The sequence below is a fragment of the Asterias amurensis genome, chromosome 5 (genome assembly GCF_032118995.1).
Source record: "Asterias amurensis chromosome 5, ASM3211899v1".
NCBI lineage: Eukaryota > Metazoa > Echinodermata > Asteroidea > Forcipulatida > Asteriidae > Asterias > Asterias amurensis.
The window spans coordinates 7999588-8263384 of NC_092652.1; the positions used below are offsets into that span (position 1 = coordinate 7999588).

General features: G+C 39.4%; 15 protein-coding genes and 1 long non-coding RNA gene across 20 annotated transcripts; 5 read left to right on the top strand and 11 right to left on the bottom strand.

Moving 5' to 3' along the window:
- Window positions 1–2977: 2977 nt before the first annotated feature.
- Window positions 2978–15516, bottom strand: LOC139937478 (synaptic vesicle glycoprotein 2B-like). Its single transcript, XM_071932632.1, has 11 exons — window positions 14917–15516; window positions 14341–14524; window positions 12973–13130; window positions 12550–12674; window positions 11387–11476; window positions 10190–10285; window positions 9976–10052; window positions 6089–6579; window positions 5087–5246; window positions 4593–4723; window positions 2978–3993 (listed from the first exon to the last, which is right to left on the bottom strand). Exons 1-11 carry the CDS (start codon window positions 15392–15394, stop codon window positions 3959–3961), a joined length of 2025 nt encoding a protein of 674 aa, XP_071788733.1. The 5' UTR covers window positions 15395–15516; the 3' UTR covers window positions 2978–3958.
- Window positions 15517–16507: 991 nt separating this feature from the next.
- Window positions 16508–22755, top strand: LOC139937515 (uncharacterized). The gene is made up of 5 exons (XM_071932677.1): window positions 16508–16567; window positions 18905–19663; window positions 20463–20640; window positions 20838–21077; window positions 21794–22755. Exons 2-5 carry the CDS (start codon window positions 19365–19367, stop codon window positions 21854–21856), a joined length of 780 nt encoding a protein of 259 aa, XP_071788778.1. The 5' UTR covers window positions 16508–16567; window positions 18905–19364; the 3' UTR covers window positions 21857–22755.
- A 34-nt stretch (window positions 22756–22789) lies between these two features.
- LOC139937516 (ribulose-phosphate 3-epimerase-like) lies at window positions 22790–31079 on the bottom strand. Its single transcript, XM_071932678.1, has 8 exons — window positions 31018–31079; window positions 29407–29614; window positions 28848–28924; window positions 28430–28461; window positions 27237–27344; window positions 26601–26735; window positions 24859–24945; window positions 22790–24411 (listed from the first exon to the last, which is right to left on the bottom strand). The coding sequence occupies exons 2-8, from the start codon at window positions 29532–29534 to the stop codon at window positions 24289–24291; spliced, it is 690 nt and encodes a 229-aa protein (XP_071788779.1). The 5' UTR covers window positions 29535–29614; window positions 31018–31079; the 3' UTR covers window positions 22790–24288.
- Window positions 31080–31212: 133 nt separating this feature from the next.
- LOC139937092 (ATP-dependent RNA helicase DHX30-like) lies at window positions 31213–58565 on the top strand. Its single transcript, XM_071932088.1, has 22 exons — window positions 31213–31423; window positions 34696–34955; window positions 35453–35617; window positions 36919–37199; window positions 39114–39264; window positions 41576–41759; window positions 42190–42349; window positions 44304–44520; window positions 45106–45183; window positions 45695–45765; window positions 46388–46517; window positions 47097–47220; window positions 48276–48407; window positions 49508–49646; window positions 50151–50241; window positions 50948–51098; window positions 51676–51794; window positions 52357–52457; window positions 53619–53706; window positions 54141–54246; window positions 55083–55306; window positions 55763–58565. The coding sequence occupies exons 1-22, from the start codon at window positions 31213–31215 to the stop codon at window positions 55931–55933; spliced, it is 3354 nt and encodes a 1117-aa protein (XP_071788189.1). The 3' UTR covers window positions 55934–58565.
- Window positions 57285–69408, bottom strand: LOC139937091 (transforming growth factor-beta-induced protein ig-h3-like). Of its 2 annotated transcripts, none has more exons than XM_071932086.1 (3): window positions 68769–69408; window positions 60554–60718; window positions 57285–59951 (listed from the first exon to the last, which is right to left on the bottom strand). In XM_071932086.1, the coding sequence occupies exons 1-3, from the start codon at window positions 69243–69245 to the stop codon at window positions 59604–59606; spliced, it is 990 nt and encodes a 329-aa protein (XP_071788187.1). In that variant the 5' UTR covers window positions 69246–69408; the 3' UTR covers window positions 57285–59603. The 2 variants fall into 2 exon arrangements, with proteins under 2 accessions (XP_071788187.1, XP_071788188.1); XM_071932087.1 differs by lacking the exon at window positions 68769–69408 and adding an exon at window positions 65784–66562.
- A 2237-nt stretch (window positions 69409–71645) lies between these two features.
- Window positions 71646–132556, top strand: LOC139937024 (C3 and PZP-like alpha-2-macroglobulin domain-containing protein 8). Its single transcript, XM_071931968.1, has 40 exons — window positions 71646–73027; window positions 75390–75541; window positions 79947–79969; window positions 83299–83464; window positions 84846–84898; window positions 85242–85314; window positions 88471–88584; window positions 91714–91798; window positions 94597–94705; window positions 95357–95584; window positions 97903–98070; window positions 98619–98747; window positions 100545–100746; window positions 101476–101639; window positions 104963–105112; window positions 105801–105935; window positions 106922–106991; window positions 109497–109632; window positions 109977–110208; window positions 110577–110727; window positions 112072–112172; window positions 112791–112842; window positions 114447–114650; window positions 114759–114850; window positions 115387–115522; window positions 115669–115758; window positions 116587–116763; window positions 117036–117274; window positions 118084–118330; window positions 118906–119126; window positions 120000–120161; window positions 120857–120919; window positions 121391–121572; window positions 122592–122679; window positions 123634–123814; window positions 124630–124746; window positions 125377–125604; window positions 126137–126925; window positions 127472–127503; window positions 128168–132556. Exons 1-40 carry the CDS (start codon window positions 72945–72947, stop codon window positions 128411–128413), a joined length of 6270 nt encoding a protein of 2089 aa, XP_071788069.1. The 5' UTR covers window positions 71646–72944; the 3' UTR covers window positions 128414–132556.
- On the bottom strand, window positions 131794–139814 carry LOC139937025 (SAC3 domain-containing protein 1-like). Its single transcript, XM_071931969.1, has 9 exons — window positions 139654–139814; window positions 138745–138804; window positions 138118–138246; window positions 137009–137170; window positions 136448–136614; window positions 135946–135994; window positions 135239–135379; window positions 133757–133946; window positions 131794–132914 (listed from the first exon to the last, which is right to left on the bottom strand). The coding sequence occupies exons 1-9, from the start codon at window positions 139725–139727 to the stop codon at window positions 132777–132779; spliced, it is 1110 nt and encodes a 369-aa protein (XP_071788070.1). The 5' UTR covers window positions 139728–139814; the 3' UTR covers window positions 131794–132776.
- Window positions 139815–140005: 191 nt separating this feature from the next.
- On the top strand, window positions 140006–187141 carry LOC139937152 (thiosulfate sulfurtransferase/rhodanese-like domain-containing protein 2). Of its 2 annotated transcripts, XM_071932182.1 has the most exons (9): window positions 140006–140158; window positions 140808–141380; window positions 142611–142733; window positions 143952–144060; window positions 145239–145360; window positions 146525–146683; window positions 149475–149613; window positions 150196–150412; window positions 187023–187141. In XM_071932182.1, the coding sequence occupies exons 1-9, from the start codon at window positions 140120–140122 to the stop codon at window positions 187039–187041; spliced, it is 1500 nt and encodes a 499-aa protein (XP_071788283.1). In that variant the 5' UTR covers window positions 140006–140119; the 3' UTR covers window positions 187042–187141. The 2 variants fall into 2 exon arrangements, with proteins under 2 accessions (XP_071788283.1, XP_071788284.1); XM_071932183.1 differs by lacking the exon at window positions 187023–187141 and having other exon boundaries at window positions 150196–151132.
- Window positions 151146–187062, bottom strand: LOC139937151 (uncharacterized). 3 transcript variants are annotated; one of them, XM_071932178.1, is made up of 20 exons: window positions 186749–187062; window positions 182209–182352; window positions 180490–180630; window positions 168283–168693; window positions 167687–167869; window positions 166375–166603; window positions 165957–166162; window positions 164769–165224; window positions 163872–164363; window positions 162953–163480; window positions 161418–161951; window positions 160278–160751; window positions 159087–159599; window positions 158178–158684; window positions 157412–157909; window positions 156765–157033; window positions 155458–155674; window positions 154361–154852; window positions 153591–154034; window positions 151146–153012 (listed from the first exon to the last, which is right to left on the bottom strand). In XM_071932178.1, the coding sequence occupies exons 1-20, from the start codon at window positions 186822–186824 to the stop codon at window positions 152570–152572; spliced, it is 7257 nt and encodes a 2418-aa protein (XP_071788279.1). In that variant the 5' UTR covers window positions 186825–187062; the 3' UTR covers window positions 151146–152569. The 3 variants fall into 3 exon arrangements, with proteins under 3 accessions (XP_071788279.1, XP_071788281.1, XP_071788282.1); XM_071932180.1 differs by lacking the exon at window positions 160278–160751 and having other exon boundaries at window positions 151147–153012; XM_071932181.1 differs by lacking the exons at window positions 159087–159599; window positions 160278–160751 and having other exon boundaries at window positions 151147–153012.
- LOC139937822 (uncharacterized) lies at window positions 168911–174865 on the top strand. Its single transcript, XM_071933145.1, has 6 exons — window positions 168911–169360; window positions 170011–170092; window positions 170651–170721; window positions 171386–173426; window positions 173815–173892; window positions 174317–174865. Exons 1-6 carry the CDS (start codon window positions 169283–169285, stop codon window positions 174583–174585), a joined length of 2619 nt encoding a protein of 872 aa, XP_071789246.1. The 5' UTR covers window positions 168911–169282; the 3' UTR covers window positions 174586–174865.
- Window positions 187142–192009: 4868 nt separating the features above from the next.
- On the bottom strand, window positions 192010–195483 carry LOC139937863 (uncharacterized). The gene is made up of 3 exons (XM_071933222.1): window positions 195252–195483; window positions 193932–194315; window positions 192010–192142 (listed from the first exon to the last, which is right to left on the bottom strand). Exons 1-3 carry the CDS (start codon window positions 195331–195333, stop codon window positions 192120–192122), a joined length of 489 nt encoding a protein of 162 aa, XP_071789323.1. The 5' UTR covers window positions 195334–195483; the 3' UTR covers window positions 192010–192119.
- Window positions 195484–203361: 7878 nt separating this feature from the next.
- LOC139937443 (uncharacterized) lies at window positions 203362–206705 on the bottom strand. Its single transcript, XM_071932584.1, has 3 exons — window positions 206582–206705; window positions 204848–205228; window positions 203362–204327 (listed from the first exon to the last, which is right to left on the bottom strand). Exons 1-3 carry the CDS (start codon window positions 206634–206636, stop codon window positions 204323–204325), a joined length of 441 nt encoding a protein of 146 aa, XP_071788685.1. The 5' UTR covers window positions 206637–206705; the 3' UTR covers window positions 203362–204322.
- Window positions 206706–223562: 16857 nt separating this feature from the next.
- LOC139937605 (uncharacterized) lies at window positions 223563–225824 on the bottom strand. The gene is made up of 4 exons (XR_011786071.1): window positions 225688–225824; window positions 225291–225379; window positions 224799–224912; window positions 223563–224682 (listed from the first exon to the last, which is right to left on the bottom strand). It is a non-coding gene; the product is annotated as an uncharacterized lncRNA (long non-coding RNA).
- Window positions 225825–229823: 3999 nt separating this feature from the next.
- LOC139937452 (uncharacterized) lies at window positions 229824–233364 on the bottom strand. Its single transcript, XM_071932596.1, has 3 exons — window positions 233237–233364; window positions 231494–231874; window positions 229824–230973 (listed from the first exon to the last, which is right to left on the bottom strand). Exons 1-3 carry the CDS (start codon window positions 233289–233291, stop codon window positions 230969–230971), a joined length of 441 nt encoding a protein of 146 aa, XP_071788697.1. The 5' UTR covers window positions 233292–233364; the 3' UTR covers window positions 229824–230968.
- A 15313-nt stretch (window positions 233365–248677) lies between these two features.
- Window positions 248678–249692, bottom strand: LOC139937249 (galanin receptor 2b-like). Its single transcript, XM_071932344.1, has 2 exons — window positions 249171–249692; window positions 248678–249058 (listed from the first exon to the last, which is right to left on the bottom strand). Exons 1-2 carry the CDS (start codon window positions 249690–249692, stop codon window positions 248678–248680), a joined length of 903 nt encoding a protein of 300 aa, XP_071788445.1.
- A 4412-nt stretch (window positions 249693–254104) lies between these two features.
- Window positions 254105–254974, bottom strand: LOC139937250 (galanin receptor 2b-like). Its single transcript, XM_071932345.1, has one exon. It carries the CDS (start codon window positions 254972–254974, stop codon window positions 254105–254107), a length of 870 nt encoding a protein of 289 aa, XP_071788446.1.
- Between the last annotated feature and the right edge of the window lie 8823 nt (window positions 254975–263797).

Below are 263797 nucleotides of genomic sequence, written 5' to 3' on the forward strand. Positions count from 1 at the left end.
TCCTGTATCTGCATGACAATTATTTTTGTTTAAAGTTGTTTTAGTTAATTAGAAGAAGCAAAACTCTTGTGTTTTTTTTCCCACACCTTTATAAGTGTTTATTATAATCTGTTATTCAATCATCATTAATCAATCAGCTACCGCAATTGCATATGTATAGCCAAATATTACAGAAAGATCAGTTCCATGTGTATAAACGCGGTCTTTATAATAGTCTCAGGGCTTTTATAGAGCCCAAAGTGTGACGTGTGGGGGGGGGCTTAAACTTTGGAACATCACACACTGCACCTCAGAACACTAAACACTGTATTGCCATTTTTTTAAAGGGCATTTTTAAAACTCATCCACTTTCCTACGATCGATAAGTTTCATTGTCTTTTTCCATAGAACGTTTATATAATATCAGTTGCCTCCGAAAAGAAATGGTGATTTTCTAATATTTAAACGGCAAACGCGTAAATCAAAAAGGCCTACGTGTAGTAGTTACACAACAACTTTGTCGAGGAGAAAGCAGTAATTTAATGTACGTGTTCCTTATTTACAAAAAAGGCAACATTAGAGACCCATTAGGAAACCCAATTTCCCGGGAGAGCAATTTGTGACTTTTTTTCAAGATGGCAGTAATTTAACAAGTTAAAAGTCAGCACATGCGGGTTTATATAACTTCCTATCAAGGAGGTTTGTCACGTAAGCCGTGAAGGAAATTCTAAGTTGATGTGAAAATATTGTCATCGTCATTGAACGGTCAAGGCATAGAGGACTTTGGCAAAACAGTCAACAGCTTCTTAAAAGCACAGGACACGTTTGGTAATATTGTCAAAGACCAGTATTCTCACCTGGTGTATCCCGACAACTTTGCATAAAATAACAAATCTGTGGAAACTTTAACTCAATCAGTCATCGAAGTTGCAAGAGAATAATGGGAAGAAAAAACAGCTTTGTGTAAGTTCAGATGCCTATAATATAAAAGCTCCAGGCCTGAAGTCGTATAACATTACCTCTTTCTCAAAAACTATTTTTCTTCAGCAAAGGGATTTGAAGTGTTTTATACTATCAACAGCTCTCCATTGCTTGTTACCCAGTAAGTTTGTTATAGTTACAACTACTTTGAGTAATTACCAACAGTGTCCAGTGCCTTTAAAATTCATTACGCTGGGGCGTATCTTCATAACAAGGAGTATGGCACATAAGCCGTGTAGGAAATTCTAAGTTTATTTGAAAACCATATCAATTGAATGTCACGGAATTGAGAACTTTGGCACAACAGTCAAAGAGATCTTTAATTAAGGAAGGAACTCCAATGATATTCCCTCCGGTCGACAAAAACCCACAATGTCAAGTCAAAGGGAAATCCGATCACATGATACAACGATAAACTTTAACACACATTTTACTACTTAAACTACTACAAAGGTACATTAAAGAGGGAATTGTCAATTTATGCGCGTTTTATTTTCTTAACAAGCGTACATAATAATGTTTAAACTTTTTTTTAGTTCCGGACTTCTGACATTATTGTTACGCACGTCACAAGAGGGCGGTGTGCATATTACGTTCCAATTGGCAATGCTTCAACGGCTACTATCCAACGTCAATCCAAACGTTGATGCTTTTAACTTAGAATTGTATTTATGGGATGTAGTTTTTATTTAATACTATACCGCAACATAACATCAATGGTGCGCGTAAAATGGTTCCCATTGCGCGTCTATTGCTTTTGAGAGAAAAAAAAGAGAATTGCACTACTTTCTGACAATTTGCCCCGCAGAAAATGGATGTTGTCGTTTTATTCTCATGTGGCTGTATCGAATGGTTTTATGTTCTGTTTTAAACTAACGTTTCTAAAAATTATTTTAATGTTGATAGTGGCTTCTCATAGAAATTGAGAAGCTGCCCAGAGGAAACTCGTGAACTGATGTGGTGATATGTTTGAAGCAAACGGGGGGGGGGACCCACACGGTAAGAATTATAAAATACTTTGGAGTGTTTATTGTCTGTTTAAGAAATTGACACTTTAAATCGTTGGACCCCCACCCCACCCTCACACACTCCGAGTTTAAGTTGTTTGCGTGTCTGCCCAGCGGAACACGTGAACCGAAGCTTTGACCCGGATTCTGGCTACCGGGGGGGGGGGGGTGACCAATTTTGGGCCAGACTGACCGAGACAGTGGTCAAATAGTGGGATTTAAACTTTGATGTTACCTTGACCCGTTTTTTTAACAGTTTGACACATGTTCCGGGTCGTACAACGGAGCAGGAAGGGTTCGAGCCCCACGAGACCCGAATCCTGGTCAAATTCTGACCCGAATAAAACAAAGAGGATCAGTGCAATGGTGGTTGATCGAAAATCTATATATGTACAATGCCTCCTTCACCTCGACCCCTCTTTCAACCCCGGCCCTGCGTTCACTGTCAGTTCATATTACATCAAAACATGAACTAATAATTGAAAAAACAAATTACCTCTAAACGATGAAGCTATAAAAAGGAATTGGAGTTTGAACTAGTCAAGGATCAATAGGGGTTGCGCGCTTCTCCTTGGCTCAGGAATGTTTACCGCGCTTTGGTGGTAAATCATGAACTACCATAAACAAATAAGTTTACCTTTGGATTTGGAACCTTTCGATGTTAATCCAAAAAAAGTGAAAAAATGTAAATAGTATACAATATGTTGTAAAACTGCTTACATCCATCCCAGGTTGAATGGTATCAATGCAGACATTATTAATGGCCTGACGTTTCGGCCTTATATTATAGCAGAGTCTTTTTTTGACGGCTAAATGACAACACGATAGACATGAACAGGGCCCTATTTCATAAAGCCTGTAAGCACAAAATTTGCTTAGCATGAAACTTCTTCCTTAATCGTAACAGGATTACCACAACAAATTCACGTGATTTTTAGGATAAGCAAACAACAGCTGAATGCCAGTAACAATCAATATGCAACACATTCAAGTTTGGTTGTTAATCTTATTTTTATAAAGGAAGAAATTTCATGCTAAGCAAATGTAAGTGTTACAGGCTTTATGAAATTGGTCCCAGGTAACTAAGTTTCTCTGGATCATTGTTCGCAATTGCTGTTTTCGAGTGATGCAGATAAACCCCAAAGGAGTGAAAAGTAAAGTCCAAAATCACAAAACAGAAACCGAAATCTTTGTGTATAGCCTAATTTATTGTGATCCCAAGTTTCAGTGTACTAACACGTTTGGTTCCCCGTGGCCCACAACCCCATAACGGGCGGTAAATGACAGCCATGTATGTCTGTAACCTTACACCGTAATTTGCTTTCACACAACAAGCCACTTCACGTAGGGAGATCGCAGCGGCGGGGGTTTCGGACCGCTGAGACGGGTCGGCTGCCCGCAAGAATGTCTCGCTGTCCGACCCAGTTACGGTTTGTGTCTGATCATGATTCTAAAATATCCTTTGCAAACTGACATGTTACAAGCAGTGAAATTTATTTCTTTTAAAATGAACAAGGGATTTGTTGTCATTTGTTTATGTAGATGCATTCTGGTATAAACGCATGTTTTTGTACATAGTCAAAATGTTTCGCGCATAATAATGCCCGCGGCTCAACTATTTTAGTACAATTAAAGCAAAAGAAGCCTATACTGGTAGTGAGTAATACACACACAAACAAAATATAATTGAACTCCGGCTTGGACGCTATATTTTATATAGACCTTTATCACGGTGCTGCCATCTTGATTTTACTCCATTCCAACTCATCGTAACCAAACTGAGGCTGGACGAAATAATAAGCATGATAATTCAAATTTTGCAAATTGTCGCATCTCAATATACACGGCTCTGATTATGGTAATCTTCTTCCGGTAAAACTCAGTGTTGCATATGAAGTACAACTCTTTTAAGTTGACCTTTTAAAGTTTGACGTATGTACACGTAATGTACACTTCTTTATGTACATCCATCCATGTTCCATCTTTCCATTTTACTCCAGCGAATGTCTCTGGAAACAGCACGAACCTATTGGAGATTTAAAAAAGAAATCATTTAAGTAAGCAGCCAAGTCCATAATTGTTAAAGGCAGTGGACACTGCTGATAATAGTCAAAGACTAGCCTTCACAGTTGGTGTATCTTAACATATGCATAAAATAACAAACCTGTGAAAATTTGAGCTCAATCGGTCATCGAAGTTGCGAGATAATAATGAAAGAAGAAAAAACCCTTGTCACACGAAGTTGTGTGCGTTTAGATGGTTGATTTCGAGACCTCAAGTTCTAAATCTGAGGTCTCGAAATCAAATTCGTGGAAAATTACTTCTTTCTCGAAAACTATGGCACTTCAGAGGGAGCCGTTTCTCACAATGTTTTATACCATCAACCTCTCCCCAATACTCGTCACCAAGAAAGGTTTTATGCCAACAATTATTTTGAGTAATTACCAAAAGTGTCCACTGCCTTTAAAGTATACTACAGATGAAATTTAATAGTGACTGCAATCACCCAGCCACGAGTCCACGTTCAAACAAATATAGGGGCGCTACCCAGGGTTAAGCTAGCAGCATTCCAAGGTACAGATCACGATCTTAAATGTATAGGAAAACAATTTAAATATAACTTACACAATACTCCGACTAAAAGTAGCGATGCCGTCACGATGACGTCAGCGACTTGTGGAAGCACAACCACCGCCATGAAACCGAGAAGACCGCCTGTTGTGACAACAGAGAGCACTAAGCCAAGGCATGTAACCCTGCAAGGAACGAAAGATGAAGATGAAGTCATTGTTTGTGAACTCCAAATAATGTATGGTTTAGTAATACTTATTAAGGAAACATATTCACGTAGAAAAAAAAACTTTGCTATTTTTGGTTGGTGATTATAAAAGTTGTCTATGGCCGACATCTTTTAACAAGGGCCCAATTTTATAGAGCTGCTTTGCTTCATGTCAGCTTGCTTAAAGCAGCAATGGAAGGATGCCAATCAAAAATTGTACATTAGACAGGTGGCTTGGCCGGTAACCTTATTTTGGTAAGTTAAATGTTTGTTGTGCTTAGCTTCTTTCTGTGCTGAAGCGGCTCTGTGACATTGGGTACCGGACTTAATCAATATTTACTTCTTGTGTGTTGGAAACGACAGTAGCACTTGAACGATGAGGGCGCTACAGGAGGCAAATCCACCGAACTGAAGTACAAACTGGCGCACGGCAGCCGTCCAGCCCGTGAGGGGAAAGAAACCGAAGACGATGGTCACTGCAGTCACAAGAGTGCCGTACACTGGACAAGAAAATAGACAAAAAAGATCTTTCTTTGAATGTAAAGGAATCACTCTTAAAATAATGGCAATAAAACCTTTGGTAAGAAGTCAAGCAGCGTTTCACGGTAAAACGCACTTTGAGAAACATTTCACCTCGAAGTATTTATGCCGTTACGTAAAACGATTGTTTTAAGCCCACAAATTGAAATTCGAGAACTGCGTCACCGCGTAAACTTGGAAGACACGATTTGAACACTACGTGCTAAGATTTCCAAGATACCAGGGCCCAATTTCATAGGGCTGCTAAGCACAAAAACTTGCTTAGCATGAAATTTCTTCCTTGATAAAAATAGGGCAACTAACCAAATTTCCACGTGATGTTCAGGATAAATATGCAACTGGGCTCTATGAAATTGTGCCCTGGTCAGTCTGTCGCCACCCCAGTGTCCCAAGAAGTCTCCCATGGGAGGATTACTTTATTTAATAGACATCCAAGACACCCAAGCTGGTTACAAAATATCAGACCCCGGGTAGATACCCAGATCTGATTACGATGAAAAAAATATATATGTATACCGCCGCCATCTTAGAGGTAAACCGAGGATGAAACAACTGCCCTGACGAGAGAACGAAGCCTGAATCCAAAGCCGAAGCCGCGATTTTGAAAAGGGCCTTTGGAGACACACAGTGTATGTGTAACATACATGATACGCCAATGAGCGTCGTCCTTTTTGGCCTCTTGGCAAGACTACCCTACCCAAACGACGTCATTTGCATAAGGTAACAAACTGCTATAAATGGGGGAAAATAGTAAGAGTTGACTGCGGATAATATCAACTTTGGGTGTCAAACTCATACTCACTGAAAAGTAGTCTAGTGTCAATCAGTCGCGTAATGAATACCGACAGTAGAAGACCAAGCAGGCCCCCACTGTGGCCGAACATTATCTGCCAGTACGCCGTCACGGGGGCAAAAGGTACATCCACGGCGCAACCCTTCCCCGTACCCCGGAACGAGGCGTTGACGAACTCGCTGCTCACGAACTGCCGCGGCTGGAGGTCCGTGTCTGTGAACACCGTACTGACGAACGTGCAGCGGTTGAACGAGGTGGCTTCGCTGACGACCCTCTCGAATGAGCTCCCCCCGACGAAAGAGCAATCGGTGTAGGACACGCCCCTCAAGAGGATGCTCGAGAAAGAGACATTCTGGAATGTTGTGTTGATGAAGAAATGAGTCTGTAGAGTTCCTCCAATGGTTTCGTCGCTTAGTATGCTGTTTGCCGAGACGCTGGCGTTAGATGAGATACCCTCGGCCGTTATGAAATCCGATAGCCACAACGTCCAGGAGCAATACCTAAAAAAAGCGCAAGCAAAATGAATGATAGATATTATGAGTTTCTTGTTCACTAATTTATATGAACAAGTAATTGAGTTCATTATTCGATTCCAAGTGAATATGTAACCAGCTCCAAGTTCAATTATCACTATTTGTAAGCTTCAAACCAATTAGTTTTGACATTATTGGTTAGAAGCTAAATGTTTGCATTAAAACAAAATAAAACATTTTTGATTTCATGCCATTAAAGTGTTATGAATAATGGAAAATACAAAAATGTACTAAAAGAAGTCGATTGCATTAGTCAGCTTCTATGGTAAAAATCATTGTCAGCAGTTAATGTTGTAAAATGAAGCAGTGAAACAGTTCATTTCTAAAAAGCTACAGCATTTTAGGCAAACAATGTGCAGGGATGTTTTCCACTATGTATACCCTGTATGTTCTGTGCAAATATGTGAGCATAAAGTTGCAACCTACTCTCTAAAATGCAAAAGAGTGAAAAGCACCACTCTTTACATTTTGAGCTGTCCCTCATATGGCTCTTCAAAAAGAGTGGTGGTTATTTCACTCTTTTAGAGGGGTTTCACTCCAGGACAGAGTGAAACATCACTCAAAAAGATGCAAACTTCAATCTAAAAGAGTGGAAGATCACTCCAAAAAGAGTTGTCCTTCATATGACTCTTCAAAGAGTGTTTTTTCACTCTTTTACATTAAAGTCACCTGGAAGTAGTATTTTTTTTTTAATAAAGCTTTTGTCACTAAAATATGTGTTTTTACGAGAGGAATGTGAATAAAAAGTTAACTAAGGTTTAAAAATATTAGTTTTGATTGTATTTACAAATGTACGAGTAGGCCCCGACCCGAGAGGGCGCTGTTCGTGACGTAAATTCAAGGCGCGATATTTGAAGAGAAAATTTGTAGTCAGGCCCCCGTACATTACGTCTTTCAGATACCTTCTTCGATTTCCCACTAGCTGGACAAATTGTTGGGACGGCGTCGTGTTTAAGAATGGCTCTTCTCGTCATGTCAAATGAGTGGTGTATCCCGGACGGCTCGAAGTGTTCGCTGCAGCGCTGAAAAAGACGTCGGACCGGACCACTTTGCTCTAGTTAATCTGACTTTCGCAGCCCACAACCGCCTATACTTGGGATCTGCAGGAAATAGATGTAGACTGACCCCATCTTCAGTTGTTATGCTGCATCCAGCAGCAATACACCTGGTCGGCATTGCCGGAAAAATGCCAGAAAAAAAACCTTTTTCGCAGCGTACAAACTCGCGTCTTAGAATTACATGTACTTTTGCACGTGTGTTTATCTACGCATCGAGGCAAAGTCTTCCTTTTCCTACGTCACAAAAGGGGTAGGCGGAGTCAACCCCCAAGCACTTAATTAAATTTTTTTACATATAAATCGTGACAAACAATTACTCAAAAAATTGTTTTATTGTTAATAAACATATACTCTTATGTTTAAAAGAAAAAAAATCCTATTTCCAGGTGCCTTTAAGGGTAAGAGAGTAAGTTATCATAATGGCGTGCACGCCCCCCTAAGACCACATTTAATGCAAACACCTGTGCTGCATCAGGTTGGTCCTAAAATGTGGTACCATTGCCATTTATTGGGTATAGAAATTGATACATTGTGCAACCAACACTCGTTTCCCACAATGATTGCGATCATGAAACATAGTAACCAACAAATTATCTGTGAAAATATCACACAAAGTGCACATTTCCCATGACAATACAAGCCATTGTGCAATAGATTAAGTTTCCGAAAAAGTCATGTTCTTAACATCTCTGGTGGACATTTTCTGAATGTTTCCGTCCGTTTTTGATTTACTCCGAAATCTAATTTATAACCGCGGCGCCCCGGGAATTTCAAGTCGATACCCCCTTGAGGACTGTGACTTGTCTAAGTTTCAGCATGAAACAACAACAAAGGCCCACACTTCGTGTATCACAACTTATAATACATAAAATAACAAACCTGTGAAAATTTAGGCTCAATCGGTCATCGGAGTCGGGAGAAAATAATGGGAAAACCCACCCTTGTTTCCGCACGTTTCGCCGTGTCATGACATGTGTTTAAAATAAAACCCCTATTCTCGATATATCGTGAATTGAGAACTGTTTTAAGGTTTTCTCAAAAAGTAAAGGTTTTCTCAAAAAGTAAAGCATTTCATGGAATAATAATTTGAAGGGAAGTCTTTCACCATTACCCTCTGTAAACCCTGTATGCTATTTGTAAATCTGTGAACTTTTAGTTTTTGTTCTGTTCAGAAAGTGTCCATTATTGGCTTTTAACGGAACTGGGTTGGTTAGAGCACTCCATGGTTTGAGAAAGTCTGGGAACCTTTCCGAAACCAAGGCTCTGGCCATGGAGCTTAGGCCATGGCTTAGGCTACGGTTAAGTATGTTGCTTATACGCTGTGGATTAGGCTTTGATGGGTAAGACTTCCTAACTCATAAAAACAGTGCCATCGTTTTCGTTGGTCCAATGACCAGCTGGAACATTTTGGATAATAGCGTACACTTTAATCCAATTTTTAAAACCATAATGTATTTTAATTAAGCTATTAGCTTCTGAATAACTTCGGGTTGAACAAAGTCGGACTTGAACCTCTGACCTTCGGATTAAACTTAACGTGCTAGCGCACAACCAATAGAGTTATCTAATCCTATAGTTGACGGATTCCCAATTTTGTAAATATCATTGAACCGGAGTCATAAGCCATTACACAATTGTTGCACGCTGTGACGGGGTTCATGGCGTTTTGTACACCCGAGGGGGAAAATGGCACCCAAGGGGGAAATAGGCACCCGATGCGAAGCCGAGGGTGCCATTTCCCCTCTAGGGTGTACAAAACCCATGGACCCCAGTCACAGCGTGCAACAACTGTTTTGTTATACCTTTGTATAATTGTTATTCCTCTTCTCGAAGTTCTGTTGTCATCTTCAAACATTATTACGACGGACTATTCATTGTTTAATAAGCAGATGAACAAGAAACAATTCCATCGAACCCGCGGTTGTTTCGTACAGAGCGCTGGAAATCGACCACACTAACGCTGGGAACGATCAAGGTGATGTACACCGGTGTACATCACTGTTCATGGCCGTGTCCGAATTGGTGGCTACGGATGCGGCTACGACCGTTGCCAGGGGTGTTGCTAAGGGCGTCCTATACTTCAATGCATGATGACGCGGCGATCCGGCCGTAGCCGTGTCCGTAGCTGCCAATTCGGACCCGGCCTTACCCGGCCAGTCGAGCAATGTAACATGCGTTTTTGTTTTGCGCGTCACGTGATTGGTTCTCGACCAATCAAACTTCGCAGTTTGTTACCGAGGTGTGACAATAAACTTTGTACTATATTACATTATTTTATTTTTAGATCTCGAATATTGTTACTTACCCGAATGCAAAAGCGAAGGCACTGGTCGCCAAGATAAATGCGTTTTTGTCCATGAGAGACGTAATATTTTTACAACCCTGAAAAGTATAACAAACATTATTAAAGTATACACTTAGTGTCAGAATATCACAGTCACATACATTCGTTCTTATTTGAAGATGTTTTTATTCATAATTGGAATTGTATAATTGTATGTTACATGGCGTATACTTACTAAATATAACTTTCTGGCGCATTTCTGAAGTTTTGTGCTTGGAGCGAATGACTGTCGGTCCCTGGTATGCCGTTTTAGCAGATACAGCCCATTGGCCTGAAAAGACAAGATGACAAGTATTTGGTAGTATTGAGGGAAAGAGCCACTTTACAATGGCACTTTAAAGGCAGTGGACACTATTTGACTATTGTCAAAGACTAGCTTTCACAGTTGGTGTATCTCAACATATGCATAAAATAACAAACCTGTGAAAGTTTGAGCTCAATTCGGTCATCGAACTTGCGAGATAATAATGAAAGAAAAAACACCCTTGTCACACGAAGTTGTGTGCGTTTAGATGGTTGATTTCGAGACCTCAAGTTCTAAACCCGAGGTCTCGAAATCAAATGCGTGGAAAATTACTTCTTTCTCGAAATCTATGGCACTTCAGAGGGTGCCGTTTCTCACAATGTTTTACACCATCAACCTCTCCCCATTACTCGTCACCAAGAAAGGTTTTATGCTAATAAATATTTTGAGCAATTACCAATAGTGTCCACTGCCTTTAAGACATAGACACCTTTGGTAATAATAATTGTCTAAGACCAGTATTCTCACTTAGTGTATCCCGACATTTGCATAAAATAACGAGCCTGTGAAAGTTTGAGATCAATTGGTTGTGGAAGTTGAAAGAGAATAATGAAATAAATACTACCATTGATATGCGTTCAGATGCATTATAAAATGCTGAGTTAGTTTTTTATTAATTGAGAGAGAAATTACCTCTTTCTAAAATCATCTTCAGAGGAAGCCTTTTCTCTTGAATCCAACACTTGCATGGGTTCGGTGAATAACTACACTTTGAAAGTGTTGGATCCAGCGTTTTGTTTGTTAAATCTAGCATTTAAATTTGTTGATCCAACGCACAGGGTTAATTCAACAATTTAACGGTTATTTCATCATTTCTCACAAAAATTCATCTGAATTGTTGGATTAACTTTTTAAACGTTACACTGGCACTTAAATTGTTGACCGAATACTTCAAAATGCTGGATTTAACATATAAAATGCTGGATTCAACACTTTCAAAGTGTAGCCACTCACCGAACTCATGCAAGTGTTGGATTCATCTCTTTAGTTTTTAGAGTGTACCAATATTGTCCAGTGCCTGTGATCACCAATAAATTATTTTGAAGGCCCAACCTGTGGTTGACTTACCCTGTCTTTAAACATTTCAAGGTGCGAGTTACCGCGGTTGTACGAGTACGCCTGCGTCAAAACCTGGATAGTCTCTGTCCATTTCCTTTTCTGTAGTAAGGACAAAATAATTAGCGGTTAGAAGTGCAATACATGGCTTTTTTAAAACCGTAATTTACTTTCATATGCTCTTTGCTGTTTAGTCAAACTAATAATGAATGTAACACTGTTTTTGTTCTCATAAATTGTGTATTTTTGTTTAGCCTACCCCTAATCCAACATCCTCAAAGTGCTTTTCTTTCAGAGTCAACATTTTATGATAATTAATTGTTTTCCTCCCCTTTTTCTCAGATTCTTGTTTTCATGCATGCAATGATGTCCCCTATGCAATACTACCCGGAGGACACTATTGCATATGCAATAATGTCCCTCCGCACGGCTTTGCATAAGCAATCGTGTCCGCCCGGACGCTGCTGCATAATGCAATTGTGTCCGCACTGACACATTTGCATATGCAGTTACGCCGCCCCCGTGCAAAACTGTCCTTGCGGTAAATTAAACTCCCTTGGTCGACGGAACACGTTCGCCATTTTTGTACAAGCTAATTGCATGTCATGAATGACGGGAAATGTTCGGCCGTTGGGCATTCGCTGCAATCATAGGCGTATGTGAATTATTTACGCTGTATCGTAGGTTCAGTGCACGCATGCTCGCTTACGCGCGCACATACATGTACAGTCATAGACCTTTTCGCAAATACCGGGACGCGCGCGTAAAGCTTGGAATTAGGTGCATTGTGGTCTAGCTGGTAGCAAAATTTGATGCATATCTATCCCACAATGCACCTCATTCAACAGTCTGCGCTTGCGCATTGGTATTTGCGATAAGGTCTATGATCATGCACATGTCCGCCGGACGGTTTTTGCATAGCCCCGGACACGATTGCATATGCAAAAGTGAAGAAGTGTCCGGAGCGGACATTATTGCATGGCGGACAAAATGTATCTGACACCGGTACTGACATGTTTGTGGTGTACAATGTATTCACGATTAGCAGGTTCCAGAAAATTAACGAGTCACTTTGAGTGCCGTTTTAGCCCGTTTTATCCAAGATTCACATTATTGTTTCATTTTTTTTTTCTCTCAGTACGTGCCACATAAAGCCAACGGTTCTACAGGCCTACCTCTGCTAGTAGATATGGACTGTCGGGGAGGAGTGTTGGGAGAAGTACGGCCGATACCACAGGAAACAATGACGTCACTAAACAGAAGATACGCCAGTTCGCGAATGGGCTGCGAGCAAAGTCTCCTGTGTGAAAAGTAAGCACAACAACAAACCGTGTCATTCCAAGTCGGTCCGAAATTGGGGTTTGGCAAGTTAAGCAGAGAGATCTCGGCTTCCGTTTGACGACCAATCAAAATGCACACTGCTCCTAAATTGATTACGGAACCGGAACTGTGAATGAGCCTATAAAGGTTTGTATAAATTCAGCTACCTTTTTAAGTCCAAAGAGGGCAGCAGATTGATTTATGACTTTCATGATTAATCAATAAATTTATTTTTGTTTCATCTTTAACTCACAAGGAACAAAAATGTTTTATCTCACCGTCTGTCAAACTTGAGGCAAATGTTGTAGTTACAATTGGAGTTAACATGGCGCCGATGACCGTGAATGTAAGAAGAGCACACACCGTCTTATGTGCAATTCGTCTCGGTACAAACTCAGTCAAATAGGCGAAGGGGATCGAGATTACACCGCCGGTTCTGCAAAAGATCGGTCACGAGATTACTTATCGGCTTGAGACTTTCCAAAAAAATGCTATTGTTCCTTTTAATATTTCCGCCCGCGTATTTTGCATAACAATCTTTCTGGTCATTAAAGGGAAGGTACACGTTTGGTAATGACTCAAAACAAATATTAACTTAAAAGCTGACTTGGTAACGAGCATTTGGGGAGCTGTTGGTAGTATAAACCATTGTGGGAAATGACTCCCTCTGAAGTAACGTAGTTTTTGAGAGAGGTAATTTCTCACTAAAATAATAAAAGACTTCTAGCTAGAAGTATTTTATTCCTAACTGAAAGCACACAAATTCGTCCAACAATGGTGTTTTTTATTCATCATTTTCTCGCAACTCCGATGACCAATTAATAGAGAACAGAATGCGAAGAATCCTGCGGTAAGCTGGCTTATAAAAATTGCTAGCATGCTAGAGTACATGTTTTGCTTTTCGATTCTGTCAGTATAAGCAGGGTTTATTGCTAAAACTTAAAGGAACACGTTGCCTTGGATCGGACGAGTTGGTCAAAACAAAAGCGTTTGTAACCGTTTTTTATAAAATGCATATGGTTGGAAAGATGTTTTAAAAGTAGAATACAATGATCCACACAAGTTTGCCTCGAAATTGCGTGGTTTTCCTTCTACTGTGCGAACTAACATGGTCGGCCATTTATGGGGGTCAAAATTTTGACCCCCATAAATGGCCGACGTGTTAGTCGACAAGGTTAAAGGAAAACCACGTAATTTCGAGGCATGTTTGTGTGGATCATTGTATTCTACTTTTACAACATCTTTCTACCCATATGCATTTTATAAAAAACGGTTACAAACGCTTTTCAAAGACCAACTCGACCGATCCAAGGCAATGTGTCCCTTTAAAAGTCGCTCGGTAAAGCATCAGGGTCAAATTTCATAAGTTCAAGAGCTTTGATAAACAAATATATTTAATATAGCATAAAACAGCCTTACCAGCCATCATTCCATCAATGTTTTGCTAAGCCAAGTTAGTACATAGCATTTTCTGCTAAAACAGCTCTATGAAAATGGGCCCAGGTTGCAAGGTGGGGTTCGACCGAATTGTGGTCCAAGGTGGCGAAACCACGAAGGAGATTAGCCAATCAGGTACACGTACGTAAGGGTTTGGGTTGTTGTTTTTAATTTATTTTTTCCCCGTAAGTCTGCCTTAAAATACGAACCCAAGACTTGCGATGACAAGAAACACCAGCAGAGCCGTGTGACTCCGGGCGAAGCACGCTGCCATTGCCGTGGAGACTCCGCTTATAATCAGACACACACTCAGGGTTTTCCGTCTGCTACCAAGATCGGCAGCGCATCCCCAGATGATGCTCACAAATATCACTCCAATAAACACGGAGCCTCCTGTTGAAATGAAAGGAAATTGATGTGAAAGATTGACTAAAACAGAGAGGGATTTTCATTTGATTTATTTTAACGAAACAAAAAGATAGGTTTTAAAAATATTGAAAACAAAACTTGGAGTTGATGTGCAACACCGTAGATGAGGATCCTGGGTCAAAATATTGACCCGGGTCCCGGTTTTCAGGGTCAGGTTGATCCGAAAACCGGTTAGAAATGGGATTCTTCGTCAGTTTGTTCTGGGTAATAAGTGTTAATATGGACACTGATGGTGGATTTGACACATAATTATTCTGGGTCACACTGACGCAGAAATGGATCAGGCCCCATGACCCAGGCCGAGTCAAAATAGTTTGCGGGGTTTCAATATTGCTCAACATACCCCAAGTACTCACTCAACCATCCAGTGGACTCATCGGTCAGACATAAATCCCGTGCAATGTCCGGCAGCAAATACCCGATGAACCCCAACTGGACACTACCGTAGACCATCCCCCAGCCGCACACAATCAGCATCAGCCATTGCAACTTCCCGAATCCAACAAGCTCTAGCAGTCTCTCCATGGCTTCATCTAGTTCTTCAGCTCTCTCCTGCGACCCCGAAGGATTCCTTTGCTCCATTGCCGTCTGGTAGGCAGAGGGACCAAGTTCATGGGTCGACTTGACTCGCTTTACGGAGTTTTGGTTTGGATGAAGTTGTAACTCGATGTCCTCATCCGTGGCCCCGAAACGAGAGGCTTGCATCCCCCGCCTATCTGCACCCCGCCTGCTCCGTCGTCCACTCACGGAGTAAATCTCCACCTCATCCTGATCATCGTCTTCGTTCCTCCCGTCAAATCTGATCTCCTGATCATAACGGCGGCTAGACGCCATTTTGGATGTTGGTGTTATTCTCACGCTAGTTGGATCCCGATCTTTTGATCGCTAGTTGTGTGCATCCCTTTTTCTCTGATGAACACGTCATAAGTTTCCATCAATACCGTGTGTTACACCACTTTGTTTCCAGCACCTGTGCGTACAATCAATAAAAGCTTTTGAAAAAACACAGTTTTCAATCGATGCTATTAGTTTGCGGGAACAGCTATAGACGCATAACCCATTTCATTCCAAATAACCATGTTAGTGTTAATAATAAACAGGTTCAATGAATATTTTGAATTAATTTTTTGGGCAGATATTCTCAGATATCAGCCCCCTCCCCACCCCCCCCCCCCCCCTCCATGAACGGGGAGGCCTTAGGCTGCGTGCATGCTCATTGCCTCCTACAGTTCCGATGCTTCCGTGGCACAGTGTAATTCGTTTCATGTACGTTGGTCCATAGGCATAAAAAGTGCCACGGAGTTGTTGTTTTTTAAATTATTTTATCAACGTAATTATAATATAAAAAATTAAGTTGTGAACTCGTTAATAGGGCACTGGGGATCGTTTTGTTTACGCACTATGGGCCTACACGACGACAGCAGACTGGCTACTTAAAACTTCACCACCGATAACTGGCAGATGGCATATTTGTTCTCAAAATTTGGATAAAAAGATTGACTTATCACCCCAAAAGATTTAAAGAATTTCCACACTTTTAAAAAGCTCAACTGACTGACGTCCCAAATCGCATTATTTTTGCCTACTAAGACCTAAACTGTTGAAGTTCTTCCGACGGGAAAATTTTAGCAAAAGCTAGTTGGGAGTCAACAATATTTTAGACCATGTTCTTTCGAAGGGAGAAGATGCTCGCTGCAAAGAGACTATGGCCATTTTCGAAACGACTGGATTTGGCTTTGGGAGTCCGCTCAGGCTAGCTTTGTTCGCGGTTGTTTTGACAATAATAATATTGCGCGTGCTTTGTGTATACGCGCTGTGAGTTTCAGACAAAACGACGGAGCCTGAAGCCGAACGCCAAGCCGAAGCCGTGGTTTCGAAAAAGGCCTCGGTCTCTTCAAAATAATGCACAAACATTGACTCTAGAGGGCGGTATAAAGAAAACGTAAACAGAACGCACGTTGGTGATGTAATGGCCAATCGTCGTTTTATTTTAATGGAACGTAACCCGTAAGTAAAATCGTAATTTATCTCTTTTCCATCTTTCAATCAATAAGTAAATCTCTCCAGAGAAGAATAACCGTACTTGGGTGGTGAAAATTTGCTTGGTCACGGGAAAAATGACGGGAACGTAAATGTTCTGTAAACTGAAATCAAGGGCAAGGCGCACGTGCTGATCGGAGACAGATTGTTGTGAGAATGTATTTAATATGTCGACTGTTTTGTTGAGTATTGTATAATAATTATAGATTATTAATTATAGATTATAGATATGGGGAATGCCTCACTGTACTGTATACATGATGATGGTATAGTATGTATAGATTCAGTGAATGAGCTGAAACCACGGTGGTTGGTTGGTAGGGTCATGGAGGTAGAATTAGAAGGAGACACAACGACCAGCCTTTCAACAGATCAAAGGTTTAAACTCTCAATAAATAAAGCAGGACATAAACTCAATTGAAAGAGTTCAACGTTAAGTTAGATTTTGCACAGGAAACTACAAAAGGGATACAGGAACTGTTACTAAACTTCTAGTAGATGATTTGAGATGGAACACACTTAACTTAGGGGTTGTTCTAAAACCCCCTCGACCCCCACGACCCACGACCCCCTCGACCATTGACTTTTGTGCGATCTTTTTTTCTGTACACCGAAATTGCCACAGTTCACAACCTCAGCCAATCACGCACACAATTTTGTATGCTGACGTCGACTACCATGCCTCGCACATCACAACAACACAGCGTACGAGACACGTAGTATGCACAAAGCAAACATCGCGTGATTGGCTGCTGAGATCGGGCCTGTGGCAATTGTGATGTACAGAAAAAAAAACGCAGCATTTCCACGTGTATCCCTTGGCCGATCCGAGATTATTATCTCAACTGGAAACCTGCGTGTACTGCCCGAATACGATTACGGCAAACTCATTACCTGATGATCAGGTGGACCCATTTCCGGCCGATCGCTCCCGTCCTGTGTACTATTCCTCCATGGTACTACTAGTTGCTCTAAGCGGAGCTCAAGGTTGTAGACCCGACCGACCAAATGGCCACACGGACGTGTTTGGGGTCCCCAATCGGTGTGCACTTGTCGTGCCGAAGCGGAGAGTAAATTCTCCCAATTATGTGTGGCTGATGCAGATAAATATAACCGCAGTCTCAGACTTGAAGTCAAGCCTAGTCGTGGAAGGAAGTTACGTCGCGGGACGCGGGTCACACTCTGTGAATTCTAAATCGGGTACTTAATTCTTACTCAGCCGTAAAGCGACATTTTATGAATTCGGAATTGGGACATTCTTCGAACACGGGGCGGACGTTGAGGGGTCGTGGGTCGAGGGGGTTTTAGAACAACCCTACACTTAGCCCAGGTTGGACTCCTCCGTGGCACTGACTGACGTCCTACCAGGGCTAGGACACACTCTACAGAACAGAATAAATCAACAGAAGTTATGTATGCTCTAAAACTTAGAAGGTGAAAATTGGGTTAGTTGACATTCCACTTCACAAAATGTTCAGCCCAATACCAGAGATACATACAACGGGGGAAAAAATCATTCAAGTCAGTCACAAAGCTAGGGCCTTCAAAGATTCATTCTTAGTATCAACTGAGTGTTAAACTCCGGAACTCACTCTCCTCAGCTGCTGTGAACAGCGCAACAGTAGCTGCTAAATTCAAGGGACATAAATTATTTATAAGCAATACCCAGTACCAGTACGTGTAGTCTATTTCCACACACAGTGCGCAAATGTACCCGGAAGGATATTTTGCTGACTGAACCAATGGAGATGGAGTATCCCAAAAATAGTTATTATTCATGAAACAAACAAACATGGGAAATTTTATTTTAGGCTGTATCGCAATCAGACATTTGATTTGTTTGAAATCAACCCTATCTTCTTCGTTTGTTTTGCAATTCTACCTCCAGCATAGTGCATAGATGGTTTGGTACCATCAATATGGCAATGTGGTTGCTTGTCTGTTTTGTGGCACCCTTTGAACAACGGTGTAATATCTATGATTAGACCGATGTTTTAACAAGAGCCCTCTAACAGAGTTGGGCTGGGTGTGTGGAGAACTTTGCACTGTTCTTGTTTCTGTTCTACTCGGTCCAGGACCAGGTCACAGTTGCACGGCTCCCCCTTGCCCCAATGCCCACCCCCCCCCTCCCAACACACACACACTGCAGCTGTACAAAAACAGATTTATGCAGTAAGCAGACATGACAGCACCCGTCAGCCTGTCCTAAAAAAAAACTAAAATAGTACAGGAAAGTATTACTTAGTAAAATAGTAAGTCGTGACTGATTGTTATATTTTAACATTCCATCTGTTTAAATTCCAGATAACTTGTGTAATGACTCAATGAGATGATGGTTTCCTCTCCCTACATTGGCTCCCGTCTCACAGCAAAGTCTTTAAAATGCTCTCAGGTTTTTCTTTGCAGTGAAAACAAACAACTGCATCAGTCCAGAAAGGAATGCAAGTCTCAACGAATGAGCTGATTTCCTTTTTTTACTCGCTTTATTTGTACCAAAGACATTTTATTTTTATAAAATACTTCGAAATTCTGTTTGTTTTATATCAAATTGCACAGCTGATGAGTTACCATGGCAGATTCAAGATTCAAAATATCCATAATGTCAGGATAATAAGTATTAATAATAAGGAGAATAAAAATATAAAGGCATACAAAACAAAACCAGTAGACAGCAAGAAGTTAAGTTTTAAAATTACAGTTATAGACAAATCATGATGCAGGATTTCAAACACAACATCATTTGAATGAGCGCTTCAGGGTAAGCATGGCAACAGAAGAGGTAGTAACTGTGGTGACTGATATTAAGGGAGTATCCGTGGCAACAAATGATGTTTTTAGAAACTGTTCTGATCTCCCGGATGAGATCATGCTGTATCACGTCTTGCCACTGATGTCCATACGCGAAGTGAACACCTGCAAGCTCGTCTGCAAGAAGTGGCAGCATTACGTGACCTCTTACATCAAGAGGTTAAAGGTCATTGACCTGACGCAGTGGGACTGTATGGTAACTGAGGACCTGCTTTTGGGGATCGTGAAATATGCAACGAATGTACGGGAACTGAGGTGAGATGTAAATGTGTGAAAAAAATTGCAATAGTGAGTGCATTCCAGGTATGAGGAGCAAACTTAACAAATGCGTGACTTGATGCAGGCTTGAGAAGCTACACAGAGTTGGGTTTTATGAGCCAAGTAGTGTCGGACGCCGAGCGAAGGCTTGAGTGGCCACGGTGGTGGGGAGATGGGCAAGAGGATAAATAGCCAGGTGCTGTGTTGTCTCTTGAAAACAACAGGGCGACCGCTTGGCTATGTTACAGTCTGAACCAAATCTTATCATAACTGTAGGGTGTCATGGCTGAGCGGTTTAGAGCATCAAAATCGAATTCCGGTCTTGATACTTGTTTACTAAGCAAGATGCTTTACTATAATTGCTTCTCTCCACCAAGGGGTAGGGTTAGGTTTAGGGTTAAGGTACCTGCGAGGGTTGATAATGTGTTTGAAAGAGCCACTAGCGCCATATGACGGTCGGGGCAGTATACTCCCCAGGGAGCCGAGGAAGATTTTAAAAGGAAGGTTTTGGGCACAATGACCAGCCGTCGATTTCACCAAACTCTTCCTAGCTTCGGATTAATCTTAGGAATAAGGACTGGTTCAGTTCCATATCAAAATACGTAAGACACGTTGAACCCATCCTAAGTTAGGATGGGTTACTCATCCAACTCCAGTTAGGATCAATCCTAGCAATACATGAAACCGGCTGCAGGGCACTTACATGGAAAGTGCATTGATATGGTTGGATGTAAAATTAGTTATTATTATTAAAACCAAATTTCCTCATGGCTTTTCCTGTTCCAATCCTTTGCAGGTTAGACGTATGTTGGAGAGCTGTAACAGACACCAGCATCACCGCCGCTGCCAAAGTCTGTCACAATCTGAGGGTTTTTGCCGCGAGTAGATGTGGGAATCTGACAGACAATGCCATCGTTACTTTGGCTGAGATGTGTCCCCATCTAGAGGAGCTGGATCTCAGCAGCTGCTACGGGGTAAGGTCGGATTCAAATTCATGGCTTCAGCTACAGTTGTTCAGGTTGTCTTATACTTCAATGTATGATGACGCTGCCTTCCAGCCAAAGCCCTTGCCGTAGCCCCCAATATTAAGGGTAGTGTTGTGTCAAAGCGGTTAAAGGCATATAACTTACATCTCAGCAATTTATCTGTCCTTATCATACGAATCATTTAGATTAGCGATGAGGCTGTTTGTGGGTTAGCCGATAACGCCAAGAACTTGAAAGAGCTTCACATGAGCAGTGTCTACGGCGTGACAGACTACGGAGTCAGCCAGCTGGCCTTCAAGTGCTCGCTACTTCAGAATCTTGACGTGAGCTACTGCAACGTAGTGAGTAACATCGGACTGCAGGCATTCCTGAACAAAGAGGGACCGCTGGCACTGACAGAGCTTCGGGTCAAGAACTGCCACAAGGTAGGAAAAATGTATACGAACGAAGAAAAATTTACACAGAAAGTGTATGGCGTCTTGTCTAACGGTGCAAAAAGGGCCATGATGCTAGGTTTTTATAGTTCAACAGTTTTGTAGAAAAAGAAAGCATGTGGCGGGTATGAACTCCCTCCTAGCATAGGGATTCTATGCTTCTGACAATATTGATAGGTTGAGCAAGATTTGATTTCAAGTAGATGAAAGTAAGATTATTTAGTTGTGACCATACACCAATGTGTATCTGTAGGGTGTATAGGTCAAGTGGTTTTAAGAGCATCAAAATTCAAGTTCTGGTGGTTAAGTCATCAGAGTGTTGGTTCTGGTCCCAATCTTGACACTTGTGTCCTTGAGCAAGATACCTCTCCTCGCCCAGGGGTATATTTTAGTACCTGCTATGGTAGAGGTTGATATTGTAACGGAACCCCTGGCAATAATTGCAGCCGATTATATACATTCAGAACTATGTAGAATGCTCCAGATTGAAAAGTAAAACCAATGATATGCACCAAGTAAAAAACAATATGTGAATGCCATTTCAACTCGCCATACTTCACTTAGGCCAAACTTGACAAATGTGGGTACAGATTGCCCCCTCCTCTAGTTTCCAGCTGGCCATTTTTTAATTTCATTTTATTTATTTACTTGGGTTATTAGAATGAATAATCAATCAAATGCTTTTTTTTTCCCAATCGTGTTTGCAGGTCACCTATCCAATGATTTTTAAGCTAATGGAGGCAGGAGTGGCTGTCAACAATATGTTCTGATCAAGCATCAAGAATCGACCAACAGTCGTCCTTGGCCCTTTCTACTGTACAGAGCCAATTTTTATTATTGCTGTATATATTTTTTATTGTTTGTGTATACATTTCTGGTACATATATAAGTAAACCAAGGATGCCTAATGTAAGTGAACTTAAGTAATCACTCTAGCTTTTTAAGCCTGAGGAAACATATTAACATTAAATCCAGTAGACCCTTTCGGTACAAACAAAAAAATAAAAGTTCACAGATTTACAAATAACTTACAGGGTTTACAGAAGGTAGTGGTTAAAGACTTCTCTTGAAATATTAGTAAATGCTTTACTTTTTGAGAAAACAGTAAAACAATTTCAATTCAGCGAGAATTCTGGATTTGTTTTAAACACATGTCATGACACGGGGAAACGCGCGGATACAAAGGTGGGTTTTCTCGTTATTTTCTCCCAACTCCGATGACCGATTGAGCCTAAATTTGTACTGGTTTGTTATTTTATATAGAAGTTGTGATACTCGAAGTGTGGGCCTTGAACAATACTGTTTACCAAAAGGGTCCAATGGTTTTAACAAGGGTGCTTGCAATGTGAACAAGAAACACAAGGGTTAACCCCTCTTCCGTGTTGGTGTGTTCTTTTGCATGCACTACCTTGTAAACATAATCTACGGATTATCTGATCATGGCATTGTGGACAAATTAAAAAATAAGAAACGGAACTATAATAACATCGGGAGTAAAAACTTCTTTAAAACATTTAACCAGTATCAACCTCAACCCACGGAGGTACTCATTTATAACCCTGGGTGAAGAGAAGCAGTTACAGTAAAGCATCTTGCTCAAGAACAAGTGTCTTGATTGGGATTTACCTGTATCTAAACAAGATGTGATAAATAAATAAAATAAATAAGACACAATAACTGTTCAGGTATTTATAAATGCCCTTTATTTATTTATTTGGTTTGTTTTAAACTGAAGATTTAATCTATGGACAAGATATTTTATTACCATTTCGTATTTTCAGTTTCTCTAAAAACTGCCACAGAACACTTTAAACTTTCGACATACATGTATTACCTTTAGTAATGTTTCTACTGAAGGTTTCACACATACTTTCTTCACTATAAAAATCTAAAGGTTTAATTTTACTTATCATATCATTTCAGTTCAATTTAATTTGGTTCTAAAACACATTAATTTCACATTGACATCCTTAAAAGGCTCTATAATCAGCAATTGTGTTGTTGTTTTGTTATCAAGACATTGACGGCTATGTTCAATGGCCCTTTTTTTATGGTGGCCTGTAAACAGGCCACTATACATATATGAAAAAAAAATAGAAAAAAATTCTTAGAACACACGACTAAAGAAACAAAACTTTATGTAAAATGTTTTTGAACACCTCTATAACATTATCATAACTACATGTACATTTCGATGAGTTAAACTCCAAATACAGAATACTATAAACAAAACATTTTGAAAGATCAATGATTATGAACTTCAGGCCATTCACTAACTGCTTTATTTTGCTTGCATTCTGCATTCCGGCACCCCTATTTCAGACAACCCTAATGTTCCGGGAAAAAAACACTGATGATTTAAACGGTACTGTATAGGGTTGGTTAAACTAAGGGACACGTTGCCTTGGATCGGGCGAGATGGTTAATGAGAAGTATTTGAAACCATTAGTTATAAAATGCACATGTGGTTTAGATATAATGATCAAAAAAAAATTGCATGGTTTTCCTATTACTTTGCGCACCAACATGGTGGGCAAATTTGTGGAGGCAGCAATTGACTCCACAGATTGGCGAGCAGTGTTACTTCATGACGTACATGTACATGCATGTATGGAAAACTGTGCATTTTTGAGGCATATTTGTGTGGATCATTATATTCTGCTTTAAAAACATCTTTCTAATCATGCATTTTAGACCAAATCGCCCAATCCAAGGCAACATGTCCCGTTGTTTACGTTAAGGTTAAGAAAATATACTAGGGGTGTAACCCAGCAATCGAATCAGCAAGTATGAACCCAAACCAGTGACAATTAACGTTTTTCATTGATTTCAGTACAAAACGGGATTTATTGGAAGCATGTTGATCAGACAGTACAAGTTGAAAATGAATTACTCTTCCAGAGTCGAATTAAATTGGGGGGAGGGGGGAGGCTGTCGTCATGACACGGGCGGCCACTAGTATCAGACCTAGAGTTTCATCTTTGAACATGAATGTCAAAAGGGCAAGGCCTTTTTCATTTTGAGAAAGGCACTTCCATTTGAAAGTCTTTAAGTCGATGGGAAACTTTTTGATGGGGCACCAAGCACAAGACCAGGGGCAACAGAGGCCATGCCCTCCATAGCCTACAGGCCTAGCGTATCAAAAAATAAACTCTGACAAGACCCCCAAAAATATATAATGTTTAAGACAAAAAAATCACAATTATCTGTTGAGGTTTGCCCGTTGTATGTGCTCGTTAACCGACGTCCGTAGCGTGTTAATGACCTGTCGTTGGTTGTCACTCTTCATAATAGCGCTGCCTGATACGATCATATTTGCCCCCGCCTACAAGAAAACCAAATCAATGTCAACCATCTCACGAGATGAACTTACAATACAAAGTTGTTCCCAGAGAGTGCACCCACGTTCCCTTTGATTTGTAATTGCAAAATGCGAGTAACGACTTTTCTTCAACAAACACAAGCTTAATTCTTCATTTATATTGGTACTTTTTGTAGAACACAAAACACAATGTCCACAGAAAGTTCCCTTAAAATGTAACTTGCTGATGTGCTTTAGTTTTTGAAAAATTAGTAAACCATGTCACAAAATTTTTTTTAGCATATAAAACGTATTTCTAAAAAACTACAGCACCTCAGCAAGTGATATTTTTAAGGGAATACCTCTACTAACATCATCTTCATACTGGGTAAGTTTAATTTAAATCTGTGGACATTGTGTTTTGTGTTACAAAAATCTTTTAAATTAAAATAAAGTAACTAAATTACTGACCTTAGCTGCCATGTCAATGGTGGCAGGTCCCAAACCACCGTCCACCTCAATGTCTAGAGACTGGTACATGCTGCGCAGCTTCTCAACCTAATCAGTGGAAACAAACCAAAAAAAAACAAAGTGAAAAGGAAAAGTGTAAAGGTTTCAAATTTCTGAACTTTATAATTGGAAACAGCGCATATGTAATCTGGCAAGTGATGGTAAGTGGACCAATGACAGTATGGGCTTCAATCATTAGTATGTTATGAGGTGCAGACATATAATAAATTCAACAAGTTTATGGTAATCATTCAAAGGTGATTCCGCAGGCATGGGATTTCATCTTGGAGAGGGCAAGTCCATGATTTTACATTTTTTTAAAGGGCACTTCCATTAGAAAATCTTAAAGTTTTCATGATACTTTTGAAGGGGCACCAAGGTCAAGACTAGGGGCAACAAAAGGCTACGACCTCCCTGGCCTTCCAGGTCCGATTTGGGGGGTAAGCTTTAGGGCTGCTCAAAATCAATCAACCAACCTGGCGGCTAAAGGCAGTGGACACTATTGGTAGTTACTCATAATAATTGTTTGCATTAAACCTTACTTGGTAATGAGTATTGGGGAGAAGTTGATCTTGATAGTATAAAACATTGTCAGAAAAGGCTCTCTCTGAAGTGACAAAGTTTTCGATAAAGAAGTAATTTTCCAAGAATTTGATTCCGAGACCTCAGATTAAGAATTTGAGGTCTCGAAATCTAGTATCTGAAAGCACGCAACTTCGTGATACAAGGGTGTATCATTGAAGTTGTTATGTTGCAACTTAGACGACTGATTGAGCCCAAATTTTCACAAGTTTGTTATTTTATGCATTATATGCTGAGATACACCGAGTGAGAAGACTGGTCTTTGACAATAACCAAAGGTGTCCAGTGTCTTTAAGAGCACTGGATTCGAGAACCGATGTTTCTGATCAGCAGAGTGTGGGTTCGAGTCCCAGTTGTGACAACTGTGTCCTTCAGACAGGGTGTAAAGCCGTTGGTCTTGCGTGTTTTGTAATGCAAGCAAGCAAAAAAAAACCTGCACATTATCGAAAATAGAAGGGGTTTGACCCGGTGCTCCTGGTTTGATTGGCAGCATATTGCGCTACAGCACCTTGTAGACCATTACATGGTGCTATCTAAAAGAAGTAGGTCTCATACTTCAAGTGTAATCAAACACCTTGCAGGAAAATATTGAATATACACGCTCCTTGAGCGTTACTAAGCGCTATACAAGAAATCTATATTATCATTATTACTAGACACATATTGACTGGCAACAAGGTAACTAGTATACGTCTATTTCCATGAGGGACTTTGAGTGACCAGAAGAGCGACCCATTTCCCGAGGCTGAAGGCCAAGGGAAATAGGCTCCTCTTCTGGTCACTCACAGGCCCCAGGGGGAATAGACGTACACTAGTTACCGAATTATGCCAGTCAACAGGTGTTATATAACACAGCTCGGTCTTATTGTAGTCAAATAAGAACAGAAAAAGGAATTTTGTAGTTGTTAAAGGTTCAAGTCAAGGGAGGGCGCTGTTACCACGGGCACTATTTGCACGGACTAGTGCCCGCTCTGGTACTATTCCCGCAAAACACGTGCCGCAAAACACTATCCTATACATGTAGTTCATCCCACGTGACCGGTTTCAGCCAACCAGAATACAGAACGAGCAAGACTGCAAGAGGTGTGTTATAATATTATTATTATTATACAATACACTACCTTTGGCATCATGTCTTCCATGAACTTTTGTCCGCCGAATCCTGGTTCTACGGTCATGACTAGGATCATGTCTGCTTCTTCAACATAAGGGAGGACTACATCGATAGGCGTCTTCGGCTTTACACCAATTCCTGCCTGGAAACAAAAATATAAACTAGAGCTGAAAAAAAGGAGTTCCTTGGCTATAAACCTGTACTAGTGGTATATGCACCACTTGACTAGTCGCACCTCAAATATTTGCAACTTTGACACTAGTCGTGACAAATATTTAGTTACAAAATGTAATGCTGCATATTGTTTGCCACAGGCGCAATATGGTTATTTCGTGCTTAAAGGATTGAAGGATTGTGTCACTGATGTCCGATTTTGTTTTGTTTTGTAAGTGCATTATGTTGTTTTGAATAGTGGTCAGCAACATAATTTTTGTAGTAGTCATGGGGGCACAATTAACTGAGTAGTTGAATAAGGAGAGTCGTGACTCGACTAACCTATAAATAGCCTTGACCTTGACACTAGTCCAACTAGTTGTCCAGGCCTACTTAGCTATAGCACACTATGATCATTTTCTTCAGGACCTGGAAAGGACCCAAAGCATTGAGTTGTCAACAACCGTTCTAAAAGTGGAGTGAAACTAACCTTCATGCCAGCTTCTTTGATTAGCCTGATCACATCCTTTGGTTTGTCGGTCGCTTCAATGTGGAATGTGTACTGGTTGGCACCTGCATCAGCCATCGGCTGAATCCACTGTGAAATAAACACAAAAAAGAAATCAAACAAAAATCTTAAGGGCTCTGGACACTATTGGTAATTACTCAAAATAACTGTTAGCAGAAAACCCAAAGGTATACTTTTCATAGTTGTTGTGGTTTCCATCACTAACACTTATGTTGCGAACTACCCCTGGTGCCACTGGTCCACACACTTAGATTGGAGTTGATATGACAAGTCTTTTACAAGCTATCACTCAAAAACCATTTCTTTTGTTTTAGGCATAATAACCATAAAACTTGGTCAAGGGTCCAAAAGAAATAGGCTTCTGGGGGATCCCAAGACCAATCCACATACCAAGTGTGGAGTTGATATGACAAGTCCTAGTCAAGGTTTTGCTCAGACAGCATTTTTTTGTTTTAGCCATAATGACATTGACATTTGACAGGGGGAGCAACAATAGGCTTTTAAGGGACCCCAAGACCAATCCACAAACAGGGTTTGCAGTTGATAAACAAAGTCCAGCTCAAGTTATCAATCCAACAAATATTTGTTGTTTTAGCTACAATGACATCAACATTTGACAAAAGGGGTTCAATGGGGGTCGATCGTTTAGCTTCCCTGGGTCTACCCTGCGGTGCTCACACGGGTGAGCCCCTGACAAGAGCTAATCAAACGACCACACTCGCCCTCTCTCGTGGTGACGGCATGCACCTCAGGTCACCCCCAAGTGACCCACTCCACAAGCAGGGCACTGGGGGCTAAATAAGGTGAGCCCCGTCAAAGCTCATCGAACTTAACGGGGCAGACCGGGGTCGACCCAGGGAAGTTAAACGAACGCACCCAATGGCAGGCTTCTGGGGGAAACCCATGACCAATCCAAATAATGAGTGTTGAGTTGACATTTGAGTCCTTTTGCACGCAAACCCACACACTGGAAGGACATGTCTGAAATAGTTAGTTGCGATAATGTAACCCGACTCTCTAGTGTCGGGAGGAGGGTTACGTTATTACAACTATGAAACAGTATGCCCCTTCAATGGCTTTGCCAACCGCGAGGCAAAAAAACACAATCTTTTTATTGGAAAGTTAAGAAGGGTTTCAACCACAAAATCAATTACCTTTTCTGGATCTGCTACCATCATGTGCATGTCTGAAGAAGAAAAAAATAACTCTTATAACAAGCCAGTATGTTGATAAACGAAATATAAACGACAGCCGGTTTCACAAAACTTTACGCAATCTGCGTAAGTCCACTTGCGCAACGTTTATGGAGTGACGTTGCGCAAGTGGACTTACGCAGTTGCGTAAAGTTTCGTGAAATCGGCTCCCGGGCTATAATTTGGGGGGAAAAATCCACAGGACTGCAGGCTTGTAGCTCAGAATCTTTACTGGGCCAGGATTTTATTTACAAGCCCAAGCCTAGGCTGAGGCTCGAGCTTAGGCTTGGGCTAAGGCAAGTTGTTTAGAAAATATGCACTTTCCATAAGGGGCTTCAGACAACAATCCCCCCTTGAACATGTTTTTCCCAATACTTACCAAAGAATGCTGTTTGAATTTTCTTTCGCAAGCACTGCACAACGGGATGGCCAAATGTGAGGTTGGGTACAAAATGTCTGGAACAGAAAACAAAGACAATAAGTTGTACAGGCTGGAGGTTCATGTTTCAGCCCCAGAAGAGTTGGTGGTGACGTGCCCTTGGTGACAGTTGATTTGGGTTGACAGCCTAATCGTTTCAGAAGCCCTCTATATTTTGTTATTGTTGTATAGACATAATATGTCTATACAACAGGCCATATTATGGCCATATTATGGCCTGTCGGCGTATATTTGTTTTTTATTCTTAAATCCTTGTGCGTGTATCTTGTGCTTTTTTTGTATCTGCCTGTTGTTTCATTTTCATATTTGGTGTGTTTTTAAAAACTTGTGTGAGCAATGCAATTTCTTCTTCTGCAGATCAATAAAGTTTTCTTATTGTCTTCTATGTCTTATGTCTCATCATAAAGTGGCCGTCCAGCCTTGTGATTTCTCATAAACAAATTTTAAATCGAGAAAAACAGAAAAACAAGGATAAAATGGAGCAAAAAATATTACCCACCCGTCCATGACATCCAAGTGGAGGTAATCGGCCCCACTGTCGAGAACTCGCTGGCACTCATCTGCCAATACAGAGAGGTCAGAGTTCAGGATGGATGGACCAATCATGCACTCATAGTGCGCCGGCATCTTGACCCGAGTCTTTCAAAATGTTTTCACACCTCTGGTAGAAATCTTCTGCCAATCTTATAGTTCAGACGAATTCAAACCTAGGATTTGGTTAAAATAAAAAGACTTGAATCCAAAGTATTTCTTCTCATTTGAGAGGAGAACTTTCTGAATCCTGCAACCACTTTTTCACTCATTTTTACCAAAAGGAATATCTAGTAGCAAGAGGAACAAGCCTTGTGTAGCAAAATTAATAGTGAGTGACAACATGGAAATGGAGGAAAATATTTATAACTAAATTTCTCATCATCCGCGGGCCGACCAATAGCTGGGTGGAAGTGCTGGGTGGAAAACATCTAAGACTATTGAGCGTGAGATATCACCGAGATGCGAGAAATGACGGGTAATAGTGGAAACGGTACCAGTGATACTGGTAGGCCTAGACATCAGCATAAGGATACCAGCCCTAGCACCTGCAAAGAGTGGAACTCCTTACAGAAGGATCCTGGTGACTTCATGGCAACACTCATGCTTTCAAGACGGCACTGAGGAGGGAAGGAACCATCTAGCTTGCAGGCACTCAAGGCCTACTCTAGTCCATTAGTACTCGTGACAATAGCTTAGCATTTATTAGCCCCATACGTGTACATAAATATTTTTCACAATATGGGTCTAAGTGTTTATATCCCCTATATAATACTGGGTTGGAATTTGCAGAATTCCTGCCCTTGAGTTGACAGGTAATTCATCTTATTCTTATCTAACTAATAATTCTTATATAAACAAACAATCATATTCATACATTTATAGTAAGATATACAAAGGTAAAACAGTGGACAGTTCAGAATAACCACTAGGCCTACATGTACCAACCACTACTACCAGCATGACCAGCAATAAACTTTAACAAAGCAGAGGTGATCAAACAATGCAAATAAAACACCAATCATCCCATGATTGCATTAATCATGGAGGTAGGAATACCGCCATGATTATGAATATGATATAATTCATGCCAATTAATGCTAAAAATAATACATTCAATTCTGAATTGAATTCAAGTATATAGTTATAGTATGTTTATGAATGAGTGAATCATACCATATATATATATATTCCCCCATCATGATCATGCCCATATATGATTTATAATAGCAAATTCCTTGCTCTGATCATATACTGCTAGTTACTGCCGCCAGCTGCAGCCGCTGGTCTATAAAACTAAGTTCAACTTCAATTCACCTTTCAAGGAAGGAGTAAGTTGCATTTATTGCAACAACCAAGACATTTAGACAGGTGTAGCCTACCCTACAGTGAAGAACCAGGAAATAAATTCAAGGTTTTATTTTTTTAATTAAAATTAAATGCCACAAATTTGAATTTATCCCCCTCCCTAATACACTGAATTAAATTATTACCTAACAAGAAGGATTAAATGCACAATGCACATTAGATATATACAGCCAATGAAAACAGGCAGGAGAAATTATACACAAACTGTTACCTCAGTCTCAAAAATAGATCCTTCAAGTTCAAGCGTACCGCTGCTACTATACTGTGTGATCGTTCATCTTCATACTGCTGGGAAAAACATGTTAGGACCATTGAACGATAGCGGGCGCTCTCTGACATGTGCGTTACGTTTTCTTTAGAAGGGGGAGGGGCGAAGGCGGGGGGGATTATGACGAAACATTTCAAAATGGCTGCGCCCATGGCACGTGTGGCGAACATTGCCCTGACAAGATATTCGGGGAAAATATCGACACTCGCGGGAAGCCAGTTTTGTCAATTATGTTGTACCAGGAGCTGTTTTGTCAATAGGGTTTATGCGTCTGCAAATTACCATGTTTCGAGTGTCAATTCGCAAAGGAAACGAAAAAAGAAGCAAAGCAAAGTGGAATCGCAGTTGCGTAAGTGCAGAATCCGAATTTTTATTTCAACTTGAAATTCAAGTTCAATCAAAATCAATTTGTTATTGGCCTATAAATTTTTAATGTTTTATTATTTGTAATCTGAATATACACAACTTATGTGTCAATGTTTTTTTAATGTTTGATAATAATTTAATGTTTTAAATTTAAAGTTTAATTAATAATTAATTTAAAAAAATTAAATTAGCATTACTCATTAATTAGGCCTACCTTTTTTTTACAAGGTTTTTTCATTTCTGCCTTTTTTCTTTGCAATTTTTTTTTCACGAATCATCTGAATTAATTATGTTTTAAATTGGCTGAAAATCCATATTATAAGACATAGTGCAGTAATTCAGTTTATGTCGCCTGCGGCCGATTTCACGAAACGCTAGGATTAATCCTTACTCGAGTTAGGACGGGTAACCCGTCCTAACTTAGGATGGGTTCAATTCGTCCTACGGAACTGGAACTGAACCCGTCCTTAGTCCTAAGATTAATCCTATGTTAGGAAGAGTTTGGACTTTGGTGAAATCGACGGCTGATGGGTGTTTGTGAAAATGGAGTAACTATAGAATACAGGTACACTCGGAACTCTATCTGTGCCTCCGCAGAGGCGGAGTCGCGGTCACGTACGTTTTAAGTAACTTGGTCGTAGCATGGAGAAAGAAAATAGCTGGATGTACTATACTACTTGATTGTATTGAGTGCGATTGATGAATACAACAGATAAAATGTTAGGGTCGTAGGGAGTCAAAGTGTGACATGAGTGGTGAGGTAGGTGAAGCACCCGATAGAGGGCGTTTTAGGAAGACATGCATTGCATTTGATGCAATCGTGAAGACGGGGAAGCTGGAGGCGCAGAGTCGCGGTGTTGACAATGGCCGATAGAGGGCGTCTTTAGGAAGACGAGCATATGATGCAATCGTGAAGACGGGGAAGGCGGAGGCGCGGAGTCGCGGTGTTGGAAATGGCCGGTAGAGGGCGTTTTTAGGAAGACGGGCATTTGATGCAATCGTGAAGACGGGGAAGGTGGAGGCGCGGAGACACGGTGTGGACAATGGCCGATAGAGGGCGTCTTAAGGAAGACGAGCATATGATGCAATCGTGAAGGCTTATTTCCCCTTTTTTAAATAATCCTCTAATGGGGTGAAGTGTATTATGGCTATAATAATAATTGTACAGAATTCTGGCTTTCTTTCCCTTTTTTAAATAATCCTCTAATGGGTTCAAGTGTATTAGGGCAATGTTAATAATTGTACGGAATTCGGGCTTTCTTTCCCTTTTTTAAATAATCCTCTATTGGGGTCAAGTGTATTAGGGCAATGTTAATAATTGTACGGAATTCGGGCTTTCCCTTTCCCTTTTGTTTAAATCCTCTAATAAGGTCAAATGTATGAGGGCGATATTAATTATTGTACGGAATTGGGGCTTTCTTTCCCTTTTTTAAATAATCCTCTATTGGGGTCAAGTGTATTAGGGAAATATTAATTATTGTACGGAATTGGGGCTTTCTTTCCCTTTTTTAAATAATCCTCTATTGGGGTCAAGTATATTAGGGCAATATTAATTATTGTACGGAATTCGGGCTTTGTTTCCCTTTTTTTTTTAAATAATCCTCTAATGGGGTCAAGTGTATGAGGGCAATATTAATAATTGTACGGAATTCGGGCTTTCTTTCCCTTTTTTAATTAATCCTCTGATGGGGTCAAGTGTATTAGGGCAATATTAATTATTGTACGGAATTCGGGCTTTCTTTCCCTTTTTTCAAATAATCCTCTAATGGGGTCAAGTGTATGAGGGCAATATTAATAATTGTACGGAATTCGGGCTTTCTTTCCCTTTTTTAAATAATCCTCTAATGTATTGGAGTAATATGTAGTACGGCAATATTAATAGTTATTAATTATTTGTACGGAGTTCCCATAATTATTAAAATAATCATCTAATGGTCTTGTGAGTTATCGTATAAAATAAATTGACAACACAGCTGCGCATTAGCTATAGCGCAGTTGTGTATTTTCAAGCCTAATGAGGGCGCTGTTGTGCATCTTTCAGAGTGCCCCCTAGGTTGCCAAATATTTATAGTTAAGCAACAGAGCGCGACCTCAACTCCAGTGTACTGTGTACGTGTGAACGTCACCGCGACTCCGTCGTCTCTTCGTATGAACGTCACCGCAACTCCGTCTCTGCGGAGGCGCAGTGGAAGCTTCGAAGTGTACCTGCATTCTATAGTTGTGCCGTGAAAATAAATGACGATTAAACTATGATTATTTTATTTGTAGGTTTTGTTTGTTCCAAGTTTTTTGGCAGCCCTTTTTATTGTCCTGGGGTCGATTTCACAAAGAGTTAGGACTAGTCCTAGGAGATATACAAAACGTGTGGCTAGTCCTCAGTTAGGACGAGTAACTTGTCCTAACTGACTCGAGATGAGACTAGTCTTATACTATTTGTGAAATCCACCCCTGGTCTTGCCATGGTCCAACTTTTTTGATTTATAATTAAATAATGGACCCAGTAACTTACTTCTAGAAACTATAAGGCTCCCCTGTGAGCCTTATAGGGGTCTCATATTTAGGGCCTTTTTAACGCTATACGTTTTTCAAATCAGCGTTGATGGATGAAAGTTTTGCGACCGTTAGCCAGCCAGAACTGAAGTTTCATGTGTACTGTACACCTAAAGCTTTCCCCATCCTACTCAATATGCATTCATAATGCTTGTATTTCCCTTTTGTTGAGTTATGTTCAATAATTTCTTCAAAAACATAGCGTTAAGGAGGCCCAAAATATAAGACCCCTATAAGGCTCATGGGGGAGTCTTATAGTTTCTAGAAGTACAGTAAGTGTACTCCTTTTTTCGAAATTTGTCATAAATATTGGCCATACTAGTGCCAAAGCTGAAGCCAGTCAATGTTTCAAGACAGCAACATTTTCTCTGACTCAACTGTCACACCAAAAAGGAGTACAGCGCCCCAGTTGCTGGTCTAATCAAATACCAACTTTGGACATCGGCCAATTCAGTCTTCACAAAAATATATTGATGTACTCCAAAATTAATATAGGGCGCATCTGCCTGATGAAGTAGATGCTAAGTTTCAGAAAGCTAAAATGCATTTGTTTGTTTTATGTAGTTAGTCTTGATAACTTTCTTAACTTAAGTGCTACGCACCACTTTATAAGTTTTATCTATCATCAGTCAGACTAACACAACTACATGTATTTTTTATTTTTTTTTGCCTTGAATTAATGGAACTATTAATGTTATTTCGTAGCCTCAATTCTCAGCGAAGAAGGGGAGAAAGCCCTGGTTGAATTTCAAAACCCCAAGAGTTGTCTTCACAACACCCTTTCCATGGCGGTCAAAGATGCCACAGGGAAGTACCAGTACAAAATGAAGCAGAAGGCTGGCGATCCGGTGAAGCAGAGTGTACTGAGAGTGACATGGCCAGAGGAATTCACCGTGGTGGGCTTGGGTACCAAGCGAGTAGTGGCAGAGAAGATGGCAGCTGCTCTGGCTTGTGCTAAACTAAAGGTGACAAATGCTGAAAAGTATTTAAAGAGAGGGGCCAAAGTCTAATTCATTTTTACTATTACTATTAGTAAACATGAATTATTGGACCTAATAGTATTAGAGAGGTTTCAGCAACACCATGTGAAAATCTCTTTTGAGTAGTAGGGGCCTTAGTTCTGAAAGAACTGGTGGTTAACAACTAGTTAAAACTCTGCTTGAACGACTTCTTTGCTAAGGAAAACATTTACTAGGGAACCAGTCACAACAATTTAAACTTAATGTAATTTTGTCTGGTAATAACTCGTTATTTTTTAAGCAATACTATTCTGTGCTTAGCACATTTTTGTGCTTTATGCTTTCTGAAATTGGGCCGGTGTTTTTTCAGAACCACCACTACAAAAGAGATTTTCATATGGTGTTACCACAAACCTCTCTTAGTTTCGAAATACTTCCACCAAGCAAAGTTTCAAATCCTACTTAAAATTATTTTATTTGTTTACTTCTCATTATCTTCAAAGGAGTTTGGTTTGTTGGATGAGAACAACATGCCACGGATCGAGGGTGAAATAACGCACGACAAAGCGGAAATCAAGGAGCATTTCAAGAAGGAGAACGGACCAGAATGGGTGAAGCTGGAACGGAATCTAGAAGAGGAGATCACTCAAGTCCTTAGAGCTGTAAAGGTAAGTTTGAGTCTGTTGAGGACTCAGCAATTTTAAATGTTCTCTCTACCCTTACATACATGTACATTCACAAATACCTCAGACAGTTTCGCTATTCCTATTGGTGGAGAGCGCGTCCCGTGGGTGTGTATAAACCTTTGTTTATGACCGGTAAAAAGTGTTAATTCATGGGCGTGACACGCGACCTTGCACCTGTTCTTATAAGACAGTTTCTTCATTCCTATTGGTCGAGAGCAACGGCTGAAACACGCGATACGTGTGACGCCCACAGCATTCCCTTTTAAGGAGTTGTTTACCCGAGGGCGGCGGAGGGCTTTACCATTTCTTAGCTGGAGGGGTGTTGTGTTGAAAGAAATCATTGAACAATTATAATTTTTGCATTTATTTTACTTTTTGACCAAAAAGTGATGATGTTTTGACCGAAAAGGTATTTATGAATGGAAATCAAAGTGTGCTGAATCGGTTTTCAACTAGTGGTTTAAACCCGCCGAGGCCTGGTTCTTGATAATTTACCTCGACTTCGTCTCGGTAAAATTATCAATGACCAGGCCTCGTTGGGATTTAACCACTCGTTGAAAACCTCTTCACCACACATTGATTCCCTTATTAAAGAACCTGGTACACTTATCATTAAGAAAAGAGGTTTCCCAAATGTTCCTTACATGGTTGGCTGCAGATTGCACCTCATCATCTTGTAACACACAAGGTGCTGTATAAACAGCTGTTTATCAGAAAACTCTGCTTAGCAAATTTAGGGGGAAACCCACAAGACTGCAGGGCTTGCTGCCAAAATTATTTATGGACCAGAATTGTTCATGACCAGTATTGAAATGAGAAGAAGAAAAGCCTGCAAACATTTAGTTTAAAGGCAGTGGACACTATTGGTAATAATTCAAAATAATTATTATCATAAAACCTGTCTTGATTACGAGTAATGGGGAGAGGTTGATAGTGTAAAACATTGTGAGAAACAGCTCTCTCTGAAGTGACCAAGTTTTTTGAGAAAGAAGTAATTCTCCACAAATTTGATTTCAAGACCTCAGATTTAGAATTTGAGGTCTCAAAATCATGCATCTGGAAGCACACAACTTGATGTGACAAGGGTGTTTTTTCTTTAATTATTATCTCGCAACTTCGATGACCAATTGAGCTCAAATTTTCACAGGTGTGTTATTTTATGCATATGTTGAGATACACCAACTGTGAGGCTAGTCTTTGGAACTTACCATTAGTGTCCAGTGTCTTTAAAACTGAGCTTTTTATTTTGAAAAGATTGGATTTTCTTTTCATTTTTTCGACAGTCACAGAGAGAAGCACACGCCTTCGAAAGAACAACAACTTCCAGCGTTGATTTTACATCCGAGAGCTGCTTTGAGTTCGACGATGATACTATTGAGACTGTCGATCAGCTCTCCGATGTGATCACGGGAAAAACCTACAGGGAGTTAACACCAAACAGAGCCCAGTGGAAGAACGACTACCTGACTGAGAGGCAACTGCGACTAGACTCGGATACAGCTGATGACCTGGGAGTGGCGGACGTCAGGGCTGCAGCATTGAAGTTGCCAATTGCCAACAAGAGGTTAGATTTGAATTCACATTCATTCATTCAAACTTACATTTATTTCCATTCTTCATAAAAACAGTTCAAACAATTTCTCTTGAGACACTGGACACTATTGGTAATTGTCAAAGACTAGCCTTCTCAGTTGGTCTATCTCAACATATGCATAAAATAATTAACCTGTGAAAATTTGAGCCCAAATCGATCATCGAAGTTGCGAGATAATAATTAAAGAAAAAAATACCCTTGTCACACGAAGTTGTGTGCGTTTAGATGGTTGATTTCGAGACCTCAAGTTCTAAATCTGGGGTCTCTAAATCAAATTCGTGGAAAATTACTTCTCTCTCGAAAACTATGGCACTTCAGAGGGAGCCGTTTTACAATGTTTTATACCATCAACCTCCCCCCATTATTCGTCACCAAGAAAGGTTTTATGCTAATAATTATTTTTTAGAAATTACCAATAGTTTTCACTGTCTTTAAAGGAATAACCAATAAACAAAGCCTTTTAATGAAGCAGAGAAAATTAAATAAATAGAGTATGTATGGAGGCACCATCTGGAAGCCGAGGCTTATGTAGGGATCTCAATAATGGGGGACAAGAATGTACAGACACACAATTTGAACATGATAAAGACATCAATGACATGATGAAGACATCAATGATGAGAATTTATCTTATATTTGCCCATTTAATTTACCCATGACTGGCTGAGTGGATAAGGGCACTGTACTCAAGCTTCGTTGTTTCGGTTCAGTAGAGTGTGGGTTCGAGTCCTGTTGGTGTCACTTGTGTTCTTAATCATGGTTACCGCTTCCTTTTGATGGGATGTAAAGCCATAGGTCCTGTATGTTGTGCCATGCGTGTAAAAGAATCCAATTTTGCCCCGGTGTTCCCTGTTTGATTGGCTGTATATTGCACCACAGCAACTTGTAAACCATTACATTTTCATATTGCCTGAAACCACACAAATGTGCTAAGCACAAACGTATTGCTTAGCTGGTGCCCCCACTCAATTTTCCCTGAGCAAAGAGATGTCAAGCATACATGTGTGCATGTAGTTTTCTGCTATTAAAGACACTAAACACTATTGGTTGTCAAAGACCAGTCTTCTTGCTTGGTGTATCTCAATATACATGTATGCACAAAATAACAAACCTGTGAAAATTTGAACTTAATTGGTTATCAAAGTTGTGAGATAATAGTAGAAAAAAAAAACACTCTTGTCACGAGAAGTTATGTGCTTTCAGATGCTTGATTTCGGGACCTCAAAATCTAATTCTGAGGTCTCAAAATCAAATTCAAACATTTAAGTGAAAAAAAAATGTCTTTCTCGAAAACTACGTTACTTCAGAGGGAGCCGTTTCTCTCAATGTTTTATACTATCAACAGCTCTCCACTGTTTGTTACCAAGTAAGTTTTTATGCTAACAATTATTTTGAGTAATTACCAATGGTATCCAGTGCCTTTAAAGGATTTTGGTACTTTTTGTAACACAAAACACAATGTCCACATTACATTTATTTACATTAAACTTACACAGTTTGAAGATAATGCGCTGCGTTCTTGACGTAATGGCGCTATATAAATGCCCTATATGTATGTATGTATGTATGTATGATAGTAGAAAGCGTACATGTACCTTAAAATATTAGATGCTGAGGTGCTGTAGTCTTTGAGAAATGAGTAAAACTTTGTCATAAAAATACGTTTTTACGTAATAAGGTAAATTTTGTCTCAATGTTTTACTCATTTCTCAAAAACTACAGCACCTCAGCTAGTAATTTTTTCAGGGAAGCTTTCTACTATCATTATCTTCGAACTGTGTTAGTTTAGTGTATATCTGTGGACATTGTGTTTTTTTGTCCTACAAAAAGTACATAGACCCTGTAAGCGCTGTATAAAATTGGGACCTCATTGATTGTTTTCAGGAAGGAAATCTTGGGTCTGATCCGAGAGAATCAAGTCATCGTTCTAGAGGGAGAGACGGGATGCGGCAAGACTACCCAAGTTCCTCAGTACCTACTGGAGGAGTGGATTCAGGAGGAGAAAGGGGCGCAGTGTAATATTGTTTGTACACAGGTAAAGATTCACTGACTAATTATCTAATAATAATACTACTAATAATATATTTAAAAAAACATTTATATAGCGCCAAATCCATTAAAAATGCTCCCAGGCGCCTTACAACAATAAAAACTTTAATTTTAACCACAAAAAGCTAAATAATTAAAAGGTCCAAAATAAGATTCACAAACTATAATAATTATTATAATTTATTCATTTATATTGCGCTAATTCCATAAAATGTACACAAGCGCATAACAAAATAATGTTTAAAATATTTTACAACATGAAAATATACAGCAATCCAAGTAAATGAAAATACAAGGACCTTACAAAACAATCCAAAGAGTAAAAATAATTATTATCATAAAACAAGAGGAAAAGAATACAATTCTGTTGTTACCCTTACACCGATGTGTGTTAAGCACTGTATACTTATTACTTTCCCGAGTTCTTTGAAAATCCATGATACTGTTTCTGTTTTGGTTTTTTGTTTTAACAGAAATCAAGAATAGAGTGCTTAGTTTTGAACTTTCTTAAGTAATTATATTCTGTTAATTTTCTTTTTTGTTATCAACTCTCAATATGTAATTAAGGCTGCATAGCAAACAAATCTTTAAAAACAGTTTAATTACAAACAAACATTGTTTTGTGCTATTTTTGCTGTATGCATTATAGGCCTACCTTTCACTGTACTTAAATTTCATCAATCAACATTGTCGTTGTTGTAAAGTAAAATCAAAGTAAAATTTATATTATAAAGGGTCCAGGCTCTGTACAAGCCTAGGCTTTTTCCTGGTGCCCTCCTCTTATCAACCTTCGTTTCTCTTGTATGTTTAATGATTATTTGGGTTTCATTATGTTTTGTTTATTCTATATTTTCTATTGTATAGTATTTTCATTTTTGTGTTGGCACCTTGATAGGTTTTCTGGAAAAGTGCGCATTATAAATCCATATTATTATTATTATTATTATTATTATTATTATTATTATTATTATTATTATTATTATTATTATTATTATTGTTGTTGTTGTTGTTGTTGTTGTTGTTGTTGTTGTTGTTGTTGTTGTTGTTGTTGTTGTTGTTGTTGTTGTTGTTGTTGTTGTTGTTGTTGTTGTTGTTGTTGTTGTTGTTGTTGTTGTTGTTGTTGTTGTTGTTGTTGTTGTTGTTGTTGTTGTTGTTGTTGTTGTTGTTGTTGTTGTTGTTGTTGTTGTTGTTGTTGTTGTTGTTGTTGTTGTTGTTGTTGTTGTTGTTGTTGTTGTTGTTGTTGTTGTTGTTGTTGTTGTTGTTGTTGTTGTTGTTGTTGTTGTTGTTGTTGTTGTTGTTGTTGTTGTTGTTGTTGTTGTTGTTGTTGTTGTTGTTGTTGTTGTTGTTGTTGTTGTTGTTGTTGTTGTTGTTGTTGTTGTTGTTGTTGTTGTTGTTGTTGTTGTTGTTGTTGTTGTTGTTGTTGTTGTTGTTGTTGTTGTTGTTGTTGTTGTTGTTGTTGTTGTTGTTGTTGTTGTTGTTGTTGTTGTTGTTGTTGTTGTTGTTGTTGTTGTTGTTGTTGTTGTTGTTGTTGTTGTTGTTGTTGTTGTTGTTGTTGTTGTTGTTGTTGTTGTTGTTGTTGTTGTTGTTGTTGTTGTTGTTGTTGTTGTTGTTGTTGTTGTTGTTGTTGTTGTTGTTGTTGTTGTTGTTGTTGTTGTTGTTGTTGTTGTTGTTGTTGTTGTTGTTGTTGTTGTTGTTGTTGTTGTTGTTGTTGTTGTTGTTGTTGTTGTTGTTGTTGTTGTTGTTGTTGTTGTTGTTGTTGTTGTTGTTGTTGTTGTTGTTGTTGTTGTTGTTGTTGTTGTTGTTGTTGTTGTTGTTGTTGTTGTTGTTGTTGTTGTTGTTGTTGTTGTTGTTGTTGTTGTTGTTGTTGTTGTTGTTGTTGTTGTTGTTGTTGTTGTTGTTGTTGTTGTTGTTGTTGTTGTTGTTGTTGTTGTTGTTGTTGTTGTTGTTGTTGTTGTTGTTGTTGTTGTTGTTGTTATTATTATTATTATTATTATTATTATTATTATTATTATTATTATTATTATTATTATTATTATTATTATTATTATTATTATTATTATTATTATTATTATTATTATTATTTATTGTGATATTTGGAATTAAAAAAACGAACTAACAAACAATAATATACATCGATTAGGGTATAACCAAATTTACTTAGAAATCATTAATTGCTGCAAAATATCAGCACTCAGTGTTCACAAAACATATTCAGTCTAGACATTTTGCTATGCAACATTGCTGGACAAAGATCGTTCTCTGAATTATCAATGAGTTTATTTTTTCTCTCTTTGCAGCCAAGACGCATCAGCGCTGTGTCTGTCGCCGATCGAGTTTCCCAGGAGCGTAGGGAACCCGTGGGGGATACTGTCGGTTACCAGGTCCGCTTGGATAGTAAACTGCCACACAATAACGGCTGCATCCTATTCTGCACCACTGGTATCCTGTTGAAAAAGATGGAGAGCAACCCCGGTCTGAAAGGTAGGGGAATTTATAATCAACCCTCATTGTCCCAGCCTTAAGATCGATCCTTTGTAAGACCGATCCTATAGGATCGATTTCTCACAACCCGTTTCAAGCAGGACCAGTCCCAAGTAATATAAAACCGCAAATGAATTCTCAGACGAGGCTGGAAATACCATTGCACCTGTCGTCGATTTCACAAAGAATTAGGACTCGTCTTATCTCGAGTTAGGATGAGTAACTCGTTTTAACTTAGGATTAATCTTAATGTCTGCATGCTACAGCGCAGGGTTGGGACTCGTCCTAAGTCCTAAGATTAGTCTTAAGTTAGGAAGAGTTTTGTGAAATCGACGGCTGAGTCCTAACTCTTTGTGAAATTAACCCAATAATCCATAACCTCCGATTATAAGTCCTAGCTGTAACTGACGGCGTGTGGTTCTCTTTTCAGGTATCAGCCACGTCATCGTTGATGAGGTCCATGAACGAGACATCGATACGGACTTCCTTCTCATCTTACTCAAGAATCTCCTTCAGGTGAACCCAGACATCAAGCTCATTCTCATGAGTGCCTCCATCAACGCTCGTCTCATCTCCTCATACTTCAACGAGTAAGAAGCCTTTCCTGTTCCACTCTTCATTTGGTGATGATGTCCCCCCCCCCAAACCATCGGCCCTTTTCACATTGTTCCTCTTATCCCTGTGAAGTACAGCCCCCTGGGGAGGCCCCTGGATTTATTTCCCCCACGGATACCACTGGCTTGATTTTACACTGTGTCCCTATTCCACAGGGTTCTGGTTGCACTTTTCAAGAATACCCCAGGGTTTTACCGCTTACCCCTACTGTAGAGCAGTGGTGGCTATTCCCGGGAGTATGTCCATTTGCTTGGGGCAGACCGAGGGTTAAGCGATCATTGTGTGAAAAGGCAAACTGTTATTCCCCTGATGCAATCCCGAGGGAAAAGGGAAGTGTGAAAAGGGCTATTGTGATTTTATTGTGCTCTGTAATCTCTGTAGAGGATTTGTATTTGTTTCTTTTTCTGTTTTGTTATTTAATTGAAAAACACAAGACTGTCGGTCTTGTGTGTTCATGAATTTACTGGCCCAATACTGGCCCTAAAATCACCGTTTTGGTGCCTGTGGTCCAGTGTAAAAGTTGTGCCCTACATGATGAGCGTCTTAATAATTAATAATCAGCGTTGTAGCTAGGACATTTTTAGTGGTGGGCGCAGCTGAATTTAAACTTGGTCAGAAATTGCGAGCAGTGCGCACGTACTTTGTTGTAAGGATTGTTTTCAGGGCTAAATATTAACATTCCAATCGTGCCAAATGCACATTATGTAAGATTCAAAAATCACAATTTTTAAGTATAATGACAATAGTTATACAAAAATGTGTTAATACAAATTGTGATGCATTTGTTGTGAACAGACTGTTTTTGAAATAGTTTTTGCTGTTTGCCAAGATGAAGTTGAACTTGAACTTTGAAGGTGGAGTAACTGTCTCAATAGTCTCAGGTACAGTTTCATTCTCAGCACTAACTGAAGCTGCACGAGATACTTTTATATCATCTTCCAATCTTTTCCCGTTTTCCAAAAAAGTCGTCCAGCTTACCGTACGTTGCGAGGCCATCTTAAAATTTACACAGATCTCATTCAAGTTAAAAACCCAGCGCGCTGTCACACGTGTGGACGAAGCTAACGTGTTTACATGCCTACATCCGGGACACGCGAACTCGTACACTAGACTTTACACAGCCCTTGTACTGTTGTGTGGCGATACTGTTTGTGTGTACATGTAATTGTAATGCGTGAAATCCCCGCGAAAAACCCACGACTAGACTTGTAGTGCACTCTATGGTCCACCACAGCGCGCGCTTTGTACATGATTCATATACATGTACATGTACATGTACATGTACACGGTACCAGCACACACTGCGTCCGTATGTACTGCTTGCTGTCAGACTGGCCTTCTATACAATGCACTAGCAATAGTTAGTTCAATAAAAACGTCAGGGCACATTTCACGAAGAAAACTTCACTGCAAGAGGCAAGTTACGTGTGAAACACATTTGAGATTTTTATTACTTGAAATTCCGGCTCAAAAAATTAAAAACTGCATTTAAAATTACAAAACTCGAAAAACATTACATTTTAGTCTTGCAATGTGATAAAAATCGAAAAAACTTTTCTTTTTTTTTTCTTTCTTTTTTTCGGGAAATTTTGTGGTGGGCGGCAGTCTGTTTTTCAGCTGAAGTGCCGGGCGGAAATTGTCAGTGCCGGGCGGGCCCGCCCACCGCCGCCCACCGTGGCTACAACGCTGTTAATAATAAATACTAAGTCTTAAGATGGGTACCGTTGCATTATAAATAATCATTATTATTAGTTGTGACTAGTGTCATATTGAGGTGCGACTAGTCAGTTAGTAAATTTCACTAGTCGCCCAGCACTAATTATTAATATTATTATTTAGATAAGATCAGACCTCGGTTGAAGCATGTTGTCTACGAATCTTAACTTAGGTGAAAAATAGTATTTCTGATTATCGATTTGCATTCCACAGCTGCCCAATGATCAGCGTACCAGGCTTCATGTACCCCGTTAAGGAACACTTCATATCAGAAAGATCCCATCTGACGGATCCTGATATTAGTCACAATGACAATGTCCAATGCGGAGAGACTCAAACGGGCGATGAGGAAGGATTTGAGCCCCGGCCGTTAACTGATATTGACCTGGCTGTTGATGTTATCAAACACATCGATGAGAACAAACCTCAGGTGAGTCTTGTACCCGTACACCCTAAAAAAGCTTACATCTAAAGCCATGTTCCTATTAGACTTTGTTTTGGTTGAAGTACCGTGACTTTTCTGTTGAATGACAAAATTGAATCCAATTTGTGTAGCACTTTTCACACCCAGAGAGGGTCTCAAAGTGCTACCAACATTATTACCCCTGCTGTCGATTTCACAGAACTCTTCCTATCTTAAGACTAATCTTAGGACTTAGGACGAGTCCCAACCCTGCACTGTAGCATGCAGACCGTAAGATTAATCCTAAGTTAGGACGAGTTACTTGTCCTAACATGAGATGAGTCCTAACTCTTTGTGAAATCGACGGCTGGTCACTGGGCCTTTATTCATTCCTTTAAACCATCTCATCAGCTCCCTGGAGAGTGTACAGCATGGTAAATTTAAGTTGCCTCCAGATGGTCACCTTATACTGCGACCGTGATGTAAAACTAACAGGCTGGAAGAGGTCGCGTACTACTTCCGCACAACCATAGTAATTTAACAGGGCCACTTAAAAAAAAGCTCCGGGCTGTAAACCTACCTAATAAATTCTTTATTTTCACTGTTCAACAGGGTGCCATCTTGTGTTTTCTGCCGGGATGGCAGGATATCAGAAATGTGAGTGACAGATTGCAGGAAACATGGCGAATGGTAAGAAACTTTTGTGCTCTATTCAGTGCATATATCATCAGTGACACATGCGTAGATACCAGTAAAAAGTAGCAAACGGAGAAAACAACAATTGTTTTATTTTTTTTATTTTATCAAGCTTTTGTACAAAATTCTGGTTCATTTTCAAATATTTTTTCTTTCAGTGAGGACTTGGTTATTTCAACTTTTTAATGCTTTTTCCTCCTAAAAAAAATAAGCATTAAAGCAACAGGCAACAGGGACAGGCAACAGTTTTGGGCAGTTACGGGGACAGGGCCCTTTCCAACATAAAACCAAGACTTTGGAATTCACTTCCTGAAGACAAATGCAAAACATCACCCTCCTCCAGCAGAAACAAACAAAAATCATCCTGGCTTTCCCAACCATTTGAAACTACTTTTATTTTATTTATTTTCTTCCAGACCAGCGCCTTTGAATGTTTTACAAAAAAGTGCATCTTGCAAAAATGTTATTATTACTCTTTATTAAAGCTCAATATCTTTATTTTCAGAGCAATAAACATTTGGTGTTGCCCGTACATTCCAGCGTTCCACTCTCATCGCAGCAGACCATCTTTGAAAGGTTTGATTTGTCTTCTGTATTATTGAATGTCTTAAATGGAGGGTATACCTTTGGTAATTAATTTAAAATGAATAACCTTTAAATCTTACATGGTCAGAAGCACTGGAGAGCTGTTGACCCCCTTTGAAGTAATGTACATGTAGTTTCAGAGAAGGAGGTAATTTTTAACACAAATATTTGAATCTAAGAAAGGCTTCAGGCCTTAAGAACATTTTTCTTTGTTCATCTCCAATGCTTCACCGATCACAAACAAATCCGATACTTCCTGCTAAAATATGGATCTTTCAACCACTACTTAAGCAGCATCACCAGCGGCGGTCCAACTTTCTCCTGAAGACGAGCAGAGTATACTGTTCAAAACATAGAGATCAAACCGGCTCTTTTCAGAGACAACACGCTCCCTCAAAAGATACCCAATACATGGTTGTATCCGCAAGGTTACTAATGTGATAGGCCGTGTCCGAAACGACAACTTCGGCTACAGCTACGTCTAGATCAGCACGTCTACCAGTGTTGAAGAATAGGCAGACGCGCGCGATCTAGCCGTAGCTGTAGCCGAAGTCGCCGTTTCGGACACGGCCATAGTTTACTTTTCTAAATTTCTTTACGATTTGAAATTCAGCCCTGGTGAGGGTGTAAGGAAGGTCGTTCTAGCCACCAACATCGCCGAGACGTCTATAACAATCAACGATGTGGTGTACGTAGTCAATCCTGGCAACCACAAAGAAGACCGATACAATGTCAACTTGGGGGTAAGTTTATCAATTCCTGATAGAACAAGTCATATGCGAGTAAGATTTGGATGCTAGGGACGTTTTACCAATCATTTTTAAAATGATATACAAACGCTGCTAGTCAGCATTATGATATGTTGTAAATGCCTATCAACAGTGCACACACACGTAGTTACACAGTAAGGTCTGTGCACAGTATTGCTATTCCATACACAACACATGGAGCTGAATAATTTCAAATCAGAATGAGTTATTATTATCAACAGGTCCCAATGTCATGGCTCTGCTTACTGTAAGCAAAGAATTGTCGCTAACTTATAAGCAGGGTATTCTGCCCTAACGTCAAGCGTATTTCACAAGAATTTTGATTTTGCACATCCATACTCCACATTACTAAGCATTCTTCACTTACACAGCTAGCGCAGAAATTCGGGACTTGCACGTAAGCAGAGTATTGTGATCGTAAGCGCAGAATTGGGCGGTAAGCAAAGCCATGAAATTGGGCCTTGTTTGGTCAACCCACTGGAAAGTTGAACCACTAGTATGGGCCAACAAACCGAGATGGATCACCCATACATACATTGCTACCAATCCTAGGTATCCTGTCTGGATGTACACTGGATATCTAAAGCCAATGTCAGACAGCGTAAAGGAAGAGCAGGTCGCTGTCAGCCTGGAGAATGCTTTCATCTGTTTACCAGGGAAAGATACCAACAATTCGGTAAGTATGGCTGCTGTACTTGTATCAGGGTTCTCCACAGTGTTACATTTTGTCTGGGTGCAAATCAGTCCTGCAAGATCGTCAAATTGCGCAAAACTTTCCTGCGCGATTGTCCAAAATTATTCCTCCACAATAAGTTTATTGCACAAACCATTTGCCATGCCTTCAAAAACTGTTGTGGAGGACCCTGTGTAGCATGGTGTCTTTTTTATAATTTGTTTTGAATCCTTCTTTTTATACTTCTTAATGGACCCCTCTCTTTTGTGTTTGATTGTGTTGTTTTTTGTACTTTATTCTCAGGCACCATTATGTAGACGAATTCTAAGTATTCATGTAGGTTATATTTAGGTGCTTTTGTATTTTATCTCTCATGCATTTCACATTGTATGAATTGAGGGCCCACAGGGAGAACAGTTTATTAAACATTTGATGGGGCTACCCTGGTTAAATAGAATGAAATAAATACGTCAAGATGAACATCAAATCTGCAAGACCCTTCACAATGGACCCTTCCCATGAAATATGCTAATAACATTCACGCATGCGTACAGACCCTATTGGTTTGCAAACGTCATAAAGATGTGCACTAAGCAGACGCACAATCGTGTCTGCGTCACGCACCCATTAGCCGTGTACAAAACAGCGCGATACTCCCTCATTTTTCCCAACCAAACTGTTAGTGCGCATGCGTTACCTGCAATTAACATATTTCATGGGAAGGGTCTATTGAACTCATCCATGTCATTATCAAACTTGATCGTTTTCTTGTTCAGAGGATTATCAAACGCCAGAGATGTTGAGGATCCCCCTTGAGCAGATAGTGGTACAGTCCAAGCTACATTTCCCGCACATGAGAGCTGCTGATCTTTTAAGCAGACGCACAATCGTGTCTGCGTCACGCACCCATTAGCCGTGTACAAAACAGCGCGATGCTCCCTCATTTTTCCCAACCAAACTGTTAGTGCGCATGCGTTACCTGCAATTAACATATTTCATGGGAAGGGTCTATTGAACTCATCCATGTCATTATCAAACTTGATCGTTTTCTTGTTCAGAGGATTATCAAACGCCAGAGATGTTGAGGATCCCCCTTGAGCAGATAGTGGTACAGTCCAAGCTACATTTCCCGCACATGAGAGCTGCTGATCTTTTGGGCCAAGCCATCCAGCCACCTCCACTTCCAGCAGGTAAGTTCCTCTCAAGAATAAAGAACTAATCAAATTTGAAGAGTTTTGTTGTATATTAACTTCACCATTTTATGTCATTAAAACTGAGTTGAAGAGTGAAACAATACAGAGATCGATGGTTCAAATATCTCTGTTGTAAACAAACATTTTTTTAGCTCTAAATTAACAAGAAATATTCAAATTTAAAGAGTTTTGTTGTCGATAAACTTCACCATTTTATGTCATTAAAACTGAGCTGAAGAGTGAAACAATACAGAGATCAATGGTTCAAATATCTCTGTGACATTGACATTTAATAATGGACATGTGTAGTGTGCAATAACTGTCTTTGTCTGAAAGACACTCCTGGTGCTTATATAAAGAACTTTGCTAAAGAAAATATATTTGAAATATTTTTATAGCAAAGGTGTGCAATAGCGCAATGCCCAAAATTCAATTCATTAAGGAGGTCAATGACCACAATGACAATTAGAATCAGACTGAGGACTCTGAAATGAAGAGCTCTGGGCCCAATTTCATGGCTATGCTTACCGTAAGCACAGAATCGGCGCTTACAGAAGCAGGAAATTCTGTGCTTACGGCAAGTGTATTTCACGGGTTAGCGGCAAATGTTGGCTTCTGGGTGGCGTACTCCACGTTACTAGGCATTCTACGCTTACAAGGCTAGCGCAGAAATTTGGCGCTTGCACTTAAGTGGGGAATTGTGATCATGAGCGCAAAATTCGGCGGTAGGCAGAGCCATGAAATTGGACCCTGATGGACTATTCAAATAGTCTCAGAGTTGCTGGACGAGTATACAGAAAACCAGAAAATTCAAGTGTGGTATTCAGAAACACTCAGCTGATTTTTTTTTCTTTTAGATTTCAAAGATTTAAAAAGACTGAATCCCTGTCTGGGTAATGTGTTTGTTTTCAAGTTAGCAATTTCTATTTCAAAATTATTTGTTATTTCATCCATTAATTGATTGTAAACCTTTAAAATTTGTTTAGAAGGGAAACAAAGAAACAGTAAACTGAACCCGAACCCAAGATCTGATTTTCATTTTCAGGGTGAGGGTTTTCTGTGGTCGTCTTAACAAACTTTCCCCCCTTTTTTGTTAGTTGAAAAGGCCGTTGAAGTTCTACAGGATCTTGCCATTCTCAATGATGATGAAAGCCTGACGGCGCTGGGCGACAAAATAGTGGGGCTTTCCACTGAACCTAGACTAGCCAAGGCGCTTGTGCTCTCTGCAATATACAGGTTGGATATTCCTCTTTTTATTTTAAATTATGTAGTTCTGTGCCTGAACTTGGGTGTTACATTGTGCATGAGATTTGCAATTTTTGTTTAACACAAAGCGCTTCCAAGTTAACCATCAAAAACATTTTTTTTGAACACAGTCAATTTCCCTTTGTGGTTTATAGAAAAGTCGCATCCCCTTAAGGTGATCCCCTGGCTGCTGCTTCCCAGGTTGTATTGTAAACTTGGATGTAATCCTAGCTACATTGCAGTTAAAGGTTAAATGGCTTCTGACTGGCACCCCGGACAAAATATTGGACTAGAAATAACACTAGGCAGAGCCGATTTTTTTTTATCTGGGAGTTGATGGTTCAAATCCAGCTCTTGTTAATTTGGCTTCTGTTCAACTCCAAATCATTTCAAATTTACCCAGTCAGTTTCCCTTGTGGTTTATTATATGATTAAAAAAAAAAAAAATGAAAAGAAAATTCCATTTTGTAAACTTGTGTACTATTTTCTGTGCAGGTGTGTGAACCCGATGTTGACAGTGGCTGCTGGCATGCACACAAGGGCACCGTTTGTTGACTCCATGGAAAACAGAGCAGCTATCTTACGGGTAGGAACTGAAGGGAGGGACTGAATGAGTGGCTATTGACCCCTTGCACGTGCGTCACACGCAGCGACTGATGCCACGCTCACCATGTTGGTGGTCAATAGGTTTGCGTGTAAATGCTGCGTCGCTTAAAATGGGCACTTCTCTGAATAACACATGTTGACATTTACCACCAAAATGGCGCATCCAAGATTATTCTGATGATGACGTCAGGTGAATTGGGTCAATATAGCTATGGCTAGGTTTCCGTGCCGTACTCCCATGGATGTCCTTAGCAACAGTTGTAGCCATAGCGGTAGCCACAAAATCAGATTCAGCTTATGGCCATGACCTTGGAATTATGGCAACTTAGTAGATGTCATTCTGCAATATACACATTCAGTCATGTTTGGAGTCCACTCCTTTGTGTAAATTTGTGACTCCCAAAATGGCAGACAGTTTAGATGAGTGTTATTTTGCTTTGCATTGTAAAAACTACAGTGCACCTAATATCGTAGAGAGAAGGGGTTGCCCCGGTTTTTTCTGGTCTTATCGACAACACACTGCACCTTGTAAACCATTACGCTCCACATATCTTGCAGGAAATAATACTGAGCGCTTTGATATCTCCCTAGGGGTGTGATAAAACGCTATATTGGAACATAGTATTATTATCATTGTGTTTTTGCAAGGGGTCTATATATCTATGTTGTTGTTCTTCTTCTTTTAGGTTAGGAGACAATTTGCAGAGGGTAGCCAGAGTGACCATCTAGCTCAGGTACAGCTGTATGAAGCGTGGGACCAGGCCATGTACTCCAGGGATGTTAGATCCTTCAATGATCAAAATTATATACACCATTCTACAATGATTTTCATCAGAGGCGAGTCCTACTATTTTTTAGTGCTGTCAACAAAAATTTACTTTAGATTCCTAGCCAAATACAAAATCTGGCTAAGTGCATTTTTGTTAATTTTTTTTTTTTCACCAAAAACTCACAAAATTCTCAATAAATCTCAAAGGTTACTGGTTTTGCCACAACAAATGTAATATTTACGATAATTAGTAGGATTTGAAACTTTGCATGGTGGAAATACGATGTAAAGGTTTGATCGAATCATCGAGTTAAAACCAACGGTTCTTTTCAGAACCACTTAAACTCATTAGAGATAGTAATTACATGGTGTTACCGCAAACCTTTCCATTTCCAATATGGTTTCTTCTTCCTTAGTCGTGCTCCTTCGTTGTTGAAGTTATGGTTTTTATGCTTCACCAGAAAGAAAAGGCTTTTAAGAATTTACAATAGAAAACTTATAGAAAACTTATAGAAAACGTGTAACTTAGCCGGGACTCAAACAACCTCTGATTCCAACCCACAGCTTTCTTCATGGCTTCAATGCAGGCTTCTTGACCCATTATGTACTTATAATTTATTGTTTTGTGTTCACGACATACTCTAGGTCTTCGGCAACAACTGGCGGAGAATTTAGCAGATGCAGGTTTGGTGACATCATCCAAGGACTGTCTCCATGGTTACGATGGCAGCAGTGACCACGCCCATAATGATCAACTCATCAAGGTGATATACATTGTACTATTTTCATTCTTTCCTAATCGTAGGGACCCCATATTTTAAAGGAACTACAGTGAAAGATTGTCGGGAAACAGGTTCGAATCTTGAATTCTGGCAAAATGGTTCCACCTTCAGTCTACCTGTTTCTCTGAACTGTCTAGCTGTTTGTAGGTCCCTGTTCTCATCAAGCTAAGTGGGCGCTAGTAACAAATATATAAGAATGCACACATAAGCAGAACTGTTGTGCATCCAGGCGTTGTGATCTTTGGCCAAAAAGCCTGAGTACAGGAATTGAAAAGTTAAATTAAAGCTTTTCTTTATTTCACACTTTCTAACAAAAAGGGTATTCATGAATGGTAAAACAGAAGGTAATTCTGTCTTCACACCACTTAAGACCAACTGTTTAAGATTGACCGTTTAAGACCTTGTCTTCTACTACCTTATTTTTATTTGTAGTACAAGGAAGTTGGAGTGTTCAAGACACACTGGCTTGAACTACTTAATCTTACTAAGGGATCCCATTCTTTTCTATATTTAGAACCGTTTTCTAAATGTTTCTATTTTGCAGGGTGTCCTTTGTGGTTCATTCTTCCCAAACTTGTTGAGGGCCAGACAAGGAAAGATTGAAAAGGGCAGAATGACGTTCAAGAAAACGGTCGTCAAAGACATGTAAGTTAAGAAAACCATCTGGAGAATCTTTACTCTATTGAATCTGTTAATTTCTGCATAATCATCACAATACGCCTGCCGTGGCCTAGCGGATAAGAGACTTTACCTTGGGTGCCACTTGCCCCCTCGGGGTACAAAACACCATGGATCCCGACACAGTGTGCAATAATTGTATACTGTATTAAAACCACTGGACATTATCAGTGTTGTAGCTACGGTGGGCGGTGCTGGGCGGGCCTACCCAGGACTCACATTTTTTGCCCAGCACTCTGAGCAAAATACAATGTGCCGCCCAGCACAAATATTGTCCTCTTTGCATTGATTTGAGACACAGCTAATGATAAGGTGTATCAAATGTCAAAGAGAAAGAACACTAAAGATGATTCTACTTATTGCATTGCCCCATAACAAGAACAGTTAGGAAACCTTGCCATACTTCAGCAATAATGGCCCATAATTAAACACAAATAATTTTGTTGATCCCCTTGCCCTTGGTAGACCTTCAACAAAATTTTATTTATTGCCCACCACTAAAACTAGTCTAGCTACAACACTGGACATTATGGGTAATTACTCCAAATAATTGTAAACATTTAAAACTCACTCGGTAACGAGCAATGGAGAGCTGTTTGATAGAATCAAAAATTGTGAGAAACGGCTCCCTCTGAAGTAACGTAGCTTTTGAGAAAAAGGTAAATTCTCATTCGAATATTAAAAGACTTCAGGCCTGAAGTCTTTTTAGGCATCTGAAAGCACACAAAGTTGTGCAACAAAGGTGTTTATTTCTTTCATTATTCTCTTGCAACCTACAATGTACACCAAGTGAGAGTACTGGTCTTTGAAAATTACCAAAGGTGTTCAGGGGTCGATTTCACAAAGAATTAGGTTTAGGACTAGTCCTAGGAGATATACAAATTGCATGGATAGTTCTTAGTTAGGACGAGTAACTGGTCCTAACTCGAGATAAGACTAGTCCTAACTCTTTGTGAAATCCACCCCAGTGCCTTTAACTCCAAACTTCATTCTTCCATATAATCTTTAAATTGTTATTGTTATTAATTTGTGTTTGTCTAAACTGCTTTTGTAAATGGATCTTTTGTTGATGAATTTGTGCAATTTTCTAATGAAACTTATTAATACTTTATTTATGTTGATTTGTAGCGAGTCTAACAATGTGTTACTCAGTCGAAGATCAGTAAACAACACCCTTAAGAACTTAAGCAGTCGCTGGCTGACGTACTTCTCAAAGGTAATACTTTTTTCATCCTGTGTCTTCTCTGTCTATTTACCAATGACATTATCCCAGTTTCACTATTTCTCAATCTTTCAGGGATGTGATAGGCTGTTGAACAAAACCATGAGCCATGAGCGCAAATCATGAAAGCTGGAGAGCGTGAAAGCTTGCGGGTACAAAGCCTTCTATACATTTTTTGTTTTGAAAGCCCCTGCTCAGCCATCTGGGGTGTTCCATATGGTTTGATCTTCATTTGCCTAGGAATTTGATCCAAGTTTGTAAAATATAATCAACAAATATTTACATATATAATAATTTTGTCTTTTTTTCGGTGGGGGTTTTAAAAAAACGGATTTCCGGTTAAAAAGAAAAAAATCACATCCCTGATCTTTATGTGAATAATTAAAGATACCATAATCCTCCTTTTCTTCTTGTATTTGTTTTTAAAGGCAAAGGCAGATCAGGTCTTCATCCATGATACTTCCACTGTACACCCCTTGGCAGTTCTTTGCATGACAGGAAGACGGGTACATGTTAAACCAGTCTCACAAAGAGGTAACCTGAACTACAGTCATTTTAATTTATTAATTCATAAATACCTCAGACAGTTTTGCTATTCCTATTGGTGGAGAGCGCGTCACGTGGGTGTGCTTAAAACCTTTTGTTAATGCACAGTAAAAAAGTGTTAACAACATGGGCGTGACACGCGAGCTTATTAGACAGTTTCTTCATCAATCGGTCGATGTTGAGAATTGATAATTGTTTTAATGTCTTAAAAAGGAAAGCATTTCATGGAATAATATTTCAAGAGAAGTCTTTCACAATTACGTTCTGTGAACGTTGTAAGTTATTTGTAAATCTGTGAACTTTTAATTTTTTATCTGGACCGAAAGTCTCCAATGGCTTTTATCACAATTTTCCATTTCTTGCCAAGAGCAAAAAATTTGAAAAGATGTAAATCAGACTAAAGCCCCTTTAATACTTCAACCGTATGCAAATGGGATGCGAGTTTGACTTGAATTGACATTACAATTCTATTTTCGCTGCGATATTCAAAGGAGAGTTAAGCACAACGTAACAGCTGCGAATTCTTCGTTACGAATTTGCAACGTCACATTCGTATCCCATTTGCATTCACATTCCCAGGAAGTATGCACCGGGCTTTAAGTAAGAATAATACCACGCCAGCAAACTAAACATTTTTTCTTGGTTCCTATATATCCTTTTATTGGCCCTAATTGTGCTGTTGGGTGTGTAATAAATAAGGTGAGAGGCATATTTCCCCCAGAATGGTTGCTCCATCAAAACCCCTGGAGGTGTGACTTTGAAATATCCAATTAAGTTGCAGGATTGACTTTAGTGTTTTCATCAGTATTGGCCTTTTCACTTAGAAATGCTGCGGCTCGAAGAGGAAGACCCCAGCTTAGACCCCAATGCAGAGGTTGTGAAACTTGTTGTTAGTGCAGACATCCACACAACCAGTGATAGCTATGCAGAGAGAACGCCCGTCACTTTCTACGCTACGTACGACACGGCTGTCGTGCTGATGGGTTTGATACGAGAAGTCAATACCATGGTGGAAGAATGCCTCAATGCTAAACACATCGATGACTTGGTAAGTGAAAACTAGGGAGGTGCATCAATGTCTATTTTAAGTAAGATGGAACGTGTGACTTCTGTTTAACTCTTTTTTACTGTTTCTATAATTCTAATTTGAACCATGAGGCAATCTGTAAAAGATACAAATGTCAACACACTTTCTAGGATCGATCAGAAGTGTAGGCTTTGGTTTGTTTTTTGTTTGGGTTTTTTTCCTCTCTCTTTTTACTTTTGGTTTCATTGTCTTCGTTTAACCTTTTATCTTTAAGCCAATTTTGAAACAGATTTAAATGGTTATCCGGTCAAGTGTAAAACCCAAATGCTTATTCAGAGGGATTGAAGGAACGATGGGAAAGGTTTGGGGCCAAGTTTCTCATCTTTCAATTGCAATATACATTCCTATATCCCCAATCCAAAGACAATGGTTTCCCTTTAAGTATTTCTAACGAGCCCAGTTCTCATATTTCTCCAGCCCCAGGAAGTGAAGACGAGACATGAAGACGTCTTGGAGATGCTTCAGAAGGTTGTCAACAGCCCTCAGACCCCGTTCATGGTGACGGCCGCCAGCAAGAAGAAGAGACAGAACCACAGAAATAATGACTGGCAGACTGCAATGAATATGAACCTCACTGCCCGCTGGTGATCAGTAATTCCTTGCCAGGCAGCCATCGTAAGCCCTTTTCACACTACTGTATTACCCGGGGAATAATCCTTTTCACACTATGATCGCTTAACCCTGGTCTGCCCCGGCAAATGAAATATTGACTGGCAGACTGCAATTAATATGAACCTCACTGCCCGCTGGTGATCGGTAATTCTTTGCCAGGCAGCCGCTTAGAGACGCCCCGGAGATTCAGAAGGAAACAGAAGAACAATTTGTAACAGACAGTTGAAGTCAATGGACCGTTCCGGCTTTCCACTAAGCTCCGCCCACCGCGCATGTGAGCAAGACACGTGTACGAACACTCCCAATGACATTCTGCACGATTCTGCCGCGCGTGCCAAATATACGCGCACGCATGACCGAGTTTGGCCAACCACAATCATTGCTGTGATTGGTCAAATGGGTGAACGCGCACAGTTTGATTGATCGGTCCATTACTGTATGACATCTAGAATTCTAAGGAAAGGTACTTGTCTATGTGTGTATGTCGGATTTAACTGCAAATCTCCGGAACAGTGCTGAAGGCCATGTGAAATGAGAATATGTACCCTATGCAGCTCTCTGGCATTCACAAGCCTCAAAGTGTGAAGTCAGGTGTTCAAGCTATATTACACCATACAATGGGAGACTGTTGAACACTAGGTCGCAGCAGACGTACATGTACAAGGTAAATTTCCACTGTTTAAAGCCATTGGACCCTTTCGGTAAACAGTGTTGTCCAAGGCCCACACTTTGTGTACCACAACTTCTATATCAAATAACAAACCTGTGAAAATTTAGGCTCAATCGGTCATCGAAGTCGGGAGAAAACAACGGAAAACCCCACCCTTGTTTCCGCGCGTTTCGCCGTGTCATGACATGTGTTTAAAATAAATCAGTAATTCTCGTTAACAAGAATTTATATTGTTTTGCTGTTTTCTCAAAAAGTTAAGTATTTCATGGAATAATATTTCAAGAGAAGTCTTTCACCATTGCCTTCTGTAAACCCTGTAAGTTATTTGTAAATCTGTGAACTTTTATTTTTTTTCTGAACCGAAAGGGTCCAATGGCTTTAAGTCAATCTGAGTATGCTCACATTTCCAAGAACAATGGATTTACCTGGTGAGTCTGCTGCCACCTAGAGTCCCTAAGTAGATCTACCGATCTTGCATTTCTTGATAAGAGCGCCTAACCAAGTTAATTAATTGACTCATTTCTCAAACACCTTTATCCACCATTCCCATAGGTTACATGTAAACACTGAAACTTTCAATTATATCAGTGTTATACTGGGGTTTTAAGTAATTAACTTTTAATGTTAAGAAATACAACACTCAATTCAACACAAAGATCACTTTAAAAAAAGCACATTATAAAACCATTTAATACCCATTTAATACAAATTATCTTGGAAAATGAGGAATGAATATAGTCAAAGTCTCATGTTACAGGGGTAAATATATACTGATTTCAGTCTATAAATCTTTCTTTTCCACATCTGTGTGAGTTCGAAACTCGGTCGTAACACTTGTGTCCCTGAGCAAGACACTTAACTATTATTGCTTCTCTCCACCCAGGGGTAAATGGGTACCTGTGAGGGCAGAGATGGTTATTGTGATTGATTTAGTCGAGTAGCACATTTGCTGCACGAGGCTGTATACTCCCCAGGGAGCTGAGATGGTTTAAGGAGTGAATTAAGGCCCAGTGACCAGGGGTAATATCTTAAAGCGTTTTGAGACACCCGTAGGGAGTGAAAAAGCGCTGTATAAAAAAACTCAATATTATTATTATTATTATTATCTGTGGTCATGGTGGTGACATAAAAGTGAACGCGTCTGCTTTGTATGTTGCAATAACCAAGAGCATTCAACTGTATGTGTAGTGTGTGCTAATGGGAAAGATATATTTGCCATTTGCTATTGGGCAGAGATCCAATGGTACTGGGTGTAAACTATTTAAGTTTTGAGCAGTTGTCTAAAACTGTAAAAAGTATAAAAGCATTACAAAAGTATTAGGCCTGTTGCCAAAAAGTTTTTTAACTTAAAAATCTTTTTTTTTAAACCCAATGATTCTATCATTTATAGCAGTTGCTGCTGCTGCTGAAATATGGGATTCGAACTGCCTCTAGCTACCGGGTAGTCTCAGTGGTCTAGCCGGTGAATTTTCTGCTCTAGAATGGTAAAGGTTGTGGGTTCGAATCCCACCCGAGTATTGTGCTTTTTTTTTTTTCTCAAAAGTATACAGTGCTTTAAAAAAACATCTGTGTAAGGGTATGTTAATTAAAGGCAGTGGACACTATTGGTAAATACTCAAAAAAATTGTTAGCATAAAACCTGACAAGGAGTAATGGGGAGAGGTTGGTAATAATTATAAAACATTGTGAGAAACAGCTCCCTCTGAAGTGACATAGTTTTCAAGAAAGAAGTAATTTTCCACGAATTTGATTTAGAATTTGAGGTCTCGAAATCAAGCATCTGAAAGCACACAACTTCATGTGACAAGGGTGTTTTTTTCTTTCATTATTATCTCGCAATTTTTACGACCAATTAAGCTCAAATTTTCGCAGGTTTGCTATTTTATGCATACTGTGAGATACACCAGGTGAGAAGACTGGTCTTTGACAATTACCAATTGTGTCCACTGTCTTTAATATAATTTATATGTTGATCTCATTTTCAGTCAAGATTTATGTTATCCAGTGATTTAAACCAGTTGTTTTATATACTTGTTTTCATTTGAAGGGAGGGTACACCTCGAGACCTAATCAAAAATTGTAATTAACATCAAAAACTATTTGATGAAATGATTTTCCATCATTCTTACTTATCATTTGTGTAATCATTAGGTTTTCAAAGAAAAATTACAAAACTTCCAAAATGTGACCCCATATACCTTTACTTAAAATAAAACAAAAATACGATACCTCCGTTTCTGGTTAAAAATTATCACTACATATTTTAAACGAGTTGAAATAATGGATTATTATTTTTTCAAATCCAAACATTTTAGTTTAGGTCCACTTCTTAGCTAAGAGCTTCTTGGATCTTTTAGACTGGTAACCATGTCTAATGCTCAACTGCCCTTTTGTATCATTTCTTTTTGGTCATAGAGGGCGCTGTAGGCCTCCTCTACAAAGAAAGGGTACAAAAGGTCTTGAAGCATTGGACATGGTTACTGAAGAAGCTCCTAGCTTTAGGAGTGAATCGTGAGTAACATCTACATTGTAGTATGTTTTGAATTCGGGAAAAAAAATCATAATCCATTCTTTATTAGCAGTTCAGATGAACTTATTTAATGAGTTGAATAATGATTTAACACTTTCGTCAAAAATAACAATTAAACATAATTGCAATTCGGACATTTTTTTATGTTAGTGTGATTTCATATTGTAGATCCAATGTATACTTCTATAAACGTTTTTTAAGAGCTGCTGATGACATTATAGGCTTAGCAATGGAAATTAGACTTGTGATCAAGTCGCTATGCTTGTTGTGTCTCTCGCGATATTGCTGCATGGCTCCCCCTATTGCCGCGAAAGTAGAGTCTCGCGAGAGTATCTGAATCTGAATTATTAAGTTGGAAACATCAGCGAAAGTACTGCTCGGAGAAAGCCATTATTAACCAATCACCGCGAGAAACCTTTAAAAACGACTTGCCCACAAGTCTACTTCTACTTTGCCGGCGGGATCAGAACTCCAGACACTTCATGAATGACGCCGTTTACGACTGTGGTATCCGTCTGGATCACTTGTTCGTTATCAACGAATACTCCTCCTGGACCGATCAGAACCAAAATAGTCCCACCCGCCAGTGGTACAAGCTTCTGGTTGTCGTACAGACCAGCGGCGTAGAGGGCAGCATTCACCACGTGGTACTCGAGAACTTCTTGAAGGAAGGTCACATTGGCGAGCTTATCCACCACGGCCTTGGGAAGCTTCTTGAAGGCGGCGTCGTTGGGAGCAAAGATCGTCAGTGGCTTGGATGGGTCTGTTGCTAGTGCACCGGTTAGGTTTGCTTTCTACAATGTTAAAAAAATAGTTTGTATCATGTTAGAGTCGAGAAAATAGAACTAGCTGTTGCAAGCAACGTTTTCTACACCTTTGCGTACTGGAGGGTAAATCAAAATACAGTTTTTTTGATCTCCGATGCAAATAATTACACCTTATTAATAAATAATACTGGTATAACAATTGTTTGATTTGGCAAAGCATGGTGAGATGTTTCCGGTATTACCATGTGTGTATCTGCTTGCTCGGTATAGATGTTCTATAACAATATTGTCTTGCTTTATATTCTACTAACCGCGGATTGAGTAGATTTACGGAATTCGCGAGAATTCACTCCGCTGAATAAGTTACCTCGACACTCAAGTGTAGTAGTCCCAGCTGATTTTCTACCTTCCGCCTACAGGTAGTATAGTTAAAAAGCAGGAAAGTTCTTTTCACAACTGAAAAGTCTCAAAAATTCTGATAAATCTACTACCGTACGCAGAAATAGAATACAAAGCAAGACAAATTTTCAAAAGAACATAGTCTACTCAGGTGTTTACCGCAAAAACAAACTTTGTTCCTCATCATGCAATGCCTCAAATCCCATAAACTGACGTTTCAAATTCCATACCGTTAGGAAACTGAAGAGAAGGCTGAATCTGGGATCCTTCTTCAGAAAGTCTGGCATGTTGACACCCATTGGGATGGGGAACATGACCTTATTGATAATGTGTACGATGCCGTTGCTGGCCTGGAGATCCGGGTGGATGATGGGAGCTCCGGTCGCCGTCACCGTCTGTTTTTACCGAAATAAAGACCAACATGGCAAAATTAAGTAAAAAGTACTGGACACTATTATTGGTAATTTTTCAAAAATAACTGTTAGTTTTATAGCATAAAAACTTACTTGGTAACGAGCAAAGGAGAGAGAGCTATTGGTAGTATAAAACGTGAGAAATGAAACGTTTTTAGAAGCGGCTCCCCCTCTGAAGTAACGTAGTTTTTGAGAAAGAAGTATATTTCTTACTCGAATATAATAAGACTTCAGGCCTGAAGCATTCCATCTGGCATTTCATCAGGCAAAAGTGTGCAACAAGGGTGTTTTTCTTTCAATATTCTCTTGCAACTTCGACGACCGAAATGTAGTCAAAACTTTCCCAGATTTTTCAACTTATTATGCATTATGTTGGGATACAGAATACTGGTCTTTGACAATACTAATGGTGTCCATTGCCTTTTTACGCGGGGTGAAAAATGCAACACGAAAATGAGACGATGACCACGTGCGATTGTAGTCTTGGTGCAAGACGTTGTTGCTCATTAAAATACATCGGTGAAAGAATCGCAACCGTGTGTAGTATCGAGTGTATGGCGGGCCTTATGGTTTTACTTACTCGACAATAACGTCTTGCACCAAGACTATAGAACAATCGTAGTACAGGACGTTGTGGGCGTAACAAAAAGGTTACTGTTAGCACCAACACCGCTCTTGTTACTAGTTATATACAAAGCTCTTGCATCAGGGAGTTTTTTTACAACAATCACGAAGATATAATGTTAAAGGATTTGGGTACCTTTTCAAAATGTCCATAGATTTACATTAAACTTACAGGGTTTGAAGATAATGATAGTGGAAAGCTTCCCTTCAAATATTACTTACTGAGGTGCTGTAGTTTTTGAGAAATGAGTAAAACAATGTCATGAAAATACGTTTGTAAATGATAAAAATAATGTTCGTCTCATGAGACGAAAATTATTTTCATGACATTGTTTTACTCATTTCCCAAAAACTACAGCACCTCAGCACGTAATATTTTCAGGGAAGCTTTCTACTATCATTATCTTCAAACTGTGTAAGTTTAGTGTAAATCTGTGGGCATTGTGTTTTTTGTCCTACAAAAGTTACATAGGTTGATTCTTTAAAAGAAAAAACTCCCATGGCGACCGTAGGTCGAATTACAGGAAAAATTATACAGAGATCAAAAATTAGAAAAAAAAACTCACACTCTGTTATAAGTTTAAGAAATAATTTACAATGTATAAAACAAATTGTTTTAAAAGTTGCGAAACAGTAACCATGATTAAAATGTTGCAGGCATAGTCAAAAAGCGCATAAAAAGCTGCATTCTATAGTATTGCAATTCAGTTGTTAAATAGGCGTGTGAGGTGAGGGAAATGGCTCTTTCTATAGCGCTCTGTTACAAGCTCTGTGCTTGTGGATGTTGTTGTAGAGATAGCGAATACAACCATGTCAAAGTTTTATTGTAGGGCTTATGTTTGCTCAGTTGTAATCGCTGATAAAGTAAAGTTGTAAAAGAATTAGCCGTTGCTAACAAACAAAGAGATCTGTAAATTATTGCGCTAGTCTTCCGACTAAACGCACACCGTCGCCTGCGTCCGCCCGTCGCTGAAAAACATGAGAGGCAGATGGCGCAATCACCGAACGACGAGGAGTAGAGAATAATGCAAGCCACACATTAAAGGGAAGGTACACCTTTGGTAATTGTCAAAGATCAGCCTTCGCAGTTGGTGTATCCCAACATAAGCATACAATAACAAGCCTGCGAAAATGTGAGCTCAATTGGTCATCAGAGTTGCGAGAAAATGACAGAGAAAAAACACCCTTGTTGGACGAATTTGAGTGCTTTCAGATAGGATTAAAAGACTTCTAGCTAGAAGTCTTTTATTATTTTAGTGAGAAATTACCTCTTTCTCAAAATCTATGCTACTTCAGAGTGAGCCGTTTTTCACAATGTTTTATACCATCAACAGCTCTCTATGGGTATGTTCAGACAGCGTACTAACTTAGACCCGAACCGGTCTAACTTTTACGAGCAGCGGGGGGTGGTCGTAAAAATAAAAACCCATTGCGTTCAGACAGCACAGAGTTAAACCCGATCCGGTTTATCTTCGGTTTTAAGAGGTCAAAGTAGACGCGACCCCGTTGCTCTACATCCGGTTTTATTCATCAGATTCACGCACCGAGTATGCCGAGATACTGAGTGCCCCATGCCCTGGATGATCAGACAGGGCATAATTATTGGATACAAATGGCTCACTCGAACGCGGTAACAGTTTTACCGTTGGGGGGATATGGGCACTTAAAACAAACATGAACACGACTCGAAAATATTTTTTTAAACAAACAAAATATTGATACAAACCGCCGAGAAAACTCACCAAAATATTGTCCATATTCCATGAAACAGAACACGTTTCATTTTTGTGTTTTGTTTTTGTACCACTGTTTCCGATTTAATAAATACTTTTAGTTTGTACTTCAATCGATTGGAAGTTGCGATCTCTCAAAAGCTGGTGCCGCGATTTTTATTCCGATTCGTTCATAAACACAACTACACACGTGCAAGTTACGTAAATACATGTACTTTGCAGTATTTTCCCAACTTCCCAACAACGTGGTGATATTGCTGGCGTAGGGAATTTCCCCTACACACAGCCTCGCGCCCACTGCAGTTCATTCTCCTAGATTGAAAGTACAGCACGCTAGTAACGGTGACGGCAATAGAAAGGCACATCCACGGGATCGGTGATGGATAACTATGGGATATCAGAGATTGATCACTATGGGATGGCAGCGCTGTACACATGTGAGAAGCATTACAAAATATGCTTCTTCGCTGCGCTCGTAGTATACGCATGAAAAACAGTTTCAATTTATTGTAGGACACTCAACAAAAAAAGCTTGGAAAATATAATTTTGTTTCAGAATTTAATGAATCATGGGCGTGGGCCTGTGTTAAACTGCATACACCGATCGAGAGGGTTTCGCCAACTCGGTAAGCGGCAAGAAATTAATATAATACTCGGTGCTTTTCAGCATCAGAGGCAACAGAAACCGTATACAAGCACTCTCGGTCCCGGGCGTGTGCATTGAACCACACAATGGGTCGTCCGTTGTGAGTTAAAACCGGATGTCATTCTGTCCACACGCAGTGTTAAAAGATAAACCCGAACCGGTTTAGACTTAGACCGCCTCGCTGGACGGTTTAAGTTTTGGGGTTTAAACCCGATCCGGTCTAACTTTATTTGCGTTCACACGCACAAAAGTTGAACCCGAACCGGTCTAAGTGGACTTAGACCAACTTTAGCACGGCGTGTGAACGACCTCTATAATGCTCGTTACAGGGTCAGTTTTTAAGTTAATATTTGTTTTGAGTAATTACCAAACGTGTACCTTCCCTTTAATTATAATATGAATCTGTTTTGTTTTTTGCGTTATCATTCAAAGACTGATTCAGACTGTGTGGGAGGGTCGAAAATAGGGACCTGGAGTTTCGCCGTCGGGCCTTTGCCCATAGCATCGGTTGGTTGTACACCTCACAGGTTTTCCGTGGGTTCACCTTTCCACTGGTTCATTTTTAATCTAGAAGTCTCAAGTTAAAGGAACACGTTGCCTTGGATCGGTCGAGATGGTCTTTGAAAAGCGTTTGTAACCGTTTGTTACAAAATGCATATTGGTAGAAATATGTTGTAAAAGTAGAATACAATGATCCACACAAACATGCCTCGAAATTGCACGGGAAGTGTCCTTTTACCTCGTCGACTAATGATTTTGACTCCCATAAATGGCCGACCGTGTTAGTTCGCACAATAGAAGGAAAACTACGCAATTTCGAGGCAAACTTGTGTGGATCATTGTATTCTACTTTTAAAACATCTTTCCAACCATATGCATTCTATAAAAAACGGTTACAAACGCTTTTTATAGACCAACTCGTCCGATTAATGTAGCTCAAATCTCTTGTGACACAACCATAAATGACACTCATGAATAGTGATAAACATAAAACAATCACACAGTAATATCATCTTTGTATACACTACTCCACAGGAGTGCCCAAAATGATGTGCGAATGTCACCGTGTTCAGAATCATATGGACGAACTTCCCGTGGCATTCAAATTGAAATGTGACAAAGCAATTATTGTGACTGCATGTTTCATTGTAAATTCAATCTCTACAGAAATATTTCGATTGATTATTCACACAGATGCTCTAAAACCACAGCCAATTTCACCATGGTTTCTCCAAACTCCAAAATACCAAAGAACGAAACTGTAAGCCGAGTGATGATCGGGCAAGAGACCTTCGATATACCGCCCATAAGTTCCATCTCAGCCCCCTTTGAGAACAGACTGTCGATGAGATCATCTGATCATCCGAACAAAACAACAACTAGAATGGGAGTCAGAGCCTCAAAGAAGTAATATAGAAGGACATTAATTTATCAGGACTATACCATACAAAAGTAATCCCTCCCGGTCCCGATGCCACCCTCGCTCGGCTTCCAGTGGAGAATGGATTAAAAAGGATTATCCGTAATCTGAAATCTTGACAAAAAAATCAGTAACCTCCTCTTTGCGAGAGTACTTCTCTATAATACCCTCGATCTCCTTAATTCGTTCCGGCCTAAAGAATGGATCTGCCGAGGCTACATATTTATTACAGTATTAAAGTATTACTTAGTACTACCTACTGAGCCCAGTTTTCAGAAGAAAAAACTATTGTCGGTTTCTCTATGGTCTTCCATTGTCACTCCTCAAGCGAGGTGGTGTTAAGCCCACAATGCGAAAAAAAGGGGACGGATTTCCTCTATTGATTTCTAACAACTCATAAAGGTCCTTGGGCGAGATAAACCTCGCCAGTTCGGGAATCACTCACTGTGTGGTCATTATTTATTCCTCAACAAAAGATGTAAAACAGCTCTTTCTTTATAATGTTGAACTCCTTTTGATACAAGCTTAAGCCGGACAACAAGCAAGCCGCCCCCCCCCCCCCCCCCCCTTTTGCGCTGACGCGATATGTGGCCTACATTTTCTCTACCTCCGTTCTCTTCTTACCTGAACTGAATTAAGTTCCCCTTCCGAGCTGGGTATAGTGTAAATGTTGATCCGGATAAACTGAGGAGGGAGTGACGAACCGCCCATAGGACTCGGGAACACGCTGGTAAGTAGCAAATTATTTCGTAGATCTTTACTGGTCGTCAGGCCGAGAGAAACATGGTACTCGAGCCCAAATCGCAGCCCATCTGTGCCGTTGATAAACTCTTTGAAAGCCGCCGGGCTTGAGGCGTATGCACTGTCTGTGAACGCGAACACGGTGAGGCCATTGGGTTGTGCACTGGACTCCAGAAGCTTTTGCAAATACGGACTCTTCCGGGCGAGGGCAGAAAACTCCTTTGCGCCGTTAGCCTCAGCGATGTCCAGGACATCATTCTTGCCAGAAGTCTTCACAGGGAAGACGACAGCCGCGATCACAAGGACCATGAGAATGGGTAGTGTTGAAGCCATTATGGACGAGTATGTAATGCCTGGTCGTATTTTCCGCTTTATATAGGGAGGTTTATGTAACCTGTACTATGTCGAGTACATGTACTTGAACATGAATGTATGAATTACATGTACAATGATAATGGTACCCACAACAGGCAGTGCAACCAGACCAGACTATATAATGCACAACCGAAAAGCTGCAATCAGAAGCACGTGCCTTTTATTATTAAAGACGCCGCTATTGTAAATATTTTACGTAAGGATATCGGTTGCCCCGTGGTTGCCCTATGTCATAACCAAAAATTTCTAAAGCTTACTGCAAACATACTATTAAAGGCACTGGCCACTTTGGTAATTACTCAATGTTGGTTGCAGGCCTGGTTGTTTGCTAGCCCACCTTGTTGGGCTGTTGTGGCTCTCCTTTAAATGCAGTGTCGACACTATTGGTAATTAATTTGTACTAAAAAATCATTGTTACCATAAAAAAAACTTACTTGGGTAACGAGCAATTGAGAGCTGTTGAACCTGAGCATAACTCATTGGGAGAACGGCTCCCTCCGACGTAACGTACTTTTTTAGAAATAGGTAATTTCTCACTCAAATAATAACAGATGGCCTACCTAAGCTGGAACCTTTTTTGTAATGCACCTGGAACTGAAAGTACAAAAAGTAATGCAACAAGGGTGTATTTTCTTTCATTAATCTCTTGCAAATTCGATGATCAATTAGCGCGTCAAAATGTTCACAGGTTTGTTGTTTTATGCATAGGGCAAGTGTTGGGATACACCCAGTGGGGGAATACTGGTCTTTGACAAGTTGACAAAAACCAAACGTCCCCAGTGCCTTTAAGTCGATGGTCAAAGGTCGTGTTGTGCTTGGGAGCCCAAAACATACTATACTAGTAGGACTACAGCTCACTATTGTACAGTGTCCGCGTGACTTCAGATTATCAAAAGTTACATTATTGCATGGGATAATAATATGGATAAGTTAATCTAGTGTTTACAAGTAAATTTACCTCTTCCATCCCAGGGTCTCGTGACAAACTGCACGTGATGGGAAACTTTACATTGTGCATCATATTAATTTTCAGGCACTGGTGAATCCGGCAGTTTTGGGGTTAAAATCCCGGTTAAAATCATGGTTAACAAAAAATAACAGCTGAATCAGTATTGGGATGTAGGCCCTTTCTTTAGGCCTATTTTAAAAGTTTATATAAAAATCGGACAGTGCAATCTCCATGAAAAACAAGATTTAAAGGAACACGTTGCCTTGGATCGGTCGAGTTGGTCTTTGAAAAGCGTATGTAACCAATTGTTATAGAATGCATATGATTAGAGAGATATTTTAAAAGTAGAATATAATGATCCACAAGAATCCACGTGTCCCTTTTCTATGATTTAAATACCGTCCACGTTTCTGCAGCTACCAAGTGTGCTGTGAATGGACACTGGTCCGGCGGTCCGACCCTGTCTTATTGCAATGTTCTTGTTCAAACCATAGCCATACGCAATGTGCACTCACTCCGTTCAACGCTATACCTACTACACGTCGCGACTATTCCAAGGGAAAATGAGTACAATTTGCTGTATAGACGATGTGACCTGTGACATCACGTGACTTCTTGTTTACAAAAGAGACATAGACACTGGACTTCCTGCAGGCATGCTTTGTATACAGCTCAATGGAAGAAAACATAAAATCTTATATTTTATGGAGATTGCACTGTCTAATTCTTATCAACTTTTGATATCTCAAAACTTGACCAGCTTTTACTTCACAACTCTTGGTTTTATGTGGAAATTATGACACAAAATGTCAACTTTCCCATAGGATCAGTGTACTGCCAGAATACTCAAAGAATGTACAAGGTCACACTTATTGTAAACAAGGTTCACATGGTCTATAGAAACTACCACACTGTATAATAGGCCAATAATGAAACTATGTTTTCAACTTGGACGGGGAAAAAAAAATCACCAGGTTTCTTCACGTGTGGAATTCGTGTTTGTAATTGTTACTGTTTCTACCATTGGAACTGGTGTGTGTAGAACCCACGTTTGTAGTTCTTTCATAATTTTTAAGTTCTGTAACAATTGTTGATATACTATGCTAAACATACTCATCAAAGCAAAATATCAATTTTATCGACATTAAAATTTGACAATGAGATGTCTTTGTATGCCTGATTGAACCGTATAAAAATAAATGTATTCCTCCATGATTTAATCAGATGAAGGATGGGTAAGTTATTGGGGGGGGGGGGGGGGGCTCAACTAAATATTTAAGCTGTATTTGAAAACCGTCTTTATTTAAAGGCACTGGGCCCTTTTGGAAATTAAAGCACATAAAAACAACTTTTTTTCTTTCATTATCCTCTTGCAACTTCGATGATCAATTGAGTCCAAATTTGCACAGGTTCATAGTATGCATAATTGGTTGGGATACATACTGCCATGGTCTTACCAAAGGTGTCCATTGTCCAGTGCCTTTAAGCTGTGATTTGAGTCATTTAAACACTATAATTTCTTTTAAAAATTAATCTTTAATCACCTTTCCAAAACGGCTAGTCAAGTTAGCCTTTCCATCATATTCAACATCGTAGACATTGAACCTGATGGTCAACACGGGTTCCGGTTGGTCCTCCATCTTCCCAGGTGGGCGGAATGCACTTGGGATCCTCAAATTGTTGTTAATCACCTTCGTATAAACCTCAGTGAGACCAATGTGGTACCGTAAATACCACTCCAAGACCTGTGGGTCCTGCAGGGCGATCTTGACGGCTTTGGGTAGCCTGTCGAACGCACGGTCGGTCGGGGCTAGGGCCGTGTACCCCGTCGATGACAGGTTCCCCAGGGTCTGGTTCACCCACGGTATGGAGCGGGCGTACTTGGCGAATGTCAAAGCTCCTGCGTTCTGGCACACCTGAAGGATGTCGTTGTCGTACACAGCGATGTTGGCGTCGTCACCCAGCAGTGAACTACAGCCGAAGGCAGAGAGGAACCAAACCAGCAATTTCGAGAAAAACATTTTGCACAAAAGTTGATTTTTGTGTACTGTTTACGGTGTATGTAGCACACAAAGTGACTCGAGGTCTCTGATTCTGAGCCTAGATTTTCACATTGTACGAAACATAAACTATTCGTTTCCTGTACGTGTGATATTGATAGTTCCCTGTTTCAACACTGGTTTTATTGTCTATCTTAACCTTTGGTAGATTCCACAGTCGGCTTTCAGTTTCCCTCGATCTCGAAGCAAAACACTTTATTTTGCAAGAGCGCCCTCTGTTCAATAATTCAGGTTGCATACGAGGAGTGTTGAAGGCCTGCGTGCTGATTTATTTTAAAAATAATATTAAGAGACCATCCCTTATCGTACTACCTAGATTAGAAGAAAGAAAAAAAAACATTTTGGAGATTTAATTTTATTATCATTCTTAATTTTATGAAATTTAATGATCATACTGACCTTATGATATTGAAGGCCAACGCTGATGCGATGGAGCATCCATTCTCAAACTAAAATGAGCCGTACTTAAAGGCAGTGGACACTATTGGTAATTGTCAAAGACAAGTCTTCTCACTTGGTGTATCTCAACATATGCATAAAATAACAAACCTGTGAAAATTTGAGCTCAACTGGTCATCGAAGTTGCAAGATAATAATAAAAGAAAAACACCCTTGTCACACGAAGTTGTGTGCTTTCAGATACTTGATTTAAAGACCTCAAACTCTAAACTTGAGGTCTCAAAATCAAATTCGTTAAAAATTACTTCTTTCTCGAAAACTGCGTCACTTCAGAGGGAGCCGTTTCTCACAATGTTTTATATTAGCAACCTCTCCCCATTACTCATTACCAAGTAAGGTTTTATGCTAATAATTATTTTGAGTAGTTACCAATAGTGTCCACTGCCTTTAAGCAGCATGCAGCATCAAAGTCCAGCTTTCTCCAGAAGACGATCAGAGCATACTGATCGAAACGTCGAGTTAAACCATTGGTTCTTTTCAGAACCACCCCAACTCATTAGAGATAGTCATTTCATGGTGTTACCGCAAACATTTTCATATGAGCCGGGTGTTACCATTGAATGGTTGTTTTGCTCTAATTGGCTTTGAAAACCTATTTTAAATAGATGGAAATTTGTATCTGAGATAAAGAATATTAATTTTTGGTTTTACCCATACATACACCGACATGAGTTATTGCTTATCTTTGTATACGCGCCTTAATTTTGGAGATAAATCTGTCCAAACTTGGGAAGTCATCCTAAAAAAAAGTTAACACCCCAAAATAAACAAAAATCCACTATTAAATTTACATATTGTACGTTTTGTCAGCAAGCACAGAAGACAAGTAAAACACTATTATCTTAAGGCTTATACCCTTAGTCAATTTACTACATTTTATGCTTCACCCGAAATCCCTTCAGAATATTGCGCTCAATAAAGCCTCTGTGTGTTTCCAATCCTCCAACCGGAGACGAACCAGCTCACGTCCAGCTGCGGGCACGCCAGAAACGCGAATGATTTGAATTATGCGCCCTCTTTGTTCACAGTGGTGCAAATAATCTGCGATGTGCGCTTTATTTGTATCAAAATGGGGGGGGGGGGGGCATTGAAGGAATTTTTAAGATTGTTGTATGAGTTATGGATACATCCCTTTGGATCTCCTTGAGTGATAATTCCCTTATAGATGGGTGTGCACACGTGTGGACCTAAAATGGCGTTGGAGCTACCTTGTGAAGCTGAAGAGCAAGGGGGCAGTGGTTTGGAATACCGGGATACGAAGTGCGCCCGCACCGCAGTGCGAACAATCATGGAGCAATGAACCAAACTGTGTCAAAACAAACGGCACAACATGGCATGATGTGAATCGTGTTCTCACACAACCGATAATAATTTGTTTACGTTTTGCAGTTGATAATTAACCCAATGATCCCTTGACTGGGCTAGTAACGTGTTTTGACGTCGTCCCACGCACAAAGACGGCAATCAGTGCAGTGCAAAAACGGTGTTTTGTAAAGTGTATACAGACCAGTGTTTTGTTTAGTTTTGTGGTTCTCAAACTATTGTGCCTGTGCTGAGCTGAACGGGTTTGCTGACCTTTTGGTAAAACAGTAATTGCACAGCTTACACAAAGTTACCCTATGTGATGGGCAATTGAACGACACCATTGTCCTACCTTCCCGTAACAATTTCTAAGTGAAGTCCACGGTTTGGAGGGGGTCGTTGTGCTCAAACAACCACCCTACCCCAACCATACTCCCCAAACAAAACTAACAAACCCCAAAACGAGAAATTAGAAAATAGAACAGAAACACAGAAACAAAAAGAAATGTGACAACATAAGTAATTTAATAAGAAATGTTTTCTTTGGGTGCCCCCCCCCCGATCCAAAAAATTAGACGTCGTCAGACGCCTTTGACAAGGGTGTTTTTTCTTTCATTATTATCTCGCAACTTCGACAACCAATTGAGCTGAAATTTTCACAGGTCTGTTATTTTATGCATAATTATGTTGAGATACACCAAAGTGAGAGGACTGGTCTTTGACAATATTACCAAAGGTGTCAAGTGTCTTTAGTTAAAGTTTTCAAGCAGCTATTGATTTACTTGTGTTTTCTTTTCGTTTTGATAATTCACAGAAATCCCCCGGTCTGCTGCACCTCGCAGAGGAGCCACTCATATACATCGAAGACAAAAAGTTGCTGTCCACGACTATCATACCACGGTCAGACCACAGAAGCATGCCCAATTTCCAAAAGGGCAATTGGCAAACTCTTTTTCCAAAGCATGATGGGTATGCAGCAATACACTGTTGAGCGGGTTTGTGTACACCACCGCATATGTAACGGGCTTTCATACATGCTCAGTTTGCAACAAGTGCAATAGGGGACAATAAGCCATCCACAGCAGTGTGTGATCCCTTATTGACAACAGCACCCCTGTTCAGTGCGGTGGTGAACGAAGCTCTTTCCGTCGGGGCTATTAAAATACAGTGTATTTAAGCCCAAATAAAAGGTGGATTGTCGTACAATCTCTGATTTTTGACAACGCTACGCCGGACTTGGAAACAGAGAGGAAATTTACCGTCAATACACGGCCACTAAAAGGCAGTTTGGGTCAGTGCCTACAGCTTTTTGTCATTGTTTTATTGAACTCCATGGCTGACGATATCGACAGCACTTCTTCCAGACATTCAGTGGACAGCAAACTAACAGTAACGCAACGTAGCAAGAGCTTGTGCTGACAGTGGCAGTGCTATCCATGCCGGTACCTCACTGAAAAGTGATTTGTGATTAATCTTCAGCAGCAGCAGCAGTGTGAAGTAACTCATATCTCGGTAAAGTCTGACGAACTACTTTTAGGGAGCTATTCCCGGACCGTCGACCACAACAGCGAAGGCACGGTTGCCGGGGCTGAACTCGTCATTTTACGGGGGACGTAAGACACTTCCACGAGGGGTCTCTTGGGTGAATGTTGCGGTTGTCGCTCGGTACTTAGGGCATGTTCCTGCACCCCTTAGTTTGACCGAGAGAGGCCGCGAAAATTGAACTTTAGAATATAGAGAGTCTTATCATCAACGCACGTCAGGTTTTTGTTAAAGCTCTGACATTATCTTTGGTAGTTTGCGTACGACTACAATCGACGAATGGTGTTGTGGACTTTCGTACCCTTCATATAACTTATAAACTATCTCAACACCGAGAGGGAATTGTTTTTAACCACAATGGAGTTAAAAGGAATGAGACCCGGACAATTAGCGTTGATATTTCTTGCCTGTGTTGTGTTGGATTTTGTTTATGCAAATGAGTAAGTATGCCGTCAGTATTTTCTTTTCTTTTAATTACAAAGTGTGAATAGACTGTTTTGTATTCTGGGTGTATGTTATAATGGGTATAATGGTTGTGTTCCAGCAGATAGTTGGTCACTGATTTTGGAACCAGGCCACAGCAGAATTGATTTTCAAACATTTCATAATAAACTAACACAAACAACATTATTCCATTATTTTTATTTTATTTTATCAAAAAACAAGTTCTGAAAATGGTTGCCATGTTTTGCTCATCAAAAAAGACATTAAGACGCAACCTGGCAAATGGTTTTGCTGACTAAAAATAGCTGTGTATTTTTTAAGCGTTAACAATTAATCCACATGTTCCAAGAGAAGCAGTTGTTGCTGCACTTTGCATTTCCATTCCGAATGCAATGCAGAATCATGATCGGTGCATAAAATGACAGGATGCTGGGGAAGTCCAGTTTCCTCTCTCGGTCTGACATATCCATTATTTGGTTCAGTTCTTGAATTGAAGGTAAACCATTTTGTCAACTTACATTATCATTGCCAGGGCAGACATGACAGATAAGATAAGTCTTGAAACTTGTTTTCCCTCCTCATTTACAAAATGTAACGTTACATCATCATAGGTTGGTTGTTGTTGATAAGTAACTTAGTTCCAAACCTCTAGGTTGCAATAGACACAGCTGCACCCAACCTGAAAAGCTTTTTAAATGCTTGATTTCGAGACCTCAAATTCTAAACTTGAGCTCTCGAAATCAAATTACTTCTTTTTCAAAAACTACGTCACTTCAGAGGGAGCCGTTTCTCAAAATGTTTTGTACTTTCAACCTCTCCCCATTACTCGTTACCAACTGAGGTTTTATGACAATAATTATTTTTAGTAATTACCAAGGAAAGTGTCCACTACCTTTACGTAAGTGTCCACTACCTTTAAACTTAGGGCCTATACGTTTTGTTTTATTATTATAACTAGGTTCCATAAAACCTAAATGTTACTTTTCCCACATGCTCCAGTATTTCCTTTTTAGCCTCAGCTCAGCCAAACTTCCACACGAACCGAAATAATGCCCTTTTCTTCCACAAATCACCGGCAGATATTCCCGGCTTTAGTAAATTATTTCCCGGAAATTCCGTTTTAAATCCGGCCCTGATAAGAAAAAGAACATAAACATTTGCTTTACGTGAGTGTGTGTTTTGGCAAATGAACCATAGAGACTTCCTATTGCATTTAACATCACTTCATCAAACTTTGAAGGTTGATACCCGTTGCAGTATAGCACATTGTACTATTTTGTAGCCATCCCATTTTCTTCCCATTTTAATAATGCTACCAAGGTGAAACCATGAAGCTATGGGTTAGACTGACAGTCAACACACTCTCTGGTGTTGCTAACAGTTTGCATTAAAGACACTGGACACGTTCTGTAATTGTCAAAAAGACCAGTATTCTCACTTTGTGTAAAACAAACCTGAGAAAGTGTGGGCTCAGTTGGTCATCGAATATGTGAGAGAATAATGAAAGACAAAAACACCCTTGTTGCATTACTTTGTGTGCTTTCAGATGCATACTACTTCAGCTGAACTCTGAAGGAATTACCTCTTTCTCAAAAACTATACTTCAGAGGGAACAGTTTCTCTCACTGTTTTAACTATCAACAGCTCGAAGTTGCTCGTTACCAAGTACGTTTTTATGCTAACAATTATTCCGAGAAAGTACCAATGTTGCTATAGAATGCCTTTAATGCAGGGAACAACATGACACTACTGCATGCAGAACAGTGCGATTTGAGGTCAATTTTGTATAATAAGTTCTAAATTCATAATCATTGGGTTTTTGCATAATACTTTACCACCGAATTATCAGTTGACAGATCGAACAATGCCTACCCATCACTCTCGGGCATGACAGTCTACATGAAGAAAAAGTCCGCTGTCCACAGTACAAAGCCTATATTATACAAAAAGTCACCGCCACCACCACACGTATTATTACGAAAGAGTCCCATCTTAAAGGCATACACATAAAATAACAAACCTGTGAACAATTTTGGCTCAATTTGGTCATCAAAGTTGCACGAGAATAATGAAAGAAAAGACACTTGTTGCTTTACTTTGTGTGCTTTCAGATGCACAATAAAAGGCTTCAGTTGAAAGCTTTTATTATTTGAGTGAGAAATTACCTCTTTCTCAAAAAACACCTTACTTCAGAGGGAACCTTTTCTCAGAATGTTTTGAACTATCAACAGCTCTCAATTGCACAAAGGATGTTTTTATGATAATAATTGTTTTGAGTATTTACCAATAGTGTCCAGTGCCTTTAAGTTTAAAAAAAAATTCTCTTATTTTTTATATATTTTGTTCTTCCCACAACAGGGGTTACCTCGTCGCACACCCGGAGTTTTTCCGGCCCAGTATGGCGGAACAAATCAGTGTCACCATCTTTGAACCCAGTGAGCCCATGGCGGTTCGCGCCACATTAGTCTTCAAAAACAAGACGGTGGCCTCGGACGAGCGAGTCATCATGGGTAAGGACAGCTTGTAGATTATCTTGGACAACTTTAACATCTTGGAAATATCTTTTCCAATCCTTAAAACACTGAATTTGATTTGAGCAGATGTTTATAAATGAGTCCATTGCAAACGACCGTGGGTTTTCCTGCTCTCTGATAACAGGGACAAATTTCACTCTGCTAAGCAAAAAACGATCAGGATATCACTAATCAGTCACAAATTGTACTTGTGATAATATGGTAGTTTGGCTGGTAGCCTTATTTTGGTGAGCAATTTTTTGTGTGCTTAGCAGCTGTATGAAAGTTGAGCCCATAGTTACAGGCAAACGTCGCACGTTTTGCTATTTTATCTAAATAAAATCGAGGCTCCCCTCGTTTTCAATAGATAGAAAGATACTACAATTAATGTTTTTGAAAGAGCATAATTTTTCGGTCATTTCAGGTTTTGTTTGGCACCGTTCTTTCGACGATTTTCCTTGTTTATAGTGGGGCAAAATGATATACAAAATGTTTCAATTGCTACTCAAAAATCAAGATTTGCTACTCAAAGATATAAGCATTCAGTGTGCACAAAATAAGTTCAGTCTAATTATTGCTATGCAAAATTGGTGGACGAAACTTATTCCATGAAACGTCAGGCCTCTAGTTTGGTTATATATGTTGTGGGTGAAGTATATAATGAATAGGGTAGCTGGCCTTAGCTTTCGATCCAAACCGGACCTTCTTCAGAGGCAAGTGGGTGTGTGTGTGTGTGTGAAGTATAGATACAAACCATTGTGATACACTGTTATAGTAAGTAAGTATAGCAAAGGGAGGACAATGGTTATGCAACGTCGTGGAGGTAGAAATGTTCCCATCACTTTGAATTGGGACCCCATCACCAACAACACACTTGGTAATCGGCTTTGCCTGTTACTACTACAGCCAGCCACGGTGCACCTTTTCAAGCCTTTTCATGGGGGGATCTGAAAGCTTTCGTGTGGCTACTTTGTAAATCAGGAAATGGGGAACAGTAGGAGTTGAGCTTATGTAATTCCCCCAGATTAGGCCGTGATTGTGAAGCGGAGTTTTTCTTTTTATCGTGAATAATGAAAGTGTCCACAATGAAAGAACCATAACAGACCCGCCACAGCTTGGAAACACCATGGAGGTAGAGAAACACACGTGTTAAAAAGACGGTGTCCAAACTGATCATAATAATACTTAAATTCTAGCAGCGGAAGCCCTTATCCATTGTTGCGTGTGGATAAATCCCAGTTCAAACAACGAATACACTTTCAGTATTTATACACACACAAGAATGAAGAATTAATCCGACCACTTCGTGTGGATAAATAAATAAACTGAGTCGGTGGTCAGGGGGATGATGATGCGATACTTTCTCCGGTCCTACCGGAGCATGGAGAGGTAGCCTCCACGAGCAAGGTTGCTGCTATGTTCCTGTGCGTACTAAATACCCCCATGGGCCGTGTCTTTTTTTGTCAAGGGTATAAGGCTCGTTTCTGTGGAAATAATCGTATTAAAGTCGGGTCCTTGGCAGCTGTGGGGTCTATCACTCTGTACACCATGAGGTAAAATTACATGTACATGTGCATTGAAGACCTACTCTAGAATCCAAGGACAATACCCAACGTTACACGTTGCGTATGATCTTGTTTGGTCTCTTTTTACGGATCTTTTACAGTGAACGATTTCCCTTGTAAAATGCTAAAAACAATATCTCGACTCTCGGTCGCTAATTAAAACAAATCATATCGAAATTAGCATTAAGCTAGCATAAAATATGTTTGGTGTGTATATTTTGCTGTCGGATTTGCGGGATGAAATCGTTCCCCGCTTTTGACATTATGGGATTTTGAGGCATTGCATGGTGATGTGTATATCAAATTGGTTTGCGATGAACACCATGTGCGTGTATCTACTTGAGCAATGTCGAACCGTTAAAGGAACACGTTGCCTTGGATCGGACGAGTTGGTCTTTGAAAAGCGTTTGTAACCGTTTTTTATAAAATGCATATGGGTAGAAAGATGTTGTAAAAGTAGAATACAATGATCCACACAAACATGCCTCGAAATTGCGTGGTTTTCCTTTTTACCTCGTCGATTAACACGTCGGCCATTTATGGGGGTCAAAATTTTGACTCCCATAAATGGCCGACCATGTTAGTTCACACAGTAGAAGGAAAACCACGCAATTTCGAGGCAAACTTGTGTGGATCATTGTATTCTACTTTTAAAACATCTTTCCAACCATATGCATTTTATAACAAACGGTTACAAACGCTTTTGTTTTGACCAACTCGTCCGATCCAAGGCAACGTGTTCCTTTAAGAACAATGTAGAACCATGGAGGTAGAAATGGTAGAACTCACTCCGCTGAAGTGAAGATTCACTAAAAATAGTATTCCCGGCTGATTTTCTACCTTCCGCCCAGGTAGTAAGTTAAAAACCAGGGGTGGATTTCACAAAGAGTTAGGACTAGTCTTATCTCGAGTTACGACTAGTTACTCGTCCTAACTTAGGACTATGCATGCAATTTGTATATCTCGTAGGACTAGTCCTAAGTTAGGACTAGTCCTAAGTTAGGACTAGTCCTAAGTTAGGACTAGTCCTAACTCTATGACATGTGAAGTCGACCCCAGGACAGTTCTTTAGTCAGAGCTGAGAAGTCTCCCGAATTCCCAAAATCTACTCCGCGGTAGTACTAGTATAAGCAAGGTTTTTTGTATCCTCATAAAGGTTTTCCTCCCCCACCAGCGAGCTCGATACATCTTGGGCTATGATTAGTAATAGTCTCTTATTTTCCCGCGATCACCGCACCAAGACCCAAGACCCCGACTCTCTCTGCGCGCAAAGTTCAAGAAGTGTTCGTAATATTGCCGTGGCAACTCAGCAGTCTATTTATTTTTTCTGGGGTGTTTTTTTTTTTTTTTTACCTTGGGATAAAGGGCCTGTATTCTGTTACATGTAGCGGGTACTGGGAGTTCAGAGAGCCTCTCAGCTGTCGGTTCATGTCAGATCGCTGGAGAGAATGACTGGGCCTCCCCTTGCCCCGTGACATTGACCTTTTGGATGGCACTATGCCTCGTGGAGCGGATCAGTCTATATCCTTTAACTATTAGACCCCTCGTCGCACAATATTTAAGAATGGACGAGAATGTTGGACTGTGTGAGTGTACGAATTGAGATGGTTATTATTTTCGTGAATTAAACTATTTCTCCAAAAACCTATATCCTAAATCTAAACATGTATTATTACCTTTTGACATGCATTTTGTGAAATGAGTGTCACTGTCAAACAAAATGTTTGATAACGTGTTGTACCTAATCTTCTTCACTTCCTGTTGATGTTTTTGTTAAATGAGTGTCACTGTCTACGATTTTTTTTAGAATGTGCCGTAATGTGAAATATTTGTATACTCACGGAATTTTCTTTTATAGCAGTCAACCATCGCTAACAAAAGAGAAAAATTTACATAGTTCTGTTTATAAATAGTACATTCTGAAGTCCGGAATCTCATTTCTGCTTTGTGTTTCTTGGTTTTGATGTCCTCTTAAAACAATGTTCATGACAGAGATAATTCGCCGGACCCAGCAGACCGAATTAGTTACTACTTATTTTGTTTCGTGTGCTTGTACGCGACTCGTGCACACGAAGTATACGTCATTTTCGAGCGCGCAAAATAAAGAACTCAAAAAGTATTACTTGGCACGTGGCTTCTCATTTCGTACTACACAAACGAATCCTTGCCCAAAGAATGTTTTGGAATAGTTAATCTGTCCCTTTTTCAGATGCTTCATTTCTTTTCGTGAGAAAGAACAGTCCAGTTGGAAACGAGTTCTATATTTAATTTTTTTCAGAGGATGCGACTTGCCTGTCTTGCGATCACTTTTATTTGGAAAAGGAAATCATTACGATGGAATACAGTTTGACATTACATGCAAATGAAACAAGATATTTGGGATGCAGTTGCATCGTGGCCTAATATCCAGTATAGCTACTGTAATATGCGAGAAAAATATTCGTTAGCAATCGATTGCTAATTTTGATTTGACAATCGAGATAAGCACAGATGACTTAAGTTTTTGATGGACAGTCCCGAGGCGAAGCTATTATTATTTGCGTTGCCAAGAACGTCTTTTTATTTACTGTTTTACAAGAAAATCAAACTGTGATTATTTGTTTTTGTTCTAAGTTAAATTCCTTTCCGTATGACTTATTCATTAACTGTATTTTGTTTTTATAATATTGTTACCCTCCCCAGGGTTACGGAGTGTGTTCCAGTTAGGAATAAAACATTATACAATGCAATTAAAAATCGTTTACTTTTTCTAATAAAATACTGTTGACTAAATGTTTATTGTCTTGGCTGATGTAACACTAATACCAAATAATTTGTATCTTTATTTGTATACACAGGTAAAGGGAAGCTCACTCTTCAGGTAAGCAAAATGATTAACTTAAGCTAGTTAGCAAAGTTGTTAACTCAAGTTAGCAAAATTGTTAACTCAAGTTAGCAAAAATGTTAACTCAAGTCAGCAAAATAATTAACATATGTGAGAAAAATATCAAGTTATCAAATTATTTTAACCCAAGTTAGCAAAGTTTATAACTCAAGTTTTAGACAAATACTTTAGTTTTTTTTTAAAGATTAAATTCAAAAGGCTTTAACCAAGAGCAAAACATTTTGTTCAATTTTGTTTGGTCTTACTTCAAGTCCACCACATAGAGCAAGGCTAACTGAAGTTGCCTTCATTCGTTTAATTTACTTGTGAGAGCCTGTTTTAAGAAAGCCCTGCTGATGACGTCATTGTAAAGTTTCCGAAAACACTTTATTGTAAAAATGGAGTCCCATTGAAGGGTCAACCTCTTCCCCGGACAAAGAGCCCCCTTTTCAATTCTTCTTTTCGTTTCCTGGTCACGTCTGACGAGAGAGACTTCCCCCTTGAAAGGCCGTTCTTTTGTGACACCCCCTGCAAGTCAAACAGGACGATGTTTGCTGGCAATCAGCGGCGCTTAAACGGTTCTTCAGTAAAAATTATGTGGAAGAGAGAGTTTTTAAATGAGGTATATTCTTGGCCATTTCCCACTACTTGCGGGGTGTTTAGTGATCATCAAAGCGATCGGTCAAACATGATGATGTTTGCTGACAATCAGCGCCGCTTAAACGGTTCTTCAGTAAAACTATTGAGAGAGTTTTTTAAATGACCATCCTTGGCACATTTCCCACTACCTGCGGGGTGTTTTGCGATCATCAAAGGATGGCGATGTTTTTACGCCTACAAACGCTGCTGTCACAGCGACCCCGGGCCACGTTTTAGTGGAGTGGTGTCAACGTCCCTTAAACTTTTGTTTTTCTTATTTGGGTCGAAGCTATAAGAAGCTAAATGGCCCGGGCTTTTGTTATAAATATTTTGTGAGTATCTTATACGTGCCCTCCGTTAGTCAATGCGTCACTGGAACCATAGACCAATGTCCGTTGTCCTTCTCTATACTGGATGGACCAAGGACTATTTAAACCAAGCTTCATTGTAAATGCAAACCAATATTTCTCCACGCCCCCCCCCCAACAAAAAGGGTAATTGGAACAAGAGGTTAGTGGGAATCGAAAGCGTTTTTCTTTGGGCTCACCGCAGGTAGCCTCTGTAATGAGTATTCCTTGTTTGTGTTGTTTAAAGTTGGCCCGGTTGGTGCCGTGATGAGTATGAAAAGAAGCTTCCAAAAATAGCCAAGAATGAAAAGTGATGGTGGGCTAAAACTGACGTGAATCGTTTGTTTTTTGTGAAGGTTGCAAAGAAAACAGAATAACAAATCAGCGCGTCAGTGTTTTTTTGCTTGATGAAACATCAGCTCGCGGTGATGGGCCCCTTGCTAGCTACCCTTATCACTAGCAAAGTTGCCCTCGACGAGTATAAAACCATTCGCATCTTCCGAGACCCCATTTCGTTCCGAACCAAACGGAAACAGAGCAGCAGGGGTCGATTTCACAAAGGTAGTCCTAACTTAGGACTAGTCCTAAGCAATGCTAAGAGATAGGACTGGTCCTAAGTTAGGACCAGTAACTCATCCTAACTTAGGACTGGTCCTATCTCTTAGCATTGCCTAGGACTAGTCCTAAGTTAGGACTACCTTTGTGAAATCCACCCCAGGTCCCCAATTCGAAGTTTGCTGTGACTCAAAAGCTCTTAAATTCGAGGGGAAAATACGATGTAGGTTTTCGCACGTAGTTCAACCATTTTGACCTACACATCCCTTTAAGAATCAAAACGCAGATAGACTTTTTTTATGTGACTGAAGGCACTGGGGTGGATTTCACAAAGAGTTAGGACTAGTCTTATATCGAGTTAGGACCAGTTACTCGTCCTAACTTAGGACTACCAGTGCAATTTGTTCATCTCCTAGGACTAGTCTTAAGTTAGGACTAGTCCTAACTCTTTGTGAAATCGACCCCTGGACACGTTTGGTAATCACTCAAAATATATAATATATCAGCCTAAAAACTAACAGCAACGGAGAGCTGTTGATAGTGTAAATCATTGGGTGCGTTCGTTTAGCTTCCCTGGGTCGACCCCGGTGTGTGGCGTTTTTTTTCCCCAGGACGAACGTGGGTAACTATCTGCACACGTTCGTCCTGGAGAAAAAAAAACGCCACACACCGGGGTCGACCCAGGGAAGCTAAACGAACGCACCCATAATGAGAAATGACTCACTCTAAAGTAGTGTAGTTTTTGAAAAAGGGAAACATTTTCTCACTATAATATTTGAATTCATGAAGGACTTGAGGCCTGAAGCTCTTCTCAGGCATCTATAAAAGCGCTTAAATTGGTGCGCAACAAGGGTGTCATGTGTTTCATTATTTTTCTGCATTTTCGCTGTCCAATTGAGACCAAGTTTTCACAGACTTGTGTATGTTGGGATACACCACTAGTGGGCATATTGGTCTTTGGAAATAACCAAATGTGTGTCTAGTGTCTTTAAATAATTAACCAAGCTTCATGAGAACGGAAAACTGATGTACGCAAACAAACTTGAACTTGCATTGTCATCATTTACAGGCATGGACCCATCCTTCACTGATTCAATCACGGAGGAATATATTTATTTGTTCTTCCTCCACGATTCAAATCAAGTAGAGAAACATAATACATTTCAGTGTTCAGTGCCTTTTAAAGGCAGTGGACATTATTGGTAGTTACTCAAAATATTTATTAGCATAAAACCTTACTTGGTAACAAGCAATGGGGAGAGGTTGATAGTATGAAACATTGGGAGAAACGGCTCCCTCTGAAGTGAAGTAGTTTTCGAGAAAGAAGTAATTTGATTTCGAGACCTCAAATTTAGAATTTGAGGTCTCGAAATCAAGCATATGAAAGCACACAACTTCGTGTGACAAGGGTGTTTTTTCTTTCATTATTATCTCGCAACTTCGACAACCATTTGAATTCAAATTTTCACAGGTTTGTTATTTTATGCATATGTTGAGATACAGCAAGTGAGAAGACTGGTCTTTGACAATTACCAATGGTGTCCAGAGTCTTTAAGAAAATTGTTGACGCTGTGCGTCTTTGAAAAACAATAACGGTGGGGTAAAGAATACACAAGTCAGCTTTACTATGTACAGGCCTTTGTTATAAAATGCACTTTCCAGTTACCTTTTCCTCTACACACAGACGGATTAAAAAAAAAACATGTGTCGTGCAGAGTATTGTTTATTTGCGCTCGATTGAAAAAAAAAAGATGACCGCAATTTGGATGGGTTGAATTGTTTCAGGTACCCCGTGACGTAAGAGGGAAAGTAACACTTGAAGTTTGCGGTAACTGCGAAAGTGGTTCCACCGGCTACCACTTCAAAAACTCAACAGAATTGGACGTCGTGGACAAGGGCACTTCGGTCTTTATTCAAACAGATAAGCCAGTATATAAACCATCTCAACGAGGTAGGTGTACCCATAGGATTCTCTTTCCTATTAGGAGTTTTAAGGGCACAGTGGGGGTTTAGAAGAGTTTCTAGAAGGGGACCTCGGTTTCTTACAAATTGAAACATTTTGTTTCTTTAAGAGGTGTAGAATTTTGCAATGGGGATAAAGAATATTGATTTTGATTACCCATATATTATTATACACAGATGTGTGCTATTACTGTTCACTGTATATTTTCACAAGTTCTGTGCTGAAAAAAAAAAAACAGGCTCGGATGGGATTATTCACAGAACTCGGGAGAGTACTGGTAGAGTAATATACAGTACTGAGTATACAGTACTGAGTATACAGTGCTAATACACATCTGTAAGGGAGGGTAAAAAAAATTACATATAATTTTGTTAAAAATCAGTGAGGAATTTATAAAAAATTAATTTGCAGTTTAATGTAGAAGTCAGTGATTCTGTGCTATGCCCGTTTGTCATAAATTAGATCCAGACGAGTTAGCTGTTTGCAAGACACTCAAGTTTATTGAGATTGGAGATAGAAAAAATATTTAGCGAAGTGTATACCATTATAGATACCAAATTTCTTGCATTTACTTTAACTTCAATTATGTCAATTTCAGTGATTCTGTGTTTGGAGTCCGTTTTCCTAAGTAAGAAAGTTTGTTACAACACTTTCATGTGTATGCCTATTTAGTCAACTTCAGTGAAGAGTTATCTTTGCTATCTTCAGAAGATAGCAGATATCCCTTATTTAACAAAGTTATACATCGATTATGTGTCAATTCCAGTGATTTGATACTTTGAGTCTTCATACTTTGGTCATAAATTACGTTCAGCTGAGTCAGTTGTTTGCTTACAAGGCCCCCACCCCCAGTTTGTTGAGACAGTTAACAATTTTTTGCTATCTTCAGTAGATAGTAAGCAGATATCCCTCATTTCACTGGTGCTCATTTACACTGTTTAACTGCGATAGGTTGTCAATGTCAGTGAATAATATGTGATTTAATTCTCGTTCCTTGGCCATGACCATGAACTACATTCAGCCGAATTGGTTGTTTGCTTTAGAAAACAATCACATTATGAATGTATTTTATTTATTAGGGCCTATGTAATGTATAAACCCTTTTTTGTTTTTATGTGTTACATATAATAAGTAATTCCAACACATGAAAATTAATCCGATTGTGATGTCAAAATTGTTGTGGACTTATTAGCATTTCCTCTAAGATATTTCTTAATATGAATATCACTCATCTATAACACAAAACTCTAGCAATACTTAAACTGAAGGAGACTGTCAGAATGATACTAATAGCTTCCAAGTTGTTGGTTCTTCTCTGTGAACGATTAAATTATCCAATGACATCTATGTGTAATTTTTTCTCCTTTAGTTTTAATCAACTTTATCCTGACTGGGCCAGATCTCAGGCCCAAGAATGAACCGGTAAGACACCTCATTTTTAAGCTAGCTAAACACCTCAGCCTGTTCAGATATAAACCTTTAGCTGATTTTTCGGATACCTTGCAGAAATACTAATTAAATTGACTCCCATAAATGGCCGACCGTGTTTGTCGACGAGGTAAAAGGAAAACCATGCAATTTCGAGTGATACTTGTGTGGATCATTATATTCTACTTTTAAAATATCTTGCTAATCATATGTATTTTATAACATATGGTTACAAATGCTTCTCAAAGACCAACTCGACCGATCCAAGGCAACGTGTTCCTTTAATGTCTACTACTCTCTTGTCAGTATCTCTGTGTGTTTCTCTCTCCTTTCTAAGATGCTGGCCTATGTTGTAGATCCTCAAGGTTCAAGAATGATACAGTGGAGGAAACTGCAGCCATTGTGTTGTGGTGAGTATATACTTCCCAAGGATTGTGTCAAAAGTGCTACTCACACGACAGCAATTTAACTGGGGTCCCTTGCTAAGTTTCAAAATGTTTGACAATATTTTGTAAGAGAACTTGGACAGTAGAAAACATTGTTGTTCTTTCATACGAGGTAAATTTTGTAACAAAATTCAACAACGCTACAATTTAGCAAGAGACCCGCACAAATTGCTCTCATGTGAAAGGGGCTAAAAACTCATGACAGAAACTAGGATTGAACATTTTACATTTCAGTCTGCAGTTACTGTGTTTGTTCCAGGCATCTGATGACCATCTCATTCTCTGGCATGGCCTGTTTTCATAAAAACTTCTGAAGCTCAGAAATCTCTTGCTTAGCGAAAATTGGTTACTAGTCAAAATGCACTTTCCATCGCTGTGACAGGTACCCCAATCGTTTTATGCTTAAAATGTATAAACCAGTAAGCAAAGTTTCAAGTATTACAGCTCATTTCAGAGCTCTCATAAAGTGTTCCTATGCCACTGCAAACGTCCATGGATGAACATTAAAATAATGCTTGCACTGTATTTTGAGACGCCAGAATGTTTCCGCAATGGACTTCCTTAATTACTTTTGGTTATTGATGGCTATGTTTGAAAAGGTAAGTCTGCCGGATGTTCTTGGCTGTAAAGAGACAGGTCCTGTACTTTTCTGATGAGGCCGTTGGTGGGGGACATTCTGTTGTCCAGAGCCTAGGGGTCGTGTTGAAGCATAGTAATCTAGGTCAATGTAAACATGACCTTTTTCTGTTGAGGGGTTATTGTTAATTTGCTCAGGAGATTGTTTTTCTACTCCATCCTGACTTTGTTTGCACGGAGGAGGTGTTTACGATTTTCCATTAAACTCAGTAGAGTTTAATGCAAAGGTCGCACACCAAGAATATCTCTTTGGCAGAGGTGATGAAGATTTAGTCCCTAAAACACTGGGCCTCTTTGAGATGTAAAGAGTCAGCGGAAAGAAAGAGGATAACCCTCTCTTGTACTACAGTTTACGGGGGCACCAAGGTAATTGACCAGGTTAAGTATCCGGCCTGAATCGTTTACCCCGGTCTCTCTGCCGCCCCATTCTCTTGTACAACAGTTGATGGGGGCACCAAGGCATTGATCAGATAAGTAGCCGGCCTGAATCATTTACCCCCAGTCTGCCCCCCCCCCCCCCCAGGTAGGTGCTCCAGCAAAGTGGCATATACCAGGGAATAGCCGACACTGCTCTGGAGAAGGGGTAAGAAGTGGTTTTGAAAACAAAGTGGTTTTGAAAACAGTGTGAAAGTGTGCTTGGATAACCATGGTGTAAAAACGTCCCGGGGCCTCCCCCAGGGCTGTATTTTACGGGGATAAGAGATGTGAAAAGGGCCTAAAGCTGTGATCGGTTTTTAGAGCAAAAATTGTACTATGAAGGGCTCAATTCGAATTTGATTTTGTCTGAAGTTGGTCTTTGAAGCCTTGTTGGTCATTGGAGCTTACCTCTTAGAAAATACATTAAAAGAAGAATTCAAGTGTAACAGGATATGTAAGTAAGAATCATAAGATGGGAAGCTTTGCACTGTCAGGGAGAAAGGAATTTAATGACATATTATGAGGAATTTTTATTAAAAAGAGGAAGAAAGTCAATGGGGTAAGAGCATGCCGACCATGATGCTTGAAGGTAAGATTTCAAGCACAGTACTTTCAAATGGCATAACAATTCTTGAAATACTTCCGAAGGAGCTTCTCCTCTCCTTTCTGAAATCCAAATTCCACCATTATCCACTTGACTCAAACAACGCTACAAATCCTCTTGAAGTGTATATTGCATAAACACAATGGGTTCTTTGTTTACACATAGCTTCATGGTTTACATGACCTGTTCGAAAACAATACGGGACACAAATCACTGGGGACGTTTATTTTGTTTTTGTGGCAAGGGTAGATACTCGACCTGTGGGGCTGCCATAAGCGGCCATCTTGTGCCCTCTTCTGCAGTTATGACGTCTTCACTTCCTGGAGGGGTTTTAAGAATGTTATAAGATCCGCTCAAGGGGGAAATAAAAGACCTACCACTCATATTGTTTACATAATTGTTTATATACAAAAGTGAGCTCTTGCCTGACCTGCGACCCTTTCAGCCCTTTACAGATGTTGTTGGCCTAGATATGCTTCTGTAGGTATGTGAGTTGAGTTCATGTTTAGGCCTTGGTTGGATGGTCCTTTTTCTATGGTTGGAAGTATCAACTCTTCCTGATTAAGATTGTTCATTTTTTTCAGTCCCAATGGAGTATTTGCAGATTCTTTTTAAGAAGGATTTCAGAAGAAGAGGAGAAGTTCCTTTAAAAGCATCTCAGAATTTTTATTCCATGTACCGTGCTTGATGAGATTTTTCCTTCAAGCATCATGGTTGTCATGCTTACCTCAATGACTTTTCTTCCCCTTTTTTATACAAACTTCTCATAATGTCCTAAAATCCCTTTCCTCGGAAGACCAAGTTTTTTGGGGGTTTGAAAAAAAATTGCGTAGTGTTGTTACTGAGAACCAACACTCCTTTCATAAAAGAGCTTACATTGTCAAGATGCATTAAAATTGTTGTATCCACTCTGATTTACGACCCAGCCTTAAAATTGTTTACCACATTTTACAAAGCTTCAAAAGTCACTTAATTCATCAGCTTCTAACACCTGCACAGAGTAAACATGCTTTGTATAAAGGCATGTTATTATGGCTTTCATTTTTTGGCTTCAAAGCAAACTATATTCCCAGGCATTGGAAAAGCACTGGCTATCTTTAAAGACACATGGACACGGTTGGTAATAACTCAAAATAGTTGTAAAAACTTACTTGGTAATGAGCAAAGGAGAGCTGTTGATAGTATAAAACATTGTGAGAAATAACTCCCTCTGAAGCCTTTTTTAGGCAATATGAAAGCACACACATTTTTGAGCAACAATGGTGTATTTTTTTCATTGTTCTCTTGCAACTTAGATGACAAAATTAGTCAAATTTTCACAGATTTCTTATTTTACACATAATATGTTGGAATATACACCAAGTGAGAATACTGGTCTTTGACAATCACAAAAGGTGTCCAGTGTCTTTAAACTATAACTCTTTGAGAACTTGACAATGTATAATCTTGGTTTTTTTTCACAGGTATTATCAACTCCAGCTTTCCACTGTCAGATCAGCCAATGCTTGGAGAGTGGTCTATTTATGCAGAAGTTCAAGGCCACACTTATAATAAAACATTTGAGGTCAACAAATATGGTAAGTTCCTTGGGTTGTTTAGTACCAGGAAACGTATAAAATGTTACAGGGAAATCTCTGCTGGTATTGAGTAAACCTAGTGAAGCATATGTTGCAGGTTTGAAAGAGGGTATCTGGTGAGAATGGAACCAAAACAACAACTAACAGTCAGTTCTCGTACACAAAACATAATGTCCACATATTTACATTAAACTTACACCATTTGAAGATAATGATAATAGAAAGCTTACCTTAAAAATAATACTAGCTGAGGTGCTGGAGTCTATGAGAAATGAGTAAAACAATGTTGCGAAAATACATTTTACATGCTAAAATAATGTTTCCTTTAAAGACGAAACTTATTTACGTGATATGTTTTACTCATTTCTCAGCAAATATTTGTTTTAATCTACCATCAATATTTTCAAACTGTGAGTTTGATGTAAATTGGTTGACATTGTGTTGTGTGTCCCACAAAAAGCACCCATCACAGACCCTTTAAGAAGAGGTTCTGCTTATAAAGAGCCCATCCTGAAGTCCCGAATTTCTTTTCTGCTTTGTGCTTTTTTGGAGTGCGTTTTGGCGACCCCAACCAAAAACTGTTTCTGACGTCATAACCAAAACGGTAACCGAGCTCACAACTCGGTTATTGTTCAGTCTGAACAGCAGAACCAACAACCAACAACCGAAACAGTTTTTGGTTGGTGTCGCCAAAACACACTCCAGGTTTTGTTGTCTTCTTATAACAATGTTCCAGTTATAAAGAGGTCTTTGGCCAGTCCCAGTGACCTTGTTATAGCGAGAGTTGACTCCAGTGAAATGAGAAAAAACAACATTGTACGCTAACTTTGTAGACAACACTGTTTGGCACCAAATTGAATTTTGTAGATATTTTCGTTTTGTGGTTTGAAACAGCAGGAAATCTTGTATCATGTTGCAGAACAGTATGTGTTTGTGTAGAAACTTGTGTTGTCGAAATGAAACATGATAATGTTGATTTTAAGGTAACAACACATTTTCTGAACCCTTTTTCTCCTTTATTTATTGTGAAACAACTTTTTCGAAAAAAAAACAAGAAAAAAAACTTTACGCTGCAGAGAAAATGTTATCAACAATATAATAAAAAATGAAACATAAGCTGTATTTTCAAAACTAATTTGTTTTGATCTGAACACTTCAAAAAGGTGTTGAGCTTATTTTCCTGGGAAAACAGGGAAAAAGCAAGTCTTCAAACGAATCGGTCTCCATTATCCAAAATTGGGAAAGACGTGGAATGACTCGCTGACACACCAAAGCGACGCCAAAACAAGGACTATGTGCAATAAATTCTCCCTCGTTCTAACACAACTATTACAAACATCCAATGAATCCCTTAGTTGCCTGTGCTGTTCGTCAATTTTCTAGTGGATGCAGTTCATTTCCTTTGTTAATTTTCAAGGAAACCCTTTTTCTGTTACCCCCCTCTAAAAGTGTTTGTGTTACTAGAAACAAACAATGTGTCACTAGGTTGAATGTACATTGAGGGCCTATTGGTCTAAAGTCTTGTTGTGGGGCGGGGGGGGGGGGGGTTGTGGGACACATATGGCCCTGGTGTTTTGACTTGGGAATGGTCCGTGCCCCCCCAACACCCCCCCCCCCCCCCAACACCACTGGAATATGACCAGTGTCTTTAAAAAGATGAGCACATATCACACATCACTCAAACACCTTGTACTCTCTTACTGTTAAAGCAGGAAAACCACTCATTTTGTCGACTGCCATAGTGCTCTTTTGCAAAGAAATAAACACAATGTTTCAACCACATGTCAATTTCCTTCTTGGGAACACCATGACCATGGACTCTCTTCTCTAATCTTTTAGTTTGCATTGAACACAAATCTTAGCTCCCTTCCAACAGACTTCCCCACTGCTGCGAAATGAATGGTTTCTGACAACCTTGTGCGGCCATGTAGGTGGTCAAACGTCACTGGCAGTATCGGTATGACCTTAAATATCAAGAATTAATGTAACATCTGGGTTTCCGATTTAGAAAAGACTGTGAGCAAAAAAGAATTCTCTCCGAAGTTAGAAACAGTTTCACCAGAAAAGGTTTGGTGCAGACCCCTAAGACCCCCTTTCTGAGAAATACACACAGATGATACATCAACACTTTATCCACAGAAAAACCAATAAATGGTGTTGCCTCGTTCAAGGTGTCTACAAGACTCAGTGATGTGTGGTCATATTGGAGATGATGTACCTCACACATTGGGTCATCTATTTCAGGCAGTACTTTCAAAGTTAATCGCAGTAGACGACTGTTACTGCAATCACAAACTGCTTCTGACATTTGCGACCACAAACATGTCCTTGATGTTAACATGTGTTGCTGTCAGTTTTGTTTCTTTGTTGCTGAGATTGAAAAGTCACCCTGAGAATTAAGGGAGGGTGTATTTTACATTAGCTTTTAGGAACTTTTTCTTTCCTTCAAAACTTAAAGACACTGGACACTATTGGTATTGTCAAAGACCAGTATTCTCACTTGGTGTATCTCAACATATGTAAAAAATGACAAACCTGTGAAAATTTGAGCTCAATTGGTCGTTGAAGTTGCGAGATAATAATGAAAGAAAAAACACTCTTGTCACACGAAGTTGCGTGCTTTTAGATACTTGATTTCGAGACCTCAAAATCTAATTCTGAGGTCTCGAAATGAAATTCGTGGAAAATTACTTCTTTCTCGAAAACTATGTTACTTCAGAGGGAGCCGTTTATCACAATGTTTTGTACTATCAACAGCTCCCCATAACTCGTTACCAAGCATGCCAAGTAAGGTTTTATGCTAATAATTATTTTGAGTAATTACCAATATCTAGTGTTCACTGCCTTTAATAATAATCGGTTTGTATATAGCGCTTTACAAGATCGGAAGGGCGTCTCAAAGCACTTCCAACAGTATTACCCCAGGTCATTGGGCCATTTTATTCATTCCTTGAACCATCTGAGCTCCCTGGGAATATACAGTTGATTGAATTGTTACCTTTGACCTTTGTGAATCTTTTGAATTTTGGCCTCGTTTCAGTTGACAATGTATGAAAAAATTACAAGAACAAGTAACTGTTTTGTGCACAGTCTGATAATATGATAACCTTTGGACTAATTTCTTTTCAGTTTTACCCAGATTTGAGGTACTAATTGACCCACCCAGCTACATAGCAGATGTAACCAAGTGTACAACAGCCGTAGTTAAGGCAAGGTAAGAAATAAAGGTGCCTTTCGCATTTTTTCCCCTATAACTTCTTCCCCCCTTGGCTGTAATTATAATGCTTATGTCTCTCACATGGTCACAAAAATTCAAAAACATTTGTCTGAATGAGATTATCTGAGAGGATATGTTTTTTTAAGGATTGTCACTGATTTTTTGTTCACCAAAAGTGAGGTTTTAAGCAAATTTGTTGCTGTTTCTAAGGCTTTAGTGGCCTTTAAGTTGATTGGTAACTGATATTACTTTATTCAACCTATAGTGTGCAAAGGTCACTGAGCAGTGGAGTCCATAAAAGATGATTTATACAAAACAGGTTTGACCAGTTCGTTTTTTGTTGGTATTCAACAAGACTCCTGTAAAGTTGAAGGAGAAAGCATGCCTGATACTTCACACTGAGCCAACGAAGGTCAATGCCTTTAAAACACTTCAGTAGAAATTGATAATTTCCTCATAGGGTACCCTTTTAAGGATAAAATGCCTTGGTGCCCTTGCCCTTTCAGGAACGAAGCATACTGGCCTGAAAAATGCTTATAAAGTTTGCTTACACAGCTTTTTTTCTTTTCAAAAAATACCCCTATATATAAAAGCGACATTACCCCAAATGGTGTTGTTCTAACAATGATTTATAATATCAACAACTCTCGACCAGTGCTCTTTAACCAAGTAATTACACAAAATGTTTACCATCCATTTAAAATAGGAAAATCAAACCCAAGATGAGTTGCCAGTGATGTGGCGATGGGTATAAACAAATGATGGATATATCACATACATAATCCCATCCTGATGTCTTTATCAGTTTGCACTTTGGTTCTAAATCTCTCCTATCATATCATCCAGTGTATATGGATTTGTAATTTATCTCTAATCATACAAAAACCTGGGATGCATCTGTCAACGACTGCATTCAAAGACATAAAAGGGAATAAAAGAAGGTCTCATAGTGATCCGAGACAGACGTTGAACATTGATCTTGAAAAGGTCTCGCAAAGTTCAAAGCTGTTTGGTTGCCCCTGGTTGAGTTCATTGTGTTGGACCCAATGGGACTCTCAGTTGTTGTCCCCCACCCATAACCCTGTGTTGTCTTTGTCTCTTGCGTGGATTGCTCCAGGGACAGGCAACATTTATGTAATTGTTTGTACATCTTGAAAGAGGAGGGTTTTCAGATGAGTCCAGTTTTATTGGCTAAGCAATTGATTTTTTTGTGCAAGTTGGTGTCCCTCCCCTCCCACTTATAATGCTTGGTCAAATCACTGCGGTCACCTGATTAAGAACAAACAGACTTTTAAAAAAACAGACAACATTTAGTGACAAGTTATTTTTAATCAAATTGCAAATCTTAATTCAATGTCGCTTGTTCTAACATCCACCTAAAACATGGTAGTACCTGAGTGGTCTTTTATTTTTATGGAAGTAATTCCTGATGATCCACAGCTCCATGGTTGAACAGAGCAAGAAAGTGTTGGGTATGAATAGGGTCTGGCTCTGGCAAGGCTGTTGCTCTTGCTTGTGTTATCGTGGTGTGAGAAATGCCAACAAAAAACTGTATAGTTAGCAACAAGGCATATTTGAGACCAATTTAAGAACTGACTCTGCGGTACTGCAGTTAATTATGATCCTACAAGCTGAAGTAGTCCCAGCCTATTTTCTAGACCATCCGGGTAATAGTTAAAAAACAGGACAGTTCTTTTTAGAACTGAGAAGTTTCCTGAACACCCGATAAATCTACTCCGCGGTAGTAGTTGAAAAAAGAAGGACAGTTCTACTTGGCAAGAAGATACACACATGGTGTTACCGCAAACCAAACATATATAAGGCATATTTCAAGGCACCCAATGTTTGTAGATTGTGGCTTCGGTTCTGGCTTTGGCTGAAGCTTCCAGTATGGCTTTGGCTTTGGCTCTTGATTAAGTTATCTATGTGGAGACACTGGCTCTGTCATCTAGAAGCCCTTTCAAATACACACAAATATAACTTCAAATTGTCTTGCTGATGGTGTAAGGGGCGAGGGGGGGGGCAGAGCTGCTAGTTCAATGGCTATGGCTACACAGTTGTTCATTGCCAACAGCTCTATATACAGCCCATTATAGGGTCTTCCTAGTTTGTGCTCTGTTTTAAGTACTTTTGATACTAAAGTAGACCACATCCTTTTGGGGGTTAAAAATGATGGGCCAATATGCCCCATCCGAGCGCACCTGTCCCAAGCATCTTGGAAAGCATCAATTATTCTGAGATGACAGCCAGGGGCATGTGGAGTTCCTTGGAACAGTTCCCTCAAGGACAGAGGGGGGGGGACTCCTATTCCCTTCATCATGTTTTTTTATACATGGTTCTTTATTAGTTTCTGTGTATTCAACGTGGGTCATTAGACTATTATTGGATTTAATCAAGGTGACCTTTATGGAGGTGCACACAGCTTGAAATGGTGCCCCAGTTTATTAAATGTACTTTTTTTGTCAAAAAAGAAGAAGTAACTGTTTATCTTTTTCGCTCTTGTTGCAGACTGGTCACCCTTTTTAAGGCAAATGTACTTCCTGTGATAAAAAGAAAAGGAAGATTTGTTTTCTTTGTAAATGTTGATCACAACAACTGGAGATGTATTGTGTGTTTTGAAATAATAAATCAGAGTCCAATCTTGTGTTGCTAAAGCCCAATGCCAACTTCAAAACTGGGTATATTTGCGGTGAATTCTTAAACATGCGTGCCACAGGCGGCTCGGTGGTGCCCGAAGCTGTTTTTTACATTTCGAGAAAACTGATATTGTGGTTTTTTTTTGCTTTTTTTCCCAGATACGTATTTGGAAAGCCAGTGAGGGGGAAAGTTTCCATCAATATGAACCTGCATGGCCTCGGTTACTACAGCGAATACATCGGACAAAATAACTACATGTTCATGGATGTAAGTAACAATGTTCTCAGTTAGTTTCCCTTCTGGTTTATTTCTTGATATTTGAAGAAAAAAAGTTGCAATGTGCTTAAAGGGGCATGTTGCTTTGCATTGGGCGCTTTTCGCCGTTAAAAGCCTTTTTATTAATTGAGTATGGTTGGAAGATGTTTTAAAAATATGAACCATACAAATGGCCCCAAATTGTGTGGTTTTCTTGTTACTTCATGAACTGAAATGGGCCGCCATTTTTTTGAGTCAAAAATTTGGTTCAACAATATGGTAGACCTTGTTCTTAGTTTAATAAATAAAAAAGAAAAGCACACAGTTTCAAGGCATAATATCGAAGTGGATCATTATTTTCTATGTTTCATATGTCTTCCCACCCATAACAAGAAACATATTTTAAGAGCCCAAGTCGTCCTTGAAGGTGTTCCTTGAAGGTGATCCCTCTACTGCCGCTTCAATTACAAAAGATTCGGCAGCTCCATACAAAATTGCATAATATGCACATTTTCTGGCATCCCTGAACAAAGATATTGACAAAATAGGGGAGACGGCCAATATAGTTTGTGTAAGAATTAGGGGCTCAATTTATATTCTTTCTCTGAAACTGTGTAAACTTTAAAAAGTTTTGTTGTTCATAATTGTTTTCTTTTTTCTTAGATTGATGGCATCGCCAGATTCAACATCTGTATTAGTGACCTGATCACCTCACCCTTGGGCGACCATTTCCGTGGTGTGGTACGCATCGAGGCAAGTGTTACAAGTGATGATGGCAACGTCTTCGTGGCCTTGGACGAGTCTTGCCTCGTCAAGAAGCAGCTTATCTCTCTGGAGTTCTCCAAAGACTCCAGGAAACACTACAAGCCTGGGCTTCCCTATTATGGAAAGGTGAGTTTGTTTCCGCTTTACGCCCCCAGCCAGCTTTACGCCCCCAGCCAGCTTTGTACGCCCCCAGCCAGCTTTACGCCCCCAGCCAGCTTTACGCCCCCAGCCAGCTTTACGCCCACTGGCAAGACCTGGCAGAAAGGACTGGCCCATGCCTGGCATGATACAACTTGCCTAACCTTGGCCAGCTCAGGTGCCCCTTAGTCAGCCTGGGTGCCCCTTAGCCAGCCCGGACCAGCCCTGTTAATTCTCACTCGGGCCAGGGGTGGGCCAGGGGTGGGCCAGGGCTGCCTTGGTTTGTCTGTGTAGGGATGGTCCACAGCTGGCAGCAGGTTGGTCCAAGACTGGTAGCTGGTTGTTTGTTTGTTTGTTTGTTTCATTTCCATTAATACAATCATACATACAGATACGTAATGAATAAATGGTCAGTACAAAATGTATGAGAGAGGGTGACATCCAGAGAAGGACTGGCCTTCTGTAGTGGAGCACCCGAGACTGCGGTCAGATAAGTCAATTTTGAATAATACAAGCAATGAGTTTCCAGATTTATAAAAGTATTAGTTCGAAAATAAAGATAGCACATTGTACATTGTTAAAATAAACATGTAAAAAAGAAAGATACTTAATGTCCTGCTGAATGTAGGCATGAGTAGCAGTTGAGATTAGTGCAAACATAATCATTGTAATTTTTTAGAGTTCCTTGAGGTGTTTAAAGGCAGTGGACACTATTGGTATTTACTCAAAATAATTATTAGCATAAAACCTTACTTGTAACAAGTAATATGGAGAGGTTGATAGTATAAAACATTGAGGAACGGCACCATCTGAAGTGAGGTAGTTTTCAAGAAAGAAATAATTTTCCACGAATTTGATTTCGAGACCTCAAATTTAGAACTTGAGGTCTCGAAATCAAGCATCTGAAAGCACACAACCTCGTATGACAAGGGTGTTTTTTTCTTTCATCTCGCAACTTCGACGACCAATAAATTGCGCTCAAATTTTCTCAGGTTTGTTATTTTATACATATGTTGAGACACACCAAGTGAGATGACTGGTCCTTGACAATTACCAATAGTGTCCAGTGTCTTTAACAAAGATCTGTGTGGATGAACTAACCAGGGTGAACTAACCAAAACAATTAAGTCTAAGGTGATTTTCTACTCCATGAGTGGAGCCTAATGCCAAGCTCTCCTGTTCCCCAAACCTTAGTCAACCTGGCAATCATATTAATATAAATAGAATAATCCAGTCAGTAAATAATCTCTATCAGATAATAAACCACAAATAATCTCTACTTATTAGTTATGGGCTTTTTTGTAACAACTCAATGTTTGGCTATGGTATTAAGTCGGCTCTTCATTGATGGTTGTGCAAACCTGTGTTTTGACCCCTTGCTGAAAAGTCACACGCGACTTCTGTCTGGCTGCCTCGGTTCGCCTACAGTCAAACTTAATGCTGTGTCAACTAAAATGCACACTACTCTGAGTAACACACAGGCAGGCCTGTATGCATCGTTTTACAAAGGGCAAGGTCACCGGGGCATTTTCTCCTTGTAAAGGGCACCCTATGAGAAAATTGTAAAATTCTACTGGAGCATTTCAAGGGCACCGAGGCAATGACCATGAGGCATGGAGGCAAGCGCCTTCGTTGCCTGCGTGAAGTTTCAGGACTGACACAGGGGCATAATTGGCACCCCAAAATGGCACTACCCAGATTATTTTCTAGATGTTAAAGATGTCAGGTGACTTGGTTGAATATTGTTAGTTATAAAAAAAACCATATTTGATGGTGTGAATATATTTGCATAGCAAACGGTGTAAACTTAACAATACAAAATAATGCAAACAATAATGCAATAATGCAAAATGAAATTTACTTTGCCCTCTCAGAGCTCAAATTGCAGGCCTTAAAGGCAGTGGACACTATTGGTAATTGCTCAAAATAATTGTTAGCATAAAACCTTACTTGGTAACAAGCAATGGAGAGCTGTTGATAGTATAAAACATTGAGAGAAATGGTTCCCTCTGAAGTAATGTAGTTTTCAAAAGAAAAGTAATTTTTCGCAAGTTTGATTGCGAGACCTCAGAATTAGATTTTGAGGTCCTGAAATCAAGCATCTCAAATTAAGCACACAACTTTGTGTGACAAGGGTGTTTTTTCTTCCCTTATTATCTTGCAACTTCGATGACCAAGTGAGTTCAAATTTTCACAGGTTTGTTATTTTGTGCATTATGTTGAGATACACCAAGTGAGAAGACTGGTCTTTGACAATTACCATACAAGTCCAGTGTCTTTAGTCTTAAACCTTATATTGTGTTTAGGTTCTACTCTCCTACCCGGATGGAAGTCCAGCAGACAACATCACTGTCGAGATCAAAGCTGAAGTTCGACAAGATCCAGTTTTTACTCAGACCCTTGTCTCTAAGATGGGTGTGGGAGACTTCATCATTCCATCACTCCCACCAGTCTCTGGACACATCTGGATCAATGTGAGTAAACACTGTATCCGTTATCCCGTGGCATACAGCCCCGGGAGCCCCTGGGAGTTGATTGTTACCCCATTACCCCGTCTCGCACCCTCACACATCCTTATTCCACTGGAGAGCAGAGGCTGCTATTCCCTGAACTGAAGTTAGATCAGGGGTAAAGCCCCATCGGGAACAGAGTATGAAAAGGGCTTTTGTTTGCAGCGCCTGTTCAGAAGATGCTTGAAATCTACCTGTAAAGTGGTTTACTTCACAATATTATCTTTGGGGGTAAGGGGAATCCTTGTACACCCCTGTGTGCTGAGAAGCAATTGGAACATTCAGTGTAGAAGTGCTGTGCTTAAAAATGTGCTGTAAAGTGATTAATTGCACATTATCTTTGGGGTTAAGGTGTATTCTTTTTAAACACCTGCATGAAGAGAAGAAGCAAAAGTCACTTGCTCAAAGACAAAAAGTGTCACAACTGGGATTTGAACCCACACATGGTGTACTGGACTGCTTGGCCCGGCCTAACACTTCATTTCACTTTCTTTATATTTGTGTCCCACCAGGCAAAGGTTAAAGCCATTGACGGTGAGGATGCTGCAGACACTTATTTCTCAAGCTATCTGTCTCTAGGAAGCTGGTACTCTCCAAGTAAATGCCATCTTCTACTTCATACCCTTCAAGACAATCTGAAGGTAAGAGTTGTTCAAACTTTATGAAACTGTCGTCATGTTTGAAATCCAGAAGCTCTGTAGATCTGTAGAGCTGTGTTTGTATGAGACCAGCTGCAGTCCATTTTACAATACTCTAGGATTAATCCTATCATTATAGTTTTCGTTATTATTATTATTATTGTTATTATAATTATATTGAGTTAGGGTGTACTCGTCTTAATACTTAGGATGGGTTCAATGCGTCCTAACGTCTATGGATACAAATTGAACTCATCCTAAGTCATAAGATTAATCCTAAGTTAGGAAGAGTTTGGTGAAATCGACGGCATGTATGGCCCGATTTTATAATGCCTGTGTATTAAGCATGCAAACTTGCTTATCACAAAAGCAACTTTTGCTTAGCAAAAATAGGTTACCATGTAAAACACCAGGCCTGTTTCTTGATAATTTTACCGAGACGAAGTCGAGGTAAATTATCAAGAACCAGGCCTCGACGGGTTTAAACCACTAGTTGAAAACCGATTCAACACACTTTGATTCCCATTCATTATACCTTTTAGGTAAAAAACTAGTGCTGGGCGAATAGTGAAATTTTGTTATTCGGATACCGCTGGCCAACTATCCGAAATTAACCGGATATTCGAATAGTTTTTTTCGCCGCTAGAGGGCGCTAAAAAAAAAATAAAAATAAAAAAATATTTAGAAATTTTTTTTTTTGTCGCTAGAGGGCGCTGTTCGTTCGTGAATGAGATCTTCTGGGCGGATTGATATTAGTTTTAGACAGTGTCACTCGGTTCATTCATAAAAATGACCGGATCTAATTTAAAGATGGCGATTTGCTTTTTCTTTTGATCGTGGATGACTCTACGTGAAGGAAAACTTTTGTAATCTTTGAACAAATTACGTCAGAAATGTCATTGTTTTGACTCTTCACGGAGGTGAGCATAGTTAAATACTTAATTTATGCTGTTTTATGCTGTCTTAATAGAAGTTTCATTAGGATTCAGACAAAACATTCATGTCAGTTGTCGCCCGACGTCCGCGGATATTCGGATATTAAAGAATATCCGGTTACTTGGTTGTAATTACAGAACTATCCGGTTTATAAATAGCTATTCGCGCCCTATGCGGATATCCGGTTAAGAAAAAAAGGGCATTCGCGGTTACGGATAGGAAAACCTATTCGCCATTAACCGGATATTCGAATTATTCGCCCAGGCCTATAAAAAACATCAACACTTTTTGGTCAAAAAGTAAAATAATGCAAAAATTATAATTGTTCAATGATTTCTTTCTAACACAACACCCCTCCAGCTATGAAATGGTAAAGCCCTCCGCCGCCCTTGGGTAAACAACTCCTTATGTGCGCGTCGTACGTATCGCGTGATGTGGCATACGTAACTGTTTCAGCCGTTGCTCTCGACCAATAGGAATGAAGAAACTGTCTTATAATCACAGGTGCAAGCTCGCGTGTCAAGCCCATGTTTCAACACTTTTTACTGGTCATAAACAAAGGTTTATACACACCATCATGACGCGCTCTCCAAGAATATGTAGGAATAGCGAAACTGTCTGAGGTATTTATTAATGTGCTTTACTCAACACATATGGGACAACAGCTTTACGCCTCATGCAGATGCAAGAGCAAGTGTGCTGCTTGACGACACAAATGCGTAAAGTTTGACCCTACCCACACTTTGACACTGAACTTGACTGGTCTTAAAATCTCCTGTTTTTAATAAGCTGAAGATTTAATGAAGGGTTAACTTTGTTTCAAGCTAAAAATGTTGCTGATGCCAATCTTTTTGTATCTGGTAGGTTGGAGACAACGCCATTATTGGGGTACACTCAACGTGTCCGTGTAACTTCACCATGCATTATGAAGTGATGGCAAGGGGTAATATAGTCACGTCTGGTCTGCACGATGCCATGCTGCGCAGCAGCAGCGGTCGTAATGATGGAAGCCGAAGGAGACGTTTTAGTACTCACCAAACCATCGATCGGTTCATGGCAGAACAAGGTAATCAATGAGCCATACAAAACTTGCTTTCTGAACATACATTCTAGAGCAGCTTAAGCAAGCAAAATTAGATAAACACAACAGAGTTTTTCTTACGGGTATAAGGTTACCCGCCACGGTACCATGTCACATGTTTAATCTGTGACTTGTATGCTGCATATTTCTGCTTAGAAGAACATATTTAAGCAATTTTTTTTTAAGCAGCTCTATGAAATAAGGACATGATCAAGAGCTTAATCAATGCTTTAAATCTGTTAAAACCCCAAGTTTGTTACCATCTTTGGTTCAAAACTTAGGATTACTAAAAGTAGAAACCCTAAGAAATATACGAGAGATTTTAAAAGAGAAAAAACAAAGAGTTTCTTTCAATGATAAATTTAAAATTTTTTGATGTTGTTTAATCAGTAAGGAAGTGGCCAACATAAAATAAGATTATGTTTTGGCTTTTATTTTAAATAAAACAAAATAGCTTTGGAAAATTTCACCCTGTTTTTGGCTTTTTGTTTCTCGTATACTGATAATTTCGACAACTGACCCATTTAGCTTGATCGCATCAGATATTTTAAAACCATTTTTATGCTATTTATAAGGAAGGAAGTTGCTAATATAAAAAAAGATATGTTTTGGTATTTAAATTTTATAAAATTGATGGCAATGATGGCAATTTGTTTTGATCAACGACTCATAGCCTGATCACATCAAAAAATGTCTTTCCTTCTACGTTTTTAGTGGATAGTGAAACGGACAGCCAAAGTTGCCGAACCACCTTTCAGTTTGAGGTGACCCATGCCATGGCTCCACTGAGCCACCTGTTGGTCTTCTACGTCAGAGACAGTACTGAGGGTGTGGCTGACACTATGGTCATCCCTGTGGAGCCAAAGTTTGAAAATGAGGTGAGAAACCATTAATTTTTTAAGAGAGTCCAAAGTTTTTCATTCCTACATTCTTATTTCTTTTTAGTTTCTTTTTTATTATTTTTTATTTGATGATACCTGATAGTGGTGGTTAACCGCTGTTGGTTATCAACAGACAATAACAAATCAAATTTAAAAAAATCTGCTTAATCAAAAACTATTGTTTTTACTGCTTAGCAAACAAAATCAGGATACCAGCCACAGATTGTATGTGGCATTCTATTTTGGCTGGTAACCGTAATCTGCTAAGCATAATTTTGATTAGTTACTTTTTGTGCTTCTCAGAGCTTCTTAAGCACAAAAAGTAACTCAGTAAGCATAACTTTCAACAAGTAATAATTTAAAGGGAGCTTTTAAACAGTGTAAGTTAAAGGTCAATCTGGTGAAGTTTGTGTTTTGTGTCACGCAAAAAGTACCAAGACCTTTTAAATAATTGACTGTGTGAAAATTCAAAAAAACATCTTTCCAAAATTTCTAGGCCTTCTTATATTTATGTTTTAGAGGCTTTACTTGGTATGGATCATAAGCAAAACTAAAGTGGTGAACTTGCAGGCAGGTAAAGTTAAATGGAAAAGCAAAGTATACTTTTCGAAAAACAAGAACACACACTGGTTTTTCTTAGAACTAACGCTTCTCCCCTACAAAGGTTTTTAGTATGTGAGTTTTTACCTCCTGAAACATGTGCCTTCAATTACATGCACTTTGTCAAAAGACACATTGAAGAAGAGGCCCTCATGGTTTTTTGAGTAAATCAGAGGAAATCTTCACCTTGAAAAAGTTTAGCCTTATCGTAATAAGTCAGAAACCACATTGATGATACCCTGGTGTTTCTTGGAAGTCTGTGTGTGGAACGGATTGGGGGCCAATTTCCTGCTTACACCAAGCTGTTCTCTGGGGTATTGAGGTTTTACTCTTTTATGACTTAAGGAGGTTTTTAACAACATTTTGAGACCTTGTAAGTTTAGAGTTATGGTGAAAGAATCAGATAACAATGGGTTGAGAAAGTCTAAAATCTGTACTGAAGGCATGAATAATGGGTATATATTAGGGCCAGCTCTTGTACTCAACAGAACAGATATTCCTGAATATCAAGGGTTTTAATTTTTAGTTTTATGCCGGCAGGGACAGTTAGACGACTATTGTTCTTTCAGTAGTTTGTCAGCTTTTTCACTGGTTAATAATTTGTTTTAAATTGGGATGATTTATTGCAACAATGGACCACTGGAAGAGATTTAACTGGTTCTGAGGTTTTACTGATGTTAAATTTGCATCGGGATAAAATATATATTTCATTTTGGTTGTACGCTTGTGTACTAAGTACTTTCCCGAGTTCCGTGAACAAATCACAGGCATATTACTAGGGTTGGATTTGAACCAATGACCTTTGTAATTCGAGAGCAGTGTCTTACCAAGTTGGGTCCTGGCTTGTTTTAACTAGCATTTGTTCAAAATATAAATGGTATTTTGTGAAGCTTCAATTGCTAAGAATATTCAGAATCTAATTGTCTTTATCTCAATAGATATTTTATACCCTTCAATTCAGCCTAGTACTATGATTGTCAAAATGTAGCATTTAAGTATGAACCAGGCTTACATAATTTAGTTCTAAGCGGTAAATTGCACTGGCAATGTGTAGTTACACACGTGACATAGTTCCAGTCTTTACAAGTACTCATCTAGTTTAGCTGCTTCATATACTAAAGGATGAACTATAACCAAAGCTACAAACTATTGATGTTGTTCTGTTTTCCTCTGGAAGCTCAAAGGGATAGGGTTAAACAGGGAATGACCGCTGTAAAGCCTCAAGACAAGTGTCCCTTTCAGAAGTTGACACTTGACCTTCAAAGAGTTGGAGTCCTAGTTCTGTCATCTTCTACATCTGTCAGTTCTAGTTTAAACCAAATGGCTTCCTATTTTGTCGGCAGTTACCAGGGGCCACACTCGGGCAGCTGTCATGCCTTATCCATCATAAGAAAAGAAAATTCTTTACAAACAGGGCCCATAGAAATGCTTAAATGGGAAATTTTGCTTTAAAACTTTCTGCTAAGAAAATATGAACCTAGAACATGATTACAACAGTTAGGGGAGATGCGGGAGAGTTGAGCCATATGGAGAGTTGAGCCATACGAAGAGTTGATCCACCCCTCAAAACACCACTATAGAGTGGTTGAGTCCATAACTGTATGCCCTCTGTTGGTAGTGTCTAACCAAACATTCGTTTTGGCTACAGCACAGAATGTGAGAGATACGTGCTTTAAAACTTTGTGCTAAAAAATTATGAACCTAGGATACCAATTACAATAGTTAGCCTTACGGTGTGGTGTACATAAGGCATGGTATTTTGGCTGGTAAGCATCAATACTTTTTGCTGAACTACTTTTTGTACTTAAGCAGCTCTATGAAATTGGGCCCAGAAACCAGAGCTTAGCAAGCAAAAACAAACTTTTGGGGTGCAATTTGTGCCTTTTTGTATCTGAATTCCAGCTTAATTTGGCTGATAATTCCTCAATAAATTGGATCCTGTTGCCAAGCAGGCTGATTTCACGAAAGTGGTATACAGGGAAAAATGTTTTGTAAATGCACTTTCTAAGTGGTAAATGGTGGGGCACTAATTATAGCAGCTGTGGGATACTCAACATTTTGACAAATAACCCTCTACCATTGTCTACAAGATAGTTCTATGCTTTTAACATATTTTTTTTTTTGCAATTTAAAGGAATATAAACACCAGCCCAGTTTTTACTTCCCATGAATGCGAAGTGAACTTTTACAACACAGGGCTGTTTTTGCAGCGAATGTTTCGCAGGAATTGAGCACATTTCAACTGTTGCAAATTATTTGCTGCTAATTTGTGACTTTAAAATTTGTATCGCATTCGCATTTGTAGGAAATTATGAGCAGGGCTTTACTTAACAGAACACGTTGCCTTGGATTGGTCGAGTTGGTCTTTTTAAAGGGTTTCTAATCGTTTTTAATAAATGGGTAGAAAGACGTTGTAAAAGTAGAATACAATGATCCACACAAACATGTCTTGAAATTGCACTGTTTTCCTTTTACCTCGTCTACTAACACGGTCGGCATAAATGGTCAACCATGTTAGTTCGCAAAGTAAAAGGAAAACCACGAAAGTTCAAGTCTAATTCGTGTGGATCATTGTATTCTACTTTTAAAACATTTTTCCAACCGTATGCATTTTATAGCAATTGGTTATAAATGCTTTTTAAAGAATACGTCCGATCCAAGGCAAGGTGTTCCTTAAATTCAGCCACGCCTCATTTATAACAATGTTGGCTTTGTTTTAGGTCCGAGTGGAGATGTCCAAGAATGAGACCCTGCCGGGCTCCAAGATGAAAATGATGGTCAGCGCTAAACCAGGATCCTGCATCTGTGTGGCGTCTGTTGACCAAAGTGTCCAGTTACTGAGACCTGGTTATCAAGTCACTTCAGAAAAAGTATGTGGATTTGTTCCTGATACAAGCTGATACTTAAAACATTTAACCCTTTGGTTTTAACTTGCAGGGTTGTGATTTCTCAAGTTTTTAAACTAGAAATAAGTTTTTTTTTTAAACCCCACCCGGAAAAAATAATAATGATGAAAATAAAATAATAAAAACTATAGATATGTCATAAGTTATATCAAGTTCATAAGAAAATGAAGATCAAACCACATGGAACACCCCACATTGCAGAGTAGGTCTTTTAAAGCCAAAGATAAATTCATGTAACCAAGCTTCGTCTCTGCAAGCTTTCGCGCTCGCAAGCTTTCACGCTTTGCGCTCATAATTTAGTTTTTGTTTAAACAGACTATCGCTGGGAGGAGGAAATCATGATAACTAATCGTCGCCCAAACTAGTTTTAATCAAACAATGTATAATTTAGAGTTCAACAAAGAAAAATTTACTAGAGTGGGACTCGAACCTGTTACTTCCAGATTTAATGTGCCACGACTGCAACAACTGAGCTATCTATCCCTAACCTAATGTCGGCAGTATATGTGTCTTATCTTTGTTCGGGTTGCCTTACTAATTTTAAGATGTACCAGCTGCCCTATTTTGAAAATCAGTTACTGTCGAGGAACAGTTCTGTGTTCTCTAGATATTTAAAGATGAAGAATTTGTTTCTTTTTTTTTATGATTTCAGATCTTTGCAGAGTTGGAAAATTATGACATAACCAACACGGTATCAGCAGAGACAGCTTGGTGGGGTGGATCCTTCCGCCGACGGAAACGCTCTCAGCTCTGGATGCGCTCCAGAGATGCCAACTTTGCTTTTAGGGTCAGTTCAGAAAAAATCAAAATGTTATCAATCCAAATTTGACTTCCATTTCTGCAGAAATAAAAAAAATTCACTGAACTGTATAGGAAGTTTTTCTATTCACCATTAATAATGAACCCTTCTTAAATAGTGCGTATCACATCCATAAGGACTGGTTGACAGAAAAGCAACAATTTGTACAAAGTAAACAGATATGTTTTCAGCCGGGTTTTGAATTGTTCTGATGTTTCTGCCTGTTTAGCAACCTCTGGAAGACTGTTCCATAACTGGAACCAGAAGCGTACCACTTGGTTTTGCTGGGGGAGTCAGAAGGAATTGATATGTAGATAAAAGATTTCTATACACACATCAAAATGAACAAAACGCTTGTTTTTTCTCAGATTGTTTGCCATTGATAGAACAAGTTTGATTGAAATATATACTCCTTTAATGTATCCAATTTAATGTCTGATCATTTTAAGAACTTCACAACTTCAAAAGGTCTGTGTTTTCCAGCAAATCTTGTTATTCTTAAATCCCACTCAGGGAGGTGGATTACCATCAGCAGGAAAAAACAAAAACATGTTATCGAAAAAGAAAAACAAAATTGGAACAAATAAAACAGCTGTTAAAAAGAAGGAAGGAAAGGATCTACACGAAGTGTTGACAGCTTTCTCACTCTCATTTTACCCTCTGAAAAATCAGGTCTATTAAATAATCCCAAGGAAATCATCCGTACCTAACTGCCAATCAGGAGAGCAGATGTTCACTGCAAACGACCCAAGATCCACTTGATTGTTTTTAGTGACTAAACGTTCCATTTAAGATGCCTCGCTAACCAATTTAAAAGTGTCATTGTTTTTCCCTTTCTTGTCAACTGTATTCGAAGAGTCGAAGACAGCCTAATTAGCTGTTTTTCAGTTGTCTACAGGGCAGCCTGTCAAACTCAATCAAGCTTTGCCGTTAAACCGTGTAACTGTTTTCGTTGTTCTTATTGCTATAAACAGGAGGCTGGCTTGAAAGTGATGACTGATGTTGTGCAGCTTAACTTCCACGATAGTGACTCAGCAATTCTGGGTAAGGTTTTTTTTTCTTTTTTTTCGTGGGGCAAAAACACAGCTGGTGGATTTGTCAGGATTTTATCAGCTGATTATAAAAGACAGGAAAGTCCATGTGGGGAGCAAATCTTGTTATAGGAAGATTTTTTTATGTATTTTTTTTCTCTAAAATTGTTTTTCCTAATTCATTTAGGTTTATTTTTCAGTAAACAGTTGACAAGACTAAAATTTAAAGTCACCTGGAAATATAATTTTTTTTTCTTCAAGCAGTAGAGTATATGTTTCTGAACAATAAAATAATATGTTGAGTAATTGTTTTTAACGATTTATATGTTTAAAAAAATAAATAAAGTTTTGTGGGGGATGACTCCGCCTACCCCTTTTGTGACGTCAATCGAGGAAGACTTTGCCTCGATCTAACAGCGAACACACGTACTTGCAAGTACATTCAAGTCCTAGTTGTGAGTTTTACGTTTCGAAAAAGTTTTTTTCTTGCATTTTCCCGACAATGTCGACCAGGTGGATGCAGCAAAACAACTAAAGGTCGGGTCAGTTTGCAAAGTGGTCTTGTCCGACGTCTATTCCAGCGCTTTGCAGCAAACACTTCGAGCCGTCGTACTTAGAGAATCCGGAATACACTACACATTTTGACATGAAGAGAAAAGTTCTTTTCTAAAACATGACGTCATTTTTACAATTTTTCCAGCTAGTGTGGAAGTCGAAGAAGGTACCTGAAAGACGTAACGAACCTAAAGGAGCATTTGCCTAACGTGAAAAAAATCAGGGACTTTTTCAACTTTGAGGGCATGTTTTTAGCTTGCGCCAAGCGTCACTATCTTGAATAAACCAGAGTTTGTGCATCTTTGATGTTACGGGGGAGATTCCCATTATTACAGAGTTATTTTTCTCTAGTAAACAGCAATGAAAAAAGACCACTGTGTTGTTGTGGTTGTTGTTGTTTTTGTTTATTTTTTTTCCATGGCAGGTTTGGTATTTCCATAAATTTAATCTTTAGTATATTATTAAAATTTTGGATCTTCAAACTATTTTTGTCCTTCTTTCTTACACTGGTCTCATTAGGGACTGTCCCTCGCTCTCCCCTATTGACCCTATGTCCTGTTCAGCTCTTCCTGTTTAGCCAGTATACTGGGAGGTAACCCAGGAACCATCTGGGGGGGGGGACAAGGATGGGTGGGTACACGGAAACCACAGATTATCTCATTGTCAATGCAGGGGGATTTCCCTCCAGCGGCTGTTTTTCAGTCTTGTGTGAAAAACAACACGTGCTGTGTCATCTTGAAGGTTGAGATTGTAGAAATTAGTGCCAATTGGTGTTTGGCTTGAAATCTATTATAGACGACTCTGGACACTATTGAAAATTGTTAAAGACCAGTCCTCTCACTTGGTGTGTCTCAACATACATGTATGCATAAAATAACAAACGTGTGAAAATTTGAGCTCAATTGGTCGTCAAAGTTGCGAGATAATAATGAAAGAAAAAACACCCTGGTCACACAAAGTTGTGTGCATGCTTTCAGATGCTTGATTTTGAGACCTCAAAATCTAATTCTGAGGTCTGGAAATCAAATTCATGGAAAATTTCCTTCTTTCTCGAAAACTACGTTACTTCAGAGGGCGCTGTTTCTCACAATGTTTTATAATATCAATCTCTCCCCATTAGGACTCGTTACCAAGTAAGGTTTTATACTAATAATTATTTTGAGTAATTACCAATAGTGTCCACTGGCTTTAAGTGGCCTATAAGGTCACCCGTAAACAGCAACTATTGAAGGACAGTTTTCTCTATTTTAAAACTCTAAACTGAAAATGAAAATAAATTGGCACAGAATAATCATATCAGCACAGTTTTCATGAAGGCAATGCATTTTTTTGGAAAAACACATATTTTTGGCAAATCAGTGTTTTTGCGCTATTTGAATGTTGTTCGTGAAAACAACATTTTCCCAATTTTCCCAGGTGCTAAATCGTTGTATTTTTCTTATTCCACTAATAAGCAAAAGGACCATTTAATCAAACTCCCACTTTTGCGTTTTCACGAACAGACATTTTTCATGAATAGATGGCAAACAATGTCCGAAACAATGATTTCAAAAAAAGTTTTTAACTTCAAATGCAGTTTTTTTCTGAACATGAACAATTTGCTGCAGGGGCAAAATTGCCTATGTGAAAACATTGACGATACCTTGTATGTGTCCAAAAGCCATACTTGAATGTATTATGTTTACAAAAAAATATCTATTTTAAATTGAATTTTATAAAATTTCATGACTAAAAAACACACGTTTTGACAGCTCCTGTCCAAGAATAGCTGTCTATCAAGGATTATTATTATTATTATTATTATTTTTTTTTTTTTTTTCAACCACAGAACAATACAAAATACAATCTAAAAATAATAAGGTGCTAACGATCTAGAAAAACATCTACACTAAAAGCATTTCTAAAAACCTTCATTGAGACAAAGGTATTAACCTGTTTCTTGTTGTTACCCTTTGTTATGCAGATGATCATGACTCTTGGGTTGAACTGAGTGCAAAGAGGGCCAGCTTACTGGATCAAGATTCCAGTCATGATCGCAACGCTAAGCGTAAACGAGCATTCTTCCCGGAAACCTGGATGTGGCAATGCTTCAATCTCAGGTAAAAAATTAACAAACATTTAGGCCAAGTAAAACAAAACAGGAGGAAGGCTTTGATATTTATCTATTTGTTTACTTTTTTAAATGGCTTCCCACACAATTTTCAAAGACAACCAGTTTTTCTATAGTTGGTAAGGCATTGCTTTAGATTTGCAAAGGTTGTGGGTTCGAATCCACCCGAGTAATATGACTGTTTTTTTTTACAGAACTCGGGAAAGTACTGAGTATACAACTAACACACATCAATGTAAAAGTAAAAACCAAAATTAATATTCTTTACCCTGGTGCAAATTTAACATCTATTAAATTCTTAACTTGAGTTAATTTCAAAATTTTTCCCGGCAGTTCATCAAGATCAGAAGAGCAGATTAATATGAGAGTTCCAGACACCATCACAACATGGATGACCGATGTGATTGCCATGTCCTCAACTCACGGTCTGGGAGTGGCCAAGACGGTCCCTCTGACCACCTTCAAGAACTTCTTCGTTGAGTTCACGCTGCCGTACTCCGTCATCAGAGGAGAGCAACTGAGGATTCCGGTGACTGTCTACAACTACCTCGACAACTGTGTTCAGGTTTGTAGATGGAAAAAAACACTGTTTTAACTCTTTTGAACAAGATTTTTGAGGTTTTTTGAAGTTCTGAAAAAAAAGTCTTTCTCACCAAACAAACTGTATCATGCTGATTTGTGTTGCTTTCTACTGTGTTCAGGTTTGTTGATGGAAATAAAATGTACATGTATATTTTTATATCTTTTTTGAATTAGCTATTTGGGGTTTTCCGAAATTCTGTAAAAAAAAATGTCTTTCTTGACAAAGAAAATGTATTTTGCTGATTTGCGTTGCATTCTGCTGTGTTCAGATTTGTTAATGGAAATTTTATTTTCAATTTATAAACGTTCAATTAATTTATTGTTTTTTTTGTCCTTATCTGTCCATTTCAGGTTGATCTGAATGTCCATCTTCAGGAAGATGTCCGTTTTCTGATGCACACCGAACGCCACCAATCATTCAAGCTCTGTCTGCAGGCGCAGGATACACAAACAGTCTACCTCACTCTAGTGTTCAACGAGCTCGGCAGAAAGAAAATCCATGGTAACCTGTACACTTGATTTCTGTATCAGTGCTTAAAGCCATTGTACACTTTCGGTACAGAAAAGAAAGACAAAAATTCACATACTTACAAATAACTTACAGGGTTTACAGAAGGTAATGGTGAAAGACTTCTCTTGAAATATTATTCCATGAAATGCTTTACTTTTTGAGAAAAAGTTAAAACAATATCAGTTCTCGATAGCGAGAATTCTGGATTTATTTTAAACACATGTCATGACACGGCGAAACGTGCAGAAACAATGAGTGGTTTTTCCCGTTATTTTCTCCAGACTCCGATGAAGGATTGAGCCTAAATGTTCACAGGTTTGTTATTTTATATATAAGTTGTGATACACGAAGTGTGGGACTTGGACAATACTGTTTACTGAAAGTGTATAATGGCTTTAAAAAGAGTTTGGGAAATGGTTAAACACTCGACCACAACTCGTTTTTTGTGACTAGCAAGCCGTACCAGTTAGCTTGTCATTTCAGTAGGCCACAAGCTTTTTCAGTAGTTCATTATATAAAATGCTTCTCTGCACCAAACTGTAACAGTCAAAGCACTGGGTGAGAATTTTGACTGATTCTGAGGTGTTGTATAAACCAGGTTTTGGCCAACAGTTTACTGTTTTTATCTAGGGAGAATGGTGTTGTGAACTTTTGAAAGAAAGTTAGTAGGCCTACGCATCAAACAAAATTTGACATGGAAGTAGATATTGAAGATATGGGAGAGGGGTTGTATAGTTAAAACAACTGTTTGCTTAGTATGGAAACCACCCCAATTCATTAGAGATAGTCATTACATGGAGGTACCGCAAACCTTTGTATATCATGTTGGTATATATACAAGTGCTATATAAGACTAATTATTATAAATATTTGGGGTAAAACCATGTAAAGTCTAATTGAGTTGGGGGGTTCTGAAAAGAACCGTTGGTTTTTTAAAGGCAGTGGACACTATTGGTAATTACTCAAAATAATTATTAGCTTAAAAACTTACAGCAAGTGAGATACAGCAAGTGAGAAGACTGGTCTTTGACAATTACCAATAGTGTCCAGGGGTCGATTTCACAAAGAGTTAGGACTCGTCTTATCTCGAGTTAGAGTAACTCGTCCTATTTTAGGATTAATCTTAAGGTCTGCATGCTACAGTGCAGGGTTGCGACTCTTCCTAAGTCCTAAGATTATAGTCTTAAGTTAGGAAGAGTTTTGTGAAATCGACGGCAGTGTCTTTAACTCTTAGAGATAATCATTAAAGGGTGTTTCTGCAAGCCTTACTATACTGTATTTCCTCCATACAAAGTAAACACTGTTTATTATCCACTCTTTTTCTTGCCCATGAAGCTAGTGCAGAGGCCTTGATTTCTCCGGACTGTTGTGTTGGACCAGTGGCTAACGATGGCGTAGTTGGAACAGATAAAATCACCAAAATCATACTTGTTGAGGTGAGGAAATAAAACTGAAATAATGATTTGCGACAGTTATGAAAAGATATATCAAAAAATGAAACCTGCTTAGCTCTTTTGTAATTTGATTTTGGCAATTCTCAACCAAATTTTCTCTTCTGAGGAGAAAAAAAAAACTTTATCTAAACTCCATTTGGCTCAAACAAATTCTCTTCTCGAGAAGAAATACAAAAAACTTAATTTAAAGGGAAGGTACACGCTTGGTAATTGTCAAAGACCAATGTCCTCACTTGGTGTACCCCATTATAAAAGAAATCGTTTGTTCACCCTGCCGTCACTCAACAGCCCTTTACTGGAAAGTGGGTTGTGCGACAAGCGAATCATTTTTGTAGAGCCCGTCAAATACCCTTATATATTGTCAAATACTATTGTTATTGTGTTTACCCACTCGCCGTGGAAATCAATTTTCCTCATTTAAAAAAATATGAACAATAGGCCCTAAATTCTAAATGCTAAATGCTATCTTATCTAATTTAATCAAATCTAGTTTAAAAAAAAAAAAAAAAAAAAAAAACTGGCATTTTGAATGAATTAGTCAAGCGTTCACTCAATTAACAAATATTTCCCCTTTGTAAATGTTATAATGTTGTTTTGCAGCCTGAAGGTATACCCAGAGGATACGCCTACAGTGTCTTCTTCTGTCCAAATGGTAAGACAGTCTGCTTTGTCCCTTTTCAACTAAACAACCTGTTGATGGTGTTAAAGGGAAGGTTCACTATTGGTAATTGTCAAAGACCAGTGTTCTCACTTGGTGTATCACAACATATGCATAAAATAACAAACCTGTGAAAATTTGAGCTCAATTGGTCATCGGAGTTGGGGAAAAATGATGGAAAAAAAAAACCACCCTCTCTGGACGAACTTGTGTGCTTTCAGAAAGGAATAAAAGACTTCTAGCTAGAAGTCTTTTAATATTTTAGTGAGAAATTACCTCAGTTTTTCAAAAACTACATTACTCTAGAGGGAGTCGTTTCCCACAATGTTTTATATTATCAACAGCTCTCCAATGCTAGTTACCAAGTCAGTTTTAAGTTAATATTTGTTTTGAGTAATTACCAAACGTGTACCTTCCCTTTAAAGGAACATAACAGCATTGGTTTTAGCTAACAAAACAGTTGCTGGCAGTGTAAACACTCTATGTAATTCACCATATACATAAACTGACAAATCTGTAGAAGTTTGAGATTGATCGGCTATCTGGGTCTTGAGAGAATAGTCTAAAACCGATAACAAGTTTTGCATTGCATTGACTCCAAAATAAAAATGAATAAAACATTCACTGAGCGGTCAACTCAAACGCGAAGTTAGATTATTTATTTCTCATCAAATATAACATTTCAGACAGAAATATTTCAAGGGATGTTTTCAACTATCTTCATTGTTAGACAGTGTAAGTTTTATGTAAATCTGTAATCTTCACGATTTGTGTTTCTTACCAATTCTGTTGCGCTCCTTTAACTTATGGACAAAATTAAACATCTTACAGATAAATTACTTGAGTGAATCGTGTTGAAGGCAGGAGTAATTTGGAGAAGCTCTGTGCTATAGTTTTTTTTAAGTTAAATATGTTTTTAGGACACTTAATTTATTTGGGCTGTTGACCCAAATCAACTTTAACCAGGGGCAAATTGCCACCAACTCCTGGGGCTGATAAAGGGTTACACCCCTTACATTTGTGACGATGTAAGCATGCTGATAAATGCAGAGTTCACTGCTTTACCCACTTTTCACAAAGAAATTATGGTTAAAGGCAGTGGACACTGTTGGTAATTGTCAAAGACTAGCCTTCAGAGTTGGTGTATCTCAACATAAGCATAAAATAACAAACCTGTGAAAATTTGAGGTCAATCGGTCATCGAACTTGCGAGATAATAATGAAAGAAAAAACACCCTTGCCACACAAAGTTCTGTGCGTTTAGATGGTTGATTTCGTGACCTCAAGTTCTAAACTTGAGGTCTCTAAATCAAAATCGTGGAAAAATACTTCTTTCTCGAAAACTATGTATGGCACTTCAGAGGGAGCCGTTTCTCACAATGTTTTATACCATCAACCTCTCCCCATTACTTGTCACCAAGAAAGGTTTTATGCCAATAATTATTTTTAGTAATTACCAATAGTGTCCACTGCCTTTAAGGGCACAAGTTTTATGAAGAGGTATTGAACAAAAATTCTGCTGCTGACAACACCAGAGCTTGCTCAGTAAACTAGTTCTGTAAACCACTGAAACAAACACATTCACATTTCATCCACAGAGCGAACTCACATCTCCACACCCAACCGTTACAGCTATCAGTTTGTGGAGCGGGAGGAGGGCATGGAGTTCTTCACCTTCATGTGCAAGGCAAAGAACGATGCCCACATTGCCTTGGCTGCGACTCAAGACTCTCACCAGCTTTATGAGATCGTCCTTGGGGGTTGGGATAACACAAGGTCGTGGATCGCTCGCACCAAGATGGGTCAGTGAGATATTGAATTTTTGTAGTTGCTTGATATGCCCCACAAAAAACTTGTAGTATCAACTGAGCCTTCAAGTTGACTAAGACATTTAAATTCATTTTTTTTAGGTGACGCATTAGTGACTGACTTAACTACTGGTATTGTCAGCTGGGATGAGTTTAGAGCTTTCTGGATAAGTTGGACAGGAGGCAATATACAGGTATGGTATTTTTGCATCATTTCTTATTTTATTTTATTTTTTATTGACACATATTTCACTCATTTTTACAAAGTGGCGCAACCAGAAACAATCTTTGGTGGGGGGCTAGGAAATGGATGCTTCCTTTAAGGGATGGGGAATGGGGGAGGGAGGGGTTTAACTTTGGCATGATTGGGGTGGGAGGCTCATAATCAAAATAAAATAAAACAGTACTACATCAGCAGATTCTTAAGTTTGCCACCCCTCTTCCCCTTTTGATGCTCAGAAATGCTAGTTAGTAACAATATCCCTTCCCTTTTGTTAAATATTGTTCCCCATGAAAATTCAAAATTATTGTTTTTAAATCCGCAGATCGTTTGATTCCACACGCCTCATTTTGGTTTCCCTGGTTATTTCACTGAAGTGTTGTTTCCCACACTGTTTTTCAAATTTTAATACAATCATTGTTTGAAAGTTTCCAGTAAACACACACCTGACCTTTCAATCGTACATTGGTTCACAACATTTCATTTTAACAAATCTTTCTTTTATGTTAGGTTGGTCACGGTGAGGTACCGAGCAACGAGTCAGTCATCATGAGTTGGCATGACGACAACCCGATGCCTATCCAATATATCGGCTTCACCACGGGGCTAGGATCACTCGGAGAGTTCAGAATCTGGAAAAAGAAAGGTAGGTCTTGATCAGGCTTTTGACCTCAAGCTGAGGGTGCCCTACTTAAATGACATCATGTGCTTATAAGATCCATTCCTTAAAATACCTTTGTTTCAATGGTATAATTTGTTGTTTGTTTGTTTTTGTTGATGATATTGTAATAGGGAGCAATGAGATGTACATCGACGCCTTCAGACTGACACTGCCCCTCAATCACGTACCAGGATCAGAAAGAGCAAATGCTGTTGTAATTGGTGAGAAAATTTGATTCATTTTTTTTTTACAGTGACATGATTATCTCTGTTGTTACATATGTAATGTGATAAAGCTAAATGAGTCGTTTGTTGGGAAAAGTCACTGAAAAGGTGAAATTTTTATAATTTTTTTTGTTTTTTGGGTCAACTTTAATGCCACAACTTCCTTCCCGATAACATCAAAATGGGGTTTAAATAGCATTGTAAGAAAATATGCCTATGGATGTTCAAAAAAACAACTCGACTTTTAGCCCCTTTTTCTCAGTTTTATTCTCTTGGTGTTTCTACTTTCACAACTTTTTCACCAAAGGTATTAACACTGGGTTTTAACAGCATTAAAGCATAGATTTAATTATGCTCTTTTCAAATGTATTAAAAAATTACCTCAGTAGACAATTGACTCATTTTGCTTGATCGCATTACATTTTTGCCTTGTCAGTTGAGAAATGTTGATCTCATAATAACGCCAGTGCTTCTTCAAGACTTGTTTGATCCATATTTCAAAAGGTGGTCGCATTTTTTAGATTTGCCGAAAATCGGGAGTGAAAATGCCACACAGAAAGTATAATCCCTAATGTAATACGGGTATCCCATCTTAGAAGCGTAACAACAAATTTTATGGCATAAACATTGATATACTTTTACCTCACCACATTTCTTCTAAGTGAAATGTTTTTCAAAATGCTTATCATAAAATAACATATATTTTGGTATTTCAATGTACCTAAGAAATATCTGTGAAAGTTGTCCTGTTTTTACTCAATCCGCCACATTTTTCAACAAACGACTCGTTAATCTTTATCGTATTATAATTATTTTCCCTTTCAGGCGATGTGATGGGACCAACCTTAAACAACCTTCACAATCTGATTCGACTGCCGTTTGGCTGCGGAGAGCAGAACATGATTCACTTTGCTCCCATCGTGTACGTGATGCACTACCTTCAGCACACCAACCAGTTGGATAAAGAGACTGAGATCGAAGCCAATACATTCCTTGTGCAAGGTATGCATATTCACTTTGTAACCCATTTTGTTTATTGATGGTATTCATATTTACGAAATATCACTCACTTTGTCGCTCAAAGGCATTTTTTTTTATGACAGAAAACAAAATCATGAAAGGCAAGTCCCAAACCATTTTGTTTATACATACATCCTTAAAACCTAAATCGTAAACCTAAAATTTTCCCTCTTTGTGAAAGGATGCTGCTTTCAAATTTAAGAGCACCTAGAATGAAATGTTCACAATTTTTGTATCTTTTTCTTTTTTCTCAGGATATCAGCGTCAGTTAACCTACAGACGGCACTCTGGCTCTTACAGCGCCTTCGGTGAGAGCGACACCTCAGGCAGCATGTGGTTGACTGCCTTCGTCTTAAAATCCTTCGCCCAGTCGCACCGCTTCATCTACATCGATCCTAAGGAGCTTCAGATGAGCAAGCAATGGATCATCTCCCACCAACAGGAAGACGGTTCGTTCCCTCCGGTGGGACGAGTGCTCAACAAAGATATTCAGGTAGGGGATTAGGGACTAGATTAAAGGCAGTGGACACAATTGATAATCACTCAAAATAATTATCAGCACAAAACCTTACTTTGTAACGAGTAATGGGGAGAGGCTGATAGTATAAAACATTGTGAGAAACGGCTCTCTCTGAAGTAACAGAGTTTTCAGAAAGAAGTTATTTTCAAAAAATTTGATTTTGAGACCTCAGAATTAGAATTTGAGGTCAAGCATCTGAACGCACACAACTTCGTGTGACAAGGGTGTTTTTTCTTTCATTATTATCTCGCAACCTCGAGGACCAATTGAGCTCAAATTTTCACAGGTTTTTTATTTTATGCGTATGTTGAGATACAGCAAGTGAGAAGACTGGTCTTTGATAATTACCAATAGTGTCCAGTGTCTTTAACAGGATGAGAAGTTTCAGACTTTTATCTGAATTCAAACATTTTATCTCTTTCATATCTATAATAAACCTTGAAATGTACTTTCTTTTTTGTTCACTTTGAGCTGCTGACTGTGGCATACTGGAGGCCTGGTATAATCTACCAAGCCGCTGGTAGCAGTGACGTAGTGAAAGAGTTAACCTGGTTAAGGAATTCCCTTTAGTTTTGTTTATTTTCTGATGGTTATTAGAGTACCCAGCAAAGATGGCCCAGTCACAAGCTAGATGATGTGTGACTTCAATCGCCATTAAAGTACTTATCACAGATATTCAGTTCAACACTGAATATCTATTTCATGTTTTAGTTAGCAGAATGGTAATTTCTTTTATTTAAAAAAAGAAATATCTAAACACAACATCATTTGTTTTCTTATAGGGAGGTATCCAGGGCAATTCCCGTATTCCCCTTACTGCCTACGTCTTGGTAGCTCTCAGAGAGGCAGGTGTCGAGACAGATGAAGAGAAGAAGGCAGTCAGCACGGCTCAGAAGTTCCTTGAAGACAACGTCGGGGCCATCGTAGATCCCTACACAGCGGCGCTGACGGCGTATGCATTGACTCTTCAGAACAGTCAGTATGCCTCTATTGCCGTCAAGGTGCTGTCGTCCAAAGCTATCAGAAGAGGTGAGACTATATATTGCTAATGCATTCAGGATTGGTTGATTAAGGGTCAACAAGTTTAATAGTGGAAAGTATAGAAAGAAAACTGTGTTTCAAGTTTCTGACAAAATGTTCAGAAAAATGAAATTGTCCATTCTTTTCCCCCCTCCCTCTCCACCAAACAAAACACAAAATGTCCTTTGTCTGTGCCACCACAAAAATATTCTTCCCTCTTCATGTGTTCCCTCTTCAAAGCTCCTTCCTCATGTGTTTATACCACCTTCATTTTAGTTTCATTAACTTTTTTTTTTTTTTTTTACAACATACCTGTTTTAGTTAATATGTTTGTTTGTTGTTTTGTTTTTGCTGTTATTTCTCTCATTTTGTATTTGTTAGCATTTCAAAACAAGCCATTCTGTCTTCTGTAACAAATTTATTGTTAAAACAGATAGTAAGGGCAAGGCTGCGATTTTTTAGGACAAGACCACTTTGGATTTGATTCAAAGAACTTTGTCACAAATTTAAGATCTACAAAGTATTTCATGATATGCCAAGAATATTTCAAACACCAACACTCTCTTGGTTTCTGATGATTACAGACAGCCTGACCTACTGGCGGCTGAGCGGTGAAGCCCTGGAATCCCTGCCGTTCTTCTCTCACGTTGGAGACCTGGAGCAGACCGTCACATCGGCCGAGGTCGAGATGACCGCCTACGCTCTCTTGACTTATACTGCCCTTGGGGATATCGCTTACTCTCTGCCAATCGTCAAGTGGCTGACCCAACAGAGAAATGCACATGGTGGTTTCTCCTCAACACAGGTAAGTTTTAAAGGCACTGGACACTATTGGTAATTACTCAAATTAATTGTTACTAAAAATACAGCATGCCAGGTTTTTAACATAAGTATACATATAATATACTTCTTTCTTTTTATACATATCTAGATATATTTTGTAAGTGATTCTAGAACTTCCCCCTCCCCCAGAATGGACTTATCGTAAGAGTGGGAAAAGCTATTTGAATATCTATTAAAGGTAGTTGACACTATTGGTAATTACTAAAAATTATTATGGCATTAAACCTTACTTGGTAACGAGTAATGGGAAGCTGTTGATTGTGAGAAACGGCTCCCTCTGATGTGACGTAGTTTTCGAGTAAGAAGTAATTTTCCACGAATTTGATTTCGAGACCTCAGAGTTAACACTTTGCTTCTTGAAATCAAGCATCTGAAAGCACACAACTTCGTGTTACAAGGGTGATTTTTCTTTCATTTTTATCCCGCAACTTCGATGACCAATTGAGCTCAAACTTTAACATGTTTGTTATTTTATGCATATGTTAAGGTACATCAAGTGAGAAGACTGGTCTTTGACAATTACCAATAGTGTACAGTGTCTTGAAAGGCAGTGGACACTCTTGGTAACTGCTCAAAATAATTGTCAGCATAAACACTTTTATTAATTAACGAAGAGCTGTTGACAGTAGAAAACATTGTGAGAATTGGCTCCCTCGAAAGTAATGCACTTTTTGAGGTGCTGTTACAAAAATGGCGGTCTCCATAATTCGCCACTATCTTTGTTACTGGTCAGTCAAAATTTGAAATTAAAGAAATGTAAAAACCAGGGTTTTTAATGACTCATAACAGTTACCGAGGTTTTCAACTGTTTTGTCGTTGTTTTTCTCCCTCGTAGGATACGTGCGTTGCTCTTCAGGCCCTTGCAGAGTACGCAACTCTGGCCTACGTTGGACGGGTCAATCTCAATATCTCACTTGGCTACACAGACTCTGGTCTTCTGGTAGAGGACTACTACCATCTGAATAATGATAACAGCAAGGTCTTACAAACAAACAAGGTCAGTTGATCATGGTTTAGAACCAGGAGAGTTTTTTTTCAATTTTGATGAAGGCAATCAAAGAGTTCTTGGCTAATTGAACAAAATAATCTGCAGCTTGCCACTTCAACAACTATAAAGATTATTTGTGATATTTTCAAGTACGCTCTTCATCCAACAAAAAAAATCATATGAGCTTGTTTTTGTTTAAATAATATAACAACAATATATAGTCTTATATATCTCCCTGAACAGACACAAACATTTTAAGACAGGTTTTGGAAGTTTCTGAATTATGAGACTGATTTTTAGTTTGATCAACTGCCTTTTTTCATTGTGCGCAAGATAGTAGTTTGTTTTAGAAAGCCATGATTGATTAATGTGCTAAAACGGTGTAAGTCACACAACTTTATTTACAGTTTTTCCCAACAAAAGTATGTGGGAGATACAGCGTTGTATAGAATCACAATCTTTGCATTTTACAGGCCACAACAGGCCTACAGAGTGTATCTTCCAAACCACTCAATGGTTGACGTTGAGATTTTCAATGAGCACCCTCATTTTACTTGGAAATTGCTTTAACTAAATAAAATACAAAAAAACATTTAGCGTTTTACCAAAAACTGGCTCACATTGTTATAGGCAAACTGAGTGATCCAGACAGTGATCTTGAAGTATGGCTTAAGTAATACCGTTTGTATTTATCTTGACTGTAGATTCCAGTATTGACAAAGACTTTGTTTCTTGGTGCATCAGGAGAAGGATGTGGTTTACTACAGGTAAGAGTGTTCAATAAAGATAATCTATAAATCACATCATTGATTCTCTACCAGTACAAATGAGCATTTGTGAGGCTACTCTATAAAAAAAACTGCTCTTCTTTGTTTTAACAAAATGACAATCGATCTTTGCAGTTTTTGAGGGTTTTTAAAAATTCTGTATAAAAAGAGTAAATAAGTGTGTGGTTTTCTATATCAATGGCCAAACAGATAATAATTATTACAATAAAAACAAAGGATGAAAAACCATGTTTTACCTTTAAATTATTGCATCACGTACATGTAGGTTACAGTGCCTTACACACCCTTATTAAAAATTGCAATAACTTTACAATACGCATTTTTTCAATTGCATTTCTACAAAATTAAAAATGTTTGTTTTACAAACGTTTAACGAAATTAGATTGTACAGTAGAAAAGTGAAACTAACCTAATTCAAAACTGGAGCACAACTTTTCTTGAAATAAACAGATCAACATGGAATACAACATCCCAGATCCCACAGGGAAACCAGCTTTTAAACTCAACGTGAACATGATCGAGTCTGTACCCAACCAGACACGCCGTCGCAAACGCTACGTCGACAGCACAACGACAGAGAATCTAGTGCCGTCTAGCGATGATTATATGGTCACTTTAGAGGTCTGTGCGAGGTGAGTGAGACATACAACTTTTTTTTATTTTTTATTTCAAGTTAAATAAAAATTAAATAAGAATGAGAAACTAAAATTGAAGCTTATTTGTTTAAAAAAATCATCATAATAATAATAGTGGCCAATATCTGTCAAAAAAGCAGGGAAAAAAATGGGCTAACATCGTCTAACAAAGAGATCACTTGAAAAATACTAATAAGTTTCAACTGAGTTTTGGAGCTGGTTTTAGTGACTTGTAGGAGATAGGTAGTGGTTTCCGTCCATTCAGATTTTAATTTGGTATTTTATTAGTACTTTCAATAGTACTATTATCTCAAAGTGTGCATCATAGCTTCCCCTCCCAAGTAATGTACCGCTTCTGCTTGAACTTTTGTGCCACCTTTTTTTTTTTTTTATGCAATTCGCCTGACACACAAGGCCTGAAGGCCACTTCAAGGTTTGGGCTACAATTATATTTTCCAGAGGCCGTTGCCACCTACTCCTAGGGCTGAAACAGGGTTACCCCTTTCACAGTCCATACAAATGTAGGATTGGGTATCATCAATTCGAAGTCTGGCTGGTAGAGCAGAAAGCACTACCTCCCCAATTTTATGTAGCAAGTGTTACGACCGGGATCTGAACCCACACCCTGCTGATCAAACACCAGTGCTTGAATCCGGTGCTCTTAACCGCTCGACCATGACACTGCCACGCTAACTATGAATTTATTGTTGATATATAAATGTATCTTGTGTCAGAGTAGCTGTCGTGTCTTAGGTTTGTCTGTCCTTTTGTTTGTGTGTTTGTCTGTTTGTTTTGTTAGTTTGTTTGTGTGGCTGTTTTTTTACAAGCTTCTGCTCATTAAAACAGCCCCATGTCAAAACAGCCCCATTTATTTATTACATTTTTCCAGCTTACTGTTTTTTGTTGCTTTACTCCATACATGTAGTTAAATGTACTTCTAGATGTTTTTCATTGAAGTGAGGAAAATCTGAATTGAATTGAATTAAACAGTTTTTTAAATTTATTTTTATGATCAGATGGTTGTATGACGGCTCATCCAACATGGCCGTGATTGAGGTGTCTCTGATCACAGGATTCACAGCTGATATTGAGAGCTTGGATTTGGTAAGTCTTAACATTTTGCTTTGTTTTTGCATTTGAAGGGTTTGGGTACTTTTTGTGCCACACCAAACACTAACATTTACAGTATCACTTTAAACTAGGGTTTAAAGATTGTAGAAAGCTTCCCTTAACATGTTACTTGCCGTGGTGCTGTAATTTTTCTGAAATGAGTTAATCAATTTCACAAAAATAATCTTGTTCTCAATGAGTTTTGATCTACAAAGGAAACTAGGCCAACCAGTTCCTCTTTCATTTTGAATAAACATTTGAGAACAAACATTTATTTGTGCCATATACTCATTTTATGTGTATTATTTTCTTGATTGTTTTGTCTTGAATTTTTTTGTTGAGACAAATTAAAAATTTTTGCGTGTGTCTTGAAACCAAATTCCATTGTTATTTTCTAAGAGCTGTGTATTTATAATTTTGTGTGAAAAAGTGTGTCATTTTTTGCCACTGCTTTATTTTATATTGATTGTAATGTTTTCTATATTTTGGATTGAATTCAACAATTTGGTTTGCCTCATTGTACTACATTGTCATTTCTAAGAACTGTGTATTTTTAAAAATGTGTAAAAACATTTATTTGTTCCACTGCGCTTTACTTTATGTGTTTTGTTTTCTGGTTTTGTTTATTGAGAAAACATATCATGTTCAAATGCCTCTTGAAACCATATTGTTCCATTTATATGTCTAAGAACTGTGTATTTTAATAATAACATGTGAAAACATTTATTGATGCTATTGTGCTGTATTTATTGTGTATTGTTTTCATTTTTAACTCTTAGATTTCTTTGTTGTTTTTGGTATGTGCAACTGTTCACAGCGCTTTATTTTATTTGTATCGCTTTCTGTATTTTATTTACAAGTACATCCAAAGCTTTAAAAAGCATTCATAAAGACGTTTGTACAACTTGTCTCCCTAAAACAACCCTCTCTTTATTCTCCATGTTGTAGCTTCTTCGAGACAAGTACACCAAAGTCAAACGCTACGAGATCGAAGGTCGTAAGGTCATCCTGTACTTTGATGAGATACCCAGCCAGTGTATGACCTGCGTCAGTTTCGATGCATACCAAGACTTCTTGGTAGGGAAAACCCATGCTGTACCAGTCAAGGTGTATGACTACTATGAGCCTCGTGAGTAGACCTCGTGATTTCATTCTCTCATACATTCTCTCTGAAACTCCTTCAGTGCCAGCTTTTTTTGTTTAGAGTATTGTTTAGCAGTATTACTGCTTCAAATGTTTGCTTCTTTGATAACAAACAAATCCAACTGAATATTGGTATTTAGTTTGCAAATTTGTTTTTCAGTTGAATAGTTTTCTGCAGACTGGGAATGCATCTTGGAACAAATCTACAGTGAACTGTAGATTTAGTAGATGTAAAATCAACCTACCGTTACATTGTAGATTTGTAAACTAAAACCTCAAATTTTCTCAATAGCGTGACATTATAGAAATAATGTTATTATTATAACATGGTTTTTAGTGATGTGAGTTTTTACTTCTTCATAATGTGCGTTTTTCACTCATTGCATTTGGATCATCATTATATATTATCATTTTCCATGTGTCCATTTGTTGCATTTTGTAAGTTGTTGTGTTGTATTGTTGGAGGCGCCTAGCTTCAACACTCTGTCGGTGGATATGTGTGCCCTATACATTTTGCTGTAACTTTTATATTATTATTACTAATAAACAATTAATTAATTATTTGTTAACTGATTTTTTTTTTTTATGTGTATTTTCCTGTAATTTCCTGAATATAAAGCATTTTGAGACCTTATTTAAAATGCTTTATCAAGAATAAACTATATTTAGGCCTTTTATTGTTAACTGAGTATTCAGCTAAATAGCTTCATATTTATATATAACCAGAAGAAATTTTACATTCATAGCTAAATGTCAAAGTTCTCACCATTTATTTTTTTAATAATTTATTCTCACCATCAGATTTTGAAGCCTCCAAGTTCTACAATGTGAGTCGGGATAGTCCCCTAGCGAGGGAGCTGTGTGAGGATGACCACTGTAATCAAGTCCATGAGACCCAAGATAGTGACCACAGCGCTGGTAAGTTCAAATAAATAAGCAACATAAAAATAACCAATTTGATCATTTCCAGTGTTTGAGGTCCCGATGCCGTCCTCGAAGCCGTCCTCGAAGCCGACCTTGGGTGGCCTTTGAAACGTACTGAAGTGGACCTGAGGTTTCACAGACCGAAACTGGGCATTCTTCACGAGACACAGTTCACGTACACAACTGGTGATCCCATTATACTACAGATTGTACATAGACTGGCTGCTACTGATTGTCACCACAAAAATAAATACTTTAAAAAAAATTATGAAGTGACATAGAACATTTTAGGTACAAATCTTTGGAAACCAGTCTATTAATGCATGCACGCATTTAATTGTACATATGTTTCATCGATCATCAACTTTCGATCGATAAGTTAACTGCAAAATGTCTGCAAATATCCCAGATTATCTGGTTGGGGTTTGTTGTCCAAAATGAAAACATTGAGCCTCAGAGGTTTTAGACTTGACTATAACACTGATCACTTCCCTTGTTGGTAAGCCTCGTTTTCCTTGGGTGTGGGGGGGATGGGGAATGTAAATGCGGATACAAATGTAATGTTTCAGAAGGAATGAATGAGAGTTAACGTTTTCCTTGTTTCTCAATTTTTTCACCTCTCAGCCGATCAGCCCATCGAGAACTACAACCCGGAAAACTGTAACTCCATCTTCGGGGACTGTCAATCGTCGTTCGATCTGATCCAGTGCAAGTGTGAGCGTACCTGCGACACCTCCGGCCCCAAGGTGTGCGCCAGCAATAACATCACCTACCTCAGTTACTGTCACATGGAGGTCGCCTCGTGCCAGTTGAATGTAGACCTGGTGGCAAGACCGCTCACTGAATGTCCAGGTAAAAATAAATAATCCACAGAACTCAGGAAAACTCTTGAGTATACAGAACCAGTACTACTCAACAGAGATTTACACATGGTTCTACCACAAACCTCATCTATTTAAACTCCCACCATGCAAGGAATCCAAATTATTTTCTGTACTCCCCAATGCAAAAATTAACATCTATTGAATCTTTGCGTTACCTGCTGCTAAAACCTGGGTTTGGAACTGCTCTAGCAGTGAGGGTTCTACTCCCATCCAAGAATTTTGTCAGTGGATTTTTTTTTCTTCATAGAACTCAGGAAAGTACTAAATACACATCAGTGTTTAAGGTAAAAACCAAATTATATAAAACTAGCCCTATGAAGTACAGGGACACTTAGCTGTAAAAGTGTAGGGTTTAAGCATCCTGTCTTTCATGTTTGGTTGGATATAAGTGCATGCACATGTATGTGTTCCAGGGAAGAATTTTGTTATTTTTTTTAACGGTGTGATATTTGAGTTTGATGAATTTTATTTTTACTCTTTTATTTTGCTTCCTTATTCAGTTATAGAAAAGGCAACAAAGGCCCCTACACCAGCAAGTTCCGGCTCGCCTTGGCGTAACCATGGCAACACAGACAAAGGCACTAAATCCTACGCAGAAGCGTCGGACAATGATCAGAGCAACTACTCCTCGTACGGCGATCAAGAACCGAGTGCGATAGGAGACGATCCGACATCGTTCAATTACGACAGCCTGTACCATCTGCCGAAGAGATTCTTTCTAGACGGAGAGAAAGCAAAGGAGTGGGGGACTGAGGACACGGAAGTACCCGAGGTTGTACATAGACCATTTGCTTGGTGGGAGGAGGACCCCACTCCCTCTCTTGATAAGCCCCTCCCTGAGCCTCTCCCACAAGTGGGAGGCCTAGAGGTGACGAAAGGGGAGGAAGAGGTCCCAACTGCCATGGAGCATCCTCAAATCATGACGCAACAAGTCGATGAGGTGCTTGACGGTGAGGCAGACAGGTTGACAAAATCACTAAGCGAGGAAGGCACTGATACTGTACCATTAGAGAGAAACCTAGATGGTACAGGTCTTGGAGTGCAGGAAGAAACTCCTTCTCAGTACCCTCGACATGAAGATGAAATAGTTGAGATCGACGAAGATGTGGAGAAGGTTCAAAAGGATGTAGATGAGATAGGAGAGCTAAAGGAAGAATGGCTTGAAGATGGTGGATTCAGAGATGAAGAACCAACAGATGGAGACAACAGGGAAGCAGTGGAACCTCCTTCAGAAACTGGATACTTGACTCCCCAAGAATTACCCAAGTACTACTCCCTGGAGACAGAGGGTAGGTCCTTAAAAGTTTACAAATCAAACTTTTCTGAAATCTCACTGATGTCCATGTTGACGCCAACTGTGGTTGTGTGTTCCAGAAGGGATTGGGTTATGATTAGCTATACTCAAGAAAGATGGTTTCAAATGCAGAAATTAATTAATTTGAATGAGTACCTCCTTTGTTGTATCAGAGCAGAAAGGACTTTATAAGTCCTTCAGCTTTAAGCCAACTGGGTCTTTCTAGTTCTTATTAGTCCTTTCTGCTTTGAGCCGACTGGGTCTTAGGTTTTAAAAGTAATTTTTCCTCCGAGTCAACAGTCTTTTGGGGTCATAAAAGTCCTTTCTTCTCTGAGCCGACTGGGTATTGTTAGGTCGTATAAACTCCTTTCTGCTCTGAGCCGACTGGGTATTGTTACATAGGTCGTTTAAACTCCTTTCTGCTCTGAGCCGACTTGGTCGTTCCTCGTCTTATAAGTCCTTTCTGCTTTGAGCAAACCAATAGTTCCTCAATTACCCATGCAGATTGATAATTTGCTGTAAATTGTTGTTCACTTTATAGGTGCCAGGGGAAGAGTTTCTCCACAGGAAAATGTGAGTAAATGCAATTTAAGTTCACACTTTACCACCAGTTGGTTCAGCACTGGTTATATTGTTTACCTGTAATACTTGAAGTTATTTCATTTTAGATAGCCCTGTTCACAAGACAGAGTCGATTGCCAGGATGTAAACCCCCCTGAAACAATTTTTAATTTGAATGTGGGGTAGCACAAATTTTGGTTCACTCGTACATCCGGCTGGCAGGTGAAAAAAGGAAAGCCCCTGTTTGCATGTGTTCATCTTTGACTTACAGACAAATTCAGACTTTTTTTCAGAATATCATCCCTGTTTAGCCATCTTGGGCAGGATATTTGGTCTGTTTTGTATGTTTGATGTAGTTTTTACTGATTGTTATTTGCTGTAATTTTTGTACAGATTTTTGTTGTATTTTTTTTGCATTTGCTTATTTTTCTTACTGGAATTGTTTTTGTTATGCGCACTCGAACAGGCTGGTCCTGGAGAGAGCGCAATATTAGTTCAATAAATTATCAATAAATCATCATAATTAAATCCAAGACATTCTGCATTCTAGAGCAGATGTCTTAACCACTAGACTACTGGGCTCTCCCAGCGGTGAGAGAACAGGATTCAGAAATTTTCTCTCCTCATGTTTTTTTTTCCGTTACTAATTTTTTCCCCACTTTTTGTTAAAACCCAGGTGCAAGATGATATTGATCAACCAACTCCCAATGAGGAAACGCCAACACAGTGGATGGCGGAAACGGACGTACTCCGCAGTCCCCGGGTAGTTGGGCTAGACACCATGGTAAACGACGAAGCAGCAGTGCCTGCTGCCACCATTGACGAGGCCGCGCATATTGATGGTGAGACGACGCATGAGCGAACAAAACACCACCACAAGGCAGCAACAGAGAGACGGCGAAGAGGGATGAGAAAGGCTTAAGAAGAGGCTCAGGTACCAGCTTATCAATAAGAAGAAATTTAAACAAAATTGCTTAGCTCACTCTGTCGAGTGATTTATTTTGATGGCCAGCATTAAGGGTCAGTTTCGTCATTTCACACAAGGGAAGCTTGAAAATATGGCCCCAACATTTTTGTGCGCATGCAAATAATGCTAATCCCTGAAAAAGAGGAAAAAAGACATTATAGGTTCACACAAGGGAAGTTCACACGAGGGAAGCTTATAATATACGTGTCACCAACTTTGTTTTGTGCATTCATAAAATGCTTGCCCCTTCTGATTTTCTGCTGCAAACTACAGGGAAATAACTCTGGTTATGAGACTTCAATAAGGCCGACTAAAATTGTAATTATAAGCTACTTGTGGTATGTGGGTTTCAGTGTCTTTTTAGGGCATTGCTCACTATCTTAGGGCATAGACGTGCCTTTTGCTACATAATGGTCACAAACAAATTAGAAAAATGTTATCATTGTGGAGGACTTGAGCCAGTTTATATTTTTGTGAAAACTGTAGATTGTTTTAAAATGATTATAGATCTAGGCTGTATTGGGCTTGTTTGTCAGAGAGCAGTTAAAAAAATAATCGTGAATTTGTTTTAATATTTAACTGTATTATTCAAACAGTTTGAATAATTTATAAATACAGCATGCCAGGTTTTTAACATTTAAGTATACATAATATATATACTTCTTTCTGTATATACATATCTAGATATATTTTGTAAGTGATTCTAGAACTTCCCCCCCTGTCTCCAGAATGGACTGGTCCTAAGAGCGGGGCTAACTATTTGGATATCTTCCTAAAGGCTCAATCGGTGTTCCCATTGGACTTTTTTTTTTATTATAGTACTGCAACTTTTCTAGAGTGACAAAATTAAATCCAGTGGGGACAGATGGTAAACTGACCTACCTGTCAACTTCTTGCGACCCTGATGTTAAAACCAACATGCGGAAGAGGTCATGGACATCTTCCGCGCAGCCACGGAAACTTAGTAGGGCTGCTAAACTGTCCAATGGGAAAAACTCTGTGCTGTTAACCTACCACGACCACGCAGTAAAATGATATGCAAACTTCAGAGGAATATAGTCCAGGTGGAAACGCACGGTACAGTTACACCAAAGCCAGTCACGGTAACTTTATGCATGGCAGCAGAAGAAAAAGTCTAATGGGAACATGGCTTTAATTACTTCAAGTAAACTGAGAGACTGTTTTATCTCCTTTTACAATTCAATTTTAAGCAGACTGAAATCATACACACTAAAAAAACTATTTGTTCACTTCTAGAAGAAACGCATGATAACAATTTGTTTTCACATATTTTATGTACAAATGTATCAAAATTTTATTGGTACCTTTAAAACGGTGTTAAAACAAACATTTGTTTTAAAAAATATCCTGTTTAATGATAGTAAAAACAAATTAAAATGCAATTTTTTTGAACTGTTTTCTACCAAACTGTTTTTAAACACTAACAGTCATCTTCAGTATAACGATACAAACTTTTACCCTGAGCTTTTAGAACACTTTATTTCACAACATTTTAACTCATGATGTACAGTAATTAAGAAAAGGTTTTCCTATCAACTTTGTTTTGAACATTTAATGCAGAACTGTTAGTTAAATTCATTGATACTAACGACACAGGAAAACTTCTGATTTGTTCGACTGCTTTTTTGCTTTTGGATTCCACCGAAAGCAGCGATGCTTAACTTATCAGCAAACCTTTCATTCGTATTAGTGAAACATCTGCTTTTAAAGGCAGTGGACACTACTGGTAATTACTCAAAATAGTTATCTTAATAAAACCTCAGCTGGTAACGAGTAATGGGGAGGTTGATAGTATAAAACATTGTGAGAAACGGCTCTCTCTAAAACGACGTAGTTTTCGAGAAAAAAATAATTTCCTACGAATTTTATTTTGAGACCTCAAGTTTAGGATTTGAGGTCTCGAAATCAAGCATCTGAAAGCACACAACTTCGTATGACCAGGGTGTTTTTTCTTACATATATATCTCGCAACTCTGACAAGTTTTCACAAGTTTGTTATTTTATGCATATGTTGAGATACACCAAGTGAGAAGAATGGTCTTTGACAATTACCAATTGTGTCCACTGGCTTTAAAAGAATGACACTGTAGTTTGCTAGTAGCCTAGACATGACGCACTAAAAATTTTCAATATTGTTATTATTTTGTGTTCAACTTCTTGTCATGTACTTGAAAGAGGAACCCAAAGGATAACATCATTAAGGGAATCAATGTGTGGTGAAGAGGTTTTCAACTAGGGGTTCAATCCCAACGAGGCCTGGTTCTTGATAATTTTACCAAGGCGAAGTCTATGTAAATTATCAAATACTAGGCCTTTGCGGGTTTAAACCACTAGTTGAAAACCGATTCAACACACTTTGATTCCCATTCATAAATACTTTTGAGGTCAAAAAACATCAACACTTTTGGTCAAAAAGTAAAATAAAGGCAAAAATTATAATTGGTCAATGATTTCTATCAGCACAATTAACACCTCTCTAGCTATAGAATGGTAAGGCCTTCGGGTAAACAACTCCTTATAAGGAGATTGCTGTGCGTATCGCGCGATGTGGCACAACTGTTCCATCCTTTGCTCTCGACCAATAGGAATGAAGAAACTGTCTTATCGGCACAGGTGCAAGCTCGCGTGTCACGCCCATGTTTCAATACTTTTTTACTTGTATCATCCGCTCAAACACCCCCACGTGATGCCCTCTCGACTAATCAGAATGGATAAACTGTCTTAGATATTTATGAACTACAATTCAAAGCAGTTTTGAAATTTGTAAGATACAATTTTTTTTTTTTTTTTTTTTTTAATGGGCCAACAATACCCCGTTTTATTTAAATTTAAAAATACAACAATGTAGGTTACTCAAAATGTTGAGTAAAATTTTGTGCTTGTAAAAAAAACTTGTGTAAACATTTAAGGACCTTTACTACATCGTTTAGTAATAATACGGGTTGAAACATGTTTTAAATAGGGGAAAGATTAATTTTTAAGAATTACTTTTTTTAATTCTGAAAAAAAAAAAAAATGTAATTCCTTTTTTTTCAAAAAGAATAGATTTAAAAAGTATTGTATGAAAACCTTATTGTTATTAATCAAATTGTTTTTTCCCTTTGTATAAAGTTAAGTAGTAGACTCATATCACTGTAGCATTTGTAGCTCTTGATTTTACACTTATATTTTGAATAATTCTTTAACTATCTGCTTGTACGTTGCTGCTGTTAGAAGTTTACAAACAGTATTACTTTTATGAGAAGAAACAAAGCAAACTTTTTGTTTTGCTTGACTAGAACTTGCCCAGGTTTGTTTGTGCTTGTTATGTATTAAAAAAAACAACACTTGTAACACAATTACAAATTTGGCGGGGAAAAAAAAATCATATACATTTGATGACAATTTAAAAATATTTCTTTGAGCCAAAGTCATTCGGCTATTGCACATTTACAACCATACACTTCTACTGACAAATGTAGGCAGTGTTTTAAATAAAAGTAAAGTACAGTAAATACTTTTAAAGGATGACATTTCATGGGTTCGTCATAAGTAGTGGTACAAGTTTTACAATATGGGGACAGACTTGGGAGTAGAGTGACTGATTGTCATAAACCCTGTATCCACACAAACTTGCTAAGCGCAAATAAATCTTGCTTAGCCGAAACATTACCTGCCGAAATTTCACATAGAGTTTACATTGGTGTCAATGGTTCGCAAATAATTTTAGTTTTGTCTAGCAAAGAAATTTGCTGAGCAGTATTTTCTGCTTGACAGCTTTATAAAGTTGGGCTGTGTACATGGAGACTTGGCTACAGCTCTGGCTCCATCAGCCATCTTGAAAATAAGTGAATTTTACACAAGATTTCATATTGGATGAATCAGCAGCTGTAGCAATAGCCATAGCCATGGGAAAAAAAACACCTGTGTCCAACCGACAGCACCATTCCTTTGGGCAAGAAACCACCCCAACTCGATTTATGTATTATATAAATAGTGTACTTATAAATTAATTTGTAACGTTATAAATTTGTGAGCTGTAAGACTAACCACCATGCATCTGTGTGTATCACTTGATAAAGATGTGGAAGCTATGAAGCTAGTGTCTTACTGAGTGTATTCTTGTTGGTCTAAAAAGAATTTATTGCAAGTAGCAGCGATACCCAAGGCAGTCACGTTGTTCACTCTTAATTTAAAAATAAAGTGAAATCGTAAGCCCATGTTTCTTTGTACGATAGGTTAACACCTAGATGATTATGAATTGCACAAGTCAAGAAAATGTCACAGGTGACATGGCATGTATATTTTTGAATTTATGTCACCTTTCAGGGTGGTTTGGGGATGGGTATTTACCCTCTGACCTTTGACCTGGTTGTTCACATCCCATGATGAGGTCATGACTTTGGAAACTGCCCTGCTTGGAGTCGACCAGTTTACTGCATTTCCAATGAGGAGGCTGTTTATTGACAGAGGACAAAAAGAAGAAATGTAAATTTTATTCCGTCATTTTGTAGGGTGTCATGGCTGAGCGGTTGAGAGCATCAAATTCAAGTTCTGGTGGTTAAGTCATAGGAGTGTGGGTTCTGATACTTTGTGTCTTTGAGCAAGATACTTCAGCACGAGAAGCTCCACTTTAGTTGCAAACAAATTAATAAGTTGGATTTTCGGTTGCATTATTTTCTTTATGTAGGGAGTGTGCTCTCAAATAGCTCCATGCTCATGTATAAACATCATTTTGGGGGGTTTCTGGAGCGGATTCAGTTTTTTTGTACATTTCTGAATCTATTTATAATATGTTAGAAAAGTTTGCGAGCAGCCAAAAGAATATAGAGGCAGCTCAATATTTGGGGGGCTACTCACCCTTACTCGCAGCTAAGAGCTGAATTCATGAAGGACACGGCTACAACGTGTTTCGAGAAGCAGGCATGCAATGGTGCCTTTGGCTGCCAGCCACATCAACTCAATATGACCACGGAGCACAGCCAGAGGTTGAGGGTGTTTGATTTTTCCCAAAGGAGGAAAACTGGATGGTCTGGAAACTCCTCTTGGCACAGCAGAGAACTAACACACAACTTAACTCACATATGGCCCTGGCCAGGAATCGAACCGGGGTCACCTTGGTGGGAGGCGAGTGCTTAATGCACGAGCCAACCATGCCACCATGCCTTACGGTGCATAGTTAAACAAAAACAAAATTGATGAACCATTCACTTAGGATAAATTTCTTTAAAACTTGAGGATTGGAACAACTTTACTCTTCTCCAAACCCAACAGTGATCCCGTTAAGTTGCCACTTACTATAGTTTCTGCTGCAACAGGAGTACTCTTGTGGAAGGGCACGCCTCTGTCATTGACTTCGAGCCCACACAATTCGAGGTACTCTATGGTGTCATTATCAGAGTCAAACACCAACCATTTGGACAAGACTCTCACTGGAAAGCGCAGATTCTTACTGCTGTAGGCCGTGTTCAGGATCTGAAGAGCTTGCCTAGAATTAGAAAGGCCGAAAATCTTAGTCTGAGAGTTCTGAGAATTCTTGTTTGTTTTTCTACGGAAAAGTTGGTCTTCCTTGATTTCCTTGAGATTTTTTTATATATTTTTTTTATGCATGTCGCCAGACACACAAGGCCTGAAGGCCACTTCAAGGTGTGGGCTACAATTATTTTATTCCAGAGGTTGAACCACCAACTCCTAGGGCTGAAACAGGGTTACCCCTTTTACAGTCCACACCAATGTAGGCTTGGGTATCATCATTCCGAAGTCTGGCCGGTAGAGCAGAAAGCACTACCACCCCAATTTTGCGAAGCAAGTGCCACAACCAGGATTTGAACCCTCACTCTGCTGATGAAACTCCAGAGCTTAAATCCGGTGCTCTTAAAACCGCTCGGCCATGACACGCCACAATATTACAGTTATTTAGTCATCAGAAGTATTGCAATGTCATGCAATATTTTTGTTGCATATTATTTGAAAGTGTTCAGGACTTGAACAGTTGAGGGGTTATCCGTGATAAAACCAAGACTTATGTTCTCTGGATCAAAGCCCAATTTCATAGATCTGCTAAATGGCAGATTTTGTGCTTGCTTTTGTAAATGTTATTTCTCAGCGAACTGTAAGTACACAAAAAGCCATGCTAACATTCTGGTGCTTACTGTATGAGTATGAATGACTTTGTAAATCCATGGTAAACATGCAAGCTGGTCGCCTAATTTTCTTGCTAACCTGTGAAGTACATTTACAGTTAAAGGCAGTGGACACTATTGGTAATTACTCAAAATAATTATCAGCATAAAACCTTTCTTGGTGACGAGTATTGGGGAGGGGTTGATCGTATAAAACATTGTGAGAAACAACTCTCTCTGAAGTGAGGTAGTTTTTGAGAAAGAAGTAATTTTCCACGATTTCGAGACCTCAAGTTTAGAATTTGAGGTCTCGAAATCAAGCATCTAAACGCACACAACTTCGTGTGACAAGGGTGTTTTTTCTTTCAACTCCGACGACCAATCTAGCTCAAATTTTCACAGGTTTGTGTTTTTATGCATATGTTGATACACACCAAGTGAGATGACTGGTCTTTGACAATTACCAATAGTGTCCACTGTCTTTAAGCAAATGCTTTTGCTATAGTTAGCTCAAACATTTGCTTAGCGTTAACCAGCCCCATAAAATTGACCCCTGGAGTCCACTTTCATTCTGCAGTAATCACAGTGATTCAGAAATTAGGATGTATTTGTTTGTTTGATGAGATTACACTTGGGGTTTAGTGTCCTGACTCCTTACCATCTAGCCAGCCTGAGATGTCGATGAAGGGCGCAGCTTTGTATGTAACCACATTGTGAGCCTAGTCTCCAGACTCGTATGAAGTTACCTTGAAGGTGGGCACTGTGGATACGGAGGGCAAGCTGGACGCTGGGGCACTGCCTATTCAAAAACACAACAATCGAATAAAATGAAATAAAACGTTGCAAAAATTGAGTGATTTGACGTTGAACAAAGACAAATTTTGTTGAGTGGGATTTGAACCACTGACCTCTGAATTAACATGTCGACGCTCAACCAATTGTTATCATCTCTTTGAACATCAGTTGTCTTGAGACCTTTGGTAATTGTCAAAGACCAGTAATCCAACTTGATGTATACCAACATATTGAAAAAAACAAAAAATCTTTGAAAATTTTAACGCAATTGGTCATCGAAGTTGCAAGAGAATGACAAAAGAAAAAACACCCTAGTTGCACAGATTTGTGTGCGTTCAGATGTCTAATAAAAGCCTTATGTCCTACAGTCTTTTAATATTTGAGTGAGAAATAATCTCTTTTTTAAAAACTACTTTTACTTCAGAGGGAGCCGTTTCTCACAATGTTTTATACTACCAACAGCTCTCCATTGCTCATTACCAAGTAAGTTTTTACGCTAACAATTTGTTTTGAGTAATCACCAATAGTGTCCAGTGCTTTTAACTAACATCAAAATCCAGCCCAACTTACCTGACTCCAACAGGTAGAGAGAGTGCATGTCTTAAAGCTTCTGGTGATCCTAGGAGGGAGAGAGGGACACAGATTTAATGGGGATGAGGTTGAAACCTTGTTCTAAACAGCAGCAAGGGCTAAAATTTGTGGAATATCTACAAGACCAGCTCAACATTTTTACTGAACCAGAATTTATTTTACAAAACCAGAATCAAAATGGGTTGAACAAGCACTAAGAGAAAATCTATCTCATTTGTCTTGGGTGTAAGTGTACGATTTCTTTCACATTCTTGGATTCAACCCAGTGTTGTAGCCACAGTGAGCGGTGCCGGGCGAGCCTGCCCAGAACTAACAAATTTCGCCACCACTCTGAGCAAAAAATACTGTGCTACCCAGCACTCCCTCAGAAGGCCCCCATGTCTGAAGATGAATAACTTTGTTGAACTGCTTGACCTTGGTTGACTAAATTGGATTTAGAGCCCACCACTAAAAATGGTCTAGATACAACACTTCCACTTACCAAGATTAAAGATGAGATAAAGTGCCTCAAACTCTTCTCGGTTGGGACTTGTGGTGCTACCGTCCGTCTCAGCATCTTGGTACATGACGAGGAGTCTCTTAAGACACTCTTGGGTGTGGTCATTGTTGATTTTTCCGTCAAACCGAGACACGTGTTCTGTGCATAACCTGTGTGGAGTTTTTAAAAGGAGCGCTAAACTCGAGGAACTTTTTTTGTAGTGTTCAGAAATAACATGGCGGCAACTTGGAATGACAGAAAATAATGTTGGTTGCATTTCTCAGCTAGTAGATATGTGAACATGGAAAGTCCAGGGAAACTGTGCACTACAGTATATGTATATAGAATCGTTAGGGTGTTGTGGCCAAGCAGGAAAAAAGCACCAAACTCAAGCTTTGGTGTTTCTGTTCAACAGAGTGTGGGTTTGAGTACCGGTCATGACACTTGTGTCCCTGAGCATGACACTCAACCATAATTGCTTCTCTCCATCTAGGGGTAAATGGGTACCCTTAATGCTCTACAAAGAATCAATTGACTTTGATTAACCTTTAGGTTTTTGTTTACCTGTATCCCGAGTACAAATGGAATCTTATTGCGAGCTCAAGGATCTGCATGCACTCTACTCCGCTGGCTCGTTGAATCACCAGGTCTTGTCTGATGCTGCGCGTTCGGTCAAATATGAAGTCATACTGCGTAACAAAGGACTGGTCACTTCTCTGTAATAGCCTGTTGAACGAGGACAAAAAAAGGCATTGATTGAAAGTCGGATGAAACTAACAATGAACCATGATGAGAAAATGTTGTATGTAAGTAACCTTTTAAAAGTTCCATAATCTTACAGCACAGAGCTTTCTTAAAACAATCACAGTCTTTGAAAACACTTTCATGTTTCACCACTCTCATAAGTATACCAGACCACCGTCCTATTGCAAGAAAGTGGTTTTGCTAAGCGCAATTTGACTGTGTGTGCAACTTAAAGCACACAAAAGCCCTTAGGGTGCAATCTCGCAATTAAAGGAACACGTTGCCTTGGATCGGTCGAGTTGCTCTTTGAAAAGCGTTTGTAACTATTTGATATCAGGTGCATACGGGTAGAAAGATGTTGTACAAGTAGAATACAATGGTCCACACAAACATGCCTCGAAATTGCACAGTTTTCCTTTTAACTCGTCGACTAACATGGTCAGCCATTTATGGGAGTCAAATTTTTTACTCCCATAAATGGCCGACCATGTTTAAGTTCGCACAGTATAAGGAAAACCACGCAATTTCGAGGCAAATTTGTGTGGATCATTGTATTCTACTTTTAAAGCATCTTTCCAACCATGTGCATTTTATAAAAAAAATGGTTACAAAACACTTTTTATAGACCAACACGTTTCGATCCAAGGCAATGTGTTCCTTTAACACTGCACCATGCTCTCGCAGGCTTTTTCAAAAGCAAACGTTTTTATTGCCATGGTGATAACCAGAGACCCACCCCATTAAACTCCACCCAAAACCTTTACTTTACAAGATGTTACAACTTGCACAATTTGTTTTGCTTAATAAACACCATGCAGCAAGAACCAAATCAATCAAATTCAGACAAAGCCGATGATGGGGTTTCTTAGGAAAATTTGAGTAGGCCTATCTCATTCTTTGAACCAAACGCATCTTTTCGTCCAACATACTTTGTTATCATGTAGTGCATGGTTTCCAGTAACACTTCTGGCGGTCGAAGGTCAGAGGCAACGGCATCAGCTTTCCCTGCGGCTGGTCTGGAGTACTCTTTGATCATGGTCTTGTGACTGGCATTTGCGCTGGAAGAAAATAAATAGTTCAACAGCTGTTATTTGTCAATTATATTGTTTTTCAAAGCATCACAAAGAAATAAGTAACACCATTTTGACATTGTTTCACAAGTTTAAAATACACAATAACTAGGCCTCTACGTAAAAGTTAGATGCAAATAAAGTGCTGTCAAAACACAATTTAACATGTTAAATTCTTGCAGTTTCCGCTGCTTAAGTATAGGTTTCAAACTGCCTCTAGCAACCAGGGAATCTCGGTCCCACCTGAGTAATATTAATTTAATTTTTTTTTGTCATTTGAGAAATTACTGAGCTTACAATATTACACACATCCCTGTGTAAGGTTAAAACAAGGTTTACAGGTTTGCGAGCTACAGTGATTTTAAAAGTTCACTTTATGAGACATCCTTAGTCTCATTGCCAGAAATATATCAACTGTTTGGTAGATACGTGCGCTATAAGACTTCCATATTTTATAACTTAAAATTTGAGTGTTGGACATCAGACCTTTTTGGATTGACGCCAGGTGCAACCTCCAGTGGATGAAGTCTCTCCTGCAACTCCCGCCTAAAAAAAATTAATTAAAAAAAAACATTTCAGAAGAATTTTAATTATTCAACATTATGGTGGACCGATGAGAGTCCAGAAATGAGTGCAAGACAATTGAGAGTAAGAAAGACAATACTTTTACTTTCACGACTTTACTACATTTCTCACTCAACCACTAGTATCAGCAAAACATTTAGAGAGTTCTGTTTGCAAGATGTACCGTGCCCTGGATTTGTTCTTTTCTCAAATCAAAGTAGGTCAAAACTTATTCCCAACGAACAGGAAGTAAAGACTAGTCCACCCATGAAGTCTACCTCCATGGTCCACCCATTACATTAATTAAGTCATCAGCACCTTAAAAATAAATAAATAAACCTGCCGTAGAGCCTCTAGTCGCTAAGTGGTCTTTACACTAGTCTTAGTCTACTTTTTAGAAAGTGGCGGCCGAATACCAAAACGTCACATTAGCATTCAACAAAATCTTAAAGAATCCAAATTATTCTTTGGTCAGTGACAGTGGCAATCATTAATTGGATTGTCAATTCAATGTTTGTTGTGGTACGGTTTTGGGTTAGCCCACCTCGTTGAGCTGTTAATGGCTCCGCTTTTAACATCGGTCTCATCACTGTCACCATTACACCAATGTTAAAAGCGGAGCCATGGGTGTAGGAATAAGTTTAGAGTAAGACTAAGTAAGACTAAGAGCTCAATCCAATTTTTCTCTTTTTCTGATTTTGACCTGAGGGAATGTAGCAAAACACTTCACTTTTATCAAATGTTTAATAAAACTAAAAAGTAAAACTATTGGCTATTAGTACCTATTGCCTCAAAATGAGTAAAATCCTATCATAAAACTAAAAAGCTTACGTTTTCCTTTCTCTCTCTGGACACATGTCCAAACATCTCCCTACAATTTCGTTGTTTCTCACTGCTTTTTCCATGACTAGCTAGACGACGACCACAAGCATGACAAGACAAACCAGTGAGAAAGTGACAGCTACACAAAATGCAGCTAGCTAGCTACAGCTGACAACATTATGTCTGATGCAGTAAAACGTAACCTGTAGCCACGGTCTCCCTTGACTTTTGTACCGAGTTGTACACAATAAGGTCAAGGTGAGGTCACAACTACTAGTTACCATTTAAAATCAAGCTCTAACCTGTTTTGTTGTATTAATCCCAAACTAATGAGGGCGCACTTTGGCGAGACCGTATGAGGGACGGACATGAGCCTGCTTGTACTGTCAAAGACAATAGTTGGTAAAAGTAAAGAGAGCAATGGTTTTTTGTTGGTTTTTGTAGTGTGTCAATACTGAGTGTTGTTATTGTTAAAATGAAACCAAGGAAAATCTCCAAAGTCACAAGAAAACGGGTAAGCAGTTAAATTATTTGACTTAAATTAATTAATTCATATCGAATGAAAAAATGGTGGCGTGATCGATACCGTGATATGATATGATTGTGTGTGGTAGGAACTTTTCCGAAATTGTTGGGGGGGGGGGGCGAGGAAGGGGGGGGGGGGGGCTAAGAGTACAAAGACATTTTGTGGATCCCCTTTTTGTAAGGGTTTATATAATAAGAATGGGATGCCAAGCCAAGCCAAGCCAATCATAATCCATTTTTTGGGGGCAAAGAGGGGAGCCCCATCCATTCCATGACCATCCCATCATACTCATCCTGCTAGTGCTAGGGGCTAGGCTAGGGGAGGGGCAGGATTAATAATTCCCTGACTTATGGACCCCTAGTTGCGATAACGTAACCCTCCTCCCAGGCCAGGGCGGCCGTCGAGAGGAGGGTTACGTTAATATCGCAACTAATGGACCCCCTACACTGAGGTAAACGCCATGGGGTCCATCATCATGTCATGTTATTGATTGATGTGTTGTAATTGATCACATAAGCTGTGTAGGCCTACCCGCCCGTGGGGACCTTCTTTCAAAGATTTGTTTGTCTAAAAAGTATCGCATGTATTATACCACTTTAATAACTAATATTTAGGTTGCTTATATTAATTTCTACAGGTCTTTGCGGAATTTGTCAATTCAAGGCGCTTAGGTGCTTCAGATCCCAACGATGACCATCAAATAACCCTGTCCTGGTTGTGTTGTGATGAAACATTTATTGTTGCTGCTGAGATTCATAAACATGTTGCAAAAGAACACAGTGAGATTGTAAACCAAGCCACGACCCTCGAACTGCAGAAGGTCAAACAAGATAGTAAATGTCAGAGACTTTTACAGGACAGAAGTGAAGTCGCAACAATAAGATTTGAGCAGGGAGAGTTGTCACTAAGGAGAGGTTCGCAAGATTTGCAATATGACGAAAAAGACAGAAGTGGTGATTTGGAGTCGTCGAAGAAACAAAAGACGCAAAATGAGAACTCAGTGACAGAAACAGGAAGCCACAAGGACACAGAAGTGTGTGAGAAATATAGGGAAACGTTGCCTTGGCTACCGAGTGAGGAAGATTGCCAACATTTAGACAAGAATGGAGGACAAATTTTACTGTATTATAGATATGTTGACATTGAAAAACCTGAAGAAATTGCTGAGTGGCAGAGGGTTTTATGTCAGAGGTTACATCTAGCAGGAAAGGTAGGTTTTCTGAAAGTTGCTTCTTCCTGAGCCTCTTTGGGCAGTCTACACCTGGATAAATATTCTCAACGCCCTAAGAGCCAAACGAGAAACGAAGATGATAAGAAATTTCAGATAGATGTGGGAGGAAAACCTCGGAGAATTATTCCAGTGAAAACCCACGTAGTATCAGCTAGTAGGGACTGAAAACCCAATCCACTACTAGTGCCCCTATTAGGATTTGAACCGGGTCCTAGACGTAGAAGACGAGGCAAGACTTAGACACCGCAACACCAACCTGACCGCCCACTACCAACCTGAGTGATTTTTCTCCATGCCTTTCACCTCTGTGGACCCCTGGTTCAAATCCAGACCGGAGCCTTGCATTTAAAAAAAAATTGTTTTCAATACCTACCTGATTGCGTGGGTTTTCCCAATAGGGGTTTTCCTCCATCGTCTAAAACTGAAATTTCTTCATGAATAATAATACAAATAGACTTGTAGTAATTATTTCCCAGACCGGAGCCTTGCATTTAAAAAAAAATTGTTTTCAATACCTACCTGATTGCGTGGGTTTTCCCAATAGGGGTTTTCCTCCATCGTCTAAAACTGAAATTTCTTCATGAATAATAATACAAATAGACTTGTAGTCATTATTTCCCAGACCGGAGCCTTGCATTTAAAAAAAAATTGTTTTCAATACCTACCTGATTGCGTGGGTTTTCCCAATAGGGGTTTTCCTCCATCGTCTAAAACTGAAATTTCTTCATGAATAATAATACAAATAGACTTGTAGTCATTATTTCCCATGGTCACTTGGCCTTTAGGCCTATTCCATTCACAGCTCCTTGAGTAGTATACAATAAATCAATCGTAAGAACCATGTTACCTTTGGGTTAAGAGAAGCATTTACAGTGTCTTGCTCAAGAACACAAGTGTCCTGACTGGGGTTGGAACGCACAACTTGATGACTTATGTAACCACCATCTTGAATCTGATGCTCTTAACCACCCGCCGATGACTCCCCAGCATCTTCATTGTCTTCTCATTGTCTTGCAAAAAGTTGGTGTAATGTTTCCATTAGGAAAATTTTTATAATTCAGATTCAGATTCTTTGTAAAGTTGTGTTGCTGTCAGTGTCAAGTTATTAATATGATGATTGGTAAAACCAAAGTGAATATTCTTTATCCCCGATGAAAATTTCCATATGATTAAAAGCGTTGATTATTTATTTCATGTTGACACATGTAGATTCGTCTTGCCACTGAGGGGCTTAATGGAACTGTTGGAGGATCTGTAGAAGCTACCAATCTGTACATCAAGGCTGTTAGAAACCATCCTCTATTTACTGAAATGACTGCTTTGGATTTCAAGGTACAAGAAAATGAAAAATCAAATCTTTCATTGCTGGGTTGAAAGATTTGTTGAATGTTGAGCTTTTATGGCAGAAAATATCATCTTGGTCTGTGATAGTTTTTTTTAAGTTTGTATGGGGTTGAACAGTTGAAGACCAATGACTTTGCGTTTAACATGCTGGCCCTCTACCACTCGAAACAAAGCTAACTAGCCCTTAGCTGACGTCATTCTTCGAGGCTCGTGAGACCGGCCTCAAAAATTGCAAAACCGCCTTGTTGTTTGACCTCTGACCTGGGTCATTTCACATATAGATACGCAGTCAAATTCCATTGCGGACTTGAGAGCAGTGACTATTAAATAGTCAAAATTTTGGGCAAAAATTTTCCCCAAATTTTGGGCATCTATGTCACTGCACGTGTATCCAATGATATCACTGTATCCAATGGAATCACTGGATCATAGCGGCAGCGACCTAACTTTATCCTTGCGGATAAAGACAGGGGCCCAGTCTAACTAGCCCTATGTTGGTTAGAAAAGATTTGAACTTGCGACCTCCAGATTAGTATGCTGGTGCTCTACCGACTGATCCATCTACGTGTGTAGCCCTAACAATATCCTTAGTTGTTCGACCCTAAATTGATTTGAATGGTTCCAGTCAGTTTCTTTGAGGTGATCCCTTGGCAGCTGTTTTCCAGGTTATATCGTAAACTTGTCTGCGATCCCTGGCTACATGGCAGTTCCAGGTTGAATAACCTCTGACTGGCACTCCCGAATAAAGATATTGACAAAATAGGGAGACTGCCAACATTCAGGCTATTTGACTCAGTTGGAAGAGCACCGGTACATTAATCTACTACAGGTAGTTGCAGGTTAAAATCCAAGCTACATGTATGGAAAGTTTGCTTTGTCAACCTTAAATTAAAAAAATGTTGATCAAATTTTCAGACCTTTCGTCAGCAATGATTTGGAAACCTTTCCAGGCTTTCGCCTTGTAAGTGTACGTAGTTGAGTTCCAGTTTTTAAACTAATTCAGGCCTGATACTTCACTGATGCCTCTGGTCATTGCCTTGGTGCCCTTGAAATGCTCCTGCAGAAACTTACATTCTTTCCTCATAAGGTGTCCTTTACCGAAAAGGAAAATGCTTTGTTGCCCTTGCCCTTTCAAAAAGGAAGCACGCAAGCCTTCTACGCTATTGTGAATTCACCTTATAGAATTGCTACTTTTTCTTCTTCCAGAAAAGCAGAGGTGATTCTAGCCACTTCCCAAAGGGTTTGAAGGTGGGTGTTCACCAGGAGATTGTGCCCATGGGAGTTGACCCCAACACGCTCAGCTACAGACAAGCAGGTGTGTGTAGAGGTGTAACAAGGCTGTTAACCTTGGCTTGTTGCCTGTCTGGGACTAGTCTTTTGTCAAGGCCTTCATGGCTTGTACAGCTTTGTAGAGCCGCAATTCCAATGTATGCTATGTTAAAGACACTGGACACTATTGGTAGTTGTCAAAGACCAGTCTTCTCCCTTGGTGTATCTAAACATGTGCATAACATTTGAGCTAAATTTGTCGTCGAAGTTGCGAGATATGAATGAAATAAAAAATACCCTTGTCACACCAAGTTGTGCGCTTTCAGATGCTTGATTTCGAGACCTCAAATTCTAAACTTGAGGTCTCGAAATCAAATTCATGGAAAATTATTTTTTTCTCGAAAACTACATCACTTCAGAGGGAGCCGTTTCTCACAATGTTTTATACTATCAACCTCTCCCCATTACTCATTACCAAGTGAGGTTTTATGCTGATCATTATTTTGAGAAATTACCAATAGTGTCCACTGCCTTTGAGGAGTAGGTCTCATAATTCAAACGTAGTCCCCCATACTTTACTATAATTGCTGTTTTTATGGGGTATAAATGGGTACCTAGTGCATGAGGGTAGAGGTTGAGGCAGCTCAGGGCTGTATACTCCCATGGCCCTGAGAAACATTAAAAAAGGATGTTATTTGGTCCTATGACCAGAGCACTAATGTATAGCGCATTAATACGGTTATTGTGAAGTGCACTATATAAGAATTTGTTATTATTATTATTATTATTATCATACATTGCAGGAAATACTTAATGTTGAAGGGACTTGAGGATGAGTTTAACTGAGTGGCGGATATGAGCGCTATGTAATAATACATTTTATCTTCAAGTACGCGCTAATCCTCCAATCAGATTCGCAGAATGGCGTGGTGATAAGAACCTATATTGCACGGCTAATATCACTACCATGCGTCTTGTGTGTTCTATGTCATGCACCAAGTTTGCTTAAAGATAAATACGTTATCACTCGCGCGCTGGTGGAAATATGGAAAATATAGCACGTGTGCGTCCCATATTTAACTCAGCCTAAGGCTTTTTTGGATGTGGGATGCAGAAGCGCTATATTTTTTCCGTATTTCACTCGCGCTTGTGTGATAACTTATAATATTATGGCTTGCCAGATTCATGTATACTAAAACTTTCTGGTCAATCTGTGTCTGTCAGGAGAACATTTAACACCCGAAGAATTTCATCGAGAACTAGACCATGAACTTCAATCTCAGAGTGGTGGAAAAGAGGACACCACTTTATTGTTGGATTGTCGAAACTTCTATGAGAGCAAGATAGTAAGTAGTTGGTTTATTAAAGGTAGTGGACACTCTTGGTATTTTACTCAAAATAACTGTTAGCATAAAAACGTACTTGGTAACGAGCAATGGAGACGTGTTGTTAGTATAAAACATTGCAAGAAAATGACTCCCATTGAAGAAACATAGTTTTTGAGAAAGAAGTAATTTCTAAGTAAAATAGTTGAATTGATTTTGAGACCTCACGCTTGAGTTGAATTGATTTTGAGACCTCACGCTTGAAGTTGCGAAATCAAGGGTCTGAAAGCACACAACTTCGGGTGAAAAGGGTGTTTTTTCTTCCATTATTATCTCGCAACTTCGACGAAGAGATACCCCAAATGAGAAGAGAAGACTGGTCTTTGACAAGTACCAAAGGTGTCAAGTGCCTTTAAAGATATGCTGTGATTTTTTTTATGTAATTTTTTTTCATTGTTGGCACATTCATTACAAAAGGAGAGGAGTATGACGTTTCCGCATTCATTAGGCTCATTATGCAGAAATCCTTGTTTTTGATTTCCCTGTTCCATGTTTTTCTTGCAGTTTTGCTTTTTTCCTGGGCGACCTTTGAATACTAGACTCTGCATTTATTGCCCAAAATCTACACACTAACCAATTGCTTTGTCCTTCCGATGGGACGCTAAAGGCAGTGGACACTACTGGTAATTACTCAAAATACTTATTATCATAAAACTTCACTTGGTAACGAGTTATGGGGAGAGGTTACTATAGTATAAAACATTGTGAGAAACTGCTCCCTCTGAAGTGACGTAGTTTTCAAGAAAGAAGTAATTTTCCACGAATTTGATTTCGAGACCTCAGATTTAGAACTTGAGGTCTCGAAATCAAGCATCTGAAAGCACACAACTTCGTCTTTCAAGTGTGTTTTTTCTTTCATAGTTATCTAACAACTTTGACGAAGTCAAATTCGATGAGCTCAAATTTTCACAGGCTTGTTATTTTATGCACATGTTGGGATAAACCAAGTGAGAAGACTGGTCTTTGAAAATTACCAATAGTGTCCAGTGTCTTTAAGCCACACTTTGCTGATCAGAGACACCAGAGCCTGACATGACACAATTATTGTTGTTATATTAATTTTGTTCTATAATCAAAACTGATAACCAAAAATAACTCTGCCGCTTTTAACTTTTGTCTTTTCAGGGCCAGTTTAAAGGTGCTGTGACTCCTAACATACGGAAGTTCAGCTACTGGCCCGAGTATGTGGACAAGAACCTGGACTTGTTTCAAGACAAGAGGGTTATTATGTACTGCACTGGGGGCATCAGATGTGAGCGGGGCTCTGCCTATTTGAAATCAAAGGTCTGTATACTCGTTACCAACCTCTTTCCAGGGGTGATCGATCTCGCCGCGCCATTTTTTTCCCAGCATGCCTTGCTCGATCATAACCCCTGGAAGTGTAACTCGAAAACATCCAAATTTAAGGGATATTACAATTAGTCCTGTGGTTGATCCGTTCTGTGTGGGGCGTTAGTCGCGCACACGCTGGATGCGCTGTGTGTAATAAAGTCATAAACTTGTCTTGCCGTTCAGTGTTGCTTGACAAAAAAGTGAATACGTACTGTACATCTTTATACGCACGCGTTGGGGCGTATAGAGCTTTTTGGAGACGCACGGCGTTTCAAATTTTTCGCGCATATGATAGCCAATCAAAGACACGGATCAGAGTTTCCCTCCCAGGGGTTACAGACGTACGCAGATCTAGCGTGATACGGCACGTTGCCCATGGTTGTGAGGTTGACTTCACCTGTTTATGGTAATCTGTCCTCATCTCCCTCATATGTTTGATTGTTTTACTATTTTTTGAATGCAATGTATTGATATTTGTCCTTGATTTCTTTATGATTTTTAAAGTCTCATCTTGTTTTCAACTCGATATTTTTTATATTTTGCCATTTAATTTTTCTATTTGAATAACATGTTTAATATTTACTTAATTGTGTTTCCCATCTCTTCCACCTCCTTAATCTTTTTTTTGACTATTTATGTATGCAACGAACTAAATTTGTTCTGAGTTTCCTAAGTGATGTTTAAATCTCAATTTGTTTGCGTGATATTTTTTCTATGAATAATATGTTAAATGTTTTCTCAATTGTGTTTCTTGGCAGGTCTTCCAGTATCAACTCCCTCAAACTTATTGTTGTACTATTTGTGTATACAATGTATGATATTTGTCGTGAATTTCTTTTGTGATGTTTAAATCTTAATTTGTTTCCAACATTATATTTTTGCATATATGAATAACATATTTAATGTTTTCTCAATCATGTTTTTGGTAGGTCCCCTTGAACATAATCATTGTACCATTTATGTATGCAACTATATGAACTAACATTTTCCTCAGTTTCTGTTGTGATGTTAATTTGTTTCCAATTTGATAATTTCTGTTACAGGTGTGCAATTTTCTCACATGATTATCGGATGTTTTCTTCTGGTGTATTTCGAATTTGTTTTTGTCATTTTGAATTACAAAAAGTAGCCTTGTCTGCTTTTAAAAAATATATTCTGATATTTTGATCATCTTCCACTCTATCCTACTCCTGTAGAGTCGACAATCCCGACCCATTTATTTCATTCTCATTTCAACTTTCTCATTCTGCCCTTTTCTTCCAAATGCTAAGGTTGTTGACTTTCCCTTTCCAAAATTATGTTCTAGTGCTATTGTAACAAAGATGGTCTTTACTCGCTTTGATTTATGTGTGCTTTATTATTTCCCTCCAAAGGCCCAGAGTTTGTTGTTGTTTGCTGACTTTCCCATTATAAAAATGCATTTTATCTTCTTGTCCATCTCCTTTTTCCCCATTCTCCACTTTCCCTCCAAATGTCCAGAGTTTTTTGTTATCTGTGACTTTCTTGTTTCGAAATTAAATTTCATTCCCCTTTTAATTCCCTTTGTATTTTCCCTTTTCCCAATTCTCTTTACAACTCCCAATTCTGCCCTTTCCCTCCAAATAAAAAGGGTCGTTCATTTTTAGTGACATCCCTATTTCCCAAAATGTATTTTATTGCTGTTAAAACACACAAAAAAATACTTTCTTTGTTTTGTTTGTTGTGTAGATTCTTACTGCAATCAATATTCGTTTCCACACTTGATGTTTTAAGTTTGCTATTGACAATGATTTTTGTATATTTTAAGTGATGTAATCTTTATTTTTTATTGTATTTTTTAAAACAAAAAAAATATTAAATGGGTTGACAGTTTTTACTCTGGTAGACTGTTTCCCACAGGCAGTATCTTTATAAATATAATTATTTTTGTCTGCTAGTAATTTGAAGTATTGCCCAGATTTAAACATGCTGATAATATTTTCAGTTTTATATACCTTAATCCATCCATACATTCTATTTCATGACATTTTTCCCATTTTATTAAAGATGAAAATATTTACCAGGCATATCATTTATTTTTATTATTATTTTTATTTTTTTTATTATTATTATTATTATTATTATTATTATTATTATTATTATTATTATTATTATTATTATTATTATTATTATTATTATTATTATTATTATTATTATTATTATTATTATTATTATTATTATTATTATTATTATTATTATTATATTATAATTATTATTATTATTGTTCTTATGTACACATAGGCCTAGTTAAAACAAAATTATTGTTTTTCATCATACGAAATTGACACCAGACTATTTGCCATTGCCAGTGGGAGACTTTGGATCGCTAGGTGGCAGCATACAAGTAAATTTCCATTGTTTTACATAGTTATGCGCATAATATGCACATTACTGAGAACAACTGAGTTACATTGTAAAGCCTAGTTAATACTCCCTGCAAATGTTCATGCAAAGCGAATTTGACGTGAATTTGACACCACAACTATCCTTTCGCAGCGGATTTGCAAGTGAGCTAAGCAGAGCTGAACTGCTTTGAATATTCGATGTGAATTTTGTGACGTCAACATTCGCTCTGCATCTGCATTCGCAGGATGTATGATGTGATCTTAGCAATGTGCGCATGCTCATAACTATGTAAACAATGGAAATTTACATGTCTGCTGCCACTTAGCGTCCAAAACAAGATGGCAGCTCCATGACACAAGTCCACCATTCTGTATTTCAGGGTGTCTGCAAGGAGATACTACAGCTCAAGGGAGGGGTGCACAACTACCTTGATAAGTATCCTGATGGTCACTTCAGAGGAAAGCTCTTTGTGTTCGATAATCGGTACGCTATCAGTACAAATCAGGATGTTGTCGCAAGTAAGTTTCATACATCCCCTAGAGCAGGTTTCACAAAAAGCTGAGATCAATCTTAAAGGGACACGTTGCCTTGGATTAGAAAGATGTTTTAAAAGTAGGGTATAACTTCAGAGGAAAGCTATCTGTGTTTGATGATCGATACGCTATCAGTACCATCAGGATGTTGTCGCAAGTAAGTTTCATACAAGCCCTGGCCAATTTCACGAAAAGCTAAGATTGATCTTAAAGGGTTTGGGAGCTTTTTGTAAGACATAAAACACAAACGTCGGCAGGTTTACATAGATAATGATGATAGAAAGCTTCACTATATTATTTCTTGGTGAGGTGATGTAGTTTTTGAGAAAGGAGAAAGCAATTTCACTAAAACAATTTTTTGTCTCGAGGGGACAAAAATTATTTTAGCATGTACAACGGACTTGTGCAACTCTCCTGATATAATTGCTTCAACTAATGAAGCTGAACTTCTACAGGTAAATTATATTACTGTACATGCATCTGCATTCCCAGTTTCAGATTTTTTTTGTCAGCACTGACTCTCCCCCGGGTATAGTTCTTAATGCAATGGTTGTGATACATTCACAGATTGTTTCCACTGTGACCAGCCGTGGGACGAGTACCAGCCCTGCTCCAGCACCCACTGCCATCAGTACGTCCTTTCATGCCCAGCATGCAGAGCCAGTGGTCTGACGTCATGCTGTAAACTGTGTGGAGAACTCAACGATCGAGCGGAAAGGCAGAAATCCAAGACCAAAGAGGAATGTCTGTGCACCAGGAGGCGAGAGCGAATTCCTGAGGAGAAGTAAGTCTGGAGAATAATTCTGTTAAACAGCTGTTTGTAAACACATCAACTTCCTTATCTAAATAACAAATCTTGCCAGAGACTTGTGCCTGTGATTCTTTTCACACATCTCGAGTATTCAGTGCTAACACACATCGGTGTAAAGGTAAAACCAAAATTGAAATTCATTATTAAGCCTTGGCCACTAGTCGAATTTACTACTCCACTAGTCGCGCCTCAAATAGTTGCAACTTCGACACTAGTCTCGGTTAATTTTTAATTCCCATGATGCATTGCGGCATATTGTTTGACGCAGGCGCAATATAGCAGAATTCGTGCTAACAGGATTGAAGGATTGTGTCACAAAAGTGATTGAATTTCCTGAGTAAACTTTGTTGTCGTGAATAACCATGAGTTACACAATTGTTTTACCAAGCAGGTAGTCGGGACTATTTTTGTAGTAGTCATGGTAACACGATTAACCGAGTAGTTGAATAAGGGAAGTCGCAACTAAACTTATCAATGAAAAGTCGCATCTTCGACATTAGGCTTATTCTTGATCCCCGATGGAAATGTAACACCTCTTAAATTGATGCAGTACAAGCTGTTAAAATATAGGATTTGAACTGCATCTAGCTCCCGCAATCTCGGTAGTCTAACACTGGAGTTTGATGATGGGTCGGGGAGGTAAGTCAGGTTCGCGTCTCTTGGACCGTGGCTCAAATCCCCCTGTTGCCACCTTGGGGGGGGGGGGTGGGGAGGGAGAGTATGAGTTCTTTGGGGCGCCCTGCGATTGTGATAAAGCATCAATAAAAACTTAGTATTTTTATTATCATAATGAAGCAAAATACTGTAAGCAAAACACTGTTCGTTTTTAATCACGTTTTATAAAAATGATTTATTAACATATGTATGGAAGCATTACATGTACACTGTTAAGTTAAGTCAAGTTACATGTGTATGTCTTGCAGATTCTTAAATGCAACATAGTAACCTAATCATGATAATGCGGTTTAGCCTGTTTTTTCTCTCTCTCTTTTTTAACTGAGGTTACATTATTCATATAAAGTTTAGGAATAATTTTATATATATTTTTAAGCAGCAATAGCACATGTACATGGTACATATATTAAAAGACCAGTCAATGTCAAGTGCGAAGAAGGGCATTAGTGGGTCACATGCCTGAATTTGTTATATCAGGGGTAGGGTTGGGTGGGGTGGGGTTCGGATGAGCAAGATCATTACAGATCTAAATGTATTTTGGAACCATTTAAGAAGGTGGTCTGAAGCCACAACAATTAGAACAAATGCACTTTTGACTCCAAGCCTGGATATGGTTTTTATTACTAAATACTCCCCCCTTTGTGATCCACGACCTTCCCCGGTTTTTGCCTAGTGCCTGATTTCATAGAGCTGCTTTAAAGCACAAAGTCACTAAGCACATAAAAATGTTGCTTCCCGTAGTAAATATCATTTTACTTGTACTAACTATTCCTTGTATATCCTGCAAGGCAGAAAATTACTGTTTTAAAAAGGTTTATGCGTCTTTAATGATTAAACGGCTACTTCATAAGCAAACAAATTTAACAGGGGTGCTATTTACACCTGATTATTATGTGTTTTTTATCATTTCAATGTACTTTCTAAATTGTTGTTAATTATTGATAAAAAACTGAGGGTCAACCCCAAGGTTTTGAAAAATTAGAAACACTTCTGACATGCGTCAAAATGACAGTTCTTCGACATCATGCTTTGTTATACCTCCATGCTGAAACAAAGTTGCTATACAAAATGGAGCTCCTTCATATTATGATGTAATGTTATAGCATGAGTGATGATGTAACATGACTTTTTGCGTATCTTACTGAAAAGCACCAGAGAAGGGTATTCAACAGGATTGTATTGTACACAATTTATAAAATTTTAATCGCGTGAACTCAATTGTCTTATTGGTTGAAAACATTTTATATGAAATTCAGCAAAGATCACTTGCTGCCGTTGAAGTAGGTCTGTAAGACTTTAAACAGTTCCACAGTGATAAATGTTCAAACACAGGTACTGGGTAATACAGCACACATTATTATAGCCATGCAGTGCACTCTAACTACTTTGGACTGTACACTTTATTCTACAAGCATATAGTTTTCCAGTGTCCAACCTGCCCCTCCTCGATAAAATTCAAGAACAGTTGACAGGAAGGCACTTGGACAGGCTTTTGGGAGTAGGGCTTGCAAGGAGCTCATAGGACTCGCTTGATCCTGCGTTCTTTGATAAGGTCACGCACACAAATCGTGCAGCTTTGCATCTCTTTCCCATCAGGTTTACACTGAGCTCTACACCCCTGAACTGTAGGTCTCGACCGAGCACAAAGGGCACAGAGGAAAGCTCGGCGTCCAAGGCCTGGTTTACCGCGCTGACTTTGTTACCCTTGCCGTTTGCTTTTGCGGACATCCACATCTGCAAAGACCACAGGTTGGTTCCTGAGAAGCCGACACTTTCCGCCGCATCGTAGTTGACTCGGACACCAATGGTCAGGGTGTTGGGTCGGCCTGGTCTGAGGCCAACATCCCTCATCTGGAACAGGGAGAGCCCGGTGACTGTTATCATGGAATTGGTTGGGGCTGGAGTGGATAGAAGTGAAGAAGAAAAAATCATTGATGTAGTTTCAATTACACTCAGGCGCAGATTTGTTTACATGTTACTGGTGTAGTACACAAGACATTTTTTGTAGAGCTTGGGAATTTTTTTTATCTGTTCATTTTAATTCTGAGCACACACTGCGAATAGCAAATAGAAGACTTATATGTGAGTCGTTTTCGTACTTACAGAATAATTTTTACCATTTCTTTACAGAGGAACAGAGGAAGTGATTGTGTTTTATCTTTTGTTAAAGATAGCTAGGGTAAAAAAGCCATGCTATTGACAGTTCCTGCATTAATATCGCAGGTCGTTTTAATCAGCAAGCAGTTTGCGGCAGCTGACATATTTTTTTTTCATTGCCACCTTGATTTAGTTTGTAAGTGGGTAAGATACTGCTCTAAAATTGAAAAAGGTCATGGGTTTGAATCCCACCCAAGTATGTATGCCTGTGATTTTTTTCATAGAGCTCGGGAGAGTACTGAGTATACGGTGCTTACACACACTGGTCTAAATAGGTAAAACCAAAGTCAATAAGCTTGATTTTGATGATTTCACTTACTGCTGCAATCTACAGGTCGACAGGTAGTAAGCACGTTGCTGTTTGGTGATGCCTCTAGACTGAACTCTGGAACTGCATTATCCTGCTTAGAGAACTTGGCACACACGTAGCCAACAGCGGCACAGACTTTCCTTCTCATGTCCACACTGAATGGTACTGCAGCGAAGTGCACCGGCTCTGGCGGGACATAGCTTCGGTCGGTTTGTGTTTCGGAGAGTACCTGGCTGTTGTGGCCTATCTTAAGACCCTCACCAGTTGAGCTTCTGCTTGCCCACATCTCGACACGCCATAGGTTGGCTCCATGAATGTTTGAGCTAGATTGTGCCATGTTCACGCTCACATCCAAGAACAGGTTGTTTTGTATGCCGGGCTGAATGGTTGCGCCGTCCATAGTGACCGACGTGACGGTAGCTACAGGTACAGTGCCGTGCGTCCTTGTATCAGCTGTTGTGTAAATGTGATAAGTTTGTTAAGATACATATATATTTATTTGTTAGGATAACAATGATTGGGTTGTTCGTAACATATCACCAGTTGCTGAACTCTTACGGAATCTTTTGTTTGGTAGACAACGAGTCCTTTGAGTGTACTTAAGGCTTCTCACACGGAGAAACTTATCATTACAGCTTTGATTAAAGAAGGTGCGTTAATAACTTTTTGGGCCATCTACCCTATGTTGACAACGTCTCATGTCCAAATTTAAGACGGCCTCAATTGCGAGGTTAATTGTCCAAAGGAGGAATTTGTGTACACTGTTGTATGCTACTCACTTGTAAGACATGGAGCAGGCTGGCACGATACATAGGAGTCGGCACCACGGGGAAACGGTAAATTAAAGTCTGGGTAGGCTCTTTCACCCTTGGAAAGCTCCAGACACAAAAATGGATACTGGCTGTCACAGTGTGCCCTCCGGAGGTTAAAGGGAGTGGTCATGTCAAAGTTCAGGTGTCCTGGTGGAATCAGGCTCTTGTCACGGTCCTGCAGACTCAGAATCTGGCTTTCGTAGTTGATCTTCATAGGGTGTGACCCCCTTGTGTTGCTGTTGCCGAAGATGCCAACCCGCCACAGTCCACTACCCGCACCCCCATCGATCCGGTCAGAGGAGGGATTTGGGGTTATGTCCATTAGTATGCGTAGATCGCTATCCCCATGTGAGTAGACTGTTGGTCCGAGTAGTCTCCAGTCCATGCGAGAGAACCTCGCCGTCTTCATTGTAGCTGGATCAGGCTGAGCATGATCAGTACCTCCAGTTTGACTTCCACCTGTTAACAGCATTAGAACAAAAGAAGACTACGAATTCATAGAGTGTTGTTTTGGTTTGCAGTATGGATGTAATTTTGAGTCTATTGACCAGTTTATTATACATGAAGATACATTATAACAGCTGCGTTTAAGGCGTTACCAACATTTTAGTAGTAGTAATAGTGGCTTCTAAGCTTATGTCGCACGGTATCCGTCACTCAGTGATGGTTACCAAGGCCCTTTAACGTACAGTGTTTTCCTACAAGGTATATTGGACTACCTTTGATATATGAGAGGTACTCCTTTAACATAGCACCATGTAATGTTTTACAAGGTGCTGTGGCGCAATATGCTGCCAGTCAAATCAGGAACACCATGGCGAACCCCTTTAAAAGTGCTATCTTTTTGTTTACGTGTTCAACAACACCAACGGCTTTACGTCCCATCTGAAGGACGAAGCATAATGATTATTAAGTGTCTTGTTTAATGACACAGGTATCACAGCTAGGACTTGAACCCACACTCTGCTGAATAGAAACTCCAGAGTTTGAATTCAGTGCTCTTAACCGCTTGGCTATGACATGCATTATGGCTGGAAGTATTTTTGGTCTGGTCATATACTTGCCTTCTGGACAGACGGACCTCTGACAACTGACACTGACATCCCCGTTGGAAAGTGGCATGTAAAAGTCTGGAACAGCAAGACTGTCCTTTCCAAATTCAACGCAGAAGTACTTGTAGGGACCACAGCCTAGCTGTCTCATGTCAAACCTTGTGTTGACATCAAACTTCAAGGGTCTACCTGGGCCGAAGACTCTGCGGGCATCGTGAACCTGAAGAATCTGTGAGAAACCAAGAAATGTTAACTTTCAAAAATTGTTCTGACAAGTTTTGTGCTTTTAAGCAAAAAGAATTAAAATTATGTTTGTCTGCATGTCGCTCAACACACTCTGGTGAAGGCCACTTCAAGGTGTGGTCCTATCAATCAACTATGTATATATGAAAGAAGTATGAGCTACTTAATGCGCTGTCTCAATGTAATTTGCTCTTCACTTCTTGATGAGTTGAGATAATAATGGTGAAACTCAATGTTCTTATAAAGCCCACTTGTCCTGTGAAATATAACAAGGCACTTGATAAAGGAAACACACAATATTTAAGTGAGTTCACAATTGTTCACCTTGGCATTTTCTTGAACATGATAGTTGAGTTGGTTTGACAATTTTGGAGGAATAGCTTGAGCCTCTGTAAACTAATGCACCCTCGCCTACTGTGTTACAGATGGGTATTGTGAAGTGTTTGGATCAATTAGTTTGTGTTGATGTCAATGTGGTATACAGTGAATGAGAAGGTTTCTTTTAGATATTTGACAGTTTGTTGTGACTCAACTCTTGATGCGCTTTACAATTATAGTACCCTGGTCATTGGGCCAATAACATTCCTTTAATCTGTCTCAGGTTTCTGTGGAGCAAACAACCTTGGCAACCATAGCCATCCAAATGCTTGTTCATACACAGTATCAACCTCTACCTCGTAGATACCCATTTTACCCCTGTGTGAAAAGAAACAATTGTCTTGCTCAAGGACTCAAGTGTCATGGCCGGGTTTCAAACACACACTCCCATGACTTGACCACCAAAAACTTGTTTCAATGGATGCTCAATCGCTCGGCTGTGACACCCTATAAAATGAGATAAACTGTAAACTATATTGCCAAACATCTGTTTAGCTGTATTAAAAACAATTAAGTTAAGTATGAAATGGAGACTCTTTTTAATAGACCTTTATCATTGATATCAATTTAACCAAACCAAGGCTGGAGGAACAAAATAGTCTGGTTCCTATTTGCAACATGATTATTAGCATTCATTATTGTTATTCGGTACAAGGGACATGGTCAAGACGAAGACAGTATCATAAAGGTATATATACCTGTGGATTGTAGTCGTATCGATCCTGGTAACCATCCACTCCTTCTCGGACCCTACTCCCGTAGACGCCAATTCGCCACAAGTTCTGTCCACTGATGGTGTCGGTGTCTGCAGTCGGTGTGACATTAACGAATACCCGGAGGTCCGTCAAGCCATTCGCATTCACATTTGTGTTACCAATTTTCCAACTGAAATCGTCGACTCTTGCGTAGTTTTGGTTTGGAGCTGGTTCAGGCTGGGGTTCAGGCTCCGGGTAGGGTTGACCTGAATCTAAGCGAGGAGAAATGTGATACTTTTTAGATACAGGCAAAGTGTATAAAATACACTTTGCCTGTATCTTTATCTCTATTCGTGGTTTGGACACTCCTGAACAGGCTAAGTACATTTCAAGAGTGTATAGAAATCGTTTATTTCAACTCCACCAGGGCAACTCCCCTTCTGGAGTTACATTATATTTGTACTTGACTTTTGCCTGTTTCTCTACACTCTTGAATTTTTTTTCTCCACATTTTGGACACTACTACTACGCATAAAGAGGCTGCCTGTTTTTGTGTGTAGTGTCAAAATATTAATACATTTCAAGAGATTAGAGAATGTGTCATTTAAAATAAAACAATTGCTTTTGACGGTTTCTGGTTATTCAATTACCTTGACAGAAATATGGCCGACAGCTTACATGTGCTCCATTCTCAATGGGGAAATTGAATTCTGGATCAGGGTGGCTGTGCTGGGCAAACTCTATACACAGATACCTGTGAAGATCACAACCAAAGCCTTCTAATGGAAAGCGCGTGTCCACGTCGAACACAACAGGTCTGTTTCGGCGAAGTGGTGTCTTCGCCTGCTTGGGTGTAAGGATCTGTTCGTTGTAGTGGAGCCTCTCTGGTCCTGTGCCGTCTTTATACATGTTCCCGTACAGTCCGATTCTCCACAGTCGCTTCCCAGAGATGGTGTCAGTGTCAGGGTTTGGAAACAACGTCGCACGGACGTTAAGATCTGTTATGCGTCCAGCACGGACTTCTCCAGGTGTTGGGGTCCAACTGATGTTATAGAACCTTGCTGTGGGCAGGCTTGGATCTAGCCTTGTATGACCTCCGGGAGTTCGACCTCCAGGTGTATGACCTCCTTGAGTTTGACCTGCGTTTGCTGTAAAGGTTCACAAAGATAGTAGAACTTAACAGAGTGATGGCGTAACCAGACAGTTTCATTTGATGCAAGTGGGGGTGGGGCGAAGACATTATATGGGTGGCTATCTAAATGCATCGAACAATTTTGTGCAAATGTGTTATTGGGTGTAAGAGGGGCACCAAGGTTGTGAATGGAAGCTAGTCGTATAGTTTTACAATTGACAAGTCCCGTTAAAACTTGTTCTTTTAGTAAAGACTTGGCCGACTGCCTAGTGTATAATACTCACGATTACAGGAAACGCGTTGACAGGCAACAAGGCTATCCTTGTTACCAAGTCGAAGAATGTAGGAGGGCGAGGAGTACCTATTCTTCCCAAATTCTATGCAGAAATAAGGATGAACGCAACCAATACTGCTAAAGTCAAACGGTGTTGATATGTCAAACTCGAGCCTCTGCGTTGGTGTCACGGCTTTGTTCTGATCTCTACTCGACAGGACATTAGATTGCTCCTGATACCGTGTCCCTGCTCCATCAGCAGCATCACTTCCAAAGATGCCAACACTCCAAAGTCGACTCCCTGAGAGGGGATTGCTGTGGGGATTGGGTGTAAGAGTTACATTCAGGTTGACGTTACCAGGCCTGTCTGGACTGCTTGGTAGGCGACCCCAATTGATTTTAGAAAAGATGACCATTACTCCTGGGGTCTGTGGCTGGTTCCCACCACCATGACCTGTGTTAGTTGGGGTTCGGCCACCACCGTGACCTGTGTTGGTAGGCGTCTGGCTTCCGCGATCTGGAGAGAGAAAAACATAGAGTCAAAATGCTTTCAGGCGGTGATCATAAACCATCTTTTTAGAAGGTCTTTAGTGCAATTTATATGGACATCGCACTACTGCTTTTGCATATCTTGGAGCTCCTGGTATAAATGGGATTTATTGATAACGGGCGGAATTCCAAGTATGTGTGTGGCTAAAAGAAACATTCATTTCCCAAATTCCCATGAGAAGCATTAAGTTATTATATCGACTCAATTGTGAGTTGTCCATGCAAGGACCTTTTGATCATTACATATTATAAAAAATTGTCAGCATGATGACATTATGGTTCTGAGTAACCAAGAACATTATCTGCTGGGTGGCCAAGAACCTCGCGGTTCTTTCGTCATGAAACAATTCCGTGTCTTAAAATACTTTACCATCACATGTCAGCCTCTTGCATGAGATGAGAGTCTCTGTGTCACCAAGATTAATGCTGAATGACACGGAGGAGTACGTGTTTTTAGAGAACTCTATACAAAGGTAATCATGTGCACATCCAGCTGCTGCCAGATCAAACATCCTCTCGACACTAAACTCCAAGTTCTGTCCAGGTACTACTGGTTTCTTCAGGTTGTCACCGGAAAGGACATTTTCTATTTCACCAAACCTCGCCTGAGATCCATCTGGTCTGTCGCTCCCGAACATTGTCATCTTCCACATGTTGTAACCCTCAACTGAGCCACTGTGTGTCCCTGGTGTCAGCATTGCCCTGAATTTCATCACAGAAGGGTTTTCCGGCAAGGTAGTTGGACTGGTCCAACGAAGACTAGAGAGGGCCACGCGAACTCCCGTTTGGGGGTTGCTGCCACCATGGGTAGTAGGACCTCCCATTCCACCACCCTGGCTACCAGTATCAGGACGGTTGCCACCACCTTGTTCTTCCCCACCATCTTTAACAACAAGAAGAATCAAATTACTTTTCTTGGGTACAGGGAAGTCCACAAAACACTACGGTTCAATGTCAAGCTGCCTGTTTAATTTACTCTTGGTATAATGTCTTAGGCAGTTATTAGCTAGAAAGAGTCAGGGAGGTGGGAGCGGAGATTTGGGAGGGATGGCACGGTAATACAGGTTTTTTCTATATCGTTTTCTCACAACCATAGGGGCATATCAAAGCGCGCATTATTTTTTCCTGCAAGGTAGGCCCTACGTAGAGCTACATTTTGAAGTTTGAAACCTTTTTCCTTATCATCGTGTACTTGTTTAAAAGATGCGGTAGCGCACTGCTACTGATCAATCCAGGAACACCAAGGCGAACCCCTTCTCTTTTCGATAATTGAATTGCGTTATTTTCAAGCATTGTACAACGCATGGGACCAGTGGCTTTACGTATCATTCGAAGGAGAAAGCAAGTGTCTTGTTTTAGGACACAGGTGTCACGACTTTGACCCGAACCCACACTCTGCCGGGAAGAAACACCGTCGCTTGAGACCGGTACGCTGTTGAACTAGGTTGCATTACGCAACTTCAACGCATCGATAATGCATCTAGGAAGAGGGTAGAACCCGACTGACAAGAACAAAGGCTTCTCAAATGAAACGAAAACTTGGCAATAATAGTATACTAACAGGCACACGTTAGCCTCTTGCACGAGACGAGGGCATTCGTGTCACCAAGATTAAGGTCAAACGGAACAGATGAGTATTTGTTCTTGGCAAACTCCAAACAAAGATAACGGTGCGCGCAGGCGGCATCTTCCAAATTGTAGCGTCTGTCGATCTCAAACTCAAGGTTCTGTCCGGGTACAACTGGTTTGTTCTGGTTGCCACCGTATAGGATGTTGTTGAGCTCGCTAAACCTCATTTCAGATCCAGTCGGTTCGTCACTTCTAAACATTCCCAGCCTCCACATGTTGATGCCATCAATTGAGCCGCTGTGGGACTCTTGTGTCAACATAACCCTGAATGTAATATGTGTTGGGTTGTCCGTTTTTTTCGTTGGATGGGTCCAGCGAAGATTTGAGAGTGCCACTGGTGCATCGCCGCCCTGGCGTGGCCCTCGTTTAGGAGGAGATGGGTTGCCATCACCATCAGTACCACGATCTTCGGGGGAGAAGGGACATTTTAATTGAGATGTGTGAAGTGGGTGTAGGTCAACCGATGTTTGGTTTTTACCGTATTGGCAACAACTTGTTGGACTGTGTTTTGGGAAGAGCAAGGTACAATAGTACCAGACTTGATAGACAAGACTACTGATCCTGGTAGCTTCTAAATGTATTTAAAATCTAATCATTGGCAAATTATGTCCGGCCGTACCAGACCATCCTGAGCCCGTTGTAATTATAGAAAACAGTTGTTAGCGTTTTGTTTTTAAGTATAAAAACAATCCAATTCAATTCAATAATTTGGTAATCGACATTCGCGGTGAACGATTTAAATTGTGCGTGTTGTTAAATTGCATCTTCTACTCCTGGTCAGAGTTAAAGTACAAACATAAGTTAGAGGTTACAGTTACTGGACACTTTTGGTAATTATCAAAGACCAGTATTCTCACTTGGTGTATTTTTGATCTGATGTCCTTAAATATTTGAGTTAGAAATTACCTCTTTCTCAAAAACTACGTTTCTTCACAGGAAGCCGTTTCTCAAAACGTTTTTTACTACCAACGGCTCTCATATGCTCGCTACCATGTAAGTTTTTATGCTAAAAACTACATTGATTAAGTACCAAAGGTGTCCAGTGCCTTATTGCCATGTTTTTTTTACATACCATCACATGTTAGCCTCTTGCATGAAACGAGTGTGTCCGCACCAAGATCAAGTTTAAATGACACAGTAGAGTAGGCGTTTTTAGAAAATTCCAAACACAGATAAGGATGACTGCAACTGGCTTTTGCCAAATTGAAGAATCTTTCGATCTCAAAATCCATGTCCTCTCCAGGTACAACTGGCTTGTTCTGGTTGCCATTGATTAGGATACTATTGATCACACCGAACTTCATTCCAGTGCCACGAGCGTCGTCGCTTCCAAACATCGACAACTTCCACATGTTGGATCCCTCGATTGGTCTACTGTGAGGTAGTGGTGTTAGCAGTACCCTGAAGTTGACTTTAGCTGGGTTTTCCGCTGAGATGGTAGGACGCGACCATCGAAGATTACGGAGGGCCACGGCGTCTCCTGTGGGTCGTGGTTGGTGGGTGCTAGGTTTTGCTGGGGTACCACCACCGTGACCTCCTGTCTCGTAACCGGTACCTCCCATCCCACCAGTGTGTACACTGCCGCCACCACCGTGACTTCCAGCATCTGTAAAGATAGAATGTTCATTCAAACTATGTAAATAAAGACACTGGACACTATTGGTTATTGCCAAAGACCAGTGTTCTCACTTGGTGTATCTCAACATATGCCATATCCGTAAATAACAAACCTGAGAAAATTTGAGCGCAATAACAGAAAAAACACCCTTGTCTCACGAAGTTGTGTTTGTTTAGATTGTTGATTTCAAGACTTCAAATTCTAAATCTGGGGTCTTGAAATCAAGTTTGTTGAAAAATACTTCTTTCTCGAAAGCTGTGTCACTTCAGAGGGAGCCGTTTCCCAATGTTTTATACATTGTTTCATACATCATACCATCAACCTCCCCCCATTACTCGTCACCAAGTAAGGTTTTATGCTTATTATTGTTTTGAGTAATTACCAATAGTGTCCACTGCCTTAAAGAGAGCCCATATAGATGTCACCATACCACGAAAAGATACGAGCGAGTGCACCGATGGAAACTGTCAAAGACCAGTATTCTCACTTGGTGTATCCCAACATATGACAAAAACTATCTTTGCAATTCTTTCGTCTATAACGTAATGGACCCAATTAGTTGCAGCAACTTTGTGAACATAAAAATGATAACAAACAGTTTTTATGCAGTGTTGTTTTATATCCGAAAGGCGTCTCAAAGCGCTTCCACATTATAATTCCTGGTCACTGGTCCTTAAATTAATATTCATAAATACCACAGACAGTTTCTCTACTTCTACTGGTGGAGAGCGCGTCACGTGGGTGGACATAAAACTTTGCAGGGTCGTTGCCGTGCGATAGAGGCTTTATCTTACGGCCGCCGACCCTGCCGGCTTTAAACGTACGTTGAGGACCTCGTCGCTACCCGTTTATTCCTTACTTAAACATGAACATCACAAATGTCAATTGATTTTCTTTTTTAAGCTTAACGTTGATCAAATTTGAATGACTGTTCTGGCAAGACAAATAAAGCTAGGATTTGTGTTTAAGTGGTAACACGTTATACCCACCTGTACATGAAATGTTCTGGCAAGAAACAAAGGTGTCCTTGTTTCCGAGAGCAAGCTTAAAGGGCGGAATTGAATCCGGAAGTTTGGCGAACTCGATACATTCATAAGAGTGCCTGCAACCCATGTCTCTGACTTCATTAGGCGTTCTTATGGTGAAGTCAAGATTCTCTCCGAGTACCAACGGTTTGCTGCGATCGGTATAAGATAAAATGTTTTCGATTTCTTCGAATCGTCTCCCGGTGCCGTCTGAGACGTCACTTCCAAACAGGCCCACCCTCCATAAGTTGTAACCGGTGACAGCACTGCTGAGGGGATGAGGTGTAAGCTCCATAACGATGTTCTTGTCACCAGACATGTCTGGTGCAAGACGCCTTCCCCAGTGGACATTTGCGAATGCAGCGTACAGGGAGTCTTCTTGACCTCCTCCTCCAGTGGTGTGTGTCGAACCTCCTGTTCCACCACTCTCGTGACCCGTACTCCCGCTGCTATGGCTTGTGCTTCCACCAGTGTGACTTGTGGTGTCCCCGCCTAATGATAAATACGACCCAATCCAACGTCAGTGGACTTGTGGTTACTTGGTAGTTACTTGAACTTTAAGTAATAATGATAACAGCTGCATTTATAAAGCACACAACACATTAAGAAAGTCTATATAAACACTGAGATGAACTAAAGTAAATAATAAATAAGATGAATTACACAGAATTTTTTGAGGAGACTCTTGGAACGTGAGAAGTTGGTAGCTTGTTTCATGCGTAGAGAGAAATTGTTCCATAAGTGCAGTCTAGCAAATTGAAAACAACGTTGACCATATCTTTTGATTGCAATATTGGGGACTACAAGTGTGTCTTTGTTTCTGAGCGGAGGTTTTTACTAGGAATGTAATGGTTTAAGTTGATGAGAAGTACCAAAACATTACCTTGACACCACGGCCATGCCTTGCAGGAGGAAATTCGCTCGGTGACTCCATCATTATCTTCTTGGGGCAAAGGCAAGATGAAGGTTGGCTCCGGGGAATCGCCTCTAGTGAACTCAAGACAGATGTAGTTCAGCTCTCCACAACCAAGACCCGTCACATCGAATTGGGTGTTGACTTCAGTGAGCTCCAGATCGGTGTTCGGCCCGAAGGGCGCTGATTGCTGCTCACGGGACAATATCTGACGGCTGTATCTTTCCTTCCGACCGAGAGGGTTGCTGTCCTCACTGGCGTAAAGACCCACTCGCCACAGACCCTCGCCCGAGATGCTGTCCGAGCGTTCGTGGGGCAGGGCAGTGACTGAAATGATGAGATCACTCGGACCATTGCTGTTGGTGTGACTAACTTTCAGATTCCAGCTGAGATTCGACACTCGTCCCGTTTTCGATGCCGCTGTGCCTCCGTGACCTCCACTGGTGCCTGGACGTTGGCCACCTGTGAAAAAGAGTGGGAGATCATGTGTACAGCGTTTGGAGAATGACGAGTTAAACAGTTTACCTGCTGCAGAGAGTTTGCCATTTTGTGACATGTTGGACACAATACTTGGGCAAGGTTTGGTTTGAGTGAATCTGTTCGTTTACACCCAAACAAGACAGCACACTCCTAATTGTTATCCACCATACCCCCAACATGCTGTTGGCGTATTGCGAATCGTTTTTTATATTATTTATTTTAAAATTAGTGTAAAAAACCCAACGATATCGCCCTTTGTTTAGTGATATTAAAACACTCTAAGGATGATTCGTGAACATTCACGCGGTTTCAAGTAATATTTCTTTTTTTGCAAACGTTGACTGTTTTAACCAGTTTTTCCTTACAATAAGTCTTATTGATTCCTACCTGGGTTGCTGCAGGGTATCTCCTTGCAGATGAGTATGGAATCATCCGTAGTGCTGATATCAAGGCTTTCTGGAATCAAGAGGAAGTCCTGATTTGTTGTCTCACTCCTACCGAGCTCGGCACAGAGGTAGCCAAACTCAGAGCAACCCACTCCAGTCACCGGGAAATGTGTCTCGATGTCCTCAATGACCAGGTTGGTGTTTGGTGTGAGCGACACGGATGACTGACTCCTCGTGAGTATCTGCTTCCGGAAGGCAAAACGTTCACCCTCCCCGTAGATGTTCTTGCTGCCGAACAGGCCGACGCGAACGAGGTCGTTGCCGGACACTCGGTCGCCCGTCCCGAGGATTCGTGCGTTTAGGTTGATCGTGACGTCGTAGTCACCGTCCGAGCGACGACTTCCGGCTTTGAGTCCCCATCCAAGCTCGCTGACGTAGACTCGATCACGACCATCATCTGTTGGGAAGAATGAATATTTAGTATAATTGTGTTCATGCAAATCAGACATCCGGACATACACAGCCTGAAGGCCACTTCAAGGTGTGGGCTACAAAACAACTACTGTTCCAGTGGCAACCTACTCATATGGCTAAAACAGGGTAACCCCCTTTACAGATGTAGGCTTGTGTACCATCCATCAGAAGCCTGGCTGGTAGAGAAGAAACCATACCATTCTAATTATACAATAATTGGTATGCCCTTTATCTTATTGGGGATAAATTTTAATTGATTCTCCAAAGTCGCCACTGTAGGTGCAAAGTCGCCACTGTAGGTGCAGACACAACTTCAAGTGGTAGGTTATTCTGTTAGGTTTATCTATTTCAATGAAAGTGATCATTGAAGCCAGTTGTGTGCCGGAATGCCCTCGTAATTCCCTCTTTTGGCGGGAGAACAACTTGGTCTTTGTACCAACAGGGCCCAACTTCATGAGCTGCTGCCGATGAGCTACTGCCGACTTTGTGCTTACTGCGCCGCTTACCGTGAGCACATGAAAAAGCAAGCATAAACATGAATGACGCAACAATGCAAATCCATGGTAAACGTGCAAGATAAACGCCTTATTTTCTTGCTAACCTGTTTGTTAAATACGCTTACACCATAGCAGCGCTATAAAATTGGGCCCTACGGGACAGGTCTTTCTGTCAACGGGACAGGTTTGTTGTATATCCAGAGTACACGTTTATTCACCCGGTATTTCTCGTTGTGGCTGCCCATTGCAAGGGACTTGTTTACATGCGACGAACACACTGTTTTCTTCTGGTCCAGAATTGCCCGTGAAAGGAAACGGCGGTTGGGGAGAATCTCCTTTGGTAAACTCCAGACACAGGAACTTGTAGCGCGAACAACCCACTGCGGCAACGTCGAAATCTGCTACAACACTCATAACAATAGCCCTGCAGGGGAAAAAAGAAAAAGATTATGGTTATAATATTAATAGTAACAGCATCTTGTAAAATATTATATTGTGTTATGAAAAATGGAGCAGGTCTCGTCTCATCATTTTTAACGTAGTCCAACATCCTTGCTGGAAAATACTGTATGTTGAAGTGTCTTGAGCGTCAATGAGTGATGGATATGTATAATGGTTACTGCCTGGTGGCCTTACTTTCCAGCAGCGAAAGTTGTTGAAGCTTGTGCTTCATCGAGAAGTTGAGGTACGTATCCGAGTCTTGGACCGGAGCCGTCCTCGAATCGACTGCCGTAGATACCCATCTTCCAGAGGTTCCGACCAGAGATGCTCTCCCCAGTGTCGTTGGACATGATGAGGGACTCGAGTTCTATCCTCGTTCCGTCCGAACCTCTGGCTGACCAGAATACGCTGTCAATTATAACACCTGGGGAAGAGGTGGAAAGCAGGGAAGGTGTCATCTAGAGGAAACTGGTTGGCTTTTCCAATGTTTTTAAACATTGTTTTCCACTTCGGGTAATTTTCAATTGACTCCACTGAAATTATACTCAGTCAATTTCAAATAAGTTATACATTCAATGACATTCTGAGCCGTATCTTAAATAGGTCAATAGTAACGCCTGGGAAGTGTAGGGGAAAGTTGGATATGTGTGATCGTGAGGCAAAGTGTGTTTGCTTTTCCTAATTAACTCCACGTGGGTTAAACTTAATCATATTCAACTAACCTACACATTCGGACCATTTTGAGCCGTGTACTTTGAATACCTAGTATATTCAATTAATTTGATGCTTGATTCGGATATGTTGTATGACCATGTTTTGTGTGCATTGTGTGCTAGCTAGGAATCACGTGAATTCTTCAGTGGATTTATGTGGGAAGTTAATGTGAAAGAGAACATTAGTGAGTTATGGGGGCTATAAGGGGTTGGGCCTACCATTTGCGTCTCCCGTATTGGGCAAAGAAAGTTAAAACCAGATTCCGTGCAGAAACGTGGGTTTACATAAACACCATGGGTGTTTTCACATATATAGATACCCGAGAAAGAAGCAAAATTAAGATCACAAGTACATGGTGTTAAAGGAGACCACCGAGTTCGAGTTATATTGGCAGAAGTTAGTGGGGTTTTAAACACTGTATCCGCATAGGATGTTAATTGCAGACTACAATGTTAGAATTTGACACCGTGAATGTTGGCAAATATAAAGATACATAAGAGGAAATAAAAATTAACATCATATGGTTTAAAACAACACCACCAATCTTTGTTGGCAGAAATTAGTTTTATCTTAACACCGTATGATGTAAATGTTTTTGATATCTTTAATTTTACAACACCCAAGATGTCAGTTTAAACACCCAACTTTTGCAGGGCACGTGTGCTGTGATCCTTTTTCAAGATGTGGTGGAAATAAATGGCAGTTTTAGGTTGGGGTAAATCTGTCTGTGTAGCCGCAAACCAAACTGTGCACCATATATCAAAAAGGCTCATGGTGTGATATCGTCAGGTACCTGTCCTGCACGGTCCATAGTGCTTCCTTTGTAGCAGGTAGCTATTCGGGTCTTCACTGCATCGGTTCTCGTTATCCAAGGCGCACTCTGTGTCGTACGTCACCCCATCAGACCCGCAGACGGTGTTGCCAGATTCAGGGCATTCGTAGCGGCACGCTTGGGTTGGTTGCGGGGGATCCGTAACTAAAAACATAACCAGGAAGAACATGTTGAAAAATCAGCATTTGGCAGGAAAATATTGCATTCTAGTTATTTGAAAATAATTTGAGTTCTTTGGTGTGTCCCCCCCCCCCCTTTTTTTTTTGCAGGATACATTCCCATGCAGTTAACGCACGGGTTTTTCGCTGGGTTTTTTTGCGGGGACTCTGTAAGAACATTTTCGCTCAATCTTCTTGAAAACTTTGGAGTTGTTTGGTGTTTTGTTTTAAACTTAAGAGAGGTTTTTTGGCGGTTACACTGTGTGTACATCTCTTTGTGAGTAGTGTTTGTTCCAAAAAGAACCGGGGGAGGGGGGGGGGGGGGGGGGTTAACGACTCAACGTTTCGATCACTATACTCTGATCGTCTTCATGTTTTTCTCTCGAAACAAGTACCTACCCATGCCAGGTACGCACGGGAGCTCAAAGCACATAATGGCCGAATCAAAATGGCCCGGCATGGTCAAGACGTAGTCCGGCCTTGGGTCGTCTCCCTTTGAGAACTCCGTGCAGATATAAGGCAGGTCCTCGCATCCGATCATGCTGGCGTCGAATGCAGCCCTGATGTTCCCGATGGTGATCTTGTCCCCAGCACCCAGGGGCGTAGAGGCCTGATCATCGCTGAGAATCTGGGGCATGTGGTTGACCTTATCGCACCATCCGTCGTCGTAGCGGCAACCGTAGATACCGAGCTTCCACAGGCCTCGCCCCCGGACCGGCTGGCTGCCGGCTGCGCTCTCCACTTCTATCTCAAAGACGAGGTTTCTGTCACTCCCGGCGAAGTTACTCCCGAATGCCGTCAGGATTACCTCTGCAAAAAAAAAAAAAAAAATGACAGTACGAGTCAGAGATTTGTTTTGTTTGTTTGTTTGTTTGTGTGTTTGTGTGTTTGTGTGTTTGTGTGTTTGTGTGTTTGTGTGTTTGTGTGTTTGTGTGTTTGTGTGTTTGTGTGTTTGTGTGTTTGTGTGTTTGTGTGTTTGTGTGTTTGTGTGTTTGTGTGTACTTGTCATCGCTGCAAACCGAGCTCTTCGGTGTGAATACACACTCGCGAATCGAGGACTTTTAGCACAGCGAGGACGTCCTCGCTTTGAAAAATTGTGATAAATGCAGCATTATAGCCAGTTTGGACGCCACTGGGATATCTAAGCTTTTGGGACTAATCCTCGGTTTACGTCATTTACGAGAGGAGCATGTGTGAGTTAACACAATTCTGTTGCCGGAGCGGTGGGTTAGCACTCTTGGATGGTTACATCGCCCTCTGTTGATATGAAGTATCCTTCTTGTAGGTAGTAGAGGCGGCCATTTCTAAATCTGAACTCATTTATGCATGACGGTTAGCTTATTCGATTTGAGTCGGGTAGCGTGGCCGGTTGCTGCTGTCATGGGGACGCATCATAAACATGGAGTGCATTGCATCCACCAGGACCCTAGAGTCAACCATTCGACCCATGGCAGCTCTCGAGAGAAGACAAGAAATGGTGAGTGATCTGAGTGTAAATAAATTTCCATGTGATGTAGGCCTAAATAAATCCTTACTGTACTGACTACATCACTATACTATATACAGTCGTTTGACCAGTTAACAATTCCTTACACTTGTCAACAAACACATAGTTAAATGATTTAGGACATGACCAATTTATGTTTATGATTGTTTCTTTCTTGTTAGTAACTAAGCCGCCACTCTGGAATTCGGAGTTAAAAGGGGAAACTAAAACATAATATAGTTTTAAACTCCATGAAAGACATTTTTCACAAGAGTAAATACTCATGTTGCATATTGTATCACCCCTGCGGTATCATAGAATCGTCCAAGTGCGTTGAAAGACAACATGGCGGATATTGCCGTTCGTTACTAAATTCTGGGTCACAAACACCTTTTCTACAGTTACAAATACAATTGTTTCCACAGTTTTAAAGTGATTTGGGTGCATATGACTCTTGTGCATATATTGGATGTTTGACTTATGTTAAAATGTTCTGTGAAAGTGCACTGAAATATTGTTGTCGTGAGGGGTCGTGAGTTGTCGGTATTTAGTGCGACCCTTATGACATGTTCCACTAAACCGATCGACTTTTGTTCGATGAATAACGTATATGTGACATCATTTTTATGTCTTCTTTCTAGTATGAAGAAGGGGACAGCGTCATGGCACTGTGGCCTCCAAACTCGTCATGGTATCCAGCTGTAATCACCTCCATAACCAAAGGTATTTAAAGCCATTGCACCCTTTCGGTACATAAAAAAAAGGAACAGTTCACAGATTTACAAATAATTTACAGGGTTTACAGAAGGTAATGGTGAAAGACTTCTCTTGAAATATGAGTCCATGAAATGCTTAACTTTTTGAGACAACGGTAAAACTATATAAATTCTCGTTAACGAGAATTACGGATTTGTTATAAACACATGTCATGACACGGCGAAACGCGCGAAAACAGGAGTGGGTTTTCCCGTTATTTTCTCCCGACTCCGACGTTCGATTGAGCCTAAATTTCCACAGGATTGTTATTTTAGATATACGTTGTGATACACGAAGTGTGGGACTTGGACAATACTGTTTACCGAAACAATGGCTTTAAACAAGTATCATTACTTTTGTACTGTGGACACACGAAATGACAGTTCCACACCCTTATTGTGATCCACATTACGTGAAGAGCACGTTTTAAAGATGGCACTAAGTTGTATGTTTCCCCCACCCCCCCCCCCCCCACCCCCCAAAATGAAATGAAAATTAATCAACCGTTTGCCTTTCATTTTTCAGGGAAGTCACTAATCAAGTACTGCGTGCGTTACACTGATGATGGCATCACACGCTCCTTATTTGAGCACCAGGTGAGTAAATGATGATGTCATGTATTAATTCCATCGATCTTAATTTAATAACATGCTATGTGTCTTCATAATATTTTATGTTCTGTACAATTGAGACGTTTTTCCAAGGTTGACGTGTTGAGGCAAACAAATGTCCTCTCTAAATGTAACAGAGTGCAAAAACACTTGCTGTTTACGGCAACCGGCTCGCTTTATAGTAAAAGCTGGATAATAACCAATCCGTGCCACATTGAGTACAATGATCAACACAAATATGGCTCACAATTGCGTGATATTCGTTTTACCTCGTCCACAAACACGGTCGGCCATTTATGGGAGTCAAAACTTGGACTCCCATAAATGGCCGACCTTGTTCGTTCGCGACGTCACATGAAAACCGTGCAATTTGGAGTGATACTTGTGTGGATCATTATATTCTACTTGTAAAACATCTTTCTAACCACATGCATTTCATAAGAAACGGTTTCAAACGCTGTTCATAGACCAACTCGACCGATCCAAGGCAACGTGTTCCTTTAAGTTCTGACTAGCTTAGTGCTTATGTATTATTTGCCTATCAATTTAAGGGCACGCTGATCCACTCAACCGTATATATTTAATTTGTGTCACAATCCTAATAATATCTCAGTGGTGTTAATTATGTCATTTATCTTTTCCTTGCTAGCTGGCCCATCAAACATCAGGTTTTCAGTCTGATACTTCAAGGTGTGTCAACCCCAACACCAATTGCAGGGATGACGATGACCCACAAGCTATTTTTCAGTCTGATCCTTCAAGGTCTGTCAACCCCAACACCAGTTCCTGGGATGACGATGACCCACAAGCTATTTTTCAGTCTGATCCTTCAAGTTGTGTCAACCCCAACACCAGTGCCTGCGATGACGATGACCCACAAGCTATGTTAGAAACTGGCGAGCTTCACCAAAGCAATGAAGCTGTAGGATGTGAAACAAATGATTCGAGTGAGAAGTGTGCCGTAACAGTCATGCAGACCGATAATGTCGGTAGACAAAGGAAATGGGACAAAAAACACTATTGCTTTTACTGTGATGAGCCTCAGGCCAAGTTACCCCGTCATCTTCAGTCGCGTCACAAAGAGGAGAGGGAAGTTGTAGAGATAGCATCGGAGACCGACGTTAGTGCCCGCAAGAAACTTCTGTTATACATCCGCAATATTGGTAATCACAGACACAATTGCCAAGTCCTTAGAGAGGGAAAGGGTGTCCTTATTATAGTATACAGACCAAATCATGAGGCATCTCCACACGCATATGGACCATGCATACATTGTTATGGCTATTACGTGCGTCTTGATCTTTGGCGTCATCAGTGCCCACTTAAGCCTGCGCTCCCTGCACAGACTGATGGTAGCAGTAGGAGAGGTCGTGTTAGGGGGCGAGTAGCTAACAAGAGTGATTTGTTAAAACCACCCCCTGCTGGTGTATCTTTCCAGTTGAACAAGGTTCTTAGTTCTATGAGGAGAGACAATGTTGGTCTGATTGTCAAGAATGATTCTTTGATTCTGGAAGTTGCCAAACGTGAATACCTTAGACTTGGCCACGATGTTACCCAACATGGCTACATTCGGAACAAACTACGAGAACTTGGTCGTCTTGTTATACAACTGAGACAAAACACCCACCAACCAAATGCATCACTGGAAGTATTCGTGCATCCCCGCCATCTGAATGATATCGTCAAGGCTGTTCATGATGTCGCCGGCTTCAGTGAAGGAAAACAGATGTATCACGTTCCATCTCTAGCACTCAAGATTGGACATTCCATCAAGAGATGTGCACTCATACTGCAAGCAAGTGCTTTAGAGTTTAATCTTAGGCAAAAAGCGGAACAGGCCGAACAGTTTAGGCAGTTATGTGAAATAAAGTGGCCAGAACTTGTGTCAACGCACGCCCACAGAACACTGTACCAAGGAAAGCGCAACAAACCTGCTGATCTCCCCACAAATGCAGATGTGGTGAAAATCTCATCATTCCTTCATGAAACTGGCAACCGGGAAGTGCAGCTCCTACACTCTGCTAAGGGCCATGAAATTACACCAGCTTGGAAGAAATTGAATGAAGTCACACTGTGCCATCTCATTATCTTCAACCGCAGACGACAGGGGGAAGTATCCAAAATGAAACTTGAAGATTTTCAGAAGCGAAGTAGTGCAGCCATTGTGAATGGTGATTGCGTGATGACTGATCTTGAACGGCACCTCTGTAAAATGTTCAAAGTCATTGAAATAGTTGGTAAGAGGGGCAGAACTGTTCCTGTGCTTCTTGGTACTGATGTGATGGCGTGGTTGAAGGCTCTGGTCGCAAATAGAAATGCAGCTGGAGTGGCACAAGACAATATATTCTTATTCGCACGAAGTTGTTACGGAGGCTCAGGTCATATACGAGGAAGCGACTGTCTACGAGCATATGCAAATCAGGCGGGCCTTGAGAATGCTGATAGCATGCGGTCTACAAAGCTTCGTAAACATGTAGCGACTGTTTCGCAAATTCTGGCCTTGAATGAACATCAGCTTGAAACACTTGCAGACTTCATGGGTCATGATTTGCGGGTCCATCGTGAGTACTACCGGTTGCCAGACACTGTCCAGAGGGTTACCAAACTATCTAGACTCTTCCTCAGCTTGGAGAGAGGCAACTTGGTTTCGCAACATGGCAAATCTTTGGAGGAGTTGCATGTTACTGGAGGTAAACAAACCCGTTTTTAACTTGTCTTTCCAAATTAATTCAAACTGTGGTAACTCCCCCCCCCCATAACATTCATTCACTGTACAACCTCCCCCCCCCCATCCCCCCCCCATCCCCCCCCCCCAATGGATTGGCCAACATGTTTAGGTGTGTGCGCCAAAAAGCAAGCATACCTAAATGTTACAATTGCTCTTTGTTTTTGGGGCATGATAACTCGGCCTGTGGCCGTCATCACCTAACCCCCCCCCCCCCCCCCCCCATTTTGAACATCATTCACTGTACACCCCAAACCCCACACACCCAACCCAACGGATTGGCCCACATTTTTATTTGTGTGCCAGAAAGCAATCAAAGCTAACTGTAGAAGTTTTCTTTCTTTTTATTGCAGAAGGCTTCAGCAGCGATGAGGACAGCAGTGATTCCGGTGACTCGTGTGACCCAGCTTTGGAGGACAGTGTTGATGACAGTAAGTTTGTAATATTTGTGACTGCCTATATCTCTTGTAGGTCTCTTGCATATGCTGGTCCTATTCCCTGTTGACCGACCCCCCTAGACCCAAATGCGATAAGATGCCAGACTCCGTTTGCTGTCAACAAATTTAAGGTGTCATGCACCACCAAAGTACAGTCATAACCTAAAGTCACTCTGTAGGCACAGCCGAGTGATTAGCCCATCTCGGCAACTCATTTTGTACGGTAGCATGAAACAAGATGGCTGCTTCTTGTCAGGCATTTTCTGCAGGTACCTTTATCGCATTCTTTTGTGCTCAGTTGCGTATTGATTTACTCGAGGAGTAAATGTCACATCGGTAACATGAACATATTTAGGTTATGTATACGCCCCATTTGATTATGTTGACTAATTTACCTCTTCTTTCCTGTGTGTTGTAGGAAGGCCACCAACCCAAACGGATCCAGCTCCAAAAGATCGACAAGTCAAGCGTCGACAATTCAAGCGACGCCCCTGGACTGCCCAGGAAAAGAAAGACGTCACCGAGGGCTTGCAGAGATTCTTTTTGCTGAAGAAGATGCCAGGGAAACGTGACATTGAATCGTCCAAACGTGACATTGAATCGTCCTGTCCTGTGGCATTGCAGACCAGAACTTGGAGAAACATTAAGGACTTTTGTAGAAACACGATGACACTTCAACAAATTTAAGGTCTCATGCACCACCAAAGTACAGTCATAACCTAGAGTGACTCTGTAGGCACAGCCAAATTATTAGTCTAGACCTTTGGCCTGCCCCCCCCCCCCCAGGAACAAGAAAATACATGTACCACCCCCAACAACATTTCCTAGAAGGCCAGTATACACATTGACATTAGTGAACCGCAAGAACAAGGATTCATGTGTTATGTCCTCACATCGATAGGTACCATTCGACTTTTGGCAATGTCCTCCATTGGATAGTATGAAAAGTATGTCCTCAATCTGCAGTGTACACATGTATTGGTGTTTGTGTGTTTGTGTGTTTGTGCGTTTGTGCGTTTGTGCGTTTGTGCGTTTGTGCGTTTGTGCGTTTGTGCGTTTGTGCGTTTGTGCGTTTGTGCGTTTGTGCGTTTGTGCGTTTGTGCGTTTGTGTGTTTGTTTGTTTGTTTGTTTGTTTGTTTGTTTGTTTGTTTGTTTGTTTGTTTGTTTGTTGTTTGTTTGTTTGTTTGTTTGTTTGTTTGTTTGTTTGTTTGTTTGTTTGTTTGTTTGTTTGTTTGTTTGTTTGTTTGTTTGTTTGTTTGTTTGTTTGTTTGTTTGTTTGTTTGTTTGTTTGTTTGTTTGTTTGTTTGTTTGTTTGTTTGTTTGTTTGTTTGTTTGTTTGTTTGTTTGTTTGTTTGTTTGTTTGTTTGTTTGTTTGTTTGTTTGTTTGTTTGTTTGTTTGTTTGTTTGTTTGTTTGTTTGTTTGTTTGTTTGTTTGTTTGTTTGTTTGTTTGTTTGTTTGTTTGTTTGTTTGTTTGTTTGTTTGTTTGTTTGTTTGTTTGTTTGTTTGTTTGTTTGTTTGTTTGTTTGTTTGTTTGTTTGTTTGTTTGTTTGTTTGTTTGTTTGTTTGTTTGTTTGTTTGTTTGTTTGTTTGTTTTGTTTTGTTTTGTTTTGTTTTGTTTTGTTTGTTTGTTTGTTTGTTTGTTTGTTTGTTTGTTTGTTTGTTTGTTTGTTTGTTTGTTTGTTTGTTTGTTGTTTGTTTGTTTGTTTGTTTGTTTGTTTGTTTGTTTGTTTGTTTGTTTGTTTGTTTGTTTGTTTGTTTGTTTGTTTGTTTGTTTGTTTGTTTGTTTGTTTGTTTGTTTGTTTGTTTGTTTGTTTGTTTGTTTGTTTTGTTTGTTTGTTTGTTTTGTTTGTTTTGTTTGTTTTGTTTGTTTTGTTTGTTTTGTTTGTTTTGTTTGTTTTGTTTGTTTTGTTTGTTTTGTTTGTTTGTTTGTTTTGTTTGTTTGTTTTATTTCCATGCTCTTTTTAATAAACCCTCATGTGATGTTCGCGTGTCATTGTGAGCACATAAATTCATAAATAAATTCATAAATTCATAACTAATGTCAGAAAGCCATATTATATGTTCTGCTTAAGCTCTATGGAAATGGGCACAGGCCTGCTGTCGTGTACTGTAACCTTAAGCAGAACAGGTAATTGATCAAGAAAGTATCAAAGTACTGTTAACCGCTCTCTGTGTAATCAAGATTTCTCCATTAGGCAACAATGGGGGTCCAGCTCCCCGGTTCTCCAAAAGGTTTTTATTTTATTTTTTATTTGTCGTGAGGTGTTATTGATTGGCGTCGTCGTTATCACTTTGGGAAATTGTTGTCATGAGATAACGTTTGCTCCTGTCAATACATTTGTCCTGCGGCGCTTTCTTCATTCTTGAACGAAAAGTTGGCTACTTATTTCTTGAAAATAGCGAGTTGATTTTAAATCAGAAAAGGGTATGACAATTCAAAGGGCACCAAGGCAATTGACTATGATCCAAGACGTCATCTCATACTCGTAACGTAAAGTAACGTAATGTAACGTAACGTAACGTAACGTAACGTGATAACCCAACAGATGGCGCGCCTTTCTTCTTGACTGCATTTCGGTTGACGCCTGTCTTCGCGGCAGCTGGAAATTTGACCAAGGAACGACGTGTTTTGTACGCAGAGCTACAGCGGGCGATACGGCGCGCTGCCCTTTGCAAGTCTCGCGCGCACCGGAGCGAGAAAACACGACAACTGAAGAACTTTATTTTTTTATTGCTTTAATGTATTCTTAATGCTGAATCTGAACAACAAAAATACCCAATAGAGCTTGTTTAAATTAGTTTTAGCTTTTTAAACAAACACAATTATCGCTTAAAGTCTATGTATAGACGAAAGTAAAATTCTGGGACAAGGATGTTTGTTTGATCTTAAATTTTTGAAACCCCATTTGTAAATGTAGGCCCGAATGTGAAACTACTCAAAGCTGGTTTATAGGTGGACGGACGATGGTCGTAAGGGCGTTAGATAAACGCGTGACGCAGTTTAAAGAGGAAGCCGACGCCTAAACGACCAATGAAAAAGCTTTTCACCCCGCGCGACCAAAACAAGCGTCTGTGTACGTTTCGCAATCGGAGATGGGCAAAAATTCTTAATTTTTACCAAGTAACCTGACCTGAAGTCAAGTTTAAATATCGGTTTTTATTCGTTATTATGTTGACTTTATTTTTTGTTCATATAAGATGTTAATTAGTATTACATTTGTAACAACATATGTAATTTTTATGGTCATAAACTACATTAAACTAAAGTAATGGACGAAACAAAATCTCCCCATCGTAAAACTCCATAAGGTTGGGACCACAATGGTCCCGGAAGTTCAAATCCGCGCGAGAGTTGCTATAGACTGTGCAAGTCTCGCGCGGATTTGAACTTCCGGGACCATTGTGGTCCCAACCTTATGGAGTTTTACGTTGGGGAGATTTTGTTTCGTCCATTACTTTAGTTTAATGTAGTTTACGACAATAAAAATGTTATATGTTGTTAAAAATGTAATACTAATTAACACCATATAAAAAAGTAAAAATAAAGTCAACATAATAACGAAGAAAAATCGATATTTACACTTGACCTCAGGTCAGGTTACTTGGTAAAAATTAAGAATTTGTGCCCATCTCCGATCACGAAACTTACGCAGACGCTTGTTTTGGTCGCGCGGGTGAAAAGCCTCTTCATTGGTCCTTTAGGCGTCGGCTTCGGTCGGCTTCCTCTTGCGACCATCGTGCGTCCGCGTATAAACCAGCTTTTAGTAGTTTCACATTCGGGCGTAGATTTACAAAAGGGCTTTCAAAAAATTTAAGATCAAACAAACATCCTTGTCCCAGAGTTTTACTTTTGTCAATAAATAGACTTTAACCGATAATTGTGTATTTGTTTAAAAAGCTAAAACTAATTTCAACAAGCTCTATAGGGTATTTTTGTTGTTCAGATTCGGCATTAAGAATCAATTAAAGCAAAGATTTGATTCATAAAAAAAATAAAGTTCTTCAGTTGTCGTGTTTTCTCGCTCCGGTGCGCGCGAGACTTGCACAGTCTATTGACTATGGAGCAACAGGGCAACAGCCGAAGTTGACCCCGTGAAGCATCAGACCTCGAACAAACCCAACATGAAGTATGCTCAAATCTTTCCAAAAGTTACGATGTATGGTATCACACGCTATAACTGGAAATAACTGGAAACCAGTTGGGGAGCACTGTACACGATAATTCTATGAAATTGAATCTGGCGACAAATGATTTCTTCAAGTGACCCCAGCCAAGGCAAGAGTGTACTCTCGTGTAAGCAACACCACATAAAATCCAGAATTTTAAGGCTGCAGTAATTTGAAGCGACGGGAAGTCATAAAACGGAGTAACAATATACTTCTTTTTTTTCTTCAAAGAAAAAATGGGTCATAAAAACAAACATTTTGTCTTTTGTAGGTCATGGTCTCACACTGGTCGAGGGAATTGCCTGCATGGTGGGTACAGATCTGGCATACATTTGTCATCTATCATCCAAAACAAAGACGTGTCGGTAAAGATTGGGTTTTTCTTTCAATTAAATTTTATTAAGGCCTTGGACGATCACGTCTTTGTTTAGGAGGAATTTGAGTACGACTTGGGAAATTGTGACGTTTTAAGAAATATCTTGCAATGGTACTTAGTACTTTGTATCCTTATGGTGACAAATTAATTTGACGAGCACATTTGTTAAAACTCTACTTCATGGAGTTTTGTTTGATTGGACCGGTTTTTAAACATCAGGTTCAAACTTGTAAAATGCCATTTTCAAATGCCAGTTTCATACGCCATTTTGTTTCGATAAAAATTCAATACAAACTTTCCAGAACCAATTTGAGAAAAGATACAAAGACAAATACAAAAATCGCACCATTATGAAGCCATCTTGCATGCTGAAGCAATGAGCCTGCCGTGACTACTTAGGTGGCCACTGCATTTATTAAAGATATTGTAACAGTTGAACTCAATTCAAAAAGTATAAAAAATAAACGAGCGTAACTTTTAATGAAGAGCCAACTATACCCTCTTAATGGAAAAGAGTGAAAACCACTAGTTTAGTTCGCCACATCACTCTTGCAAAGAGCCATATGGCGGACAAATCTTTTTAGAGTGAGACTGGTACTATCAACTCGACTCAGAGTAAAGTTTGTTCCAATTTCACTAAAAAAAGGTGACACATATTGAATTTCACTTTCGAAACAGCAAAACTGACAACACTCAGAGAGTAAATTAAAACACACAGATTCCCATACGAACCCATATTGAATGCTGGAGCAGTGAGCGCGAGTACTATTTATTGAAAGAGTAGTAACTGATTCTAAAAAGCTAGTGGCAGATCTTCAACAGAAGATACAGGTTTTAAAGTAGTTCTTGAGTCTTGAATATATTGAATGATTGTACTCTCTCCTTAAAACATTGCTGCTGCCCTGGAGAGGGGGGTTGCAAATTCCAATTGTGCTCTGTGTTTGTGCTGTCAGTTGACCAAAAGTTCGAGATAGCGACCATTTGTCAACCAGTATTCAATTTGCCATCGTTACCTACGCATGCAACATAGCCTGGGTACCAGACAAAATCGTCCAATGGTCGCCTTTAGTCCCTCATCAGAATTATGATATTAGTTACAGGGTTGCACTGCAGTACTGTGACTCGATCCTACAGTGTTTCAAAATCCTTCTGATTTGTCGACTTGTCAAAGTCCTGCAAGATTGCAACATAATCTCGTCAATCTGGGAGGTTGCAACCCGCTGCGTTGTTGCCGTTAGGCTCTGACTTTCTCTTCACCTTTTCAACCTCCATCAAATTGGCGATTTGTGACTTGAGAAAGTGAAAATAAATTGGGGATTTGTGACTTGAGATGGTACAAATATATTTGTCACTTGAGAAGGTAGAAATAATATAAATGTCAAATTCGACTGTGATTTGAAGTCAACTTTGTTTATTCAGCTGTAGTGGTGTCCTGTAACGATCTAAATACAACGCAAGCTCCCATCATATCCTTAATAGATTGTAAACTTAAAAGCGACTTTTGGCTGGATTTCAGAATCTTTAGTTTTGTTTAGGTTTGCACTTTCACAATCGCTTCAAAATAACGGTCTCCATTACATGTTATTCTTTTCAAAGGATGGTTATTTTGTGTTGTTTAGACTTTAAAATAAAAAAGTTATACGCAGTGGGCTTCCCTCAACCCCCATCTCAAGTACTTCATCCTAGTATCCATAAATAGGGACCCAAGTAATAACAAAAACCAAGTGTTCGTAACTGATGACATCAGAATGCAATTGAAGGGAGTGGTCAAGTCATTGCACTAGGTTTTGGGGTTAGATTTGTTTCCACCAAGTAATAGACCTTTATCATGCTGCCACGTTGTCATGTTCTCTGTATCCACTGACAGTGCTTAATGCTAATGAATCATTGCACAAAAAAAGAACCAGACTACTCATTATTCTAGCCTCTGTTTGGTTACATTGATTTGAATGAGAGAAAATCAAGATGGCAGCACCATGATAAAGGTCTTGAACTATAGGTTAGCGTATGACCTAATTCAAACTTGACAATGAAACTGCTACTGTACCTTTTTGACAGCGTCCATGGCCTCTCAGGGAGATGCTTGCATCGGTGCAAGCCGCATTGTCAAGGTCACAGAGGCTGTTGTAGGTCACTCCATCCGTGCCGCATACATGCGCAGGAGCACCCACACAGGTGCGTCTACAACCTGTGGGACATAATTAAATTATGTGAAAGGAACACGTTGTCTTGGATCGGGCGATTTGGTCTTAGAAAATCGTTTGAACCTTTTGTTATGAAATGCAAATGGTGAGAAAGATATTTTAAAAGTAGAATATAACAGTAAGTTATTGGTTACGAAAAGCGCACCACTGTTCGGTCATCCGTTAATTGATGTCAGATGTTGCAAATGGGTCGGAAAACGATATAATGTCTAGGTCAATATTATTCAAAAACAGTTGACCCCTCGAGGTGTTTGACCCCGTTACCATGGTAACCCATATCAGAATCCATGTTCACGTGCCCTTTTAAATAATTTTCTTCGGTTGAATGTCTTTCAACGGGTAGCGAAAGTGCACTTCGCAATCCGTGGCACCACGAAGAGTCTAAATGGGAAACGGTATACAAAAGGGCAGGGTCCCGGTGATCGGGTTGGTTAAGTGGTATCTTACCTCGCCTCTCACCTTTATGACCCCGGTTCAAATCACGCCCGAGGCGACGTAGATTGGGTTTTAAGTGTATAAGTGTTGGGCTTTGTTTTTATAACAGTAAAGTGGTTTTGTTACTTGAAGTAATTGTGGTTGTAGTGAGAGAGTAAACATTGATTAACTTTGAACTCAACTTTGAGCTTTGAAGAAACAGAAATGCAAAAACATGATGAAAACTATAAGAGTGCTTTTTTGGTCATTTAGTCAGGATGTTCTGGTTTAATTTTGGTTTATTAAGAGAGTAACATTGATTAAAGGCAGTGGACACTATTGGTAATTACCCAAAATAATTATCAGCATAACCTTACTTGATAACGAGTAATGGGGAGAGGTTGATAGTATAAAACATTGTGAGGAACGGCTCCCTCTAGTTTTCGAGAAAGAAGTAATTTTCAACGAATTTGATTTCGAGACCTTAGATTTAGAATTTGAGGTCTCGAAATCAAGCATCTGAAAACACACATGTCGTGTGACCATGTTGCGACGAGGGTGTTTTTTTCTTTCATTAATATCTCGCAACTTCGACGACCAATTGAGCTCAAATTTGTACAGGTTTGTTATTTTGTGCATATGTTGAGATACACCAACTGTGAAGGCTAGTCTTTGACAAGTACCAATAGTGTCCACTGCCTTTAACTTTGAACTAAACTTTGAAGAAACAAAAATGCAGCACGTGAAGAAAACTAGAATTAGTAACTACATTTGGTCCAGGAAGAGAGTAACAGTGATAAACTTTGACTAAACTTTAAATTTGAAACATGATGAAAACTATAGAATTGAGGGATTAAATTGAGTATGATTTAAAACTTTGCATAGTGGAAATACGATATGGAAGGGTTTGTGGTAACACCGTGTAATAACTATCTCTAAATGAGTGGGGTGGTTCTGAAAAGAACCGTTGGTTTCAACTCGACGTTTCGATCAGACTGGAGACTTTAACTGAGGCACGTCACAATCAAAACCCTCGTGTGCCATCAATCTGGTGTTCCATGAAAGAAAGGTTACTGTCTTGAACTGTTGGCTCTCTCCGTGGAGCAACATCTAGTTTATTGCTCCGTGCTCTCCCATACGACACTCACCTTGAAGATTGCAATCTCCTTGGCTCAGTAGGTACAGATTGGGTCTGCTGCAGGCTCGATTCTCCAGCTTGCACTGATTCTTGTAGGTCTGACCGTCAGAACCGCATACTGGAGTGCGATGGTTGGAACATTTCTTGGTACATTCTGGTGAAGGAAAATTCACACGATCAGAAGAGTTGGTTACACTAATACGATTTCACAAATAGTTAAGACTAGTCTTATCTCGAGTTAGGACGACTTACTCCACCTAACTTAGGACGACAAGTTACTCGTCCTAACTTAGGACGAGTTTAGGGCTCGCCATAGTTTTTTCGGATATCTTCTATGACTATTCCTAAGTTAGGACTATACAGGATTTGAGGCATTGCATGGTGAGGTATAAATATATATTTGGTTTGCGGTAACACCATGTGTGTATCTACTCGCCAGGTAATTTTTGTTCTTAGAGAACTGTCTTGCTTAATTCTACTACCGCGGAGTAGATTGTTTGGGTGTTCGGGAAACTTGTCAGTTCTGAAAAGAACTGTCCTGCTTATTAACTATTACCTGGGCGGATGGTATAGAAATAGGCTGGGACTACTACTTAAAGCTTATAGGATTGTAATTAACTGTACTACCGCGGTCTCAGTTCTTATTTGGTCTCGACGTTTCGACTAGCTTGCTCTAGTCATCGTCATTATCTTGTTGAGGAGTAGTCCCAATTATTTGTAATATCGACCCTTGTTCACGTGTGTGTTTTTATTTTTTTTAACTTATCTTTTTTTCAAAAGCTAATTATATTTTTTCAATCAGAAGATTGTAAACATTGTGCAATAACATTATTGTTAAATATATCCACGTTTAACTGTTGACGTTCACACGCGTTAGGTTGATGGTGGGTGATTTGAATACTTCCCACGTTTTTTGTTTTCATTGGACACTATTGGTAATTAATAATTATTAGCATAAAACCTTACTTGGTAACGGGTAATGGGGAGCTGTTGATTGTATAACACATTGTGAGAAGCGGCTCCCTCTGAAGTAATGTAGTTTTCGAGAAAGAAGTAATTTTTCACGAATTTGATTTCAAGACCTCAAGTTTAGAACTTGAGGTCTCGAAATCAACCATCTAAACGCACATAACTTCGTGTGACAAGGGTGATTTTTTCTTTCATTATTATCTCGCAAGTTCGATGACCAATTGAGCTCAAATTTTCACAGGTTTGTTATTTTATGCATATGTTGAGATACACCAACTGTGAAGGCTAGTCTTTGACAATTTTTTTTACCAATAGTGTCCACTGTCAAATTTTTTCAATGAACTGTTCTCCCTTGGGGCTCTGGGTACAAACTTCAAAATTCACAACAATACAATTAGCATATCAAATTATTACATTAAAAAACAGGTTTAAACCCTTAAACACAGGCAGAACATGCTTTAAAGAAACATAATCGTTAAACCTAAGGTCCTTTTTGTTTGGTGAGCCTAAGTCTACTTTCTCATGGAATAACAATTGTGTATCCAAAAAAATTGCACTTCGGAAAAACTTGCTGAGTCGTTTGCTTCTGTGCCACCCACTCAAAATAGTTTTTAAGGAAAACAATAAGTCAGTTTCTTCGGGGAAATCAAGTTCAGCTGAGTCCCCCTTTTATCACATCATCAAAAAACAGCTGATCACGTACAACGTGATTGTTAAGGTCACCTTGGATGTGACATTGAAGTACGCACGTCCAACTCCAAGGATGTAATAAATTTACTGCACTCAGGATGTTCATGGCTGAGAACATTTTGGGTGTGTGAATTCTTAAAGACACTGGGTTGATTTCACAAAATAAAGTCCAAACTTAAGGACTTGTCCTAGAACTCTTAAGAACTGATTATAAACTTAAGGCTAGTCCTAAGTTTGGACGAGTAACTTGAGACAAGATAATGAGTCCTAGAACTCTTTAAAACTCATTCAAAAATTAAGGCTATATAGTCCTAAGTTATGAGAAGTAACTCGAGATAAGACTAGTCTTAACTCTGTGAAATCCACCCCTGGACACATTTAGTAATTGTCAAAGACCAGTATTCTCACTGTTTGTACTCCGACATAATATGCATAACAAAAATCTAATCTGTGAAAAATTTGAAATTTGCAAGAGAATAATGTGAATAAAACACCCTTGTTGTACAAGTGATTTTAAATACCGAACAATAAAGAGTGCTACACACCTGAAGTCTAATAAATATAGCATTTGAGTGAAAAATTACCTCTTTCTCAGAAAAATACATTACTCCAGAGGGAGTCGTTTCTCACCATGTGTTATACTAACAACAGCTATCCACTACTCGTTACCATGTAAGATTTTACGCTAACAATTATTCTGAGTAATTACCAATAGTGTCCAGTGCCTTTAATGATGCGCACAGGAACCGCAGATTAAACTTTCAGGCACTTGGGAACATTGTATTTGCGTCAACAGAATGACTGTGGCAATTTTTGAGGAGAAACTTCTGGGTATTGCTTTCCACGGGGAGAACGTCAAATATAGACCCGTTCCGAAGCAATTGCTTCGGCTTTGGGGCTGGCTTATATGCTTAACTTGTCATAAAGACGTGCACCTTTGGTACTGGGCTATAACTTTTTTCAGTTGCCAAAGACCAGTGTCCTCACTTGGTTTATCCAAACATAAGCAAAAATAGCAAACCTATGAAAGTTTGGGCTCAATTGGTCATGGAATTTGCAAGAAAATTATGAACATGAAAACGCATCCTTGCAAAATATTGTGTTTTTAAGATGCCTGAAAAGTTGCCTGAAGCGTTTCGCAGATTCAATGTTTGTGGTGTGATAAATGACCTCTTTCTTCAGGTACCTATATTTCAGCACAAACCAGACTGGTTTCGACTGTACTCCCCTTTAAAGCCATATCCGCTAGGCGTTGTTCCTAGGCTGTAACGGGTTTGATGTGAGACGTTGAACTTCCTTCAACTTTAAATCGACTAGCACCATACTTTCCGGTGTGCTCTACTTAATCAGTTATGGGCACGAGGGAGAAAAATCGTGACTTCCCAAAGTTTGCCGGTTACTTCCTTTTCCTAAAAACACACATCGGTCAAAGTTCGACCCCTGTCAAATGGATGACGGGTACTGCAACTCCATGTTGAGCCCATATTACTATATTATACAAGACCTGGGCCCAGTTTCATAAAGGGTGCGTTCGTTTAGCTTCCCTGGGTCGACCCCGGTGTGTGGCGGATTTTACTCCCAGGCCGAACGTGGGTAATTATCTGCACACGTTCGTCCTGGAAACAAAACCCGCCACACACCGGGGTCGACCCAGGGAAGCTAAACGAACGCACCCATAGCCAACTTTCTGCTGAGCAAAAATAAGCAGGATACCAGTCACAAATCGTGCATGTGACATGGTACTTTGACTGATAACCTTGTTCTGGTAAGCATAGTTTAGTTGTGCTTAGCTTCTTCGTGTGCTCAAGCAGCTCTACGAAATTGGGCTGTTCCACTATCAGGGGAAAAATCATAATTAGAGAAACGAGCCCTGATCCGTGACACAAAAACGACAAACCTGCCTGTGAACCCCGCATTTTGGGTGTGTACTCTGTGTATGCTCTATAGGCGACCCAACCGAGCGCGGGTTTAGGTCCCGGTCGTGACACTTGTGTAAACGCGTAACAATTTCTGCTGCGTCATTCGGATGGGCTATTGTACATCCAAGTGTCAACGCGTAACAATTTCTGCTGCGTCATTCGGATGGGCTATAGCACATCCATATGCCCCGTGAAAGAACCCGGTGCACTATAACCGTAAAGAGAAGGGGTTCGCCCCGTGTTTCAGGTTTGATCCGCAACATTATTGCGCCGGAGAGCATTACATAGCACCATTAATACACAGCTCCACAATAGCGCGAATCTTCTGGAAACGGTTTATTAAAGGGAAATAAGTGTAGTGCTATAAGCTAAGCTGAAAAAAACTTCTTTTTTTGGGGGGGTGGGGGGGGGGTGCGGGAGGCGGTAAATACTTCACAAAAGTTCCCTCGACTAAAACGTATAAAATGAATATTGTTACTATGTCTATCCCGACAGGCCTAACAAGGGTTATTTTCAATGTTCGAATATGCGCAAGGCTTACCCAGTCTGCAGGAAAAAACAGCTGTAGTTCGAAAAGATATTCCAACTAAATAATTTTCCCCTAATGGTCAGATATCAGAATTAACGAAATGTTGTTGTTTATCTTGGATATGGGATTTTATTATTGTATTAAAAAAAAAGTTAAAACAGTTATAATTATGGGTCTAACGTCGTTATAAAAAAACACACAAAATAACATGGATGTGGGAGCCATTTATTCAATTTTTGTTTTGCTTTGGTTTAAGGTTTTTGGGGGGAGAGAGTACGGTAAAAAAAAGGTGTGATCGGTTGTTTTACATTTTTGTCTCTTAGAGAGTAAACATTCTACAGAAATAAAAAAACGTGGTAAGCCTAAGATTTAATAGAAAAACAGTCAACAGACAAAATAGTAAAATCTAATATTTAGCAGAACAAAAACTGTTGGAAACTTACTTGCAATAACACTCGTTATCAGAATGCTGAGGAGTATCCACCTCGCCAGGCCGAGCTGAAGGGGTTTCACACCCATGCTTCACTTATAACAATGTGCAAGCGTCCACAAGAAAAACCTTCTTCAACAACAAAATCTTATTTAGTTCTTCTCGCTGTGTGGCCGAAGTATAAAGCAGGGAAAACCACGCCTCGTCCCGGTAAAGTCTACCGCCGAAGTGTCTTCGTTTCTCGGTACGGCTTTAACCCTAGCCTTCTTTTTTTTATCACCCTATAGTCAGCCTTCTTGGTTGTGATTTGGTGAAGCAACGAGACCCGATGGCCAACCACTGAAGAAAGAATGGACCAATCTCTACGACGTTGGGTTGTCCTTGGGGGAAACTGGTCCCTATCCGCTGGGCGGTAGTTGACTTTGGCACACGTTCAACTTCACAGAACCGTCTTAAAGGGTTTGAGTATTTTTTGTACGACCCAAAACACAATATCCACAGACTTTTATTGAACTTACCCGGTTTGAAGATAATGATGATAGAAAGCTTCCCTTTTTACTTGCTGAGGTGATGTAGTTTTTGTAAAACAATGTCACAAACATAGTTTTCTTCTCAGGAGACGAAAACTTAATTAACGTGAACATGCTAATGGTGCTCGACTCATTTTTTGCTTAGTAAAAGGTAGTGTCTTAGCAGTTTGCTGCTTGAAGACACTGGACATTTGGTTATTGTCAAAAACCAGTCTTTTAACTTGGTGTATCTCAACATACGCATGAAATAACAAACATGTGAAAATTTGAGCTCAATTGGTCGTCGAAGTTGCGAGATATAAAGTAATGAAAGAAAAAGCACCCTTGTCATACGAAGTTGTTTGCTTTCAGATGCTTGATTTCGAGACCTCAAAATCTAATTATGAGGTCTCGAAATCAAATTCGTGGAAAATTACTTCTTTCTCGTAAACTACGTTACTTCAGTGGGGCGTTTCTCACAATGTTTTATACTATCGACAGCCCCCATTACTCGTTACTATAAGTAAGATTTTATGCTAATAATTTTTTTTTTTATTACCAATAGTGTCCACTGCCTTTAACAGCTTTTATACATAAAGTCTTTGACTTTAAGTAAGTATTTAGTATCAAGTCTTGGCTTGAAAGGAAGTTGAGGTAATCATACAGCTATTCGGACGCAGGATCATCCCGGGGAATCTGGCAAAAACAGAGGGAGGGAATGGGTGGATGCTGAAGGGGAAGGAATGTATAAATTCCCCCTCCCTACCCACCCATGGTACCACTGCTGTAGAGCAAACATTTTGAAAACACGCCTGAATAAGGGTAAACTTTCATTTTCCCTTACCTTATATCTGGACCCAAGATAGAGCTCCTTATGCACACAAATTAGCTAAGCGCAGAAAATTTTGCTCCATTGTAGGACTGTTAGACCTATTCTGCGCACTTAAGCTTTAACAGGAAATCGCTAAGCAGCTCTATACTTATATTGGGCCCTGGTTCTTATTAGAAATGATCTATATTTACTTCAAATTTTCGGGTGGGTCTGCTTTTGATCGAAAGTGAAGCTTTCTTGAAGAGTACTTGATTTTGTCAGAGGATTTTACGGAGTGCGGAAATGCTTAAAGGTCAAGTTATGTAGCTTTAAAACAGTGGCTTCTTATGCAGCGCTCAGAGTGACACTCATGTTGACTACCGCTGGTCGCTGAGCCATTTTATTTCGTTCAACAGGGAAATTCATACGTACATATACACACACATGGTATGACATACAGTAAATAAAACAACACAAGAAGTACGCAACAATATGCACACGTACGCTGCCATGTATGCGAACGATCGAAAGTGCATCATCACCTCGGACCAATGAAAACAAAGATATGGCAAGTTTACGTCACAGCACGTTTATCAAATGAAATCATAGGGTGCGTTCGTTTAGCTTTCCCGGGTCTACCCCGCGTCGCTCACTCGGGTGAGCCCCTGACAAGAGCTAATCGAACGATCACACTCGGCCTCTCGTGGTGACGGCATGCACCTCGGGTCACCCCAAGTGACCCACTCCACAAGCAGGGCAGTGGGGGCAAACCGGGGTCGACCCAGGGAAGCTAAACGAACGCATCCATTGTATACAATGAAATAATTGGGTATGTACGTAATTGTACGTTCGTTGCACTGTAACCATACGATCACGATAGATCCAAACTTATCGTGCACGTACACGCTAACTTGATAAGAGGAATTGATATTAGTTTTGTACTCGTGTGGCGTCAATTTATGCTTCCGTAATTTCCGGCCGTTTTGTGTCTTCATTCCACTGTGCCTAATTATTTTTGAACTTGTGCACATTTCCATGCATTCGATCCTAGTCATGGCCTAGCGGTTAAGAGCACCGTATTCAAAATCTGGTGTTTCTGGTCAGCAGAGTGTAGTTTCGAGTCCCAGTCGTAACACCTGCAGCTGATTTCACGAAACGCAGAATTAATCCTAACTCGAGTTAGGACGAGTTTAAACCCGTCTTAACTTAGGAAGATTTCAATGCGACCTTCGCCTTTAGAAACGGAACTGAACCCGTCCTAAGTCCTAAGATTAATCCTAGAGTTTGGTAAAACCGACGGCTGTGTTCTTTAAGCAAAACACTTAACCATGTTTCGTCCTTCGGATGGGACGTTAAGCCGTTGGTCCCGTGTGTTGTGTAACGCTCGTAAAGTAACCTAGTGCACTTATCGGAAAGAGATGGGGGTTCGCCCCAGTGTTCCTGCTTATGATTGGCTGCATATTGCGCCACAGCACCTCGAAAACCATTACATGGTGCTATGTTAAAGAAGTAGATATCATAATTCAGACGTAGTCCCAGATACCTTGCAGGAAAGCTCAGTGAGTGAGCGTCACTGAGTGACGGAAATGCGTGCTATATAAGAGGCCGCTATTGTTCTTACTAGGGTGTGTAACCCATAAACCCAGTAGTCCAATAACCCACTTATGAGAAGGCCTACTGGGCCATGCTAGAGACAACATCCCCTCATGGTCACTCGAGGTCAGTATTTACGGTAGCTGTTTGGAGGTTGTTGTGTATTAAGAATTGGAGTAATGCGATTATCCATTATTTTTGAGATAATTTTGATGGACATTTATTGGCATCTATATTTGGTTTGGGTAAAGTTGTCTGCATAGTCAAACCGGAGAGTGCACCTCAACATATCGAATGAAATCAAGGATGAATGTTTCTCTTCAAACTATTGATTGTTTGTCATTGTCTTAACTCATGGAATTGATTGAACACTCGTCTCCGCTAGATCCCTGGATAGTTAACACAAAACACATCAACTAAACCTTTTCAATGACATTTGTTTTGTCTATTTCACACATTCTTAGCAAAATGTATGACCAACAAGGCTGTTGTCAGAACATCTGTTTAAATAATTTCTTTGAACAGAACAGCTGGAACGTAAGTAGCATAATGTGTTAAAATTTGGCTTTTCTATCACCGGAAATTCAATAAAATCTATACCACGGTATGTGATAAGCCGAGTGGCGTCATTAAGTTCGTGAAGTTCGCCCTGCTTTCATTTTGATTGACATCATTAGTTTTGTTCATGTACTTGCCGATATCGCAACACGACTACATTATACTTCAAAATATCTTGATCAAAACTAACGATCCACATGTGAAGACTTGCTCAAGTCCTTCCGAGTCGGGCTCTAAATTAATCGATGTATATAGCGCCCTCTACTTTTGGTGATCAATACTATAAAAAGAGGTTTTTTTTCGAAACCACGGATTCGGCTTCAGGCTCCGTTCTTTCGTCTGAAGCCTTGAGCGCGTACGTGAAGCATGCGCGATTTGTCAAAACAACCGCGCGGGGCCTAGCTAGCCTGAGCCGAATCCAAAGCCAAAGCCGTGGTTTCGGAAGGGGCCATATACCAGGTTCCAAGTCTGCAATCGTGGCGTTATATCTACCAAATAGCCAATACATTATTGCCGAAATAACATCTTCCGTCATTAGATTACTAGTTATGGCGTGCGAATAGCCTGAACATCTGACGTCGAGGCTCGCGAATAACCCGAGAGTGGCCTCTAGCGTAGGTCTATCCCCGTCCATCTTCACCTTTTACCTACCTGCTAGATTCATATGCAGACGACCGGAAGTGCAGCTGCAATACGTCACCTCGGACCAATCAAAACACAGATACAAAAAGCTTACGTCACTGCGTGTTTAACCAATGAAATGATAGTATCCAATGAAATCAATGGTTCTGACAAGCAGACCCTAGTAAAGCGCGTGGTGGCTAATCTTTGTTGGCGTTTTTCGGTGCGTTTTTCGTGGCGGGTACGTTTTTTAATGGCTGATGCAGTATAGGAATAACCCCGACCTCAGACATGAATGAAGTCTAGACTAGCTAGCCCTGATTCTGCTAGTTTGTCATCGTCATGCGAAGGGCGAAATTGACACATTACCGTCCAAAAACGGCGTGAAAATGCGTGTCCGGCACTCCTCGGGTGGAGGCAGAGGGCGGTATTTATTTATTAGTAAAACCAGAGGCACTTTTTTTCTCTGCACTTTAGAGAAAAATGTGCTCAATTTTTTTTTCATCGATTGAGAAAACAAAATTCCCTATTGAAAAGCACTAAAGTGCAGAAGAAAAAACAATTGCAACCGGAGCTGTATTGGAGTGTGCACCACACTAAATAAACTCCCATAGCAACCAATGCAAAGTGCGAAACCTTAAAATAAAAACAATAACAAATGGTTGAGGTCACTCAAACTCTTGAAAACTATAATATATCAAGGATGTTTTCAGACTTGTTTTTGAGTAAACCATTACTGAATTGAATGAAGCCATGTTTTATCAATATAATTATGCCTTCGGGTGCGGAATTTCTTTGACTATCACACAAATGCTCGATTGATTTTGATATTGATCCAAATTAATGTATGGTAGTTTGCGTAAAATCAGTGTTGCCAAAAGGAAGAGGCCATAAATAAAATATTACATAAACTCGTCTATCATCAAACCCACGGTCCACTGTGTTATTAATAAATACCTTCATAATATTTGAAAAACATGACCACATTGTTTTGTTCAGATTTTATAATATCCTTTGTTCGATTCATTTCTCAAGTTTTAAACAGGATAAGTATAGAATGATGCTGAGTTCACCAGTGTCACGTACCCCCCCCCCCCCCCCCCCCGATGCTCGTGCACCCTAGGTGGCCCCCCCCCCCCAAAAAAAAAAAAAAAAAAAAAAAAAAAAAAAAGTTACGATGAGTTACGATTTTATCACTTTTTATTAAAGCTGTTATATACTAAAAGTCGTTAACAACTGTTCTTGATTCCAGTTTCCTTCTGTGTTATTTGATGCAGGACTCCCGGCGTGCTTCAGACTATATTGAGTACAGAATCTGCGTGGAACAATAAATAATGTGTAATTTTACTTTAAAGGCTTTGTCTACAGGATTGTATAAATATTTATCATGCATTCAAGTAATTCACTTTGGGATCCGGGACTGAGACCTCCTCCCAGGGCACAGTTGTCCCCTACCCCTATCCACATAAATCCCCCATCCCGGCTCCAGTGAAAGGTACTAAAATGAAAATAGTCTAGGCGGATTTCTGGAAAAAGTGACTGATTAAGGCATTTTGGGGTAAAAGTGTGGAACCAGACTTTTTAACACATTTTTGGTGTGCTGAATCAGAAAAAAAATGGTCCCAAGCGAATTTTTGAGTTTTTGACCATCTAATTTGCATAATCATATTTTTGACCTTTTTGAACCATTTTAAGCAAACCCCTGTAACCAGGCAAGCAAAAATGACAAGCGATGAGTCTGTACCTAGATGTTAAAGGTCACAGAATAGGATTGAAACATTTCCAAAGTGATAAGTGGTAATTAATAATCATAAATATGCAAATTAGTGCCGCCATTACAAAAAAATCATTTTTCTTCAATATCTCGGTAACTAGGAAAGCAAAGATGACAATTGAAGTGCTATACCCATGTTTTGGAGGTCTCATAAAACGATTACACATTTGATGAAGTTATTATTAGTTGTAAGTAATTTTAACAAAATATATGCAAATTAGTGGCAGCCATAGCAGAAAAATGAGTTTTCTCCAATATCTCTGACACTAGGCAAATAACCATGATAAAGAAATGTTTTTACCTATGTTCTGAGGGTCAGGCAATGCATGTAGTGTGTTCATTGGCAAGCCACTTGCTTATGCAAATGAGTTGGTATAGCTACACGTGCTTATTTATGCAAATCAGCTAGTCTGACTACCAATAAATGTCATCATTCATCACTTTTTGCTCAATCGATGCATCCCTACAATAGAGTTTTGCAAAACATTTAAATCTCTGACGCAGTTTTTGCTCAATCGATGCATCCCTACAATAGAGTTTTGCAAAACATTTAAACCTCTGATGCAGTTTAAGCACAATTGATGCATCCCTACGATAGAGTTTTGCAAAACATTTAAATCTCTGATGCAGTTTTTGTTCAATCGATGCCTCCCTACAATAGAGTTTCTGCAAAACATTTAAATCTCTGATGCAGTTTTTGCTCAATCGATGCATCCCTACAATAGAGTTTTTGCAAGACATTTGCATCTCTGATGCAGTTTTAGCAACGACAGTAAAGACAAACCCAGGAGAACTATCCTCTTCTAAACAGACTCCTATAATGTCGGCCCCGGGGAAATGAATAAACTCCCTGTCCACATCACATAATTCCCCTTCAGTAAAGACATTCAAAACACTTCCTAAAACCCTCCTCTTTTCTATTTCTGTTTAGGTCATTTAGGTCTCTGTGAAAAATTCTTATTCTTACTATTGTTTTTTTTTTTTAATTGCCTTTTCAACGCAGAAATGATGTGTGTATGTAAAGCAATGTGTAATTGACGATTGAAAGATGATGGTGCTGCTCAAACTTAGTGACTTGGGTCAAACATTAAACCATATAAGTGTTATTACGTTTTACGGGTGTGGTTCAGCGTCTTGGTATTATGTTCGTATTTTGTCTGGTTGACTTCGGTGGTTGGTGAACATAAAGAGGAAGAACCGGACACAAATGTGTCCTGAGAACTGAAATGTTGTGGGGGAGACCGCGAGGATATCTTTTTTTCAGATCCTGTTTGTTGTATAGCATTGTAACATTTCCCATAAAAAAAAGAGCGTAGTACGTTTTAAATACCTGGGCAAGGTAGTTGCACATGAAAGCAAGCGCTTGACACGGGATAACCGTTCCCTTTGGACAGTAGATAGCAAGCAAACGTTCTGTCGCCGGGACATCCACTCATGTCCTCCAGGACTACGGTCTTAGAGACGAAATCCACGGTACCACCTTGGCTGCCGTCGGCGTCACTCAGAAGCCCCGTCACCTCCGACGCGCCGAACACCTCCCTGGACGAGTTAGTGGCGTAGGCCGACATTTTCCACGGCCCTGTCCCGGCCGACTTGTTTCCCTGCGTTCCTTTGAAAAAGAACTTCATCTTCGCTGTTCTGGTTATCTTGTCGGCAAAACCGATACTGCCATCCACGATGCCCCTGCTTTGATATTTGAAAACAAATTTGGGGGCTGAAAATCAAAACAAAAGTGAGGCTTTGACAAGATCTTGCAATTTGTAGCTTCTGTGGGGATATCGTTCTGTACCAGTCTCTACATGATTATCGAATACGGAGCATAAAACTGTTGCAACTGATCATGATTCCCAACCAAAGAAACTTGGGAAAACAAACAAGATTTCACAAAACGTACAGAATACTTTTTTTCGTCGAGTTATTGTACTTACAAATCTTTATTTTCAACACTCGGCAGTAAACCGGTCATTCAGCGTTAATGCACACACTCTCTGGAAATCTCCCCATCACATTCGATCTATTACCTCCTTTGAATCAAACAAAAGTGCCCCGAAAAACACCTTGTGTACAACATTAACTACCTAGCTTGTGTATTCAGATCATGCAGTCAGTGGTAACTCATTTAAGCAGTGGACACTATTGGTCAAAGACTAGCTTTCACAGTTGGTGTATCTCAACATATGCATAAAATAATAAACCTGTGAAAATTTGAGCTCAATCGGTCATCGAAGTTGCGAGAACAACGATGAAAGAAAAAAACACCCTTGTCACACGGAATTGTGTGCGTTGAGATGGTTGATTTCGAGACCTCAAGTTCTAAATCTGAGGTCTCGAAATCAAATTCGTGGAAAATTACTTCTTTCTCTAAAACTATGGCACTTCAGAGGGAGCCGTTTCCCACAATGTTTTATACCATCAACCTCTCCCCATTACTCGTCACCAATAAATGTTTTATGCTAATAAATATTTTGAGTAATAACCAATAGTGTCCACTGCCTTTAACATATTAAATACCAAGTTTTTTTATATACTAATTGTTGAGTGTCTAGCGATAACTTTATATTAGGTGCTATATAAATCGAAATATTATTATCTTCGACATACAGCAAACATAAATCGAGAAGACCAGACTTTGTCTGATTCCTATACCAACCTGAGCGGGCACACGCATCTAATACGAGCAGCAGTCCAATGAGAACCAAGACCTTGGTAGTAGAGACATTAGCGCCCGCCATCTTGTGATTCAGTAACACACAATTACTAGGTTAGAAACCCCCTGGATGAGATGTCAGAAATGAATCCTAGAAAGCTTTATTTAAAACAAAATAATATGAAATAAATAATAATAGTAATACAAAATCTATACCACACTATTTTTTGCTTAAAGACACTGGACACCTTTGGTATTTGACAAACACCAGTATTCTCACTTGGTGTATCAACACATGCATAAAACAACAAACCTGTGAAAATTCGATTTGAATTGGTCGCAGAAGTTGCGAGAGAATAATTTAAGAACAAACACCTTTGTCGCACAAGGTGTGTGTTTTCAGATGCTTGAATTCGGGACCTCAGATGAGGTCTCGAATTTAATGTAAATATTTTAGTGAGAAATTACTTCTTTCTCAAAAACTACGTTACTTCAGAGGGAACCGCTTCTCACAATGTGTTATACTTACATCAACTTTCAGTTGCTCGTTACCAAGTAAGTTTTTATGCTAAGAATTATTTGGAGTAATTACCAAAGGTGTCATGTGCCTTTAACTGACATTTTTGAACCCTCTCCCCTCTCAACTACACTTCGGATTTGTGCACAGCTGTGGACTTTAATTTGTTTTGTTTTGCCCCGTCATAAACTATAGACTTTAAATGTGTCAACATTCCTAACTAGAAACGCCATACATAAGACATTTCACCTTCAAATGTGATATATTTTTTATTGTAAAAGAACAATAAAATCTGCAAATAATCCACGAGATTAAATTAATTGTGCCAAACAATAAAACTCTTGATGTCAATTGTTTTAATATCAAAAGCCTAATCGATGGCGATTAAGTTTACTAATATAATAAAACATCCCAATTCTATTTTTAAAATCTTCGAGTGACCCGGGCCCAGTTTCATCGAGTTGCTAAAGCAGACAACCCGTGCTTACAAATTGTGTTAAGCAGAAATGATCAGGATTACCAGTCACAAATTCTACACGTGACATGGCATTTTGGCTGGTAACCTTATTTTGGTATCAAGCATAATACTGTTGTGCTTAGCTCATTTTTATGATTAAGCAGCTCTATGACGTTGTCAGCATGCTGACCTTGTTTTAAAGCGGATAATTATTGTTTTTATGATTATTTTTATGATTATTTTATTATTTTATTATTATGTTCGAGTCTAAGTGTGTTGTTCACTTTGCCAGGTATGACCTTGATTAAAGGCAGTGGACACTTTTGGTAATTACTCAAATTAATTATTATCATAACACCTTACTTGGTAACGAGTAATGGGGAGCTGTTGATAGTATAAAACATTGTGAGAAACAGCTCCCTCTGAAGTGACGTAGTTTTCGAGAAAGAGGTAATTTGATTACGAGACTTCAGATTAAGAATAATTTGAGGTCTCGAAATTAAGCATCTGAAAGCACAAAACTTCGTGTGACCATGGTGCGACAGGGTGTTTTTCCCATTAATATCTCGCAACCTTGACGACCGATTGAGCTCAAACTTTCACAGGTTTGTTGCATTATGCATAGTTGAGATACACCAAAATGTGAAGACTATTCTTTGACAGTTACCAACAGTTTCCAATGTCTTTAAATTAAGGCTTATTGTTTGCCTAAATATTTAAGTTTTTATAATTTGGTTTCACCCACCATTGACATTGAGATTTCAATTTTGTACACGAAGGGTACTAGAAAAGTATTGCCCTCCTCCCTCCTGACAAGATCACTCGCAACCAAATTATTATTTTTAGAAGTGTCGTGGCCGAGCGGTCAAAGACACTGGACACTATTGGTAATTGTCAAAGACCAGTCTTCTCATTTTGTGTATCTCAACATATGCATAAAATAACAAACCTGTGAAAATCTGAGCTCGATTGGTCGTCGGAGTTGCGAGATAACTATGAAAGAAAAAAACACCCCTGTCACACGAAGTTGTGTGCTTTTATACTTGATTTCGAGACCTCAAGTTTAGTCGAGACCTCAAATTCTAAATCTGCGGTCTGGAAATCAAATTCGTTGAAAATTACTTCTTTCTCGAAAACTACATTACTTCAGAGGAAGCCATTTCTCACAATGTTTTATACTATCAACCTCTTCCCATTACTCGTTAAGGTTTTATGCTGGTAATTATTTTGAGTAATTACCAATAGTGTCCACTGCCTTTAAGAGCAACGAATTCAAACTCTGGCATTTCTGATCAGCAGAGTGTGGATTTTTTTTTCGAGACCCAGATCGTGACACTTAAGCAAGACATTTTACCAATTCTACGTCCTTTGTATGGGACGTAAAGCCATTGGTGCCGTGTGTTGTGTATTGCGCACGTAAAAGAACCTAGTGCACTTATCGAAAAGAGAAGGGGTTCGCCCCGGTGTTCCTGGCTGTGGCTGCTGAATACACCATAGCACCTTATAAAGTGCTACATAACTAGGTCTCAGAAATCATAACTTTAATAACCTTTATTTTATTTTATTTTCTGTACTAAGGGCCTTGAATACTTCGATATTAGTAATTTTGAAAAGGAAGTGACTGTTTTAAAAGAGGTCAAAGTTCAGCGTAACGAGTTTGTCCAGCCGTTGCACTTGTCAAGTTTACGTGACATTGGTTGTAAAGTAGACTTGTGCTCTGTATAATGTATAAGTTATAAAGCCCTTTTCACACGACAGCAATTTAGCAGGGGTCCCTGGCTTAATTTCAGCATGGTTGTGAAATGTTACTTATATTGTCCATAAAGTAAGGCAACTTTGAGAAAATTTCACAATAGGGACATTAGACTGTCCGAACATTGTTTTTCTCTCACACAAAGTGTAAAATTTCACAACCATGCTAATATAAAGCAAGGGACCCTCGCTAAATTGCTGTCGTGTTGAAGGGGCTGTTATATGTACGTTTGGCGTGGGGGATAGACTGTGTATAAACAGTGTTAAGAATCTCTCACAACCTGGGGTTCTGGGTTTCAAAGTTTTGCGGAGATTTGTTAGATTTTGGATTTAAAGTTGGTCCTATTTAAGAATTAGGCGGCGAGTCGGTTTGGGGGAGAAATTTAAGTTTAGTGTTGTCCAGAGGCTCAGGGACTTTAAATACTTTTTGAGAATGATTTAAATATTTTGTTTGCATTTAGCATTGTTTGCTATGGGGGTCTATTTAGTTAAGCAACCTCTAGTCCACCAACCTGCAACAACCTGTAGGAATCTATGGGTAACTGGAGCTTTCTGAATGTCTGGTCACTGGCAGTTTGAACCGTCGATTAAACGGTCTGATAAAACTAACCGGCTCTTTTCAGAGACATAACCGGTCTGATAAAACAAACCGGCTCTTTTCAGAGACATAAACGGTCTGATCGAAGCAACCGGCTCTTTTTCAGAGACATAAACGGTCTGATCGAAGCAACTGGCTCTTTTCAGAGACATAAACGGTCTGATCGAAACAACCGGCTCTTTTCAGAGACACAAACGGTCTGATCAAACAAACCGGCTCTTTTCAGAGCCAACTACTTCCAAGAAAAGATTATTGGATTGTCTGCTCTGATTTCACCAACCAATCACTTAATTTTCAATTACATTTCATCTTAATATCACTGGAAAATGTTTTAAAGGCGGTGGACACTATTGGTAATTACTCAAAATATTTATTAGCATAAAACCTTTCTTGGTGACGAGTAATGGGGAGAGGTTGATGGTATAAAACATTGAGAGAAACGGCTCCCTCTGAAGTGCCATAGTTTTCGAGAAAGAAGTAATTTTCCACGAATTTGATTTCGAGACCTCAGGTTTAGAACTTGAGGTCTCGAAATCAACCATCTAAACGCACACAACTTCGTGTGACAAGGGTGTTTTTTCTTTCATTATTATATCGCAAGTTCGATGACCGATTGAGGTCAAGTTTTCACAGGTTTGTTATTTTATGGATATGTTGAGATACACCAACTGTGAAGGCTAGTCTTTGACAATTACCAATAGTGTCCACTGCCTTTAAGGATAGGCTTCATGTAATTGTCCCACCATGTTTTGGGGTAGTTTGTTTTGTTTTTCGGGACGATCTTTTGATGTCGAAGGATTTACCTGATGCGTGTATATGTCGGTTGTTTGGACACATTGGTATAATTAATTATCAACTGCGTCTAAGAATAGATTATTAAATAGTCTGCTCTGGTTTCACCAACCAAACACTTGGTTTTCGATTACACTTGCTATACACCGATATGCTATGTGTCTGTTCACCCACCCCTGTCCCATGTAGTTTGTTTTACTTATATTAGTAACTTTGGCTACAAATTGTATAACTAAAGAAGGGCAAAAGAATAGCAAAACTGTGGTTGGTTTTTTTTCTTTTTCGTTTTCTCTCTCTCAAAATTTAGGTGAATTTTAACCCATCGTCGGCTGTTTAAATGTTTTCACCCAGCAGTGAACCATGTTCCTTTTTTTTAATCGAAGACGTTGCCGTTATTAAAGCACTTACGAGAGGGAGTGCGGGGCCCATGACCGCCTGGGTTGGGGGCCTTTGACTTGGTGTTAGGGCAGTCCTCCTGGAGCACGGCTATAGGGATCTTGGCTCTGGCCATGCTCCGACTAACCTCCGCAGAGTGGTAATGTCCCAGAGATCCCCCTTCCTGCTCCTCCCCTCTCGCTCCATCAGTATTGTACTGTGTTTAAATCATCTTAATATCACTGGCAATGTTTAAGGGATAGGCTACATGTAGTTGTCCCACCATATTTAGGGGTAGCTTGTTTGTGTTTTTTCCGGGACGATCATTCGATGTCGAAGGATTTACCTGATACGTGATATGTCGGTTGTTTTTACACATGGGTACATGTATATTTATGTAGATCATGCAACGCCATAATTATTATGGCCGGTGTCAGATGCAATTGTGTCCGCCATGCAATACTGTCCGCTCCGGACACTTTTGCATAAAATTATGCAGTACTGTGCGGGGCTATGCAAAAACCGTCCGGCGGACATGTACATGACTGTACATATTTGTGCGCGCAAGCGAACGTGCATGCACTGAACCTACGTATATGCAGCATGATTTTTCACGTATTTTATGATTGCAGCGAATACCCTACGGCCGAACATTTCCCATGTCATTAATAACACGCACTTGGCCTATAAAACAAATGACGAACGTGTTCCGTCGACCAACGGCGTTTAATTTACTGCAAGGACGGTTTTGCACGGGGGTGGACACAACTGCATATGCAAATGTGTCCAAGCGGACACAATTGCATTATGCAGCAGCGTCCGGGCGGACACGATTGCATATGCAATAATGTCCTCCGGATAGTATTGCATAGAGGACATAATTGCAAGCGACACCGGTCAAAAGCTTTCCTCTTTTTAAGACAAGGTAATTGTTAAAGCATGTCTTCTCACTTGGTGTATCTCAACATATACATAAAATAACCAACCTGTGAAAATTTGAGCTCAATCGGTCATTGAAGTTGCAAGATAATAATGAAAGAAAAAACACCCTTGTGACCGAAGTTGTGTGCTTTCTGATGCCTGATTTCGAGACCTCAAGTTCTAAACTTGAGGTCTCAAAATCAAATTCGTGGAAAATTACTTCTTTTTCAAAAACTACGTCACTTTAGAGGGAGCTGTTTCTCACAATGTTTTATATTATCAACCTCTCCCCATTACTGGTAATCAAGAAAGGTTTTGTGATGATATTTATGTTGAGTAATTACCAATAGTGTCCACTGCCTTTAAAGGGTCTTAGTACTTTTTGTAGGACAAAAAAACACAATGTCTACAGATTTACACTAAACTTACACCGTTTGAAGATAATGATGGTATAAAGCTTGCCTGAAAATATTACCTGATGAGGTGCTGTAGTTTTTGAGAAATGAGTAGAACAATGTCATTAAAATAATTTTCGTCTCAGTGATCATGAGACGTAAATTATTTGAGCATGTAAAAACGTATTTTCATGACATTATTTTACTAATTTCTCAAAAAACTACAGTACCTCAGCAACTAATATTTTAAGGTACGCTTTCTACGATCATTATCTTCAAACGGTGTAAGTTTAATGTGAATCTGTGGACATTGTGTTTTGTGTCCATTTCATAAACAACAGTAGGACAAACCACTTATTTTATCTCAATGTTATTGGTATATCAATTCACAATAGATGTGTCATTGGTGATTACAAAAGTTATTGTTTTTGTCGAATATAAGATCTGCAAATAGTTATTTAACATGTTGGTGTCTTTGTAACAAAAAGTGTACCCATGATCGTGGCTCTGCATCCGATCACCATAACATTTTCGGCAGCCATCCGGATGACTGTTTTGTTTTCATCTCGTCCATTTATGGCTTAAAACTTCATCATTTTTTTTGTGGTATCAACCAATTTTTTTTGTGGTTTCAGGTCAATAAAATAATCCCGAATCAGATCTCGTCATTAAATGCATCCTTGGTCCCAAAAATCGACGGGAATGTTGACTTTCTTTTTTTTTTTTTTAGAATAAACTTTGTGAAAGATCAGTTTCAGTGATCAAGATCAGTTTCAACAAAATTGATTTTAGCTGCCACGGACAAACTGTATGCTTTTTAGAATTTTTACAAAAGTTTCGGAAACATGTTGACACAATAAGATAATTGACCAACGTTTGGCAAAAACAACAGACCACAATATTCCCTCTAGTTTTAATTTTGTGAAATTGTAACCTCATAATGTACAATTGGTGCAAGGAACAGTTTAGCAATGTTTATAAAAATTGCTTGGAAATGTTGGAAAGTACGTTGGGGTGATGTTGTGATCCTCCCGGTCCCGTGTGTAAAAAATAAGAGAAAAGGGGGGGGGGGGGTCCAGTCACGAATAGAATTGACTCAAGTCCCAGTCCCGTTAGAGTCCTTTTATTTTCAGTCCCATCGCCTTACATCAGAAAACCCCCGATGTCCCCCAGCTACATTGTAACGGCGGATATATATGCTTAGGAACTTCTCACACGATAACGGGCTTCCAATCAAGTCTATGTCACGATAGGAATAATCGACTTTCTTGTGGATATTACTATAAACTATTTAAATTATTTTCTGATTTCGATCGAAGGACAATGCAGCCGATGTCACGAAACGCTATGGATTAATATCGAGTTAGACCGAGTAACTCGTCATAACTTTCTCCAGAAGACGATCAGAGCATACTGATCGAAATGTCGAGTTGAAACCAACGGATCTTTTCAGAACCCCCCCCCCCCAACTCATTTGAGGTTGTCATTAGATGTGTTTCCGCAAACTTTTCCATCTCATATTTCCACCATGCAAAGTTTCAAATCCTACTCGTACCTACTTTGAACTGGTGTAGTGCGTTTGGAACTTTACTCGTCTTAAAGGCCGGTTTGTAGTTGGTCGCGCGATGGAAATCTTGACGCGCAATAATAAAAAGACACAGTTTTTTAGGCGTCAGTCTTAAGATTGCGCGCAAGATTTCTATCGCGCGAACGTCCATAAACCGGCCTTAAAGTCCCAAGAGTAACATAGGAAGAGCTAGACCAGTGTTCTCGCTTGGCGTTTCCCAACATAAGCATGGAATAACAAACCTGTGAAAATTTTGACTCAATTGGTCATCGAAGATACCAGAGAACAGTGACAGAAAAACACCATTGTTGCTCAAACTTGTGTTCTTTCAGATTCCCAAAAAGGGCTTCAAGCCCGAAGTATTTTAACATTTTGAGTTAGAAATTACCTCTTCTTCAGAGGAAGGTTTTCACTATGTGTTATACTGTCGAAGGCTCGATCTGTTCTGCTCGTAAGTTTTTATGGTTACAGATGTTTTGAGCAATTACCAATAGTGTCCATAGTCTTTCATTCATAATAAAATAAAAAAGAATTATATATATATTTAAAAAAACACACAAATTGAGTCCAAGTAAATCAAGTTATGGAGATTATGATATTAATAGCAGAATGTTATCAGGCGAGGTAATTCAAACGTTGCTTGCTCACAATACGAGATCCTAGTTTCATCAAAAATCAGCAATTATACGAACAGGAAGTAAGACCAAACCTTTAGAAATAAATCTAGCAGAGGAAGTAATTGTGGATAATTTATTCTGATTGATTTTAATTCAAACTCTGTTTAAATTGGTCTGCGCATTTCTAATAAAAATCGCACATTATCGCTTTTAACAGAAAGGCATAATCAATAAAGGCATTTTATGTGTATACTTTCAGTTATTGTGAAAATAATTCTGAAAATTCAACAAATTTCAGTGAAAGATAGACAATCCTCAACCATTTTTTATCATTTTTTATTAAAGCGTGTTTCAATAAAATAGCAATTAATTGATTAGAGAAAACTGTCTTGTTCCATTACTTAAATATTCAGCATTTTCAGCTAGTTTGAATAAGTGTAGATTTGTGCACAAGTCGTTAAATGTCGTTAAATGTCTGTCACGGTGATGGCGTCCCGACTCTCTAATCAGCGATTCCCGCGACACTGGCTATATTCTCGCGAGACTGCTGGCTCCTGCGAGATACTGCTCTCGCGTTGTGCAGTCTCCCCTCAGTTATGGGAAGTATCGTCTTCGGCCAGCAGCTCGCGCGAGAGCAAGTGATTCGACGAGAGCAGCTTTCGCTTACGGAGACCTGAATCATAACGCCACCACTACGACTGAACTATCTCATTGTGACAGACCATTAACGACTTTTCCAAATGTCTAGGTGTTTAGTGTTGCTACAAACTGCTGTCTTTATGTCGCACTGCCACGATACCCTGATATTTATAGTCATGATTCAAAATGATGGAGCGTTATTCAGCCACCCGTCAGACGGTTTGACCTAAGAGACGTTTCTGCTCTTCCATGCTAATGTGTAAATTTGTGGTTTCCATTTAAAGATTTTGTTTAAGTTGCTCTTATTTTTTAACCAGTAGTCTAAGCCATAATTATAACTTGTAATGATTCTGCTTTTTAAAACTTCAATCCTCCGTCTTGGTCGTTGGTCGTACTCCTGTTATCTGTGTTAGTCTTCACTGGTACAACCGCAAAACCTAAGTTTTAATCTGTAAACAACATCAGACAAGATACGAAAACATTTTTGAGTGACCAATGAGAGTTAAGAATACAAATAAAGAGTTTGTCACTGACATTTCTTTCCTCAAAAATAATTTTAACATTAAATATGTTACCTTCTTTTAACGGTTTATGTAAACTGGAACTTGAGTTGCGTTCAGAAAGACGCGTCATTTAAAGGTACTCAAACTATCATTTCATTGTTCGTTTCACAAATACATACAAAATGACATTGGTCCAAAAGGGAAACCCCGAACGGGCTCACTAAATGGGTACCCTTGTTCACACATCAAAAAACTGAAAGACAAGGGACAATCAAAACTACAGGCAACCGACTGTAGACAACAGAGAATTCATATAGCAAGTAAACAAAATCACAAAGAAGATGGAAAAGGTACAATTTAAAAATGGCAGCAAATTATTGCACAAGGATGACAAAAAATATACAGGAGAATCATTCTGTTTCTATTGTCTCAGTGATAGGAGGGGGTCAAGATTTTGATTTGTTACCTAGTACAGGGCAAGAGGGTTGGAACCTCATGCACATGCTGATCTTCTTTACGCCTCCTCTGTATAAGATGAAGCACCCGAAGTTTTTACGGTCTCCGGAACAGCCTTTCAATCCCGTGAAAACCGCTTGTTTCGATACGAAGTGCACATCGTCACCCTTATTCTGGTCGTCTTCGTTGAGTAATTGGGGGGAGCCCTCGATCAAATCTTCCTGGTCACTGACGTTTGTATCACTACCGTAGGCGTACATTTCCCACTTTCCCTGAGTGCCTGCTATAAATTCACCGTCGAACTTGAAGACAGCTCCAATTTTGGTGTGAGCATTGTCAATCCAGTTGGGATTGCCAACGAAACTCGCACTCTTTGCGTATTTTCCTTCGGCTTTAAAAAAAGAGAGGAAATATTCAATTTATTTAATCAAGACGTTTGTTCCATACTTCTGTTGGAACATAATATGAGAACTGATCGGTCATAGAAAATAGACAATTTATTATACGAAAACATTGTTGGGGAAACACACAATCAAACTGAGTTAATAAAAGTTGTGTGAAAGTGCTCAATTTTTTTTTAAAGCAAAATATTGGAGGAGAAAATGTTCAAAGAAGCATATTTCGCTTCAAAATCCTGTTTCGATAGCAATTTTATAATGACAATTTTAAGCTGTAACTTTGAAGAAGAGAAAAAGGAAAACAAAATGCATTTACAAAAATTGCCCCGGTCCACGGGTTCATTATAACTGTATAGCAAGTGGTTTTAAAATTCTTAACAAAGTGTGGTTTTACTTCATAAAATATTTTTGGGAGAAAAAAAAGTGAGAATCGGGTGCCAAAACCCAGTCGAAAAGAGGAGGGGTAGAAATTTATATCCCTTGAAACTCAAACATGACACAAATAATGTGCGATACATCGGAAACAAACAAGTGGAATTTATTAATTTTTGAAATATTAGCCTAAAAGAATGTGTTGCCATAAAACCCAATAGCACTAGCAGCAACAACATATAACAAAAATTGGTTGTAAGGCACTGGGCACAATTTGTTTTTACTCAACAAATTTTGTAGCATAACAACTTACTCGATACTGAGTAATGGACAGCTATTGATAGTATAAAACATCGTGAGAAACGACTCCCTCTGAAGTAGCGTCGTTTTTAGGAAAGTAAATTCTCACTTAAATATTTGGCCCTGATAGAAGACCTTTGGACAGCATTTTTTAGGCATCTGAGTGCGCACAAATTTTTGCAACAAAGGAAAGGTGTTTCTTCCCCTTTCCCAAAATTTGTTGAAATGCACCAAGTGGGAATGCCGGCCTTTGACAATTACCACAAGTTGTCTGGGGTTGATTTCACAAAGAGTTAGGTCTAGTCCGGAGATATTATTACAAACTTAAGGATAGCCCTAAGTTTGGATGAGTAACTCGTCCTCATTCGATATAAGAATAGTTGTAATTTTTTGTGAAATCCGCACCTTCGCATTTAAAGGCAGTGGTCACTATTGGTAATTACTCAAAATAATTATTAGCATAAATTTTTTCTTTCATTATTATCTCGCAACTTTGACGACCGATTGAGCTCAAATTTTCACAGGTTACTTATTTTATGCATATGTTGAGATAAACCAACTGTGAAGGGTAGTGTTTGACAATTACCAAAAGTGTCCACGGCCTTAAAAAGATAAAATTTTGAGATCAAATGATTATCAAGTTAAATTATTCAATACACAATAAAATTACATACCTGCAAGGAACAAGAAGGTAGCAATCACTGCCGTGAATAGAATGGTGCTGGCCATGCTGAGACAAGTTCGAATCACACTGAGACAAGAGCGGTTTATTTCTGCGTCTGTTCGGGTGTTGTTTGGTCGAGAGTGCCCAATCTTCGAAAATCCTGCACTTTATGTACTTATTGATACACAGCCTAATCAATACAGTGACAGCTGCCCTCATTGTTTTTACACAATCTACTCGAATATTATCAATGTCCTTCGAAGATGTCCGTGGCCCTGTTTTTAACATTCAATTGATTTCATAACAACTCAAAAAAATGCAGGCCCCCCCCCCCTGAAGTGTCATTGAAACATCTCCTTACCCTGGGAATTGTGGAGTTTAGTTAAGTTAAACTCGCTTATGCATAATTTATTGTAGTGATTAATCACCATGGATGCACATTATTGTTAACTCGTTGCTACAAATGGTAACCCACCCCAAACAGAGCCCAATTTTATGGCTCTGCTTACCGCCGAATTCTGCCCATACGATCACCATTGTCCGCTAACGTGCACATGCTGAATTTCTGCACTAGCTGTGTGAGCGTAGAATGTCTAGTCCCAACGCGCGTGCACGAGCCAAAATTTGCCGCTGAAATACCCCGTGAAAAACTACAGAATCTCAGTTAGTAATATTTGAAGGGAAGCTTTCCACTATCATTATCTTCAAACCCTGTAAGTTTAATGTAAATCTGTGGACATTTTGAAAAAAGTACCCAAATCCTTTGACAAAAACGTTCCCTCTCCATAGAAATGAGCAAACTGGTCTAAAATTACTAAATTAATTGATAGCAACGCAACACATGACGTCATCAACATATAGACTCGCAATGTTTAGGATCTACTTAGTGCTTTGTCATCAAAATTCAAGCGAATTGGAAATAAGATTCATCGCTCGCTGCTTTTTAAATATTCACTTAGAATCAAGTAAACTGACAATTTCATTTTGTGCAAAAAGTGAAGTGTTAAGTTTATTATTAATTTACCATTATAAACGTGTAATTAGTTACAGCTGAGTAATAAATGCAGTTGACACGTTTGGTAAATGTCAAAGACCGGCATTCTCACTTGGTATCCCAACATATGCATATTAAATTAAAAATTTCTGAAAATGTTAACTCAATTGGTCGTAGAAGTTGCAAGAGAACAATGAACAAATGTTTAATAAAATGTTTTAGGTCTGAAGTCTATTTTTCAATATATTTGAGTGAGAGTTACCTCGTTCTCAAAAAGTTCGTTTTTTCAGAGGGAGCCATTTCTGACAATGTCTCATACTATCAACAGCTCTCCATCTGCTCAATAATGGTTTTATGCTAACATTGCTTTGGGTAGTCACCAATGGTGTCCATTGCCTTTAACACTATAATACATATAATGATAACATATGAACCTTTATTAAGGCATAGAGCAGCGAAAAGGAACCTCAATTTAGTGTATTTTCCTTTGTCAAACAACATATTATTATCAATTTCTAAGTCAGTAAGTGAGAACTGTGAGTTTCTTGTTGCTGTCTACTCAGTTGGTCTGAGTGTGCCAAAATGTATCTTGATTCATCATGTTTACTAGTGAGCAACGAGATCATCCCTGTTACGTTGCTTACCGCTGAATTCTACCTTTACGGTGCACCCTGTAAAAATTTTAAGTGTAATGAGCCGTGAGCGCAAAGTCCGTGCTACAGAGCCCCCCCCCCCCCCCCCCCTCGCCCCGTCTAAGCACCCCTTCGACGGGCTACAGATAGGATAAAGACGGGTACTTGCTTTTCAGACCCAGCGATTGATTTCATTTGATGCTATGTATTCATTGATTAAACGTGCAGTGACGTAAGCTACCTATGTATGTGTTCTGATTGGCATATTGCGGTCGTCTGTATAATATGAATCTATAGTGATTGACCAACGCTAGATGCCACTCTCTGGCGTTTTTCACGAGCCTCGACATAAGATTTCCAGGCTAGTTTGGGCTTAGACTGGGACCCTGACTTTATCCGCAAGGATAACGACAGGTACTTTCTATTCAGATCTAGTGATTCCATTGGATACAGTACAGTAACTTTACATGCAGTGACATCACAGACCAATCAAACACAGGGTGCGTTCGTTTAGCTTCCCTGGGTCTACCCCGCGGTGCTCACTCGGGTGAGCCCCTGACAAGAGCTAAACGAACGACCACTCACCGCTCTTGTAGTGACGTCGTTTACCTGGGGCAAGCCCCCCAAGTGACCCACTCCACAAGCAGGGCACTGGGGGCTGACCCGGGTGAGCCCCTGGAATGACGTCAAAAGCTATTCGAACGCACCATGGCAGACCGGGGATGACCCAGGGAAGCTAAACGAACGCACCCAGAGATACACGACGATCATGCCGCAGTACTGCATGTACTTTTTGGGCATGGAAAGCTCATGTCACTGCACGTATCCAATGATATCATTATATACAATGGAATTGCTGGATCTAGCGGCGGGGACTTGTCTTTGTCCTTGTGGATAAAGACAGGGGCCCAGTCTAGTTTGGGCTGAGCGAAGAGAGTGCCTTATGTCAGACATTTTTTGACACTAGGTGGCAGCAGACTTACTTATACAAACAAACTACAACAACATTATTAATTATAAACAAATTGATGGCGTGAGCATGCAGTTCAACTGTGACAAAATGACACGTGTTATCTGAGGCCGAGAGACTTTTCAATGTTTTAAAAGTATGTTTTTAAATCATTAGCATTAAGCATTGATTGCTAAGGGAAGGTTACCGTGATGCACCACGTTGCAACATTCGTCTATTTGTAGACCGCCCTCTCGTGAGAACTCTTATGAATAGACTTCCTCCTAGTTTTGATTTAGGGCGGTAATGAAGACTTGATTTGACTAGAAATGTCATCCGAGAATCCTCCACTTCAATAATTGTTCCTAAAGTTGGGCTAACTCTTGTCACTCGATTTCTCAGGCTCAGATAAGTCACGTGATCACGACATCAAGTATTACTTCCCGTCGTGTTACGTTATTACTAAAACTGAACCAAACTAAATCCCAATTATTATTTACAATTATCGTGAGTAATATCTATCTAACAAAAATATGGACACATATTATTAACATAGTGGACCAAACTATCAGATATTAAAGCCTGATCTATATGGTTCTTTCCAACGAATCTCTTGTGCTTTTTAAACTAAATATAAGTACTGCCGAATAAATACCTTGGCAAAGTGGTTGAAAACATTTTCTAGACGAACAATAAAAAGCCAATTGTTTATTTTTCACCAAAACTCAACACATTTTCAAGAGTTCCCAATACCAATTACTAAACATGTTTAATATTCAAACGCCCTCTGTCGTTAGACATTATACAGCCTCTTTTCTCTGATTGTGCTAAAATTGCTTTAAGTTTGTAGTGTGTACAAACTGTTTCATGTACCAAAGGGGAACAACAATCCATTGTTCAATGAGTCGTTTTTGTCGTGTTAGCCAATTACATTAAAGGCAGTGGACACTATTGGTAATTACTCAAAACAATTATTATCATAAAACCTTACTTGGTAACGAGTAATGGGGAGCTGTTGATAGTATAACACGTTGTGAGAAACGGCTCCCTCTGAAGTAATGTAGTTTTCGAGAAAGAAGGTTTTTTTTCACGAATTTGATTTCGAGACCTCAGATTTAGAATTTGAGGTCTTGAAATCAAGCATCTGAAAGCACACAACTTTGTTTGACAATGGCGTTTTTTCTTTCATTATTGTCTCGCAACTTCGACGACCGATTGAGCTCAAACTTTCACAGCTTTGTTATTTTATGCATATGTTGAGATACACCAACTGTGAAGAGTAGTCTTTGACAATTATCAATAGTGTCCACTGTCTTTAACTAAAATTATGTATGAAAAACAGCGGACATAATGTTAATTAACATTTTTATTCTACCTCTAATAATCCACTGTAGTAAAGAATGCACATTTGTTTACGGAGCGCATTAGTTCATTTTTCACAAAAGGATGATGTCATTATAGATCGACGGCACGTAACGAACAAACAGCTGACTTGATGTTTATAACGTCTCAATTCGGCCGAAGTCAAACAAGGAGTTAATGAGAAATAAGATATTCTTTCAGTTTTGAAGAGTCGACTCTTTTTAATTCTCTCAATTAGTATAGACTCACCATGCAAACAACTTGTAGAGATGATATCCTCAGTTTCAGAGATCTTGTTTGCATAAAAACGGTGACTATTGCGGAAATCATGATACGCAACATCAACATCGACTTGCGGAACTTGTCATTTGCTCGACTTGGATATCATTGTAAATGATGAAGCTGCATATAAAGAAGATCTTACAATGGTCTGGTTTCGGTCTGCTGTGTTGGGTTAATTGATAAAGATGGCGCATCGGTAGACTCCTCTCCAGGACGCACTCGGTTTCGACCGAATCGGCTCCGTACAAGTTGCTTGAGCTGTGTACGGAAATGCTCGTACTTAAAGCAATAAACGACTGGATTCAAGTTCATGTTACACATGACTAGTGTTTTACATGTTTGGTTTAAAAAAAAAAGTCTAGTGAAGGTGTTGATGAAGTCAGGACACCAGTGGTATAGAGTAGACGAAACGTCTGCACCGGAGTCCCGCAAATGAAAAACATGCAACCAGATATCAGCATTGTAGTGATTACGTTTCTTTTAGCCTTACTGAAGACATCTTGCTGACGGCGTTAGCATTGTCAAGTTTGTGTCGAAGAACGAGGAGTATTGTACAGTACGAAAACGATATGAAGATCACTGGAATTCGATGAAAATACTGACACAGACCACAATCTTCAATGCTGTGGGACTAATGGATGGATCAAAGCCGCACTTGCCCCCATTGATTGTGTAGACGAAGAAAAACCTCAGCGAATAAGTGAAACCGAAGATCCAAGCAACACACATTGAAACTTTGATCTTGAAGAGTGATTTTGCAAGAGTTAGAGGTAGCATGCGCCAGCATAATGAATTAAAGTTTTTGTCGTGTTCAAAACGACCTATACTGATGGGATGTGTGCAATGCAATAATTCTCTCACCTACTCAGTGAGATAAGAGAAACTGTTTTGAAAAAAATCGTTTAGACTGACAAGGATACCAAAACACAGTTGTTACGGGTGGTTACAAAGTTGTGGTGTGGACCAATGCTAACATCCAAAAGCAAATTGCTGTCGGGTTTCTATGCTTAGCTTACCGTTGCTGTTGCAGTCTGCTGTACCGGGAAAATGGCTAAGGAGGTCCCGTTAGACTCCTCTCCGGGACGCACTCGGTTTCGACCAAATCGGCTCCGTACAAGTTGTTTGAGCTGTGTACGGAAATACTGGTATTTGAAGCAATAAACGACTGGATTCACGCTCATGTTGCACATGACCAATCCGGTCAAAAATTATTCTGACCAGCTCGGTTGGTTCCCGCGTAATTCCGAAACAAAACAAAAACCGCATCATCTCCAATGGTGTACAACAAATGAAAAGCATAACGCCAGCTATTAACATTGTCATTATGACGTTTCGCTTTGCTTTACTCAATACACCATCTGCTTGCTGGTTGACTGTGCCATTAATCAACTTGTGTCTCAACAAAAGAAGAACTCGTGTGTAAGAAAATGATATCAGAACTACTGGTATAGTAAACTCAACTAAAAATGAAGAACAAAAGAGTGGGACTCTGCCAATGTGTAAAAAGAACCACTCGTACACACACTCTGATTGCTTAACTGTGAATATGACCACATATGTAATTGCATGTGTAAAACCGATGATCCAAGCAGCACACATTGAAACTCTGATCTTGAAGAGTGAGCAGTAGTTGCGGTGTTTGACCGGATGGCACGTGGCAAGAAAACGCTCTAGCGATATCACCACCAGATTGTACGTGGACGTCACACTTAAACCCCAAACAAAAAAGCTTGAGTGAATGAATCTACAGAGAAAAACACCAAAGAAATTTCTCTCAAAATTCTCCAGAAGTGAGCTCTGTTTGATCCAAACCATGATGAGAAACACCATACCAGAGACGAGGTCGATGATGGATTGGTGACGGATAAGTCGGTTAGTGAAGGAGCTGAACTGTTTACGTCTGACCGTCATGACGAAAATCACGAAACCGTTTCCGAGAATGGCTGAGCATCCGATAGCGACGTTAAACGCTGTGGCTAAACCACCATTTGATGCCATATTAGATTTATAAAAGTCGAAGAGGGAAACTTGTAAGAAACAGTTCTGTGGGTTATTTGTGTGAATAATTCTGTCTTTCACAACACATGAGCAAACATTCAAGAAGATATATCTACGAAATATCGTCAACGAAATAATTGGTGGTCAAACAACCGAGTCTCTTTTATATCAATATTCATAAATACCTCAGACAGTTTCGCTATTCCTATTGGTGGAGAGCGCGTATGTGGGGGTGTTAAACGGTGGATAAAGACCAACTGGGGCTGTTTTTTTTTAACCGGTTGTTTTCGGACACGTTTAGATGCATAATACGCGCTAGTCTTGGTGCCAGACGTTTCTCGTTACGGACGATGCGGGCGCTGTTGGTGAGTTGGCCGCGCTGTGTGAAAGGAAAACGAGAAAAGTCTAGCACCAAGACTAATTACTCGCACGAATGCATGTTCGAAAACTGTCTCAGTCATAAAAATGCAACACACGTACAGCGCTCAAGGCATCGGAAAACGGATAAGTTTTACATAGTTTCTTACTTTTTTACGCCTTTTAAACAAAAAGGCATTAATGAATGGGAACAAAAGAGTAGTGACTAGGCTAGGGCCTTTATCGAATGGCCACGACCCTGGATGGGGATTGGATGGCGATACTCACGAGCCTCGGAGTGTGACGTCAGATGTTCATGCTAGTTCGGTCATTGCAATCCATATTGACCTTCACTAACATGTTAACATGAGCGACAGTCTGTCTGGAAAAAAATCTGTACGAACCGCAGTGATCAAAACATTAGGGAATGTTAACACACATAAAACATCATTGGATGGACATACACTGTAATACATGTATGTTGTATCCAACATTGTATCCGAAAATCGATGGCGAATGACCGTCTTCACATCATTCGCTGAAATTTGGGAAGCGCTTTCTTAATTTACCGATTTCGTAAAGGAGGTGGTGAATAATTACTTGTGAACGTTCCGAATTTGTTACCAAAGCTTACGAAGACACGGCGGATGTTGCGAAGTTTGAGCGATTGGCAAATATTTCCATTCGTAAGCACTTTCGTTAGCATATAGGGTCGTATGAATAAAAAGTAGTACTTACTTTTACTTGAAAATTTCAAGTATTTACTACCATCCATATGAATAAAAGGAAGTAAAAAACTGTTACTTAAAAGTATTTACTAAAATGCTAAAAGTATCTATAAAAATTACCAAAAAGTAAATTCGTTTAATTTTAGCACTTACTTACTTCCATATGAATAAAACGAAGAATATACTACAAAATGCAAGTAAGTACTAGTGATTTTTCAAGGTAGCTCCAGAGCTACCTTGGGCACAGAAGTAAAAGGCTCGTCCGAAGAAATGACAGTGTTTATGAATGTTCCTCACAGGATAAATGTTTTAGTCCAAAGGAAAGACATCACTGAAATATTACATAGACACATACACAGTGTTTCACAACAGAAACAATACACACAAACTCAAACTGCTTTTAATCAAACGTGTTTGTATATGCTGAGGATAAAATAAAACCGTTTGCAAAAAAAACGTTTTGTATCATTACAGTAAGCTTTTTACAAAGATATAAAGAATTTTTTCAACTCAGAAATGAATGCCTCAATCATTAAGGCTAATTGTTCATAAAATCAGAAGAAGTAATTTTTTAAAAATCTAAATGCATTTCAATCGAATGTTGTTCATGTTATTATCCAGCTCTCATCTTCTCTATACAGCGCTGTAATGCTCCACTCCAAGTTTAAAAAAGCTTAACAAAAACGTTTTTATTCCATGTGTCCAGATGAGTCGTCTTCATCAAAATGTTGTCAGAATAAAAACCTCATGGCTGACTTAAAAATTTCTATGTTTCTGTTAAATCAAATGCTGCTTTGGCTGTGTGTGTGAGTGCGTAAGTAGACGTGAATGGGAGTTGTAATACAAGGGAAACCTTTTGTTAAGAGCCATTCAGACATGGTATATCAGAAGTATTTACTCCAAAGCATTAAGTGAATACTTTGCAGTAAAAGAATAGGTTTATTCATACGGAATTAAGAAGATGCTTTTATTGAATGCTTCTACTTGGAAGTTTATGCTTTTACTTTTTGCTAGTACTTGTCAGTAAATACTACTTTTTATTCATACGACCCATTGTCTCCACATTTTAAGAGTAGCATAAGTGCGGGATTAATCCACAGAAAGTACACCAAATGCAGTAGTGACGTGCGTAGGGACAGCGCGAACTTTGCTACTAAGAACAGATGGCTCCATTTGATCAGAGAGTTTAGCTACCTTTGAAACTTGGATAATAACGGCAACCCAATGTCGCAACAGTCGTGAAATTGGGATAAAAGTTATAAGCAGCATATGTAAGCAGCGAGTGCCGCTCGAGAATCACACAGTAAACAACTGGATGCTGTGAAACTAAGCCCAGTGGTAGTTTTCCTCTGCTTAATACCCCCACGCGCATAAGAGTTTGCATGGTGCCCTTTTCGCAAAGCCTTGTAAATTCACCATGACTCAGAATCATCTGCCTTGCTCTAACTCACAATGTCAACCTCTTGTGTTTGTTCGTGTTCGTTTTATAGGTTTTAGTTGTTCGGGCATTCAGCACGGAACACCTCTTATTTTTGTTCGTTTTTGTTTGAGTTTTTCTTAATAATTCTTCTTCTTCTTTTATAGGTGTTCAGCTAACAGCTGAACAACTATTGTTATTGTTCTGTTTTTAGGTGTTCGGCTAACAGCCGAACAACTATTGTTATTAGGTGTTCGGCTAACTATTGTTATTGTCCTGGGGATTTTTCTCGCGTTCTCTCTCTGAACCTTCTCCAGCAAATTTAAACAAAAGTATGTACACAGGCAATAGTGTGTAGATGAAACCGCCACTTTTTTGGAATGATCACGTCATTGATGACGTCATGACAAGGTTTTTAAAGTTGAACAAATTACCATTTTGCTTGTTACTGTATCTCACCGAATATAAAAGCTATGATGTTCATACTTAGGCAACGGATAGATAAAGACTTTGGCAACATTTGAAAAGTTAAAGCCAAAATCGTAGGATTTTAACTTTCGGGTCGTTACCTTGGGTAACGACCTGGCCTTCGTTTTTTTGTTCATCAAAAAACAACTTTCGAGCTTATCTACGGAATAACTCAAGATTGAGATTGATTTGACATTAAAACTCAACAGATAGTTGAACCTTAGTATCAAGACACCACAGACCCAATTACGTAACAATGGCGTCATCTGGAATCAAATTATAATAAATCAAAGTTTACAATTTGTAAAAATCATATGGCGCGAACTTTTTGGGGAATTCCCAACTGCGCTCTCTTTGGTCCAACGAAAGAGGGCGCTGTTGGGAATAAAGATTTTTAAAAAGTTCACAGAAAGACAAATATTATGTATCAACTAAACTAACAAAAGAGGCATACAGAATGGTCATAATGGGGGTAAACTCCGAAAAGCAGAGCTTGAGGAGCGATGCTTTAATACAGGACAGAAACAAAACAAAAAGGAAAAGTTAAGCTTCATATCCATGTCCATATTTTGTTTATCGTCTGTCTCCATGCCCAAGCCTCTGAATTTAAAACGATTTTTTTCTCGACATACGCGAGAAGAAGTATTGAAGATGTCGTCGGCTGATTTAAACGCAAGAAAGCCAGCATGACAGTGTTTTTCTTCATACGTCAATAACTGGTTGTCTTGGAAACAGTTTTTGTTTTCCTGATCGAGTACAGTTTTGAATTTCAATACGTCATGTCCCCCTCATTTACGTCAACGTTTCTATTTCTATAAACTCAAATGGGGGAACTAATTCGCCATCATTATTTTCAAGTCCGTCATTATCACTAAATGCCCTCCAGTTCCATTGTCCATATCCACAGGTTTGCTTGCTGCCATACTCAAATTGCCAATTACCCGACTCGGAAAATGAAAAGTGATTACTAAAGAAGGCCAATCAAACTTTACTCTTTTTACGAAAAGTTAAACTCAATTGAAAAAAAAAAAAAATTCAAACCTCGAATTTTCAACAGTCAAAGTGTCTGTAATTGTTTTGTTTTTCTAATACATTTGTTAACAAAAGGGCATTGATGAATGGGAATAAAAGAGTAGTGACTCGTTCTTAAACGTCCGTTTAAAACCTTGTAGGGTCGTTGCCGTGCGCCAAAGGCCCGAGCCGAATTTATCAAACGGCAATGTGAACCTGCCGGCTTTAAAAGGCCGTGTAATAACTCGTCGCTACCCTTTTATTCCCTAAGTAAACTTGTGGATACAACCATATGTAAATCTCTTTAGTGTGAGTGTTGGCTCTGAGAAGAGCCGGTTCAATTGAGGGTGTTCGTCATCAGCGTGTTATTTGTTGTGAGTGTGGAGCTACAGCCACAAAAGACATGTAACCAAACAAAATAATATCAACAAATAATGAAGAATACAAAATAGGTAGTAATAAGAAACTCATGTTGGTCTTTTAGTCAGTGTGTTTTAAGTTTGGCAATGAATTGGAAGTTTATGTATTTTGTTCGTCCATCATTATTTGGTTCGGTCAAGTTTCTGCCACTGATCTTCAGAAGTTGAATTACAGGGTGAATCAAAAAGAAGTTGACCGAGATTTATGATTAAAAAAAATAAAAATAAAAATTACACTGAAAACCCAAGTGAAGCACATATTATTAAACAAGCATTCTTTCCTGCTTATCTGTTCGATCAGCAGAAAGGTTTAGCTGGCAATCAAATGATCAATTTATTATAACAGACTATGTATAAACGAACCAAACCAGGGTTTGTGCAGATCAGTTCAAGGCACTGGACACCCTTGGTAATTGTCAAAGACCAGTCTTCTCACTTGGTGTATACGCACAAAATTACAAACATGTGAGAATTTGAACTCAATTATTGCTAGTCGAAGTTGCGAGATTATAATGGAAGAAAAAACACCCTTGTCACACGAAGTTGTGTGCTTTCAGATGCTTGATTTCGATACCTCTGCTTTCAGAGCAAACTGATCGAAACGTCGTATTGATACAACGGTTCTTTTCAGAACCACCCCAACTCATAGTCAATACATGGTGTACCGCAAACCTTGTCATATCGTATTTCCACCATGCAATGTTCTTCTTTCAAAATGCAAGACCAAGTGTTGGGGCATGACCGCCAAACTGTAATCTAGGGCTGTTAGTGAAAGCCGCCCCCCCCCCCCCACACTCTGCGTTGTTAAAGACACTGCTGAACACCTTTGGTTATCAAAATTCATAGCTTGAGAGAAAGTTGTTTGCGAAGGTCTCCATTATAGAACAATAATAACGAGGTCTTATGCTACTCTCACACTAGGGGAAATATGCTAGCGAATGGGCTTACGATTGGAATTATCAATATTACTTGACAATCGCTCAAACTTCGCAACATTCGCCGTTTTTCACAAGCGTTGGCACGTTTCGGAACGTTCACTGGTCATTCTCCACCTCTTTTCGAAGATCACTCAATCAAAATGTGGCGAATATTCTTGCGATTATGAATAAATTACTGCGAATAATTTTTTTTACATTCGCGGTGAATTCGCCAAACAATTGCGATTGGACGGTGAATATTTTCATCTTGGTCACCCCTCGGTCGTCCCTCGACCTCTCCTTAACAATATTATGACGAATGCTTACCAACGCTTGACAATGCTAGCCAATGCCTTACAAATAGGCACCGAACGTTGCGCACGTCGCGACTGAGCTTACCAACAATTTCAAACAAATGAAGCGATTGCTAGCGAATGTTACGAATGCTTGCGAATGCTTACGAAAGGGCTTACAAACGTTAATAATGCACTTAGTTAGGAATGTTACGAATGTCTTACCATCGTTCCTAATGTCTTGCAATCATATCTCGTCATTGCGCACACAATCGACGGGAATGTTGTTTTTTTATAGAATAAAGTGAAAATAGTTATTTGTAGAATTTGGAAAAAACCAATACTGAAACTGAGTTTTTGGCCAACAAAAATTCGTCTTACTGTAAACTTGTGAAACTTGTTAACTTTATCATATAGAACTTCGTGAATGAATAGTTTCGGCAAGTTTTCACAAAAATTGCACAAAAAATATACTTTGTAGAATCGGAACATGAAGTAAATTGACGGAATAGCTGTTTCATTTTGTGCAAAAAGTCAAGGGTTGAGTTTATTAGTAATTTGACCATTAGAAATGTGTATACAGTTACAGCTGAGTATTTTAAAGTGCACTGGACACGTTTGGTAAATGTCTGTCAGAGACCAATTCTCGTTTTGTGTATGTATCCAAACATTGCATAAAGTAACAAACCTGTGTGGTTTGCCTCAATTGGTAATCGAACTTGCAAAAGAATAATGCAAACAAAGCACATCCTTGTTGCATAGCTTTCAGATGCATGATAAAAGACTCCAAGTATTTTTTTATTTGAGTAAGAAATTACCTCTTTCTCAAAAACTACGTTACCTCAGAGGGAGCCGTTTCTCACAATGTTTATACTATCAACAGCTCTCTATTTTGCTCGTTACCTTGTACGTTTTTATGATAACAATCGTTTTGAGTAATAATCACCAATAGTGTCCAGTGCCTTTAACACTATAATACATGTGATAAATATGAACCTTATTTAAGGCATAGGGCAGTGAAAAGGCATGTCCATTTAGTTTATTTTCCTTTGTCAAACAACATATTATTACCAATTTCTGAGTCAGTAAGTCAGAACTGTGAGTTTCTTGTTGCTGTCTACTCATTTGGTCTGAGTGTGACAATATATCTTGAATCATCATGTTTACTAGTGAGCAACGAAGTTATCCCTTTGTACGTTGCTTACCGCTGAATTCTACCTGTACGGTGTACCCTGTAAGGATTTTAACTATATTGAGCCGTGAGCGCAAATCTGTGCTTAAGAGCGCCGTCACACCGTCCAAGCGCCCCATCCAAAGGCCCGACGGGCTGACGATAGGATAAATACGGGGACTTCCTTTTCCGAACCAACGATTGATTTAATTTGATGCTATGATTTCATTGATTAAACGTGCAGTGACGTAGTCGTAAGCTTATATCTGTGTTCTGATGGGTCCGAAGTGAGCTTTGGCAGTCCTCCTGGAGCACGGCTATAGGGATCGTGGCTCTGGCCATGCTCCGACTAACCTCCGCATAGTGGTATTAGCGTGCTTTCGAAAGACCACGGTAGGGACACAGGACGGTGAACAAATTCTAAGTGTGTTTTTTTTTCCCAGGGAAGATGAGGTACAATAACTACGTGTGCCTTATGGAGGTAAACTCCATGGCCTTACCGTCCCAATCATGGAGTTTGCATGTCGATGCAACACAAGTACACGTGTATAGGGGGTATTCTAGACACGCTTGGTTGGTTGCACCCATGTGAGAAAGACGGTACATGTACAACACGTACATTAATGCTTAGTGGCCTCATCTTTCCTGGGGTAAAAATACACTATAAGGGATTAATCGATCGACGCATGCGCCCAACTGAAGTAGACTCCGTCGTGTAGAGTTTCGGAACGCTAATTTGGTGAAACAACGTCCGGTCTGTACGACAACGGAGTGATGGCGTTTGTACACGTTGTATGGTGGGGAGCCTTGTGATAGACTCGATTCAAGCCCCGTTCTCGTGCGAGAGATCCTAAAAAATCATATCCGACTTCAAAATGTAGCTTTTGTGGTCCCGAGAATGGCCAGGCACAGGGGGCTAGGTTGGGGGATGCCAACCTCGCAAAAGTTGTATAATTTTTAGGCGATGGGACTGTAAATAAAAGGACCCTCATCGGGAATGTTACTTGAATCAATTCTATATCACCATGCGGTCCACAACATCCAGGACGGGCGCACTCAAGCGTGAGAATACAGATTACTGTGTTATGCTCTGTCCCGTCCTGTGTGCTCCTTGCCACAAATCGAAAGCTCGATAATGTCCCAGAGATCCCCTTCCTGCTCCTTCCCTCTCGCTCCATCAGTATTGTACTGTGTTTAAATCATCTTAATATCACTGGAAAATGTTTAAAGGAACGTTACAGAATTGGTTTTACCAATAACATAGTTGCTGGCAGTGTAAGCACTTTATGTAATCCATCATATACATAAACTGACAAACCTGTAGAAGTTTTAGATCGATCGGCCATCTGAGTCCCGAGAAAATAGTGAAAAACCGATTACACTTTTGCCGCTAAATCATTCGAATATCCATGCACGGTCCAGGCTTGCAAATTTCCATAGATAGATTTTGAATGTCGCCCTCATGCGTTTCAGCACGGACAGCCGTTGAAATACTCATTCGTACTCAGGGTTTTGCGAGTTGGCCGTTTGCGGTTGTATACTGAAAGGTCACCGAAGGTTCATCTGCATTAATAATGAGGCCCTCCGTCACACGCGCGGTGTGTGCGTGTACAATCATGTATGTGTGGTTAACGTCAAAAGAGCTCTATGTCTTTGATACATACAGCATCAGCATACTCTTTTACTACTTCGACTTGAACAGGGATGATGGTGCTCACGGCCGGGGGGGGGGGGGGGGGGGGGTGGGGACACTCCATCAACCGTGGAAAAATACGCCAAACTCATAAACAATTGTAAAGTACTGCCGATGAACATGGAGAAAAACCTGTTAGATAATTTATAACAACATGATAATTATGAAGTTTATTTTCATACATTTGTGTCGTGTCTAATTAGATAAAATAAAGAGGAATCATTCACAGTAAGATAATAATTTTTTTTTAGAATCTTCCTCCACGATTGACCAAATAATCATGGAGGTACCGATCCATGATATAATAGACCTAATAGCTGCTTTATTTTATATTTTTTATGTAACTGGCCCAAAACCCTCTCGTCGGAGGGAGTTATGGACCTACAATGCCATCACTCATGAGCTCTATGTATGAGCTCCTCAATTACAAATGAAATGAAATTTTGTCGTCTCCGTGGAGCTATACCTACATTGTATTTTATAAGGTAAAGTACATGGATTATGTGAAAACGTAAACAACGACAACAAAATATACTGGGATCATCACACATGACGGGCGCAAAGCAACCCGGGCGGTCCGCGCCTACACACAGCCGTCGGGCGGCCATGCGGCAGCCGGCGAGCCCGGACGCATCCCTCCACACGGAAACTATAGCCATTCTAAAAAATCTATCTCTTTTTCTTGACTAATTGTTCTGTTTCGAGCAACAAAAACAGGGAAAAAACTTTGGGCCAAAATCAAGGTTGAAAGGGGGGTTACGACAAGTGGTTCTTTAACTCGGTATACTGTACATAGCCTATATATTGCCTCAACAATGTCTTTTGACAGTGGCAATGGCAGTTTTATCCTTATCGTTTAGGCTCACGTGATTCATTTATTTTTCTGTATTTTTTTGTATTTACACACTTATTTTTATTAATCCATATCGGCTTTCTCAACCATGGGTCTTGAGTAGAGGTAGAATGTGTGTTCCTATAAGTGCATAACAGGGGGTTAGTTCCATTTTAATGAAAATTTCCTCGAATAAAGAATGGAGGATAGTAATTATATAGCATTTAGTTTACAGAAGATATTTTTTTTAGTTAGCAACAAACGCAGCTACACATCACAGTACACGCGCCTGTGAATGAATGTTGTATATTATTGTACAACACAGTCGTCCTAGCTGTATCTCGTGTAATAGCCTACAAACTAAAATGAGTTCGAATTCTTCACAAGTGGTTCGTGCCGATGAAGAAGTGTGGTCACCTGAATTAGAAGGACAAAGTCAGGTAAGGAATCGATGACATAAATAGCCCTCTCCCCCAACCCAGTGTTGTGTTTATGTGAAATCTAAGTTTCCGACTTTAGGAAGAACGAGATGCAATTCGTACACATCTATCCATGCTTACTCAAGCACCATGAATATGACAAATCCAAGGATACAATGGCCCTATAGAGTGTAGTTTGGCTAGTAAAAAACTCAGATTTCAGTAGACAAAATAATTTGCCAAAAATAAGTTATTATACTTTCACTAGTCATGGGCTCATGTGTGCGCGTTATTTGTGAAGTGCGTGCGTGTGTGCATGTTTAGAGTGACCATTATTCATTTTAATCTGCTTTTCTACACTGATCCAATAAACCTCTCAACCAAAAAGAAATCGACAAATTTATGTTCGAGGTCCAGCTTTGTAAACATATTGTAATTGTTGCAGTCGCATCTTGCTAAGCCTTCACATCATCTCAAGCTATTTATACGCAAAACTATTTCTCTGATGATACTGTAGATGATACATACTTTTATGAAATTATTTATAAACAGACAGTAAGCTTTCAGACTGAACTGAATTATTTTCTTTTTAATCATTAAATATAAAAAGTCATATCATGTCTTTAACCTACATACTACAACCAGAGGAAGGGAGGGCAGAAGTGGGCAAGGCAGACGAGCAAGGGGACAAGCTTAGGCACAGTAAGGGGACAAGGCAGCACAAGGTGAGAGGCATCATCAAGAGGGGGGAGAGGAAGGGCAGCCAGGGGCACTAGAGGCAGAAGGGTTGTGGCACTGCAACCTCTGCCACAAGCCCAGGCCGTAACTGTTCTTCGTGAACAGAGGCAGCAAAGATTAAGGGTAAACATCAATTTAAAATTAATTCACTAGTAGTGGTACATAAGTTGGGCAAAAATATTCTAACTTTTTATTGACATTTTAAATTCCTCATCAATTATTTACTACACAGAAAGGCCTATGATAAAAAAAACCATGTAAACAGAACAAATTTACCACTAGAATTCTGGGATTCACCCCCCCCCCCCCAATCATAACTTTCGTTCTGGCTCTACCATGGTTGATAAATCCCTCGACAATCAAACTGTAGAGTTACATTAAATAATGTTCACACCTAAGAACAACAAAATCCAAAGCTCTTGTTGGACTTGATTACAATCAATTCAATTGTCAAATCTGTCAAATAAATAATTAAATACCAATGTTAAAACACATCAGCCATGACTGCTAGCAAGAAATGTGGGTACACAACTAGCGCAGATAATTGGAATGCACAAGTTTATTTTGAAGGTAAAACAAACCCACATGTACATTGCATATTTCTATTGAAACTTATGACTTTGTAGACTTGCAGACTACTTGGACCCCTTTTACTTGCAAACCACCCACATCCAAGTGTTTATTCAACATACTGGGATTCATGTACACAGGTGTACATAGATGGATGCTGTAGGTAGTGACAACCCTACAGCACGAACTGCATGTATACAGCTCATAAACCTGCACAATTTTAGTAGCTACAAACCCAGAACCTTTTTTGTTTGTAGTATACTGTCATCAATGTAAGGTTAGTCTGATAATATAGATAGGGAATCAAAATAATTAAACATTGCCAATTTCTAATTACGCAGGAGGGCATTGCAAATATGTCAATCGAAGGAGTTCGGCAGTTGCTGCTGCAAGCTGCAGAGAGAAGCCCAGGTCTCATCTTCGACATTTTGCACGAGCAACCACAGCAGCCAGCCCAACCTCGGCCTGCTCAAGATCTAGAGTGGTGTACGTACTTGTACACATTGCTGACCAATGCCAACAGATGAGGAATGTATTTGTTGCAGAAATACACATGGGCATTGCCTTTCTTTACATCCAGTATGTACATTTAGCAACTTTCAATCAATACTGCACTTTAAAGGCAGTGGACACTATTGGTAATTACTCAAAATATTTATTAGCATAACACCTTACTTGGTAACGAGTAATGGGGAGAGGTTCATAGTATAAAACATTGTGAGATCTAAAAAGATCCAGTGTAGACCCGACCATGTGAAGGCAACCTCATCTTCAAGTTGTGCAGCTTCTTCCTCATCCTCGTCGGCTATTCCGTGGACTTGTTCAGCATGTGCAACCACTTGAAGTCCTTCACAGCTTTTTCTAAAAAAATACATGGAATAATGTCAGCTGTGTATAGAATAATGCCAGTTGCGTATGTACAATAAAAGTAATTGCATACCGGTACTTAAGTTTAAAAAACAAGACAAAAAACTTACCCTATTTTACATGACATCACTGGTTTCCACAAATCGTCATCTTGTAGGGTTATATCACCCTCAAATTCCTGGGGGTGAATAAACTGGCCATCAACCTTGTAGTTGACACTGATGCTGAATTTGAAAAAAATAAGAACACAAAAATGTCATGAAACGTACTCTAAAGTGACGTAGTTTTCCAGAAAGTAGTAATTTTCCACGAATTTGATTTAGAAACCTAAGAATTTGATTTAGAGGTCTCGAAATCAAGCATCCGACATCCGAATGCACACAACTTTGTCTGACAAGGGTTTTTTTTTTTTTCATCATTATTATCTTGCAATTTCGACGACAAATTGAGCTAAACTTTTTACAGGTTTGTTGTATGTTGAGAAACACCAAATGAAAAGACTGGTATTTGACAATTACCAGTGTCCAGTGTCTTTGAAGGAGGTTTGAAAAGATTAATTTTATTATTAGCAATGCAAAAACATAGAAGTAAAATTAACTTACAGTCCAGAGGAAATGGAGTCACTGTCATGATAGTCTCTAGTGATTTTGTCTCCACAGGTGTTGAACTTGAAACAGCCATTGGTAGGCCTCTAGATGTGGAAATAAATAAGAAAGCTTTAATTAATATTGTCAGTGAGTGACTGAACACATTCGATACAGAGGCCAGTCTAATTGTCTAGATTTTGTTTTTCAAGGTTCCCTTAAATTATAACATTATAATAAATAAAAAGGTGGGATCCAAAAGGTGAACTAAAAATAAAATCATGAATTCACAGGGATTTCAGAGTGCTAGTGAGTTTTGACGGTGAAGATTTTCTTAATGAATCTTTACTTTTTTTCTCGATATGATGTGGATGATGTGAAGGGTTTGTTGGATTCTAAAATACAAAATACTCACTTCATAGGGCTGGAACTGGAGGTGCTGCTTCTTCTCCTCGATGGTGCATGTTGTTGGCCGACGACGTATTTATCCAGTAAAAACGTGGCCAACCTACTAAGTACTAGCACACGACATTTTCATTTCTACTGATGTTCAACGCCATCTAATAACGGAAACTGGAAGCTTCGTCGATGTGTTTAGCAGAGATAGCGTCTTTTTATGGTCCTTGTTATATTTTGCTTTTAGATCTTCTTTTTTTTTGCACTCTCTGCGAGTGTCGGACGGCCCGTTTTTGGTACGATCATCCATTGTTGCTGACAAATATTGGTTGATTGCATCGGTAGTCCCCCGGCGGCGGCGCGCCGAGTGTGGATGGAGTGTGGACCAAAAGTATTCAATGGGCCGTGCGTGTGTGTACTGGATGGGGTGCACGAGTTTAAGTTAGTCTAGTTGCTGACCACATATTCCTTGACCTCTTTTAATAGGTCAGAGATTTGGGGTGTGGGAGCCAGACTACGTGTATGTACACAACACAACCTCGTATGCAACGGTGGGTTAACTTGGCGCGCTCGAAAAAGTTTTTAAAGTGTTATGGGAGCGGCGAGATCGATCATCATTCAGAACGACGATTGCTGCGAACCATAGAAACCGACCGTTCGCGAATTATTTACGTGTGCCCAATTGAGTGAAAAAATAGCTTTTATTTGTCGTGTGAGGGCAGTATCTACGAAATTGATTCAAAAAAATGAATAAAACGCTACCGGAGCGATAAAGTCCGATCGTTAAATTACTTTTCTTTCTTTCTCATCAAATATGGAATTTTGGACGGAAATATTTCAAGGGATGTTTCCTACTATCATCATCATTAAACCGTGTAAGTGTTATGTAAATCTGTGATCTTAGGAATTTTTAACGAGGTTTTTTCTTACCAATTCTGTACCCCCCCTTTAAGGGAACACGTTGCCTTGGATTGGATAAGTTGGTCGTTGAAAAGCTTTAGAAACCGTTTGTTATGAAATGCATATGTTTAGATAGATAATTCAAAAGTAGAATATAATGATCCACACAAATTTGCCTCAAAACTGCATGGTTTTCCTTTTACTTTGCGAAATAACACGGTCGGCCAAATATGGGAGTCACAAATTTGACTCCCATAAATGGCCGACCGTGTTAGTCGACGAGGTAAAAGGAAAACCACGCAATTTTGAGGCATGTTTGTGTAGATCATTGTATTCTACTTTTACAACATCTTTCTAACCATATACATTTTATATCAAATGGTTACAAGCGCTTTTAATAGACCAACTCGTCCGATTCAAGGCAACTGTTCCTTTAAGGGATAGGCTACATGTAGTTGTCCCACCATATTTAGGGGTAGCTTGTTTGTGTTTTTTTCGGGACGATCTTTCGATGTCGAAGGATTTACCTGATACGTGTATGTCGGTTGTTTTTACACATGGGTACATGTCTATTTATGTAGATCATGCAACGCAATAATGGTTATAGCCGGTGTCAGGTGCAATTGTGTCCGCCATGCAATACTGTCCGCTCCGGACACTTTTGCATAAAATTATGCAGTACTGTGCGGGGCTATGCAAAAACCGTCCGGCGGACATGTACATGACTGTACATGTGCGCTCAAGCGAACGTACATGCACTGAACCTACGTATATGCAGCATGATTTTTCACGTATTTTATGATTGCAGCGAATACCCTACGGCCGAACATTTCCCATGTCATTAATAACACGCACTTAGCCTATAAAACAAATGGCGAACGTGTTCCGTCGACCAACGGCGTTTAATTTACTGCAAGGACGGTTTTGCACGGGGGCGGACACAACTGCATATGCAAATGTGTCCAAGCGGACACAATTGCATCATGCAGCAGCGTCCGGGTGGACACGATTGCATATGCAATAATGTCGTCCGGATAGTATTGCATAGAGGACATAATTGCAAGCGACACCGGTCAAAAGCTTTGCTCTTTTTGGGGTCTTAGTACTTTTGTAGGAAAAAAAACAAAACAATGTCTACAGATTTACACTAAACTTACACCGTTTGAAGATAATGATGGTATAAAGCTTCCCTGAAAATATTAGTTGCTGAGGTGCTGTAGTTTTTGAGAAATGAGTGAAACAATGTCATTAAAATAATTTTCGTCTCAGTGATCATGAGACGAAAATTATTTGAGCATGTAAAAACGTATTTTCATTACATTGTTTTACTCATTTCTCAAAAACTACAGCACTTCAGAAACTAATATTTCAAGGTACGTTTTCTATTATTATTATCTTCAAACGGTGTAAGTTTAATGTGAATCTGTGGACATTGTGTTTTGTGTCCATTTCATAAACAACAGTAGGACAAACCACTTATTTTATCTCAATGTTATTGGTATATCAATTTACAATAGATGTGTCATTGGTGATTACAAAAGTTATTGTTTTTGTCGAATATAAGATCTGCAAATAGTTATTTAACATGTTGGTGTCTTTGTAACAAAAAGTGTACCCATGATCGTGGCTCTGCATCCGATCACCATAACATTTTCGGCAGCCATCCGGATGACTGTTTTGTTTTCATCTCGTCCATTTATGGCTTAAAACTTCATCATTTTTTTTGTGGTATCAACCAATTTTTTTTGTGGTTTCAGGTCAATAAAATAATCCCGAATCAGATCTCGTCATTAAATGCATCCTTGGTCCCAAAAATCGACGGGAATGTTGACTTTTTTTTTTTATTGTTTTTTTTTTTAGAATAAACTTTGTGAAAGATCAGTTTCAGTGATCAAGATCAGTTTCAACAAAATTGATTTTAGCTGCCACGGACAAACTGTATGCTTTTTAGAATTTTGACAAAAGTTTCGGAAACATGTTGACACAATAAGATAATTGACGAACGTTTGGCAAAAACAACAGACCACAATATTCCCTCTAGTTTTAATTTTGTGAAATTGTAACCTCATAATGTACAATTGGTGCAAGGAACAGTTTAGCAATGTTTATAAAAATTGCTCGGAAATGTTGGAAAGTACGTTGGGGTGATGTTGTGATCCTCCCGGTCCCGTGTGTAAAAAATAAGAGAAAAAGGGGGGGGTCCAGTCACGAATAGAATTGACTCAAGTCCAAGTCCCGTTAGAGGCCTTACATCAGAAAACCCCCGATGTACCCCAGCTACATTTTAACGGCGGATATATATGCTTAGGAACTTCTCACACGATAACGGGCTTCCAATCAAGTCTATGTCACGATAGGAATAATCGACTTTCTTGTGGATATTACTATAAATTATTTAAATTATTTTCTGATTTCGATCGAAGGACAATGCAGCCGATGTCACGAAACGCTATGGATTAATATCGATTTAGACCGAGTAACTAGTCATAACTTTCTCCAGAAGACGATCAGAGCATACTGATCGAAATGTCGAGTTGAAACCAACGGATCTTTTCAGAACCCCCCCCCCCAACTCATTTGAGGTAGTCATTAGATGTGTTTCCGCAAACTTTTCCATCTCATATTTCCACCATGCAAAGTTTCAAATCCTACTCGTACCTACTTTGAACTGGTGTAGTGCGTTTGGAACTTTACTCGTCTTAAAGGCCGGTTTGTAGTTGGTCGCGCGATGGAAATCTTGACGCGCAATAATAAAAAGACACAGTTTTTAGGCGTCAGTCTTAGGATTGCGCGCAAGATTTCTATCGCGCGAACGTCCATAAACCGGCCTTAAAGTCCTAAAAGTAACCTAGGAAGAGCTAGACCAGTGTTCTCGCTTGGCGTTTCCCAATATAAGCATTGAATAACAAACCTGTGAAAATTTTGACTCAATTGGTCATCGAAGATACCAGAGAACAGTGACAGAAAAACACCATTGTTGCTCAAACTTGTGTTCTTTCAGATTCCCAAAAAGGGCTTCAAGCCCGAAGTATTTTAACATTTTGAGTTAGAAATTACCTCTTTCTCAAAAACTAAATTACTTCAGAGGAAGGTTTTCACTATGTGTTGTACTGTCGAAGGCTCGATCTCTTCTGCTCGTAAGTTTTTATGCTTACAGATGTTTTGAGCAATTACCAATAGTGTCCATAGTCTTTCATTCATAATAAAATAAAAAAGAATTATATATATATTAAAAAAAACACACAAATTGAGTCCAAGTAAATCAAGTTATGGAGAATATGATATTAATAGCAGAATGTTATCAGGCGAGGTAATTCAAACGTTGCTTGCTCACAATACGAGATCCTAGTTTCATCAAAAATCAGCAATTATACGAACAGGAAGTAAGACCAAACCTTTAGAAATAAACAGTTAACAAAATCTAGCAGAGGAAGTAATTGTGGATAATTTATTCTGATTGATTTTAATTCAAACTCTGTTTAAATTGGTCTGCGCATTTCTAATAAAAATCGCACATTATCGCTTTTAACAGAAAGGCATAATCAATAAAGGCATTTTATGTGTATACTTTCAGTTATTGTGAAAATAATTCTGAAAATTCAACAAATTTTAGTGAAAGATAGACAATCCTCAACCATTTTTTTTATTATTTTTTATTAAAGCGTGTTTCAATAAAATAGCAATTAATTGATAAGAGAAAACTGTCTTGTTCCATTACTTAAATATTCAGCATTTTCAGCTAGTTTGAATAAGTGTAGATTTGTACACAAGTCGTTAAATGTCGTTAAATGTCTGTCACGGTGATGGCGTCCCGACTCTCTAATCAGCGATTCCCGCGACACTGGCTATATTCTCGCGAGACTGCTGGCTCCTGCGAGATACTGCTCTCGCGTTGTGCAGTCTCCCCTCAGTTATGGGAAGTATCGTCTTCGACCAGCAGCTCGCGCGAGAGCAAGTGATTCGACGAGAGCAGCTTTCGCTTACGGAGACCTGAATCATAACGCCACCACTACGACTGAACTATCTCATTGTGACAGACCATTAACGACTTTTCCAAATGTCTAGGTGTTTAGTGTTGCTACAAACTGCTGTCTTTATGTCGCACTGCCACGATACCCTGATATTTATAGTCATGATTCAAAATGATGGAGCGTTATTCAGCCACCCGTCAGACGGTTTGACCTAAGAGACGTTTCTGCTCTTCCATGCTAATGTGTAAATTTGTGGTTTCCATTTAAAGATTTTGTTTAAGTTGCTCTTATTTTTTAACCAGTAGTCTAAGCCATAATTATAACTTGTAATGATTCTGCTTTTTAAAACTTCAATCCTCCGTCTTGGTCGTTGGTCGTACTCCTGTTATCTGTGTTAGTCTTCACTGGTACAACCGCAAAACCTAAGTTTTACTCTGTAAACAACATCAGACAAGATACGAAAACATTTTTGAGTGACCAATGAGAGTTGAGAATACAAATAAAGAGTTTGTCACTGACATTTCTTTCCTCAAAAATAATTTTAACATTAAATATGTTACCTTCTTTTAACGGTTTATGTAAATTGGAACTTGAGTTGCGTTCAGAAAGACGCGTCATTTAAAGGTACTCAAACTATCATTTCATTGTTCGTTTCACAAATACATACAAAATGACATTGGTCCAAAAGGGAAACCCCGAACGGGCTCACTAAATGGGTACCCTTGTTCACACATCAAAAAACTGAAAGACAAGGGACAATCAAAACTACAGGCAACCGGCCGTAGACAACAGAGAATTCATATAGCAAGTAAACAAAATCACAAAGAAGATGGAAAAGGTACAATTTAAAAATGGCAGCAAATTATTGCACAAGCATGACAAAAAATATACAGGAGAATCATTCTGTTTCTATTGTCTCAGTGATAGGAGGGGGTCAAGATTTTGATTTGTTACCTAGTACAGGGCAAGAGGGTTGGAACCTCATGCACATGCTGATCTTCTTTACGCCTCCTCTGTATAAGATGAAGCACCCGAAGTTTTTACGGTCTCCGGAACAGCCTTTCAATCCCGTGAAAACCGCTTGTTTCGATACGAAGTGCACATCGTCACCCTTATTCTGGTCGTCTTCGTTGAGTAATTGGGGGGAGCCCTCGATCAAATCTTCCTGGTCACTGACGTTTGTATCACTACCGTAGGCGTACATTTCCCACTTTCCCTGAGTGCCTGCTATAAATTCACCGTCGAACTTGAAGACAGCTCCAATTTTGGTGTGAGCATTGTCAATCCAGTTGGGATTGCCAACGAAACTCGCACTCTTTTCGTATTTTCCTTCGGCTTTAAAAAAGGAGAGGAAATATTCAATTTATTTAATCAAGACGTTTGTTCCATACTTCTGTTGGAACATAATATGAGAACTGATCGGTCATAGAAAATAGACAATTTATTATACGAAAACATTGTTGGGGAAACACATAATCAAACTGAGTTAATAAAAGTTGTGTGAAAGTGCTCAATTTTTTTTTAAAGCAAAATATTGGAGGAGAAAATGTTCAAAGAAGCATATTTCGCTTCAAAATCCTGTTTCGATAGCAATTTTATAATGACAATTTTAAGCTGTAACTTTGAAGAAGAGAAAAAGGAAAACAAAATGCATTTACAAAAATAACCCTGTCCACGGGTTTATTATAACTGTATAGCAAGTGGTTTTAAAATTCTTAACAAAGTGTGGTTTTACTTCATAAAATATTTTTGGGAGAAAAAAAAGTGAGAATCGGGTGCCAAAACCCAGTCGAAAAGAGGAGGGGTAGAAATTTATATCCCTTGAAACTCAAACATGACACAAATAATGTGCGATACATCGGAAACAAACAAGTGGAATTTATTAATTTTTGAAATATTAGCCTAAAAGAATGTGTTGCCATAAAACCCAATAGCACTAGCAGCAACAACATATAACAAAAATTGGTTGTAAGGCACTGGGCACAATTTGTTTTTACTCAAAAAATTTTGTAGCATAACAACTTACTCGATACTGAGTAATGGACAGCTATTGATAGTATAAAACATCGTGAGAAACGACTCCCTCTGAAGTAGCGTCGTTTTTAGGAAAGTAAATTCTCACTTAAATATTTGGCCCTGATAGAAGACCTTTGGACAGCATTTTTTAGGCATCTGAGTGCGCACAAATTTTTGCAACAAAGGAAAGGTGTTTCTTCCCCTTTATTTACTCTCTAACCAAAATTTGTTGAAATGCACCAAGTGGGAATGCCGGCCTTTGACAATTACCACAAGTTGTCTGGGGTTGATTTCACAAAGAGTTAGGTCTAGTCTGGAGATATTATTACAAACTTAAGGCTAGCCCTAAGTTTGGACGAGTAACTCGTCCTCATTCGATATAAGAATAGTTGTAATTATTTGTGAAATCCACACCTTCGCATTTAAAGGCAGTGGTCACTATTGGTAATTACTCAAAATAATTATTAATAAAAATTTTCTTTCATTATTATCTCGCAACTTTGACGATCGATTGAGCTCAAATTTTCACAGGTTACTTATTTTATGCATATGTTGAGATAAACCAACTGTGAAGGGTAGTGTTTGACAATTACCAAAAGTGTCCACGGCCTAAAAAAGATAAAATTTTGAGATCAAATGATTATCAAGTTAAATTATTCAATACACAATAAAATTACATACCTGCAAGGAACAAGAAGGTAGCAATCACTGCCGTGAATAGAATGGTGCTGGCCATGCTGAGACAAGTTCGAATCACACTGAGACAAGAGCGGTTTATTTCTGCGTCTGTTCGGGTGTTGTTTGGTCGAGAGTGCCCAATCTTCGAAAATCCTGCACTTTATGTACTTATTGATACACAGCCTAATCAATACAGTGACAGCTGCCCTCATTGTTTTTACACAATCTACTCGAATATTATCAATGTCCTTCGAAGATGTCCGTGGCCCTGTTTTTAAAATTCAATTGATTTCATAACAACTCAAAAAAATGCAGGCCCCCCCCCCCCTGAAGTGTCATTGAAATATCTCCTTACCCTGGGAATTGTGGAGTTTAGTTAAGTTAAACTCGCTTATGCACAATTTATTGTAGGGATTAATCACCATGGGTGCACATTATTGTTAACTCGTTGCTACAAATGGTAACCCACCCCAAACAGGGCCCAATTTTATGGCTCTGCTTACCGCCGAATTCTGCCCCTACGATCACCATTGTCCGCTAACGTGCACATGCTGAATTTCTGCACTAGCTGTGTGAGCGTAAAATGTCTAGTCCCAACGCGCGTGCACGAGCCAAAATTTGCCGCTGAAATACCCCGTGAAAAACTACAGAATCTCAGTTAGCAATATTTGCAGGGAAGCTTTCCACTATCATTATCTTCGAACCCTGTAAGTTTAATGTAAATCTGTGGACATTTTGAAAAAAAAAAGTACCCAAATCCTTTGACAAAAACGTTCCCTCTTCATAGAAATGAGCAAACTGGTCTAAAATTACTAAATTAATTGATAGCAACGCAACACATGACGTCATCAACATATAGACTCGCAATGTTTAGGATCTACTTAGTGCTTTGTCATCAAAATTCATTACAGTTAAAATTCAAGCGAATTGGAAATAAGATTCATCGCTCGCTGCTTTTTAAATATTCACTTAGAATCAAGTAAACTGACAATTTCATTTTGTGCAAAAAGTGAAGTGTTAAGTTTATTATTAAGTTTACCATTATAAACGTGTAATTAGATACAGCTGAGTAATAAATGCAGTTGACACGTTTGGTAAATGTCAAAGACCGGCATTCTCACTTGGTATCCCAACATATGCATAAAATTATGCAGGGTGCGTTCGTTTAGCTTCCCTGGGTCTACCCCGCGGTGCTCACTCGGGTGAGCCCCTGACAAGAGCTAAACGAACGACCACTCACCGCTCTTGTAGTGACGTCGTTCACCTGGGGCCAGCCCCCAAGTGACCCACTCCACAAGCAGGGCACTGGGGGCTGACCCGGGTGAGCCCCTGGAATGACGTCAAAAGCTATTCGAACGCACCATGGCAGACCGGGGATGACCCAGGGAAGCTAAACGAACGCACCCAGAGATACACGACGATCATGCCGCAGTACTGCATGTACTTTTTGGGCATGGAAAGCTCATGTCACTGCACGTATCCAATGATATCATTGTATACAATGGAATCGCTGGATCTAGCGGCGGGGACTTGTCTTTGTCCTTGTGGATAAAGACAGGGGCCCAGTCTAGTTTGGGCTGAGCGAAGAGAGTGCCTTATGTCAGACATTTTTTGACACTAGGTGGCAGCAGACTTACTTATACAAACAAACTACAACAACATTATTAATTATAAAGCAAATTTATGGCGTGAGCATGCAGTTCAACTGTGACAAAATAACACGTATTATCTGAGGCCGAGAGACTTTTCAATGTTTTAAAAGTATGTTTTTAAATCATTAGCATTAAGCATTGATTGCTAAGGGAAGGTTAACGTGATGCACCACGTTGCAACATTCGTCTATTTGTAGACCGCCCTCTCGTGAGAACTCTTATGAAGAGACACTTCCTCCTAGTTTTGATTTAGGGCGGTAACGAAGACTTGATTTGACTAGAAATGTCATCACTTCAATAATTGTTCCTAAAGTTGGGCTAACTCTTGTCACTTGATTTCTCAGGCTCAGATAAGTCACGTGATCACGACATCAAGTATTACTTCCCGTCGTGTTACGTTATTACTAAAACTGAACCAAACTAAATCCCAATTATTATTTACAATTATCGTAAGTAATATCTATCTAACAAAAATATGGACACATATTATTAACATAGTGGACCAAACTATCTAATATTAAAGCCTGATCTATACGGTTCTTTCCAACGAATATCTTGTGCTTTTTAAACTAAATATAAATACTGCCGAATAAATACCTTGGCAAAGTGGTTGAAAACATTTTCTAGACGAACAATAAAAAGCCAATTGTTTTTTTTTTCACCAAAACTCAACACATTTTCAAGAGTTCCCAAGTACCAATTACTAAACATGTTTAATATTCAAACGCCCTCTGTCGTTAGACATTATACAGCCTCTTTTCTCTGATTGTGCTAAAATTGCTTTAAGTTTGTAGTGTGTACAAACTGTTTCATGTACCAAAGGGGAACAACAATCCATTGTTCAATGAGTCGTTTTTGTCGTGTTAGCCAATTACATTAAAGGCAGTGGACACTATTGGTAATTACTCAAAACAATTATTATCATAAAACCTTACTTGGTAACGAGTAATGGGGAGCTGTTGATAGTATAACACGTTGTGAGAAACGGCTCCCTCTGAGTAATGTAGTTTTCGAGAAAGAAGGTTTTTTTTCACGAATTTGATTTCGAGACCTCAGATTTAGAATTTGAGGTCTTGAAATCAAGCATCTGAAAGCACACAACTTTGTTTGACAATGGCGTTTTTTCTTTCATTATTGTCTCGCAACTTCGACGACCGATTGAGCTCAAACTTTCACAGCTTTGTTATTTTATGCATATGTTGAGATACACCAACTGTGAAGAGTAGTCTTTGACAATTATCAATAGTGTCCACTGTCTTTAACTAAAATTATGTATGAAAAACAGCGGACATAATGTTAATTAACATTTTTATTCTACCTCTAATAATCCACTGTAGTAAAGAGTGCACATTTGTTTACGGAGCGCATTAGTTCATTTTTCACAAAAGGATGATGTCATTATAGATCGACGGCACGTAACGAACAAACAGCTGACTTGATGTTTATAACGTTTCAATTCGGCCGAAGTCAAACAAGGAGTTAATGAGAAATAAGATATTCTTTCAGTTTTGAAGAGTCGACTCTTTTTAATTCTCTCAATTAGTATAGACTCACCATTCAAACAACTTGTAGAGATGATATCCTCAGTTTCAGAGATCTTGTTTGCATAAAAACGGTGACTATTGCGGAAATCATGATATGCAACATCAACATCGACTTGCGGAACTTGTCATTTACTCGACTTGGATATCATTGTAAATGATGAAGCTGCATATAAAGAAGATCTTACAATGGTCTGGTTTCGGTCTGCTGTGTTGGGTTAATTGATAAAGATGGCGCATCGGTAGACTCCTCTCCAGGACGCACTCGGTTTCGACCGAATCGGCTCCGTACAAGTTGCTTGAGCTGTGTACGGAAATGCTCGTACTTAAAGCAATAAACGACTGGATTCAAGTTCATGTTACACATGACTAGTGTTTTACATGTTTGGTTTAAAAAAAAAAGTCTAGTGAAGGTGTTGATGAAGTCAGGACACCAGTGGTATAGAGTAGACGAAACGTCTGCACCGGAGTCCCGCAAATGAAAAACATGCAACCAGATATCAGCATTGTAGTGATTACGTTTCTTTTAGCCTTACTGAAGACATCTTGCTGACGGCGTTAGCATTGTCAAGTTTGTGTCGAAGAACGAGGAGTATTGTACAGTACGAAAACGATATGAAGATCACTGGAATTCGATGAAAATACTGACACAGACCACAATCTTCAATGCTGTGGGACTAATGGATGGATCAAAGCCGCACTTGCCCCCATTGATTGTGTAGACGAAGAAAAACCTCAGCGAATAAGTGAAACCGAAGATCCAAGCAACACACATTGAAACTTTGATCTTGAAGAGTGATTTTGCAAGAGTTAGAGGTAGCATGCGCCAGCATAATGAATTAAAGTTTTTGTCGTGTTCAAAACGACCTATACTGATGGGATGTGTGCAATGCAATAATTCTCTCACCTACTCAGTGAGAAAGAGAAACTGTTTTGAAAAAAATCGTTTAGACTGACAAGGATACCAAAACACAGTTGTTACGGGTGGTTACAAAGTTGTGGTGTGGACCAATGCTAACATCCAAAAGCAAATTGCTGTCGGGTTTCTATGCTTAGCTTACCGTTGCTGTTGCAGTCTGCTGTACCGGGAAAATGGCTAAGGAGGTCCCGTTAGACTCCTCTCCGGGACGCACTCGGTTTCGACCAAATCGGCTCCGTACAAGTTGTTTGAGCTGTGTACGGAAATGCTGGTATTTGAAGCAATAAACGACTGGATTCACGCTCATGTTGCACATGACCAATCCGGTAAAAATTATTCTGACCAGCTCGGTTGGTTCCCGCGTAATTCCGAAACAAAACAAAAACCGCATCATCTCCAATGGTGTACAACAAATGAAAAGCATAACGCCAGCTATTAACATTGTCATTATGACGTTTCGCTTTGCTTTACTCAATACACCATCTGCTTGCTGGTTGACTGTGCCATTAGTCAACTTGTGTCGCAACAAAAGAAGAATTCGTGTGTAAAAAAATGACATCAGAACTACTGGTATAGCAAACTCAACTAAAAATGAAGAACAAAAGAGTGGGACTCTGCCAATGTGTAAAAAGAACCACTCGTACATACACTTTGATTGCTTAACTGTGTATGCGAACACATATGTAATTGCATGTGTAAAACCGATGATCCAAGCAGCACACATTGAAACTCTGATCTTGAAGAGTGAGCAGTAGTTGCGGTGTTTGACCGGATGGCACGTGGCAAGAAAACGCTCCAGCGATATCACTACCAGATTGTACGTGGACGTCACACTTAAACCCCAAACAAAAAAGGTTGAGTGAATGAATCTACAGAGAAAAACACCAAAGAAATTTCTCTCATAATTCTCCAGAAGTGAGCTCTGTTTGATCCAAACCATGAGGAGAAACACCATACCAGATATGAGGTCGATGATGGATTGGTGACGGATAAGTCGGTTAGTGAAGGAGCTGAACTGTTCACGTCGGACCGTCATGACGAAAATCACCAAACCGTTTCCGAGAATGGCTGAGCATCCGATAGCGACGTTAAACGCTGTGGCTAAACCACCATTTGATGCCATATTAGATTTATAAAAGTCGAAGAGGGAAACTTGTAAGAAACAGTTCTGTGGGTTATTTGTGTGAATAATTCTGTCTTTCACAACATATGAGCAAACATTCAAGAAGATATATCTACGAAATATCGTCAACGAAATAATTGGTGGTCAAACAACCGAGTCTCTTTTATATCAATATTCATAAATACCTCAGACAGTTTCGCTATTCCTATTGGTGGAGAGCGCGTCACGTGGGGTGTTAAACGGTGGATAAAGACCAACTGGGGCTGTTTTTTTTTTACCCGGTTGTTTTCGGATACGTTTAGATGCATACTACGCGCTAGTCTTGGTGCCAGACGTTTCTCGTTACGGACGATGCGGGCGCTGTTGGTGAGTTGGCCGCGCTGTGTGTGAAAGGAAAACGAGAAAAGTCTAGCACCAAGACTAATTACTCACACGAATGCATGTTCGAAAACTGTCTCAGTCATAAAAATGCAACACACGTACAGCGCTCAAGGCATCGGAAAACGGATAAGTTTTACATAGTTTCTTACTTTTTTACGCCTTTTAAACAAAAAGGCATTAATGAGTGGGAACAAAAGAGTAGTGACTAGGCTAGGGCCTTTATCGAATGGCCACGACCCTGGATGGGGATTGGATGGCGATACTCACGAGCCTCGGAGTGTGACGTCAGATGTTCATGCTAGTTCGGTCATTGCAATCCATATTGACCTTCACTAACATGTTAACATGAGCGACAGTCTGTCTGGAAAAAAATCTGTACGAACCGCAGTGATCAAAACATTAGGGAATGTTAACAAACATAAAACATCATTGGATGTACATACACTGTGATACATGTATGTTGTATCCAACATTGTATCCGAAAATCGATGGCGAATGACCGTCTTCACACCCTTCGCTAAAATTTGGGAAGCGCTTTCTTAATTTACCGATTTCGTAAAGGAGGTGGTGAATAATTACTTGTGAACGTTCCGAATTTGTTACCAAAGCTTACGAAGACACGGCGGATGTTGCGAAGTTTGAGCGATTGGCAAATATTTCCATTCGTAAGCACTTTCGTTAGCATATAGGGTCGTATGAATAAAAAGTAGTACTTACTTTTACTTGAATATTTCAAGTATTTACTACCATCCATATGAATAAAAGGAAGTAAAAACTGTTACTTAAAAGTATTTACTAAAATGCTAAAAGTATCTATAAAAATTACCAAAAAGTAAATTCGTTTAATTTTAGCACTTACTTACTTCCATATGAATAAAACGAAGAATATACTACAAAATGCAAGTAAGTACTAGTGATTTTTCAAGGTAGCTCCAGAGCTACCTTGGGCACTTTTTGCTAGTACTTGTCAGTAAATACTACTTTTTATTCATACGACCCATTGTCTCCACATTTTAAGAGTAGCATAAGTGCGGGATTAATCCACAGAAAGTACACCAAATGCAGATTGGCAGGCTGCAGGGAGGGAGGGGGTTGACAACCTCACGTGTATGTCAAGTTCGCGCAAGGATGGCTTGTGTAGTAGTGACGTGCGTAGGGACAGCGTGAACTTTGCTACTAAGAACAGATGGCTCCACTTGATCAGAGAGTTTAACTACCTTTGAAACTTGGATATCAACGGCAACCCAATGTCACAAAAGTCGTGAAATTGGGATAAAAGTTATAAGCAGCATATGTAAGCAGCGAGTGCCGCTCGAGAATCACACAGTAAACAACTGGATGCTGTGAAACTAAGCCCAGTGGTAGTTTTCCTCTGCTTAATACCCCCACGCGCATAAGAGTTTGCATAGTGCCCTTTTCGCAAAGCCTTGTAAATTCACCATGATTCAGAATCATCTGCCTTGCTCTAACTCACAATGTCAACCTCTTGTGTTTGTTCGTGTTCGTTTTATAGGTTTTAGTTGTTCGGGCATTCAGCACGGAACACCTCTTATTTTTGTTCGTTTTTGTTTGAGTTTTTCTTAATAATTCTTCTTCTTCTTTTATAGGTGTTCAGCTAACAGCTGAACAACTATTGTTATTGTTCTGTTTTTAGGTGTTCGGCTAACAGCCGAACAACTATTGTTATTAGGTGTTCGGCTAACTATTGTTATTGTCCTGGGGATTTTTCTCGCGTTCTCTCTCTGAACCTTCTCCAGCAAATTTAAACAAAAGTATGTACACAGGCAATAGTGTGTAGATGAAACCGCCACTTTTTTGGAATGATCACGTCATTGATGACGTCATGACAAGGTTTTTAAAGTTGAACAAATTACCATTTTGCTTGTTACTGTATCTCACCGAATATAAAAGCTATGATGTTCATACTTAGGCAACGGATAGATAAAGACTTTGGCAACATTTGAAAAGTTAAAGCCAAAATCGTAGGATTTTAACTTTCGGGTCGTTACCTTGGGTAACGACCTGGCCTTCGTTTTTTTGTTCATCAAAAAACAACTTTCGAGCTTATCTACGGAATAACTCAAGATTGAGATTGATTTGACATTAAAACTCAACAGATAGTTGAACCTTAGTTTCAAGACACCACAGACCCAATTACGTAACAATGGCGTCATCTGGAATCAAATTATAATAAATCAAAGTTTACAATTTGTAAAAATCATATGGCGCGAACTTTTTGGGGAATTCCCAACTGCGCTCTCTTTGGTCCAACGAAAGAGGGCGCTGTTGGGAATAAAGATTTTTAAAAAGTTCACAGAAAGACAAATATTATGTATCAACTAAACTAACAAAAGAGGCATACAGAATGGTCATAATGGGGGTAAACTCCGAAAAGCAGAGCTTGAGGAGCGATGCTTTAATACAGGACAGAAACAAAACAAAAAGGAAAAGTTAAGCTTCATATCCATGTCCATATTTTGTTTATCGTCTGTCTCCATGCCCAAGCCTCTGAATTTAAAACGATTTTTTCTCGACATACGCGAGAAGAAGTATTGAAGATGTCCTCGGCTGATTTAAACGCAAGAAAGCCAGCATGACAGTGTTTTTCTTCATACGTCAATAACTGGTTGTCTTGGAAAAAGTTTTTGTTTTCCTGATCGAGTACAGTTTTGAGTTTCAATACTTCATGTCCCCCTCATTTACGTCAACGTTTCTATTTCTATAAACTCAAATGGGGGAACTAATTCGCCATCATTATTTTCAAGTCCGTCATTATCACTAAATGCCCTCCAGTTCCATTGTCCATATCCATAGGTTTGCTTGCTGCCATACTCAAATTGCCAATTACTTCAAACTTGAAGTTCTTTGCTAAGACATTAGAAAGAATGGCAGCTTTACAGTTGCAACGGTACTTTATGATCATGAACTCCATGCAAAATTTCAATCTGGGTACAGATCATTCCATAGTGTTGAAACTGCCTTACTGCGAATAACAAATGATGTATTGTTGACACTTGATAAGGGCGAGGAAGTCATACTTGTCCTCTTAGACTTCTCGTCTGCGTTTGACACCATCAAGCATGATGTCTTGCTGCAACGATTGTCGCAAAGGTTTGGTATTCGCAGTAAGGCACTCGACTGGATTGAGTCTTATTTGTCAAATCGTAACCACACTGTTGTTATAGGAAATGAACAATCGTCAAGTTATTGTATTGCTCAAGGGGTACCTCAAGGTTCTGTGCTAGGTCCCCTGTTGTTTACACTGTACACTGCTCCACTAGAGTCACTAATTGACAATCATAATGTTCATAAAATGTTCTACGCTGATGACACTCAACTGTATATTGCATTTAAACATTCAGAAGCACGTGATGTTATTACTCAGATGGTTGACTGTGTTCAAGCAATTAAGGAATGGTCTCAAATCAACGGTCTTAAGCTCAATAGCAACAAGACTGAATTCCTTCACATATCTTCCCGTTTTCGTTCCACAGATCACATATCATTCATTGATTTAGATGGCACACAGGTTAATTCTGTCAGGAAGTGTCGACATTTGGGTGCTATATTTGATGATAATTTCACTATGGACAGTTTTGTTTCACAGAAATGCAGATCAGCATCTTTTGCACTTCACAAAATTGGGAAAATTCGCAATCTGATAGATAAACACACTACTGAACGCTTGATTCATGCTTTTGTGGTGTGTCATCTTGATTTTTGCAATAGCCTCCTTTCTGGGATCTCGGCTCGTCAAGTGCAAAAGATGCAGGTTGTGCAGAACTCTGCAGCTCGTCTTATTTATCGTATTAGGAAACATGAATCTGTGTCTGTTATTCTAAGAGACTTACACTGGCTACCTATTCACTCTCGCATTTCATTCAAAATATTGTTGTTAGCATATGAATGTTTTTATGATTTTGCGCCTCCTTATTTGACAGAGCTGTTAACATTGTACACACCTTGTAGAAATCTTCGTTCTAATAAGAAAAAGTTGTTTGTTATTCCACCAGTGATGACCAAATCATATGGTGAACGCAGCTTCGTTCACACTGCCTCAACCTTATGGAACGATCTCCCGGAACACATAAAAACCTTTGACTCCATTGTTAAGTTTAAGATTGCTTTAAAGACACGCTTATTTAACATTTAATTCATCCATTTTGTTTGTTACCCAGTACCTCTTGTCTTTGTATTCTGTTGTGTTTTTCTAAAGAGCGTTTAGGGACATGTTTTATTACTATGTGTTATGCGCTATATAAGAATGGTTAATTATTATTATTATTTACCCGACTCGGAAAATGAAAAGTGATTACTAAAGAAGGCCAATCAAACTTTACTCTTTTTACGAAAAGTTAAACTCAATTGAAAAAAAAATATTTCAAACCTCGAATTTTCAACAGTCAAAGTGTCTGTAATTGTTTTGTTTTTCTAATACATTTGTTAACAAAAGGGCATTGATGAATGGGAATAAAAGAGTAGTGACTCGTTCTTAAACGTCCGTTTAAAACCTTGTAGGGTCGTTGCCGTGCGCCAAAGGCCCGAGCCAAATTTATCAAACGGCAATGTGAACCTGCCGGCTTTAAAAGGCCGTGTAATAACTCGTCGCTACCCTTTTATTCCCTAAGTAAACTTGTGGATACAACCATATGTAAATCTCTTTAGTGTGAGTGTTGGCTCTGAGAAGAGTCGGTTCAATTGAGGTTGTTCGTCATCAGCGTGTTATTTGTTGTGAGTGTGGAGCTACAGCCACAAAAGACATGTAACCAAACAAAATAATATCAACAAATAATGAAGAATACAAAATAGGTAGTAATAAGAAACTCATGTTGGTCTTTTAGTCAGTGTGTTTTAAGTTTGGCAATGAATTGGAAGTTTATGTATTTTGTTCGTCCATCATTATTTGGTTCGGTCAAGTTTCTGCTACTGATCTTCAGAAGTTGAATTACAGGGTGAATCAAAAAGAAGTTGACCGAGATTTATGATTAAAAAAAATAAAAATAAAAATTACACTGAAAACCCAAGTGAAGCACATATTATTAAACAAGCATTCTTTCCTGCTTATCTGTTCGATCAGCAGAAAGGTTTAGCTGGCAATCAAATGATCAATTTATTATAACAGACTATGTATAAACGAACCAAACCAGGGTTTGTGCAGATCAGTTCAAGGCACTGGACACCCTTGGTAATTGTCAAAGACCAGTCTTCTCACTTGGTGTATACGCACAAAATTACAAACATGTGAGAATTTGAACTCAATTATTGGTAGTCGAAGTTGCGAGATTATAATGGAAGAAAAAACACCCTTGTCACACGAAGTTGTGTGCTTTCAGATGCTTGATTTCGATACCATGCAATGTTCTTCTTTCAAAATGCAAGACCAAGTGTTGGGGCATGACCGCCAAACTGTAAATTAAGGCTGTTAGTGAAAGCCGCCCCCCCCCCCCACACTCTGCGTTAAAGACACTGCTGGACACCTTTGGTTATCAAAATTCATAGCTTGAGAGAAAGTTGTTGCGAAGGTCTCCATTATAGAACAATAATAACGAGGTCTTATGCTACTCTCACACTAGGGAAAACAACGGTTCTTTTGAGAACCACCCCTACTCATAGTCATTACATGGTGTACCGCAAACCTTGTCATATCGTATTTCCACCATGCAATGTTCTTCTTTCAAAATACAAGACCTAGTGTTGGGGCATGACCGCCAAGCTGTAAATTAAGGCTGTTAGTGAAAGCCGCCCCCCCCCCCACACTCTGCGTTGTTAAAGACACTGCTGAACACCTTTGGTTATCAAAATTCATAGCTTGAGAGAAAGTTGTTGCGAAGGTCTCCATTATAGAACAATAATAACGAGGTCTTATGCTACTCTCACACTAGGGAAAATATGCTACCGAATGGGCTTACGATTGGAATTATCAATATTACTTGACAATCGCTCAAACTTCGCAACATTCGCCGTTTTTCACAAGCGTTGGCACGTTTCGGAACGTTCACTGGTCATTCTCCACCTCTTTTCGAAGATCACTCAATCAAAATGTGGCGAATATTCTTGCGATTATGAATAAATTACTGCGAATAATTTTTTTTTACATTCGCGGTGAATTCGCCAAACAATTGCGATTGGACGGTGAATATTTTCATCTTGGTCACCCCTCGGTCGTCCCTCGACCTCTCCTTAACAATATTATGACGAATGCTTACCAACGCTTGACAATGCTAGCCAATGCCTTACAAATAGGCACCGAACGTAGCGCACGTCGCGACTGAGCTTACCAACAATTTCAAACAAATGAAGCGATTGCTAGCGAATGTTACGAATGCTTGCGAATGCTTACGAAAGGGCTTACAAACGTTAATAATGCACTTAGTTAGGAATGTTACGAATGTCTTACCATCGTTCCTAATGTCTTGCAATCATATCTCGTCATTGCGCACACAATCGACGGGAATGTTATTTTTTTATAGAATAAAGTGAAAATAGTTATTTGTAGAATTTGGAAAAAACCAATACTGAAACTGAGTTTTTGGCCAACAAAAATTCGTCTTACTGTAAACTTGTGAAACTTGTTAACTTTATCATATAGAACTTCGTGAATGAATAGTTTCGGCAAGTTTTCACAAAAATTGCACAAAAAATATACTTTGTAGAATCGGAACATGAAGTAAATTGACGGAATAGCTGTTTCATTTTGTGCAAAAAGTCAAGGGTTGAGTTTATTAGTAATTTGACCATTAGAAATGTTTATACAGTTACAGCTGAGTATTTTAAAGTGCACTGGACACGTTTGGTAAATGTCTGTCAGAGACCAATTCTCGTTTTGTGTATGTATCCAAACATTGCATAAAGTAACAAACCTGTGTGGTTTGCCTCAATTGGTAATCGAACTTGCAAAAGAATAATGCAAACAAAGCACATCCTTGTTGCATAGCTTTCAGATGCATGATAAAAGACTCCAGGCTAAAGTATTTTATTATTTGAGTAAGAAATTACCTCTTTCTCAAAAACTACGTTACCTCAGAGGGAGCCGTTTCTCACAATGTTTATACTATCAACAGCTCTCCATTTTGCTCGTTACCTTGTGCGTTTTTATGATAACAATCGTTTTGAGTAATAATCACCAATAGTTTCCAGTGCCTTTAACACTATAATACATGTGATAAATATGAACCTTATTTAAGCCATAGGGCAGTGAAAAGGCATGTCCATTTAGTTTATTTTCCTTTGTCAAACAACATATTATTATCAATTTCTGAGTCAGTAAGTCAGAACTGTGAGTTTCTTGTTGCTGTCTACTCATTTGGTCTGAGTGTGACAACATATCCTGATTCATCATGTTTACTAGTGAGCAACGAGATCATCCCTTTGTACGTTGCTTACCGCTGAATTCTACCTGTACGGTGTACCCTGTAAGGATTTTAACTATATTGAGCCGTGAGCGCAACTGTGCTAAAGAGCGCCGTCACACCGTCCAAGCGCCCCGTCCAAAGGTCCGACGGGCTGACGATAGGATAAATACGGGGACTTCCTTTTCAGAACCAGCAATTGATTTCATTTGATGCTATGATTTCATTGATTAAACGTGCAGTGACGTAAGCTTATATCTGTGTTCTGATGGGTCCGAAGTGAGCTTTGGCAGCTGTATACTGCTGTCGTCTGCATATGAATCTTGGTAAAATGTGAAGATCGACGGGGATTGACCAACGCTAGAGGCCACTCTATGGCGTTTTTCACGAGCCTCGAAGTGTGACGTATTGATGTCCAGGCTAGTTTGGGCTTAGACTGGGCCCATGTCTTTATCCGCACGGATCAAGACATGTACTTTCTATTCAGATCCAGTAATTCCATTGGATACAATGCAGTGACTAAAATGCAGTGACATCACAGACCATGCAAAACACAGATATAAAAAGCTTAACTTTCGGTCGTCTGCAGGCTGTGTATACATGTGTATTATCACAGTACATGCATGTTGACTACGTATCTCTCTGTTAAATTAGTGTGTAGGTGAAACGTGAAGATACACGACGGCTGGAGGCAGGCTCTGGCGGTTTTCACGAGCCTCGAAGTGTGACGTAATAGAATATGTCTAGGCCAGTTTGGGCTGAGCAAAGAGAGTGCCATATGTCAGAAATTCGTTGACGCTAGGTGGCAGCAGACTTACTTATGCAAACAAACTACAACTGTGAAAAAAACACTTTTATACAACACTTAACACTTTTATACAAAATGTGCTATCTAAGGCTGAGAGAATTTTCAATGTTTTTAAAAGTATGTTTTAAAATCATTAGCATTAAGCATTGATTGCTAGGTAAGATTAACGTGATGCACTACGTTGCAACATTTGTCTATTTGGTAGACCGCTCTTTTGTGGGGGTGTTCTTATGAAGAGACACTTCCTCCTCGTTTTGATTTAGGGCGGTAATGAAGACTTGATTTGACTAGAAATGTCATCCGAGAATCCTCCACTTCAATAATTTTTCCTAAAGTTGGGCTAACTCTTGTCACTTGATTTCTCAGACTCAGATAAGTCACGTGATCACGACATCAAGTATTACTCCGCGTCGTGTTACGTTATTACTATAAATGAACCAAATTAAATCCCAATTATTTACAATTATCGTGAGTTATATCTATCTAACAAAAATATGGACACATATTATTCACATAGTGGACCAAACGATCCGACATTAAAGCCTGATCTCTACGGTTCTTTCAAACGAATCTCTTGTGCTTTTTAAACTGAATATAAATACTGCCGAATAAATTTCTAGACGAAAAATGAAGAGCCAATTCGACAGCACATTTTCAAGAATTCCCAAGTACCAATTACTAAAACAAAAAAATCAAACCACTTTAATTAACGCCCTCTGTCGCTAGACATTATACGGGCCTCTTTTCTCTGATTGTGCTAAAATTGCTGAATGTTTGTAGTGCGTACAAACTGTTTGTAGTACCAAAGATGTACAACAATCCATCGTTCAGTGAGTCTTTTTTGTCGTGTTAGCTAATCATTTACTATGTGAAGTTTGTTTACAATAAGTGTGACCTTGTATATTCTTTGAGTATTCTGGCAGGCAAGATACTACACTGGTCATATGGGAAAGTTGACATTTTGTAGCATAATTTCCACATAAATCCAAGAATTATGGAAGTAAAAGCTAGACAAATTTGGAGATGTGCCCCCTTTCATCATATAAAAAGTTGATATAAAGAATCAGACAGTGCAATCTCCATAAAATATAAGATTTATGTTTTCTTCCATGAGCTGTATACAAATCGTGCCTGCAGGAAGACCAGGTTCTGTTGCTCTTTTGTAAACATGTGATGTCACAGGTCACATCGTCTATTGATTATGTATTAAAAACAGTTGGCATAATGACAATTAACTTCTTTATTCAACCTCTTAATCCAATGTTAGTATAGTGTGCACATTGTGTATGGAGTGCGAAAGAGGTAGGCCTACAACAGTTCATTGTTCGCAAAACGATGATGTCATTATAGATCGACGGCACGTAACGAACAAACAGCTGACTTGATGTTTATAACGTCTCAATTCGGCCGAAACCAAACAAGCAGTTAATGAGAAAGTAGATATTCTTTCAGTTTTGAAGAATCGACTCTTTTTTAATTCTCTCAATTAGTTTAGACTCACCATACAAACAACTTGTGGAGGTGATATCCTCAATTTCAGAGATCTTGTTGCATAAAAACGGTGACCATTGCGGAAATCATGATACGCAACATCGACATCGACTTGCGGAACTTGTCATTTACTCGACTTGGATAGCATTGTAAATGATGAAGCTGCATATAAAGAAGATCTTACAATGGTCTGGTTTCGTTCTGCTGTGTTGGGTTAATTGATAAAGATGGCGCATCGGTAGACTCCTCTCCAGGACGCACTCGGTTTCGACCAAATCGGCTCCGTACAAGTTGCTTGAGCTGTGTACGGAAATGCTCGTACTTGAAGCAATAAACGACTGGATTCACGCTCATGTTACACATGACCAATGTTTTACATGTTTGGTTTAAAAAGTCTAGTGAAGGTGTTGATGAAGTCAGGACACCAGTGGTATAGAGTAGACGAAACGCCTGCATCGGAGTCCCGCAAATGAAAAACATGCAATCAGAGATCAGCATTGTGGCGATGACGTTTCTTTTAGCCTTACTGAAGACACCATCTTGCTGATTGGCACCATCTTGCTGATTGGCGTTAGCATTGTCAAGTTTGTGTCGAAGAACGAGGAGTATTCGAACGTACGAAAACGATATGAAGATCACAGGAATTATATATTCGATGACAGAAAATACTTACACAAACCACAATCTTCAACGCAGCAGGACTAATGGATGGATCAAAGCCGCACTTGCTCCCATTGATTGTGTAGACGAAGAAAAACCTCAGCGAATAAATTAAACCGATGATCCAAGCAGCACACATTGAAACTTTGATCTTGAAGAGTGAGCAGTAGTTGCGGTGTTTGACCGGATGGCACGTGACAAGAAAACGCTCCAGCGATATCACCACCAGATTGTACGTGGATGCTACGCTTACACCCCAAACAAACAAATATGAAACAAATAACTTACAGAGAAACACACCAAAGAAGTTTCTCTCCAAATTCACCACAAGCGAGCTCTGTTTGATCCCAGTTATAAGGAGAAACACCAAACCAGAAACGAAGTCGATGATGGATTGGTGACGGATAAGTCGGTTAGTGAAGGAGCTGAACTGTTCACGTCCGACCGTCATGACGAAAATCACCAAACCGTTTCCAAGAATGGCTGAGCATCCGATAGCGATGTTGAACGCTGTAGCAAGATGAACGGTTGCCATTTTTATTACAAAGTTCAGCTATTACTTAAACTCAAACACTGTCTGATTGTAGAACTTTATACGACTGTGGTATATTTTATAGAGTCAGGATCACCTCACAAGATCGAGCATTATATATGAGTTTCATGTCAACTACATACGGCATTCTCTTCGTAAATTTCGAACCTTATCGTATTCGAAAAAATCAAGGCAGGGTGTTGTGAGTCTTCAAACACGAATGTGCAACCAAAGCTCACGTCAGTATCTCTAACGGCCAATGCAGAAATTGCTGACTTTATATCCGAAACTTAGCAACCTTGTACCTTTCCATAAGACTCTTCAGAACAGAAAAATTGGATGTCAATTAAAAAGCAATATTGTACTAATTGCTTCAACTCATCGGCTTCGATGAATTCCGCTCAAAGAAACTTTTTGCCGAAGTTTTCAATGTTAGAGGTAGCGTGCGTCATTAAAATGAATTAACTTTTGTCGTTTTAGAAACGACCTCTACCGATGGGAAGTGTGTGTTCAAATGAAAGAAACTGTGATTGAATGTACATCCATTACGTAGTCCGAAAGTGAATTCAAAGCAACTCGATGCAGTCCGCTCAAGGTTCATATAATAAAAAGCAATTTGACTTGATTTTTAGTTCTGGAAAACGGGAGACCGACCATTGTGAATCCAGATTGCTGTTTAAGGATGCAGTTGATTTGGACCCCGAAAACGGAATTTCCTCCATCAAAGTGATGTCAATTGGTCTTCGAATGTCAAGTTGTTCTAGTTGTATTACACTGTAAAAAAATTGGGTAAAAAAATGCCCAACTTTTTACCCATTTAAGGGCGAATAGTGAACTCCTCCAACTTTTGGGCAAAGTATTACCCATCAAAGTTGGGCGCGCTGATTGCCAAATAATTGGGTAATATTTCATCATCAATAGTTGGGTATATTTTGGTAACCAACAGTTGGGTAATTTTTTGTTTACCCATTTTCTGGGTATTTAATAATTATCAATTACCCACTTATTGGGCTATGATTTCCAACAAATGGTCAATGTGTTTAACCCTTTGATTTACAGTTTCTCCTGCGATACGTCATACAACCAGGCATATAAAAGATATTTTCCACGATGGCAAACGGTGGTGAGTTGTGACCTTGGCATCTCTCTCAAAATCGTGAGGGTGCTCAGTGGTTTGTAGATGCTTTGGAAGGTTAGTTTTTAACTAAATAAAGTTTGTTTCCTGTTCAGTTATTGTACACAGTCGTGACAGTTGCAGCGCAAGCAATGCAGTGATAGTTCCATGCATGTATTTCATACACAAAGCAACGCAACAACCACGCATACATGCCACAACCGGCGTTGCACATAATGGCATGATAAAACTGAAACTATCACAGTAGTGTCAATGTGTTGCTCGCTCTGCAATTGTCACGACTATATGTACGACTGAATAGAAAACACAACTTCATATTTAGTTAAAAACTCACCTTCAAATTGGATCTATATCCACTGGACAACCCCGCTCGTCACAGCCACTCCTCCACTCGCCATGTTGGAAAATATCTTTGTTCTACTGTTTAATGCCCAACTTTTTGGCAACTCTTTAATCGTAGTGCGCATGATCGGACGATTTTGACCAACTAATGTGCATAATTTTAACCAACAATCGAGATTAATTAAAATTACCAAAAAGTTGCCCAATAAATAAGCAAAAGTGTAACCAACAGTTATGATGAATTCAGATTACGAAATATTTTCCCAACACTTGCCCAACTTTTGTTCCGCTTTTTAAACAAAGAATGGGCAAACAAAATGTTTGCCCAACAAGACCAATTATTTGTTTTGTTGGGCAGTTATCGACCAATAATTGTTGAAGTTACTTTGCCCATTTACACAATTTACACAATCTGACAAAGAGACCATACAACAGATGTTGCAGTGGTTACAAAGTTGTAGTATGGACCAATGCTAGCATCCGAAACCAAGTTGCTGTCGGATTTCGGTTCTTAGCTTACCGTTACTGTTGCAGTCTGCTGTACCGGGAAAATGGCTAAGGAGGTCCCGTTAGACTCCTCTCCAGGACGCACTCGGTTTCGACCAAATCGGCTCTGTACAAGTTGTTTGAGCTGTGTACGGAAATGCTGGTATTTGAAGCAATAAACGACTGGATTCACGCTCATGTTGCACATGACCAACCCGGTCAAAATCGTTCTGGTCAGCTCGGTTGGTTCCCGTGTAATTCCGAGAGTAACAAGAAACCGCATCATCTCCAATGGCGTCCAACAAATGAAAAACATGATACCAGCTATTAACATTGTCACTATGACGTTTCGCTTTGCTTTACTCAATAAGTTGCTAACGTCTCAGTCCATGCAGCCATGTCGTTCGTGCTCGTCGAGCAAAAGTTACAAGAATGGAGATTTTTGCTCCTAGGTGGACGTATTAAAAGGTGAGTTTCTCAAAAGTTGTTACGATCTACAGTCATATCTACTGATGTGTGTCGTATTATTATTTGTTAGTTTTTACAACCATTTTGGCCTACATGTTTGCCATGAACTTGAAGATGTCTACAGCGCTATAGTGCTGCTATATAGCAAGACAACATGTTGCAACACGTTAAAACACATGCTCACTTTATAGCGCTGCAGACATCTTCAAGTTTATGGCAAAAATGTAGGCCGAAATGGTTGTAAAAACTAACAAATAATAATACGACACACATCAGTCTGTGTATATGACTGCAGATCGCAATTGTTTTTGAGAAACTCACCTTTCATTACGTCCATCAAGGAGCAAAATTCCCATGCTTGTAACTTTTGCTCGACGAGCACGAACAGGCAGTAAGGCCTTACTCAAACGTTTAGACGGGAAAAGGGTACAACGGTAAAAATATGTAGTTTTGTACGACTACACACAATCCAAGTAAACATTTTACCTAAACAAGCAGTAAAATAATAATAATTACACAGCTATAAGTTAAATCAAAGTTTTTACCCATAAAAAGGGTAACGCGGAATAGTTTTACATGACATAAAAGTGTAAGGTTTACACAATCAATGTGTAATATTTTACATATCTAGCGTTTACTTAAAATTTAGGTAAATATGTTTACTCCTAAATGAAGTAAGTTTGTTAGTCTTTGTTGTGTAAGTTTTACCCCGCAACAAACTGGTAAAGGTTTACCTAACTGTTAGCAGGTTCACCCCCTGCCTCTAAAACATGTTTTTTTTTACACAACTTGTGTAAATGTTTTTCTGAGTGTAGAAAAAAACAAAGCAACATAAACCTAAATCAGTGTATAGCTGAAGTTCTTGTATATTCATCAATAGTCGTTGGTCTTTTTACTGCTTTCCAGAACACATTTTTCTAGCGCCTATTCTATAGGTTGTTCACCCTTGTGGAATGCGTTTATATATATATTTTTAACCAGAACATAATGTTTTCAAACTGGTCCGTGAACAAAGAGCTGCGGGATACTCCAGATTCCTGTCTAAGGATGCAGTAACTGTTGACCTAGACCCCAAAACGTGCTCCTTCAAGTTATGTCAATTGTTCTTCGAATGTCAAGTTCATCATTGTTATCGTTTTCCAAGCTATTCTTTCAGAAACAGAAACAGAAGCACCAAATCAGTGTCCTTTCAACGACCCTCAGTTCTGTGAGCATAGAGAAACTATTTTGAAGAAACCGTCAACACTAACAAGAAGATCATAAAACAGCTGCTTCTTCTGCAATTCGCCAGACACACAAGGCCTGAAGGCCACTTCAAGTTGTGGGCTACAATTTATTTTTGCCATGGGCCGTTGCCACCTACTACAACATGGCGAATATTTCCGTTTGCTACTAAATTCGGGTAAAAAACAGATTTTTTACAGTTAAAAGAACAACATTTTCAACAGTTTAAAAGTGATTTCGATGCATATAACTCTTGTGCATATATTTAACGGTTGACTTATGTTCAAATGTTTTGTTAAAGTGCATTTAAAAATTGTTGTCGTGAGTTGTCGTGAGGGGTCGTGAGTTGTCGGTATTTAGTGCGACCGACTCCAAGGGCTGAAACAGAGTTAATTACCTGGTAACAGTCCATATGTATGTAGTCTTGGGTATAATCCATCAGAAGCCTGGGTTGCAGAGCAGAAAGCACTCTCCCAAACTTTACGAAGCAATCATGGTTAAGTGTCTAGCTTAAGGACACAAGTGTCACGACCGGGACTCGAACCTCTGCTGATCAAACACCAGTTACAGTGATGGGTCCGCAATTGTGGTGTGGACCAATGTAAACATCCGAAAACAAATTGCTGTCGGATGTCGGTTCTTAGCTTACCGTTGCTGTCGCAGTCTGCTGTACCGGGAAAATGGCTAAGGAGGTCCCGTTAGACTCCTCTCCGGGACGCACTCGGTTTCGACCAAATCGGCTCCATACAAGTTGTTTGAGCTATGTACGGAAATGCTGGTATTTGAAGCAATAAACGACTGGATTCACGCTCATGTTGCACATGACCAACCCGGTCAAAATCGTTCTGGTCAACTCGTTTGGTTCCCGTGTAATTCCGAGAATAACAAGAAACCGCATCATCTCCAATGGCGTCCAACAAATGAAAAACATGATACCAGCTATTAACATTGTCACTATGACGTTTCGCTTTGCTTTACTCAATACACCATCTGCTTGCTGGTTGACTGTGCCATCGCTCAACTTGTGTCGCAACAACAGAAGAATTCGAGTGTAAGAAAATGATATCAGAACTATTGGAATCGAAAACTCAACTAAAACTTCAGAACAAAATAATGGCAGTTTTGTATGGACTAAAAAGTACGGATCAAACTGACACTTTGATTGCTTTGCTGTGAATATGAACACATATGAAATTGCATGTGTGAAACCGATGATCCAAGCAACACACATTGAAACTTTGATCTTGAAGAATGAGCAGTAGTTGCGGTGCTTGACCGGATAGCACGTGGCAAGAAAACGCTCAAGCGATATCACCACCAGATTGTACGTGGACGTCACACCTAAACCCCAAACGAAAAAGTTTGAGTGAATGAACCTGCAGAGAAAAACACCAACGAAATTTCTCTCCACGTTCTCCAGAAGCGAAGTTTGTTTGATCCCAGTCATGAGGAGAAACACCAAACCAGAGACGAAGTCGATGATGGATTGGTGACGGATAAGTCGGTTTGTGGAAGAGCTGAACTGTTTACGTCTGACCGTCATGACGAAAATCACCAAACTGTTTCCGAGAATGGCAGAGCATCCGATAGCAACATTGAACGCTGTGGCTAAATAATTATTTGATGCCATTACGAGATCGAAGAAGAAACTTGAAAGACAAAAACTCTGCAACCTTTCGCTGTGAAGTATTGTGTCTTTCACAACATGTTTATAAAAGGAAACATTCCAGAGTGAATTCACAGCAACCTTTGACACAAAATTGTCTGAGAAATATCGTGTTTCAAACCGGCAGCCAAGAGAACGTGAGATAAAATGACGGACTTCTAAGCCTGGCTAGGATTTAAGTCTTATATTTTATTCCCCAATGATATTTAATGGTTGTATCCATTAAATAACTGAATCATACAATAAAGCATATGGCACGCTCGCATTCATTCTTCACATTATTTACTGTAGCTATTTGTATAAGTAAAAGTTAAATGTGTCCTGTACGGTTTTAATGCATTATTGTCCGATTCTACAAGATAAACACGAACAAGCCTTTTCCAAGAGCGGCTGAGCATCCCATAAAGGTAGCCATGACATTCGACGTCTTTCTGATTGTTCCACTCTTGTCAGTTTTTAAACCAAAAATTGAGACTGCATCATAATGGCTGGACTAGTTTAATTACATTTTAAGAGAAGATTGGAATTGGAAGTCAATCAAAGAGAGGAGGTCATATTGCCCGGATTGCTAATAATTGAATGAAATATAAATCTGATTATTTCATTCGTATGATGCTCTTGTATTGCAACTGATTGTAAAAAGCGAAGTAAAGCCAAGGATGAAGGGCGAGTGGGGGGGGGGGGTCATTGTATGCTTTCATAAAAAATGCTTCCTGCTATTAACCGGAACCTCATAAGATGTCTCGACATTGAAAGCAGACTTAAGAACTTGCAAAGGTACTGGATGAAATTACAGTTAAACTTAAAATAAATTGGTTCTTAAACTAGTCAACACTCCAAAAAGGAAAAAAACGGTGCCGGTGTCAGATGCAATTGTGTCCGCCATGCAATACTGTCCGCTCCGGACACTTTTGCCTATGCAATCGTGTCCGGGGCTCTGCAAAAACCGTCTGGCGACATGACTGTACATGTTTGTGCGCGCGTAAGCAAGCATGCATGCACCGAACCTACGTAATGCAGCATGAATATTCACGTATTTTATGATTGCAGCGAATACCCAACGGCCGAACATTTCCCATGTCATTCATGACATGCACTTAGCTTGTAAAAAAAATGGCGAACGTGTTTCGTCGACCAAGGGCGTTAAATTTACTGCAAGGACAGTTTTGCACGGGGGCGGACACAACTGCATATGCAAATGTGTCCGGGAGGACACAATTGCATTATGCAGCAGCGTCCGGGCGGACACGATTGCATATGCAAAACCGTCCAGCGGACATAATTGCATATGCAATACTGTCCTCTAGATAGTATTGCATAGAGGACATAATTGCATGCGACACCGGCTTACGATGAAAAAAGCACCGTAGTCATTTATAACTATTTAGGGAAAGGGTAACCTTCAAAGTAATGTGGTTTGGATTAAATGTACTTAATATTATGTGAAGAAGAAAAATTGTGCTGCTTGTAGACCCGTTCAATATTATTGAGCCACGATAACGATAACGAAAACGAGAACAATAACAATGCACGCCCTCGATTGGTTGAATGAGCGTGGGTGTATTCTGCGGGGAGCATTTCAACCAGTCGAGGGCGGGCATTTTTATCGTTCTCGTTATCGTTCTCGTTATCGGGGCCTGTGTGACCGGGCCTTAAATGAGTTTATTTCACCATAACAAACATTAAAAATTTCACAGCAAAGTATGTTATTACAAACAAAAATATATGTATATGTATTTTTTTCCCCTTGTCAAACAAAAATAATATTAAAATGTTCGGAGTATGAAAGTGAGAACTTTGGGTTTATTTTTCCTGTCTACACACAGTGGGGCTAACTTAGCAGTATCCGAATTCATCATTCTTTATCGTAGAAAGCAAGAACTGTTTCCTTTTCCTGGCGTAGTTTTCTGCAGAATTATTCTGCCTTAACGGCGCCTCGTAAGGCTTGTTGAGAGCCGTAAGGGTGCTCAGCGTGCAATTAACTCACATAGTAACCAATGCTAAATGCTTAATACAAAAATAAAATAAATATATTAAAACATATTTAAAGTCTCTAAGTCTCTTGAAAACCAAACCAGATACTATATTAGATCACTAAACTTCTGATTTCTTTTCATTTTTGGGCAGGTCAGTAGTTTGGAACTTTTGCTATTTAACCCAAGAAACAACACTCCTGGAAATATGTTGGGTTTTTTTCAAACCGACTTGCCGCTATTTTCATGAGGCACTCCTCAAATTCCCAAGATAAATAGGACCAACATTAAAGGCACTGGATACCTTTGGTAAATGTCAAAAACCAGTCTTGACACTTGGTGTATCATAAATAAAATAACAAACCTGTGAAAATTTGAACTCATGGTCATCGAAATGCGAGAGAATAATGGAAGAAAAAACTCCCTTGTTGCACAAGTTGTGTGCTTTGAGATGCTTGAGATCGAAACCTCAGCTGAGGTCTCGAATTCAATTCAAAGTTTTAGTGAAAAAATACTCCTTTTTTCACAAACTACGTTACTTCAAAGGGAGCCATTTCTCACAATGTTGTATAATAGCATCAACTCTCCTTTGCTCGTTACCAATTAAGGGAATCAATGTGTGGTGAAGAGGTTTTCAACTAGTGGTTTAAACCCAACGAGGTTCTTGATAATTTTACCGAGACGAAGTCGAGGTAAATTATCAAGAACCAGGCTTCGGCGGGTTTAAACCATGTTGAAAACCGATTCAACACACTTTGAATCCCATTCATAAAGACATTTTTGGTTAAAAGGCGTAATAAAGTAAGAAACTCTGTAAAACTTAACCGTTTCCGAATGCTTGAGCTCTGTATGTTTCCACCTCCATGGTATTTTCAGTATTAACATGTTACATGCAATGTACGGGATACGACGTCCGTACGCGTGTGTTTTCCGGTTCCGTTCGTGCCTATGCGCGTATAGTCTTGGTGCATATACGCTGGTTTTCCTTTCACACACAGCGCGACCAACTCGCCGACAGCGCCTGCATCGCCCGCAACAAGAAACGTCTTGCATCAAGACTAGCGCGGAGTCTCCGCTCACAATCGGTTATAAACACTGGTCATTATCAACGGTTTAAACACCCCCACGTGACGCGCTCTCCACCATTAGCAAAAGCGAAACTGTCTGAGGTATTTATGAATAAGTTTTTATGCTAACAATTATTTTGAATTATTACCAATGTAGTGTCCAGTGCCTTTAAGGTATTATGGCACACGTTAAAAACGCTCGTCTCATGTATACCGCCCTTCTGTGAACCAGTTGGACTAGAAATGTATTTCAAAAGAGAATACTCCACTACATAAAATAACCCCCAAAATATGCGTGATCTGTGTTTTAATGATCGCTAGTTAGCTTACAATTGGCTTAGATAAGTCAGGTTCTGACATCTAGTCGTAGGCCTACTTCCCATCGTATTAGATTATTTTATTATTGAACCAAATTTAATCCCAATTTTTTTACATTCTGTGAGTTTACTCGGTTTGGTTGATATTTCATGATGAAGCTGCCTATAATGAAGATCTTACAATGGTCTTGTTTCGGTCTGCTGTGTTGGGTTATTTTGATAAAGATTGCGCAGCGGTGGTAGACTCCTCTCCAGGACGCAATCGGTTTCGACCAAATCGGCTCCGTACAAGTTGTTTGAGCTGTGTACGGAAATGCTAGTACTTGAAGCAAAAAACGACTGGACGCTCAAGTTACACATGAATAAAGTTTTACTTGTTTGGTTTTAAAAAAATCTAGTGAAGGTGATGAGGAAGTCAGGACAAATTAGTGGTACATAGTAGACGGAACGACAAAGATGGCGCATTGGTCCTTCACAGGACGCACTCGGTTTCGACCAAATCGGCGGGCCGTATCTTTAGCTTTGCGAGGAAACGTTCTTACAGGCCTTCTTTCACAAGAGACACTTAATAATAATAATAAATAAATAATAATAATACCATTTATATAGCGCCTTTTCCTAAGGTTACAAAGCGCTCAGAGAATGAAAGGAAAAAAACAAAAAAGGGAATGCAAACAAAAACCAAGAGGAAAACCACGACTAGGCAAAGCTAGCAGCATTTAGCCAAGAAAATCCCGCGCAAAGCCGGTCTCTCTTTGACTAAAACCGCAGGCCAAGCATGCGAGATTTACTGATTGAAAATGAATGTTTTCACAGACCTTTTGAACAAGGTAACAGAGCTAGAACTTTTGGTTGAGTTTGGAAGGGAGTTCCACATCCTAGGGCCTGCAACTTAAAATGCTCTGTCTCCTGATTTTCTGATTTTCAGTTAATTAGTTATCCAATACTGGTCCATTAACAGAGAGTTGCGGGATACTCCAGATTCCTGTTTAAGGATGCAGTTGACTTCGACCACCAAATGAGGCTTCCTGCAAGTTATGTCAATGTGTTATTCGAATGTCAAGTTTGGTTCAAATAAGTGTCTTTTCAACGAACCCTAAACTCAGATCTGTGAGCTAAGGGAAACCTGAAGAAACCGGTCACTGACAAGGAAAAAAGTTGTTGCATTGGGTACAAGGTTGTGGTGTGGACCAATGCTAACATCCAAAAGCAAATTGCTGTCGGGTTTCTATGCTTAGCTTACCGTTGCTGTTGCAGTCTGCTGTACCGGGAAAATGGCTAAGGAGGTCCTGTTAGACTCCTCTCCGGGACGCACTGGGTTTCGACCAAATCGGCTCCGTACAAGTTGTTTGAGCTGTGTACGGAAATACTGGTATTTGAAGCAATAAACGAATGGATTCACGCTCATGTTGCACATGACCAATCCGGTCAAAATTATTCTGACCAGCTCGGTTGGTTCCCGCGTAATTCTGAAACAATACAAAAACCGCATCATCTCCAATGGTGTACAACAAATGAAAAGCATAACGCCAGCTATTAATATTGTCATTATGACGTTTCGCTTTGCTTTACTCAATACACCATCTGCTTGCTGGTTGACTGTGCCATTATTCAACTTGTGTCGCAACAAAAGAAGAATTCGTGTGTAAGAAAATGATATCAGAACTACTGGTATAGTAAACTCAACTAAAAATGAAGAACAAAAGAGTGGGACTCTGCTAATGTGTAAAAAGAACCACTCGAACATACACTTTGATTGCTTAACTGTGTATACGAACACATATGAAATTGCATGTGTAAAACCGATGATCCAAGCAGCACACATTGAAACTCTGATCTTGAAGAGTGAGCAGTAGTTGCGGTGTTTGACCGGATGGCACGTGGCAAGAAAACGCTCCAGCGATATCACCACCAGATTGTACGTGGACGTCACACTTAAACCCCAAACAAAAAAGGTTGAGTGAATGAATCTACAGAGAAAAACACCAAAGAAATTTCTCTCATAATTCTCCAGAAGTGAGCTCTGTTTGATCCCAACCATGAGGAGAAACACCATACCAGAGATGAGGTCGATGATGGATTGGTGACGGATAAGTCGGTTAGTGAAGGAGCTGAACTGTTTACGCCTGACCGTCATGACGAAAATCACCAAACCGTTTCCGAGAATGGCTGAGCATCCGATAGCGACGTTAAACGCTGTGGCTAAACCACCATTTGATGCCATATTAGATTTATAAAAGTCAAAGAGGGAAACTTGTAATAAACAGTTCTGTGGGTTATTTGTGTGAATAATTCTGTCTTTCACAACACATGAGCAAACATTCAAGAAGATATATCTACAAAATATCGTCAACGAAATAATTGGTGGTCAAACAACCGAGTCTCTTTTATATCAATATTCATAAATACCTCAGACAGTTTTGCTATTCCTATTGGTGGAGAGCGCGTCATGTGGGGTGTTAAACGGTGGATAAACACTAACAAGCCTTTTCCAAGAGCGGCTGAGCATCCCATGACATTCGACGTCTTTCTGATTGTCCCATTGGAATTGGAAGTCAATCAAAGAGAGGAGGTCATATTGCCCGGATTGCTAATAATTGAATGAAATATAAATCTGATTATTTCATTCATATGATTCACTTGTATTGCAACTGATTGTAAAAAGCGAAGTAAAGCCAATGATGAAGGGCGAGTGGGGGGGGGGGGGGGGTCATTGTATGCTTTCATAAAAAATGCTTCCTGCTATTAACCGGAACCTCATAAGATGTCTCGACATTGAAAGCAGACTTAAGAACTTGCAAAGGTAATGGATGAAATTACAGTTAAACTTAAAAGAAATTGGTTCTTAAACTGGTCAACACTCCAAAAAGGAAAGAAACGGTGCCGGTGTCAGATGCAATTGTGTCCGCCATGCAATACTGTCCGCTCCGGACACTTTTGCATATGCAATCGTGTCCGGGGCTATGCAAAAACCGTCTGGCGACATGACTGTACATGTTTGTGCGCGCGTAAGCAAGCATGCATGCACCGAACCTACGTAATGCAGCATGAATATTCACGTATTTTATGATTGCAGCGAATACCCAACGGCCGAACATTTCCCATGTCATTCATGACATGCACTTAGCTTGTAAAAAAAATGGCGAACGTGTTCCGTCGACCAAGGGCGTTTAATTTACTGCAAGGACGGTTTTGCACGGGGGCGGACACAACTGCATATGCAAATGTGTCCGGGCGGACACAATTGCATTATGCAGCAGCGTCCGGGCGGACACGATTGCATATGCAAAACGGTCCGGCGGACATTATTGCATATGCAATACTGTCATCCGGATAGTATTGCAAAGAGGACATAATTGCATGCGACACCGGCTTACGATGAAAAAAGCACCGTAGTCATTTATAACTATTTAGGGAAAGGGTAACCTTCAAAGTAATGTGGTTTGGATTAAATGTACTTAATATTATGTGAAGAAGAAAAATTGTGCTGCTTGTAGACCCGTTCAATATTATTGAGCCACTTAAAGCCATTGCACCCTTTCGGTAAACAGTATTGTTCAAGCCCCACACTTTGTGTATCACAACTTCTATATAAAATAACAAACCTGTGAAAAATTAGGCTCAATCGGACGTCGGAGTCGGGAGAAAATAACGGGAAAACCCACCCTTGTATCCGCACGTTTCGCCGTGTCATGACATGTGTTTAAAATAAATCCGTAATTCTCGATATCGAGAATTGATATTGTTTTAATGTTTTCTCAAAAAGTAAAGCATTTCATTGAATAATATTTCAAGAGATGCTTTCACAATTACCTTCTGTAAACCCTGAAGTTATTTTGTAAATCTGTGAACTTTTTTTGTCTGTACCGAAAGGGTCCAATGGCTTTAAGATTGAAACTCTAAGACTTGAGAATTGTCAACCTTTACCCCCCTCCGATTTCATCATGCAATGAGAAAACTGGTCTAAACAAAGAAAATGCATCGATGGAAACGCAAAATGTGACGTCATAAACGTAAACTCGCAAAGACGTTGTTCGGTGTCAACCAAGTATTTTGTTGTCAACGTCACTCAAACGATACAGTCACAATAAACTTTTATCACGGCTTGTTCAATAATCAACTGGATTCACCAGAAGTAAACTAACAAAATTATAGACTTTTCATGTTGTGCACGAACAGAATATTGAGTTAAGGCCCGGTCACACAGGCCCCGATAACGATAACGAAAACGAGAACAATAACAATGCACGCCCTCGATTGGTTGAATGAGCGTGGGCGTATTCTGCGTGGAGCATTTCAACCAGTCGAGGGCGTGCATTTTTATCGTTCTCGTTATCGTTCTCGTTATCGAGGCCTGTGTGACCGGGCCTTAAATGAGTTTATTTCACCATTACAAACATTTAGAATTTCACAGCAAAGTATGTTATTACAAACAAAAATATATGTATATGTATTTTTTTTTTCCTTGTCAAACAAAAATAATATTAAAATGTTCGGAGTATGAAAGTGAGAACTTTGGGTTTATTTTTCCTGTCTACACACAGTGGGGCTAACTTAGCAGTATCCGAATTCATCATTCTTTATCGTAGAAACAATGAGCAGCAAGAACTGTTTCCTTTTCCTGGCGTAGTTTTCTGCAGAATTATTCTGCCTTAACGGCGCCTCGTAAGGCTTGTTGAGAGCCGTAAGGGTGCTCAGCGTTCAATTAACTCACATAGTAACCAATGCTGAATGCTTAATAAAAAAAATTAAAAAATATATTAAAACATAATATTTCAAGTCTATAAGTCTCTTGAAAACCAAACCAGATACTATATTAGATCACTAAACTTCTGATATCTTTTCATTTTGGGGCAGGTTAGTAGTTTTGAACTTTTGCTATTTAACCCAAGAAACAACACTCCTGGAAATATGTTGGGGTTTTTTCAAACCGACTTGCCGCTATTTTCATGAGGCACTCCTCAAATTCCCAAGATAAATAGGACCAACACTAAAACACTGGATACCTTTGGTAAATGTCAAAAACCAGTCTTGACACTTGGTGTATCATAAATAAAATAACAAATCTGTGAAAATTTGAACTCATGGTCATCGAAATGCGAGAGAATAATGGAAGAAAAAACTCCCTTGTTGCACAAGTTGTGTGCTTTCAGCTGCTTGAGATCGAGACCTCAGCTGAGGTCTCGATTCTACAAGAAAAAAACGAACAAGCCTTTTCCAAGAGCGGCTGAGCATCCCATGACATTCGACTTCTTTCTGATTGTCCCATTGGAATTGGAAGTCAATCAAAGAGAGGAGGTCATATTGCCCGGATTGCTAATAGTTGAATGAAATATAAATCTGATTATTTCATTCGTATGATTCTCTTGTATTGCAACTGATTGTAAAAAGCGAAGTGAAGCCAAGGATGAAGGGCGAATGGGGGGGGGG

Excerpts from the sequence above, each read along its gene's own strand:
- LOC139937863 (XM_071933222.1), bottom strand. The coding sequence starts at position 195,333 with ATGGCGGGCGCTAATGTCTCTACTACCAAGGTCTTGGTTCTCATTGGA. Across the intron at positions 194,316-195,251 it reads AGATGCGTGTGCCCGCTCAG|CCCCCAAATTTGTTTTCAAA; the intron begins GTTGGTATAGGA and ends TTTGATTTTCAG. Across the intron at positions 192,143-193,931 it reads TGTGCAACTACCTTGCCCAG|ATTCTGTACTCAATATAGTC; the intron begins GTATTTAAAACG and ends TGTTCCACGCAG.
- LOC139937092 (XM_071932088.1), top strand. The coding sequence starts at position 31,213 with ATGGCTGCGCCCATGGCACGTGTGGCGAACATTGCCCTGACAAGATAT. Across the intron at positions 45,766-46,387 it reads CAGCAGACCATCTTTGAAAG|CCCTGGTGAGGGTGTAAGGA; the intron begins GTTTGATTTGTC and ends TTTGAAATTCAG. Across the intron at positions 48,408-49,507 it reads GCCACCTCCACTTCCAGCAG|TTGAAAAGGCCGTTGAAGTT; the intron begins GTAAGTTCCTCT and ends CTTTTTTGTTAG.
- LOC139937452 (XM_071932596.1), bottom strand. The coding sequence starts at position 233,291 with ATGGCCAGCACCATTCTATTCACGGCAGTGATTGCTACCTTCTTGTTC. Across the intron at positions 231,875-233,236 it reads TACCTTCTTGTTCCTTGCAG|CCGAAGGAAAATACGAAAAG; the intron begins GTATGTAATTTT and ends CCTTTTTTAAAG.
- LOC139937091 (XM_071932086.1), bottom strand. The coding sequence starts at position 69,245 with ATGTTTTTCTCGAAATTGCTGGTTTGGTTCCTCTCTGCCTTCGGCTGT. Across the intron at positions 60,719-68,768 it reads TGACTAGCCGTTTTGGAAAG|ACGGTGACGGCGACCGGAGC; the intron begins GTGATTAAAGAT and ends CGGTAAAAACAG. Across the intron at positions 59,952-60,553 it reads TTCTCTTCAGTTTCCTAACG|AAAGCAAACCTAACCGGTGC; the intron begins GTATGGAATTTG and ends TTAACATTGTAG.
- LOC139937025 (XM_071931969.1), bottom strand. The coding sequence starts at position 139,727 with ATGGAAAAAGCAGTGAGAAACAACGAAATTGTAGGGAGATGTTTGGAC. Across the intron at positions 138,247-138,744 it reads CCTGGCGTCAATCCAAAAAG|CGCAAATGCCAGTCACAAGA; the intron begins GTCTGATGTCCA and ends ATTTTCTTCCAG. Across the intron at positions 132,915-133,756 it reads CTGTTGCAGCAGAAACTATA|CCTCCTCATTGGAAATGCAG; the intron begins GTAAGTGGCAAC and ends GTCAATAAACAG.
- LOC139937024 (XM_071931968.1), top strand. The coding sequence starts at position 72,945 with ATGGAGTTAAAAGGAATGAGACCCGGACAATTAGCGTTGATATTTCTT. Across the intron at positions 112,173-112,790 it reads CCAAAATCATACTTGTTGAG|CCTGAAGGTATACCCAGAGG; the intron begins GTGAGGAAATAA and ends GTTGTTTTGCAG. Across the intron at positions 122,680-123,633 it reads ATATTGAGAGCTTGGATTTG|CTTCTTCGAGACAAGTACAC; the intron begins GTAAGTCTTAAC and ends TCCATGTTGTAG.
- LOC139937152 (XM_071932182.1), top strand. The coding sequence starts at position 140,120 with ATGAAACCAAGGAAAATCTCCAAAGTCACAAGAAAACGG. Across the intron at positions 141,381-142,610 it reads GGTTACATCTAGCAGGAAAG|ATTCGTCTTGCCACTGAGGG; the intron begins GTAGGTTTTCTG and ends TGACACATGTAG. Across the intron at positions 142,734-143,951 it reads TGACTGCTTTGGATTTCAAG|AAAAGCAGAGGTGATTCTAG; the intron begins GTACAAGAAAAT and ends TTCTTCTTCCAG.
- LOC139937822 (XM_071933145.1), top strand. The coding sequence starts at position 169,283 with ATGGAGTGCATTGCATCCACCAGGACCCTAGAGTCAACCATTCGACCC. Across the intron at positions 173,427-173,814 it reads GGAGTTGCATGTTACTGGAG|AAGGCTTCAGCAGCGATGAG; the intron begins GTAAACAAACCC and ends TTTTTATTGCAG. Across the intron at positions 173,893-174,316 it reads GGAGGACAGTGTTGATGACA|GAAGGCCACCAACCCAAACG; the intron begins GTAAGTTTGTAA and ends TGTGTGTTGTAG.
- LOC139937443 (XM_071932584.1), bottom strand. The coding sequence starts at position 206,636 with ATGGCCAGCACCATTCTATTCACGGCAGTGATTGCTACCTTCTTGTTC. Across the intron at positions 205,229-206,581 it reads TACCTTCTTGTTCCTTGCAG|CCGAAGGAAAATACGCAAAG; the intron begins GTATGTAATTTT and ends CTTTTTTTAAAG.
- LOC139937250 (XM_071932345.1), bottom strand. The coding sequence starts at position 254,974 with ATGGCATCAAATAATTATTTAGCCACAGCGTTCAATGTTGCTATCGGA.
- LOC139937516 (XM_071932678.1), bottom strand. The coding sequence starts at position 29,534 with ATGCCGGCGCACTATGAGTGCATGATTGGTCCATCCATCCTGAACTCT. Across the intron at positions 27,345-28,429 it reads TGGTAGCAGATCCAGAAAAG|TGGATTCAGCCGATGGCTGA; the intron begins GTAATTGATTTT and ends TTTATTTCACAG. Across the intron at positions 24,412-24,858 it reads CCATTGACATGGCAGCTAAG|GCGGGGGCAAATATGATCGT; the intron begins GTCAGTAATTTA and ends GTTTTCTTGTAG.
- LOC139937249 (XM_071932344.1), bottom strand. The coding sequence starts at position 249,692 with ATGGCAACCGTTCATCTTGCTACAGCGTTCAACATCGCTATCGGATGC. Across the intron at positions 249,059-249,170 it reads CGTTGAAGATTGTGGTTTGT|CAAGATGGTGCCAATCAGCA; the intron begins GTAAGTATTTTC and ends AACGCCAATCAG.
- LOC139937478 (XM_071932632.1), bottom strand. The coding sequence starts at position 15,394 with ATGGCGTCTAGCCGCCGTTATGATCAGGAGATCAGATTTGACGGGAGG. Across the intron at positions 10,286-11,386 it reads TTGAAATGTTTAAAGACAGG|GCCAATGGGCTGTATCTGCT; the intron begins GTAAGTCAACCA and ends TTGTCTTTTCAG. Across the intron at positions 10,053-10,189 it reads GCGCCAGAAAGTTATATTTA|GGTTGTAAAAATATTACGTC; the intron begins GTAAGTATACGC and ends TATACTTTTCAG.
- LOC139937515 (XM_071932677.1), top strand. The coding sequence starts at position 19,365 with ATGGCAACAGAAGAGGTAGTAACTGTGGTGACTGATATTAAGGGAGTA. Across the intron at positions 19,664-20,462 it reads ACGAATGTACGGGAACTGAG|GTTAGACGTATGTTGGAGAG; the intron begins GTGAGATGTAAA and ends AATCCTTTGCAG. Across the intron at positions 21,078-21,793 it reads GGGTCAAGAACTGCCACAAG|GTCACCTATCCAATGATTTT; the intron begins GTAGGAAAAATG and ends TCGTGTTTGCAG.
- LOC139937151 (XM_071932178.1), bottom strand. The coding sequence starts at position 186,824 with ATGGGTGTGAAACCCCTTCAGCTCGGCCTGGCGAGGTGGATACTCCTC. Across the intron at positions 159,600-160,277 it reads CAAGAGGCTAACGTGTGCCT|ATGGTGGGGAAGAACAAGGT; the intron begins GTTAGTATACTA and ends TTGTTGTTAAAG. Across the intron at positions 157,910-158,177 it reads TCAACGCGTTTCCTGTAATC|CAAACGCAGGTCAAACTCAA; the intron begins GTGAGTATTATA and ends GAACCTTTACAG.